Genomic DNA, 282,924 nt, shown 5'->3' with positions numbered 1-282,924 from the left:
GGAAGGAACCTTAAACAAGTCAGAATCCTTCACGCGGTATGACGATTTACGGAGTTGAGATCCTGCAAACTTACAAATGTTACGCCACTGACCGTCACAAGATACAACGATATATCTGTCCCTTCCGTAGAACTTATTACGGTCGTCGTTCACGTACACGATGTCTCCAACGCGACTTTGCGGAGGCGTAGGCAGACAGTTGGACGGTGATTTCGATTTCTCACTATAAGGATGGTTTGCGGTTTTGAGATCGTGTTGACGCGAAATCAATTGCTGATCGTCAACTGGGATTTGATGGTGAGTGAACTGATCTCGTTGAGTCCACATTTCACGAGCGGACAACCCTCGGTTTCGAAAGCGCGTGTTCATCCGGGACACAGCGAGTCCTAAGAGGAGAGGTGTTACTGCTCTGCACGTAGGGTCTTGTCGTAGGATTTCGTCCTCCAATTCCTGGATCGCGCGTTCGGCAACAGGATTTTTGTTTGGGTTTTTGACACGGCCGATTTCAATCCTCAATCGGTGTTTAGACAAGTCCTTGTCGTTCACGAGAGCGGAAAACCCAGGCGCGCCATCTGTTCGAATAACGGAGAATGGGCCGTCTAACGGATGCATTTCCGAGCACAAGTAGATCAGACCGTCACGAAGAGATTCGCGTCGTTCGTTTTCCAATATTATCGCGGCAGTGAACGATGTGACGTACTCGCGAACCACGAGAATAAGTTGGCGTTCGCGTTTCATAACATCCGCCGCAAACATCAGACCGATTTTTGCTGGGGGATCCCCAGTGCTTTGCACCCGAGTGTGACGCTGAATTTTGCTGAGTGACGCACATTGATGACATCCGGATGTTGTTCGTTCAACTGCCTTGTCCATGTCGAGGGCGAAGAAATAGCGATGTACAACGGCTTTGAGTTGATGAGTTGACGGGTGGTCCAATTTGATATGGAGCGACGTCAGAAGACCTTCCAATACGTTGCGCGGAATGATTATTCGTTCACGCTGTGGTTCAAACGGGATATCTTTCTTCACAACCAAAAGTCCGTCTTGTGCAATTGAGGCAGATTGTAGATAACGTTTGACGTCCTTGATATTTGTGAGTTTTTTTCGACGGCCGTGTCCCTTGTTTCAAGTGGGCATGTGTGCGACGCAGGTCAGAGCATTCACTCTGAATAGATATCCACGCAGGTCTGCTTATGTACGGCAGCTTCACCGAGTCGTTCAACACATCTTCTGTGGTAATGTGGCGTACCACAGAGCTTTCGGTGTACCGAATGAACGAACAAACTTGACAGTTGGGCTCTTCACACTCTGCGGCATTCCGGCTAGAAAAGTCCGACGGTAAGATAGCAGCACCGGCGACATGTCTGATAGAAATTTGATATCGACTAGCGGTAGCCAAAAATGTGGAGACACGCGGGCTAGCCGAGAACTCGCCCCTACACAGTTTTTCGTAAGCTTCCACACATGGTTTACTGTCTGTTAACACGCAAGCCGAAGCCGTAGACTGGATTTTTATAAGGGCTGAAGTGTTTTATAGCGGAAGCAATCGAAAGGGCTTCAATTTCACAGGGAATCCATAGACTCTGATTCTGTCGCAGTTTGGCACTGAAGAAGCCGGCAAGCAGTAGTTTATTACCGCGCGCGATGTACAAAGTCGCTCCCAGACCTTTACACTTGACTGCACCGTCGGTGACTATCCACAATTGGTCGTTTGATCGCGGTAATGTTATGGACTTGTTGGTGCTCAAAGCGGTCTGAGCTTTACGGAAAGACGACAACAGTTCATCGGACCATAATATTTTGTCTTTCGACTCCCTTCCAGCAGTAGCGCTATCGAGTGGCGATATTAAAGACGAACAGCTTTTTATGACGCGTGCGAGTACCTTATAGGCTCCAACGAAAGAACGCAGACCAGTGACTGTTTTCGGTGGTTCACACGAGGCGAGTGCGGCGATTCGGTGTGCCGATGCTCTGAGCGTTCCTTGACGCCAAATCCATCCGAGGATTGTGACTTCCTTTGGTGCAATTACGGTTTTGGTCGAGGAGAGATTCAAGCCAGACTTTTGTAAGGCATCCAGTAATCGACCGAAGTTTGATAGCAATTCCTCTTCCGAGTTTCCGCAATAGAGATCGTCTGCTACTTTCGCAACGATTCCTTCCTGAACGAGATGACCGAGAACACGGCATGTCAATTCCTCCAAAGCCGTTTCAGAACCGGGCATACCCATGGCAGACCGGGCATAAACGCGGACGCCTCGAAACGGAGTCACTACACCACAGTACTTCATAGAGTTTTTATCAAGCGGGATCTGGTAAAACGATTTTGTCAGATCTGTGACGGCGATGTAATTCCATTGTGCGATCTGTCTCAACGTGGAGTCCACATCGGGCATGAGCGATGGTTGGGGTTTACTGTACCGTCCTACGTCGGCGAACGCGGTAACTAACCGAAAGCCACCGTTAGGCTTTTTTACGAGGAAGGATGGATTCACATACTCTACATTTACGCTCACATCCTCGGGGCGACGAAAAACGCCCAGACCCTCGAGCTCGTCAAACACTTATTTTTAAGTTCATCCAACTGGTGTTTACTATATTGGGGCAGTCTTCCCTTCCTCTGAGGGGGTTGTACCGGGCCCATATTTACCGTAGCCTTCAATGGACCAACAGCGCCGTTATAACCAGAGAAGGTAGGGTTGAAGACACTATCGTGTTGACCTAACAAGTCTTGAAAGCGGGATTTCACATCTCCAGACAGAATATTATCAGGGTCTAGGTTTACACTGTCAGAATACCTAACGTTTCCGGCTTTTTGAGTTTGAGTTTTGGTTGACATGTTCATATCACTTAACGGTGGGAGCGGTTCGGGGCAAAATGTCGATCGGATTTTGCACAGGTGCTCGTTTCGTTTAACAGTTTGAGGTTCAGTAGTAAGGTTGGGTATTCTGATTGTCCCTGCCACGCTAGATACAAGAGACGGTGGCGGCCAGGAAAACGGTTCATCAGTCGTGGGATGAGGCTCTATAGAGAAAGTTTCATCAGAAGGCGCAACATCGTCAGGGAGTTTCACTTCAAGGAATTCGCCCGGCCATACAGTGGTTGTTGTGGCGACCGGAGCACGAAGAACTTGTGCACGCTGTACGATGTGTTTGTTTGATCCTCGTAGCTGGGAACCATACGTGTACGCGTAGTTATCGCCTATGACTACTTCATGTCGAGATGGTCGGATAGAGATGTCGTTTTTCTCCATAAACGGGATACCCGCGAGAACATCTGTCGCGATATTGTCCACAACAAGACCTTCGAAAAACAAATCATGACCATTGTGATGAAATGAGAAGCGCGTTTCACCGATAACGTGTAATGCGGAGATACCGTCAGCCTGACTCACGACATGTGATGACTTGTTTACATGTACGCCTAACTTAGCAGTTATTGACGAATGAATCATGTTGCCTGTCGCGCCGCTGTCAATCGTTAAACGAACTGTGTGATGTCCATAAAAGGCATCGAGATACGGTGATTGGCGGATTTGTACCCTATTCACACTAACTTCGACACGCGCGGTATTGGAAGAATCGGAGTCTTCTTCGTCACTGGGTGCATCATCCGAATTCATAACACATCGCGCTTTAGCGAGGTATTTTCGATCATTCAAGGGTAAAAATGTACATTTACTGAGGAAGTGTGTGCTTGGCCGGCCTGCTTCCTTACAGAGGGGGCACGATTTCGATGAAACGGTAGCGCGTGGACGCGGGGTGGGCTTGGGCGGAAACGCGAGACCTTGAGATCGAGTGTTCGATATCGCTGCTCTCATCACTTTGGCATCGTTGCTAGCTCTTATTTCATCTAACAATGAATCTAAAGCCTGCGATATTTCCGGCTTAATTGATGCAAGAGTTCGTGTTCTCAATTCGGTACCGTACCGCTGTTTAACAAGACGAGGAAGTTCAGGGTTTATTAGGCGAAGCCATGTTAAGACTGCCATGTTTTCAATGGTGGGAGACAGTTCTTCATCGTCAGCGATTTCTTGTCCGTGATGAGTGATTCCCATGTCGCGACGAAGTAAATTATCCTCAATAAACGCCGTTATTCTCTGAAACAGGTCTTCCGGCCTTTCATTAGCTTCGAGTGTTATTGACGCGAAATCGATAAAGTGAGCCCCGGTCGATTGAAATCCGAAGTGCAAGCGAATTGTCTGCCAGATTGACGGGAGAGAAATTGAGTTCTTCACTATGGTACTTCGTGAAATTATAGGACAAAAGTTCGCGATTTGACCCAACATCATTTCAAGTGCACTGACTTTCTGTGCACGTGTTTTCCTCCGTGCCTGGGGGACATTATTATCGTCGTCAACAAAACCTCTATGAGGAGTGTCTCTGGTCTTTTTCTCCCATTGCACGCCTTCAACAAGAAATGGGGCGAAATTGGCATCGAGTGACAACGTGTACACCAGGTTTTGCCTCCAATTTTCAAAAGAGTTTATTGTCTCCACTTTACTCAGACACCACTGTTTTGGTGCTCTATTTTGGTTCGCCATTTTTGTTGGGCGAATTGACTTACACAGTTACACACCACGCTTGCGACCCGGGTATAATGTTTATACGCTGTGATTAAATGTCTCTTACAGTTCAAAAGTTCATCCGTTTGCTGATGAAAAGGTGTGAGTAAGAATCTCGCTGCCACCACGCCAATATTAGGCTAAACGTTGGAAGACAAATCACAACACAAACGCAGACTGTAAAGCTTGTAATGACGTCATCAAGGCGAGCGTAATATAAGGAACCAATTCCGGATAATGCGGATCCGGAATTTACTAACAATATACTGGCGCACGGTCAGTATCTTACAGTAGCTAAGCCAAGGACGTGTCCTTGAATAGGCCTGTTAGCTTTATTTTGGTGTTGACACGGAAAGACGAGATGACTCCTGTCTCCTGGACATTAAAACAAATCATTTATTTCATCTAGGCAAATAATTCAAGGAGACGTCCTAGGCCTATCGCTACCCACAATACACTCGATCGTAGTCTTACATTTGTATACATATGTATTATGTAATTTTTCATCAATAATTTGATCCAGATATATCTGTCTTCGATAGTTATATTTAGAATTATGAATATGTGGAAGGAACGTATGTACAAGATAAAACAACCCATCTCAACTGCTATTCCGGGACGGTGAAATGTAATATTGATGGTCACCTCAGCCCAAGCACAGGGGCACGCAAATTATTCATCATGTAAAATAATTCCTATGTACGTCATGTCCAAATGACTGAAAATTGCGAAAAATGATTTATATATTATGTAAATATCGGTTAGCTTGTAATAATAATAATAAAGCAAAAAGTAGTAACATTTCGTGACAACATGTTACACAGCATAACTATTTCTCCATGTATAATGCGAAGAAGAAACACTTACATACATCTTATAATTTTTCATTTATCCTAATAGTTCTAGTTTAATTAAGAAGATTGTTAAGAATGAACTGGAATATTTCCATATCATTATACCATAATACATAATCTAGTTCTAAAAAGTTCACATCGTAAGTGCGATATCATACATAGAGATATAGGGTATTAATTATATTCATAAACCGCATCAGAGGTAGTCACAAAGGTAAGTAACAGCAGTATGAAGGTCTTGAAGACATTTTCGTGATAATTAAATCAAACATTTTATATGGTTTTGTGAAATTACATAATATTCGAAATAAGAAAGTGGTTGAGAGAGATCAAAAGGATCACACTATGGAGTATTCCATAACAATCAAAGATCACACTCGCTGTTTTGCCGTCTGGCGCAGTGATAGTCAACTACCGCGCGATATTTAAGACGGCGGCGGGAAACATAAGACAACACACGTTATGAAAATTAACATTTTATTTATTTTAATCAAATTATTCAGAAGGTGATGATACATGTAGTATTAACGGTAAGTTAATATCATTTGCGACTCTAAAAAAGTATCGATTTCGTTTAACATTCACATTTTAAAAATTAGAAGCTATTTCGGAAAGGTAGTGGGCCTTAAAGGTTCACTGAGATGGAAATTTTGAGCATTCAAGTGTGAAATTATAAGCTGCTGGACTTTTATTTTAACAGTTTAGTATTAGATTAAAATAATTTGAATTTTAAGCAAAAAATACTGAAAAATAACAAATTTAGTATCGGGACAAAAAACAAACACACCAACCCCTTTTTCTGTGGTGCGTTGAATCTGTCAGAATTCAGGAAAAACGACCTATTTTTATCTTCAAAATTTAGGGGATTGGGGTAACATATACTGTTATTCTTGGCAGAAAGAATGGATTGATATTGTTATTTTCTTAAAAATAATACTGGTTTTGTCAATTTCGCATATATTCAAACTTATCAAACAACTAACATGGAAAATATTGTTTTAGTTTGTCATGTGTATGGTCAAAACAATGGAATTATAGTAAAAACGCAATCTACATTAAATAGCTAATTTTTATTCACAATTGTTCATAATAAAGCACACCACATTATTATTTTTATTAAATTTTCAACATATATATGAACGTCTATTTCCAAAAGTCTTATTAGAAAATAAATAGTCATCAGAAAAAAAAATGAATTTTCACCAGAGCAGATCCTTAAGTTAATGGAATGAAATATACATAATTCGCATTCCTTTTATATTTAATTCAAGAGAATTCCCCGGCTTTAATTATATAGCGCAGTGCGACAAACCTATTGTTTTATCATCAGAACTAAACAACAACACGATAATACTGAAACTATAAGTGAAGATAGCTTCCTAATATTATATGATACCAGCGGACGGTAAACAACAATACTTAAAACATAAGCTCCGTTACATATACTTGCACTTCACTAAGGCACTTTATGTCTACAACAAGTAAGATTCAGATAAAGTAAAATTGTCAGTAAAATGAAAAATGATTAACCAAAGTAATGCTTAGATCCTGAACGATGGATTTTCAGCTTTTGTCAATCATTGTCTTTTTTTTTACATATGTATGTTTTGGCTTCAGTTGGCCTCCCCACTTATTCCAATAATTAGTCCTCATCACAAATGACTTATAATTCATTATTACGTCATTGTCGCATGACATATATACCTACTATGTGCTCATTATCATTGTTATATGTCTACGCCGTATCAAACGATTAACACATTTATTTACGATAAAATATCCCGAAATAGTACCATCACACTTTTCCAAACAAAATAAGCTTCATTACCCCCCAGAAAGAACACTCGTTTTCACCCCTAGCAATCTTGCCCCGATGGTCCTATAACGTTTGCATAATATCTGAAGTGGCGTAGTGTATGATAGTATGACAATGGGAAAATATAGTTCCTCGGAACCATTTACAAGTGTTAGTATTACAATCATACACAAAACTTTCTATATGCTTCACAGATATCCCGAGTCTATAGGCCACCATTCCAACATAGACATCTTCTAACTTGAACATTTTAGTTTTCCTCGTCTCCTCATATATTCTGCGTGCTGTGGGAATTGTCATTGCATACCCGGCACCATTACAGAATGGCGGTAATTTTGTAAATGGATAGTCATCGTAGGAAACATGCCACTTTCCCGGTTTCCTCACAGGATAAATCTCTTGTCCACACCAACCAGTAATAATATTATCCTGAAGATAACTGTCATTGTTTTGGATATCACTAAGGACAGCCAAGTCTAAATACACATCGTCGTCGACTTTGAAGAAGTAGCTTGCTTCATGACAATACTGGACAACCCAGTTAAATGCTGCAACAGTTTTATCGGTTAAATTGTAGTAATCCTCAACAATATCCACCTGTGTAATATCATTATACGTGTTATCGATATGGCCATGTTCTTCTCTACCGAGTAGAAAGTACAAGGTGAAGTTGTACTCAATTTGTCTCCTTGGATTGCCCCACGTCTTTCTAATGGTTTCTCGTTGTAAACTATTGGACGCTTTGCTTACAACAATAATGACAATTTTCTTTACAAATTGGAACAATAATGAAAGATTTTGGCGTCCTAAGTTTAGATTGTTCCGTGAAACGTTTTAGACCTGTGAGTGTAAGTGGCAGACAGGAGGCAATGGTAAGCGGTTTCGATGACCTGGCCGAATTTAGAAAAAGAATCAAGGTTACTATGACTACGACAGCACAAAATCTTCTTCTGAACTTTCGCATCACCAACTTGGAATATCTGAAACCTATAGAACGGTTTATTCATAAAGTGTTAATGTTAGTCTAATAATTAAAGTACATCTTGTTAATGATAAACTATATATAGGATATTATGAATCTATCTTTAAGATACAGAAAGAAGATCTACTCACTTGATATTTGTGGTTAGCAATGTCGGGTACTTTCCTCCACATTCTAATCCCGACACGGCGTTAAATGACATTGACGGCTATTAATACATTTAACCAAACAAACCATGTGGTTTGTATATTGATTTCATTTCTCATTTGTAGCACTCAGAAAATCTTATAATAATAACTTACACTTACATGTCTTTAAATACACTATGAAAGTACACACTACGATAAATTACGCCAAAAGTTATCACTATTTAATTAATCACCACTAAGTATCACTAACTATTTTTTTGATATCTGAATTAAATGTTTATCGGCAGTGTTAGATAAAACCAGTATTTTGTCTCGTGTTTTCTCTTTATATTTATCACACATCTATAACACTGCTAATAGTCCGTTACCTTCACATCATTTCAGTTATACAAAACACCTCAAATCCACTGAGCCTGGCTGTAGTCACTGGAATAACACAAACTGGTAGGAGTCGTGTGTTAGTACTGTAAAAAGGTACAGAAGAATACAACTGTAAAACATGGACATTCACTGGGTAATGAACGAAATAGCCAACGGTTTAATGATTTAAAACGTGGGAGATCTATTAGATAATATAGAACGTTCTAGTAGCAAACCAATGATAGCTGAGTGTAAAAGTTGATGCCCCCACATATGATGAAAGTGATGATATTAGTACTACATGTGTATGTTTACACAACATGATTGCAACTCGTACAGTTTTCAGTGGAGATTTAATGATGTGTAGAACATCACTTACAATGGATTGACCACGCATTTCTAGTGTTGGCTATCAAATTTGATGCTGGAATCATAGACACGAACACTTTTAATTCTATTTAACATTCTAGTGATTGAACGTCTTTTAGCTCAATGGTTCAAACAAGGATTTATAAGTGAGATATACGTCCTTGGTTCAAATGACAATTGACCCTAATTGATAGAATAACAGTAATCAAATCACTAGCTCTCTGCAGACATATCTAAAACATATCAAACATATCTAAAACTTGGGCTGTAAGATCACGAATTCAAAAGGTGGTGATACACCTTAGCACCTTCTTATAAGGGGCGTGTTCAGGATGGCGATCGCTCCCATAGCGCTCGCTCGATAAGAAATATGTCGTCCTGAACAGTAGTGTTGTTTTTATTAAGGGCAGCATGTCTCTTTTTTAATACTTGATGTTTAAAACTATGCATTTACATATTAAATAGTTTTTTTACGCTTTGTGTGATGCTCTTTTGTTCCTTTAAAATGAATCCGCAATTTGTTGATAAGTACGAAAGCCGATTGGGGTCATATTTACGTTAGGTATTTTTTTAATTTCTCATTATTACGAGAAAAGTCATTATTACCAATTTCAAAAGTCGTTATTGCGAGATAAAAAATATCTTTATTAAGGCACGGGTTATACAATAACATCTTCTGTATGTGTCTCCCGTTGCATATAGAGGGGCTGTGCATGTTTTTCTTATGATTAGAAGGATTAAATATCATATACTGTAGTTAATTACAGCCTAATTAACACAATAGTATACCGCGAGGTTAAACGTACACATGTCTATACAATATTATGATTATACACAAATTCTAATCTTTTTAAATAACCTTAATATTTCTAGTATTCTATAGATTTTATCTTTAAAAATACATATGTATATCCACTTCAAGTTATCAACTATAGATGCATCAAAGTTTGACAATGCAGTATAAGGAAATTAAAGCAAAGAAAATTCCTAAAATTAAAAAAAAAATCGTATTGCTTTTAAAATTAAAAAAAATGTTTTAATAGCGAAATCTGCTGTGTTAGGTTTTGCTGTAGGAAACTACTTTTCATTGAATTTCCATCTTCATTTGTATGAAATGAAGAGATAGAACGACAACTCTGTTACAACAGTTTTCGTTCTAGAACGAAATGTTAACACGGCTAAATAAACCTATCAACCCGCTTATATTCGCGATTTGGGTAATAAGGAAACTAACCGATATATTTTGCTGAAATTTTGAATGTAAGTTCATCCCAGCGTGATCTATCGATTGAATTAATCATGTCAGCTGCGAAAATTCTATTTTTTAGGTCAAACAGGCAAAAATCGGCATTTTGACCACTGGTTTCTGTTTAATTCGCCCTTGAGAAATAATTGATAAACTTACAATCTGAGACTTTACATATAAATAGTCCTTGTAATTCTGAACAAAATGGTATTGCTGACTTTTGGAAATGTTACATACAGCGACCACAATATAGTCTTGAATAATGGTGGTATTTCGCAGGTTCTCGGTAAATTTCCACAACAGACGAGATATTTCGGGGTCCCTGGTGCCTTCCTTCGGAGCTATTCTGAACGATTGGACCGGCAATGCAAATGTACCGTTTAAAAATGAGTGATATTTATGAAATTTTCTGTAGAACTAACTAAACATAAAATGCGTAAATAATTTATGCACTGATCATCACATTTTTGTTACAAAATGCGTCCAAAATGTGCAACAGTGAAATGGATCTGTCTGCAGTGTCTTGATCACACAAAATCATTCCGCACACTAATGCGCCCACGATGAGGAATGTGTATTGTAACTTGCATCCGGTTGAGTAAAAACGTTGAAGCCGCCTTGGTGTTCAAGTTATAACCGGCAATATCAGGTAAGTAGATACGTATTACTTGTTATAGACACCAATATCATTATCGGTGGATATTCATATTATCCGATATTTTTTTATTGTTTTTGTAGGCCTAAAAAAACATACTTAGTCTGGCTTTTCATGATCACCATCGCGAGTGCCTGACAACAGAACCATGCATGCGTTCTAAATCATATGGCTTAACAGCACATAAACTGACAACTATGCTGCATTTGAGTCAGATACCGTTTGAATATATGTATTTCGTAATAGATCTGTATTGTTTGATAATTAACTGTTATGATTTAATTGCTAGTAGTTAAACTATAAATTAATGCAGGTCGTTTCTGTAATGTGTACAATGTAAGCTTTACAGTACATGTCGTTTCGTTACAAAGTCGTTTCGGTACTTGCTGAAGTCGTTTCGGTACCCTAAAGTGCAAATGCCGAAACGACTTTCAGAAGGTACCGAAACTACTCGGTGCCGAAACCTCAGCACATGGATGCTATCATCATACGATGACACTTGTTTGTTTGGTCATCAGCAATTTACGTCTGCTGTCTGAAAATAGCACCGAGCATGATATAAATAATTTGTGTTTAGGCTTATACCATGATTAGATCAGAAGGAAAGTGACACAGTGTGACAGTGGCAAGTGATAGCACTAAACAGTAAACTGAATATTATGTAGAAGAACAGGAAAAATACAAATTCCTGTCGAGTGCCCCGACCAGGGATCGAACCCGGGTCTCCGGCGTGGAAATCTACAGCTCTACCGACTGAGCCAAAGAAGCATGCTCCGTCAGCTGAGTGACAGAGACCGTATTTAACACTATTTACAAGTCACACCGACCCGCTCCTTTTACACTACTCCCCCTGTTTTTCTTGAGATTTCCTAAATTTCAACCCGAGACTCTTTAACCACCATGGGTTATTTAGTTGGGCGCTCATTCCTGTCGAGTGCCCTGACCAAGAATTGAACCCGGGTCTCCGGCGTGAAAATCTACGGCTCTACCGACTGAGCCAAAGAAGCATGCTGAGTGACAGAGACCGTATTTAAAACTATTTACAAATCACACCGACCCGCTCCTTTTACAATTATACAACAAAAGAAAACAAGCCAGACATATCTGGAAAAAATGTACCTGCGGTTAGGTTGACAATGGATATGATCAACATCAACATTATCAGAAACATTTACACTGCAGTTTTACATGACACATAATAATTGCTTAAGTTATTGTACAGACTAGTACTGGTGGGTGGAGTGGGGCGAGGGAGGGGGTCAAAATGTTAACAATGAAGATTACTTTCACAATTTTGCAGTGTTGTGTATAGTCAACAACTACGCAGTAATTAGGATGCCGACAGGAATCATCAGCTTGACCAGCGTTATGAAAATTTGCATACATGTACATATGTATTATATTACACTGATCGTCGACCTTTTCGAAACCATGTCTTGCAAACATGTCTTTTTGCCGCCCATTTTAGTCGATTTAAATGTTCTAAAAATGCACATTTAAAAGAAAAAAGGGGTTGTCCTGCACATTTTTCGTTCTTTATTTTACATTTTAGAAAATTTTCCGCTGCACTTTACATTTCCTATAACGTTCAAGCATGTACATGTAATCTTCAAACCTTTAATGATAAAAATTCAATACACATGAACTAGACTCAAAATGTCCATCAAGGAATTCTACTATTTTAAAAAATCGTAATAATTTTTTCCAGGGGAGACCCCCAGACCCCTAACACCAAAATATTGTGCCTTCAGCGCTCACAAAATTATTAAAATACATTGTAAACCTCATCTCGGCCATTCTCTATATATTTTTCCCGGGGGAGCCCCCGAACCCTCAAAACATAAAAATAGCGTGCCTTCCACTGTCTACAGATATGTACAAGGATTATATGTAATGATGAATTATAAAAGTAAATGTGAAAAAGTATATATCTCTGGGTCGGATAGTGAGTTTGAATCCCATGTGGGGGCAGTTGCTAGGTACTAATTTTTTGTGGTTTTTCTCCTGGTACTCCGGCTTTTCTCCGTGATCTAAACCTGGCACATATAAAATGTACCGGTATGCGTCGTAATTTTTAAAATGGAAAACATACATGTACAGTACTGGGGAGAAAGAAGTTCATTTACGGTACTTGACATTTTGTAAACTTTGAATAAAACCTCAACAAAGATAGGAGATTATTATAGATCTACATTTACATCTACATATATACATGTATTCCTGTACAATGTACACATGTTCTATGTTGAATTTTAATACATGGCAAACATTTACTAAGTGAAACAAAAAGTGATGTATATATACAGACACAGACCCCTCCCCCTCCCTCAAACACATGGAAAAAAACCAACACAAAACACAAATTCCATTTATTTATGATCAATAAAAACAATTAACTACTGAAGAAAATTTTCTTTTCTTTGAGAGTATTTCTTACATAGATTTTTTTTTTCACACCTTTTTTATTTAGGCTTCCCTCCATCATTATGTCTGACACATCCCTAAATGACATTGCATATGGTTCAAATATAAGTCCAAACCAAATCAAAACCTTATTTTCAAAAATTGATCATGATTTGCCATTTAAAATGTTGAAAACTGACTTTGAAAGGGCATGCATAAATTTAACTGCTTTGTCATTCTTTATTATTTTTGATAAAATGGGATTAGGGAATGAGCAAATCCAAGTGTACACATGCACCATGTACATAACTGGCACACATGTACATAGGGTGCACATATACATAAATGTGCACCCTATCATGCATGTATAGTGTGTGTTAGGTGGGGGCTGTATTTTTCAGAATTGAAATCAACATGTCTCTTGTTATACCATGTTTATAGCGCCTCACTAAATGGTATGATAACATAATATTGTTATTAATATTCATATACTAGATGTATGACTTTTAAATTATAATAAAACCGCATTCATATTTTTTATCCGAGGGTGGTGGTGGTGGAGGGAAGGCCGAGTTGCTTCATTTAAAGACCAATGGTCTGGACATACCCATTATCCGATGCTACATCCATCCTTTTCTGTTCATTGTGTTTTTTATCTAGTTTAAGGAAACAGTATGTATTAAATGCACAACAACTTACATATCAAAACACATAGCACCAGGTTTGTAAGTTTATTGGATGGCTGGTGCTCAAAATTTCCTGCAATATGGAGTTATCTCCCCCTGCTGACAAATTCCATAGAAAATACAAAGAGATACATATTCCTTCACAGACTGAACATCTTTGAAATGTAATGTGTACAATTTTCTGCAATTTTTGGTCAAAGGTCATGATATTTGGCAGATTTTCATGATACTAATAATTTGCATGAATAAGCACAGGAAATGGAGAAATACTATCTGAATATCATAATGCAATTGCTTATGTTGTTGTTACAATCCGACTCTATTTCATTATTGGAAAAGTAGGTAGAATAATGACCTCGATGATATCACCTGTACCATTTATTGTCGCACGAGGGTTCACGAGATTAATGAATGGTACTTCATACAAATTATGGAGCCATTGGCTACGGAGAACCAATTCCACAAATCGGAGAATGTGGATCTGGTGTAGTTTCCATTCTGCCGAACAAGTCTGAAACAGCATATACGATATGTTAGAATCTGAGGGAGACCCCACATCTCTGAACCTGTTGTTCCTGATATGAACTCTGGCCAAGGATTGGTTATAAAAGATGACAGGCTAGAACAACACTGGTAATGTATTGTCACATCAGTTCCTCGACATTGAAGACGACGCTCTGGCTTTCGACAAATTTGATACTGATATCTCGATTATTCTGATGATTTGGACTACCAGCTACCAGACATGCCGAGTCTCTTCAGTGGATGGAGCAGTGAGGCGAGAAAGCACGCAAAATGATAATGGTTATCATTAAGAACCAGTGAAAGAAATATGTCACACTGCAGTAACCATCTAACATTTTGTCTATGCTATGCATAGGAAATAAACAATGAATGTTCTCATTTTCAAAGACACAAACGTTCTGGAAAATGATATAAACGGAAACACAGGCTTAGGTTACATTTGTTTCTCTATCAGTAGGTGTTGTGCTGTAATAATTATTTTTGGACGCTGGTCAGCGTCAGCGGTTCGGAGTTCGAAAAATAGCATATGCCCATTATACGCACGTGGTGATGTTTTGTAAAATTAATGAGAGTATATCTTTTGCATTTCTATATATTTTTGTTTTTGTTGGTGTTTTTATTGATTTATTGATTGATAAGAGACCAAAAAACTGATTATGAATGATAATTTGTTGTTGGGAAACATTTTTGCTGCGTGAAGACAAATATGAAAAATTTGCTGAAAAAATTACCATATTTGAGCTTTAATTCTTATTTTTTCATTTCCTACGTACAAATCGCTACATATATTGGATTATTTGGCCCTGATATGTACTTGTTGTTCTATTGTGGTCATTTTGATACCTCATTTGTCTACTTCAGTTGAAAAATGTCAATGTTATGAATATTTTTCATTTTTAGTGAAATTCGTGATGGCGGCCATCTTAATGACGTCATTACCGGAACTTATACAATGTAAAAATTTTTTTTTTTTTTTTTAAATGATTTATAAGTCTACAAAAAACTAATTAGAAATAATAGTTTGCTGTTGGAAAACATTTTTGCTGCGTCAAGCAAAATATGAAAAATTTACTAAAAAATTACCATTTTTGAGCTTAAAATCCTATTTTTTCACTTCTTGCGTAAAAATCACTACATATATTGGATTATTTGGTCCTGATCTGTTTTTATTGCTCTATTGTGGTACTTTTGATACCTCATTTGTCTACTTCGGTTGAAAAATGTCAATGTTATGACTATTTTCATTTTTTAGTGGCGGCCATCTTGATGACGTCATAACCGGAAGTTCATCCCAACTTATGCAATGTTCACATTTTGATTTGTAATCAGTGGGTCATAAGGGTTAAGAAAAGTTTTCGGATAAAAATTATAATTGTTTTTGTTTAAAAACTAATCAATGAGTGTCATACTTATGAGTGTCATAACAATCCATATCCATGGAATCTATTGTGTTATTTTGTTATTCATGTAAAAACACTTTAACTTTTCTTGTTCCCTAAAATGTATGCAAGAGATCGAGTGCTCGGCCAGGATGATATTGTCGACTGTAACGAATTTCTTTTTTTATTTTTTTTTATGAGGAAAACCAGTCTCTTTTTGATTAAATGGGGTTAGCGGAAACTTTTACATAATTATTCATAAAAATACATGTTTTCAGTAAGAAATATACATGACATGTCCAAATCTTTCATATCATGTGAATATCATTAGATTGAGAATAATTTTATCTACTTGTATTGCAGAACAACAGTGTCAGTAGGATTTGTGCTGATATTGGTGATGTTATTGAGTATTTATGGTTTTGGTTTTATTATTTTACGTCATATTAACAGCCAGGGTCATGTAAGGATATGCCAGGTTTGTTGGTAGAGGAAAGCCGGAGTACTCGGAGAAAAGCCACCAACCAGTGGTCAGTGCCTGGCAACTGCCACACATGGAATTCGAAATCGCATCCCAGAGGTGGAGGGCTTGTGGTAATATGTCGGCCACCATGGCCCTATACTTACAGTGCTGTAACATTGCGAAAACAAACATTCTTCTTGGATCAGTACTGTAAAAGTAATCTAAGTTGGCCCTAATAGGAAAAGATGGTATAATTAGATTGATTCAATTGTGAAATTAAAAACAATGAATTTCTCCATTACTGCTGAAAACTGACTTTGAAAGGGTGTGCTTTCAATTACCAAATTCTTAAATGGACAATTCAGTGAGGCTAATTCTGTTACATAACCACTATGACATAAATGTATTGTTCTACATTCCTTATTAAACATATAACAAGAAATATTGACAAATTTCACGACATTGTTAAATATTTTGATTGAAATTCCAAATAGTTGATCAATACGATTAAGCAGGTACAACATGAATGCTGTACCCATACCTGATCCAAAGTCACGCACGTAAAACAAATGCAATACATAACCACTGAGTAGTTGATGAAATTATTTCGACCACTATGTGTTATGACGGAAAGTAAGCAAGTTTGAACATTTCGCATACATTTCACTACAGTGGGCTTTTCTAGCATATATCACATCAAAACCAACTTATCTAATATCTATTAGAACTGGTTTGTTTCCGATACACATTGTATGTGCAAATTTTAATGTACTCTTAGGCTGAATTGTCCCTTTAATTAGGGATTTCTATTTACGGATGGAAATCCCTATTGTTATTGTTCTGTTTTTTCTTATTAAGATTTCCATTTACGGATGGAAATCCCTATTGTTATTGTTCTGTTTTTTCTTATTAAGATTTTCATTTACGAATGGAATCCCTTATGTTATTGTTCTGTTTTTTCTTCTTATTATTTTTTTGCTTTTTTTATTTCCACAAATCTTGTTAGCAGGATATCTCACGAACGGAATACAGTACGAAGCTCAACTTTGGACTGTACGCTATCAACGTTAAGTCATTAAGGTAGATCGTGACATAGCGCGTTTTTTGTGCATTACATGTTATCAGAGAATTTGTCAAGGTCAAGAGTTCGCTACGGGGTTAAACAAAGGTCAAAAACGAAACTTGCCACAGAAAAGATTTGAAAGTTGGATATGAAAGGGCATGCTCTCAGAAATGTATAATGACAAGTTTCAAGGTCATCTGATGCAAAATTGGCGGAGATATAACCCTTTGAAAATGGCGTTTTTTGTCGTTTTCCTGCCAAAAATGTACAAGGTTTTTTTTAATAGACATTGCATGGACGAATGTCTACAGAACTTCAACTTTTTCATTAACCTTAACCTTAATTCAAGGTCACAGGGGTCAGAAAGCTTGAAATCTTTAAACAATTTCTTCTTAATAAGCGAGAGGCCTAGAGACCTGATATTGGACCTGTGGCATGCTGAGATGAAGGGCTTTTTTTCTTCTAATGAATGACCTTGAACGTTCAAGGTCACGGGGGCTTAATAGACTGAAATATATTTAAACGACTTCTTCTTAAAAACTAAGAGTCCTAGAGACCTGATATTTGGCATTTGGCATGCTGAGAAGCAGGCCTATCAAGTATATTCAAATGATACAAGATGGCAGAGATATTAGCTCATGAAATTGGCAATTTGATCATCAAAGTTACATACGATCGCGCCCGGTCACGAAGATCATCTCGAATTGCGTCCTTTTGGCCATGAAACTAAAGGTATAGAATGCATTTACAAGACTGCATAAGGACAAAAATTTTGAATAAATATGTGCTTTCATGTTTTCAAAGTATTAATATATACATCGTTCTTTGAATGCTGTTAGATTTGGCCGCCACTGAGGCGCTCAGTGTTGCGTGTTAATGACTACATACAAAATATACAGAACTTGTTTATACAAAACTCGGTGACTCTATAATTTCACTTTACACACAATACAATGAGGCAAGATTATATTCCGATTGCTTTATTACTGATACATTAATCTAATTCAAATTTTAAATTTTAAACTGCAATTAAATCCTACTATGACTAAAGAACTGAACATGTGGTTTCTTGGGAGTTACTCGTATGACTACAAATATACATGTTATATAGGTAGACTTCTACCCTTAATTTTAAACTGTTATGTAACCTTATTTACCAGGGATGACCCATGCCATCTGGTATCAGGTTAAACTTTAGAAATATTGCAGGTAGACTTCTACCATGCATTTAGGGGTGACCTTATTTACCAGGGGCGGACCAATCTGGTATGAAGTCAATTTACCTACCGGGGACCTTATTTACCGGGGGGCATCCCCACCGGTATCGGGTTAAGAATTTACCAGGGACAACTTTATTTACCCGGGATAGCACCTCAGCCGGTATCAAGTTAAATCCTCTGGTTTAATTGATAGATCTTATATAAAGGTATAACTTTTATTTCAGGGGCAACCAGGTTATTTACCAGGGATACAACTTCAAACGGTATCAAGTTTAAATCCTCTGAGTACCTTTTCATTCAGAAAATTATTTTAATTGATCTATCAATGATCTGAATTGGGGGTAAAAATTGTTGTTTGCAACCAGTTGTTTGTCATTTATTGAGTAACTCCAAAACATATTAACATATGCTGATAAGTATCTTCAGAAAGCATATTACAATAAAATATAATTAAATGTATGTAATTAACAAAACAACATAAACTTTAGGAGTAACAGGCAACTGACTCTGTTCCAAGAATTATGAAATTGACCAGAGCCCAGCTACCTAGTATCTAATATTATTCCTGTCACATATAAGGTTTGCCCAATCATAATTGACTGTCTTGTTCATGTGACTAATCAGCCCAATACTAAGTAAGGACGCTGTTGAAGCAAGTGTCCTCTTCTGATTGCTAAAGGCTAGATCCCCTCAACTCTAATACCCTAACTTAGGTACCCACACCACGTGCAGGACCCCACTCCCTTTCTGACATCACTGCCCTTCCTTATCCAGACCTAAAGCAATTAATAACAGCCCAAGGCTGAATAACATCCCCATGCATAAAAACCCTCCTTCAGATGTTCAGAACAAAGTAATGACATTACTGTAGCTCTGACTACTTGACCTCAATTGAAATGACCTGCCAAATTCCCATAAATAAACAAAGGCCTTATCTGACACCCTCGTCCAACTCTATTCCCTGACCCCCCTCCTCTTCCCTATATGTCTGCATTGATGCCCTGATTACAACATAAGGTAAATTCAGTATAAAATATAAATCACAAGAGCAGAAAGCTTGTTACAGAAAAATATGAATATAGGTATATGTATTGTGTATAAACAAATTTACATATACATCGCACAAAATATTGAGATTTCATTTATAGATAAAGTATATTTTAATATTCCATCTAAGGCAGTGATCCGTTCAATACACATGTGTATTTCATAAAAAGATATATAATTTGCTTCCATCTATGTTGCATTAATTTTGTTGAATGTTGTTAATATGTTTCTCTACACAGTGTATTTTGTAAAGAGACCAGTAATAAAGTTTGAAGTTTGAAAGTCCAGAGACACGACAGGTCGTGATCCATGCAATTGATTTTATTTTCATCAGTTCCATTAAAGTGTAATTTAAATAATATTTTTAAACTTAGAAACCTTTAATAGACAATAGCCTATAAAGCTTCATACATGTTTGGGTACTGTAGACCCAGTAGGTAGTTAAATCGATAATTTTGTCGGTCATTTCACACCTTTTTCCTATAAGCTCTCATATAAACACATACATAAATCATAAAGACAAGAACTAATATGGTACATAAATACTTTGTTATCACGGGTGTGGAAGACTATAAAGCTTCATACATGTTTGTAAGTGCCTTTGAATGATTTTCACGGGATCCCACCGAATTTACAATTTGGTGTTTAATGACCATTTTTCGCACATTCATGTAGGTATATACTATGGAACGATGTCTATAACAATTTTGAGTTTCGAGGTCATATAATACAAAATAGCAGAGATATTGGCTCATGAAATTGGCAAATTGATCATCAAAGTTAAATAACGATCGCGACCGGTCGGCGATATCATCTCGAATTGCGTCCTTTTGACCATGATTTAACTTACTTACTAGTGATATACTATAGTGGAATGCATTTACGAGACTGCATAAGGACAAAAATTGAATAAAGATGTTCTTTCACGTTTTCATAATATTAAAGGCCCATTACCTTTTCGGAGCAAAATATAAAGGTTTCTTAAAAAAACATTAATAGCATCAGAAAATGCGTACCGATGACCTAAAATAAGGTTACGACACCAAGCATATGCAAGATTTCCTGCATAATATATGAAAACAGTGGAGAGTCAATTCGCTGTTTTGCCGTCTGGCGCAGTGATAGTCAACTACCGCGCAGTATTTAGGACGACGGCGGGAAACATAATACGACCCGCTTTATGAAAATAAACATTTTATTTATTTTAATCAAATCGTTCAGAAGGTGATGATAAATGTAGTATTAACGGTAAGTTAATAATTTTTGCGACTCTACAAAATTATCGATCTTGTTTTACATTCCCATTTAAAAACTTTAAAACCGTTTCGGAAAGGTAGTGGGCCTTTAACATATACATCGTTCTATGAATGCTGTTAGATCTGGCCGCCACTTGGACGCGCAGTGTAACGCGTTAATGATCACATATAAAACAAACATAACATTTACATATACATAAATCACACAAAATATTGAGATTGAATCTAAAGATATAGTATATATCAATATGCCATCTTAGGCAGTGATCCGTTCAATGCACATGTATGTAAACATAAAGTTATAAAATTTGTCTTTCATCTATGTTGCGTTTGTTGAATGTTGTAAATATGTTTCTCTACACAATGTATTTTGTAAAGCGACTAGTAATAAAGTTTAAAGTTTGAAAGCCCAGAGACACGACAGGTAGTGATCCATTCAGATTATTTTATTGCATCAGTTCCATTAAAGTGTAATTTAAATATTATTTTTAAACTTAGAAACCTTTAATAGACAACATCAACTAAGCCACAATTATGGGCACTGTCTAGATCCAGTAGGTAGCTAAATCGACAAGTTTGTCGGTCATTTTACACATTTTTCACAAAAGCTCTCATCTTAACATACATAAAGCGTAAAGACAAAAACTAATATGGTACATAAATATGTCTTGTTACGGCTGCCTATAAAGCTTCATACATGTTTGTCCGTGCCTTTGAATGATTTTCACGGGATCTCAGCGAATTTACAATTGGATGTCGCACATTCATGTAGGTATATACTATGGAACGATGTCTATATCAATTTTGAGTTTCAAGGTCATATCATACAAAATGGCAGAAATATTGGCTCATGAAATTGGCAATATGATCATCAAAGTTAAATAACGATCGCGACCGGTCGACGAGATCATCTCGAATTGCGTCCTTTTAACCATGATTTAAGTTACTTACTAGTTACTGAAACCAAAGGTATAGAATGCATTTACGAGACTGCATAAGGACAAAAATTTTGATTAAAGATGTGCTTTCACGTATTCATAATATTAACACATATACATTGTTGTTTGAATGCCCGGGGCTCCTCGGACGATATGTAGATAGCTTCTGCTATTCATAGTCGCTATGAAAATTAGCAAAAAATACATTCAATCCATATATTCAAATTAGAACAATTTCTGAAAATAAAAATAATTGAAAGGTTTAAAATTATGACACCCATATACGACGAGAAACGAGATTTATGACACAGCTGGATGACGAAGTCGTTCCACAACGTCGCGTTTTCAAGCTTCCGCCTTCCGGTCGACCTTGTTTTGCAAATGACAAACGATAAACAAGAAATGTAGTTAAAATAAGATTTGATTGACTTATTACAGTAAACCTTAGTTGATTCTATATCAAGAAACAACACATAAGATATTATGCATTAAAATATTGTAGGGGACTATTTTTGTTATTTATATAAAACTGGCGCATTGTTTGAAATCAGCTGATCGATGCACGAGAATCGTTGTATTCATAGTGTATTCATAGTGGTTTCATAGGCAAATGTTTGTTTTCGTCAGTTGATTGATTCATAAAGAGACGAACCACTCAGAATGTAAATATATTTTTATGAATGCTCATCTAGGGGATCACAAGCCTGTACAGATATTTCGAATAGATGCGAAGAGAAAACGTATTAAAGTGATCGTCTGATCGATAACATGATAATTTTGCTGCATTGAAATCCCTTGTTTTGATCGCGATCAAATCTAGTTATTATTTATAATTGAAGTGCATGTATAACCTGGTAAGCTGTTCCATATTTATTGTTATAGAAACCAGAGGGACTGAATAAAGGGAGGTAATTTTCTATTTTAGTCATTTTTGAGCTATAGAGTGTCTCCGAGTATAATGCAAAATATATAACAGTGTCTGTGATTAGTTGAAATATATCACATGGCTGAGAAATAAGACATTGTGTTTCCCTCGAGGGAAATAAAGCATCATATTTCCCTGAGGTGCATGTCCCCATAGTGACCGTTCATCTTTCACACAGAGTTATCTCCCCTTCTAATTGCACAATGATGACTGACGAAGCGTATATACTTAACAAGGAAATATTTACCCGATCACCACAGATTTAAGTAATATTATTAAATAATAAACAATGCATGTCCCCAGGGGCCAAAAATGCATAGAATTAACGAAAAAATAATTTCGCAGACCAAGGCAGATTTTCACAAAGGATACATAAAATCATTAGATAGCCATTTTGGTGCTACTTTTAATAGGGGAAGTTACTTTTAAGACAAAATAGTGTATCCTAAAAGGTAAATACACTATTGTAAGAGTGATTTGAGTAGTTCTGAACATCTCTCCACTGATGTGGTTGTGTTCAAGTTCGGCTGGCGAGCTTGTTTGTTTGATTAATTAATGTCCAGCTTATTTTTATTTCTTCGCACTACAAACATGGATCACTCCACAGTACATGCCTGTAGGCAGATCACAGTGATACCAATTACAACTTCAACTTTCAAAAGAACTGGTTTTTCCAATATAAATTAACATTTAATGCATATTCAGAATTGTCCCTTTTAAGTGATTATGAAGTCATATGTCAGGGTTAAATAAATACTATATAATCATTGTTTTTTTGTTTTGTTTTGTTTTGTTTTTAGCTTTATTTCATTAGATAAGCTTAAAATACATGGTTATTTACAAACTTATAACATATTTTATTCAACAAAAAGGTGTGTTAAATGTGTACATTCTTTACATTCTCTAAATTTTTGTAAATGAATTAAAATATACTTCCGAAGATTTGGATAAGTCATAAAAGAATTGGCTACTAGTTTTGAATTGGGACTGCAATTTTTAATTCCAACTGCAATGAGTTATTGTCAACAGACCTGATGTTGGGCCTGTAACATGCTGAAATGGAAGGCTGCCAAATTTGTTCATATAAATGTCCTAATTACCTTCAATCAAGGTCAGTGTCAAAATGGCTAAAATCTTTAAATGACTCCTCTATCAATAACTGGCAGGCCTGTAGCCATGGTATTACGTTTGTAGAATCCTGAGATGACGGGCTACCAAGTTTGATTAAATGAATGACCTTGACTTTCATTCAAGGTCACCGTCACAAGGGTCAAAAAGACTTAAATCGTAAAATGACTTTAAACTGTGGGACATTTATTTATAGTGAAATCGCTCTCTTAGCTAGAGTTAAATCCCGTTTGCAATCCTCTTCATTTCATTTGCGACTTTCCTTCAGGTGTCGCCCCTTAGTACTTCAATACATGCACACTGCACATGCGACTGTTGGTTTTTTTGTGGGCACACGGTAGATTTCTAGATCGAATTCCACGTGGATCAGTTACCAGGTACTGGCCATAAGTTAGTCGTAAAGAAATACTTTATACTTTCCACCATATCTACCCTTACGATTAAGGGCAGATATGGTGGAAACCTATGAAGTCCTCAATAAAATAGACATTGCCAACAATTAAAATATTTTCACCCCAATGAGACAAGCGAGCGAGAACAAGGGGATATGACAAAAAGCTGTTCGAGAAACCCTTTCGTCTTAACACATCAAAGTATGTTTTTTAGTAAGAGAATCATTGAGTCCTGGAATTCCCTTCCCAGCGAGGTGGTCAACGCAGAAAACATCTTTAAACACAGACTGAACAATCACTGGAAGAACCACGTCATGAAATTTCAACCATCTACCTAGTGCAACTATCGATATATATGTATTACTAGAAACTAGGAAATACTATTTTATATACATATGCAAACGCAATCACACATTTAACTTTTAACCATTTAAGTAAATATTATCATTTATCTAAATAAGCCAAGTATGGATTTCCAATGATGTTGGACTGGTGAGATACTGATGAGTACTAGTGATCGTTAGCGTCATGGCAGTTAGAAATGAGAACGAGAAACAATAGGACGAGGTGGGAGTTCCTCGATTTCCCCATTTCGTGGAGGTGACATGATTTATATTTAGATACATACACTTATATAAATTATTAGCGCTAATATTTCAGAACAGATCTTCATTTAGTTTCTCATTTGAGTCAAAATGTGTTTGAATACAATTCAATTCAATTCAACGTTACTGCTTCCTTACATCCATACAAAAGGGATCGATAGCAAAACATACATGTACATTACACACAGTAGATCAAAACAACAACTTAAACATTTATCAAGCCAGCTTTCCTCAGTTCAAATGACTTTTTAACAAAGAGGCCTAAATCCTGCAGAAGTTTTAGATCATTAGAAAACAAGAGTCGTATTCTGTTAGATGGTGGTTAATTACATCTTTATGACTATTAAAGGAAATTGTTCTCATTGTAGAGTTAACGGAACACTTAAAAATAAAGCGTGTTTCATCATCAATTTCATTACAAAATTTGCATAACCGCAGAGGACGGGGAATCTTTTTTACCCAACCCGCCTCGATTTCTAAACTGTGGTTGCTAATTCGTAGTTTTGCGAGCAATTTTCTTAATTCAAAATCCTTAATAGAAAGATATTCGTTTCTTTCTTATAGTTTTATTCAAATCTACTATACAAAATCGTTTTACTGTTATTATCTGACTTATTTATCTTAGTTGTAAAAATGGCTCTGAATGTAACTTGTATCGATTTCTTGATTTCTTGGCATTTTCAAAGTTATAAGAAATCTTATTTTCCTTCATGATATTAGACACATAGAAAAACCAAGAATACGTTCCATTAGCATGCATATTTTTACTGACAGCCAGTGCTTCCTTCACCAGGACGTTGATGCCTTTTTGAGAGATCCTTCCTAAATAACATAAAGCTTGTGTATTTATGAAACAAACTAAAGAAAACTGTCCTAATTCAGTCCTGGAAGCTATATTCAATGCATACTTTCCAACACCCAAAGCCATTTTGCAAAATTTCAAATTAATTTGCTCGAATGGTGTTTTATCAATTAAGGAAACTGGGTCGGTTACTGGAGCACAGGGACCCGGAAGTATATATTTTGATCGATCGCACACAAATGTACATTCTCAGACGTTTTAGGGATCTTATAGAAAAGCAAAATCCATTAAAAGTTGCGTTATGTTTCGCCTTCTCTCAGTAATATAAAAAGCAATTAATTGTATGGAGCATGTTTATACTTTAAACAAATTCTAACTACACGATAAGATTATTAATTTTGCCTGCGACATGTTTAGTAGTCCTATATCACCCTTACTGGATTTCGATTTGCTTAGCAATTATGACCTTATCAACAAAATGCTGATTAATTATTCGGATATTTTAGAAGGAACAAAAGAACATCACAAAAAACCCCGTAAAACTCTTTAATGTGAAAATGCATAGTTTAAAACATCAAATATTAAAAAGGGGAAAAAGAGACATGTTGCCCTTAATAAAAAAACGTAAGCGGTCACCCCAACCCCAACTTCAAATACGCCCTGTTTATCGAATTTTTACATTCTCATTCATTCTGATAATAGTGCCAGAAGAAGTATACAGAGACCACCATATCGAATGCGCACCCGAGCACTCGCTGCCGTTCAGGATGTTATATTTCTTGTCGCCCGAGCGCTTACCATCATTAACACGCCTCAGATACTAGCGCGTCATCGACACGCCTCAGATATTAGCGCGTCATCGATATCTAACAGGGGATATTAATTTGGACAAGTCAAGCATCACTCTGTACTAAATGTCACCTGGATATACACAAGTCAAGCATCACTCTGTACTAATGACACCTGGATATACACAAGCTAAGCATCACTCTGTACTAATGTCACCTGGATATACACAAGCTAAGCATCACTCTGTACTAATGTCACCTGGATATACACAAGCCAAGCATCACTCTGTACTAATGTCACCTGGATATACACAAGTCAAGCATCACTCTGTACTAATGTCACCTGGATATACACAAGCCAAGCATCACTCTGTACTAATGTCACCTGGATATACACAAGTCAAGAATCACTCTGTACTAAATGTCACCTGGATATACACAAGCCAAGCATCACTCTGTACTAAATGTCACCTGGATATACACAAGCCAAGCATCACTCTGTACTAAATGTCACCTGGATATACACAAGCCAAGCATCACTCTGTACTAAATGTCACCTGGATATACACAAGCCAAGCATCACTCTGTACTAAATGTCACCTGGATATACACAAGCCAAGCATCACTCTGTACTAATGTCACCTGGATATACACAAGCCAAGCATCACTCTGTACTAAATGTCACCTGGATATACACAAGCCAAGCATCACTCTGTACTAATGTCACCTGGATATACACAAGCCAAGCCAAGCATCATCTGTACTAATGTCACCTGGATATAAACAAGCCAAGCATCACTCTGTACTAAATGTCACCTGGATATACACAAGCCAAGCATCACTCTGTACTAAAGTCCACCTGGATATACACAAGCCAAGCATCACTCTGTACTAAATGTCACCTGGATATACACAAGCCAAGCATCACTCTGTACTAAATGTCACCTGGATATACACAAGCCAAGCATCACTCTGTACTAATGTCACCTGGATATACACAAGCCAAGCATCACTCTGTACTAATGTGTCACCTGGATATACACAAGCCAAGCATCACTCTGTACTAATGTCACCTGGATATACACAAGCCAAGCATCACTCTGTACTAATGTCACCTGGATATACACAAGCCAAGCATCACTCTGTACTAATGTCACCTGGATATACACAAGCCAAGCATCACTCTGTACTAATGTCACCTGGATATACACAAGCCAAGCATCACTCTGTACTAAATGTCACCTGGATATACACAAGCCAAGCATCACTCTGTACTAATGTCACCTGGATATACACAAGCCAAGCATCACTCTGTACTAATGTCACCTGGATATACACAAGCCAAGCATCACTCTGTACTAATGTCACCTGGATATACACAAGCCAAGCATCACTCTGTACTAATGTCACCTGGATATACACAAGCCAAGCATCACTCTGTACTAATGTCACCTGGATATACACAAGCCAAGCATCACTCTGTACTAATGTCACCTGGATATACACAAGCCAAGCATCACTCTGTACTAATGTCACCTGGATATACACAAGCCAAGCATCACTCTGTACTAATGTCACCTGGATATACACAAGCCAAGCATCACTCTGTACTAATGTCACCTGGATATACACAAGCCAAGCATCACTCTGTACTAAATGTCACCTGGATATACACAAGCCAAGCATCACTCTGTACTAATGTCACCTGGATATACACAAGCCAAGCATCACTCACTCTGTACTAATGTCACCTGGATATACACAAGCCAAGCATCACTCTGTACTAAATGTCACCTGGATATACACAAGCCAAGCATCACTCTGTACTAAATGTCACCTGGATATACACAAGCCAAGCATCACTCTGTACTAATGTCACCTGGATATACACAAGCCAAGCATCACTCTGTACTAAATGTCACCTGGATATACACACAAGCCAAGCATCACTCTGTACTAATGTCACCTGGATATACACAAGCCAAGCATCACTCTGTACTAATGTCACCTGGATATACACAAGCCAAGCATCACTCTGTACTAATGTCACCTGGATATACACAAAGCCAAGCATCACTCTGTACTAATGTCACCTGGATATACACAAGCCAAGCATCACTCTGTACTAATGTCACCTGGATATACACAAGCCAAGCATCACTCTGTACTAATGTCACCTGGATATACACAAGCCAAGCATCACTCTGTACTAATGTCACCTGGATATACACACCAAGCATCACTCTGTACTAATGTCACCTGGATATACACAAACCAAGCATCACTCTGTACTAATGTCACCTGGATATACACAAGCCAAGCATCACTCTGTACTAAATGTCACCTGGATATACACAAGCCAAGCATCACTCTGTACTAAATGTCACCTGGATATACACAAGCCAAGCATCACTCTGTACTAATGTCACCTGGATATACACAAGCCAAGCATCACTCTGTACTAATGTCACCTGGATATACACAAACCAAGCATCACTCTGTACTAAATGTCACCTGGATATACACAAGCCAAGCATCACTCTGTACTAAATGTCACCTGGATATACACAAGCCAAGCATCACTCTGTACTAATGTCACATGGATATACACAAGCCAAGCATCACTCTGTACTAATGTCACCTGGATATACACAAGCCAAGCATCACTCTGTACTAATGTCACCTGGATATACACAAGCCAAGCATCACTCTGTACTAATGTCACCTGGATATACACAAGCCAAGCATCACTCTGTACTAATGTCACCTGGATATACACAAGCCAAGCATCACTCTATGTCAAATGTCACCTGGATATAAACAGGCCAAGCATCAATCTGTACTAATGTCACCTGGATATACACAAGCCAAGCATCACTCTGTACTAATGTCACCTGGATATACACAAGCCAAGCATCAATCTGTACTAATGTCACCTGGATATACACAAGCCAAGCATCACTCTGTACTAATGTCACCTGGATATACACAAGCCAAGCATCACTCTGTACTAATGTCACCTGGATATACACAAGCCAAGCATCACTCTGTACTAATGTCACCTGGATATACACAAACCAAGCATCACTCTGTACTAATGTCACCTGGATATACACAAGCCAAGCATCACTCTGTACTAATGTCACCTGGATATACACAAGCCAAGCATCACTCTGTACTAATGTCACCTGGATATACACAAGCAAGCATCACTCTGTACTAATGTCACCTGGATATACACAAGCCAAGCATCACTCTGTACTAATGTCACCTGGATATACACAAGCCAAGCATCACTCTGTACTAATGTCACCTGGATATACACAAGCCAAGCATCACTCTGTACTAATGTCACCTGGATATACACAAGCCAAGCATCACTCTGTACTAAATGTCACCTGGATATACACAAGCCAAGCATCACTCTGTACTAAATGTCACCTGGATATACACAAGCCAAGCATCACTCTGTACTAATGTCACCTGGATATACACAAGCCAAGCATCACTCTGTACTAATGTCACCTGGATATACACAAGCCAAGCATCACTCTGTACTAATGTCACCTGGATATACACAAGCCAAGCATCACTCTGTACTAATGTCCTGGATATAACAGCCAAGCATGTATAATGTCACTGACAAGCCAAGCATCACTCTGTACTAATGTCACCTGGATATACACAAGCCAAGCATCACTCTGTACTAATGTCACCTGGATATACACAAGCCAAGCATCACTCTGTACTAATGTCACCTGGATATAACACAAGCCAAGCATCACTCTGTACTAATGTCACCTGGATATACACAAGCCAAGCATCACTCTGTACTAATGTCACCTGGATATACACAAGCCAAGCATCACTCTGTACTAAATGTCACCTGGATATACACAAGCCAAGCATCACTCTGTACTAATGTCACCTGGATATACACAAGCCAAGCATCACTCTGTACTAATGTCACCTGGATATACACAAGCCAAGCATCACTCTGTACTAATGTCACCTGGATATACACAAGCCAAGCATCACTCTGTACTAATGTCACCTGGATATACACAAGCCAAGCATCACTCTGTACTAATGTCACCTGGATATACACACAAGCCAAGCATCACTCTGTACTAATGTCACCTGGATATACACAAGCCAAGCATCACTCTGTACTAATGTCACCTGGATATACACACAAGCAAGCATCACTCTGTACTAATGTCACCTGGATATACACAAGCCAAGCATCACTCTGTACTAATGTCACCTGGATATACACAAACCAAGCATCACTCTGTACTAATGTCACCTGGATATACACAAGCCAAGCATCACTCTGTACTAATGTCACCTGGATATACACAAGCCAAGCATCACTCTGTACTAATGTCACCTGGATATACACAAGCCAAGCATCACTCTGTACTAATGTCACCTGGATATACACAAGCCAAGCATCACTCTGTACTAATGTCACCTGGATATACACAAGCCAAGCATCACTCTGTACTAATGTCACCTGGATATACACAAGCCAAGCATCACTCTGTACTAATGTCACCTGGATATACACAAGCCAAGCATCACTCTGTACTAAATGTCACCTGGATATACACAAGCCAAGCATCACTCTGTACTAATGTCACCTGGATATACACAAGCCAAGCATCACTCTGTACTAAATGTCACCTGGATATACACAAGCCAAGCATCACTCTGTACTAAATGTCACCTGGATATACACAAGCCAAGCATCACTCTGTACTAATGTCACCTGGATATACACAAGCCAAGCATCACTCTGTACTAATGTCACCTGGATATACACACAAGCCAAGCATCACTCTGTACTAATGTCACCTGGATATACACAAGCCAAGCATCACTCTGTACTAATGTCACCTGGATATACACAAGCCAAGCATCACTCTGTACTAATGTCACCTGGATATACACAAGCCAAGCATCACTCTGTACTAATGTCACCTGGATATACACAAGCCAAGCATCACTCTGTACTAATGTCACCTGGATATACACAAGCCAAGCATCACTCTGTACTAATGTCACCTGGATATACACAAGCCAAGCATCACTCTGTACTAATGTCACCTGGATATACACAAGCCAAGCATCACTCTGTACTAATGTCACCTGGATATACACAAGCAAGCATCACTCTGTACTAATGTCACCTGGATATACACAAGCCAAGCATCACTCTGTACTAATGTCACCTGGATATACACAAGCCAAGCATCACTCTGTACTAATGTCACCTGGATATACACAAGCCAAGCATCACTCTGTACTAATGTCACCTGGATATACACAAGCCAAGCATCACTCTGTACTAATGTCACCTGGATATACACAAGCCAAGCATCACTCTGTACTAATGTCACCTGGATATACACAAGCCAAGCATCACTCTGTACTAATGTCACCTGGATATACACAAGCCAAGCATCACTCTGTACTAATGTCACCTGGATATACACAAGCCAAGCATCACTCTGTACTAATGTCACCTGGATATACACAAGCCAAGCATCACTCTGTACTAATGTCACCTGGATATACACAAGCCAAGCATCACTCTGTACTAATGTCACCTGGATATACACAAGCCAAGCATCACTCTGTACTAATGTCACCTGGATATACACAAGCCAAGCATCACTCTGTACTAATGTCACCTGGATATACACAAGCCAAGCATCACTCTGTACTAAATGTCACCTGGATATACACAAGCCAAGCATCACTCTGTACTAAATGTCACCTGGATATACACAAACCAAGCATCACTCTGTACTAATGTCACCTGGATATACACAAGCCAAGCATCACTCTGTACTAAATGTCACCTGGATATACACAAGCCAAGCATCACTCTGTACTAATGTCACCTGGATATACACAAGCCAAGCATCACTCTGTACTAATGTCACCTGGATATACACAAGCCAAGCATCACTCTGTACTAATGTCACCTGGATATACACAAGCCAAGCATCACTCTGTACTAATGTCACCTGGATATACACAAGCCAAGCATCACTCTGTACTAATGTCACCTGGATATACATGACACAAGCCAAGCATCACTCTGTACTAAATGTCACCTGGATATACACAAGCCAAGCATCACTCTGTACTAATGTCACCTGGATATAAACAAGTCAAGCATCACTCTGTACTTATGTCACCTGGATATACACAAGCCAAGCATCACTCTGTACTAATGTCACCTGGATATACACAAGCCAAGCATCACTCTGTACTAATGTCACCTGGATATACACACACAAGCACAAGCATCACTCTGTACTAATGTCACCTGGATATACACAAGCCAAGCATCACTCTGTACTAATGTCACCTGGATATACACAAGCCAAGCATCACTCTGTACTAATGTCACCTGGATATACACAAGCCAAGCATCACTCTGTACTAATGTCACCTGGATATACACAAGCCAAGCATCACTCTGTACTAATGTCACCTGGATATACACAAGCCAAGCATCACTCTGTACTAATGTCACCTGGATATACACAAGCCAAGCATCACTCTGTACTAAATGTCACCTGGATATACACAAGCCAAGCATCACTCTGTACTAATGTCACCTGGATATACACAAGCCAAGCATCACTCTGTACTAATGTCACCTGGATATACACAAGCCAAGCATCACTCTGTACTAATGTCACCTGGATATACACAAGCCAAGCATCACTCTGTACTAATGTCACCTGGATATACACAAGCCAAGCATCACTCTGTACTAATGTCACCTGGATATACACAAGCCAAGCATCACTCTGTACTAATGTCACCTGGATATACACAAGCCAAGCATCACTCTGTACTAATGTCACCTGGATATACACAAGCCAAGCATCACTCTGTACTAATGTCACCTGGATATACACAAGCCAAGCATCACTCTGTACTAATGTCACCTGGATATACACAAACCAAGCATCACTCTGTACTAATGTCACCTGGATATACACAAGCCAAGCATCACTCTGTACTAATGTCACCTGGATATACACAAGCCAAGCATCACTCTGTACTAATGTCACCTGGATATACACAAGCCAAGCATCACTCTGTACTAATGTCACCTGGATATACACAAGCCAAGCATCACTCTGTACTAATGTCACCTGGATATACACAAACCAAGCATCACTCTGTACTAAATGTCACCTGGATATACACAAGCCAAGCATCACTCTGTACTAATGTCACCTGGATATACACAAGCCAAGCATCACTCTGTACTAATGTCACCTGGATATACACAAGCCAAGCATCACTCTGTACTAATGTCACCTGGATATACACAAGCCAAGCATCACTCTGTACTAATGTCACCTGGATATACACAAGCCAAGCATCACTCTGTACTAATGTCACCTGGATATACACAAGCCAAGCATCACTCTGTACTAATGTCACCTGGATATACACAAGCCAAGCATCACTCTGTACTAAATGTCACCTGGATATACACAAGCCAAGCATCACTCTGTACTAATGTCACCTGGATATACACAAGCCAAGCATCACTAATATCACTCTGTACTAAATGTCACCTGGATATACACAAGCCAAGCATCACTCTGTACTAATGTCACCTGGATATACACAAGCCAAGCATCACTCTGTACTAATGTCACCTGGATATACACAAGCCAAGCATCACTCTGTACTAATGTCACCTGGATATACACAAGCCAAGCCAAGCATCACTCTGTACTAATGTCACCTGGATATACACAAGCCAAGCATCACTCTGTACTAAATGTCACCTGGATATACACAAGCCAAGCATCACTCTGTACTAATGTCACCTGGATATACACAAGCCAAGCATCACTCTGTACTAATGTCACCTGGATATACACAAGCCAAGCATCACTCTGTACTAATGTCACCTGGATATACACACTCCAAGCATCACTCTGTACTAATGTCACCTGGATATACACAAGCCAAGCATCACTCTGTACTAATGTCACCTGGATATACACAAGCCAAGCATCACTCTGTACTAATGTCACCTGGATATACACAAGCCAAGCATCACTCTGTACTAATGTCACCTGGATATACACAAGCCAAGCATCACTCTGTACTAATGTCACCTGGATATACACAAGCCAAGCATCACTCTGTACTAAATGTCACCTGGATATACACAAGCCAAGCATCACTCTGTACTAAATGTCACCTGGATATACACAAGCCAAGCATCACTCTGTACTAATGTCACCTGGATATACACAAGCCAAGCATCACTCTGTACTAATGTCACCTGGATATACACAAGCCAAGCATCACTCTGTACTAATGTCACCTGGATATACACAAGCCAAGCATCACTCTGTACTAATGTCACCTGGATATACACAAGCCAAGCATCACTCTGTACTAATGTCACCTGGATATACACAAGCCAAGCATCACTCTGTACTAATGTCACCTGGATATACACAAGCCAAGCATCACTCTGTACTAATGTCACCTGGATATACACAAGCCAAGCATCACTCTGTACTAATGTCACCTGGATATACACAAGCCAAGCATCACTCTGTACTAATGTCACCTGGATATACACAAGCCAAGCATCACTCTGTACTAATGTCACCTGGATATACACAAGCCAAGCATCACTCTGTACTAAATGTCACCTGGATATACACAAGCCAAGCATCACTCTGTACTAATGTCACCTGGATATACACAAGCCAAGCATCACTCTGTACTAATGTCACCTGGATATACACAAGCCAAGCATCACTCTGTACTAATGTCACCTGGATATACACAAACCAAGCATCACTCTGTACTAATGTCACCTGGATATACACAAAGCCAAGCATCACTCTGTACTAATGTCACCTGGATATACACAAGCCAAGCATCACTCTGTACTAATGTCACCTGGATATATACACAAGCCAAGCATCACTCTGTACTAAATGTCACCTGGATATACACAAACCAAGCATCACTCTGTACTAATGTCACCTGGATATACACAAGCCAAGCATCACTCTGTACTAATGTCACCTGGATATACACAAGCCAAGCATCACTCTGTACTAATGTCACCTGGATATACACAAGCCAAGCATCACTCTGTACTAATGTCACCTGGATATACACAAGCCAAGCATCACTCTGTACTAATGTCACCTGGATATACACAAGCCAAGCATCACTCTGTACTAAATGTCACCTGGATATACACAAGCCAAGCATCACTCTGTACTAATGTCACCTGGATATACACAAGCCAAGCATCACTCTGTACTAATGTCACCTGGATATACACAAGCCAAGCATCACTCTGTACTAATGTCACCTGGATATACACAAGCCAAGCATCACTCTGTACTAATGTCACCTGGATATACACAAGCCAAGCATCACTCTGTACTAATGTCACCTGGATATACACAAGCCAAGCATCACTCTGTACTAAATGTCACCTGGATATACACAAGCCAAGCATCACTCTGTACTAATGTCACCTGGATATACACAAGCCAAGCATCACTCTGTACTAATGTCACCTGGATATACACAAGCCAAGCATCACTCTGTACTAATGTCACCTGGATATACACAAGCCAAGCATCACTCTGTACTAATGTCACCTGGATATACACAAGCCAAGCATCACTCTGTACTAATGTCACCTGGATATACACAAGCCAAGCATCACTCTGTACTAATGTCACCTGGATATACACAAGCCAAGCATCACTCTGTACTAATGTCACCTGGATATACAAAGCAAGCATCACTCTGTACTAATGTCACCTGGATATACACAAGCCAAGCATCACTCTGTACTAATGTCACCTGGATATACACAAGCCAAGCATCACTCTGTACTAATGTCACCTGGATATACACAAGCCAAGCATCACTCTGTACTAATGTCACCTGGATATACACAAAGCCAAGCATCACTCTGTACTAATGTCACCTGGATATACACAAGCCAAGCATCACTCTGTACTAATGTCACCTGGATATACACAAACAAGCATCACTCTGTACTAATGTCACCTGGATATACACAAGCCAAGCATCACTCTGTACTAATGTCACCTGGATATACACAAGCCAAGCATCACTCTGTACTAATGTCACCTGGATATACACAAGCCAAGCATCACTCTGTACTAATGTCACCTGGATATACACAAGCCAAGCATCACTCTGTACTAATGTCACCTGGATATACACAAGCCAAGCATCACTCTGTACTAATGTCACCTGGATATACACAAGCCAAGCATCACTCTGTACTAATGTCACCTGGATATACACAAGCCAAGCATCACTCTGTACTAATGTCACCTGGATATACACAAGCCAAGCATCACTCTGTACTAATGTCACCTGGATATACACAAGCCAAGCATCACTCTGTACTAATGTCACCTGGATATACACAAGCCAAGCATCACTCTGTACTAATGTCACCTGGATATACACAAGCCAAGCATCACTCTGTACTAATGTCCCTGGATATACACAAGCCAAGCATCACTCTGTACTAATGTCACCTGGATATACACAAGCCAAGCATCACTCTGTACTAATGTCACCTGGATATACACAAGCCAAGCATCACTCTGTACTAATATGTCACCTGGATATACACAAACCAAGCATCACTCTGTACTAATGTCACCTGGATATACACAAGCCAAGCATCACTCTGTACTAATGTCACCTGGATATACACAAGCCAAGCATCACTCTGTACTAATGTCACCTGGATATACACAAGCCAAGCATCACTCTGTACTAATGTCACCTGGATATACACAAGCCAAGCATCACTCTGTACTAATGTCACCTGGATATACACAAACCAAGCATCACTCTGTACTAATGTCACCTGGATATACACAAACCAAGCATCACTCTGTACTAATGTCACCTGGATATACACAAGCCAAGCATCACTCTGTACTAATGTCACCTGGATATACACAAGCCAAGCATCATTCTGTACTAATGTCACCTGGATATACACAAGCCAAGCATCACTCTGTACTAATGTCACCTGGATATAAACAAGCCAAGCATCATTCTGTACTAATGTCACCTGGATATACAAAAGTCAAGCATCACTCTGTACTAAATGTCACCTGGATATACACAAGCCAAGCATCACTCTGTACTAATGTCACCTGGATATACACAAGCCAAGCATCACTCTGTACTAATGTCACCTGGATATACACAAGCCAAGCATCACTCTGTACTAATGTCACCTGGATATACACAAGCCAAGCATCACTCTGTACTAATGTCACCTGGATATATACACAAGCCAAGCATCACTCTGTACTAATGTCACCTGGATATACACACAAGCCAAGCATCACTCTGTACTAATGTCACCTGGATATACACAAACCAAGCATCACTCTGTACTAATGTCACCTGGATATACACAAGCCAAGCATCACTCTGTACTAATGTCACCTGGATATACACAAGCCAAGCATCACTCTGTACTAATGTCACCTGGATATACACAAGCCAAGCATCACTCTGTACTAATGTCACCTGGATATACACAAGCCAAGCATCACTCTGTACTAATGTCACCTGGATATACACAACCAAGCATCACTCTGTACTAATGTCACCTGGATATACACAAGCCAAGCATCACTCTGTACTAATGTCACCTGGATATACACAAGCCAAGCATCACTCTGTACTAATGTCACCTGGATATACACAAGCCAAGCATCACTCTGTACTAATGTCACCTGGATATACACAAGCCAAGCATCACTCTGTACTAATGTCACCTGGATATACACAAGCCAAGCATCACTCTGTACTAATGTCACCTGGATATACACAAGCCAAGCATCACTCTGTACTAAATGTCACCTGGATATACACAAGCCAAGCATCACTCTGTACTAATGTCACCTGGATATACACAAGCCAAGCATCACTCTGTACTAATGTCACCTGGATATACACAAGCCAAGCATCACTCTGTACTAATGTCACCTGGATATACACAAGCCAAGCATCACTCTGTACTAAATGTCACCTGGATATACACAAGCCAAGCATCACTCTGTACTAATGTCACCTGGATATACACAAGCCAAGCATCACTCTGTACTAATGTCACCTGGATATACACAAGCCAAGCATCACTCTGTACTTATGTCACCTGGATATACACAAGCCAAGCATCACTCTGTACTAATGTCACCTGGATATACACAAGTCAAGCATCACTCTGTACTAATGTCACCTGGATATACACAAGCCAAGCATCACTCTGTACTAAATGTCACCTGGATATACACAAGCCAAGCATCACTCTGTACTAAATGTCACCTGGATATACACAAGCCAAGCATCACTCTGTACTAAATGTCACCTGGATATACACAAGCCAAGCATCACTCTGTACTAATGTCACCTGGATATACACAAGCCAAGCATCACTCTGTACTAATGTCACCTGGATATACACAAGCCAAGCATCACTCTGTACTAAATGTCACCTGGATATACACAAGCCAAGCATCACTCTGTACTAATGTCACCTGGATATACACAAACCAAGCATCACTCTGTACTAATGTCACCTGGATATACACAAGCCAAGCATCACTCTGTACTAAATGTCACCTGGATATACACAAGCCAAGCATCACTCTGTACTAAATGTCACCTGGATATACACAAGCCAAGCATCACTCTGTACTAATGTCACCTGGATATACACAAGCCAAGCATCACTCTGTACTAAATGTCACCTGGATATACACAAGCCAAGCATCACTCTGTACTAATGTCACCTGGATATACACAAGCCAAGCATCACTCTGTACTAATGTCACCTGGATATACACAAGTCAAGCATCACTCTGTACAAATGTCACCTGGATATACACAGATCATTGTAAAGTACAGGATATACAGTATATCATAAAAAGATCATTATATTTGACATAAAATTGAATGTTTGAATTCCCTTAGCAAACTCTATCTTGTGTTTTTGTATTTTCCCTTTAGTTAAACTCTATTGTTTTTTGTATTTTCCCTTTAGTTAAACTCTATCTTGTTTTTTGTATTTTCCCTTTAGTTAAACTCTATCTTGTGTTTTGTATTTTCCCTTTAGTTAAACTCTACTTGTTTTTGGTATTTCCCTGAAACTTATCTTGTGTTTGGGATTTTCCCTTTAGTTAAACTCTATCTTGTGTTTTGGGTATTTCCCTTGTTAAACTTTATCTTGTGTTTTGGGCATTTTCCCTTTAGTTAAACTCTATCTTGTTTTTTGGGTATTTCCCTTTAGTTAAACTTTATCTTGTGTTTTGGGCATTTCCCTTTAGTTAAACTCTATCTTGTTTTTTGGGTATTTCCCCTGAAACTTTATCTTGTGTTTTGGGTATTTCCCTTTAGTTAAACTCTATCTTGTGTTTTGGGTATTTCCCTTGAGTTAAACTCTATCTTGTGTTTTATATGTTTCCCTTTAGTTAAACCCTATCTTGTGTTTTGGGCATTTCCCTTTAGTTAAACTCTATCTTGTGTTTTGGGTATTTCCCTTTAGTTAAACTCTATCTTGTGTTTTGGGAATTTCCTTTAGTTAAAACTCTATCTTGTGTTTTTGGGTATTTCCCTTTAGTTAAACTCTATCTTGTGTTTTGGGATTTCCTTTTAGTTAAACTCTATCTTGCGTTTTTGGTATTTCCCTTTAGTTAAACTCTATCTTGTGTTTTGGGTATTTCCCTTTAGTTAAACTCTATCTTGTGTTTTGGGTATTTTCCCTTTAGTTAAACTCTATCTTGTGTTTTGGGTATTTCCCTTTAGTTAAACTCTATCTTGTGTTTTTGGGTATTTCCCTTTAGTTAAACTCTATCTTGCGTTTTTGGGTATTTCCCTTTAGTTAAACTCTATCTTGTGTTTTGTGTATATTTTTCCCTTTAGTTAAACTCTATCTTGTGTTTTGGGTATTTCCCTTTAGTTAAACTCTATCTTGTTTTTGGGTATTTTCCCTTAGTTAAACTCTATCTTGTGTTTTGGTTTCCTTAGTTAAACTCTATCTTGTTTTTGGTATTTCCCTTTAGTTAAACTCTATCTTGTGTTTTGGGTATTTCCTTTAGTTAAACTCTATCCTGTGTTTTAGGTGTTTCCCTTTAGTTAAACTCTATCTTGTTTTTGGGTATTTCCCTTATTATATCTTGTGTTTTGGGTATTTCCCTTTAGTTTAACTCTATCTTGTGTTTTGTGTAATTTCCCTTTAGTTAAATCCTATCTTGTGTTTTGGGTATATCCCTTTAGTTAAACTCTATCTTATGTTTTGGGCATTTCCCTTTAGTTCAACTCTATCTTGCGTTTTGGGCATTTCCCTTTAGTTAAACTCTATCTTGTGTTTTGGGCATTTCCCTTTAGTTAAACTCTATCTTGTGTTTTGGGTATTTCCCTCTAGTTAAACTCTATCTTGTGTTTTGGGCATTTCCCTTTAGTTAAACTCTATTTTGTGTTTTGGGTATTTCCCTTTAGTTAAATCCTATCTTGTGTTTTGGGCATATCCCTTTAGTTAAACTCTATTTTGCGTTTTTGGTATTTCCCTTTAGTTAAACTCTATCTTGCGTTTTGGGTGTTTCCCTTTAGTTAAACTCTATCTTGTGTTTTGTGTATATTTTCCCTTTAGTTAAACTCTATCTTATGTTTTGGGCATTTCCCTTTAGTTAAACTCTATCTTGCGTTTTGGGTATTTCTTTTTAGTTAAACCCAATCTTGTGTTTCGGGCATTTTCCTTTAGTTAAACTCTATCTTGTGTTTTGAGTATTTTTGTTTAGTTAAACCCTATCTTGTGTTTCAGGTGTTTTCATTTCAAAATATTTTATTAACAAATACAAGATATACATGAATCATAGAGAAAGATAATATATTAATGTAATGCCAAATGGATTGGACAACAGGCAAAGCCTATATAGGTCCTCTCCAGAAATCCGGTTTATTTAACTAATAAATAGATATAAATAGTGTTGTATCAGTAGAAATGAAAAGAAAAAAGAATATTAGGAGCATACCCAAGCGGGCCATAGAAAAGAAAATAAATATTTACAACAGATAGACAAATAAGTAAATATATTTTAAATGAATAAGTAATAAATAGGCAATATTATTTATAGAAAACAAATTAATTAATTTATACATATCACATCCACACACACATACACACCCTCTCATAATGGCCTTCAATATATCAATACATGCATATATTTTAATATTTCTATAAAATCTATTTGTACAATTGAAATCTCTTAGTTTTTTTTATATAATTACTTGTATGAAGTAGTATCATTTCATTAATATCATTAGAAAAATCAATAGACCCATACAACAGAATTTCAATATTAACAAAACCCAAAAGATTAGAAATAGAGATTATGTGATGTCTAAAATCAGAAAAATGAGTACAATAAAAAAAATAATGTTCAGAATTTTCAGTTGGAGCACCACATAAGCATGAACCATCATCTGTCAAATGATCGGAGAATTTGTCATAATTTAAGTCACTGGCATTATTGCGCAATTGGCATAAAAGGATATTTAAATTTCTAGGTTTACAATTCATAAATATGTTGGAGATTATAGATGGAAAAGTTGTTTTTAATTTTAATTTAAAAGAGGAAATAGAAGAAGATTCTCTGATAGAGTGATCTAGTGAGTTCCAAAGTTTCATAGAAGATGGGAAAAAACTATTATTATAGTTGTTAGTCCTTGATTGTGGTAAGTTAAAGAACCTTTCATTTCTAAATGCATAATTATTATTAGTATTTATGTAGGGATGTATATTGTCATATAGATAAGTAGGAGTATGGTTATTTAGGATTTTATATAGTAATGTTAGTTTGTGTTGATGTCGTCTATTCTGCAATGTTTCAAGTTGTGTTTCAGAGTAAAGAACATGATGAGAAGTGCCTCTTCTTAAACCAGTAATAATTTTCATAGCTTCTATTTGAATAGATTCTAAAAGATCAGACTCATTTTTTGTACAATTATCCCAAACAATATCAGCATATTCTAAAATTGGCCTAATATAAGATATATATAGTGTTTTTAAAGAGTTTCTATCAAGTTTATGTTTAAGAGTTCTTAATATATTGAGTCTGGATGATGCTTTTTCATAGATATTTGATATGTGTTCTGACCATGTTCCTTTTCTATTAAATGTTAGCCCTAAGTGTTTGTGAAAGTCATGCTGAGATACGGGTTGGTTATTAAAAATAAGAGTGGGATGTAGGTCTGCTTGTTTCCGTGAGAAGGTAATACTGACAGTTTTATTAGGATTAAAAAGAATTTGCCATTGATCAGCCCAAGAGGAAATAGAAGTGAGATCATCATTAAGAGTGTCTGCTGGCGTTTCAAGATCATCATCATCATCAACTATTACATATAAAGAAGTATCATCTGCAAATAATTTTATATTGGATGTAATATTATCTGTGATGTCATTTATGAATAATAAAAAAAGAAAAGGACCAAGAACAGACCCTTGAGGTACTCCTGCATGTACTGATTTCAAGTTTGATTTATAGTCATCAATGATTACTCTTTGTTTTCTGTCAGATAAGTAAGCTTTGAACCAGTCAAGTAATTTACCTTTTATACCATATTTTTGTAATTTATATAAAAGACCTGAATGCCAAACTCTGTCAAATGCCTTACTTATATCACAGAAAACAAAGCGCACATCATTTCCCTTATCTAAATTAGAACTAATAATATTAAAAATATCAACAAGTTGATTAGAAGTAGAATCTTTGGGTTGAAATCCAGATTGATTTTTACTCAACATGTTATATCTAGTGATATAATTAAAAGTATATTTAAAAATTATTTTTTCTAACATTTTAATAAATATAGAAGTAATTGCAATTGGTCTATAATTATTTAGGTCATTTATGTCACCTTTACCTTTATATAGGGCATTAACATTAGCTGTCTTAAGGATGTCTGGAATTTCACCCAATGATAAAGTCTTATTAAATAGTAATTTTAAAGGATAGATTAGTGATGGCGACAAGTTTTTAACTACTCTTGGCAATATGCCGTCTGGACCAGCAGGCTTATTAATTCTTAAAAGGTTAAATTGGTCTTTGATATCTTGTTCAGTAATATTTATTTCAGAAAGTTCATAAGGGCATAAGGGAGGTAATTCTGGAAGATTAGTGTCAGTGATATCTGAAGAGATGTTAGTAAAGAAATTGTTCAGTGCTTCAGCTTTATCAAGAGGATGTGTTAGTATTTTACCATTCACTTTTAGAGGATTAGAGGTTGTGTTAGATTTATTCATTTTAATTATTGACTTGGCAATATTCCACCATTTCTTTGAGGAGGTTGACTTATCAGACAGTTCATTTTGTAATTTTTGGATATAGTTTTCTTTAGCTTCCCTAATAAGACTAACAGTTTCATTACGGATTAATCGAAAATTTGACCAGTCTTGTTCCCTATTGAGGGTTTTAGCTCTTTTATGTATTCTATTTTTTTGTCTTAACTTGAGTTTTATATCTGAGGTGATCCAGGGTTTATCATTTGGACGAATTGTAACAGATTTATGAGGAATGTGCCTGTTTGTTTTTTCATTAATTGTGTTAATAAGATGAGAGTAAGAGTCATTTATATTGGTGCAGTTTATGAATAAGGTGTCCCAATCTATTCGTAGTAGTTCATTGTTAATGGTATCCCATTCTGCATTATTAAAATCATATATAACTCTTTTATAGGATCTGTGTTTGAATGTTTTGAAAGAAACATGTATTATAATTGGGCAATGATCACTACATAAGGGAGATAATATTTGACTATAGGTAATAAGATCAGAATTATTTGTAAGAAATATATCAATTTCAGTTGCAGAGGTATTAGTAATGCGGGTTGGTGCTTGAATTGTATCATGTAGTTGATATTTTGTTAGCAAACCTTGATAAATGAGAGGTTTTAGTAAGTGTCAACAGATCAGAATTAATATCTCCAGTTATTATTATATTTAAGTTGGTATTAAATAAGTTGTCAAATATATTATCTAGTTTATTCCAGTAATCAACAAGAGAGTTTGGAGGCCTATAAAGACAGCATAGAAGAATTTTTTTGTTTGAAGTATTTAGTTCCAGAATCATAACTTCAATATTTTCAGTTTCCAACTCATTTCTACGAGTAACTATTATATTGTTTTTTGTATATATGCAGATACCACCACCATAGTGTGTCTGTCTGTCTTGTCTGTATATATTTGGATGTGTACTGATTTCAATATCATTATTAGCAATATCAGGATTCAAATGAGTTTCAGTAAAACACAGAATATCATATTCAGATAACTCAGAAGAAATAATGTCAGTTTTATGTCTGAGAGACCTTACATTCAAATTTAATACCGATAAATCATCATAATCAGATGCTGTAGTTGGTCCAGGGTTAGTATGGATATCACCTGCTCTTAGTAATAATTTTAGTAGTACAAATGACATGTTAGATTTACATGAAAAATAAAGTAATAAAATAGAGAATAAGGCCACACATTCATTAAAGGTATTCTTATTAAATAAGTCATACACACAACTTTCATACTTCAACATACTCTCAACGCAAGCACTTAAGATTATTATCATAAATATTTATATACAGTATTTACATCTAACTAAGGCAATGTAAGCTAGGGAAAACACGGACATGAACGGTGGAAGACTAAGTGATTTTAAATATAATTAATCAACAGTTTAATAACAACAAGGAAACCACAACAGACCAGACATATCAAATAAGTTTGAATCACAAACTCAATTATAATCTGTCAAACATACTGATAAATTGAATACCTTGATTATTTGAGGTGTCAGTCTGAAGTTTTCTAAATATAGATCAATATCATATCGCAATCAAGTAGACGCTTGAAAGAAAGATAAAAGTAGCGATAATAAATTTCCATTATGGAAAAAGAAATACATAAGAAAAGTGATCATATAATCATATTAATCAGAATTAAAATCTGAGTTTAATTATAAGCATTAAGGTATAATTATAAGCATTAAGTTATAAGTTATACAACAAACCTCCTACAATGTGTTAGTTTGCTTTCTAAAATAGAAATAACTAGCAAAGATTTAAGGTTGTCACAATCAGATAGAAGCTTGTAAAGCAAGGTTGAAACAGCGATAAGATAAGGTAATATTTACAATATTGGAAATCGTTTTGAATTATGGAGCATTTATGAGTCGGACATTTTAAAAATAATATAATATGCTCAGTATTTATCATACACAATAGCACAAAAATACTATTATTGTTTTGTTACGCAATATTAATTATTTATATTGTTGTGTGACTTAACTGGATAGCATTTACAGTGGTAAAGTTTACCAAGCGAGATTATAAAAATTACGAAAACATAAACATTATCCTGAATATTTACAGATTAAATTTATTTAACAATTAAGGTTATTAAATATGCAATTATAAATAGTAGGTTGACAATTGGCAGTAAAGAATATATACATAATTTGAGCAGAGTCAAACACTAATTAAAACAAATTTTTTAGAGAGTATCAGACATGCGCAATACACATTTAAGTGTTGACAGCAGACATAACCACGTGTATTACAGAGAGAATCATTACATTGGAGATACTAATTCTCCTCGGGTGAATACCCTAAAGTCTTTGAGGAGGAATTAGATGTACTAATTCCAGGCATGGAAGCCTGGGCTAGATTATCCGAAGCACACTATTTATGTCTAGTAGTATTACTGGCTTTCTTCACACCCTGGGTTGAAGAATTGTCCCGACTGTTAGTGTTGACACGAGAAGATGCCGCACGAGAACCAGAGTTCGAGGATGACGCTGGTTTGGACTTAGTAGCGGATGCTAAATGTGAAGAGTTATGCAATTCTGGAAGCTGACCACGAGTAGGTTCCAAAGAAACTTCCGGAACTAAGTCAAGTAATTGAGTCATCTTAGTTACTTTGTGATTAGAACCATCCGTACAACGAATAACAATGGAACCATCTTGTGTCCAAGTTTTTAGAATTAGGCCCTTGTGGCGTAGTGAGCGAGCATGTTTGAATAACATGGCTCTCTGAGGAGTTAGAGCTTCGTTGATGAATATCTTCGGAGAGGAATTATCAGCATTTTCAGCGTTGGACTTAAAGAGGCCAAATCTTGCTTGGTAGACCAAAGCTCTGGTCCGATAAGTGGTAAATCGAACAATGATGTCCCTTGGCATTTTAGATGAGGGCGACTGGTTACCATATCTATTCACTCGATGTGATCTGGAGATTTCAGCAAGAGGCACATTAATATTGAGATCATCATTGAATAGTTTCATAAGGAGATTATCTGTGCACTCATCTGGGGATTCCGGAATACCAGAGATCTTCAAACAATTCCGCCTGGAATATTGTTCCATATCTTGGACTCTTGTAGTAAGAGCCTCAAGATCTGCATGCAGTTGGGAAGTTTCTTTTCTAACCATTTTAGGAATATCCAGTTTGGATTGTAATGTGGTCAGAAATAAGTCCGATGAACATAATTTGTCAACTAGATCCGCCATTACAGCAGGATCGCTAATGGATTCAACATATGAGAACACATCGTCATTATCGGTGTTATCTCCAGATCCTTCACGAAAACGTTTATGAGCTTGTTTATGGGCTTGTGTTTCAGGTGTTTCCCTTTAGTTAAACTCTATCTTATGTTTTGGGCATTTCCCTTTAGTTAAACTCTATCTTGTGTTTTGGGTATTTCCCTTTAGTTAAACTCTATCTTGTGTTTTGGGTATTTCCCTTTAGTTAAACTCTATCTTGTGTTTTGGGCATTTCCCTTTAGTTAAACTCTATCTTGTGTTTTGGGTATTTCCCTTTAGTTAAACTCTATCTTGTGTTTTGTGTAATTTCCCTTTAGTTAAACTCTATCTTGTGTTTTGTGTAATTTCCCTTTAGTTAAACTCTATCTTGTGTTTTGTGTAATTTCCCTTTAGTTAAACTCTATCTTGTGTTTTGGGTATTTTTCTTTAGTTAAACTCTATCTTGTGTTTTGGGTATTTCCCTTTAGTTAAACTCTATCTTGTTTTTTGGGTATTTCCCCTGAAACTTTATCTTGTGTTTTGGGCATTTCCGTTTAGTAAAACTCTATCCTGTGTTTTAGGTGTTTCCCTTTAGCTAAACTCTATCTTGCGTTTTGGGTATTTCCCTTTAGTTAAATCCTATCTTGTGTTTTGGGAATATCCCTTTAGTTAAACTCTATCTTGCGTTTTGGGCATTTCCCTTTAGTTAAACTCTATCTTGTGTTTTGGGCATTTCCCTTTAGTTAAACTCTATCTTGCGTTTTGGGCATTTCCCTTTAGTTAAACTCTATCTTGTGTTTTGGGTATTTCCCTCTAGTTAAACTCTATCTTGTGTTTTGGGCATTTCCCTTTAGTTAAACTCTATCTTGTGTTTTGGGCATTTCCCTTTAGTTAAATCCTATCTTGTGTTTTGGGCATATCCCTTTAGTTAAACTCTATTTTGCGTTTTTGGTATTTCCCTTTAGTTAAACTCTATCTTGCGTTTTGGGTGTTTCCCTTTAGTTAAACTCTATCATGTGTTTTGTGTATATTTTCCCTTTAGTTAAACTCTATCTTATGTTTTGGGCATTTCCCTTCAGTTAAACTCTATCTTGCGTTTTGGGTATTTCTTTTTAGTTAAACCCTATCTTGTGTTTCGGGCATTTTCCTTTAGTTAAACTCTATCTTGTGTTTTGAGTATTTCCGTTTAGTTAAACCCTATCTTGTGTTTCAGGTGTTTCCCTTTAGTTAAACTCTATCTTGTGTTTTGTGTAATTTCCCTTTAGTTAAACTCTATCTTGTGTTTTGGGTATTTTTCTTTAGTTAAACTCTATCTTGTGTTTTGGGTATTTCCCTTTAGTTAAACTCTATCTTGTGTTTTGAGTATTTCCGTTTAGTTAAACCCTATCTTGTGTTTCAGGTGTTTCCCTTTAGTTAAACTCTATCTTGCGTTTTGGGTACTTCCCTTTAGTTAAACTCTATCTGGTGTTTTGTGTATTTTCCCTTTAGTTAAACTCTATCCTGTGTTTTAGGTGTTTCCCTTTAGTTAAACTCTATCTTGCGTTTTAGGTATTTTCCTTTAGTTAAACTCTATCTTATGTTTTGGGCATTTCCCTTTAGTTAAACTCTATCTTGCGTTTTGGGTATTTCTTTTTAGTTAAACTCTATCTTGTGTTTTGGGCATTTCCCTTTAGTTAAACTCTATCTTGTGTTTTGAGTATTTCCGTTTAGTTAAACCCTATCTTGTGTTTTGTGTATTTTCCCTTTAGTTAAACTCTATCTTGCGTTTTGGGTAGTTCCCTTTAGTTAAACTCTATCTGGTGTTTTGTGTATTTTCCCTTTAGTTAAACTCTATCTTGTGTTTTGGGTAGTTCCCTTTAGTTAAACTCTATCTGGTGTTTTGTGTATTTTCCCTTTAGTTAAACTCTATCCTGTGTTTTAGGTGTTTCCCTTTAGTTAAACTCTATCTTGCGTTTTAGGTATTTTCCTTTAGTTAAACTCTATCTTATGTTTTGGGCATTTCCCTTTAGTTAAACTCTATCTTGCGTTTTGGGTATTTCTTTTTAGTTAAACCCTATCTTGTGTTTCGGGCATTTTCCTTTAGTTAAACTCTATCTTGTGTTTTGAGTATTTCCGTTTAGTTAAACCCTATCTTGTGTTTCAGGTGTTTCCCTTTAGTTAAACTCTATCTTGTGTTTTGTGTAATTTCCCTTTAGTTAAACTCTATCTTGTGTTTTGGGTATTTCTCTTTAGTTAAACTCTATCTTGTGTTTTGGGTATTTCCCTTTAGTTAAACTCTATCTTGTGTTTTGGGCATTTCCCTTTAGTTAAACTCTATCTTGTGTTTTGAGTATTTCCGTTTAGTTAAACCCTATCTTGTGTTTCAGGTGTTTCCCTTTAGTTAAACTCTATCTTGCGTTTTGGGTACTTCCCTTTAGTTAAACTCTATCTGGTGTTTTGTGTATTTTCCCTTTAGTTAAACTCTATCCTGTGTTTTAGGTGTTTCCCTTTAGTTAAACTCTATCTTGTGTTTTAGGTATTTTCCTTTAGTTAAACTCTATCTTATGTTTTGGGCATTTCCCTTTAGTTAAACTCTATCTTGCGTTTTGGGTATTTCTTTTTAGTTAAACTCTATCTTGTGTTTTGGGCATTTCCCTTTAGTTAAACTCTATCTTGTGTTTTGAGTATTTCCGTTTAGTTAAACTCTATCTTGTGTTTTGTGTATTTTCCCTTTAGTTAAACTCTATCTGGTGTTTTGTGTATTTTCCCTTTAGTTAAACTCTATCTTGGGTTTTGGGTATTATCAATTAGTTAAACTCTATCTTGTGTTTTAGGCATTTCCCTTTAGTTAAACTCTATCTTGTATTTTGGGTATTTTAGTCTAAACACTCATTTTACCTTTAGTTAAACTCTATCCTGTGTTTTAGGTGTTTCCCTTTAGTTAAACTCTATCTTGTGTTTTGTGTATATTTTCCCTTTAGTTATACTCTATCTTGTGTTTTGGGTATTTCCCTTTAGTTAAACTCTATCTTGTGTTTTAGGGTGTTTCCCTTTAGTTAAACTCTATCTTGTGTTTTGTGTCGGTGTTTCCCTTTAGTTAAACTCTATCTTGTGTTTTGGGTATTTCCCTTTAGTTAAACTCTATCTTGTGTTTTGGGTATTTCCCTTTAGTTAAACTCTATCTTGTGTTTTGGGTATTTCCCTTTAGTTAAACTCTATCTTGTGTTTTGGGTATTTCCCTTTATAGTTAAACTCTATCTTGTGTTTTGGGTATTTTCCTTTAGTTAAACTCTATCTTGTGTTTTGGTATTTTCCCTTTAGTTAAACTCTATCTTGTGTTTTGTGTGTTTAGTTAAACTCTATCTTGTGTTTTGGTTTTCCTTAGTTAAACTCTATCTTGTGTTTTGGGTGTTTCCCTTTAGTTAAACTCTATCTTGTGTTTTGGCTTTCCCTTTAGTTAAACTCTATCTTGTGTTTTGGTTTTTCCTTTAGTTAAACTCTATCTTGTGTTTTGGTATTTTCCCTTTAGTTAAACTCTATCTTGTGTTTTGGGTATTTCCCTTTAGTTAAACTCTATCTTGTGTTTTGGGTATTTCCCTTTAGTTAAACTCTATCTTGTGTTTTGGGTATTTTCCCTTTAGTTAAACTCTATCTTGTGTTTTGTGTATTTTCCCTTTAGTTAAACTCTATCTTGTGTTTTGGGTATTTCCCTTTAGTTAAACTCTATCTTGTGTTTTGGGTATTTCCCTTTAGTTAAACTCTATCTTGTGTTTTGGTATTTCCCTTTAGTTAAACTCTATCTTGTGTTTTGGGTATTTCCCTTTAGTTAAACTCTATCTTGTGTTTTGGGTATTTCCCTTTAGTTAAACTATCTTGTTTGGATTCCTTTGTTAAACCTATCTTGTTTTTGGGTATTTCCCTTTAGTTAAACTCTATCTTGTGTTTTGGGTATTTCCCTTTAGTTAAACTCTATCTTGTGTTTTGGGTATTTCCCTTTAGTTAAACTCTATCTTGTGTTTTGGGTATTTCCCTTTAGTTAAACTCTATCTTGTGTTTTAGGTTTTCCCTTTAGTTAAACTCTATCTTGTGTTTTGGGTATTTCCTTTAGTTAAACTCTATCTTGTGTTTTGGGTGTTTCCCTTTAGTTAAACTCTATCTTGTGTTTTGTGTATTTTCCCTTTAGTTAAACTCTATCTTCTGTTTTGGGCATTTCACTTTAGTTAAACTCTATCCTGTGTTTTAGGTGTTTCCCTTTAGTTAAACTCTATCTTGTGTTTTGGGTATTCTCCTTTAGTTAAACTCTATCTTGTGTTTTGGGTATTTCCCTTTAGTTAAACCCTATCTTGTGTTTTGGGTATTTCCCTTTAGTTAAACTCTATCTTGTGTTTTGGGTATTTCCCTTTAGTTAAACCCTATCTTGTGTTTCGGGTGTTTCCCTTTAGTTAAACTCTATCTTGTGTTTTGGGCTTTTCCCTTTTGTTAAACTCTATCTTGTGTTTTTGATATTTCTCTTTAGTTAAACTCTATCTTGTGTTTTGGGTATTTTCCCTTTAGTTAAACTCTATCCTGTGTTTTAAGTGTTTCCCTTTAGTAAAACTCTATCTTGTGTTTTCGGTGTTTCCCTTTAGTTAAACTCTATCTTGTGTTTTGTGTAATTTCCCTTCAGTTAAACTCTATCATGTGTTTTGGGTATTTCCCTTTAGTTAAACTCTATCTTGTGTTTTGGGTATTTCCCTTTAGTTAAACCCTATCTTGTGTTTTGGGTATTTCCCTTTAGTTAAACTATATCTTGTGTTTTGGGTATTTCCCTTTAGTTAAACTCCATCTTGTGTTTTGGGTATTTCCCTTTAGTTAAACTCTATCTTGTGTTTTGGGCATTTCCCTTTATAGTTAAACTCTATCTTGCGTTTTGGGTATTTTCCTTTAGTTTAACTCTATCTTGTATTTTGTGTATTTTCCCTTTAGTTAAACTCTATCTTGTGTTTTGTGTAATTTCCCTTTCGTTAAACCCTATCTTGTGTTTCGGGTGTTTCCCTTTAATTAAACTCTATGTTGTGTTTTGGGCATTTCGCTTTAGTTAAACTCTATCTTGTGTTATTGGTGTTTCCCGTTAGTTAAACTCTATCTTGTTTTTTGGGTATTTTCCCTTTAGTTAAACTCTATCCTGTGTTTTAGGTGTTTCCCTTTAGTTAAACTCTATCTTGTGTTTTGGGTATTTTCCTTTAGTTTAACTCTATCTTGTGTTTTGTGTATTTTCCCTTTAGTTAAACTTTATCTTGTGTTTTGTGTAATTTCCCTTTAGTTAAACTCTATCTTGTGTTTTGGGTATTTCCCTTTAGTTAAACTCTATCTTGTGTTTGGGTATTTCCCTTTAGTTAAACTCTATCTTGTGTTTTGGGTATTTCCCTTTAGTTAAACTCTATCTTGTGTTTTGGGTATTTTCCTTTAGTTAAACTCTATCTTGTGTTTTGTGTATTTTCCCTTTAGTTAAACTCTATCTTGTGTTTTGTGTAATTTCCCTTTCGTTAAACCCTATCTTGTGTTTTGGGCATTTCCCTTTAGTTAAACTCTATCTTGTGTTTTGGGTATTTCCCTTTAGTTAAACTCTATCTTGTGTTTTGGGTATTTCCCGTTAGTTAAACTCTATCTTGTTTTTTGGGTATTTTCCCTTTAGTTAAACTCTATCCTGTGTTTTAGGTGTTTCCCTTTAGTTAAACTCTATCTTGTGTTTTGGGTATTTTCTTTTAGTTTAACTCTATCTTGTGTTTTGTGTATTTTCCCTTTAGTTAAACTCTATCTTGTTTTTTGTGTAATTTCCCTTTAGTTAAACTCTATCTTGTGTTTTGGGTATTTCCCTTTAGTTAAACTCTATCTTGTGTTTTGGGTATTTCCCTTTAGTTAAACTCTATCTTGTGTTTTGGGTATTTCCCTTTAGTTAAACTCTATCTTGTGTTTTGGGTATTTTCCTTTAGTTTAACTCTATCTTGTGTTTTGGGTATTTTCCCTTTAGTTAAACTCTATCTTGTGTTTTGTGTAATTTCCCTTTCGTTAAACCCTATCTTGTGTTTCGGGTGTTTCCCTTTAATTAAACTCTATCTTGTGTTTTGGGCATTTCGCTTTAGTTAAACTCTATCTTGTGTTATTGGTGTTTCCCGTTAGTTAAACTCTATCTTGTTTTTTGGGTATTTTCCCTTTAGTTAAACTCTATCCTGTGTTTTAGGTGTTTCCCTTTAGTTAAACTCTATCTTGTGTTTTGGGTATTTTCCTTTAGTTTAACTCTATCTTGTGTTTTGTGTATTTTCCCTTTAGTTAAACTCTATCTTGTGTTTCGGGTGTTTCCCTTTAGTTAAACTCTATCTTGTGTTTTGGGTATTTCCCTTTAGTTAAACTCTATCTTGTGTTTTGTGTAATTTCCCTTTAGTTAAATCCTATCTTGTGTTTTGGGTATATCCCTTTAGTTAAACTCTATCTTATGTTTTGGGCATTTCCCTTTAGTTAAACTCTATCTTGTGTTTTGGGTGTTTCCCTTTAGTTAAACTCTATCTTGTGTTTTGGGTATTTTCCCTTTAGTTAAACTCTATCGTGTGTTTTAGGTGTTTCCCTTTAGTTAAACTCTATCTTGTGTTTTGGGTATTTTCCTTTAGTTTAACTCTATCTTGTGTTTTGTGTATTTTCCCTTTAGTTAAACTCTATCTTGTGTTTTTTGTAATTTCCCTTTAGTTAAACTCTATCTTGTATTTTGGGTATTTTACCTTTAGTTAAACTCTATCCTGTGTTTTAGGTGTTTCCCTTTAGTTAAACTCTATCTTGTGTTTTGTGTATATTTTCCCTTTAGTTATACTCTATCTTGTGTTTTGGGTATTTCCCTTTAGTTAAACTCTATCTTGTGTTTTGGGTATTTCACTTTAGTTAAACTCTATCCTGTGTTTTAGGTGTTTCCCTTTAGTTAAACTCTATCTTGCGTTTTGGGTATTCTCCTTTAGTTAAACTCTATCTTGTGTTTTGGGTATTTCCCTTTAGTTAAACCCTATCTTGTGTTTTGGGTATTTCCCTTTAGTTAAACTCTATCTTGTGTTTTGGGTATTTCCCTTTAGTTAAACCCTATCTTGTGTTTCGGGTGTTTCCCTTTAGTTAAACTCTATCTTATGTTTTGGGCATAAGCATTTTTTGTAATGTTGCAGGTTTGGCGAGGTGAAATTATTTCACCTCGCCTTTGTGATCGTGGTTGCAAAATTCTCTTTCAGTCAATTTCCTCAATATGATTGGCTAAGAAATTGCTCGCAGATACTAGCGCTCCTAACGGCAGTGTATTCAACGACTTTGATTTTACCGGCAATTTTAAATCACAAGATATGAAACTATAATCGACATGAAATGTGTAACTGTAATCTTTAAATGATGGATCTTGTATTTCTACATTCCTTCTTATGAACTATGCATGTTGACACAACTGTCCAGAAGATCGACTGTTCAAAACAAAAGGTGACCTACTTCGGGTTGTGACCCTTCTGTAAAATAACAAAGGAAGAAAGACAACTCCAACATAATATTATGACCAAGCGCTTGGGTCTCGGCGCGAAATTTGAACACTGACTTTTTTCTACGTATTTTTGTTTTGTACCAATGAATTTTACATACTTAAGGCGCTTAAGTGAAGTCAGAGTTATAATAAACCATCCTCGTGCAGATATTGTCTTTTTCTGAATGTGCCTCTTATTATATTTCTTAGTGTTGTTTTCTCATATCGCAATCACAAGCGATTATAACGTTGTAGTGCATTATGGGACAACGGACACGCTATTTTATTTTTGTTATTATTTTTGTTTGCGATTTCCGTTAGTTCAATTTTTCTCAAGTGACAATGATTCCACATGATTACGAAAATAAAACACGAAAAAGTCAGTAAGATTGCTTAACTTTTTGTCTGATGAAATTTACGGAAACAACCGAAGTCCATTGCTGCTGATCTTGAGAAGAAGAAGAGGTTCTCCGCATCATTGCTGATAAGCCAGGACATATAAACCGTAAGTATGTATCCTAAGGAAAGAATGATAATAGTCATTTCGAATTATAAGAACATTGTGTCGAAACCTACTCTCGAATGCACACAAATTTTCATGTACAATCGAATTTTTGACGATGTTTACCCGTGTGCGCGAATTCCCCCGCGCACGCGCCATCTTGGATTTTGTATCAAAAAGTTATAAAACGACTCGTGCATTACTTTAATTTCAATTTTTCTTATGCAATAGTTTCTTTCACCGCACGAAGTACTAAATAAAACCCTCTGTGGTTCTTATGACATGTAAAAACAAGTTTTCGAACCGATAAGTCACATGGTACTTTAGTGACCAACGCGTCACCCACGCGTGCGCCGCCATGACACTTTTAACAGATGAACACCATTCCTTTCAAGCTTCAAAGAGGAGAGCGCTAATCTATTGAAAAATGTTTATCATGATAGGAAAATGATGTAACATCTTCAGTTAACCGTTTGTGAATTCAATTTCATAAGTTATAAGGAGGTTAATTTTGAAAGCACATGCCATGACACTCTTTTAGACACACGAGGGCTAATTAACAAACATGTTAATGAGATCTGAACATAAACTTGCTTGTAATATTTTAAGAAAGGATAATGCAACACAAAAAAAATAATTACATTTTTGATACTAAGTACATTTTGTATTTCAATATGAACGTAAACAGAACAGAAACCGCTTCACAGCAGAACCTTAAAATCTGAAGTTTTATATATAACCATGTTATTTATGAGATAGTAAGAATGTATTACTTTTGAAAACATAATTAATATAGTTTTACTATGTGTGAAAGAAATGAAGTGATTGGAAAAAATAAAGATCAGGAAGAACAAAGATGCCAATTAGCATCCAAGTCCTGGAGTGAATGAAATAAAGATTGGGAGTTATCCTAACAAAGTGTTAGGTCCCAGTGTGAATGCATTATGGCATGGTCTGCATTTAAGAATGTTTTCAAATTAACATGATATATATTTTACGATGCAAATAGCACTGATAACAGTACTACTAACTATTCTTTATATTGTATACAATATCCCTTTTCAGTTAAAGAAAAATATGTGAACTGTGTATTTTAAAAATGTTCCATCGCTGACAAAGTATAAACTTCTAATAATTTGAACAATGTATGTCTTATTGACGCAATAATACGGTAAAGTAAATTTAAGTTTTGCTTGATGTACAATCAATAAGAAGATAATTTTTATTATAATGGTTGTCATGGTCTAAAGTAACTGAAAAAATACTTCATTGATTTCTTGCATTATAGCATCTTTAAGATTATTAAAAGTACATTTAATTTGTTATATTGATGTCTTTTTAATAAATATGATTATTCAACAAAGTCATTTTTCATATATGGGTAGTTTAAAAGTTTGTAATCGGTTGTGAAATAAGGAATATGATCTCTATACTTTATCCTATTTTACAACTCTCCGTGAAGATAACAAAAATGAATGATTACATTAATTCTAATTAAATACTGGTGTTAAAGATTTATTAGCATTATTAGATTTAAATTTTCATAAATTTGTTCGTATGGTACTTCATGTATTTGTTACAGTAACCTAGTACTAGTGCGTAGCCATGCAGGAGTAATTCATAGACTGCATATTCCTCAAAATTGTGTGTTGTTTTGGTCTGAAACATCAACAAATTAAAAAATAGGACATGAAAATAAGCTACTGATAAACTTCAGCTTGAAATTATCAAATAGAATGGCTTTGTGTGATTAACATTTGGGGAATAACACAATTTATGTAATTAATGATCCAACCACTCTCTGAGACTCATTTCTCATTTTCAAATTTAAATAATGTAGCCAAGTTAAAGGTCCACTACCTTTCCATAACAGCTAATTTTGTGGAGTCACAAAAGTTATTAGCTTAATGTAATAATTCTACACTTACCTGCACAGTCTTGTCACTTTCTGAGCAGGTTAATTTAAATAAATTTAATGTTACTTTTCATCACACGGGTTATCATATGCTTCCCGCTCTAGTCCTAGTTACCATCCACTAGATACAGGTATATAGAGTTGACTATCACTGTACCAGACTGCAAACAACATATTCAAAATTATCTTTACTATTTCAAAGATTGCACAGGCAATCTTGCATTTGGTTTGGTGTTGTATTCCCATCTTAGGCCATCAGTATTAATGTTTCTTTTCTTATAATGGTTTTTATGAAACTTTTATTTTCTGTTTCTGAAAAGTTGCGAATAAAGATAAGATAATATTTGTTCTGGTTCAGGACAATCTGGGTCCTCTATACCAGACTCGTATAGATACATATTACATAAGTCATTAATGCATTTATAATCCGTACAGATCATCATACAAAATTTTGGGATTATGATATTGTTGCTTCGTAATTGAAAAAAAAGTTCCTGATTCTTCCAGTGATTATCCAACTTATTCTTAAAGATGCTCCACCACCGCCAGAGCTTAAATGATATTCATCATTTGAACGATAATTGGTGTTTAATCTTGTACATGTATATATTTGTCTAATTAACATATAAAATAATATAAGATAATTTATTTTGCCTTTGCTGCATGCGCAATCAGTACTTCATCCTATATAGGACATAGTGCCACAGATTTTTTTCAGGATGCAATAAAAAAAATTTTTATATTTTTAACTTGAAGTAAAATTAGACGCTCAAGCTTTTTAATGGTGGTAATGGTGTGAAGTAAGTAACTTTTGTAACTGAAGAAAAATACTAAATCGTCTGCTGCTGTTTTTTATAGTGAAAATCTTTATAGAATTTACATTAATTGCTGATACTACATGTTCTGGCAGTTCATTCTAAATATTCACAGTTCTTATAGGGAAATAGTTCTTTCTGACTATTGTTGTTGATCGTTTTGGGATTATTTTTTTCGTATGTCCTCTAGTACTATTGCAGTCTGAAGCATCTTTCCAAAGTAATATGGCATTGAAACATCATTTATCGTAGAAATGACTTGTTATCTTATATAGTTCGATCATATCTCCCCTGATTCTCCTGAAGACTAGCATTGGTAAATTTAGTTTCTTCAACTTGTCTTGGTAGGTCATGTTTTTCATTAAGTTGAATGAATAAAGAAAAAATGCTATTGATGCAAAAAATGTTGCTTTCTTTATAAATTTACAATAGTGTAATCAATATATGTGCTAAATTGTGAACATAATTATATTTTTTAATGAATTACATGTATCAATATTAGTAAGAAATATTATCATCACATTGGGAAAATACAGCAAAATTACTCTAGGGGAAGGGCCCTTTATTCTGCCCCAAATGTACCTGGAAAAAATCACTGGTCTTCCTCCATAATCCATTTAAAAAAAATGTTCATTATTAAAAATAAAAAAAAACAACACTAAAACAGAATGTCAAATGTATATATAAACCAATTTTGTATCAAAATGTAAATATTGTGGTTATACACATGCAGCATCCAAAAAAGAAATCGAGGTCATTGATCTAGATGGATCATGCTGTCATGCTCACGTGTTTTATTTGTTATGATGCTACATTTGATAAATATAAGATTATAATTAAAATGTAGACAATCAAAGGCTATCGGTTTGAAAATATCACAGAAATTAAAGGGTAAACTATTTTTACCTGGTAGATCTATTATCTGGGTTCAAAGCTCTTCAATTTATTAATATGAAACAGTAGTATAGTCCTACTGAGTACAGTGATTATATTTACAGTAGGCTTAAGTTAATAAATAAAATAATACTGTCAAAGTAGATCTACTGGTATAACCCCTAGACTATATTTTATAGACCGATATAGAGATGACTGAAACCGCGACTCCCTGCTAGTAAGACCTATATAGCTAACAGTAAATAAGGATCGCTGTAACAGCTGGGGTCTAGAAGAAAATAGAAGGTGCACCCAGCCAATCGCCAATGTCTTCTTAGAGGCCTAATACTGACGTTACTCCGTGATACGACAAAAGGCGGCGAAATATTCGCAACAACCCGTTCGACTGTTTCTTAAAGTCGTAATTTCATGGACAAATCCATACAGGCCTGTGAGGGCATTTTCAAGGCTCGTCTGAAAACAATATAAACCAGGTCCGTCTTTACGACATCGAAAACGGCCATGACCTTATGCTAGAAAGTAGAAAATATCAACCAATGAAATTACGTAATCAAAATATCGGCCAATGGCTAGGTAGGCCAAGGCCGTTTTCGATTATGCGGTTTGACTGGTTGGACCTAACTCATGTTAGTTGTTTGTTTACTAATTAAAGGCGGACCTGGTGATTTTATATTGTTTCCAGACGAGCTTTGACAAAGCCCTCACAGGCCTGTATCAAAAAAGGGAGGTCCGTCAGGATTTATACTTGAAATAATGACTTTAACCAACAGTCGAACCGGTTGTTCCGAATAAATGAACGGCCCTACAGTATATAAAGCCTAAACGGAAGCAGAGAGACGCGTCAACATCCGATAGAATACAAGAAAAGAATTTAAAAAAAAATATGCCGATGTATCAATTCCAACATCGATATAGGCAATGATATTTCATCTAAGGTATGCAAAACAAAAATAACTGACCCATATAGGCCTAATTAAATAACCCAACCCGTGTTATAAACTATATTTACTGTTAGAATTTCCTAAACGCTAACGTTAAGTTTACTGTACAAAATCCATTCCCGCTATTTCATTCTTATCTCCACTGCACTGTAACGTTATATTCCTGTTGTACTTTCACCTAAGCTCAATATTGATAAGAATACAAAATGGCTAGGAGGCAGCGTAAACTAACATTTACTAGGTCTTGTATCAATTTTATATTGGGTCAATCCTTGTTTACATGTCTTATGATTTTAACTATTATCAGATTAGTGCGGTAAACAAAGCAATTGGTGTTTAGAGATCATTTCCATACATTCACAGATCAGGTTTAAATAGTCGATAAAGACAAGTATCAACTAGGTAACTTAACCTTGTAAGCAATATTTGAAACTAATATGTGCATGCCTTTACCACCAACAAAGCAAAGAAGACGAAAAGAACTCTCTTACAGAAAAGTAATGTCTAATTAAAAAATGGATGACCAGTACAGTACTAATTACTAGTAGTAAAAGTCATCGCAGCTAAAAGTCCCTCTGTAAATGTGTGGGGAGAATCCCACAGGACCTGGCACCAAATTGTTTAAACTGAAAGTATAAATATATCATAGTATCTAGGTTATGATACTATTATATATATATTTATACTCATGACTTATAAAAATTGTGCCAGGCCCCAGTGCGGAAATCCAAGTTAGGTACAACTGACCATTCTTTGGGGAAAAGCAAAACATGATTTTCTGAACATGTGAATTAACTCAGTTGCAGTAAATCGACAACAACAAGATCAAACAGGCAGCTGTTTTAAGATTAACATTATATGAAATGTGAAGAAACATCTGACTGTTTACTAATTGTTGAAAGCATGATGTTCATGGAAAAGTTTTGACAAAATTTCAGATACAGTGTTCTAATTTATTGTCATAGAATAGTTCATTAATTGGTAATATATTGCAAATTTATATCACCCTACAGAGTTATAATGAGAAAACTAACAAGCAAAGTTAATATGAGGGTTTTGTTATTCAAAATAATATGTGGGTAAAGTACAATTTACTGACGATTAGTCCCACAATCCAGTGATTATGATGTCATCATTTGACGTGATTTTTGTGAGGAAATAATTACCGGAAGGTGGGACTAATCAACAGTAAATTGTACTTTATCCACATAGTTTTGGGATCTCGAAACCCCCAAACTTGCCAATATTTTGAAATTCTTATGGTGGTAATTTCAGGGTTGATTTTTGCATATTTTGACCTATTTTTTCTGTTGGTATAATACCGATCAGATTATTGCCATTTTTGATATTAAAGAATATAGCTTTGCTAAAACGGCCGAAAATGGGAGGTAAAAAATCCAAGAGTCTCCCTCCAAAATAGGAAGGGTTGGCAGATATGAACCCCCGTAAAAAAAGATAATTACATTATTGGTAATACTCGAATTGATACGAATTACAAATTATACAGAAAGCATTTCATGAAATTGAAACTGTTGCCTGAGAGGAAATATATTGATCATGAAAGGCCCTAAATTGCATTGCATCGATTATCAGGAAATGCAATATATGTATGATTATCTGAGTACATAGATTTTTTTACATGACAAAAATGATATATTAAATAAATTGCACTTACAAACGTAGGGTAGGTAAACATATGCAATATTGATCACTTCTGCTCCATAAAGTCAACATATGTATTATGAATAAAGGATATTACCCTAGTACATACTACATGCAATCGAATTTCCTTAGTTATGTTTGATTATAAAATACTACAATTTACCATATGTTGTGACTTGTTTTACATTAAATGACCAATATACAACTTATATATTTGTTATAAGAGTAATTTATATTATTTTTGTAATTAATGAATGATTTTAAATGAAAATTAAGGAATTGAGTATGAACTTCAAATTACATGGCTTTACTCTCTTACTTTCAGATTTTTGCCTAACATTCCAACTGTAAGACAGCTAGTACACCCAGACTAATTCATCAAATGTAAGTTTGCTGGAAATGAAACACAAATATACATTATACATGTATGTATATATAAGTGTGTAGATAAATAAATGTAGTACATGTATGTCCTTCTGATGGAACATCAATACACAATCCCTGAAGAGCAGTGAAAGCACTAGGGAAGGCAGATTGGTCTCAGTATTTGTTTTGTCGTGTATATATATATATATATCATAATCTATCCTATTCAAGCTTAAGGGTCATATTAATGAACTAATAATAGCTGAAATTAATTCGTATAATATATTTATAGTATTTATATTACAAAGGTTAAAATTATTAGAATGTCTGATTAATAGTGAGTGTCTTATTTTAATGCATGCTTTTGCAAAATACTGACTGATAATAAAACATTTTGTACAGTTCTCTTGTACTTCCAAAATATTTGTTGTAGCTGTTTATCATTATCTGTTCTTGCAGATCATAAGGTGCACTCAATTCTACACAGAAGGCATTTCTTACCAGATTTGATAGATTTGCATATACTGCTGAAAGGTAAGATTTCACAGACATTTATATAAGAGTAATAGTCTTTTATATTAAGAAAATGGGAGAGGGATATCGATAGTGTCATTCTCTGGTCAACAATTGTGGTTAAATTGTGCATAGCTATTATGGGACTCTTACTAATATCTAATGGTTCTTGTATCTTTATTGCAGAGCTGAGAATTGTTCTCTCCTGACAAGAACGTAAGTATATTATACTAGCCAAGTTAATCTAATTTATCCTTTTCAAAGCTCTATATTTTTGTCATTTATAACATTTTTATAACGGAGGAAATTGATTTAATTAAACTTTAATTTGGACAAATACCAATATATAGGAACAGAACAAAATCTGATACCAACTTGAGAACATCACAAGAAACAAATTTGAGAATAACACGATATACCATTATGAAAAAAACATGAGAAATAAAACATAAAACCGTCATGAGAACAATAAGACATAACTATGACATACCAAAATGAGAACATAATGACTATGAGATACAAAAATGAGAGCATCATGAGATACCAAAATGAGAACATCATGAGATACCAAAATGAGAACATCATGAGATACCAAAATGAGAACATCATGAGATACCAAAATGAGAACATCATGAGATACCAAAGTGAGAACATCATGAGATACCAAAATGAGAACATCATGAGATATCAAAATGAGAACACATGAGATACCAAAATGAGATCCCAATATTAGATACCAATATTAGATACCAAAATGAGAACATTATGAGATATCAACATGAGAATATCATGAGAAACCGATCTGAGAGCATTATGAGATACCAATATGAGAAACCAATCTGAGAACATTGAGATACAAATGTGAGAATATTATGAGATACCAATATGAGAATATCATGAGAAACCAATATGAGAACATCATGAGATACCAAAGTGAGAACATCATGAGATACCAAAGTGAGAACATTATGAGATAATAAGAAAAGGGAACATTACGAGATACCAAAATGAGAACATCATTAGAAACTTTTGTGAAACTATATTAATGTTATAGGAATTCATGAAAAATATAAAACAAGGCTATCAATACAAGACCAGTGTGACTTGAAATAAATATTATCAAAACATCTGTAGTATTCTTTGAATATACATATTGTTATGAAAGTTTTCTTGATAATCACAACTAAAGCTAAGGAAAATGCCAATATGAATTTTTCATGAAACAGAAACTAGAAATTTTGATTATACAGAAATAAAGTGTATAATAAATCAATTAATATAGGCATGTGATCAAATAAACCTGTACACAATAAAGGGTCTTAAATTTGAAAGGCAATGCATATTCCTCCTATGCAAGTTTATGATGCGATAGCTGTTTAAACCACTTTGATAATGAAACTTTACTTTTTTCTGGTGATGGTTTTACTATGAGAATGGCTGCTATTTTGAAATATCGTAGTAGGCCAAGTTCAGTTATAAGAGCTGATTATTGCCAGGGGGCGTCTAGGTATGAAGGTTCATCGAGAGGGAAACAGTGTATGTCAAATTGCTTAATGTTTATGCTGCATACCAATTTCAAACAAATACAGCATTTCAGACACAGTGATCTGAATATAATTCTTGATTGTGGAGATGCTATGTACAGAAATCTCAATACTGATAGATTATTATTAATCAGTGATCTGCCAACATGCATAGAGTTGGATGGCATATACTTCAAAGTGTGCCCCAAACAGGGGTTATTTGGCATAATGGAGCCTGGTTATAGGTCACCAGTGGGATTCTCTCTTGAACATGCCTTGAATAATGCTTTTGTCTCATCAGTGAAATCAAAACATGTTCTTCTGATATTTCATTCATCAGCAGTTGCTATCTTGTCCCAAAATGGAATGTTTTATGTTTTTGATTCTCACAGTAGAGGTACTGATGCTTTGTGTCATCCAGAAGGTTCAAGTGTTCTTTCTGTTTTACCTTCATTTTCAAGTCTATGTGGCTTTCTCAGAGCACTTTGTTGTTCCCTATCAAGTACTCCATTAGATAAAGTGCAGTTTGAAGTTCATTATATAATGATTACTTCAGCAAAAAGAAAACCTAAGACCAATTTCTTATCAATTGGCAGTTACTCAAGTGTAACTAAACAACATCAAATGAGTAGTGTACAACCTGCTGTAGCACCTGCTTCATCACGTAGACACAAGTTCCAATTGGATTATCTTTTCCTAGCACAAGACACATTTGAGGGACATAGATATGAAACAGCATGCACTTCCAAGAAGGAGAGTGATGTTGCATCATACAAAGCAATGAAATTGAATATGCAAACAATGCAAGCAAATCAATCCAGCAGGGAAAAAATAATTCTTTCTTCAAAGGAATCCATGAAACTCGTGAACACTGCAGATTCCAAACTACGAAAAAGAAAAGCAGACATACCTATTTCAGAGCTTTATCATGTATCTGATAGTGATAACAAACAAAAGAAAGTCAAAGTGGCACCAAAGACAAATGTTTCAAAAACATATACCATAAGTGATAAAGTCAGAAAATATAGGCAGAAAGGCAAAAAGGAAGTCCAAAAATCCAATTTCCCGGACTCTCGGACCCTTGAATTAATTCACATTGAAAATTTCAAACTAGCTGTTTCTGAAGGTCCTGTATATGTTTGCTCCTGTTGTACTCAAACTTGGTTTAAGCATAGTGTAACAAAGGCTTCAAATGTAAAAAATGCACATTCTCCCTTCCTAAAACAGTGTCTTCAAGGGATACGAAGCATTGATGGTAATGAATGGCTTTGTGAAACCTGTCATTCCTCACTTAAACATGGTAACACACCAGCCTGCTCTATTGTTAATGGTATGGGTTTCCCGCAAAAACCTGAAGAGTTAGAAATCACTGAAATGGAGGAGCGTTTAATTAGCCCCAGAATACCTTTTATGCAATTATGTGAAAAACCACGTGGTGGGCAAAGAAGTTTGAGAGGAAACATTGTAAATGTTCCTACAGATGTTCAAAGCACTGTAAAAATCTTACCCAGAACATTGGCAGACTCCGAGACAATTCAAGTAAAGCTTAAGAGGCGTCTAAGCAACAAACACTCTGTACTGTATCAAAGTATAAGGCCAAATAAATGTTTAGCTGCCCTTAAATGGTTGATTTCAAATAGCATTATCTTCCAGGCTGAAGGTATTCAGATAAATGACAACTGGATTCTTGGCAATGACAGAGACTGGTATGGGCATGACAATGTCAATTCAACAAATACAGATCATGATCTTGAGCACAACTTTATTTCTTTAGAAAATAGAAACTCAATCCAGTCTTGTGAAACAAATGAAGATGTGTCCAGAAACACTTACTCTACCTTTACAGATCATCACATTTTTCCAATGAAAGGAGGTGACAAAAAACCAAGCAATCAGCAGGACAATTATCAGGAAAATGTCAAAGATTTGCCAGTTGACCGTGTTATAGAATTATGCAATCAACACGAAAAGATTGTAAAGGATATGGAAATAGACGAGAGAACGAGTCAGCACTGCCATGATGGCAATGATTTGCTAAATGATAGGAAAGATGAAGTACCATTTCATAAACCAGCCAATATTGGTCAACGTTTGACAGCAGACATAGTCAGCGAATCGTCATTAATCCAAGAAAATGAACAATGCTGCGATTTAGATGATTCTGATGGATGGACAGAAGTTAATCATTTTGATGATCGTTTTACTGGAAATACAGATACTCTTTTACACCCTGTTGATGTCCAGACATTGAACAGCAAAATTATGTCATTTGCACCTGGAGAGGGACAAACACCGCTAGGCTTATATCAAGATAAGGATGCAGAATATCTATCTTTTCCTACTATTTATTGTGGACAGAGACGTCCAGAAAACAAAGAGCGTAAGACGCCAGTACATTATAGTACAATTTGTAAATGGGAACTTAGATGCCAGGATAGGAGAGCAGCTGTTTCTATACCAAACCTATTTTACAAAATGAAAAAATTGCAAATAAAGCAATTGCAGGACAAAGTTTCTTTGGCAATGAGGAAGTGCAAAACCAACCACAAGATAACTGCGAAGGAAGTATTGAGTCCATCTTCATTTGATAATGTTGTTAGACACAATGATGGATACAGAGTGCTGCGCACATTAAGAGGCTCTCCTGCATACTGGGAACAGGCAAAGAAAGATGTGTTTGCAATGATCAGACAGTTGGGTATTCCAACATGGTTTTGTTCCTTTTCTGCTGCAGAAACGAAGTGGTTGGTTCTCTTGAGAATACTGGGTACTTTTGTGCACAATAAAGCATACACTGATGAAGAACTGGAATCTCTTTCATGGAAAGATAAATGTGAGTTGATTAAGTCTGATCCTGTTATGTATGCAAGGTACTTCAATCACAGAGTTCAGGTTTTCATTTCTAGTGTCTTGAAAGGAGAGATGTCACCTTTAGGGTCCATTAAAGACTTCTTCTATAGAGTAGAGTTTCAGCAAAGAGGTTCACCTCATATTCACATGCTGTTGTGGATTGAAAATGCACCAATATTTGGGATATCTTCAAAGGAAACTATTGAAAATTTCATTGATGAACATTCAACTTGCACAAAGCAGAGTGAAAGGCAAGATTTGATAAATTATCAAACGCATCGTCATGCACGTACTTGTAGAAAAAAAGGGAAAGCCATATGCCGTTTTGGTTATCCAATACCACCAATGCTGAAAACGTCAATACTTGAACCTTTAAGTGAGGAAGAATGTACTGAATTTCCTAAAGCTGCTGCCAACTACATAAAGATTTCAGAAATGTTGGATACAATGACATTAGGTGAGGATATAACATTTCAAGATTTTTTGGAACATCTCGAAATGGACAATGAAACCTATGTGACTGCAATACGTTCATCATTGACTGCCCCAAAGGTATTTTTGAAAAGAAATCCATCTGAAGTAAGGATTAACTCTTACAACAGACTACTTCTCGAAGCATGGGAAGCCAACATGGATGTCCAGTTCATATTAGATGCTTACTCATGTGCTTCTTACATTGTCTCTTACATATCGAAGGGTGAGAGGGGCATGTCCAATTTGCTGCATCAAGCTTGCCAAGAAATAAAAGAAGGAAACCATGACATAAAACAACAAGTACGTCATATTGGGAATAAGTTTCTTACCCATGTGGAAGTGTGTGCACAAGAAGCAGCTTACTTAGTGTTACAGATGCCACTGCGTCATTGTAGTAGGAGTGTTGTATTTATCAATACATCAGAAGAAGCAAACAGAACCTTTTTGCTCAAACCCTTGAAAGAATTGGAAGATTTGCCAGAGCATTCAACTGACATAGAGTCAGACAACAATATCAAACGCTATCAGAGAAGACCAAAGGCACTGCAGCAATGCTGTCTTGCAGAATTCTTTTCCAAATTTGATACATTATTCCCAAAGAAATCTTCTAAAACCCTATTGAAACAGGCTGAAGTAGTTTTGCCAGAGGATATTGAAGATTTGGATGAAGAAATAATATGCAATGAAGGAACAGAAAAAGACAGCGTTGATGAAACCACCACATTGGATGAATATGTCATGAAAAATGGTTCAGTTTTGAAAAGGAGGAAGACTTCAAAGATACTACGTTATATACGCTATAACAGGGCTCTTGATCAAAAAAACTTCTTTAGAGAACAACTAATGTTGTTCTTACCATGGCGAGACGAGACTAAAGATCTGCTTGGAAAGTTCCATACCTATGAAGAGAGTCATGCTTATCATATTGACGTTATACATAACAACAAAGGCAAGATTGAGGCTCCAAATGCAGACATTATTGAATCAGTAGAAGATAACATTCAGCAATTTTCAAATGAAGATATCGCTGTGACTGAGAGTCAACACATAGAAGAAATCCATGGACAAGAAACAAGTGTGCCTAGTGCTTATTATGGATGCTTTAATCCATCAGAAAATCAAAAGCGTTATGATTTGGCAAGTGACTTTGGAATAAGCAGGAAACAATTAGACACTGAAGAAACTTTTGTAAATGACATTTCAAATGAAGAGTACTTAAATTTGGTTAAAACATTGAACAAAAAACAGCGACTGTTCTTTGACCATGTGCTTCATTGGTTTAAAACAGAGCAGGCACCATTATACTGTTTTTTGACAGGCGGAGCAGGAGTAGGGAAAAGTGTTGTAACTACAGCTCTTTACCAAGCTGTAACCAGATACTTTGCAAAGTGCCTTGCAGATTCCCCAAATGATATTAAGGCTGTTCTCTGCGCTCCTACGGGCAAAGCTGCCCATAACATTGGTGGAAGAACCATTCATTCTCTGTTCTGTATCCCTGCAAATCAGGGTTTCAAATACAAACCTTTGGATTCTCAACAACTGGATACTTTGAGAGTAAAACTTAACAGTTTGAAAGTAATCTTCATTGATGAAATATCCATGGTTGGCAATAGAATGTTTAACTACATCAACATGCGTTTACAACAAATATTTGCCACAACTGTCGCTTTTGGAGGTGTCAGTGTTATTGCAATAGGTGACCTGTTTCAACTGAAGCCAGTTATGGATTGTTGGATATTTGAAGATATGAAGGAGGACTATGGTGCAATAGGATCAAACTTATGGAAGGATAACTTTCAGATATTCGAATTAAGTGAAATAATGAGGCAAAGGGAAGATGGCGAATTTGCATTGTTGTTGAATAGACTTAGGGAGGGCTCTCAAACTGCTGAAGACATCATGGCTCTTGCAAATAGAAAAGTGTTGGATCCTGCCAAGGTAACAGAGAAGCCTCACCTTTTCACAACTAATGCGAAAGTTAATGAACACAATACAGTTGCCTTTGAAAATGCTCCTGCAGAAAACAAATGCACTATTAAAGCAATAGACTCAGTAAGTGGTGATGTAGCCGACAATGTAAAAAGTCGCATTATGTCCCAAATACCAGATAATCCATCCAAAACAATGGGACTTTTTGAAACCCTTCAGATTGTTCAATATTTGCCAGTAGAAATATGTGTGAATGTGGATGTAGATGATGGCCTTACAAACGGAGCTGTAGCTGAAGTTAAAATGTTGGACTTTAGAGTACCAGAATCGGCAAGATGTAGCATAATTTGGGTCCTGTTCACTGAACCTAAGATAGGGTCAAAAGCAAGAATGACATACAATCATTTGTATACACAAGACATTTGTAAAAGCTGGACACCAATTTTAGAGATAACAAAAAAGTTTTCAGTTGGAAGGAATCATGCATGTTTCATCACAAGGAGACAATTCCCACTGCGTTTGGCTGCTGCAAAAACAGTCCATAAATCACAAGGCTCAACAATGGACACTGCTGTGTTACATTTTGGAACTCGCAGACAAGAACATATGCATTATGTTGGTTTAAGTCGAGTTAGAAAGTTGCAAGATGTACATATTCTGCATTTGAATGAGAACAAAATTGCTGTTTCCAAAGAGGTAATGCATGAGATGAGTAGAATGCGGCAATCAGCACCCCTTCATTCTTGTGTCCCCATACTTGAACAAATACACACCGACTTAAAAATTGTGTACCACAATGTAAGGTCCTTACACAAACACATATGTGATGTGAGGAATACATCAAATGTGTTGTCTGCTGATATTATCGCAATTTCAGAATGTAGACTCACAAGTGTGGATGATGATGTTGCATATGAACTTCCTGGGTTTGATATGTACAGATTTGATGATATGGGTACAGCAAACGGTAGGCCTCACAAGGGGATGGTTCTCTACTCAAGAATAGCATTGAATAATGTTCAAGCATGTACTTTGTTAGGTGTAGAAACTGTTTCAGCTGAAATCCTCCATAAGGAATCCATTGTTCAATTGGTATTCCTATATAATCCCCCATCGAATGCTTCTGCCAAAACATTCATTGCTTTTCTGAGACACATTTTGCAAATTGTAAATGGTGATACCAAACTTGTCATCATAGGAGATACCAACATTCATACAGGAACCATGCCAGAGTGTTTGAAGGAGTTTTTAGTGAGAAACAACTTATCTCAAGTAATGCACAGCATCACAACAGATTATCATAGTTGTTTGGATCATGTATACATCAAAGGTCTACCAAGCAATGAAATTTCCTGTGCGACATTGGAATCACACTATTCTGATCATAAGCCAATTATAGCTTATTTACCTTTCTAGTTTATATGGTAGATTGGTAAAATAGTATTGTGTTGCATATCAAATAACACGAACAGTATTATAGTGTAAGAAGTATCCTGTATATTCATTTAGTCACATAATGATCACGTGTTTATTGTCAAATATAACATATGGTTGGAATTGCATGTGAAATGCATTTAAAAGAATGTGATAGTGATGAATGCTTATAAAAAGACACTTGGGCTAAGAATAGTGTTTATGATGTATGTATATAAAAAAACACTAAGCCATATGTATATAAAAAACCACTAAGTCAAGAATAGTGATTATGATGTATGTATATATATATAAATATAAAAAAAACACTAAGTCAAGAATAAAGCCTAGCAATTATTTTTTTTAAATAATTACTTCAAGAGAAAAGCATTTTTGTTCATATATCTCACTATTTCAAAAGTTGGTGGGAAAAGCCTTACTCTTGTTGTAATTATATCATGTACATGTATTACCTATGTTGACTTTATAATCATTTGAAAAATATGCAGCATGACTTAAGAAAATGCTATAACATTTACTGTCAATAGAGCATCTAAGCTGCAACCTAATCACTATTATACAAATATTTGTGATAATGAAAATAATGTTTATAAGAGAAGGTATTCTGCTAAATTTCCTGTTACTCTCTTTGAATTGTTGAAAGTATATGCTATATTTAATTTCAGAATGGCACAAAAGACCATCAGTGAACTAAAGAAGTTGGCTGGTAAGCCCTACACTGATTTTTCAGTGAGGGTAAAAGTAGTTAAAGTTGGCCATTCTGCCAACTTTACAACGACGTCGGGGGAGGAGATGACCATTCTAAACTTTAGTGTTACGGATGAAACTGGATGCATGTTAGCTACACTAAACGACACCAAGAGGGTGAAGTCTATTGCTGAAGGGAAGTTCCTTCATTTGAGAAACTTTGTCCTAAAAAACAACAAATTGTGTTAACAAAATCATCGAAGATTATGGCATCTGCATCTAAAGACATTCCAGAAACCATATGCCAAAGTGCTGTTTATCTGATCACTCCACCATCTCCAAAGAAGAAAGTGTCACAAATCCGAAGCATGCCTACTAAGTCAGTTGTGACTGTGACGGGGAAAATTGTAAAGGTAATCTTTTGTTTACTATGAGTAACTCTAAATTTCAAATTCCGTGCCTAGTCATTTATACTTTTCAGCATCATTACTAACTGGTATATATTTGTATTCAATATTGTAATCTGCCATTCATATGATACACTGACATGATCTTTTTCTGAATTTGATATAATTATTGCAATCAAATCATTGTGTCACATTTAATTACTTAAATAAGGATTTATTTGATTAAACATCTTGTTTTACAACACAGTTCATAAATTGTGAAATTAGAGGTGAAAAAAAAGAACAATAATATTTTACTTTTGGCAGTGCCTGATGCACAGTAACTTACATTATGTTTATAAATATGAAAGGTACTGAATATTCTTGTCAAATTTGATTTGTTTCAGGATGAATGTGTTCGGACCGTTAAGGTTGGAGGACCAGCTGGTGTGGATACACCTATCCATACCATACGAATAGAAAATGATGGAGATGAAATCAACGTCTCCCTCTGGCGTGAAATTGCAAAAGTGCCACTCACAGTGGGAGAATATGTCGAGGTTACGCAGTGCGTCACTAGTGAGTGGCAGGGACAGACGCAACTGAACTCCACAAGGAATACGTCAATCATGGTAACTATATAATGTTTGAAGGAATTAATCTTTCCACAAACACAATTGTTGAAAGATTCCATCTACTTTGCAATCATACAATTATTGAAAGGCCTTATACAATTAAGCCTTTCAATGTATAAGCCTTCGTTCACTTACTACCTGTAACAGATGTAAAATACTAGTAAAGGTTAATGCTATATATTCCAGATACTGCAGAATTTCCGTTTAACAAAGCTTGTCTACCAATTTCATTCTAAATAAGTTAGACTTACCTCTTTTGGTCAACGCCTGTAGAATTGTGCATAATGTAGGAAAATACAATGTATAAATGTGTGATAAAATTCAGAAAATTTTGTACTGTGTACAAACTCTTCACAGTGTATTTACAACAATATGTGAAAGTTTTGAACTTCTCTTTTCAGAAAGTTGACATCCCCGAACAGACAATCTTCGGAAATGTGGAGGGTGTTACCGTAGACGACGGGAAGGTTGAGATGGCCTTACAGACACCTGATGGCTATCAGGATGTCTGTATAGAAGAAGAAATGCTGTGTAGTGCATTAAAGATAACGGCAACAAGTGCGGAGTCGCTTGAGGAAAGCCTTACAGAACTGATACCTTTCAAAATAACAGTGAGAACAAAAGGCAATCAGGTTGTGGAAGTCACCATTAAGGATGAGGACAATGTACGCTTCGAATGAAAACATGCTACTAATTTGTATGCCAGTTGGACGTCAGAAATATGAATAAATTGTGATGATGTGTGCAACTTGTTTAAGATCTAGTGGATTGAATAAATTGTGAGAATGTGTTTAGTTTAGATAGCTTTATTTATACACTGAGTTTGAAGTGTAATTACTAGTAAGAAAGTATGAGAATGTGTTTAGTTTAGATAGATTTATTTATACACTGAGTTTGAAATATTAGTTGAGATGGATTTATTTATACACTGAGTTTGAAGTGTGATTAAGAAATTAAGAAAATATGTGAAGTTTAGATGGATTTATTTATACACTGAGTTAGAAGTGTAATTAAGAAATGATGAGAAAGTGTGTGATTTAGATAGATTTATTATTACACTGAGTTTGCAGTGTATTAAACAAATTGTAACAATGCATATAGTTTAAATGTATTTATTTATACGCTGAGTTTGGAGTGTGATAAATAAATTGTGAGAATGTGAGTGATTTTGAATGTACATGTATATTTTTTTTTTTAAAATGTATTTTTTTAGATAGGGTGAAGATAACTAGATTCTAACTACATTTAAGTGTGGCAAAATAATGTCTTCAAGTTAAAGATGCTACATCGCTGACAAATGGAATTTTTTTCTCACCAAAACAGAAACAAAAGAATTGGCATTTTTCTTCCGTTACAAAGGTTACCTACTTACCATTTCCACCATTGAAAAGTTTGAGCTTGTAATTTTACGTAAGATAATAATGTTGAAAATAATAAGTGGTATCTCAAAAAAAATCCATGGCTCTATGCCCCATATAGAATGAAGTTATGTTTGCACATGCACCAGAAGGGAAAAAAAGAAGAAATGATATATATTTATGTACCAGGTACAAGTGATTACATTTTAGACACATATATACAGGATTAAGTAATTGTTCAAATGATGATGATTGTATATTCTCTGTTGGTGGTGGAGCATCTTTAAGAGTTACAAAATATGGCTGTATTTTATTATCTCATCATTTAATGTGGTAGATTCAGTTTTGTATATAGTAGATATTGTAGTTTGTTTTTATTAGAAGCTATATGGCATCACCAGACTAAAGGCTAGAAGCTATATGGCATTACTAGACTTATATTAGAAGTTATATGGCTAGAAGCTATATGGCATCACCAGACTTATATTAGAAGCTATAAGGCATCACCAGACTATGTGATTTCATTTTTATTTATACCAAATAAAACAATGCATGATCATACAATGTTTTGTATTATGAAAGAAAGAAATCACAATATGTTATGAAAATTGTTGCTTATCTGGATGATGTAAATGTTAAATGAATAAAGATTGTTTATTCATTTCTTGATATGTATGAGTGATGCATATATATGCATCTGACTTTTAATGAGAGTTGATGAATGAGCATTTGTTAATCATATCATTAAATATGGTAGATTCAGTTTTGTAGTTTGTTTATATTAGAAGCTATATGGCATCACCAGACTATGTGATTTCATTTTTGTTTATACCAAATAAAACAATGCAAGATCATACAATGTTTTGTATTATGAAAGAAAGAAATCACAATATGTTGTGAAAATTGTTGTTTATCTGGACGATGTAAATGTTAAATGAATAAAGATTGTTTATTCATTTCTTGATATGTATGAGTGATGCATATATATGCATCTGACTTTTAATGAGAGTTGATGAATGAGCATTTGTTAATCATATCATTAAATATGGTAGATTCAGTTTTGTAGTTTGTTTATATTAGAAGCTATATGGCATCACCAGACTCTGTGATTTCATGCTTATACATTCCAAACATAACAATGCATTATGCTATGATACAATGTCTTATATTTAGAAAGAAAGAAATCACATGTTTATTCATTTTCAGATGCTATGTATGGATGATGCAAATATGCCTTTGTATTTTAATTAGTAGAGTTTATGCTATGAATGTATTGTATCATTCATGACATATAGTCATGGTTTATAGATATTGTAATCATTTTTAATAACAAACGAATATTGCTACAACTATGAACACTTCCGCATGATATTAGTTTAATAATTATATTTGTTTTCTTGAAGTATTACATTCGACCAAAGAAGCAACTCTATCTGTTTTGAGGCTTAATTTACCTAATTCACTGAGAAAATGTATATATATCATATACTCTAAATATACAACTTTTGTCAAATTATAGTTGCTGCAGTGTGCATTGTTAATAACTTAACAGAGTTATATATGCAAACTACTTGGTGTGAAGAGCAAAAAAATATTGTTGACAAAATACATGTTTTTATGGTAGTTAGCATTTGTGACTTTCTGTGCAGTAATCTTCTTACACATTTATTTGTGTTAAGAACCATTTCAATGTTTCTTATTTTAAAACTTCGAAAACTGGTGATATTATGACATAATTGCTACAAAATAAATATGAAGATAAATGTAAATTTTGCCTTGTTATTAATTGTTAAGTTAATGTATACATCCAGCTCCAAGAATGGTTGCAAACTGACTAAAGATCTCAACCTTTGGTAATATAGATAAATATAATCAAAGTACTTGAAATTCTGCAAATACCACACAGCAGAAAAAGAAAAATTAGAATGAAATCAAATGAATTTGATGAAGTAGATTACCAACTCGCAGTACAACATTCAGCTATAAGAACTGTGTATAATTTCTACATTCATTTTAATTAGTCGATGTCTTTGCCTAAAATGGCTGGCCATCAGAAATGGGAAACATTGGAGTACAGATTCTTTTGAAAAGATTTTCATTGATTATATGTGTATAAGCTAATGCGCTTACATTAGTCTTGACAGTCTGCAATAGCCGAATAGATGCAAGGGACCAATATACATGTAGTTGTTGCATTCTGTATCAGATCTCAAGTAACCGTTTAGGCACATGGGCCTCTTTGTCTTTCTCTGCTGGCAAACAATACATGTTAACTGATACTGCGGTCCCAGGAACTTGAGAATAGTCATTAAGGAAGGATATTTCCATTGACATCAAATTAACAAGGAAAAGGTTTAAGATGCTATAAAATCATTCAGCATATAACAAAGGAAATATTATGATAGGTTCCCAAATTTTAGTATATGACTCTTATTTTACACCTTGGAAATAGTAGCAAAATATTGCTTATTGTCCAAGAATAGTGTTGACCTTCGAAATATATTCCTCCTATTATCGAAACCGAGCCATTTAGTACTTTCAGTACTTTGATTATTGGTTAGGAATGTTCTCTTTAGTTAAACTCTATCTTGTGTTTTGGGTATTTTCCCTTTAGTTAAACTCTATCCTGTGTTTTAGGTGTTTCCCTTTAGTTAAACTCTATCTTGTGTTTTCGGTGTTTCCCTTTAGTTAAACTCTATCTTGTGTTTTGTGTAATTTCCCTTCAGTTAAACTCTATCATGTGTTTTGGGTATTTCCCTTTAGTTAAACTCTATCTTGTGTTTGGGTATTTCCCTTTAGTTAAACCCTATCTTGTGTTTTGGGTATTTCCCTTTAGTTAAACTATATCTTGTGTTTTGGGTATTTCCCTTTAGTTAAACTCTATCTTGTGTTTTGGGTATTTCCCGTTAGTTAAACTCTATCTTGTGTTTTGGGCATTTCCCTTTAGTTAAACTATATCTTGTGTTTTGGGTATTTCCCTTTAGTTAAACTCCATCTTGTGTTTTGGGTATTTCCCTTTAGTTAAACTCTATCTTGTGTTTTGGGCATTTCCCTTTATAGTTAAACTCTATCTTGCGTTTTGGGTATTTTCCTTTAGTTAAACTCTATCTTGTATTTTGTGTATTTTCCCTTTAGTTAAACTCTATCTTGTGTTTTGTGTAATTTCCCTTTCGTTAAACCCTATCTTGTGTTTCGGGTGTTTTCCTTTAGTTAAACTCTATCTTGTGTTTTGGGCATTTCACTTTAGTTAAACTCTATCCTGTGTTTTAGGTGTTTCTCTTTTGTTAAACTCTATCTTGTGTTTTGGGTATTTTCCTTTAGTTAAACTCTATCTTATGTTTTCGGTGTTCCCCTTTAGTTAAACTCTATCTTGTGTTTTAGGCATTTCCCTTTAGTTAAACTCTATCTTGCGTTTTGGGTATTTCCCTTTAGTTAAACTCTATCTTGTGTTTTGGGCATTTCCCTTTAGTTAAACTCTATCTTGTGTTTTGGGTATTTCCCTTTAGTTAAACTCTATCTTGTGTTTTGTGTATTTTCCCTTTAGTTAAACTCTATCTTGTGTTTTGTGTAATTTCCCTTTCGTTAAACCCTATCTTGTGTTTTGGGCATTTCCCTTTAGTTAAACTCTATCTTGTGTTTTGGGTATTTCCCTTTAGTTAAACTCTATCTTGTGTTTCGGGTGTTTCCCTTTAGTTAAACTCTATCTTGTGTTTTGGGCATTTCCCTTTAGTTAAACTCTATCTTGTGTTTTGGGTATTTCCCTTTAGTTAAACCCTATCTTGTGTTTCGGGTGTTTCCCTTTCGTTAAACTCTATCTTGTGTTTTGGGCATTTCCCTTTAGTTAAACTCTATCTTGTGTTTTTGGTGTTTCCCTTTAGTTAAACTCTATCTTGTGTTTTGGGTATTTTCCCTTTAGTTAAACTCTATCGTGTGTTTTAGGTGTTTCCCTTTAGTTAAACTCTATCTTGTGTTTTGGGTGTTTCCCTTTAGTTAAACTCTATCTTGTGTTTTGGGTATTTTCCTTTAGTTTAACTCTATCTTGTGTTTTGTGTATTTTCCCTTTAGTTAAACTCTATCTTGTGTTTTGTGTAATTTCCCTTTAGTTAAACTCTATCTTGTGTTTTGGGTATTTCCCTTTAGTTAAACTCTATCTTGTGTTTTGGGCATTTCCCTTTAGTTAAACTCTATCTTGGGTTTTGGGTATTATCAATTAGTTAAACTCTATCTTGTGTTTTAGGCATTTCCCTTTAGTTAAACTCTATCTTGTATTTTGGGTATTTTACCTTTAGTTAAACTCTATCCTGTGTTTTAGGTGTTTCCCTTTAGTTAAACTCTATCTTGTGTTTTGTGTATATTTTCCCTTTAGTTATACTCTATCTTGTGTTTTGGGTATTTCCCTTTAGTTAAACTCTATCTTCTGTTTTGGGCATTTCACTTTAGTTAAACTCTATCCTGTGTTTTAGGTGTTTCCCTTTAGTTAAACTCTATCTTGCGTTTTGGGTATTCTCCTTTAGTTAAACTCTATCTTGTGTTTTGGGTATTTCCCTTTAGTTAAACCCTATCTTGTGTTTTGGGTATTTCCCTTTAGTTAAACTCTATCTTGTGTTTTGGGTATTTCCCTTTAGTTAAACCCTATCTTGTGTTTCGGGTGTTTCCCTTTAGTTAAACTCTATCTTGTGTTTTGGGCTTTTCCCTTTTGTTAAACTCTATCTTGTGTTTTTGATATTTCTCTTTAGTTAAACTCTATCTTGTGTTTTGGGTATTTTCCCTTTAGTTAAACTCTATCCTGTGTTTTAGGTGTTTCCCTTTAGTTAAACTCTATCTTGTGTTTTCGGTGTTTCCCTTTAGTTAAACTCTATCTTGTGTTTTGTGTAATTTCCCTTCAGTTAAACTCTATCATGTGTTTTGGGTATTTCCCTTTAGTTAAACTCTATCTTGTGTTTGGGTATTTCCCTTTAGTTAAACCCTATCTTGTGTTTTGGGTATTTCCCTTTAGTTAAACTATATCTTGTGTTTTGGGTATTTCCCTTTAGTTAAACTCCATCTTGTGTTTTGGGTATTTCCCTTTAGTTAAACTCTATCTTGTGTTTTGGGCATTTCCCTTTATAGTTAAACTCTATCTTGCGTTTTGGGTATTTTCCTTTAGTTAAACTCTATCTTGTGTTTTGGGCATTTCACTTTAGTTAAACTCTATCCTGTGTTTTAGGTGTTTCTCTTTTGTTAAACTCTATCTTGTGTTTTGGGTATTTTCCTTTAGTTAAACTCTATCTTATGTTTTCGGTGTTCCCCTTTAGTTAAACTCTATCTTGTGTTTTAGGCATTTCCCTTTAGTTAAACTCTATCTTGCGTTTTGGGTATTTCCCTTTAGTTAAACTCTATCTTGTGTTTTGGGCATTTCCCTTTAGTTGAACTCTATCTTGTGTTTTGGGTATTTCCCTTTAGTTAAACCCTATCTTGTGTTTCGGGTGTTTCCCTTTAATTAAACTCTATCTTGTGTTTTGGGCATTTCCCTTTAGTTAAACTCTATCTTGTGTTATTGGTGTTTCCCGTTAGTTAAACTCTATCTTGTTTTTTGGGTATTTTCCCTTTAGTTAAACTCTATCCTGTGTTTTAGGTGTTTCCCTTTAGTTAAACTCTATCTTGTGTTTTGGGTATTTTCTTTTAGTTTAACTCTATCTTGTGTTTTGTGTATTTTCCCTTTAGTTAAACTCTATCTTGTTTTTTGTGTAATTTCCCTTTAGTTAAACTCTATCTTGTGTTTTGGGTATTTCCCTTTAGTTAAACTCTATCTTGTGTTTGGGTATTTCCCTTTAGTTAAACTCTATCTTGTGTTTTGGGTATTTTCCTTTAGTTTAACTCTATCTTGTGTTTTGTGTATTTTCCCTTTAGTTAAACTCTATCTTGTGTTTTGTGTAATTTCCCTTTCGTTAAACCCTATCTTGTGTTTCGGGTGTTTCCCTTTAATTAAACTCTATCTTGTGTTTTGGGCATTTCGCTTTAGTTAAACTCTATCTTGTGTTATTGGTGTTTCCCGTTAGTTAAACTCTATCTTGTTTTTTGGGTATTTTCCCTTTAGTTAAACTCTATCTTGTGTTTTGGGTATTTTCCCTTTAGTTAAACTCTATCCTGTGTTTTAGGTGTTTCCCTTTAGTTAAACTCTATCTTGTGTTTTGGGTATTTTCCTTTAGTTTAACTCTATCTTGTGTTTTGTGTATTTTCCCTTTAGTTAAACTTTATCTTGTGTTTTGTGTAATTTCCCTTTAGTTAAACTCTATCTTGTGTTTTGGGTATTTCCCTTTAGTTAAACTCTATCTTGTGTTTGGGTATTTCCCTTTAGTTAAACTCTATCTTGTGTTTTGGGTATTTCCCTTTAGTTAAACTCTATCTTGTGTTTTGGGTATTTTCCTTTAGTTAAACTCTATCTTGTGTTTTGTGTATTTTCCCTTTAGTTAAACTCTATCTTGTGTTTTGTGTAATTTCCCTTTCGTTAAACCCTATCTTGTGTTTTGGGCATTTCCCTTTAGTTAAACTCTATCTTGTGTTTTGGGTATTTCCCTTTAGTTAAACTCTATCTTGTGTTTCGGGTGTTTCCCTTTAGTTAAACTCTATCTTGTGTTTTGGGCATTTCCCTTTAGTTAAACTCTATCTTGTGTTTTGGGTATTTCCCTTTAGTTAAACCCTATCTTGTGTTTCGGGTGTTTCCCTTTCGTTAAACTCTATCTTGTGTTTTGGGCATTTCCCTTTAGTTAAACTCTATCTTGTGTTTTTGGTGTTTCCCTTTAGTTAAACTCTATCTTGTGTTTTGGGTATTTTCCCTTTAGTTAAACTCTATCGTGTGTTTTAGGTGTTTCCCTTTAGTTAAACTCTATCTTGTGTTTTGGGTATTTCCCTTTAGTTAAACTCTATCTTGTGTTTTGGGCATTTCCCTTTAGTTAAACTCTATCTTGTGTTTTGGGCATTTCCCTTTAGTTTAACTCTATCTTGTGTTTTGGGCATTTTGTTAAACTCTATCTTGTGTTTTGGGTATTTCCCTTTAGTTAAACTCTATCTTGTGTTTTGGGTGTTTCCCTTTAGTTAAACTCTGTCTTGTGTTTTGGGTATTTCCCTTTAGTTAAACTCTATCTTGTGTTTTGGGTGTTTCCCTTTAGTTAAACTCTGTCTTGTGTTTTGGGTATTTCCCTTTAGTTAAACTCTATCTTGTGTTTTGTTTATTTTCCCTTTATTTAAACTCTATCTTGTGTTTTGGGTATTTCCCTTTATTTAAACTCTATCATGTGTTTTGGGTATTATCAATTAGTTAAACTCTATCTTGTGTTTTGGGTGTTTCCCTTTAGTTAAACTCTATCATGCGTTTTGGGTATTTTCCCTTTAGTTAAAATCTATCTTGCGTTTTGGTCGTTTCCCTTTAGTTAAACTCTATCTTGTGTTTTATGTATTTTCCCTTTAGTTAAAATCTATATTGCGTTTTTGGTGTTTCCCTTTAGTTAAATTCTATCTTGTGTTTTGGGTATTATCAATTAGTTAAACTCTATCTTGTGTTTTGGGTATTTCCCTTTAGTTAAACTCTATCTTGCGTTTTGGGTATTTTGCCTTTAGTTAAAATCTATCTTGCGTTTTGGGTATTTTCCCTTTAGTTAAAATCTATCTTGCGTTTTGGGTGTTTCCCTTTAGTTAAACCCTATCTTGTGTTTTGGGTATTTCCAATTAGTTAAACTCTATCTTAGTTATATTCCAGTGTCTTCTTCTGTTTCGTCAAGGACACATTATTGTTATATGGAACTCCGGCTTCATGGCTGTTAATATGCCCCTCTAAACTAATCCCTTGAGAAGGTAATGCATTTTTGTTGATTTACAAATAGAAAATGATTTTTTTTTAATAAAGTTATACTCATACGTGTAACTGAAATGAAACTGAGATTTACACCCCATTATCAGTCGACTGTGAAATAAGAAATTCTTGGAATAATAAGAACTTTTTAGGCATATGGACAAAAACATAAATTGAATAAAATATTTGGCCGACCCAACGATATTTAAGAAAGACACTCAGGCTATAGAAAACTTGCAGCGAAGAGCTATCAAACTGGTCAAATCAATCAAAAATATGTCCTACTCAGAAAGACTTCTTGTCTTCGGTCTACCATCACTCCAATATAGTCAGAATGAACTTGATTGAGATATAATGACATCGACCATTGCGACTAAATCAACTGGCTATCATTGAGCAATGAATCCAGAACTAGAGGACACTCTATAAAAGCGCTGCACAGACTGAATGTCAGGAAATTCTCCCTTTTCCAAAGAACCGAAAACACATAGTGCAATCTATCTGAGGAAGGGGTGTCATCTCCTACACTAAACCAATTTAAGTCATATCTAAATGAATTATGGAAGAAACGAAAAATCAAATTCTGCCTAGACTGCTATTCAGACCAACCTGAAACTGAAGTAAGAAATACAACTGTAATGGGTCAGAGAAGCGACAACCGCCTATGAATAAAAGACCTCGATAACAGGTATCAAAGGTCTCTCACACACTTTATTACTGCCATAGAAAATATGTATGTTGTAATTTTTTCAGCTAGGAGGCATATCATATATCTGCTTTACGTCCAAGCTGTTATGTATAACATCATTGCAATTCTGTATCTTTATGTAAAATTTTGTACTTGTGCTATAATTGAAACACAATGGGATTTTGCCACATCTGTTATTGGTATAGCTATTCACCTATTCATCATGCATGACTGCGGGTGTGCGCGCAGTGTACCCGACGTTCAACATGATAAATATTTAAACATGTCAGTGTTGTTTCATTGATAGAAAGCGAATGGATCCAAAGAAAGTTTAATCTTCATTCTTTGTATCTTTGTATCGACACTTAATTATCATATCTACGTCCCATTGTGATATGAGGATTGATTTAGTGGTAGTATATGATAATCACCGAGTTTAAATATCACAGCCTTACAGACCGGAGTTATGTGATTGTGTTTTTTACCTCGCACTACGATTTCTCTCCTTTTTTGTTATATTGGATATAGGTTTAATTTTAATGACTATAAAGTCTTGACACACGAGCTATCGAGGCTCTTACAGAGGAAACAGAAGTGAATTTGCTTGCATACCCGCTGGATAGAAGAATCGATAACACTGCATCAGAATTTTTTATCATTTATCAAACAGACGATTCACCTAGGTCATTAGCATTGCTCATATTCTGCTTTTTTCAGCGCGGTAAAGCAACTCCCTTTCGCGTGCTATTTAATTTTGCGAATTTCGCGATCAAAGTAAATCGTGGAAGTTTCTCTCCGCAATTCTTGCACAATTAAATTCAAAATTTGCGCCACGCTGAGAATAAAAATTGGAATTATTTTAATCGGTGTGTTTTACATTCTACCAATTGTGTTTCACGGCAACATCAATTCACGATGTACTTGAATTTTATTTGGATTTTTATGGGATATAAAACAAAGTTAAAAGAGTCCAAAGAGTTTTGTTCAGTGATATTGTTAGTTTTTATTACAACTGTAATTCCCTAAACTTCGGCTGGGTCTGGCGATTGTAAACCAGCGACGGGAAATGAAAATCTATTCTAAAGGAAAACATTGATTTTGATTTACTCTTGAATGTAGGTGATGAATATATATTTTGAAATGTATTAACATTTGTTTATGATCATTTTTTGCTGCCATCGTCCGATCGAGAGAGCATTTTAACATCATATCCATATTGGTCCCGGCCGACCCCCTTGGGGTAGAGGGGCGGGGCCAAAAAGGGTCAAATAGGCCAAAACTTCAAAAATCTTCTGAAATTCTGGAAATGGTTGAATCAAATACTCTTCATATATAGAAAGGCCTGAAGTTCCTTTACAAAAAAATTGAATGATATGACCCTGGGATCTCACGTTTCCCCCAGGGGAGGGGGTAAAGTTTACTATAGTTTATATAGGGAACCCACATTTGTAATCTCTTTTTTTGCTCAATTTTCATAGGAAATGAGTCATATTTGTTTAGAATTATAAGTCTAATAGAGATTGCATTTTAACATCATATCCATATTGGTCCCGGCCGACCCCCTTGGGGCAGAGGGGCCAAAAGGGGTCAAATAGGCTAAAACTTTAAAAAATCTTCTTCTAAAATTCTGGAAATGGTAGAATCAAACTCTTTATGGATGGAAAGGTCTTTTAAGTGGTTTTATAAAAATTATGAATTATATGACCTTGGAGTCTCACGCTTTCCCCTGAAGAGGGGAGCAAGTTTACTTTAGTTCATATAGAAAAAAACAACACATTTATGAACATTATTTGCTCAATTTTCTTAGCAAAAATGAGTCAAACTTGATTAGAATTATTAGTCTGAGATAAAGCATTTTAACATTCATATCGGTCCTCGCTGACCCCCTGGGGGACACAGGGACTTGTAACGTAGGTTGTGAGAAAGTCTGCTGTGTATACATGTGTACGATATACTATATAAAAGGACAAGGGAACCAACGGCTCGCTTGGAAGAGGTACACCTGCCTCTACAAAAGTCGCTCGTATTCCGTCAAACATTGATAAATATGTACATATTCAATACCAATATATTCTTAAATAAATTTTCGACATGGAAAACACAACTTTAAACACGAAATAATATATTAACATACCTTTATTTCACTATATTTACACTTGCTAGGCTTGGTCACTATACGCTAATACTAGCCGATTTTGTTTACCATAACTGCATGGTAACATTGAACTTTGAACTTGCGTAAGGAAAGTTCTGTGCAACGTAAAAGGACTTCTTTTTTTTTTAAAAGAAACACATGGCTTTGTTTACATTTTGACGAAACATTACGTGTATATTGTTGTTTTTCATAGAATTTTGGAAAAATGTAAACAATATATACATGTTTTATATTTATATATGATTCAAACAATTTTTAAATTAACAATTGTATAAAGAAACGGAAAAATATCCCGACCGGGGCGACATGCTTTCATTTTTGTTAAAAATGATGGGTGTCAAATGTATTCAAAATTGAATTCAAGATGGATACGGATGGAGAGAGGGATTTTACAAGGGAGTGCGTTGTCTGCCAAAATGTACTTAGTTTTTATAAATAATTTATTAGACATGATTGAAAATTGTAATTATGGTGCGCTTGTTGTAGATTTAAGAATCAACGTACCAACACAAGCTGATGATATATGTCTAGTTAGTACACAGCGTAAAAGTTTACAAAATATGCTTGATATATGTGATTTATACAGTAAAAGGTGGCGCTTCACTTTTTCTGCAGTTAAAAGTAAAATAATGCGTTTCACAAGAACAAAGAAGCGAAACTGTGTTGTTAGAAATCTGTATCTATATGAGCAAATTCTTCCTGTAGTTAAGGACATCACACATGTTGGTGTGATATTAAACAATAATTGTAACAGTATGGAACGCACAGTGCGTGCTTGTAATAAGCTTAAAAGTGGTGTCATGAGTTTAATAAGAAGCGGTGCTCATCCGTGTGCCTTAAATCCCTTGACTGTGTGTAAAGTAATTAAATCAAAAGTATATGCTTCTGCCCTGTATGGATGTGAATTGTGGTGCCTTCCAAAATGTGAACTTGTAATGCTAGAAAGAGCTCAGAGGTTTATTTTAAAATCAATTCAAGGATTTCATACAAGAACTCGTACGGATATGTGTACGGGACTTCTTGGATGGTTCAGTATAGAGGCATATATAGACATGAGGAAATTAATGTTTTTTGGTAGATTATGCTACCTCGATAAAAACTGTATGTCATATCAGATATTTTTCACTCGTATTTTTATGTCAGACATGGGATCAGATATGTACAGTTTTGGTTTTACAAGTGATATATTAATTATTCTTAAGAAATACAATTTATACAAGTTCTTACAAGATTATTTATCAAATGGTGTGTTTCCAGTGAAGAGTTCATGGAAAGCGAAAGTAAAGTATAATATACATTTATATGAAGAAAGAGCATGGAGAGAAAGGATGCGTAGTGATTGTGATTTTAATTGATTTATTTTGGTCCATGATAATTTGTTTCCTCATACATTTTGGAGATTATTGATAAAATATCCGCAAATCAGAACCTCAGTCTACAATATAATGTCATTAGTTGTTGATTTAAGAAGTCCAGAGACGGATAAATTAGATTTATGTCATAGGTGTGGGAAAATGTATAATGATATATATACGCATATTGTGTTACAGTGTGGATTTACGGAAGATGTGCGAGATCGGTTATGGTGTGAGCTTTTAAGTATAGATGGAATCGGTTTTAACGTATACTTACATTCCCATTCAGACTTCCAATTATTTCATATACTTATAGGTGGTAAAATTGTGTATGATTTGAACAGTATAGATATAATAGAATTTTGCCACGTTTCTGTCAGATATGTTTCAAAAATGTTAAATGATTTTTTCAAATAGTTATCACGTCTAATTATGACTATTCTTACTACTTGTATGTGTAGTAAATTGATTGGGTTCATTGTGTATATATACATACTGAAGTGTTAATTTTCCCCCTGATTTTTATTTTTTTTTATTATCATTATTATTCTTTTTTATTTATTTACTTATTCTTTTTTATTTATTTACTATTATTATTATCATTATATTATTGTCTATTAATTATTTTGCACCACTATACTGCACTATAGATAGTACTAAATAGTTGTATGTACATCTACTCAGCTAGTTGTCACATCACTTACATTATTCTTTGTACAGATTAAGCCATGTTGAATATTGTAGTACATGTATGTTATTCTATTTATGTAATCTTCAAATTGGAGGAAATAAAGAGAATAATAATAAAACATGCACCGCTAATAATCCACGTGTTGACAGTTCCGCGTCACCACAAATACATTGTATCCATCGAACACAAGTGAATTTGTTTCATCTATCGATGGCGATATGGATCTAAGCGTAGATTATATAATCACATGGCTCCCAAGGATGTAACATCGTCAAGTCAGACGACATCTCAAACACATTGAGCTACTTGAAAATCGGTGTTTTCACAACTTCGGCAAACTAAAGTGTGTAAGCGTGCGTCAGCTTCGCCTCGCTGCACAATAACGGTCACCGAGTTCACACATGTGGCCGTGTACAAATTCTTTATGTTATTACGCTATATATTAACTTTTAGCAAAATTGAATATATATTTTAAGTTCTGATCTGATTAAATAAAATTATCTCTGAAATTTACTTTGTTTGTCATGTTTATTTTACACTAAAATATTGAACTTTTTTGTCGTCGCGGATGAATAATTCTACCTTACGTGAAGCGTCATCATTCGCTGTTCAATTGAGTAAGCTCCTCCCACTTTTGACCGACTTTTATTGAATAATTACGTCACTTTCAAATGACGATTTTATTGCATAAAATATAAATAAAAAGTCGTGCGAGTGTAAATATAGGGATTGGATTTCGTTTTTATGTTAACCATGCTTGTATGGAGCAATTCCTCTAAGAATATATTCAATATATATATGATATATTCAAATATATCATTAATTGAAGAATCTACCTTAAATGGATACTCTATATATTCTTAGAGGAATTGCTCCATACAAGCATGGTTAACATAAAAACGAAATCCAATCCCTATATAAACGTGGAAAATGCAGTCAGATATCACCGATGTCGTTTTGCCTGTCCAGTAAAATCTAGGTCAAAAGCACTCATATTCCCTTGTAACAAATTTTGTATGCATTCATTTCACTTTCTGGTGATATTTTCCCATTGCAAATACAAATAGGCTATCTCTGATAACTCTTTCATTAATCCAATCCAACAGCTAAGCGAGGAATCACACTTTTTTTATCCAGCACTCGACTCTTGTTCGTATAATCCGCCATATTGTAATTGATGATGGGTGCCTTTTTGGTGTACTCGCCCTTACCCGATACTACACTGAAATTCTGTACTCAGACTTTGTATAAATTAAGTTTCACGGTTTAGGTTCTTAGAAGAACCTTTATTTGAGATGCATATATCATTAATTGAAGAATCTAACTTAAATGGAGACTCTAATGCTGTACTTGACCGTTACCACATTGATATTGTAGCGTTTAGTGTACAGACACCGGGTATATGGTGTTTCCAGTCCGGGTCCGGGTATGGGGTACACAATATCCACACAAACGTGTTTAACCTAGATTTCAGTGGACAGGCAAAACGACATCGGTGATATCTGACTGCATTTTCCACGTTCATAGTGAAATAAAGGTATGTTAATATATTATTTCGTGTTTGAAGTTGTGTTTTCCATGTCGAAAATTTATTTAAGAATATATTGGTATTAAATATGTACATATTTATCAATGTTTGGCGGAATACGGGCGACTTTTGTAGAGGTAGGTGTACCTCTTCAAGCGATCTGTTGGTTCCCTTGTCCTTTTATATAGTATATAGTACACATGTATACACAGCAGACTTTCTCACAACCTACGTTACAAGTCCCTGTGCTGGGGGACCAGGGGGCGGGGTCAAACAGGGTCAAAATGACTAAAATTTCAAAAAATCGTTATCTGAGTTTACAGGTTTGAAGGAAGCAAATACTCTTCATAGGATTAAAATGTCAAATTTATAAGATCGCTGATCTATTTCAAGGGAATACATATATTTATATAGTGTCTTTGTTTCATTCTATATCCGAACTCAGGTGACCGTTAAGGCCCATGGGCCTCTTGTTTGATTATTAACACTTCCATCAATAATCTTGAGCTACTCTCATCCAGGATATAGAAAATCATGTATTACCAGATAATTATAATAACCTAAACCTTGAAACACTTTTACAATGTATATGGATGCAAATTATGCAATAATGAAACTAATTAAGGAATAGATGTTTATTTTATTGAGGTTATGAGAGTATAATGATAATGGAGCACGGGCAAATTATGTAACCCCGGCGTTGCATATTTTTTATTAAAATACCCATATTTTTTTCTCTCCCGTCATCGTCAACGAATTCGATTGAACAGCTAATTGGAATCGAGTCATTCATATGTTCCCGCCAAAAGTGGAGTCATGACCTCACGTTGCTACGCCATCGACAATTCACGTAACAATAGAATCGCCGCGCGTGTTGTGCTAACATTATACACTGATAATGATAATACTAGAAAGCATGGTTATTGAGTCCATGTCAGTGCAAACTGTAAATATTACAGATACAATGTATTTTACAAAGCGTAACTGAATCTCCCCTTTAGAAGTTTTTCATAGCCAACCAACCAAGAACATGCCTAGTTGTTGAAAAACCCTCGCGCGCATAATGTCCTGATCTCATAGAATGTGTGTATACCATCTCTAGTCTGTCAACAAATGTGTATTGCTTCAATGCGGTGGCTGATTTATGCCATTTCAACTTTTCGGGACAAACACGAAAATTAAAAATCTTAATTCTCGTCTTTTCGCCCCGAAAAGACGAAAATTAACAAATTTAAATTTCGTCTTTTCGCGGCGAAAAGTCAAACACGAAAAGACGAAAGTGAAGCACGCTAATTAGCGCCTTTAATTTTCGTCTTTTCGCCTTCAAAGATCTCGTCTTTTCGTCTTTTCGCCCCGAAAAATTACAAATTACAGATATACTTTGTCATCTTTCATATACGACGGAGATTATAATGTAATTTCTAATGTACAATTATGATGAAGACCATGTCATGTATGTAGTCAAAATGTCTTTTCAAATAATACACAGTACATTGTACCTACTGATTGAATGTTTTAATTCACTGTATTTAAGCAATTTCTTGGTACAAGTCCTTCCTTTAAACTCAAAGTCTTCACGAGTTGTCTTTCATAAATTATTTTGTTAACAAGTTGATCCGATGTTCAAACGCTTTCAAATATTACCCGCCGACAACATTTTTTTCAAGTTGTGTAGGGGAGGCAACTCCTGTAAGTGCTATGTTTAACATCTTAAGTACATTATGTGCATATACACGGCAATGTTTTGATAAGCGTAGTTGCTAAATAGGGCGATTAGAACACAAAAAAAAAGATATTAATGAATTTTGAAAAAATGTATTAATCAAGCTAAAAGATTTGCGGAATGATGAATTTGTAAGTGGCACGTGGCATATCTACGTAACTGCTGTAAACATACATGTTGACTTCTGTTATATAACTTCTAATCTTAGTTATTGACGAAGAACCTTGTAATACTATCAATTTAATAAATCGATTGCTATCATAAACTACTTTGATGCTTCCATATTGAACAATTAAGTCAGTATTAAGATAAAAAGATTTCAAAATGACTTCCGCATGAAAAGACGAAAATTAAGGTTTGTTAAATTTCGTCTTTTCGGGGCGAAAAGACGAAAATTAAAGTTTGTTAATTTTCGTCTTTTCGGGGCGAAAAGACGAAAAGACGAAAATTAAGATTTGTTAATTTCCATTTTTTTGGGGCGAAAAGACGAAAAGACGAGATTTTTGAAGGCGAAAAGACGAGAATCAAAGTCGCTAATTAGCGTGTATCACTTTCGTCTTTTCGTGTTTGATTTTTCGTCTTTTCGTCTTTTCGCCGGTATACTTTTTAAAATATAATTGGAAAAGAATTAAAAAGCCGTAGCCTGATGTCCAAATCGATTGATGAATGTAATTGCAGTAATATATTTCTTCTTTATATCTCTTAGCAGTCACAATATAATACCGGGGTCCTGTTTCGTTGCTCTCTCACCAGTCACAGTATAATACCAGGGTCCTGTTTCATTGGTCGTCCTGTTTTATCTATTCATTTTTCACTTTAGTTACGCTAACACGTCTACGTATGGAATCTGTGTACTGTTGTAGCGTTAATATCGAAGTTGTTTTCTTCTGTAAAGAGGACATAAAGGCATGGAAGAAATGACATTTATAACTATCTTGTAGCAAAATACGAAATATATCTAGTAATAGAATAAATTGATTTTATTGCAATACAACAAATAAAGAGAGAAAAAAACCCAATAAAAATAATTATATGTTTAGGAAAAACAATCATGGAATATCATTTAATTTTCTGAAAACCATGCAATTGTTAAGAACATTAAATAATAAACAATGTAAATATTGGTTGAGGACTGTTTCATGTGTCAAAATAAGAGAAATATCGACATGAACATCCTGACGATATTTGCAAACCCATGTAATCTACCTATGAATATTTCTAATACTGAAATATAATTACAATGTATGTTGATAGTCATTTGATCTCCATGAAATGTGTATACCAGAAGTTTGTAAACAAGTAGTAAAACAAGTTTTAATTTACCCGCGATTATTCATATGTGCTTATTTCAATTGTACAGATATGGTTAAACAATATAGACATCCATATAGGTAAATATATAATCTGTAATTGGTTAAAGGTCTTGCGATTTGATCTAAAAACGAGAAAATTAAATTTTAACAGTTTGAAATTGTCGCAATATGGCTTTAAGGGTGTATAAGATTCAACTATTTATCAATGGTTCACGAATCAAATTTTCGCAATTATAGCAATGTTCCATGTGAAAACAATCGGCTATGTAGTATTTTGTATTTGCTGTAAAGATTTATATATACCAAATTACAGATATAACTATTGTTTTACGACGTCGTGCGACAACCCTAAAAACACCATATATATCAAAACAAGAAAAACAATGTATTTTAGTTTGAGTTAACTGGGAGTGCACAGCTTATATTATTAACGGACGGTGAACAACAATAAACAATCACATTTTGGAATTCTCAATAAAACAGAAGAAAAACTAAAGTTGAAGAAAAACAATTTTGTAAGTTTAAGTAAAATAAAAAAAAGATTGACCAATGTTAATGTTTGATTTACTGAATAATGGGTTCAAGCACCTTTCATTCAGAACATTTTGCATTGTAATGGTATTTGGTGTCACATTAAATGATTACGTGACGCTACCCAAAATGGAACGCTTCCTAAAATGGAACATATTTAAATCATGTGATACAGAATTTTCAGTTAACAAAAATTAAGGTGCTTTAAAATAATTATGACAATTTTCATAATCATGAGTCATTTTCTTCCCAGTGTTATATGTATTAAAAATGAAAAATATGAAATTGTGGGAAACGACGTCGTGCGACAATCCTAAAAACACCTAATACATGTACATTTATATTAAAATAAGAAAAAAATATTGCTGAATGGATTATTATGACAGATATATAATTTGAATAAACTAAAAAAAATGTTTGAAACTTCTTTAAATGAATTCAAACATTTTTATCATGTCAGTGCATTTATAAATCAAACTCCGTTTTGGGTATTCAAACCTGCTTAAACACAGGGCTGGAACGGAATGCTTCAAAGCTCATGAAGTTAAAACTGAAGACATCTTTTTGTGGAATTTCAAAAGAAAAATCTGGATTCAAGCACACGCTAGAATTTTTTTTACAATTATCTTCAAAAGGTGTTCCAATGTGGGTAGCGTCACGTCAGAAAGACAGGTAATAGCCGTACCCTCAAGTCTTTTCAGACAAATAAAATCTGATTTCCCCCAAGAAAGAACAGTCTTTTTCACCCCTTTGTGCCATGCCGCGCTGGTCCCACAACGTATGTACCACATCTGAAGAAGCGTAGTGTATGATTGTGTGACAACGAGAAAACAGATTTCCAAGCAACCTTTGGTAAATATAGGTATTACAATCATACACAAAATTTTCTATATGCTTCACAGATATCCCGAGCCTATAGGCCACCATTCCAACATAGACATCTTCTAACTTGAACATTTTAGTTTTCCTCGTCTCCTCATATATTATACGTGCTGTGGGAATTGTCATTGCATACCCGGGACCATTACAGAATGGCGGTAATGTTGTAAATGGGTATTCATCGTAAGAAACTTGCCACTTTCCCGGTTTCCTCACCGGAGAAGAAACTTGTCTGCACGATCCAATGATAACATTATCCTGAAGATAACTGTCATTGTTTTGGATATCACCAAGGACAGCCAAGTCTAAATACACATCGTCGTCGACTTTGAAGAAGTAGCTTGCTTCATGACAATGCTGGACAACCCAGTTAAATGCTGCAACAGTTTTATCGGTTAAATTGTAGTAATCCTCAACAATATCCACCTGTATAATATCATTATACGTGTTATCGATATGACCATGTTCTTCTCTACCGAGTAGAAAGTACAAGGTGAAGTTGTACTCAATTTGACTCCTTGGATTGCCCCACGTCTTTCGAATGGTTTCTCGTTGTAAACTATTGGACGCTTTGCTTACAACAATAATGACAACGTTCTTTACAGATTGTACATTCTGCTTCGGAACAATAAGGAAAGATTTTGGCGTCCTAAGTTCAGATAGTTCCGTGAAACCTATCAGACCTGTGTGTGTTAGTGTTACCTCGTCAATCGGACTGGTGGGAAAGAGAATCCAGGTCACCATGATAACGACGGTTAAAGCAAAACATTTTATTCCTAATTTTCGAGTCACCAGCATCTTGAAACATCTGAAGAACAAAAAAAATGTACTTTAATATTGATATAATCCTAAGCACGGATGTTCTGAATTCAAACTTAAAGAACTAATTAAATGCGTGTTAATTGGTGTTTTAACATTTTTACACTCAAAACAAATAAACGATAGAAACACACAAAGTGAAAATTATATATTTCATGTGAAGCTGAATATTTACGCCAAAAGTTAGTTATCACGAACGATTTCTGTGATATCTGAATTAAATGTTTAGTGTTAGACAAAACAAGTAATTTTAGTCTAGTGTTTACTCTTGATGTTTATCACACATCTATAACACTGGCAATGGTGTTCCGAGTGTTATAGTACACATTAGTGTTAGTATCGATTGGTATATGTAACATATAGGATATGGATGTAAGAAGTGGGCTGAATTTGTTTCAATTTTAATTCTTAATCCTAATGCAATAGAACTAATTATTAAAATTGAATAAAATATATTTCTTTTGAAAACAAAGTCATGAAAATGGAAATCTTAAAACCACATCAAAATAAAGTTGGCGGGATTCTTATGAGCAATAATCTCATAGAAATAACACGAACAACAAAACAATACAGCTATGTTAGCAGAGAAATGACAAAAGTAATGAAAATGTAATTAATGGGTATAGAACGGAAGCCAACACTAAAAATGACTGATAGTCTCCATGTAGATTGTAAATAATACGTATGTCCTCTGAATGAGCATTTTCCCTTTACGCTGTTGTTTATAATAAGAGATAAGTTTGTTTGTTTTTTGATAGACATACTGGTAATTTGATGAACATTTTATCGTTGATTTTACGACGGCGGTGACACATTTATAGTGTTTACTGACTGGGACGTCTATTCTGTGAACCATAAGGCGGGGCAAACAAATAATGGACTACACAATGTACGATGTATATATATATATTTACCGCAAACTTATATATTATAGTGATTTACTGTTGTTAGCGTTAAAAGTCCTTTGGTCAGATGCGATTGATAGAAATTGAAAACATTGACACAGTTTCAATGGCTGTTTGCTTTTTTTGTGTCTTTTGTTCTAGTCTTTGTAAATGTTCTAAAATGATGTTAGGTTGGGGTTCGTGTATGGAAAAGCGGAGTAATTTGAATTTTGCGAATGTTAATATTCATGAAGTTGTAAGAGCTTGTTTTAAATAGTAAAGAAAATACTAAGGTATCTACGCTATACCCTTGTGAATACAAATGCCAGTTTTGAATGATTATTGTACAGATATTGAGATCATCAACGCCATGAGTTATAAAAACATAGCTATTTCCGTGTTATGACATTGATGTTTCATTGTTTGATTCGTCGGTCTTTGAAGAAAGACTAATTCAGAACAAACGCTTCTTTAATAATCATGACTAACTCTAACCTATTTGTGTTGTGACCATTGATATGAACTATACTGCTATGTGTATCACAAATGTATGGAAAATGGTGGCTTTACCTTTCGGCGTAATAAAGCGGCAACAAATCTCACCTTATCGGCCATACTCTGCAGAACTTAGTCCGCATCAAATAGGAAGAGATGTCACAAAACAGGAAGAGGGGTCACAAAATCACAACACTTAAAATCCATCTAGCCTGTCTTCAATTTAGAGATACTATGGATTTTAACTCGAATGGAAACTTTAAACTTGTACAACCGAGATGATCAGAAGACCGGATGACAGTTTTATTGTATCTTGTCTGTTGATACTTAGTCTGAACACATTCGACCAGAGTATATATCGATGATAGGATTATAGCTTTGCACCATATGTGTAGTTCGGTTTGGTGACTGGTTTGACTGTTGATGTGTGTCATTGTAATATAAGGTGCAGCAGATGTTTAAACAATAAGTCTATGGTCGGATGATATTATAAGACTCTTTCATATGTGGATATGAAGGATAGGGATATTCTACCCGAAGTCACAAAATGTAGTAAAACCCGGGGCTTGCCGAGGGTCTCAAATGTAGCAAAACCCGAGGCTTGCCGATGGTTTTGCAACATTTTGTGATCCGGAGGGTAGAATATCCCTATCCTTCATATCCACTTATGAAAGAGTTTTTTTCTTTCATACCTCGACGTTTTATTGCAATTTTACAACTATAATATCACGCTGTTTTTCCATTGTTTGCATCATTTATAGTAAAACCAGTCAAGTTAGTGAAAAAAATGTTCTAATTTTACCGAGGAAATAGAATTTTGGTTGACGCCGTTACGTCACGAGGCTTTATTGCATGGGAAGCCATGCATTACAGCCTCAGGCGGCATGAGTGTATTGCCCTAGACCAGCCAGTATTACACCCGTAGGTATGAAAGAAATATATATGATTTCATCCTCGATACTCACGGTATTACTATTACTACCGTTATATCCACCCCTGGACAATCCTCGATACTCCAGGGGTTACTTTCACTGTCGTTATATCCACCCCTGGATCATCCTCGATACTCCAGGGGTTACTTTCACTGTCGTTATATCCACCCCTGGATCATCCTCGATACTCCAGGGGTTACTTTCACTGGCGTTATATCCACTCCTGGGTCATCCTCGATACTCCAGGGGTTACTTTTTCTGTCGTTATATCCACCCCTGGATCATCCTCGATACTCCAGGGGTTACTTTCACTGTCGTTATATCCACCCCTGGACAATCCTCGATACTCCAGAGGTTACTTTCTCTGTCGTTATATCCACCCCTGGATCATCCTCGATACTCCAGGGGTTACTTTCACTGGCGTTATATCCACCCCTGGACTATCCTTGATACTCCAGGGGTTACTTTCACTGTCGTTATATCCACCCCTGGACTATTCTCGATACTCCAGGGGTTACTTTCACTGTCGTTATATCCACCCCTGTATCATCCTCGATACTCCAGAGGTTACTTTCACTGTCATAATATCCACCCCTGGATCATCCTCGATACTCCTGGGGTTACTTTCACTGTCGTTATATCCACCCCTGGATCATCCTCGATACTCCAGGGGTTACTTTCACTGTCGTTATATCCACCCCTGGACTATCCTCGATACTCCAGGGGTTACTTTCACTGTCGTTATATCCACCCCTGGATCATCCTCGATACTCTAATGGTTACTTTCACTGTCGTTATATCCCTCCTGGATCATCCTCGTTACTCCAGGGGTTACTTTCACTGTCGTTATATCCCTCCTGGATCATCCTCGATACTCCAGGGGTTACTTTCACTGTCGTTATATCCACCCCTGGATCTTCCTCGATACTCTAATGGTTACTTTCACTGTCGTTATATCCACCCCTGGACTATCCTTGATATTCCAGGGGTTACTTTTTCTGTCGTTATATCCACCCCTGGATCATCCTCGACACTCCAGGGGATACTTTCACTGTCCTTATATCCACCCCTGTGTCATCCTCGATACTCCAGGGGTTACTTTCACTGTCGTTATATCCACCCCTGGGTCATCCTCGATACTCCAGGGGTTACTTTCACTGTCGTTATATCCCTCCTGGATCATCCTCGATACTCCAGGGGTTACTTTCACTGTCGTTATATCCACCCCTGGATCATCCTCGATACTCCAGGGGTTACTTTCACTGTCGTTATATCCCTCCTGGATCATCCTGGATACTCTAATGGTTACTTTCACTGTCGTTATATCCACCCCTGGGTCATCCTCGATACTCCAGGGGTTACTTTCACGGTCGTTATATCCCTCCTGGATCATCCTCGATACTCTAATGGTTACTTTCACTGTCGTTATATCCACCCCTGGGTCATCCTCGATACTCCAGGGGTTACTTTCACTGTCGTTATATCCCTCCTGGATCATCCTCGATACTCCAGGGGTTACTTTCACTGTCGTTATATCCACCCCTGGATCATCCTCGATACTCCAGGGGTTACTTTCACTGTCGTTATATCCCTCCTGGATCATCCTCGATACTCACGGTATAACTATTACTACCGTTATATCCACCCCTGGACAATCCTCGATGCTCCAGGGGTTACTTTCACTGTCGTTATATCCACCCCTGGATCATCCTCGAAACTCCAGGGGTTACTTTCTCTGTCGTTATATCCACCCCTGGATCATCCTCGTTACTCCAGGGGTTACTTTCACTGTCGTTATATCCACCCCTGGATCATCCTCGATACTCCAGAGGTTACTTTCTCTGTCGTTATATCCACCCCTGGATCATCCTCGATACTCCAGGGGTTACTTTCACTGTCGTTATATCCACCCCTGGACTATCCTCGATACTCCAGGGGTTACTTTCTCTGTCGTTATATCCACCCCTGGATCATCCTCGATACTCCAGGGGTTCCTTTCACTGTCATTATATCCACCCCTGGACTATCCTCGATACTCTAAGGGTTACTTTCACTGTCGTTATATCCACCCCTGGATCATCCTCGAACCTATCTCATAGTAAAACTGGAGATAGTTCAAGAGAAAAATGTTGCCAATCAAAGGTCTGTAGAAACTTCCTTTTAAGATTACAGAGAAGAGAACGACGTCCAACTTCAAAGCCACAAAGTCAACCACAATGTACCGTTATGATATTGTTTTAATGTGCATCAAAGGATCAAATTAACCGATCATCCGTTGTCGCAGACAGTATATACAGTAATCCCTCAAATGTCGGTAATGATCTGTGTTCAGAATGTCGATATTCTCTTTATTTAAAAGATGTGGTGCAAAATGGCACCGTTGTATTAAAGTCACAAGAAGCGTTGTTGTATGTAAAGTATATAATTTACACAGGAATAAAAATATCTTTGGATGATCAGATGTGTGTATATACATGTAAATTGTTCTTAATTTCAGTCAAAGTACATCGGTCCGTGTATGCATGTCTTTGCATTCTTACGCGTTTGTCTCAACAGTGAAGTAAAATTTCAGAAGTTAGGATAAATAATGGAGTACGTCAGTATATGGAGTGCGTAAGGCACACATGGAGTGTTAAATCGAGCTGAATCAGATTCTTTATCGATTCCTAGTAATAGAGACACGGGTGAAAAACTGTTTATATACCCTGACCAGCTCTACTGGTGATGAATATTTAACCTAGATTGTGTCAGGGAAGAGGTCTTAGCAAAGTGTATTCATGAACGGAAGTGTATAGTATTTTTTAAAATCTTAGTCGTCAGAATTTGTTGATGTTTTCTCGGATTTCTCCAGTTGTGTATAAGTGTTTGCAATGAATGATACGTTAAATGAAAGATAAAAGTTTCCGAAATACGGTTTTGTATAATTTGTAATATATTTGTTGGAATAAATGTGCTTTTGAATCGTTTAAAGTTAAGCGGGGTGCCGTAGGTCACGTGACCGAGTTACTAACAAAATACTATATTATGACCAAAATATGTCGTAAGATTATCTTTTTAGTCTACAAATGTTCGTTGTTTCTCTTCATCTTATTTCGATTCTCTAAAAAGACAGCAATTTATACACTTCCGTACATACAGTGTGATTTTGATAAGAAACATATTGAACATGTCTCATCCACAGTGGTAGATTATGACATATTGAACATGTCTCATCCACAGTGGTAGATTAAGACATATTGAACATGCCTGTGATCCAACTACAGAAAAAAGTTTGGCCGCGCCATCTTTCAGACCAGCCTAGCTGTTGGAGAGAGACCGCTCGTTTACTTTCAGACCAGCCTACCGCTCGTTTACTTTCAGACTAGCCTAGCTGTTGGAGAGAGACCGCTCGTTTACTTTCAGACCAACCTAGCTGTTGGAGAGAGACCGCTTGTTTACTTTCAGACTAGGCTAGCTGTTGGAGAGAGACCGCTTGTTTACTTTCAGACCAGCCTAGCTGTTGGAGAGAGACCGCTTGTTTACTTTCAGACCAGGCTAGCTGTTGGAGAGAGACGCTTGTTACTTCAGAGAGAGACCGCTTGTTTACTTTCAGACCAGGCTAGCTGTTGGAGAGAGACCGCTTGTTTACTTTCAGACCAGGCTAGCTGTTGGAGAGAGACCGCTTGTTTACTTTCAGACCAGGCTAGCTGTTGGAGAGAGACCGCTTGTTTACTTTCAGACCAGCCTAGCTGTTGGGGAGAGACCGCTTGTTTACTTCAGACCAGGCTAGCTGTTGGAGAGAGACCGCTTGTTTACTTCAGACCAGGCTAGCTGTTAGAGAGAGACCGCTTGTTTACTTTCAGACCAGCCTAGCTGTTGGAGAGAGACCGCTTGTTTACTTCAGACCAGGCTAGCTGTTGGAGAGAGACCGCTTGTTTACTTCAGACCAGCTAGCTGTTGAGAGAGAGACCGCTTGTTTACTTTCAGACCAGCTAGCTGTTGGAGAGAGAGACCGCTTGTTTACTTTCAGACCAGCCTAGCTGTTGGAGAGAGACCGCTTGTTTACTTTCAGACCAGCCTAGCTGTTGGAGAGAGACCGCTTGTTTACTTTCAGACCAGGCTAGCTGTTGGAGAGAGACCGCTTGTTTACTTTCAGACCAGGCTAGCTGTTGGAGAGAGACCGCTTGTTTACTTTCAGACCAGCCTAGCTGTTGGAGAGAGACCGCTTGTTTACTTTCAGACCAGGCTAGCTGTTGGAGAGAGACCGCTTGTTTACTTTCAGACCAGGCTAGCTGTTGGAGAGAGACCGCTTGTTTACTTTCAGACCAGGCTAGCTGTTGGAGAGAGACCGCTTGTTTACTTTCAGACCAGGCTAGCTGTTGGAGAGAGACCGCTTGTTTACTTTCAGACCAGGCTAGCTGTTGGAGAGAGACCGCTTGTTTACTTTCAGACCAGGCTAGCTGTTGGAGAGAGACCGCTTGTTTACTTTCAGACCAGGCTAGCTGTTGGAGAGAGACCGCTTGTTTACTTTTAGACCAGGCTAGCTGTTGGAGAGAGACCGCTTGTTTACTTTCAGACCAGGCTAGCTGTTGGAGAGAGACCGCTTGTTTACTTTCAGACTAGCCTAGCTGTTGGAGAGAGACCGCTTGTTTACTTTCAGACCAGGCTAGCTGTTGGAGAGAGACCGCTTGTTTACTTTCAGACCAGGCTAGCTGTTGGAGAGAGACCGCTTGTTTACTTTCAGACCAGCCTAGCTGTTGGAGAGAGACCGCTTGTTTACTTTCAGACCAGGCTAGCTGTTGGAGAGAGACCGCTTGTTTACTTTCAGACCAGGCTAGCTGTTGGAGAGAGACCGCTTGTTTACTTTCAGACCAGGCTAGCTGTTGGAGAGAGACCGCTTGTTTACTTTCAGACCAGGCTAGCTGTTGGAGAGAGACCGCTTGTTTACTTTCAGACCAGGCTAGCTGTTGGAGAGAGACCGCTTGTTTACTTTCAGACCAGGCTAGCTGTTGGAGAGAGACCGCTTGTTTACTTTCAGACCAGGCTAGCTGTTGGAGAGAGACCGCTTGTTTACTTTCAGACCAGGCTAGCTGTTGGAGAGAGAGACCGCTTGTTTACTTTCAGACCAGGCTAGCTGTTGGAGAGAGACCGCTTGTTTACTTTCAGACCAGGCTAGCTGTTGGAGAGAGACCGCTTGTTTACTTTCAGACCAGGCTAGCTGTTGGAGAGAGACCGCTTGTTTACTTCAGACCAGGCTAGCTGTTGGAGAGAGACCGCTTGTTTACTTCAGACCAGGCTAGCTGTTGAGAGAGACCGCTTGTTTACTTTCAGACCAGGCTAGCTGTTGGAGAGAGACCGCTTGTTTACTTTCAGACCAGGCTAGCTGTTGGAGAGAGACCGCTTGTTTACTTTCAGACCAGGCTAGCTGTTGGAGAGAGACCGCTTGTTTACTTTCAGACCAGGCTAGCTGTTGGAGAGAGACCGCTTGTTTACTTTCAGACCAGGCTAGCTGTTGGAGAGAGAGACCGCTTGTTTACTTTCAGACCAGCTAGCTGTTGGAGAGAGACCGCTTGTTTACTTCAGACCAGGCTAGCTGTTGGAGAGAGACCGCTTGTTTACTTTCAGACCAGGCTAGCTGTTGGAGAGAGACCGCTTGTTTACTTTCAGACCAGGCTAGCTGTTGGAGAGAGAGACCGCTTGTTTACTTCAGACCAGCTAGCTGTTGGAGAGAGACCGCTTGTTTACTTTCAGACCAGGCTAGCTGTTGGAGAGAGACCGCTTGTTTACTTTCAGACCAGGCTAGCTGTTGGAGAGAGACCGCTTGTTTACTTTCAGACCAGGCTAGCTGTTGGAGAGAGACCGCTTGTTTACTTTCAGACCAGGCTAGCTGTTGGAGAGAGACCGCTTGTTTACTTTCAGACCAGGCTAGCTGTTAGAGAGAGACCGCTTGTTTACTTTCAGACCAGGCTAGCTGTTGGAGAGAGACCGCTTGTTTACTTTCAGACCAGCCTAGCTGTTGAAGAGAGACCGCTTGTTTACTTTCAGACCAGCCTAGCTGTTGGGGAGAGACCGCCTGTTTACTTCAGACCAGGCTAGCTGTTGGAGAGAGACCGCTTGTTTACTTTCAGACCAGCTAGCTGTTGGAGAGAGACCGCTTGTTTACTTTCAGACCAGGCTAGCTGTTGGAGAGAGACCGCTTGTTTACTTCAGACCAGGCTAGTTGTTGGAGAGAGACCGCTCGTTTACTTTCAGACCAGGCTAGCTGTTGGAGAGAGACCGCTTGTTTACTTTCAGACCAGGCTAGCTGTTGGAGAGAGACCGCTTGTTTACTTTCAGACCAGCCTAGCTGTTGGAGAGAGACCGCTTGTTTACTTTCAGACCAGGCTAGCTGTTGGAGAGAGACCGCTTGTTTACTTTCAGACCAGGCTAGCTGTTGGAGAGAGACCGCTTGTTTAATCCAGACGCTTCAGAGACCAGGCTAGCTGTTGGAGAGAGACCGCTTGTTTACTTTCAGACCAGGCTAGCTGTTGGAGAGAGACCGCTTGTTTACTTTCAGACTAGCCTAGCTGTTGGAGAGAGACCGCTTGTTTACTTTCAGACCAGGCTAGCTGTTGGAGAGAGACCGCTTGTTTACTTTCAGACCAGGCTAGCTGTTGGAGAGAGACCGCTTGTTTACTTTCAGACCAGGCTAGCTGTTGGAGAGAGACCGCTTGTTTACTTTCAGACCAGGCTAGCTGTTGGAGAGAGACCGCTTGTTTACTTTCAGACCAGCCTAGCTGTTGGAGAGAGACCGCTTGTTTACTTTCAGACTAGCCTAGCTGTTGGAGAGAGACCGCTTGTTTACTTTCAGACCAGGCTAGCTGTTGGAGAGAGACCGCTTGTTTACTTTCAGACCAGGCTAGCTGTTGGAGAGAGACCGCTTGTTTAATCCAGACGCTAATTGTTGGAGAGAGACCGCTCGTTTACTTTCAGACCAGGCTAGCTGTTGGAGAGAGACCGCTTGTTTACTTTCAGACCAGGCTAGCTGTTGGAGAGAGACCGCTTGTTTACTTTCAGACCAGGCTAGCTGTTGGAGAGAGACCGCTTGTTTACTTTCAGACCAGCCTAGCTGTTGGAGAGAGACCGCTTGTTTACTTTCAGACCAGGCTAGCTGTTGGAGAGAGACCGCTTGTTTACTTTCAGACCAGGCTAGCTGTTGGAGAGAGACCGCTTGTTTACTTTCAGACCAGGCTAGCTGTTGGAGAGAGACCGCTTGTTTACTTTCAGACCAGGCTAGCTGTTGGAGAGAGACCGCTTGTTTACTTTCAGACCAGGCTAGCTGTTGGAGAGAGACCGCTTGTTTACTTTCAGACAGCTAGAGAGAGACGCTTTTACTTGGCGTAGCTGTTGAGAGAGACCGCTTGTTTACTTTCAGACCAGGCTAGCTGTTGGAGAGAGACCGCTTGTTTACTTTCAGACCAGGCTAGCTGTTGGAGAGAGACCGCTTGTTTACTTTCAGACCAGGCTAGCTGTTGGAGAGAGACCGCTTGTTTACTTTCAGACCAGGCTAGCTGTTGGAGAGAGACCGCTTGTTTACTTTCAGACCAGCCTAGCTGTTGGAGAGAGACCGCTTGTTTACTTTCAGACCAGGCTAGCTGTTGGAGAGAGACCGCTTGTTTACTTTCAGACCAGCCTAGCTGTTGGAGAGAGACCGCTTGTTTACTTTCAGACCAGGCTAGCTGTTGGAGAGAGACCGCTTGTTTACTTTCAGACCAGGCTAGCTGTTGGAGAGAGACCGCTTGTTTACTTTCAGACCAGGCTAGCTGTTGGAGAGAGACCGCTTGTTTACTTTCAGACCAGCCTAGCTGTTGGAGAGAGACCGCTTGTTTACTTTCAGACCAGCCTAGCTGTTGGAGAGAGACCGCTTGTTTACTTTCAGACCAGCCTAGCTGTTGGAGAGAGACCGCTTGTTTACTTTCAGACCAGGCTAGCTGTTGGAGAGAGACCGCTTGTTTACTTCAGACCAGGCTAGCTGTTGGAGAGAGACCGCTTGTTTACTTTCAGACCAGGCTAGCTGTTGGAGAGAGACCGCTTGTTTACTTTCAGACCAGGCTAGCTGTTGGAGAGAGACCGCTTGTTTACTTTCAGACCATGCTAGCTGTTGGAGAGAGACCGCTTGTTTACTTTCAGACCAGGCTAGCTGTTGGAGAGAGACCGCTTGTTTACTTTCAGACCAGGCTAGCTGTTGGAGAGAGACCGCTTGTTTACTTTCAGACCAGGCTAGCTGTTGGAGAGAGACCGCTTGTTTACTTTCAGACCAGGCTAGCTGTTGGAGAGAGACCGCTTGTTTACTTCAGACCAGGCTAGCTGTTGGAGAGAGACCGCTTGTTTACTTTCAGACCAGGCTAGCTGTTGGAGAGAGACCGCTTGTTTACTTTCAGACCAGGCTAGCTGTTGGAGAGAGACCGCTTGTTTACTTTCAGACCAGGCTAGCTGTTGGAGAGAGACCGCTTGTTTACTTTCAGACCAGGCTAGCTGTTGGAGAGAGACCGCTTGTTTACTTTCAGACTAGCCTAGCTGTTGGAGAGAGACCGTTTTTTACTTTCAGACCAGGCTAGCTGTTGGAGAGAGACCGCTTGTTTACTTTCAGACCAGGCTAGCTGTTGGAGAGAGACCGCTTGTTTACTTTCAGACCAGGCTAGCTGTTGGAGAGAGACCGCTTGTTTACTTTCAGACCAGCTAGCTGTTGGAGAGAGACCGCTTGTTTACTTTCAGACCAGGCTAGCTGTTGGAGAGAGACCGCTTGTTTACTTTCAGACCAGCTAGCTGTTGGAGAGAGACCGCTTGTTTACTTTCAGACCAGGCTAGCTGTTGGAGAGAGACCGCTTGTTTACTTTCAGACCAGGCTAGCTGTTGGAGAGAGACCGCTTGTTTACTTTCAGACCAGGCTAGCTGTTGGAGAGAGACCGCTTGTTTACTTTCAGACCAGGCTAGCTGTTGGAGAGAGACCGCTTGTTTACTTTCAGACCAGGCTAGCTGTTGGAGAGAGACCGCTTGTTTACTTTCAGACCAGCCTAGCTGTTGGAGAGAGACCGCTTGTTTACTTCAGACCAGGCTAGCTGTTGGAGAGAGACCGCTTGTTTACTTTCAGACCAGCCTAGCTGTTGGAGAGAGACCGCTTGTTTACTTTCAGACCAGCCTAGCTGTTGGAGAGAGACCGCTTGTTTACTTTCAGACCAGGCTAGCTGTTGGAGAGAGACCGCTTGTTTACTTCAGACCAGGCTAGCTGTTGGAGAGAGACCGCTTGTTTACTTTCAGACCAGGCTAGCTGTTGGAGAGAGACCGCTTGTTTACTTTCAGACCAGGCTAGCTGTTGGAGAGAGACCGCTTGTTTACTTTCAGACCAGGCTAGCTGTTGGAGAGAGACCGCTTGTTTACTTTCAGACCAGCCTAGCTGTTGGAGAGAGACCGCTTGTTTACTTTCAGACCAGCCTAGCTGTTGGAGAGAGACCGCTTGTTTACTTTCAGACCAGGCTAGCTGTTGGAGAGAGACCGCTTGTTTACTTTCAGACCAGCCTAGCTGTTGGAGAGAGACCGCTTGTTTACTTTCAGACCAGGCTAGCTGTTGGAGAGAGACCGCTTGTTTACTTTCAGACCAGGCTAGCTGTTGGAGAGAGACCGCTTGTTTACTTTCAGACCAGGCTAGCTGTTGGAGAGAGACCGCTTGTTTACTTTCAGACCAGCCTAGCTGTTGGAGAGAGACCGCTTGTTTACTTTCAGACCAGGCTAGCTGTTGGAGAGAGACCGCTTGTTTACTTTCAGACCAGGCTAGCTGTTGGAGAGAGACCGCTTGTTTACTTTCAGACCAGGCTAGCTGTTGGAGAGAGACCGCTTGTTTACTTTCAGACCAGGCTAGCTGTTGGAGAGAGACCGCTTGTTTACTTTCAGACCAGGCTAGCTGTTGGAGAGAGACCGCTTGTTTACTTTCAGACCAGCCTAGCTGTTGGAGAGAGACCGCTTGTTTACTTTCAGACCAGCCTAGCTGTTGGAGAGAGACCGCTTGTTTACTTTCAGACCAGGCTAGCTGTTGGAGAGAGACCGCTTGTTTACTTTCAGACCAGCCTAGCTGTTGGAGAGAGACCGCTTGTTTACTTTCAGACCAGGCTAGCTGTTGGAGAGAGACCGCTTGTTTACTTTCAGACCAGCCTAGCTGTTGGAGAGAGACCGCTTGTTTACTTTCAGACCAGCTAGCTGTTGGAGAGAGACCGCTTGTTTACTTTCAGACCAGCCTAGCTGTTGGAGAGAGACCGCTTGTTTACTTTCAGACCAGCCTAGCTGTTGGAGAGAGACCGCTTGTTTACTTTCAGACCAGGCTAGCTGTTGGAGAGAGACCGCTTGTTTACTTTCAGACCAGGCTAGCTGTTGGAGAGAGACCGCTTGTTTACTTTCAGACCAGGCTAGCTGTTGGAGAGAGACCGCTTGTTTACTTTCAGACCAGGCTAGCTGTTGGAGAGAGACCGCTTGTTTACTTTCAGACCAGGCTAGCTGTTGGAGAGAGACCGCTTGTTTACTTTCAGACCAGGCTAGCTGTTGGAGAGAGACCGCTTGTTTACTTTCAGACCAGGCTAGCTGTTGGAGAGAGACCGCTTGTTTACTTTCAGACCAGCCTAGCTGTTGGAGAGAGACCGCTTGTTTACTTTCAGACCAGGCTAGCTGTTGGAGAGAGACCGCTTGTTTACTTCATCGACCAGCCTACCGCTCGTTTACTTTCAGACTAGCCTAGCTGTTGGAGAGAGACCGCTTGTTTACTTTCAGACCAGGCTAGCTGTTGGAGAGAGACCGCTTGTTTACTTTCAGACCAGCCTAGCTGTTGGAGAGAGACCGCTTGTTTACTTTCAGACCAGGCTAGCTGTTGGAGAGAGACCGCTTGTTTACTTCAGACCAGGCTAGCTGTTGGAGAGAGACCGCTTGTTTACTTTCAGACCAGCCTAGCTGTTGGAGAGAGACCGCTTGTTTACTTTCAGACCAGCCTAGCTGTTGGAGAGAGACCGCTTGTTTACTTTCAGACCAGGCTAGCTGTTGGAGAGAGACCGCTTGTTTACTTTCAGACCAGGCTAGCTGTTGGAGAGAGACCGCTTGTTTACTTTCAGACCAGGCTAGCTGTTGGAGAGAGACCGCTTGTTTACTTTCAGACCAGGCTAGCTGTTGGAGAGAGACCGCTTGTTTACTTTCAGACCAGGCTAGCTGTTGGAGAGAGACCGCTTGTTTACTTTCAGACCAGGCTAGCTGTTGGAGAGAGACCGCTTGTTTACTTTCAGACCAGGCTAGCTGTTGGAGAGAGACCGCTTGTTTACTTTCAGACCAGCTAGCTGTTGGAGAGAGACCGCTTGTTTACTTTCAGACCAGGCTAGCTGTTGGAGAGAGACCGCTTGTTTACTTTCAGACCAGCCTAGCTGTTGGAGAGAGACCGCTTGTTTACTTTCAGACTAGCCTAGCTGTTGGAGAGAGACCGCTTGTTTACTTTCAGACCAGGCTAGCTGTTGGAGAGAGACCGCTTGTTTACTTTCAGACCAGGCTAGCTGTTGGAGAGAGACCGCTTGTTTACTTTCAGACCAGGCTAGCTGTTGGAGAGAGACCGCTTGTTTACTTTCAGACCAGGCTAGCTGTTGGAGAGAGACCGCTTGTTTACTTTCAGACCAGGCTAGCTGTTGGAGAGAGACCGCTTGTTTACTTTCAGACCAGGCTAGCTGTTGGAGAGAGACCGCTTGTTTACTTTCAGACCAGGCTAGCTGTTGGAGAGAGACCGCTTGTCTACTTTTAGACCAGGCTAGCTGTTGGAGAGAGACCGCTTGTTTACTTTCAGACCAGGCTAGCTGTTAGAGAGAGACCGCTTGTTTACTTTCAGACCAGGCTAGCTGTTGGAGAGAGACCGCTTGTTTACTTTCAGACCAGGCTAGCTGTTGAAGAGAGACCGCTTGTTTACTTTCAGACCAGCCTAGCTGTTGGAGAGAGACCGCTTGTTTACTTTCAGACCAGGCTAGCTGTTGGAGAGAGACCGCTTGTTTACTTTCAGACCAGGCTAGCTGTTGGAGAGAGACCGCTTGTTTACTTCAGACCAGGCTAGCTGTTGGAGAGAGACCGCTTGTTTACTTTCAGACCAGGCTAGCTGTTGGAGAGAGACCGCTTGTTTACTTTCAGACCAGGCTAGCTGTTGGAGAGAGACCCCTTGTTTACTTTCAGACCAGCCTAGCTGTTGGAGAGAGACCGCTTGTTTACTTTCAGACCAGGCTAGCTGTTGGAGAGAGACCGCTTGTTTACTTTCAGACCAGGCTAGCTGTTGGAGAGAGACCGCTTGTTTACTTTCAGACCAGCCTAGCTGTTGGAGAGAGACCGCTTGTTTACTTTCAGACCAGGCTAGCTGTTGGAGAGAGACCGCTTGTTTACTTTCAGACCAGGCTAGCTGTTGGAGAGAGACCGCTTGTTTACTTTCAGACCAGGCTAGCTGTTGGAGAGAGAGACCGCTTGTTTACTTTCAGACCAGGCTAGCTGTTGGAGAGAGACCGCTTGTTTACTTTCAGACCAGGCTAGCTGTTGGAGAGAGACCGCTTGTTTACTTCAGACCAGGCTAGCTGTTGGAGAGAGACCGCTTGTTTACTTTCAGACCAGGCTAGCTGTTGGAGAGAGACCGCTTGTTTACTTTCAGACCAGGCTAGCTGTTGGAGAGAGACCGCTTGTTTACTTCAGACCAGGCTAGCTGTTGGAGAGAGACCGCTTGTTTACTTCAGACCAGGCTAGCTGTTGGAGAGAGACCGCTTGTTTACTTTCAGACCAGGCTAGCTGTTGGAGAGAGACCGCTTGTTTACTTTCAGACCAGGCTAGCTGTTGGAGAGAGACCGCTTGTTTACTTTCAGACCAGGCTAGCTGTTGGAGAGAGACCGCTTGTTTACTTTCAGACCAGGCTAGCTGTTGGAGAGAGACCGCTTGTTTACTTTCAGACCAGGCTAGCTGTTGGAGAGAGACCGCTTGTTTACTTTCAGACCAGGCTAGCTGTTGGAGAGAGACCGCTTGTTTACTTTCAGACCAGCCTAGCTGTTGGAGAGAGACCGCTTGTTTACTTTCAGACCAGGCTAGCTGTTGGAGAGAGACCGCTTGTTTAATCCAGACGCTAATTGTTGGAGAGAGACCGCTCGTTTACTTTCAGACCAGGCTAGCTGTTGGAGAGAGACCGCTTGTTTACTTTCAGACCAGGCTAGCTGTTGGAGAGAGACCGCTTGTTTACTTTCAGACCAGGCTAGCTGTTGGAGAGAGACCGCTTGTTTACTTTCAGACCAGGCTAGCTGTTGGAGAGAGACCGCTTGTTTACTTTCAGACCAGGCTAGCTGTTGGAGAGAGACCGGCTTGTTTACTTTCAGACTAGCCTAGCTGTTGGAGAGAGACCGCTTGTTTACTTTCAGACCAGGCTAGCTGTTGGAGAGAGACCGCTTGTTTACTTTCAGACTAGCCTAGCTGTTGGAGAGAGACCGCTTGTTTACTTTCAGACCAGGCTAGCTGTTGGAGAGAGACCGCTTGTTTACTTTCAGACCAGCCTAGCTGTTGGAGAGAGACCGCTTGTTTACTTTCAGACCAGCTAGCTGTTGGAGAGAGACCGCTTGTTTACTTTCAGACCAGGCTAGCTGTTGGAGAGAGACCGCTTGTTTACTTTCAGACCAGGCTAGCTGTTGGAGAGAGACCGCTTGTTTACTTTCAGACCAGGCTAGCTGTTGGAGAGAGACCGCTTGTTTACTTTCAGACCAGGCTAGCTGTTGGAGAGAGACCGCTTGTTTACTTTCAGACCAGGCTAGCTGTTGGAGAGAGACCGCTTGTTTACTTTCAGACCAGCCTAGCTGTTGGAGAGAGACCGCTTGTTTACTTTCAGACCAGCCTAGCTGTTGGAGAGAGACCGCTTGTTTACTTTCAGACCAGCCTAGCTGTTGGAGAGAGACCGCTTGTTTACTTTCAGACTAGCCTAGCTGTTGGAGAGAGACCGCTTGTTTACTTTCAGACCAGGCTAGCTGTTGGAGAGAGACCGCTTGTTTACTTTCAGACCAGGCTAGCTGTTGGAGAGAGACCGCTTGTTTACTTTCAGACCAGGCTAGCTGTTGGAGAGAGACCGCTTGTTTACTTTCAGACCAGGCTAGCTGTTGGAGAGAGACCGCTTGTTTACTTTCAGACCAGGCTAGCTGTTGGAGAGAGACCGCTTGTTTACTTTCAGACCAGCCTAGCTGTTGGGGAGAGACCGCTTGTTTACTTCAGACCAGGCTAGCTGTTGGAGAGAGACCGCTTGTTTACTTTCAGACCAGCCTAGCTGTTAGGGAGAGACCGCTTGTTTACTTCAGACCAGGCTAGCTGTTGGAGAGAGACCGCTTGTTTACTTCAGACCAGGCTAGCTGTTAGAGAGAGACCGCTTGTTTACTTTCAGACCAGGCTAGCTGTTGGAGAGAGACCGCTTGTTTACTTTCAGACCAGGCTAGCTGTTGGAGAGAGACCGCTTGTTTACTTTCAGACCAGGCTAGCTGTTGGAGAGAGACCGCTTGTTTACTTCAGACCAGGCTAGCTGTTGGAGAGAGACCGCTTGTTTACTTTCAGACCAGGCTAGCTGTTGGAGAGAGACCGCTTGTTTACTTTCAGACCAGCTAGCTGTTGGAGAGAGACCGCTTGTTTACTTTCAGACCAGGCTAGCTGTTGGAGAGAGACCGCTTGTTTACTTTCAGACCAGCCTAGCTGTTGGAGAGAGACCGCTTGTTTACTTTCAGACCAGGCTAGCTGTTGGAGAGAGACCGCTTGTTTACTTCAGACCAGGCTAGCTGTTGGAGAGAGACCGCTTGTTTACTTTCAGACCAGGCTAGCTGTTGGAGAGAGACCGCTTGTTTACTTTCAGACCAGGCTAGCTGTTGGAGAGAGACCGCTTGTTTACTTTCAGACCATAGCTGTTGGAGAGAGACCGCTTGTTTACTTTCAGACCAGGCTAGCTGTTGGAGAGAGACCGCTTGTTTACTTTCAGACCAGGCTAGCTGTTGGAGAGAGACCGCTTGTTTACTTTCAGACCAGGCTAGCTGTTGGAGAGAGACCGCTTGTTTACTTTCAGACCAGCCTAGCTGTTGGAGAGAGACCGCTTGTTTACTTTCAGACCAGGCTAGCTGTTGGAGAGAGACCGCTTGTTTACTTTCAGACCAGGCTAGCTGTTGGAGAGAGACCGCTTGTTTACTTTCAGACCAGCCTAGCTGTTGGAGAGAGACCGCTTGTTTACTTTCAGACCAGCCTAGCTGTTGGAGAGAGACCGCTTGTTTACTTTCAGACCAGCCTAGCTGTTGGAGAGAGACCGCTTGTTTACTTTCAGACCAGCCTAGCTGTTGGAGAGAGACCGCTTGTTTACTTTCAGACTAGCCTAGCTGTTGGAGAGAGACCGCTTGTTTACTTTCAGACCAGGCTAGCTGTTGGAGAGAGACCGCTTGTTTACTTTCAGACCAGGCTAGCTGTTGGAGAGAGACCGCTTGTTTACTTTCAGACCAGGCTAGCTGTTGGAGAGAGACCGCTTGTTTACTTTCAGACCAGGCTAGCTGTTGGAGAGAGACCGCTTGTTTACTTTCAGACCAGGCTAGCTGTTGGAGAGAGACCGCTTGTTTACTTCAGACCAGGCTAGCTGTTGGAGAGAGACCGCTTAGATCGTTTCCTTTCAGACCAGGCTAGCTGTTGGAGAGAGACCGCTTGTTTACTTTCAGACCAGCCTAGCTGTTGGAGAGAGACCGCTTGTTTACTTCAGACCAGGCTAGCTGTTGGAGAGAGACCGCTTGTTTACTTTCAGACCAGGCTAGCTGTTGGAGAGAGACCGCTTGTTTACTTCAGACCAGGCTAGCTGTTGGAGAGAGACCGCTTGTTTACTTTCAGACCAGGCTAGCTGTTGGAGAGAGACCGCTTGTTTACTTTCAGACCAGGCTAGCTGTTGGAGAGAGACCGCTTGTTTACTTTCAGACCAGGCTAGCTGTTGGAGAGAGACCGCTTGTTTACTTGCAGACCAGGCTAGCTGTTGGAGAGAGACCGCTTGTTTACTTTCAGACCAGGCTAGCTGTTGGAGAGAGACCGCTTGTTTACTTTCAGACCAGCCTAGCTGTTGGAGAGAGACCGCTTGTTTACTTTCAGACCAGGCTAGCTGTTGGAGAGAGACCGTTTGTTTACTTTCAGACCAGCCTAGCTGTTGGAGAGAGACCGCTTGTTTACTTTCAGACCAGCCTAGCTGTTGGAGAGAGACCGCTTGTTTACTTCAGACCAGGCTAGCTGTTGGAGAGAGTCCGTTCGTTTACTTTCAGACCAGCCTAGCTGTTGGAGAGAGACCGCTTGTTTACTTTCAGACCAGGCTAGCTGTTGGAGAGAGACCGCTTGTTTACTGACTGATATCACCAAATTTAAGACTTAAATAACAAACTTATTAGACGAATTAAAATAATTGTGCTGATAACATTACAACACCGCAAAGTGATGGTGCGATCTCGGTGCATGTACTAAATGTGTTCGATAAGGTACTTGAAAACTGCATATGCTACAAGGTTCTTTTTTACTATGCAACTTGATACTATAGCGAGACAACATAAGAGACGGCCGGGGGATATCAGCACGCCATTGACACCAGAGGTGTCGAGTATCACTCTCTGTATATATATACATATATGTACACGACCCGGTGCACACTGAAGGTCATTCATGCCTACAGTATAAAAAACACTTATGTGTTTGTTCGCAAAAAAATGAAGGTTAAGCGAACATAAACTATCCAACCCTTATACGTCCTCGATACTCCAGGGGTTACTTTCACTGACATTATATCCCCTGGACTATTTCATAGTAAAGAGCTGGATACAGTTCAGGAGTCATAGGTAATTTGGTTCTTTGATGTACATCAAATAAATTGAGTAATGCTTGCTTTGAAGTCGGGCGTCCCTCTCTCTGTAAACTTCACTTGTCATTCTTTACTATGAGATAGTCCAGGGGTGATTATTACATCAGTGATAGTAACCCCTGGATTATCGAGAATGACCCACTACATTGGTTTTACATATAGTTTTCTTCAAATATTTTCTATTTTGCCAAGATATATGAAACAAGAGATCCCAGGGGGATCATGGCGCCCACCAAAGAATGATATATGTCTGACAACAGAAAGAGGGATCTTTTCTCGGCTTTTTAAACTTTTACTACATACTATATACGAAATTTAAGAAGAACCAGCCCATGAAATTTGAGATAGATCTCTTCAGTACTTTCTGAGAAATAGCGATAACAAACTTCAATTATCAAAATCCAGGATTGCGGCCTTGCGGCCATCTTGTTCACCGATCGGTCCGAAAATGCAATATGCAAAACTAGCTAGGGTCCTAGGGGAGCCTGAACATGAAATTTGAGACATATCTCTGCAGTACTTTCTGAGAAATGGCGGTAACAAACTTCATCTTTCAAAATCCAAGATGGCGGCCTGGCGGCCTGGCGGCAATCTTGTGGAGCGATCGGTCCAACATTGCAATATGCACAACTAGGGACCTAGGGAAACCTGCATGTGAAATTTGAGACAGATCCCTTCAGTACTTTCTAATAAATAGCGGTAACAAGAATTGTTAACGGACGGACGGACGACGGACCACGGACAAAAGGCGATTTGAATGATGGTGGGCTAAAAAAGACCTGCGATTGTGAACAATGAGCAAGTGATGTTTAACAGAATAAATTACATCAGATGGTGGGTTAAAAAAGTCCTAAGATTGTGATGTTTTACAGAATGAATTACATCAGATGGTGGGCTAAAAAAAGTCCTGAGATTGTGATGTTTTACAGAATGAATTACATCAGATGGTGGGCTAAAAAAAGTCCTGAGATTGTGATGTTTTACAGAATGAATTACATCAGATGGTGGGCTAAAAAAAAGTCCTGAGATTGTGATGTTTTACAGAATGAATTACATCAGATGGTGGGCTAAAAAAAGTCCTGAGATTGTGATGTTTTACAGAATGAATTACATCAGATGGTGGGCTAAAAAAAGTCCTGAGATTGTGATGTTTTACAGAATGAATTACATCAGATGTTGGGCTAAAAAAAGTCCTGAGATTGTGATGTTTTACAAAATGAATTACATCAGATGGTGGGCTAAAAAAAAGTCCTGAGATTGTGATGTTTTACAGAATGAATTACATCAAATGGTGGGCTAAAAAAAGTCCTGAGATTGTGATGTTTTACAGAATGAATTACATCAGATGGTGGGCTAAAAAAAGTCCTGAGATTGTGATGTTTTACAGAATGAATTACATCAGATGGTGTGCTAAAAAAAGTCCTGAGATTGTGATGTTTTACAGAATAAATTACATCAGATGGTGGGCTAAAAAAGGTCCTGAGATTGTGATGTTTTACAGAATAAATTACATCAGATGGTGGGCTAAAAAAAGTCCTGAGATTGTGATGTTTTACAGAATGAATTACATCAGATGGTGGGCTAAAAAAGTCCTGAGATTGTGATGTTTTACAGAATGAATTACATCAGATGGTGGGCTAAAAAAGTCCTGAGATTGTGATGTTTTACAGAATGAATTACATCAGATGGTGGGCTAAAAAAAGTCCTGAGATTGTAATATTTTACAGTATAAATTACATCAGATGGTGGGCTAAAAAAAGTCCTGAGATTGTGATGTTTTACAGAATGAATTACATCAGATGGTGGGCTAAAAAAAGTCCTGAGATTGTGATGTTTTACAGAATGAATTACATCAGATGGTGGGCTAAAAAAGTCCTGAGATTGTGATGTTTTACAGAATGAATTACATCAGATGGTGGGCTAAAAAAGTCCTGAGATTGTGATGTTTTACAGAATGAATTACATCAGATGGTGGGCTAAAAAAAGTCCTGAGATTGTGATGTTTTACAGTATAAATTACATCAGATGGTGGGCTAAAAAAAGTCCTGAGATTGTGATGTTTTACAGAATGAATTACATCAGATGGTGGGCTAAAAAAGGTCCTGAGATTCTGATGTTTTACAGAATAAATTACATCAGATGGTGGGCTAAAAAGGTCCTGAGATTGTGATGTTTTACAGAATGAATTACATCATTTAGCATAGCAGAGAGAAACTGATAACACTGCCATATGTAATTAATAAAGTTTCGCGGAATTGAAAAAGTTCCCGTAATAAGAGGGTTTTCCTAGCTATCTATTGAGCTTACGGGAAGTGGGCTTTTTTTCCGTGAACATATATCGTCAACGGATTACATATCTATTTCGGTAGAATTCAGTATTTTGGTCTTAATTGAATTGTAAAACAATATGCAGTTATAGTTACTCACCTGTGCACGGATTGATGTGTGCCACATACATGTATGAGTGACTAGCGATTCAATTCATTGCCGAATACGCCTTCGTTTTTCTAACCCGGTCCGCAAAATGGTCAACACTGTACATGTGCCAGGTACTTACTGCCAACTTGACCACCTACTGTACCAGGTGTACACTTACCTGTCTCTACACACGTGCCTCTACAAAGGTAAGATGTCAGCCTTAAGAATACCGTGCACTACGTATACTGAGCGTTGTGTGAGCTCTTTACCCGGAGGTCATGTCATAAATATTTAACCGACATGATTCATATGACTACAAGGCGACGAGGGCCCTAAACAGGCATCTTCATTCTTTATGCCTCTGTGTCGGCGTTTAATTAGCATAGCCACATACACGTATATCAGTGATACTCTAGACGTACTTTTCACAAAATGCGCTATCAAATGGATCGCGCGGTGGCCCTTCTCTCATACTCGCCACCGCCACAATTTAATATGTTGCGAGTTCGAAACAGGCAATCATTACAATGTCAGGGATTACTACGTCACTGTCGAAATACCCACTACTTGACTTTGTCATAGTAAAACAGAAGTCAATTCAGGAAAACACCCTGACCAATCACAGGTCTGTATATCCTAATATTGAAGATTACACAGGGATCTAGCTAGCTGCAATATTGTAGCTCAAAAGACTTAGAGGCAGAAAATGGTGTCGTCTTTAGAGCTACAATTGGTGCCTATTACTGCTAATGGAGCAAAGTAATGATTATGCAAACCATTATACAACGTTTGTTGGCATTTTATCGTACTTGTTTGATATCGCCAACCTATTAGGCAATAAAACTGAACCACATAAAATATCAAATTCTCATCGAGGCATTATTTTTTTACGTAATAGGCTACATATGGAGGTCTTTTTGAAGGGTATTTATACGCCAAGTCCACAAATTGTGAATTTGACGTCTTGTGAGTGGTACGGTAGATATTAAGAATGGTAGTTATGTTTGTTTTGGACAAAAATAATATGTATGTATACCCATTAAAGGGACTAAATCGCTAAAAAATCATGTAATAAAAGATAAAAAGAATTATAGGACTAAAATTAATTGTAAAAGTTGTGTACTTTGTGTTAATAACAATATTTAAAAGTTTGTATAACAATTTTGTTCAAAATGGAGAAAAACTGAAAATAAATAGGACCGACCTAGTCACTATTTCATATTATTATCTTTCGGCGAGTGTAAACAACCCCTATGTGCATGCGCGACGCGTGAACATTCCAAACATCCGATCGAAGGAAATCTCATCTGTCTAATGGACATATCTACTATCGACGGAAAACACAAATTTATCGACTACAGGTTCCTGATTACTGTGTTAATCTAATAAACGTTGAAACGTATGCAAAAATTTTTGTGAAGAGTTTCTAAGTGTAAATAATCCTATACTGTACAGGTTTTTGTAGCCATAAAGAAGGGTTTTCATTATATTATATGGTTTTATACTTGCTTCTACCATTATTTTATTTTCATTTGTCATGATATTATTTACTATTCCGCTAAACCTGCCAATATTATCAGGCTTTTAAAAAAAATGGCCTAATATATAGACTTCATAATAAGGAAAAAATGGCGAAAAACTAATAATATAGGCATGTTTAGCGGACTAAGTAAGTACGTGTATTTCTTTTATCATTATATCAATATTTGACATTCCGTATACATTGTATATCCTTAGTTATAATGTCTATCCGTCTAATGGGCATTCCCTATATATCTCTAGTTATAGTCTTTATCCGTCTAATGGACTTTCCTTATATAGCCCTAGCTATAATATATATCCGTCTAATGGAAATTCCCTATATATCCTTAGTTATAGTGTCTATCCATCTAACGGACATTCCCTATATATACCTAGTTATAGTCTCTATCCGTCTAATGGACATTCCGCTATATGTCAATATAGTTATATAACTTTTTTTACATCTGATTTACTTTTAAAAAAATCAGCCTAACTATATATCTAAATTTTATGTGTACTTTTATGTATTCAAAGCAAAAATATACCTTACATATACATTGTAGACCTATGTACATATATGTTTGCTTAATAATGTACATGTACACCTGTGTACACCTGTATTCATGTATAATATATACATAATTAACGGGTGAAAATACCTCTCACTTCTTGTCATATTTCCATCAAATACTCTAAAGCTTCATAGAACTATGCTGTTTTACTTGGCAATGTAGATACAGGGGCGTAGGAAGCGGATGTGGGAGGTGGGGGTCGGGGTTGGAGGGGGTCAGGGGGGGGGGCAATTGCCTCCCCGTTTCCCAGGACGAGGGCAAACATTTCTTGTTGGCCCCTCCCTCCATTTTCGCCGACTGAAATGTTCTAAAATTGCACATTTGAAAGAAAATAGGGTCCTCCTGCACATTTTCGTGAACTAGACTTAAAATGTCAATCAGGGGATTCTACGTACTATTTTAAAAAATGTCTCTTAAAAGATTCATCTGTTTATATGACTTAGCAAAACAATTAATTCATTATTATTTTGTGTTAAACAACAATGTACCGATGGTGTGAAGCCAGTATGTTCAGATCGAGTTGCATAGATATGACGGCATTCACAATTACCAATTCTTAATGCAGGTAACTTTAAATAAAAAAAAGTATTATGTTAATAACGCTTTAAAATCATTAAAATATATCGTAAAACTCATCACAGCCATTCTAAATCTAATATTTTTACCCGGGGGAGACCCTCGGACCTCCTCAAACACCCAAAGCTCGCGCCTTCAGGCGCTCCCACATTCATCAAAATGCATCGTAAAATTCTAAATCGTAATGTATTTCCCGGGGAGACCCCCGGACCCCTCAAACACCAAATTCTCGCGTCTTCGACGCTCGCAACTGAATTCATCAAAATGCATCGTTAAACTCATCTTAGCCATTCTATTTTTTCTCGTAGGAGATTGCCCCCCCCCCCCCCCAAACACCAAAATATCGCTAGCATGGCAATTTGAGTATTCATTAGTTTCCGTTTATCGATGCCACTGTCTATAAATGTGTACAAGGATTCTACTCAACGATATATGAAAAAAGTTTATAAAGTATATATGGTTGTGTGTTGAATTAAAGAATCAATCCCCCCCCCACATTACGTTTCTTATCGGCTATTACGCTTAATCAGGCCAATGTAACCGATAAAATATAAGTTGCCTCTTAGTGGTGTTATTACATCTATATCCATTAGCCGGATGAGATTTTCAGCGACCTCGATTCCGAACTCAAAGATGCACTCGGTTCTTTCCGTTGTAAACATTCAATGCCGACAGATACAATTTCTTGTTGTGTTTGGCGATATTTTAACGTTGATAAACATTGCCAATAGTTCAAATTAAATGTTGTAATTTTGAAAACTTTCTAATTTCAGGTATAAGAACGTTTGTAGGAAGTCAAAAACCCTAAGAAATCTATGTAAATCTAATGATTTAGTAACTTTAAATAATTGGAAACCTACAAAAAAAGTATAGAAAACTGTGCCCGAGTGATTTTCGGAGGCAGTGCTCCACTACAACACATAGGGACCAATTCGTACCCGGCCGAAAGGTATAGTAGGCCGGGTACGTATATTCGTTCTAGGATCTAGCTAGCTTTAACGTCACACACAGTGTGCTGTTATTGGATTCTTTGATGTACGCCAAAGGACCAAACTACTTGTATCATCCGATGTCGCACACAGAACCTTCAGTTTTGTTATGAAAAAAAAACCCAGGGGTGGAGAAAATGACAGTGATAGTAACCCTTGGATCATCGAGAATCGCAGTTCAGTGATTTTTTTCTTCACTCGGTACTCCAGCTTTAATTTCTTACTTTGTAGTTCAAACGACAAAGTAACCCCGACGAAAAATTGGGAGTAAAAAAAGTAACGAAATTAAACCAGATATAAGAAATGATGTGTAAAAATTACCACCTACATGTGATTACGTTGAGAGCAACTTACGTGTTACCGTGTATGTATTAACGGTTTTAATGTGTCGATTGTTAAAGATGCTCCACCGCCGACAGAGCATAAATGATATTCATCCTTTGAACAAAAATTGGTGTTAAATCGTGTATATATATGCCTAATTAACACAAAAACTATCATAAAATAATTTGTTTTGCCTTTGGTCATGCGCAATCATTACTCCATTCTATATAAGATATAGTGCCATGGAATTTTTTCGGGATGCAATTAATTATTTTTCATATTTTTAACTTGAAGTAAAATTAGAAGCTCAAACTTTTCAAAGGTGGTAATGGTGTAAAGTAAGTAACTTTTTTAACTGAAGAAAAATACAAAATCGTCTGCTCTTGTTTTTGATGGTGTAAAAATGCCATTTGTCAGCGATGGAGCATCTTTAAAAGCTCGATCCTGTGGGATGATTAACTAAATTATGCCCTCCAATAACAATCAGGAAGCTAAAAAGTTTACTAATAAAGCTATTTATGGTTTTAAATGAATAATGAATGAGAACAATTAGTAGAAATCAATTCGAGCTTTGGCCAAAATATACTAGCTACCGTATAACTCACGGCCTGAAGTGCGCTATGGAAGATCTATATTTTGTAACATGTACCCGATAATGAGGTTTTCTGATCTAAGGGAGATAACTGCAACTCGAAGATACGCAAGACAGCATCTATATGAGGTTTTTTTTACCTTCGTGAAAAGTTTCAACTTACTAGTGGTTCTATAATTGTATGTACAAGATGAAAATATTCAAAATATCACAAATGCATAATTATGATTTATTTGCACGTTAGAAAGTATAGAAAAAGATGCAATACCTTGTGTGCAGTTTTTAATCTGACATCTATATAGCTACTAATATTTTTTTTTCAAGCAATTTAGTCATTTTTAGAAGCAATTCCATTCCCATAATTTATAAAGTTAGTTTGAGCACAAAATATGCAAGTTGGTAGTTATACATGATATTCTAATTCTCGGATCACTAGGCACTTGACCACAGATATGTCTCTAGTGGAAATACAGTAACTATAGTAGTTATGGCATAATGTAAACAATATTCAGTTGAATGTCAAACTGAGATGCAATAATCAGACACAAAGAACCAGCTTTTTCCAGTGTGTATAATTAGTGTTTTGTTATGCAAACAAGAATAGAGTTATTTGTACATTAAAACAATTTTATTTTACATCCACAATAAATATGATATTAACATTTCATACTTAACAAATCATTCCCATATAACAGATATCACAAAATCGTATAAAACGGTGTCCCTTATACATCTCACAATAGTGTGTCCTGTGTTACAGAATTGCACTTTATACTGAAATCAGTTTCTCTTTTTCTATGATTATCCCATAGAAATTATGCTATAAAACAAAAGCACTTAATATTTCTGGCATTGGAAAATTAACAGTGATGTCTATATATCATTTGCATTGTATGTTAATATTACACAACAGGAGCGCAGTTAAAATTGTTGTTCATTGGCAATTTGTGTAAAACTCTTTTCTGATCAACACTTCTGACAACGTAGCAATGTTTTAGAATCTATTGTTTGCAATGACTAGATATGAATGTTTTTATTCAGTTTCCATTGGCATCTTTATGTGGAGACAAGATTTTTAACAATCAATTTATTTGAATTAAAACGTATTGAGATCATGGATTTGCTCAGTTTTCAATCTGCATTTTCTGTAGTTCCATATTTCACACGAGAGAAATAACAATCAAATCCAAGTGAAATTGAATTGTCATAGAGGACCCTGTATCTTGTTGGCAAAAAGAAGAAATTAACAAGTTGTGCTGGAGGCCACACAATCCACTCAGCCAGGTACAGAGTAGCACCTTTACTTTTTGTCTCCTCTTTCATTTCTTCCCAAGATTTATTCTCCAGTAGAGTGGTTGTGAGTAGGAACAAGGAAATGTAAATTGGGGAGCATATAAGTTGATCTACAATAACTTTTTTAAGGACAATCTTTACGGTTTTGCCAGGAAGCCATTTGTCCAGAAACAGATACCAGTAGTGACAGAAAGGACCAATCACTAGTCCAGATGCTGCCACATGTTGGCTGCGGGTCAAGTTCATAGCCTTGGTTTCCTTGGTTTTTATCTGGTACCTCTGCTGTAGGAAGTCTCCCGTACATGATAGTCCAACAGTTATGCTCACATTAGTCACAAGCAGATACTTTTTGCCAAATAAAACTTTTCCACACTTTGAAACAACCTGCTGAACAGGCTTTGATGATTTCTGCAGCCATTTCAGAGCCAGCATTTTGTGTTTCTTTCGACTAAGTTCACTGCATTAAGTGTAAAAATCTAAAAAAAAAAAAAAATCCAGAAGTTAGGCAGAATGAAGAGTTGTTATTTTTTTATACATTTAATAGTTAAACATTCTAACCAATGTGAGAATATGAATCTTATTTATTTCAGATACATGTGGCCAAGTGGACTATTCCACTATTAATTAGTTAATTTGCATTTTATTAATTTGATTGTATTGTATATTGATACATGGGTTGTATATTGTTTTAATTTCGTTTGTTTTAAAGTAATTTCTTTCAGGTCAATGTAATGTTGATGTCTCACTGAATTATGTATCACAGAGTGTGGTAAGTGCTCTGTGATATACAAGTAATGTATATATGTAGAGTGAGCTCACTCACTCTGCCTGGTGAGCTATAAATAGATTTTACCTGGGTATGTATGAAGTATGTATGGTCATGTGACTTGTCTTTGTGAATGTCCACTATTAAATGTACTGTCCATGTCCTGTGTGCATGTAGAGTAAAGTCCAGTGTTTGACCTTGACCTGACCTATCTGACCTGTTGTCTTATTGGTTAATATATTTTTGGAGGGAAAGTCTTTGTCCAAAAATTAGACAGTAGCTTGAGATCTGGGGAAGGAGCAACATCTCCCCTTTTTGGAGATATATATCATGATACGCGCCAATAAGCTACAAACCCAAATGTAAGTCTAATACTTTTTATATTATCTTTTTACATATTATTTTGGTATCTAAAGTATGGTAATTAAGAAATGTAGATTGATTCAATTAATTATTGAGTAAGTGTATACATTTTGTATAGAGTGGAATTCGAAATAGATTGTAACTTACATTTGGCATATCTCTAAATCCAGTATGAATTTAGTAACTGTGTAATTTGTGTATGTGTTTTAAAAGTAATTGTGTATGGTTTTATACTTGTTACTGATTGATTTATTTATAAATCTTTCAGTGGAATCATGTAGATGTCTGCTATTGTGCTGTATACATTATAGTCATAAGCGACCCTTTACCCATAGTTGAGGTAAGCTACATACACATTATAGTTAGAAATGCTTTGTATATTAATCTGATAAAGTAAGATATTATTGAATTTGCTATAATATGTAACACAATGTAATTGGTATATTTATGTGTATATTGGAATAATATCTATTTTCCATATTGTACTAGTTTTAATGATGTTAAGTGTGCAAGTGGATTATTTCCCCTTGTTCGTAACAAGTGGGTTACTTCCCCTTGTTACCTGACAAGCGGATTACCTCCCCTTGTGTATATTGTACTCTTTATGTATATTTATAGAGTATAGAGTAAATATTTCTCTTTATCTATCATGCTAATGCATGGTTGTAAGGTAATGGTTACTACCTTTACTGATAGGAAATTATAAAGTTTTACTTATGTATTTGTATCTATATAACTGTGATATTTCGATAGGGATAACTTGTCTAGTGTACACGTTTAGTATTGTATGTTAGTTATGGTAGCAATCCTAATGTACTTTTATTTATATGTTTCAGGGTTCTATCTACATGTCTATCTATCTATATCTATATCAATAAGCAGATACATATACGTACATCCATTGTTGTATATGGACCAACTGAACCCACATGCAGGCAGTACAATATTTATGGTGAATAAATACCAGTGAACCCGACCCGGTTGTCCCTGAGTTTTAATTGCTAAGATCCAGTTCGCAACCCGGTTACATACATGTATTTATATAAATTACAGTTGGTAATAGACTAAAGGTTATACCCTTGTAAACACAGAGTGCACAAGATTTAGACTACAGGACAGGTTGACACGGAGTGCATAAGATTTAGACTACAGGTAGACACGGAATGCACTACCTGTGAACACGGTGTCCACTACAGGTGGACATGGTGTCCAGGTACATTCATACCTAGACTGTAACACACCTATAGTCTGCCTACATGTGGTCTGAATGTAGTGGACATATTACCTGGACACGATGCCATGTCCACCTGTAGTGGACTAATAGAATCTTTCCCTACCTAGAAGGTGCGACAACAAAATCACAACACGAGGTGTAACTCACGAACGTCCAACCCAAGGCTTGCTGAGGGTTGGACACTTAGGAATTCCCCCGAGGGTTGTGATTTTGTGTTTTCACACCCCCATAGGTAGGGAACAATGTTTTTTCTCCCACATACTAAAGAAAAAGAGGAGATAATAGCCTAAACAGAAGCATTTTCACCGCAAAATTAACATGGTTTCATCGTCTGCACATCAATATTGATGACGTCATTGGCACTGCAGGCCACGGGCACACCGCATGAAGTTATGACGTTACATAATTATCTTCAGGTTCAAAAGGTTAGCATGCACAATCTGTCATACCCTAGAGGTTGACAGAGAAATATCCCACGGCTATTTAAACCGGTGACAAATCAGTGAATGGTGGGAGAAACCATATTCACATGTAGTGCACTTGCCGTGTCTTCTTGTAGTCTAAATCTTGTGTACTCCATGTCTACCTGTTGTCTAAATCTCATGCACTCTTTGTCCACTTGTAGTTCACACCGTGTACACAATCTGTAACCTTTAGTCTATACTACCAACTCTACTCGTGTATTTCAGTATATATTATTCTCTTTATTTCCTCCAATTTGAAGATTACATAAATAGAATAACATACATGTAATAAAATATTCAACATGGCTTAATCTGTACAAAGAATAGTGTAAGTGATGTGACAACTAGTTGAGTAGATGTACATACAACTATTTAGTACTATCTATAGTGCAGTATAGTGGTGCAAAATAATTAATAGACAATAATATAATGATAATAATAATAGTAAATAAATAAAAAAGAATAAGTAAATAAATAAAAAAGAATAATAATGATAATAATAAAAATCAGGGGGAAAAATAACACTTCAGTATGTATATATACACAATGAACCCAATCAATTTACTACACATACATCCTCATATACATAAACGACTTCCCAGAATACATCAAACACAGCACCCTCAGACTCTTTGCAGATGACAGCATATTATACAAAACCATACATAACACACAAGATGCACTTAAATTACAAGAAGATCTAGACGCAGCAGGTAGGTGGAAGGAAGATTGGTTAATGTCCTTCCACCCGGACAAGTGTAACGTCCTTAGCATCTCAAACAAACGCACAAAGACCAATTATACATACAAACTCCATGACCACAAATTACAACAAGTAACATCTTGCAAATACGTAGGAATCACAATACAAAATAACTTACGATGGGACACGCACATCAACAACATAACAGCCAATGCTAACAAGACACTAGGATTTTTGAAACGAAACCTACAGATAAACTCACAACATATAAAAGAACATGCATACAAAGCCATAGTCAGACCCAAACTGGAGTACTGCTCCTCCGTATGGGACCACCACCAGACAAATCAAATCATGCAAATCGAAAAAACACAACGCAGAGCAGCACGCTACACAACAAGCAGATACCACAACACAAGTTCAGTACAAGACATGATGGAAAACCTCAACTGGACCTCACTACAAACACGCAGAACAAGAACATGTTTAATTTTATTTTATAAAATCATACACCATCATATGGCAATAAACTATAGTCAAATTCTTAATCTGACAGATGCTATAGTCAAATTCTTAATCTGACAGACTTCAGGACTAGACAATCACACCCATTCACATATAGACATATAGCTGCCACCAAGGACATATTCAAACACTCATTTTTTCCACACACAATTAAACAATGGAACATCCTACCGGTGGCTACAGTACAAAGCACTACACTAGAGGTCTTCAAGTCACATATCCTAAAAACAGAACTTGAAGACAAAGATTTCTATCATATTTTTATCTTATAACTGTCACTAAAAGAAAATAATAAAAAAAATTAACATGCACCTTCACGATCACTATAAATAACTTCACTCTTTTTTTCCCCACAATCACACCTCTGCCAATCCGCACAATATAATCATCGGCATCGATGGAATTGTGTTTTTTATAAGAAGAGAAAAAAAAAGAAGTAAGAATAGTCATAATTAGACGTGATAACTATTTGAAAAAATCATTTAACATTTTTGAAACATATCTGACAGAAACGTGGCGAAATTCTATTATATCTATACTGTTTAAATCATACATAATTTTACCACCTATAAGTATATGAAATAATTGGAAGTCTGAATGGGAATGTAAGTATAGGTTAAAACCAATTCCATCTATACTTAAAAAGCTCACACCATAACCGATCTCGCACCTCTTCCGTAAATCCACACTGTAACACAATATGCGTATATATATCATTATACATTAGAAGAAAAAAAATGGTACAGTATTATTATAATCTAGTATAACTGTATATGTTACAGTGTATTTGTGGATAGATGAATTAAAAAATGATGCAGCTACAAATGTACATGCATGATACACATTTGTACAGATATCGGAATGAAATTCTACATAGAAATGACTGTAAAGACAACTCAATAGCAAAAATAAATAAAAGAAAGCAACCATTTTCATTGTTATCTTATTTCTCCTAATATGTTTATACTTTAAAACAAGTCAAACACCTGTGATCGAACACTTCAATGTCAATTACCTCCTTCAGGTTTGATAACAATCCAAATCATCAATAGGAAATCTATCGAAAATGCATAATACTTACATCGTCGACTCGTTGAAATTCATTTTCGGTTTTCTCTGTAGATCTCCTTGTACAAAGGGCACCGACGTTTTACCATGCCGGTTTCATAACATCGATGCCCTCTTGTGTGACCGACGGGGTCTGTACAGATTACAAAATGTAATAAAACGAAACGAAGTTGTTTAGCAATGGTCAAAAATACGAATGCATAAAAAACCAAGCCCATTTGAAATGTATATGGGACCATGAATGATTTTGATTTAGGCCTACATTTTTATTTTTCTTATCTCGACGACAACTTCATTAAAAAAATATGCTCAAGATTTAAATAAAAAAATCTATCAGTTCGTATTTAATATTTAAGTTATCTCGCCCGGATTGGTGTCCATTATCACACCACTGATATGCATGTTGATAAATCCTCTCTATATATAGGTGTGCCCTACATACACTCAGAAACATATATACATATGTATATATGTTTCTGATACACTATACCAAGGATTTATAAGTGAGACTCATATACGTCCTTGACTATACATATTTAGGTTTTGAAAGTCGACATACAATGACGCTTTGGAAAGATATACATGTACTACTATCTAAAAGGTGGCGACATTATTTGGTATCGAGACTAAACAACTAGTAGTATATATCAGCATATCCTCCAGTATTTACACCAATCATTGGGCTATTGCATTTTGTTCGCATCTTTATTTCTTATATATCAATAAATGGTCGAAAATGTTTGTCCGTTTGTTTTCTCTTCGCTGAGAAATACATTTTCTGAAAACCACAAAATTGGATGAAAGTCTAAATACATGATGTTGTGTACACATATGCCACAGTTTCAGGTTTACCCTTTTTGGCAATAGTAGCCTATCAAGTTAAAATTGTTATTTGTCTTTGTATGACTAAACCCTATATTGTAAATATTGCAACTCTCAAAATGTCGATAAATTTAGGTGCTGATAGATTAAGATAAAAAAATCTCTCTTTTAATAGCTCATAAGCACAGGGGGCCAACTCAATGAAAATGGATGTTGTCATACATTTTTTTGTATTTGGAGGATGGACTGATGAGTATATATGACAGTCATGTGATTTTTTTCAAAAAATACGAGATTTGAAAAATTATTAAAAAATCGGGATATTTACTATAAAACAGTTTTATAGTAAATATCCCGATTTTTTAATAATTTTTCAAATCTCGTTTTTTTTTTGAAAAAAATCACATGACTGTCATATATACTCATCAGTCCATCCTCCAAATACAAAAAAATGTATGACAACATCTATTTTCATTGAGTTGGCCCCCTGTGCTCATAAGCAAAAGTACGTGAAAGGTCATTAGATGTATCACGTACAATAAACCAGAAAGGTTATGGGTGATACATGTAACATAAGTTTTATATTAAGTTGTGATAATAGGTGTAACAGTAGTACAGCCAATGTCATCCCCTATCGGTAGTCACTGTGCACAGTGTTGCGTGTGTGAAAGTTAGTATTTTGAGAGGCTCCAGTATTTGTGCAGTGTCTCTTTGTAGTAGAGGAACTCTTGTCCTTTTTATAGTGGTACATGTATCTCACTGACATGCCAACAAAGACACAGAGTAACATGCCCCAGTCGGTAACATACTGGACGAACCAATCGTCCCACTCCCTTGATCACCACATACACAAAAGGGACAACTTTAACCGCGGACACCCGGGAGTGTGAATTTAACCGCTTCAAAACTTGGTCATTTAAGGAAACATTTTAAATGGGATTTATAGTGGGCCTGGAACCCGCCTATATATCAAGATTACATCTTCAACTTTTTTTCTTTTAATTTATTTTCCCATATACTTAATTGCCTATATTTGCTTGTTATCACACTATTGTTACTCTTGATGTAAAACTCTTCATAAGCTAACGGTTCTTTTACTTCATATTATATCTTGTATGTGGCTGCATGAAGCTAAAAATACTGCTTGGCTATTTTTTTATTCTTGAGTCGGAGAAAATGTTGACCTTCTGCTTAAAATACACATCCTTATCATCGCTCCGTTTCAATGACAACATCACAGTTGTGTGACGTTCTGGTGACCTTTTTTCACATTGTTACATCAACTGAAAACGACATTTCTCTTATTAATAAAGAACCTAAATAGATGTAAAGTGGATTGCTTAATTGGAACAACGATGCCTTGTCAACCCCCACCGCCACCGATTAAAATCTATTCAATTTAGAGTTTCATTATTGGCCATTCCATAAACAACATTTTATAGGAAATAAGGATTTTTTCTTTACTATTCATGACGGTTACTAACATTTTATGAATATCATGCATACAATGAGATGTCTGCGTTTTTGGGTAACGATATATGGTAAATTCTGTCCATCAATTTTTCGTCATAACAAGCCTCCCTCCCTTCTCTTATACATGTATCGGTATGGTTTTACGTCAAAATGATCTATAAGTAGGATAAATCCAAAGATATACATTCTTCTTAATGATTCTAATGATGTTTTCCAGCACAGGCTCCTTATAGATCCTCTTTGCTTGACTCATAGTATTATTTAGTTACATATTATGATTATAGTCACTTCCTAGCTGATATTCTCTTTATAGTTATTGTATTTGATCTCCTGATCGTTCCAGTGATTGTCCAATCTGTTTTTGAAGGTGTCCAATGTCTTAGATGTAACGACATGGTCTGGTAGGTTATTCCATATTGAAGCAATCCTAACGGAGAATGAGTTCTTCCTGATCGATGTTTTAGTTTGCTGGGGGGATATTTTCAGAGAGTTTGTCCTAGTGGTAGAGTCGGACCACATCCTTATGAACTGGGTTGCTCCTTTGTCGTATCTCCCTGTAACTGCCATGTAACTGGAATCAATTATCAGGTCCCTATGTCACCGACCTCGTATATGCACTTCAGTATCAGCCCGTGTATAAAATTTTCATTGTAAATAGGGTCTGCCAAGTAATATTCACATAAAATCGTTCCGTCAAATCTTATAAAACAATATTCCTATATATATATGGAAGGAAAACATCGACCGGAAATTCGTCTCGTTCCCATGTCTAAAAATAGATTTACTTTCGATACGTCTGGGATCGAGGATTGATTTCGAGTGTAGCGCCATCTTTACCGCGAATGGTACCAAAAGCCAACATGTGCTTACGTTAAAGGGGCAATAACGGAACATATGTAACAATTTCAGACAAGATCACATATCTACATATTTAATTTAGTTTGGTAAGATATTCAAATCGAATTATGAACTAAAATCGTCAGTGTCAATTGATATTTTTGTTTATTATTTCAGCAGGTCTCATGGTCGCCTTTCTTTGATAGACTATCTGATTTTTTTTCTTGTTTGGTTTGTATGTAGTAAATGCTGAAGCGTCTTTTAGATGTTAGGTTTTCGCCATATCATAATTATATGTTTGTCCTATAACAGAAATTTGGTCACTTACATGTGAATATTTTTATGAATTAAGAAATGTGAATCCAGGCCATTTCAGATTTTGATGTTTTCATCGCTCGTTTTCATTTGTAGAAGTTATAAGATGCAGTAGACCGATCGATGATTGGTACGACTGCTAGATTTCAGGTATTGATCAAGAGCTGCGAATTGTTAATTTGAATCATTTAAACGTTCGAAATATTTTCTATGTGTAGTAAATTATAAGAGAGGTTAACTGAATTCCTGCCTTACTTGATAATGTTGCAGATTGTACCAGAAGAAAATTCTTCCATCATGATGCCAAGAATGCGAATGCCCATGAGAGCTCCACACCCAATGGGCCCTGGACCCCATGGCCCTGGGGGACATCCAGGGGGCCCTCATGGTCCCCCCATGCCTCACCGTGCCCCTCACATACCTCCACATGGCCGCCCTGGCCCCCCAGGACACATGGCTGGACCTCCTGGCCCACGACAGTCCATGCCGCCCCCTATGGGTCAGACCTCTGTGGGTAGTGTAACAAACGATCCCTCTACAGCTGGAGCCAGGGTGTTTGTGGGTAACCTCAATACAATAGCTCTTTCAAAGGAAGAAGTCGAAGGAATCTTCAAACGTTACGGTGCAGTGACTGGTTTATCAATGCATAAAGGATATGCCTTCATTCAGTATGCTAGACAAGCAGATGCGAGGAGGGCATGTATCAATGAAGATGGGAAAATGTATGCCAATCAGACTCTAGGTAATTTTGACAATATTTATTTTTCATTTCATTTATATTTTGAATAATATTAATTTTGTTAGAGCTAGAATAAGATATTTGAGTACATGAAGACTGTCTTTACAATGACTTGCCGTTTAAAGTGAATATTAAATCAAATGTTTTTTTTTCACCTTCCAGATATAAATATTGCATCTGAGCCAAAACATAGGCAAACTGCAACATCAAGTGCTGTCAAGAAGACAACAACCCCTTTTCAGAGGTATTCAACATTTCTATATCAATGAATTGATCCGTTTGAAGTTTCCTATCATCTGATTGATGTACAGTTAGTCAGAAAAAGAGGATTTTAAAATTATTCTTGGATTAAAAAGCTAAGACAGCTGAAAGAAAACATCTCCATGACATAAAAAAATGAAAAAAAAAAAAATTGAAAAATTAATCTGCATGCACATTATTGAATAATCACAATTTGTATTGTGATTCTTAATTCTTAATTGGGGCCGCGGTGGCCGAGTGGTTAAGATGTCCCGACATATTACCACAAGCCCTCCACCTCTGGGAAGCGGGTTAGAATCCCATGTGGGGCAGTTGCCAGGTACTGACCGTTGGTCGGTGGTTTTTCTCCGGGTACTCCGGCTTTCCTCCACCAACAAACCTGGCACGTCCTTACATGACCCTGGCTGTTAATAGGACGTAAAAATAAACAAACCAAAAATAATTACAAATATTTTGTTAAAGATTTGAAGATATCTGATTTTATAAACAGTACCACAGCTAAAACTACGGGAGTAAGCAGAAGTCTGAGTGGGGGTGGGCCTCCAGCCAAGAAAATGAGGACAGACACGCAGATCAGTGGTGGCATCAAGAGGACGCTGGTCAGTCTGACCTCCGGGGATATGGGCACAGCAGCCAAAACAGGTCTCAATAAGAATTCAAATGCCACCACCTCCAGCGCTAGTAAGGTTGTTAGTAAGTAATACAGCAGTTTCACTGGGTTTGTATGTCTTTAAAATATTATCCTTAGAGACTTCTCATGAAATAAATGTCACAATAACAATATTTGTTTCCTGTAGCTTTATAGAATCAGTGCATACATTAAAACTTATCAATTATCAAGTAATAAGAATAACATGCAAAAGGATTACCGGTATATGTTTTGCACCAAATTTGGAATCCTGTTGAAAGGTTAAACAGAATTCAGTAAATAAAATCAGAAGAACACCTCGATCATTGTTTTTAGGGCTGGCGAATACGGCAGAAGTGTACCACAATATATTGTGATACACAACAGCTATATTGTGATATGTATTGCAATATTTTGACCACAACAAAATAACTTATGTGATGTTTATAATTATTTTTAATTGTGTTGTTGAGCAACAAAAATGCTCCAGTGCGATGTTCTTGTTTACGAATCTGTTTGAGATAAAGCATGGCTACAGACGATCGCAACCTAGTAAGTCAATAACTAAACATGATAGTGTCTGCAAATATTTGCATATATTCTATCAGAAAGGAAAATAAATACAACTTGCTGGTCTGTTGTTTTAATGACAGGACATTTGGTTATATCAGGGTTGAAAATGTTCAGCCGATTGGCTGATTTCAGCCTTTTTGACTTTCAGAAAACAGGTTCCTGGCACATGTAATTCCATATAATTTCCCCCCAAAACATAAATTTCAGCCTTTTTCAGATTTTTTCATTTTCATCTCTGTTATATCAAATTAATAAAATTATGATAATAAGAAAAATATCGTAAAAAAACGGTACAGATGGAATGTATCGTGGTACAATGTTTTTTGGTGATGCATTGCAATATCCCAATATACCGGTTAACCACGGCAGCCTTAGTTGTTTTATATATTTTACCATATACGAAAAGCTACCAGATTTTTGCCTGAGTAGGCTTTCTGTGTCTGATGCAAAAATATTGCAGAGTTCACCGTAAACAAAATGACGAGGTTTCCATGGACTTGGTGTCTGGGAATAATGAAAGTAAATCATGCGTCAAAAATATGCCAAAAAGAACTTTGTAAAATATTTTCGATATGAAATGGGTAAGAATCCTAAATATGGGCTGCTAGATTGAAAGAAATAGGAGTTGAGGGACTTGTGATATTTGTACAGACTTGACTAATGGTGACCTTTGTGTATGTTATAGTTGGAAAAGACGTTCTGATCTGTGGTGTGTGTAAAAGTCAGTTTGCTAGTCTCCACAGTCTGGCCCAACACAAGAAGACACCATGTCGCCTCCGGTTTTCATGTATATGTAAGAACGCCCCACCTCCAGGTAAGTAAAAACCAGGTACTAAATCTGTGTGGACAGCTGTGGTATTGTCGTTACTTTGATTTATGTGAATATTGTAGTAACATTGATTTATAATGTAATTGTCATATCAATTAACGTTGTTAAAAAACCTTACCGTGTTGACAAAGACACATGATATGAATGCAATTGTCATATCAATTAACGTTGTTAAAAAACCTTAACGTGTTGACAAAGACACATGATATGAATGCAATTGTCATATTAATTAACATTGTTAAAAAACCTTAACGTGTTGACAAAGACACATGATATGAATGCAATTGTCATATCAATTAACGTTGTTAAAAAACCTTACTGTGTTGATAAAGACACATGATATAAATGCAATTGTCATATCAATTAACGTTGTTAAAAAACCTTACTGTTTTGATAAAGACACATGATATAAATGCAATTGTCATATCAATTAACGTTGTTAAAAAACCTTAACGTGTTGACAAAGACACATGATATGAATGTAATTGTCATATCAATTAACCTTGTTAAAAAACCTTAACGTGTTGACAAAGACACATGATATAAATGCAATTGTCATATCAATTAACGTTGTTAAAAAACCTTACTGTGTTGACAAAGACACATGATATGAATGTAATTGTCATATCAATTAACATTGTTAAAAAACCTTACTGTTTTGATAAAGACACATGATATAAATGCAATTGTCATATCAATTAACGTTGTTAAAAAACCTTAACGTGTTGACAAAGACACATGATATGAATGTAATTGTCATATCAATTAACCTTGTTAAAAAACCTTAACGTGTTGACAAAGACACATGATATAAATGCAATTGTCATATCAATTAACATTGTTAAAAAACCTTACTGTGTTGACAAAGACACATGATATAAATGCAATTGTCATATCAATTAACGTTGTTAAAAAACCTTACTGTGTTGACAAAGACACATGATATAAATGCAATTGTCATATCAATTAACCTTGTTAAAAAACCTTACCGTGTTGACAAAGACACATGATATAAATGCAATTGTCATATCAATTAACCTTGTTAAAAAACCTTAACGTGTTGACAAAGACACATGATATGAATGTAATTGTCATATCAATTAACGTTGTTAAAAAACCTTACCGTGTTGACAAAGACACATGATATAAATGCAATTGTCATATCAATTAACCTTGTTAAAAAACCTTAACGTGTTGACAAAGACACATGATATGAATGTAATTGTCATATCAATTAACATTGTTAAAAAACCTTACTGTTTTGATAAAGACACATGATATAAATGCGATTGTCATATCAATTAACGTTGTTAAAAAACCTTACTGTGTTGACAAAGACACATGATATGAATGCAATTGTCATATCAATTAACGTTGTTAAAAAACCTTACTGTGTTGACAAAGACACATGATATGAATGCAATTGTCATATCAATTAACGTTGTTAAAAAACCTTAACGTGTTGACAAAGACACATGATATGAATGCAATTGTCATATTAATTAACATTGTTAAAAAACCTTAACGTGTTGACAAAGACACATGATATGAATGCAATTGTCATATCAATTAACGTTGTTAAAAAACCTTACTGTTTTGATAAAGACACATGATATAAATGCAATTGTCATATCAATTAACGTTGTTAAAAAACCTTAACGTGTTGACAAAGACACATGATATGAATGTAATTGTCATATCAATTAACCTTGTTAAAAAACCTTAACGTGTTGACAAAGACACATGATATAAATGTAATTGTCATATCAATTAACGTTGTTAAAAAACCTTACTGTGTTGATAAAGACACATGATATAAATGCAATTGTCATATCAATTAACGTTGTTAAAAAACCTTAACGTGTTGACAAAGACACATGATATGAATGTAATTGTCATATCAATTAACCTTGTTAAAAAACCTTAACGTGTTGACAAAGACACATGATATAAATGTAATTGTCATATCAATTAACATTGTTAAAAAACCTTAACGTGTTGACAAAGACACATGATATGAATGTAATTGTCATATCAATTAACATTGTTAAAAAACCTTACTGTTTTGATAAAGACACATGATATAAATTAAATGCGATTGTCATATCAATTAACATTGTTAAAAAACCTTAACGTGTTGACAAAGACACATGATATGAATGTAATTGTCATATCAATTAACCTTGTTAAAAAACCTTAACGTGTTGACAAAGACACATGATATGAATGTAATTGTCATATCAATTAACATTGTTAAAAAACCTTACTGTGTTGATAAAGACACATGATATGAATGTAATTGTCATATCAATTAACCTTGTTAAAAAACCTTAACGTGTTGACAAAGACACATGATATGAATGTAATTGTCATATCAATTAACATTGTTAAAAAACCTTAACGTGTTGACAAAGACACATGATATAAATGCAATTGTCATATCAATTAACATTGTTAAAAAACCTTAACGTGTTGACAAAGACACATGATATGAATGTAATTGTCATATCAATTAACGTTGTTAAAAAACCTTACTGTGTTGATAAAGACACATGATATAAATGCAATTGTCATATCAATTAACATTGTTAAAAAACCTTAACGTGTTGACAAAGACACATGATATGAATGTAATTGTCATATCAATTAACATTGTTAAAAAACCTTAACGTGTTGACAAAGACACATGATATGAATGTAATTGTCATATCAATTAACGTTGTTAAAAAACCTTAACGTGTTGACAAAGACACATGATATAAATGTAATTGTCATATCAATTAACATTGTTAAAAAACCTTACGTGTTGACAAAGACACATGATATGAATGCAATTGTCATATCAATTAACATTGTTAAAAAACCTTACTGTGTTGACAAAGACACATGATATAAATGTAATTGTCATATCAATTAACGTTGTTAAAAAACCTTACCGTGTTGACAAAGACACATGATATGAATGTAATTGTCATATCAATTAACATTGTTAAAAAACCTTAACGTGTTGACAAAGACACATGATATGAATGTAATTGTCATATCAATTAACATTGTTAAAAAACCTTAACGTGTTGACAAAGACACATGATAAATGTAATTGTCATATCAATTAACGTTGTTAAAAAACCTTACGTGTTGATAAAGACACATGATATGAATGTAATTGTCATATCAATTAACCTTGTTAAAAAAACCTTACTGTGTTGATAAAGACACATGATATGAATGTAATTGTCATATCAATTAACCTTGTTAAAAAACCTTAACGTGTTGACAAAGACACATGATATAAATGTAATTGTCATATCAATTAACGTTGTTAAAAAACCTTACCGTGTTGATAAAGACACATGATATAAATGCAATTGTCATATCAATTAACGTTGTTAAAAAACCTTAACGTGTTGACAAAGACACATGATATGAATGTAATTGTCATATCAATTAACATTGTTAAAAAACCTTAACGTGTTGACAAAGACACATGATATAAATGTAATTGTCATATCAATTAACATTGTTAAAAAACCTTAACGTGTTGACAAAGACACATGATATGAATGTAATTGTCATATCAATTAACATTGTTAAAAAACCTTACTGTTTTGATAAAGACACATGATATAAATGCAATTGTCATATCAATTAACGTTGTTAAAAAACCTTACTGTGTTGACAAAGACACATGATATGAATGTAATTGTCATATCAATTAACTTGTTAAAAAACCTTAACGTGTTTGACAAAGACACATGATATAAATGCAATTGTCATATCAATTAACGTTGTTAAAAAACCTTACTGTTTTGATAAAGACACATGATATGAATGCAATTGTCATATCAATTAACGTTGTTAAAAAACCTTACTGTGTTGATAAAGACACATGATATAAATGCAATTGTCATATCAATTAACGTTGTTAAAAAACCTTACTGTTTTGATAAAGACACATGATATGAATGCAATTGTCATATCAATTAACGTTGTTAAAAAACCTTAACGTGTTGTCAAAGACACATGATATGAATGTAATTGTCATATCAATTAACGTTGTTAAAAAACCTTACTGTGTTGATAAAGACACATGATATAAATGTAATTGTCATATCAATTAGCATTGTTAAAAAACCTTACTGTTTTGAAAAGACACATGATATAATGCAATTGTCATATCAATTAACGTTGTTAAAAAACCTTAACTGTGTTGATAAAGACACATGATATAAATGCAATTGTCATATCAATTAACGTTGTTAAAAAACCTTACTGTTTTGATAAAGACACATGATATGAATGCAATTGTCATATCAATTAACGTTGTTAAAAAACCTTACTGTTTTGATAAAGACACATGATATGAATGCAATTGTCATATCAATTAACGTTGTTAAAAAACCTTAACGTGTTGTCAAAGACACATGATATGAATGTAATTGTCATATCAATTAACGTTGTTAAAAAACCTTACTGTGTTGATAAAGACACATGATATAAATGTAATTGTCATATCAATTAGCATTGTTAAAAAACCTTACTGTTTTGATAAAGACACATGATATAAATGTAATTGTCATATCAATTAACATTGTTAAAAAACCTTAACGTGTTGACAAAGACACATGATATGAATGCAATTGTCATATCAATTAACGTTGTTAAAAAACCTTAACGTGTTGACAAAGACACATGATATGAATGCAATTGTCATATCAATTAACGTTGTTAAAAAACCTTAACGTGTTGACAAAGACACATGATATGAATGTAATTGTCATATCAATTAACGTTGTTAAAAAACCTTACTGTGTTGATAAAGACACATGATATAAATGTAATTGTCATATCAATTAGCATTGTTAAAAAACCTTACTGTTTTGATAAAGACACATGATATAAATGTAATTGTCATATCAATTAACATTGTTAAAAAACCTTAACGTGTTGACAAAGACACATGATATGAATGCAATTGTCATATCAATTAACGTTGTTAAAAAACCTTAACGTGTTGACAAAGACACATGATATGAATGCAATTGTCATATCAATTAACGTTGTTAAAAAACCTTACTGTTTTGATAAAGACACATGATATGAATGCAATTGTCATATCAATTAACGTTGTTAAAAAACCTTAACGTGTTGACAAAGACACATGATATGAATGTAATTGTCATATCAATTAACGTTGTTAAAAAACCTTACTGTTTTGATAAAGACACATGATATGAATGCAATTGTCATATCAATTAACGTTGTTAAAAAACCTTACTGTGTTGATAAAGACACATGATATGAATGTAATTGTCATATCAATTAACGTTGTTAAAAAACCTTACTGTGTTGATAAAGACACATGATATAAATGCAATTGTCATATCAATTAACATTGTTAAAAAACCTTAACGTGTTGACAAAGACACATGATATGAATGCAATTGTCATATCAATTAACGTTGTTAAAAAACCTTAACGTGTTGATAAAGACACATGATATGAATGTAATTGTCATATCAATTAACATTGTTAAAAAACCTTACCGTGTTGATAAAGACACATGATATAAATGCAATTGTCATATCAATTAACGTTGTTAAAAAACCTTACCGTGTTGATAAAGACACATGATATAAACGAAAGCTGATTTGAAAAAAAAAGATTGAACTAATGTTGTTAAAGTGATATTGGATTAAAACAGATCATGCAAGCATCAAGCATGGAGTTTGAAACCTTTCCTTTATTTTGCAGAGAGTCCAGAACCTGCCATCTTATTTTGTGCCCATTGTGATGCTCAGTTTGCTGCCTGTTGGGATCTCGTTCTTCATGCACAACAGGAACACAGTCTATCGATCTATAAACAGGTAAAATATGTGTGTCCCTGACAACAGGAACACAGTCTATCGATCTATGAACAGGTAAAATATGAGTGTCCCTGACAACAGGAACACAGTCTATCGATCTATAAACAGGTAAAATATGAGTGTCCCTGACAACAGGAACACAGTCTATCGATCTATGAACAGGTAAAATATGAGTGTCCTTGACAACAGGAACGTAAGTCTATCGATCTATGAACAGGTAAAATATGAGTGTCCCTGACAACAGGAACACAGTCTATCGATCTATGAACAGGTAAAATATGAGTGTCCCTGACAACAGGAACACAGTCTATCGATCTATAAACAGGTAAAATATGAGTGTCCCTGACAACAGGAACACAGTCTATCGATCTATAAACAGGTAAAATATGAGTGTCCCTGACAACAGGTAAAATATGAGTGTCCCTGACAACAGGAACACAGTCTATCGATCTATGAACAGGTAAAATATGAGTGTCCTTGACATTTATTTCCAGTTCTTTGTTTTGAATTAATGGTTGGAGTTTTACATTTTTTATTCTATAGCAAATTCATTTGTAACACAAAACCTTCACTAGAGAATGCCATTTAGATTTATACACAATTTATCAGAATTGAAATGATTGCAACTGCAATAGTAATTGGAATATTTTTTCTGAAATTTAAATTTTAATTTAAGGAAGGAGAAGAAAACACAGAGGTAGTAGTTGAGGTGAGTATTATCGTTTGTGATTTTGATGTTTTATTTTTCCATAAAAAATAAATTAATAGGGATATCTTGTTGATATTAATATCCATTATAATTCATAAACCAATTAATTAGATATATATCCATTTAGCATCACTAGGGTTTAATTAAAAATAGGCCATATTGACAGGCTAACAGCTATCATCCTGATAGGACAAAATTGTTATCTCTGTCAGTTCTCACTCTAAAGGATTAACTACCCATAGAGGTAATTAATATAATAGGGGGGGGGTCTTGTTCTCATTGTAAAGGGTTAACTATCCATAGAGGTAATTATAATAGGGGGGTCTTGTTCTCATTGTAAAGGGTTAACTATCCATAGAGGTAATTAATATAATAGGGAGGGACTTGTTCTCATTGTAAAGGATTAACTACCCATAGAGGTAATTAATATAATAGGGAGGACTTGTTCTCATTGTAAAGGATTAACTACCCATAGAGGTAATTAATATAATAGGAGGGACTTGTTCTCATTGTAAAGGATTATCTACCCATAGAGGTAATTAATATAATAGGGAGGACTTGTTCTCATTATAAAGGATTAACTACCCATAGAGGTAATTAATATAATAGGGGGGTCTTGTTCTCATTGTAAAGGGTTAACTATCCATAGAGGTAATTATAATAGGGGGGTCTTGTTCTCATTGTAAAGGGTTAACTATCCATAGAGGTAATTATAATAGGGGGGTCTTGTTCTCATTGTAAAGGGTTAACTATCCATAGAGGTAATTAATATAATAGGGGGGACTTGTTCTCATTGTAAAGGATTAACTACCCATAGAGGTAATTAATATAATAGGGGGGACTTGTTCTCATTGTAAAGGATTAACTACCCATAGAGGTAATTAATATAATAGGGGGGACTTGTTCTCATTGTAAAGGATTATCTACCCATAGAGGTAATTAATATAATAGGGAGGACTTGTTCTCATTATAAAGGATTAACTACCCATAGAGGTAATTAATATAATAGGGAGGACTTGTTCTCATTGTAAAGGGTTAACTATCCATAGAGGTAATTGATATGATAGGGGGTAATTTGTTCTCATTGTAAAGGGTTAAGTATCCATAGAGGTAATTGATATGATAGGGGGTAATTTGTTCTCATTGTAAAGGGTTAACTATCCATAGAGGTAATTGATATAATAGGGGGTAATTTGTTCTCATTGTAAAGGGTTAACTAATTAATATAATGGGGGGGTCTTGTTCTCATTGTAAAGGGTTAACCACCCATAGAGGTAATCAATATAATGGGGTGGGTCTTGTTCTCATTGTAAAGGATTTACTACCCATAGAGGTAATTAATATATATTGGGGGAGTGGTCTTGTTCTCATTGTAAAGGGTTAACTATTCATAGAGGTAATTAATGTTGTAATAGGGGGGTCTTGTTCTCATTGTAAAGGGTTAATTATCCATAGAGGTAATTAATATTAAAGGGGGGACTTGTTCTCATTGTAAAGGATTAACCACCCATAGAGGTAATTAATATTATAGGGGGGACTTGTTCTCATTGTAAAGGGTTAACTATCCATAGAGGTAATTAATATAATAGGGGGGTCTTGTTCTCATTGTAAAGGGTTAACTATCCATAGAGGTAATTAATATTATAGGGGGGACTTGTTCTCATTGTAAAGGATTAACCACCCATAGAGGTAATTAATATTATAGGGGGGACTTGTTCTCATTGTAAAGGATTTACTAACCATAGAGGTAATTAATATTATAGGGGGTCTTGTTCTCATTGTAAAGGATTTACTACCAATAGAGGTAATTAATATTATAGGGGGGGGGGGGGACTTGTTCTCATTGTAAAGGATTTACTACCCATACAGGTAATTAATATTAGGGGGGGGGGTCTTGTTCTCATTGTAAAGGATTAACTACCCAAAGAGGTAAATAATATTATAGGGGGGGTCTTGTTCTAATTAGAAAGGATTAACCACCCATAGAGGTAATTAATATTATAGGGGGTCTTGTTCTCATTGTAAAGGGTTAACTATCCATAGAGGTAATTAATATTATAGGGGGGGACTTGTTCTCATTGTAAAGAATTTACTACCCATACAGGTAATTAATATTAAGGGGGGGGGGGGGGTCTTGTTCTCATTGTAAAGGGTTAACTACCCATAGAGGTAATTAATATTATAGGGGGGGGGGTCTTGTTCTCATTGTAAAGGGTTAACTACCCATAGAGGTAAATAATATAATAGGGGGGGGGGTCTTTTTCTAATTGGAAAGGGTTAACCACCCACAGAGGTAAATAATATTATAGGGGGGGGGGGGTCTTTTTCTAATTGTAAAAGATTAACTACCCATAGAGGTAATTTATATTATAGGGGGGTCTTGTTCTCATTGTAAAGGATTAACCACCCATAGAGGTAATTGATATAATGGGGGGGGGGGTCTTGTTCTCATTGTAAAAGGTTAACCACCCATAGAGGTAATTAATATAATATAGGGGGGTCTTGTTCTCATTGTAAAGGGTTAACCACCCATACAGGTAATTAATATAATGGGGGGGGAGTCTTGTTCTCATTGTAAAGGGTTAACTACCCATAGAGGTAATTAATATTATAGGGGGGGGGGTCTTGTTCTCATTGTAAAGGGTTAACTACCCATAGAGGTAAATAATATTATAGGGGGGGGGGGGGGTCTTTTTCTAATTGGAAAGGGTTAACCACCCACAGAGGTAAATAATATTATAGGGGGGGGGGGTCTTTTTCTAATTGTAAAAGATTAACTACCCATAGAGGTAATTTATATTATAGGGGGGTCTTGTTCTCATTGTAAAGGATTAACCACCCATAGAGGTAATTGATATAATGGGGGGGGGGGTCTTGTTCTCATTGTAAAAGGTTAACCACCCATAGAGGTAATTAATATAATAGGGGGGTCTTGTTCTCATTGTAAAGGGTTAACCACCCATACAGGTAATTAATATAATGGGGGGGGGAGTCTTGTTCTCATTGTAAAGGGTTAACTATCCATAGAGGTAATTAATATAATATGGGGGGGGGGGGAGTCTTGTTCTCATTGTAAAGGGTTAACTATCCATAGAGGTAATTAATATAATAGGGGGGTCTTGTTCTCATTGTAAAGGGTTAACTATCCATAGAGGTAATTGATATAATAGGGGGTAATTTGTTCTCATTGTAAAAGGTTAACTATCCATAGAGGTAATTAATATAATGGGTGTGTGTGTCTTGTTCTCACTGTAAAGGATAACTACCCATAGAGGTAATTAATATAATGGGGGGGTCTTGTTCTCATTGTAAAGGGTTAACTATCCATAGAGGTAATTGATATAATAGGGGGGTTCTTGTTCTCATTGTAAAGGGTTAACTATCCATAGAGGTAATTAATATAATGGGGGGGGGGGGGGGGCAGGGGGGTCTTGTTCTCATTGTAAAGGGTTAACTATCCATAGAGGTAATTAATATAATGGGGAGGGGTCTTGTTCTCATTGTAAAGGGTTATCCACCCATAGAGGTAATTAATATAATGGGGGGTTGTGTGTGTCTTGTTCTCATTGTAAAGGGTTAACCACCCATAGAGGTAATTAATATAATGGGGAGGAGTCTTGTTCTCATTGTAAAGGGTTAACTATCCATAGAGGTAATAAATGTAATTGGGGGTAACTTGTTCTCATTGTAAAGGGTTAACTCTCCATAGAGGTAATTAATATAATGGGGGGGGACTTGTTCTCATTGTAAAGGGTTAACTACCCATAGAGGTAATTAATATAATGGGGAGAGGGGGGTCTTGTTCTCATTGTAAAGGGTTAACTATCCATAGAGGTAAATAATATGATGGTGGGAGGGGGGTCTTGTTCTCATTGTAAAGGGTTAACCACCCATAGAGGTAATTAATATAATGGGGGGGGGTCTTGTTCTCATTGTAAAGGATTTACTACCCATAGAGGTAATTAATATATATTGGGGGAGTGGTCTTGTTCTCATTGTAAAGGGTTAACTATTCATAGAGGTAATTAATGTAATAGGGGGGTCTAGTTCTCATTGTAAAGGGTTAACTACCCATAGAGGTAAATAATATAATGGGGGAGGGGGGTCTTGTTCTCATTGTAAAGGGTTAACTACCCAATTAATATAATAGGGGGGGGGGGTGTCTTGTTCTTATTGTAAAGGGTTAACTACCCATAGAGGTAATTAATATTATAGGGGGGGGCTTGTTCTCATTGTAAAGGATTTACTACCCATACAGGTAATTAATATTTAGGGGGGGTCTTGTTCTCATTGTAAAGGATTAACCACCCACAGAGGTAATTAATATTATAGGGGGGTCTTGTTCTCATTGTAAAGGGTTAACTACCCATAGAGGTAATTAATATTATTGGGGGGGCTTGTTCTCATTGTAAAGGATTTACTACCCATACAGGTAATTAATATTAAAGGGGGGACTTGTTCTCATTGTAAAGGATTAACTACCCATAGAGGTAATTAATGTTATAGGGGGTCTTGTTCTGATTGTAAAGGGTTAACTATCCATAGAGGTAATTAATATTATAGGGTGGGGGGGGCTTGTTCTCATTGTAATGGGTTAACTATCCATAGAGGTAATTGATATAATGGGGGCGGGGTCTTGTTCTCATTGTAAAGGGTTATCCACCCATAGAGGTAATTAATATAATAGGGGGGTCTTGTTCTCATTGTAAATGGTTAACTATCCATAGAGGTAATTAATATAATAGGGGGGGTCTTGTTCTCATTGGAAAGGATTAACTACCCATAGAGGTAATTAATATTATAGGGGGATCTTGTTCTCATTGTAAAGGATTAACTACCCATAGAGGTAATTAATATTATAGGGGGGGTCTTGTTCTCATTGTATAGGGTTAACTATCCATAGAGGTAATTAATATAATAGGGGTGGGGGACTTGTTCTCTTTCTAAAGGGTTAACTATCCATAGAGGTAATTAATGTAATAGTGGGGGACTTGTTCTCATTGTAAAGGATTCACCACCCATAGAGGTAATTAATATAATAGGGGTAACTTGTTCTCATTGTAAAGGTTTAACTATCCATAGAGGTAATTAATATAATAGGGGTGGGGGACTTGTTCTCCTTCTAAAGGGTTAACTATCCATAGAGGTAATTAATGTAATAGTGGGGGACTTGTTCTCATTGTAAAGGATTCACCACTCATAGAGGTAATTAATATAATAGGGGTAACTTGTTCTCATTGTAAAGGGTTAACTATCCATAGAGGTAATTAATATAATGGGGGGGGGGGGGTCTTGTTCTCATTGTGAAGGGTTAACTATCCATAGAGGTGATTAATATAATAGGGGTGGGGGACTTGTTCTCTTTCTAAAGGGTTAACTATCCATAGAGGTAATTAATGTAATAGTGGGGGACTTGTTCTCATTGTAAAGGATTCACCACCCATAGAGGTAATTAATATAATAGGGGTAACTTGTTCTCATTGTAAAGGTTTAACTATCCATAGAGGTAATTAATATAATGGGGGGGGGGGGGTTCTTGTTCTCATTGTAAAGGGTTAACTATCCATAGAGGTAATTAATATAATACAGTGTTCAATCTATGATTATTTTTTGTGGGTCCTTTTCAATGGTTTTTGTGAAAACAATGGGTCCCACAGTGTTATAGATACCCATTCCCAGAAATTTCATGGGTCCTTTTAAAATTCTGTGAGTCCAGGTCTCAGGATGCGCACGTACATTTATCACTGATAATATGGGGTGTGTGTGTCTCAACACAAGTGTAAAAATGTTATTTGCTTGTGTTGTTTGGCTTCTTGTCTTTATTGTTGATCACTTTTGTCAGTGATAAATTATTTAATAATTGTCAGGATATTTCAAGTATAATACATGTAAAGATATAATGCAAGGACTAAGGTCTGTGAATATGATGGTACACAGGATATTACATTGAAATGGACTAGCCATATACAAACCATTGCGTAGCTCTAAGATGAACACATTACGGGGGTGGACCTAAAGTTATTTCATTAATATAGAACATGTTACTACAGCGTGATGTTTGTTGTAGGAGGTGCTGGTGGAGGACGGGAAGGAAGAAGTGAACGGCCAGTGAGTGGAGGACCGTCCCTGTATAGGGTGAGGAAGGCTTCACTGTTTATTGTCAATCTTCCTTTTACAGTCTCAATCAAGATCAACGGGACTATCATGGGGAGGAAATCCACACGGGGATCTGTAGCCACATGCCAATATTGTTGCATTTGTTTTTCATTGTTTTCTGTGAACAGTATGTTCAAGGTATCTGGTATAAGTATATTGTATATTTTGTATTGCATAATGACAATATTTGGGCACTCTTGTAACCATCATGTTCACTGGCCATTTAAAATAGGACGAAGATGATGTTAGAATGAAATGTATAAATTTCATTATGAACATTTATTTTTCTGCATTATTCAATCATTTCTGTTATGTCCATATTTCAAGCTGTTGTGCATCACATCATTTGTGTTATTTCAATAGATATTGTATCATTTTCCAATTGAGGACAATTTTGTTAATTACTGTAAATTTGTATTTTCCCTTTTAATATGATGTTGACAGTCCAAGAGGAATGTCATTAATGTGAATGCTTGTAGAAATAATTTGTTAATTTTCATTTGGTGCATTCATAGCTAGAAAAAATCTGTTGATGTTGAGTGTGCATTATGATATAAAGTAAATAAGTGTTCTCTGACATCAGATCTGTTTAATAGTATGTTCATGTTGATATCCAGCAATCCTACAGTTCCATGAATCGAAAATCAACGCTTAAGGAAGTTAATCCTGAGAAAATGTCTGTTATTGTATGAATCCCACTAGTGTACATCATCAGGATTGACATTGAATAATTGTACAGTAAAACACGGTTATAATGAACCTGTGGAGATCAACGAAATCACTCGTTATAAACATAGTTTGTTATACAAAAATACATCTTATAGGAAACTTGATGGGGTATGAAAATAACCATGGCTTTGTTGTAAGTGTGCTCTTTATAAACCTGTTTTACTGTACGCAGTATTTTAGTGATGTATGTATGTCCGAGATGTATTATACTGATACAACTAAACTTAACCAGTAACCACAGTCATTGGTTGATAAAAAAAAGTGTTATATACCTATTATAGCATAAATTAGTCCATCATATTTGCAGTTTGTTGAATTCTATTGATACTTTAATCACTTTCAAGCTTTTCTTCTGACTAGAAGGAAGGTGTGTGACAAGTTGACAAACTTCTGTTCTATTTCTACTGTTCTTTTTTTTCAAAAAAGAAATCAAATTCTGAAATAGGACATTGGCATTTTACTCAAATTTTTGCATTGATTCTGATTTAATATATGTATCAAACTTATGTTCTAAAAATCTTTGTCAAGTAAATTTTGATTAATGTAATTGTTATCATATTTTTCCTCAAATAAAATAACATCTAGGGACAATTTGTTTTATCATCTCTTCTTTTATTGTTAGAAAACATCTGAAGGTGAAATTGTTGTATTTTGTGTCATGATATTTTGACTGTTTTTTCGTCATCAGTTTAATATCATCAAAAACTTTTTGTTATACCACATAGTTTCAATATGAATATAACTATTCCTTTTATTTTGGCATACAAAAATACTTAACATAGAATGCTTCATGGTACTTTTTGATAACTTATGGTATCTCTAATTCCAGACGCAAGCCCAGTTTACTACTTTAAGCCATTCTCGATATACACAATATTTTTTTTTTTTTTTTTTTTAGCATTTAAAAAGCTTTTACTGATACATAAAGCTATTGTTAATCAGTTTTCTTTCATTAATGAAAAATATTTGTGCAGAGGAGAAAACATCTGAACAAGCCATTATAAAATTGGCCAATCTTAATATAAAATAAATAATTATCCTATTGAGGAACTTTATTTTTATTAGGACAATCCCAAAGGAATGTTAATACTTTCTCTTACTTTGTACTTCTTTTCCTAAATTCTGCTATCTTTTAAAGATATTTTAAATATTCTTCAGATGCAAAAGTTACTTACTTTTACCATTACCATTACCACCATTGAAAAGTTTGAGCCTCTAATTTTACTTCAAGATAAAAATATTTTGAAAATAAATGAACTGCGTACTGAAAACATTCTGTCGCACTATGTCCTATTTGGAATGAAATACTGATTGCACATGCACCAAAAGCAAAACAAATTATTTCATTTTTTTTTTTCTCTGAAAATTAGACATAGATATATATATACATGATTAAACAACAATTATTGTTCAGATGAAGAGTAACGTTCATGCTCCATCGGCGATGGAGCATCTGGAATATATTAAGAACAAGTCATTTACATTATTCAAATAAACTGACAGTAAAACAAACTAGAAAAACATGTTTACACTTTCTCAGGAAGAGCAGGTCAGGAAATTCAAGTGCCAACAAAACTATGGAGGAATTGTAAGAGAACAGGTTATTGTGTTTTGGTGCAGTTCATAGTTCAAGAACAAGAGAATTTAACCCTAAAGTTTAATGAGAGACTATTTATTGATTAACACTTGGATGAAATTCCCTTTTTGATGTGAATAAGAGACTGAAGGAAAAGATTGCCAGGCTTGTGTTTGCGTTCTTGATCTAGAGTACAAAGTTGTTTTTTTAATCAGAAATAATGGAAGGGAAAAAACAGCAACAAATGGAAAAAAAACGGCCAAGAATTATTAATTCCAACTGAAATATTAAAATATCAAAGTATATCTGCTGCCTGTTTTCTTTTTTTAAATGGAAAGGTGTAGGCTATAAAACCATGTGACGTTAAATGAAAAGACTTTTTCTAATGTGCATTTTTTTGCATTAGAAAACTTATTTTTCTGCACTAGTAATTTAAAAATAAGTATTGCTTTTGTTTTTTTGAGATATTTATATTTGTTTGTCCTGTGTGCCATATACCTATGGGGGTATTATCATGAACACACTTGGGTGAACAGGTATTTGTTTCTGAAAAACAATTGTTTTTTATTTTCTATATAATATATGTACAGCACCACAAAAGATGTCTCCTCAAAAGGACATATCCAAATTTTTATCATATTTTTTTTCTTCCTGAAATACCAACAAAAATATTTTCAAATGTTTTGTTTCACTAGACATGACTTCTTTAGCCACAGAAAAACAATTTGACCACTTACATATCATATCCTATTATTTATTGGCCATGAGTTTATAATGAAAGAGAATAGTAAATTTGTAATACTATTTAGATTCTACAGTTTTATTAACTCTCAATATTTGAAAGAAGGATTGCGTAATATTTATTTTGTTTATGACTTTACAGTGTTCTACTTGTCACTTGACACACAACACGGTCATTTTAACAAAAGGTAAAAAAAAACTTGCATCAGAGCTCCTCAAGAATACCTCAGATACTCTTATATTTGATTCTGTGGTGAAAAAATTTTAGACAATGAATATTATACACACAATTTATAAAGGTCTTTTTTTTTCTTCTATTTTACTCACAACTATATTGCTAATCTATTAATATATATATCATAAAACAGAGTGCATGTTTATCGTATTGATATCTTTTGATATCTCAAAAACTTTTATAACAAAATCATAAGTAAAAATAGAGACATTCATTGCTTATTCTGAAAATGGATTAAAGATTGTGTATAGAACGGATACATTTGTAATAGGAGAACACGTTCCTAACTTTTTATGAGAATGTTTGGCCCGTTTGGATAATTTGAATGGCAGTACCCTGATGCAGACTACATCGACTTTGATAGCAGCTTGTTGAAGGAAGTTTTTATTGGTAAGATATTTTTGTTTTTGACATGTTTTCAGTTTATATCGGCATTAATCATTTTAGCTTAAATCTAATAGACTTTGATAAGAATTTATTTATTATCTTATAAATCTATGTTTTCCTTTGAAAGTTTTATGGTAAAAAAACCTCAACAAATACTGACAGTTTATTTTCTGGAAGTGATTTTATTCGCAGGATAAAGTTCCCAATTATTAAACTACATTTCATCTGTTGTTACTGATTCATTGAAGCCTAGTGTTGCAGTACACTACTTACATGAAAATCACATGTATCTTCATATCTTGGTATACAATTTCCAGATCATGTTTTGTGTTCGTCTTGATAAGTAATAATTGACTTTTGGTATTGTTAATTCTTATTTCTGCATGCATATTGTATAGCCTTTTCTAAATGTGTTTTGTGTGGAAAAATACAGATGTTTTCTATATTTGTATGTATGTGTTTTGCCAGATTGATTTTAATTGTCTTTTTTTGGCAAAACACGTTCACTATGTGTTATTTTCATATGTATCATATGAGTTATTTGCTGCAAGGTATATTTTTTAACTTTAACCTGCAGTTGATCTATTTGACAAAATTTTGTTATTATCTTTTGATTGATTATTATGGGAAAAATATCTTTGTACTGGAAGTAATAATTTTGATGCCTTCCTTTTTCACACTCAGGCATTTTCACTGTGATGCTGTCTTCACAGATGATAATTTTGTGGGCCTTAATGCAAATTTTCAATATAGATGAAAAAGATAGTGATAATATTTTAGAGCCTCTTGTAACCATTTGACATTTCATGTTTATAACTGTATTCTCAACAGTTACCACATAACATACCAGTATAACAGTTACCACATAACATACCAGTATAACAGTTACCACATAACATACCAGTATAACAGTTACCACATAACATACCAGTATAACAGTTTCTTGTATGTTTTCCAGGAAGATCGCTACCACTTATAAGGTTACGTTGCTTTAAATTGAAAGTTGTGCAAGAAATTTGAGCATGTCAAATACACAGTTTTCTTGCACAAAAAATGGATCTCATCGCTTCCTACCTTGCCTACTTCTAGGATACATTGTGTGGTAGTGAAGTGTTCACTTCACACACTTCCCAAATAGACACACATGTTGATGGTCAAGCATGTAAGCGATTCAAAGTTCTCATACTTTTCTTCATATACTTGCATTTAAAAGTTCTTTTTTGTGTCTTTTCTCAATGAAAGAAGGCATCCTTGACAAAAAATGTTACAATGGGAACATACCTGTATAACTTGTCAAACCAGCCCTTGTTTAATTACTTTGTGTTCAAGTACATGTATGATTTATAGTTATTAAACCTGTATAGTCCAGACACCTTGTCATACCAGCCAAATATTTCAATTTGGGTCCTGGTGACATCCAGTTTAGATGAGTTGTACTGTATTGGATTGTTTCAAGTACAATGTAGTCTCATGTTTGGCAAATATTTCACTAGTAAGAAAGAATGCTTAATTGAAAACTAATGTCAGATCTAGGGGTCACATTAAAAATGCTTCTATATATTTCCCCAAAATTATTAAATAGCCATTTTATTACAGAGCTTGCAGAGCATGAAAATCAAAGAGGCTCTAAAACCATTACATTATATCCATAAGGCCATCCATCTATGAAATGATTGCATAAAATTGAATTCACTATTCTTTCTTATATTTAAAAAAAAAAAATACATAAAGGTGAAAATATTACAAAAAATATGCGTAATTTCATTTTATATTTTTGAACTTTGTTTTTAATCCTTTTAAGGCATTATTTTTGCTTTGCTGTTAATACATACAACTTTGCCATTTTGGAACCAACACAGAAGAAGGTTATTTTTGTACAAACATCTAGAAAGTATGTTAAAAACGTAAGTATTAAATTTGACACTATTTTTATGTTTTTAATTTTTTGACCGAATCCGGATTCTCGGAAAGGTAATTAGTTTCGGAATATCATTTCCGGTTTGAATATCTTCGCCGCCATCTTATCCATTTTCGCGGCCCCAAAGTGAATTTTTTCATCATTACTTCAATTTTGGAATCACCATGCAAGCAATTATCTTCCTCAACAATTAAAAGTAAGAATTCCATTAATTCGATATCTGGACGGTCTTTTTTTAACATATAGTCATATTTCTGTATGAAATGCATGAACTGGGCCGACATCGGCCCTGACTAGGCGTTTGTTAGGTGGCCCCATATGCTCGACTGGCTTGTTTACATCGATATGGAGTCCGATATGACACCATTTATGTGTGATATAGATTGATGCATAATTACTTGATGGAACCAATACCGTATTCACAACAACGTTACATTATAAGAAATATAACTGCACTTGTTTCACTGTTCGATTATAGTGTTGTTACATGTACGTACAGTGGGCGGGCCTAAGCATTAGCACGACGGAACAATTACTAACGTCCGATAAAAATACACTGATCAGTGACGACCTCTCATGTTATGGGAATAGATAAGTGTCTGACAAACAATGTCTTATCATATGTAAATGAATAGTAATAAACATAAGAATAGATCTATCATGATTCAAGAAATTGAAAAATGCTATCCTAATTTATATTAGATTTCTATCATTACTGTTTTATTATATTATTACATTACTATTTTAAGATCTAATCTTATTATAAATATTTTAACTTGAGAACTGAATATAATTTCTGCTCACTAGTATGGAGGACAATACTTTACAATAATTAACACAAGTAAATACGGGGTATAGTTAACCCGTACCCATTCCAACTCGTAGCGACCAACTGGTACCCAAAATTGGCGAAGTCGTACCCAAAATATTTGATGAGCTCGTACCCATGGTTGGCTAACCGTACCCATCAATTTTCGTTGGTTTTCAAATTTAATCAAAAGTATTAATGTTAATTTCTTCTGTGTATCTGATTCAATATGTTACTGGCCTAAATATTAAATGCATAATTGAGTCAACATTGATATATATCAGGTAACTTGCTATATACTTTTCACACGCACTTTGATATATTTTACAAGGTATAACACCTGTAATAATTTTGTGTAAAAATTAAATATAATTCTAAAACATCTTCGGAGCCTGTTGTGACTTTACACAGCAAATGTTCAATCATTTTAAAAGCAGATTTAAATAATCAGAAACATATATACATAGAGATTGGAAACTCCTTCTTTGTCTTTGTTGACAGGCAGAGGGACCTCCAGTTTATAGGCATTCCCCCTTGGCTAACTACTTTTAATTGTATTCTTTTAAACATGACATTTTTGCATCAACACAAAGTTTAAACATTATATCATGGTTTGATGTGGTCATTTTTACCAATTAATGTTATTTAATGTGATCTTTGAAAGTATGAAAATGAGCAATTTTACCTGGTTTTTCGAAAATCGGGCATTCAAAACCGGAAGTGCATTTTGTTTTATTAATATATAAGTTAAAATATTAGTTTTTCTTTCCAAAATCGTACTCAAACCATCTGAAAATTATTTAACTTTTATAACAAAGTTATTTTGCTGTATTTAAGTATTTAAGAGTTTATCTAAAAGTCCCTAGGGACATACAGAGGTACATCTGCCTATCGTAAAAATGGCGAAGTTGCCAATCTATGTATATATGTTTCTGAAATAATTCAATAATCTATATTTTTCAGTATTGAACCGGAAATTATTCTAGAAATCACTTGTTTTGACAATTTTTCGGTATGGAACAACTAATTACCTCTTGCGTACTGTTTTATGATCACTGATCATGACTAGTAGCATCTGATCGAACACAAATACATATATTAAATCTTATAAAAGTCTTTTAAAATCACAAATAACTACATGAACTATGAATTTTATGATGGGTATGAGTTTGCCAAATTTCATCGGTACGGGTTCGCTATGCTTTCATGGTACGAGTTCGCCAAATTTGGGTATATAAGTTTGAATGGGTACGGGATCGCCATAATTCGTAAATACTTCACAAATGATGAATAGTTGAATACCATACAAAATTCACCATGCATTCTGTTAATATTATTAGAAAACAAGAAACAAACTATTTGTATTATAAATTACATACCAGGTGTAATGGAACAAATTGATATTTGTGTGTATACATTTAATTTGAATTGTGTTGCATGATCGAGTGAAAGGGAGTGATTTCTGTCCTAGAAACCTTACCCATGTTCTGAGATCTTGGGGCCCATAAGTGTCTTACATTCTCAGAACCTGGGTTAGGTTCCTAGGACAGAAACCGCTTCCTTTTACATTGGTGCTGTGACCAGGATCTTGGCAACCCATTTTGGGCATTGTTTTTCGTAAATTTTCATCATAACTCAGTATGTTCAGCCTGAAGCTATGGCGAGTGGAAATAGTTCAAATAATGACTTCAAAGGGTAGAACGTCGTCGTATACATACAGGTATACCTGGCCTGTAGGAATGAGTATCACAACTAGTATTACCAACCCACCCTCTGTAAGCACCCCTTTGATGTGTATAGGTCTTCCAGGGATGTGTGTACAACTACGCAGTCATTGGAGAGTAGGTTTGAGTCGGAGTAAATTCTATAGTCAGGGATATATATGACTATTCACTAGGGCTGGGTAGTGGAAGGTCTAAAACGATACGATACGTATTGAATATACACTGAAACAATACACGATATGTATTGACGATATACTGGACCTCTTTTTTCAAATTCAGTTGACCATTGTGTTTTGAATATTGTGACAATAAAAGACAATTTTGATAAAACATCTAACCTGGCAAAAACTTGCCAAATATTTGATTTGGTTCACCATCTGTGTTGATTAATTTCTGTCAATTCGTATTCTTTGCTATGAAAAGACATTTCTAATCCATCTAGGTGACACAGATGCTTTAAACACTTCCTTTTGATTGAAATGATCTTGTTGAATGATGTTTTAGAATAAATTTTGTTTGGAATTTCTCCTTTCTATAATGAAAACAGTAGGTTGAGATGTTTAAACGATACAGTGATATACAGCATGTTTGTGTATCGATATTCGATATGCTTCTGAAAACCGATACGTATCAGTATATCGATATATTGATCCAGCCCTACTAATCACAACACTAGCCATGGGGCTAGGCTGAAAACTGCCTTGTATGGGGGCCATACCAAAGTAAAGGGTTGCTCTAGGCCTCATCCTCAACACATTTCTAGTTATGGGGACGGTCATTGGAGTCATATTCTAGTCCTCGCTAGACACGCCTGGCTCTGTCCTTTCCTATACCTAGGGTAGTTACAAGTACTAGGTAACGCTATGTAGTTTATAATGTAGTGTCATAGTAGGGTAGCGGTCCATCGTCTTTATCCATTCATATACATAGGAGTAAGCCATGTAGCCTCTAGATTATTATATAGCGGTACATTTCAGTACCTATAAATATAGTGATAAAGAGCCGACATATATTAGCAGGGTGAATAATAATGTAGGCAGAGTGTACGAGAGTTGTCTCATTATTGTCTGTAATATATTATCGTTAAAATTCTACACTTATCCACAACAAATTATATTGCATGTATATTTCTGAGTCTGTGTCAATTGCAAGCTTCAGATTTCAGAATCTAAGACCCTAATGGGCCCAAGGTTTCTGGAACAGAAACTGCTCCCTTTTACACATATATACACAATCGCCAAATTATTGGTTGTCCATATTACCTGTGTTATCTATACTGACATGCATATTGATATAAGAATATTTGAATTTAAACGAACATGTGGTTCTTTTGAAATCATTCTCATTTTTCTTTTGTCACATGCTCTGGCATTGTTGTCCCTTGAAATTAGTTTTTTAAACAAAGTTATATTCAACCTTTAATATTTGAGAGTTTAATTTTTTCATTTTTTTTTTCAAACTTTGATGTATTGTAAAAAGGCAGGGAATAATTTTTCATTTTTAATTTTATCACTAAGTCAAAACATCATGGTTTATCATAGAATGTCCATGACTTGTGTCACATTTTAACTTGATAGAAAATTGCATATTTTGTATGGTTTTGTCATTAGCAACTATCAATACTCGAATACAATATTGTTTTATGAATTATTGTTGTTGGTATTATGAAGTGTGTTCTCTTTACATAAATGGAATAACCTGGTATACTGAAAATTTAACATTACATATCGGTGTGAATTAAGAAATTTTTGTAAGATAATAGGATGACATCATCAGTACATTAATTTTGTTTGCTATTGCACAACTTAGTTCTGTAACCATTATTAATGCATTTATGTCTCCTCCTTTTCAGTGTCTGCTGATGACATCACTGACATCCACATTTGTGGTGCATGTCGGACAGAGTTTCATAATGTGGATCTCTTCCTGCTCCACAAGCGACTGTCGTGCCCTGCTGTACTGCAGTCTGCAGTGACTGGAACTGTACCTACTCACAAAGATGGTGGAGTAGCATCAGACCCTGACCACCAACAGGTACTTTCACAATGATTATGAGTAACAGCCAGGTCATTAAAAATGTAAAGTTTTCATGTGGAGGAATGCTGAAGTAAAATACACACTGGTGTGTTTGTGGAGGAATGCTAAAGTAAAACACACACTGGTATGTTTGTGGAGGAATGCTAAAGTAAAACACACACTGGTATGTTTGTGGAGGAATGCTGAAGTAAAATACACACTGGTGTGTTTGTGGAGGAAAGTAAAACACACACTGGTATGTTTGTGGAGGAATGCTAAAGTAAAACACACACTTGTATGTTTGTGGAGGAATGCTGAAGTAAAATACACACTGGTGTGTTTGTGGAGGAATGCTAAAGTAAAACACACACTGGTATGTTTGTTGAGAATGCTAAAGTAAAACACACACTGGTATGTTTGTGGAGGAATGCTAAAGTAAAACACACACTGGTATGTTTGTGGAGGAAAGTAAAACACACACTGGTATGTTTGTGGAGAAATGCTAAAGTAAAACACACACTGGTATGTTTGTGGAGGAATGCTAAAATAAAACACACTGGTATGTTTGTGGAGGAATGCTAAAGTAAAACACACACTGGTATGTTTGTGCACTATGGACTACTTTAAATTAGGTAATACATGTATTCTTGAGGTTTTAATTTTGGTAAATTCACAGTCTAGTGAATTTTCAAAAAAAATAATCATGGTTTCATATATCACTTTGTTAAAGGCCCACTACATTTCTGAAACGTCTTTTGATTTTCAAAATGGGAATGCAAAACAAGATTTGTAATTTTGTAGAGTCGCAAAAATTATCAGCTTACCATCAAAACATACTTATTGATGACTTACTGAACAAATTAATTCATAATTTTGATAACGCCGGTCGTCTTATATTTCACGATGTCGTCCTTATTTCCACGCGTTTGTTGTTTATATCTGCAACATCTGATAAATCAATAAGACAATAAATCGTAAAATTGTATTCCTGCCAAATTTACAAACTATACTGAAAACATATCCGGTATACAGTACCTGGTTCTGACAGTGCAGTTTTCAGCTCTTGTTTCACAAAATATATGTACTGGATTATTGATTATTTAATGCATACATCTCATGCATGACTCTGTGTCAATTTTTAGATTCCTCCACCCAGAGTTAACAGTTCAATGGTAACATCGTCAATAGGTACAACCATGGGTATCCAGGTCCAATCACCAGTCATGGCACCAACACATCCTAGTGACGGAATTCAATCCACATTCATGATCACACCACCACAGGGGCACGAGTACATACAGACCAATCAGAGGCCAGCTTTAGTTCAGACAGCCAATCAAAACAAAGCTGACTCTCAGATTATCCTGACAGAGAAAGGAGAGCTCCTTGTTGTACATACAGCACCACCTGATGGAATTGATCAAAACGAGATAGGACCGCAGAGCCAAGTCATGCTGAACTTTATACAGTACCTCCGGGCTAATGGTGGAGGTAATGTTAGTGGTAAGGTTAGATACAGATTAGAGGACCACAGAGACAAGTCATGCTGAACTTTATACAGTACCTCCGGGCTAATGGTGGAGGTAATGTTAGTGGTAAGGTTAGATACAGATTAGAGGACCACAGAGCCAAGCCATGCTGAACTTTAGACAGTACCTCCAGGCTAATGGTGGAGGTAATGTTAGTGGTAAGGTTAGATACAGATTAGAGGACCACAGAGCCAAGCCATGCTGAACTTTAGACAGTACCTCCAGGCTAATGGTGGATGTAATGTTAGTGGTAAGGTTAGATACAGATTAGAGGACCACAGAGCCAAGCCATGCTGAACTTTAGACAGTCCCTCCAGGCTAATGGTGGAGGTAATGTTAGTGGTAAGGTTAGATACAGATCAGAGGACCACAGAACCAAGCCATGCTGAACTTTAGACAGTACCTTCAGGCTAATGGTGGAGGTAATGTTAGTGGTAAGGTTAGATACAGATCAGAGGACCACAGAGCCAAGCCATGCTGAACTTTAGACAGTACCTCCAGGCTAATGGTGGAGGTAATGTAAGTGGTAAGGTTAGATACAGATTAGAGGACCACAGAGCCAAACCATGCTGAACTTTAGACAGTACCTCCGGGCTAATGGTGGAGGTAATGTTAGTGGTAAGGTTAGATACAGATTAGAGGACCACAGAGCCAAGTCATGCTGAACTTTATACAGTACCTCCGGGCTAATGGTGGAGGTAATGTTAGTGGTAAGGTTAGATACAGATTAGAGGACCACAGAGCCAAGCCATGCTGAACTTTATACAGTACCTCCGGGCTAATGGTGGAGGTAATGTTAGTGGTAAGGTTAGATACAGATTAGAGGACCACAGAGCCAAGCCATGCTGAACTTTAGACAGTACCTCCAGGCTAATGGTGGAGGTAATGTTAGTGGTAAGGTTAGATACAGATTAGAGGACCACAGAGCCAAGCCATGCTGAACTTTAGACAGTACCTCCAGGCTAATGGTGGAGGTAATGTTAGTGGTAAGGTTAGATACAGATTAGAGGACCACAGAGCAAGTCATACTTAACTTTAGACAGTACCTCCGGGCTAATGGTGGAGGTAATGTTAGTGGTAAGGTTAGATACAGATTAGTGGACCACAGAGCAAGTCATACTTAACTTTAGACAGTACCTCCGGGCTAATGGTGGAGGTAATGTTAGTGGTAAGGTTAGATACAGATTAGTGGACCACAGAGCCAAGCCATGCTGAACTTTAGACAGTACCTCCGGGCTAATGGTGGAGGTAATGTTAGTGGTAAGGTTAGATACAGATTAGAGGACCACAGAGCAAGTCATACTTAACTTTAGACAGTACCTCCAGGCTAATGGTGGAGGTAATGTTAGTGGTAAGGTTAGATACAGATTAGAGGACAACAGGGCAAGTCATACTTAACTTTAGACAGTACCTCCAGGCTAATGGTGGAGGTAATGTTAGTGGTAAGGTTAGATACAGATTAGAGGACCACAGAGCAAGTCATACTTAACTTTAGACAGTACCTCCAGGCTAATGGTGGAGGTAATGTTAGTGGTAAGGTTAGATACAGATTAGAGGAACCACAGAGTCAAGCCATGCTGAACTTTAGACAGTACCTCCAGGCTAATGGTGGAGGTAATGTTAGTGGTAAGGTTAGATACAGATTAGAGGACAACAGGGCCCATGTTCATTGTTATCATATTCTTTGTTAGGAAGGTTTCATTATTGTAGGTCGTAGTTATCATGTCTAGGCATTGCATTGTAATTAATTTACATATACAATCTACATACTTTACACGGATCCTTTAGAGATCAGACCATTCTTATCAGTTGTATGATGAACTTGATATGTTTATATGATCTGTTTATGTCTAATTCACCAAACAACTATCATGTGAAAGAATTTGTAAATGTTGCCTATTTCTGCTTCTTTATCTTGGTTCGGTAAGTTACCTGCTGAATATTTCTGTTTCAGGGCCTGTACTTCCTAACCTATTTAATACCACAGGAGGAATGGTGCACCCCTCTAGTACTCCAATAGTACAACTCAGTCAGAACGGCTCCATCATTTCCACTCCAGTCAGCCAACCCCTAACTGTGTGTCCATCTCACTTACAAAATGGCAACATAACTGATCAGCCTAATCAAAGAAATTTCATTGAGAATTCTCCACAAGTGACCTTTGAACCTGCTGCCCAGTTAGAAGGGGATGCAACTAATGATGTTGGAGCTCTAGTCCAGACACAGGACTTGGCACAGCAGGCAGCGCAGCTATCGGGAGTGGCAGAGAGTGACCTTCAAAATGTTTCCATGGAAACTGATAACCAACCAAGTGACCTTGACACTGTACATTATTCTGTAAATGTTGTCAATATTAACCAGTCAGCTAATCCTGATGGAGTGAGACAGATGCTACAGATACCCAACACAAGTGAGGACAACCTAGGGCAGCCAGAGGGGCAAAAGTTTGGCAAGTTTAGTGGAAAGACTGTGATTGCAAGAGGAGCTAAAACGCACTGCTCCTCCAGCAAAAACACATCCAAATCTCCCTTTGTATCAAAGACAACAGGTTTGTATTTATATAGATGTTATGATTTGTTTCCGTACTAATCTGGCAATTGTGAAACAAGAACCATTTTGGGAGAAGTTATATTAAGATATATTTCAATCAATGATTAACAGAAAAATCACTTCTAGTTTTACATTTTTAGGATCTGCGACTAAATCTTCTGGAACTCCACACAAGGGTCGTACACCACCTGTAAAGAAGTTCAAATGTCATTATGATGATAAGTGTACTTTCTCCTCGGCATATTTGAAAGATCTGGAACGCCACTTTAGGACGCACACTGGAGAGAAACCTTTTTCTTGTAAATACTGTGATCGGTCGTTCAGTAGAGTGGACAAGCTTCATCTTCACATGAGGGCTCATACTGGTGACAAGCCTTACAAATGCAAATTCTGTAAGTTTATTTTTGGTCGTAATAATTTCCTCTCAAATCAGATGTAACAGATTCATACTCTGTACTTGTTGGTGACATTTATATCTCAAGATTTAAATGAAAAGTTAATTGAAAGCTTGTATGGTGTTACAAAATATTTATTAAAAGACAGGATATTATATGGAAATTAAACCTGCTGATTTGGACAGTTTATTTCTGGAAATTAGCAAACAACTGTTATTAAATGTATGTCTTCTTTTTCTGCAATGAAAACCATTGATAGCAGTGTATGGAGAATAATAAATTTGCTTCTACTTGTAAAATGCCTAGCTATAAAGTGAATCATGTTGAATTGTAGGTAACTACAGTGCTGTGGACAACAGTAGTCTTCGTAAACATGCGATTGTCCACACGGATGAGAGACCTCACAAGTAAGGCACACAGTAAAACATAAATCAATATGTAAAGTATAGCTACAATATGTATACTGAAAATGACATAACAGTAAAGACTTTTTCAATTCAATGTTTCAAGCATATTTGAATGACTTAATTAGGGTTTTATCAAATAAGGTACTAATAGACATAAGGATGGAAATCCCAGCAAGGATCATAGTGAATCCTTTTGAAGTCTGTAGACTTACTATAATATATTAGCTTCAAAGTTTATTTGTTCACATAATTAGCAATTCAATTATAGTTCATTGATTATGTGTAATACTTGTTATATCTAGAGCCTTTTTTTCATGTCGAGGTGTCAGGTGTGTCCCTATGCGTGCCGTACCGCCAGTCAGTTGACTGTCCACCTGCGTACACACACTGGTGACAGTCCATTCCCGTGTCCGTTCTGTCCTGCTAAGTTTAAGATCAAGTCTGACCTTCGGCGCCACCTACGTGTACACACCGGTGAAAAGCCATACCAATGTTCCAAGTGTGATGCCAAGTGTGCCACGAAAGGTATGTGGATCATCAATCATTATCAGTCCTTCAGGACACCTGTCAATACAGAGGTCTCGAGATCTTGATTAGTCCCACCTTTCGACGATTATTACGTCACAAAAATCATGTCAAATGATGATGTCATAATCACACAATGGTATGGACTAATCAACGGTAAATGGTACTTTACCTACGTCGTTTTGAGATCTCTGTATTGGGATGTTATTTGAAGTTTGTTTATGAATATGAGGGTTTAAGCCAGAACGATATAATTCCTAATAATGTATTCCTATCTTCAATTGTGGAACTAGACATGAAGGGGCTGCTGCGGTAGCCGAGTGGTTAAGACATCCTGACATATTACCAAAAGTCCGCCACCTCTTGGTTTTGCATTTGAATCCCATATGGTGCAGTTTCCAGGTACTGACCGGTGGTTGGTGGTTTTTCTCTGGGTACCCTGACTTTCCTCCACTAACAAACCTGGCATGTCCATCAATGTTAACTTCTAGCTTATTGTTATGTACTATTTTGATTGACAAGAAAAGAACATTTCTGGTAATGAAAATATGTTTGAATGTGTGAGTAATTATTTTTCCAGGTAACTTGGCCAGCCATGATCGTGTACATCACTCCTCCGAGAACCAGATGAAGTGTACAGTGTGTGATTTCTCCACATCATCAAAGAGAAGTTATAAAGAACACATTAAGGGCCATGAACCTGACGACCCAGACTGTGTGTGCCACGTGTGCCACTACAAGTGTTCCAACAGAGAGGTGCTCCGTAGCCACCTCGCCCGACACGAGAAGGAGAAAAGCTACAACTGCATGCATTGTTATTTTTCAACCAATCACAAGGCTAATTTGACTCTCCATATAAAACGTAGACACATGCAAATCGAGCCAAATATGACCAACCCAAAGGGCAGACGTACAAAGTCAACAGAAGTGAAGGCTTCAGGATTATCAGGAAAATTTTCTAAGGCTTTCACCTGTCACCTTTGCCCTGAATCATTTGTGAGGAAAGATTCTCTAAGAAGCCATGTCAGACTTCATGAAGAAATGGCCAATTCAACACTCACCACAGCTTTGACTGTGCTGAAACTGCAACAGCCTGTGATCAACGCCTCATCATCTAGTGGTCACAACCGAGTCAGCCAGCACAGCAAGGACTCTGAAGGATTGGTGGAGGGAGATAATGATATGGACCACAAAGGTCAAGGGCAGGTTAATAGGTCTTATGGGACAGACACTATACTGGTAAACCCTGAAACTAATGATCAAGATGAAAATGGGAGATATGAGGAAGTAGTGTATGACAATGCTTCTCCGTCACATATAGGGGAAGGTCAGGCCAATGTTACACAGGAGCTAGGACAAGATAAATTGGAATACCACAGAGAGGAACTGCACCATCAGAACATGGATATAATGAATACACAAGCACCAGAACTTAGTCAGATTGTATCTTCAGGTTACAATACATCTTCTGTGAGGTTGCCAGCCTCTATGGAGTCGACAGTGATAACGCTTGACATGCGAACCTTGTCTTCAGATGATATCACTATCGTAGAACCACAAGGTATAGCGGAGGCACGGAAGATGCTGTTACATAGACAGGCCCAGGATCAACAACAGATCAGGTCAACACAGGAAAAAGATGTTGTCTTGTCAAATCAGCAGATGTATCAACAGCTGAGGGTATCGGACCATGATGAGGCAAGTGATGTGAATAGATCAGAAACAGCAGATAGCTCCGATAGTCATCTAACTAAAAGAGAAGTGATAGAGAGACGGAACTGCAGTTCAGATAGTGACGGCTACAGAAGAGATATATATATTTCTCCTTTAGAGCAAAAGATTTCAAGGGATGGAAATATATCCGAGGCTGAAAACAACAGATGCTTGGTACAGAATGTAACGGAGTGTCAAGATTCAGCGGTGTCAGAACATGTTCATTTCCAGCCTCAGACAATTCCAAGCATACAACTTGTTCAGAACATATCTTTTCCTGTAATTCGTCATCCTGCAGGCTTGATACTTCCTCCAGTAAATGGGCAGTCCCTTAGTCAGTTTGTGGGGAGAACCGTTCAGCCAGGGGAGATAACTGCCATGCAACAAGCAGAAATATCTACCCTCCCTCATGGGCATCTAGCCACATCTCAACTAGGCGAAGCTGACATGCTGCCACAAAATATAAATTGTCTTCAACAAAAATCTGTAGCATCTCCAGAAGGCATAAATGCAATGCAACAGAGGAGCTTAGATATGCTGCAGCAAGGGGACGTTAATGTTAGTCAAGAAAGGGGGATAACCACTCTTCAGCCAGGGGAGGTAACAAATCCTCTATCTCTCAATGCTCAGTTGCAGGATGGAGACACCCACTTGACTGTACCAATACAAGTCTTGCCTCAACAGACTAGTAGCCCGGGTTTCCAGATGATAGGAGGTGGTGTGCCTCAGATGATGAGTACAACAGGAAGTGGTCTACAGTTTGTCCTACCAACAACTGACAACAGCAGCACAGCTGGTCAAAAACTGGTGACTACTACTGGTAGGCAGACAGGAACTCATCCCACAATCAATGACAATGAACGGCCAGCCAGTAGGATAAATGATCAAGAATCTAGTGTCAGCAGAGATCAAATTTCTGAGGTGTCTCCAGGGCGGGTTACAGTCGCTTCTAACCTTCCACAAACTGGCAGCAGTGGCGATGATTTGGAGAGTATAATTGGTCAGAAAGTTCCTGGTAACAAGAGAGTCATAATTCCAATGTCAGTACACCAGACAATTAGTCTCGTTCATAACTCTCCTCTTGAGTCACAAATCCTTCAGACAGGGAATGCTGTTTCAAGCTTACCAATGGTGTCACCAACTTTACAAACTACAACCTCAGTTCCTCCTGTTGTAACACAGCTATTACATCCAGGAGTCCCAGCCCCTTCCTCTCCTGTAGTATCAAGGGCGCTCCCAACAGGAAACCTACTCCAGGCCCTGCCAATGGTACCACAGGTATTACAGACGGCGAGACACATTACCATGTCGCCTGAAGTGCCAGTAAGTAACGGCGGCCCTCAACGTTCTATGGTGTCTCAGATGGATAGCATTGTCTCCCCTGGTAGCCAGGACCTGGTGTCGATACCTGTGAATTTCATACGAGTGCCTCATATGGGTAGGTTATTACAAAGTCTGTCAAAGTATTTCAACAATTTAAAGATTAATATCTTGCCATTTAAGAAATATTTTAAAAACTACTAGCTGTGAAATTATATCAAACCAAGTCTCAAACAAATAGTTACGTTTAAATAAAGTAGCAAACATAGATTTCATGTTATCATATTTTTCATGGTTCCTTTTCATCTATATGTCCAAAAACAATGGGTCTCTCATTGTCAAACTGAAATTCCCTTGGTCCCTTCAAATGATCCTGAGTACAAGACTTATAATGCACATGTAAAATTATCACTAGTTGTATAGTTTTTCTCTTTCATTTATTTTAAAATAGCAGACTTTAGTGTAATAAATGATCTAAAATTTGATTTAATTACTTATTTCAGAAACATTGCCAGAATTACCCGAGCAGACAACAAAAGCACTAAGACATCCAGAGAAATGAGGATGAGGTAAGATATCCTTAGATGTTTGTTTAGGGTTAAATTGGCAAAAAATAGGGTCAGTACGTAGGGATTTTTTTTTTTTTTTTAATATTTTGTCAAGTTCAAATGCAATAGCGCGCTGTTTACTAAACAGATATGGCTCCTGTATATCAATAAAATGATTAAACACGAGTGTCTTTTGGAGATTTGACTTAGAAAGAAGTTATTAACAGCTCAGATTGACCTAGAGTAAAACTATTACCGTAATAAGCACAGAACGGAAGTGTATTGTATAGTCATTAGTTGCTTTTTGTATGGTCACTTGTGAGTATTGAAGCGGGATGAATGAAAACAGGCATGGTATACAGGTTGGTAAAACACCAAATATCAGCATTATTCATAACTACAAATATGCTTAACATCATAGACGTCCTCAATACATGTATATTAACAAATTCATGAACATGATTTTGAAAATAATGTTAGCAATAGATAAGAATCGAAGTGTAATCACTAAATTACTATCAAAACTGTGATGTGTTTTCGGAGGAAATTGCGTTTCCCCCGTTTTTCCGGAAATATAGGTTATAATTGTAACTTAAATGAGTAATTTGATTATTTATTTATTAACAGTTTCTTTATTCTACATCATTCGTAATAAGAAAGAGGCTAAAGCATATCTTAAAATATGCATACACGAAATAGTTTTGTATAGTCACTTGTTACTTTACTGTATAGTCGCTTGTTTTAATTCAAAAAATTACTGTATAGTCTCTAGCGCAAAACTCTCATTACAAATCGCTAATATTTCTAATTTCAGTAATTTTCAAGCAAAAGGAACTTACATATGATATTGTTTAGGCCACAGGATGTGTTCAGCAATGAGAAACAAAATGTGGAAAGTTGTGTAAATATAGTTTTTAGGTCATCTGACCCAAAGGGTCAGGATGACCTATAGTCGTCATGTTTCGTCCGTCGTCGTGCACCGTCTGCCGTGTGTTAACTTTTCACATTTTGAACTTCTTCTCAAGTTCTACCAGTGCGATTTAGCTGAAACTTACACGAAATGATCCTGACATGGTCTCGACAAAGTGTTGTTATTTTTCGGGTTGATCCAAAATCCAAGATGGCCGCCACAGCCGCCATCTTGAAAACACATTTTGAACTTCTTCTCAAGTTCTACTGGTGCAATTTGGCTGAAACTTGCATGAAATGATCCTGATATGGTCCCGACAAAGTGTTGTTATTTTTCGAGTCGATCCGAAATCCAAGATGGCCACCACAGCCTCCATCTTGAAAACACATTTTGAACTTCTTCTCAAGTTCTACCGGTGGGATTTGGCTGAAACTTGCATGAAATGATTCTGACATGGTCCCGACAAAGTGTTGTTATTTTTCGGGTCGATCTGAAATCCAAGATGGCCGCCACAGCCGCCATCTTGAAAACACATTTTGAACTTCTTCTCAAGTTCTACCGGTGCGATTTGGCTGAAACTTGCATGAAATGATCCTGACATGGTCCCGACAAAGTGTTGTTATTTTTCGGGTCAATTCGAAATCCAAGATGGCCACCACAGCCGCCATCTTGAAAACACATTTTGAACTTCTTCTCAAGTTCTACCAGTGCGATTTGGCTGAAACTTGCATGAAATGATCCTGACATGGTCCCGACAAAGTGTTGTTATTTTTCGGGTCAATTCGAAATCCAAGATGGCCACCACAGCCGCCATCTTGAAAACACATTTTGAACTTCTTCTCAAGTTCTACCGGTGCGATTTGGCTGAAACTTGCATGAAATGATCCTGACATGGTCCCGACAAAGTATTGTTACATCTTTGGTTGATCCCAAATCGAAGATGGCTACCATGACACTATATCTAATTAATTTCCTATATGTTGCCTTACCCAAATTTGTTGAAAGAAATTGAAAATAATCCTGACATGGTCCTGACAAAGTGACACCATATATAATTAATTTTACTATTGCCAAGGTAGTCAGATGACCGTTAAGGCCCTTTGGGCCTCTTGTTTATGATTTGATTCATGGAAAGCTCACTTTTTTGATCACGTGATTCCAGGGCGATAACAATATTAAATATGCACACACCAATCGATACTGATGCACAAGGGCAGATTAGATGCTCATCACTATCAATCACTATCATCACTAATATTAATCAGCCTATATGTGTGTGTGTGTTTTTTTTTTCTTATTTTTTAGCCCACCATCATCAGATGGTGGGCTTTTCAAATCGCCCTGCATCCGTGGTCCGTCGTCCGTCCGTAAACAATGCTTGTTATCACTATTTCTTAAAAACTGCTGAAGGGATTTTGTTCAAACTTCACATGGAGGGTCCCCTTGGTCCATATTTGTGCCATACAAATTTTGAGGCTGATCAAAAAAAAAAAAAGATGGCCGCCAGTCAGCCATCTTTGATTTTGGCAGTTGAAATTTGTTATCGATATTTCTTGAGAACTAATGAAGGGATTTTGTTCAAACTTCACATGGAGGTTACCCTTGGTCCCTAGTTGTGCCATACAGATTTTGAGGCTGATCAGAAAAACAAGATGGCCGCCAGGCAGCCATCTTTGATTTTGGCAGTTGAAGTTTGTTATCGATATTTCTTGAGAACTACTGAAGGGATTTTGTTCAAACTTAACATGGAAGGTACCCTTGGTCCCTAGTTGTGCCATGCAGATTTTGAGGCTGATCGGAAAAAAAAGATGGCCGCCAGGCAGCCATCTTTGATTTTGGCAGTTGAAGTTTGTTATCGATATTTTTTGATAGTTAAGGTTTGATATCCCTATTTCTCAAAAAGTGCTGAAGGGATCTTTCTCAAATTTAATATGTAGGTTCCCCTAGGGCCCTTGTTGTGCATATTGCATTTTTGGACCAATCGGTGAACAAGGTGGCCGCCATCTTGGATTTTGATAGTTAAAATTTGTTATGGCTATTTCTCAGATAGTACTGAAGGGATCTGTCTCAAATTTCATATGTAGGTTCCCCTAGGGACCTAGTTGTGCATATTGCATTTTGGGACCGATCGGTCAACAAGATGGCCGCCAGGCAGCCATCTTGGATTTTGTTATTCAAAGTTTGTTATCGCTATTTCTCAGAAAGTACTGAAGAGATCTGTCTCAAAATTCATGTGTAGGTTCCCCTAGGGCCCTAGTTGTGCATATTGTGATTTGGGACCAATCGGTCAACAAGATTGCTGCCAGGCCGCCATCTTGGATTTTGTTATTCAAAGTTTGTTATCGCTATTTCTCAGAAAGTACTGAAGAGATCTGTCTCAAAATTCATGTGTAGGTTCCCCTAGGGCCCTAGTTGTGCATATTGTGATTTGGGACCGATTGATCAACAAGATGGCCGCCAAGGAGTCATCTTGGATTTTGATAGTTGAAGTTTGTTACAGCTATTTTTCAAAATTTACTGAAGCGATCTGTCTCAAATTTTATATGTAGTATGTTTGCAAAAGTTTAAAAAGTAGAGAAACGATCTATCTTTCCTTTGTCAGATATAGATCATTCTTTGGTGGGCGCCAAGATCCCTCTGGGATCTCTTGTTAATATGTGAGTATGTGTGCATTTTGACCACGACGTCATTAACAGGAAATTTTGTTTGTTCTTTTTGTGTCTTGATAATAAGACAGATCGCCTTGAAAATTTCACATTATTTTTGTCCATACTAATGGAATTATTCTTTTCCCTGTAAGGTATATATATATATTTGAACCCAACATATATTGACGCGTGCGATTAGATTTTACTTATTTCGCTGGTGATAAGAAATTGTGAAAATCAATCGCTGCAACACTGGCATATCAGTAAAAACAAAAGTTTAAAGCGCAAAATTGAATCCCTGTGGAACAACATTAGACACGAAAATATGAAAATAATTTTGTAAGTGGACAGCCATTTCCAGCGTAAGAAATATGGAAATGATGTAAGTATTTTTTGTTTATGATTCTAGAAGGATTTGTTTTCTTCGTAATTCTGACATTTTTTTTTTTTTCAAAGTAATGACTGGTCCATGGAAATCTAAGTTATATCTGAAGTATCAACGTGGTGCATTCTATTGCATTTTTGTTGCATTTACTCCATCTAAATTGTAAGTGACTATATATGATCTGTGCAACAATGTACGTTCAAATTGATAGTGTATTTGATAATTAGACTGATTTGTTTAATTTGTTAGCTTCGGAGCCTTTTATCACTAAATATATTTCCTCTTTATAGCAAGCGACTATACAATTCCCCTCGAAAGCAATTATACATCGCAAGTTTCAAAACAATGCAAGTGACTATACAACTGATCATCCAACTTCAAAACTCAATTATGTAAAAGATATTGTGTCCATTAATATGTATTTATGTGTTTTTATCCCCCGCCCAACGAAGTTGGCGGGGGATATACAAATGGGGTCCGTCCGTCTGTCTGTCCGTCAGTCCATACGAATGGTTTCCGGAGCATAACTCTAAAACCAGTAGAGATATTTCCACGAAACTTCATACACACATTGGTCTTATGGTCTAGTAGTGCCTTTTGCTATTTTAAGGTTTTCACTTTTTGTACTTTTTTCTGTAACCATGGAAACATTGCTGAAAATGGCAGATTTTTGTGTAAGAATCGTTTCCGGAGCACAACTCTAAAACCAGCAGAGATATTTCCATGAAGCTTCATAGACACAATTTTCTTATGGTCTAGTAGTGCCTTTTGCTATTTTTAGGTTTTCACTTTTTGTGCTTTTTTCTGTAACCATAGAAACACTGCTGAAAATATCATATTTTTGTACCAGGTTCGTTTCCGGAGCATAACTCTAAAACCGGTTGAGATATATGCACGGAACTCCATAGGCACTTAGTCTTATGGTCTAGTAGTGCCTTTTGCTATTTTAAGGTTTTCACTTTTTGTACTTTTTTCTGTAACCATGGAAACATTGCTGAAAATGGCAGATTTTTGTGTAAGAATCGTTTCCGGAGCACAACTCTAAAACCAGCAGAGATATTTCCATGAAGCTTCATAGACACATTGGTCTTATGGTCTAGTAGTGCCTTTTGCTATTTTTAGGTTTTCATTTTTTGCATTTTTTTCGTAACCATGGAAACATTGCTGAAAATATCATATTTTTGTACCAGGTTCGTTTCCGGAGCATAACTCTAAAACCGGTTGAGATATATGCACGGAACTCCATAGGCACATTAGTCTTATGGTCTAGTAGTGCCTTTTGCTATTTTAAGGTTTTCACTTTTTGTACTTTTTTCTGTAACCATGGAAACATTGCTGAAAATGGCAGATTTTTGTGTAAGAATCGTTTCCGGAGCACAACTCTAAAACCAGCAGAGATATTTCCATGAAGCTTCATAGACACAATTTTCTTATGGTCTAGTAGTGCCTTTTGCTATTTTTAGGTTTTCACTTTTTGTGCTTTTTTCTGTAACCATAGAAACACTGCTGAAAATATCATATTTTTGTAGCGGGTTCATTTCCGGAGCATAACTCTAAAACCAGCAGAGATATTTCCACAAAACTTCATAGACACATTCTTTTTATGGTCTAGTAGTACCTTTTGCTATTTTTAGGTTTTCATTTTTGGCACTTTTTCCGTTACCATGGAAACATTGCTGAAAATATCATGGTAAATGGTAAATCTTTGCAAAACTCCATCCATCTTTGTGTATATAGTCTAATATAAATGTCAAGGCTCAGTATACCTGATTCAACAATTGCAGCCCCGCTCTACTTGAATTATACTCCATCTTTCTTTAGCTCAACTTCCTTTTTCCTGTTTTTTTTTTCATACAAATAAGTCTCCACAATCAAACTTACTTCAGCTTTGATATCTCCATTGGCGGGGGATCTGAATGACTATGTCCTTGTATATTGTTGGATTCATTTATAAACCTGTGGTGGTACTTGAAATAATGAAAGGCAGACAGAATACTTAAAATAGTGCAAAATATTAGGTGAGTGTCTCAATTCTTCGATGATGAACAACAGATCAACTCATGAAAAGTGTCTGAAATGTTAATGCTGGTTAACACTCAAAACTTCATTAGTCACTGGTAGTTCAAATTGCTATCCATGATGCTGTTTATAACTTTAGATTACAACACGAGTACCGCTATGCAGACTCGCAACTTCGAAATTTAAAAAATACTATACACTTCCGTTCATACACTGTGATAAGGTACAGAAAAAAAATTAGGGTTGGGGGTAAAAAATTAGGGTTGGTCAGGTAACCCTAAACAGATGTATTTTTTGGCCGTAATCTATTGTCAAATTGGTTGTTTTTATTATATTACAGCTTGCATCACTCTGTTTTAGTGTGTAGACTGTATAGTTTTATTTGTTAAATTCATGGATCCATCCAAATTTGTGAAATTTAATATCATGGTGTTATGTATTATAACCTGTTGTAAGAATTACACTTTCAAGGCTAATGAGATAATTCATAAAAATAAACCTGCAAATAAGTTACAAACAATAAATCGTGAATTTGACAAAATATAAACAACTATAGTATTAATTTTATTGTGGAAAAAAATTTAAATCCTTCTCTAAGTTCAACATGGATTCTGCTAATTATCTAACCCCATATATAATTATGTGACTAAAGTGTATGTTCTTCTTTGGAGAGGGGTTGGGGGCGTTAAAAAAAAAAGTGAAATTCAATTGTGTTTAACAAGTTTGTTATATAGAGGTTTCCCAACAAGTGACTGTTGTTTATTATGTTTATCAAACTCGAGTTTGTTAATTTTCAATTTTTTAAAAGACACAAGCTTTAGCGAGTGTCTTTTGAAAATTTGAAAATTAATTAACGAGAGTTTAGATAAACATGATAAACAACAGTCACGCGTTGTAGAACTTATTTATCCCATAACTTTAACTCTATATTTATACTGTGGTGACCATTTTCTTGTCTTCATTCTGAGAAACTTTCCGCCATAAAATATAGTGCCTTAATAATGAACTAATATTCTATTGTTTAATACTTTGAATAAACATCTACCTGTTATACAGTAAATACAATGTTATTTTAAAGAAAATGTGCTTGACGTTGAAAGCCAATCGGAATCAAGAGATCTTGGCATTGACCAATCAGAGGCGCCGTAGGTGTTCACACACTGGAGTGTGTATAAACATAAATGATAACCAAATGCTATGGAATTTATCACATGAGTTTTCCATTGTGAAACATGCATAGTTATGGGATAAAACAATATCACATATCTCTCACTGTTTTGTCTGAATGAAACTCTCTGTATGATATGATTTTAACTAGCATGGGATAAATCTAGAGTACTGCACGGAAAACCCAAATGGATGGGTAGATTATTCATTATCTATTCACATTCTGATCTGATAGTTGCTTTTCCATAATTTGTGGAAGCTTCAAAATCCACCAATTAAAAGTTCATCTTTTGATTTCTGAAAAGGATTCTTATTCCTACATATTCTACAGCAGGCTTTGCTTGAACAGTGTGATTATTTTAATTTCAAATAAGTAAACTGTAGCTTAACCTCTTATCTAAATCTTTATAAAGGGATAAAAATACATTAAAAAAACTAGGGTGCAGAAATATTTAGTGCAAATATTCTGTTAGTGTTAATAAAATGGTTTTCTTGTATCTAAAAACAAAAATCCACAATTTACTTGATACCAGTAATTATATATATTATGACATTCCAATTTATTGACACGTTTAGTTTTGTACTTTTTTTCCTGCTGTGTGTCCTTTTTGTTCAATACAATCCTCAGTTGATAAATCAGCATGAGTTGTCTTTCTTTGCTCTGTAAAGTATGGATTGCCAGAATTGATTGCAGATTCCATCTTTTGTTTTGGTATATCTGATCTAAGCCATGATTGATGCTCTTAATTGTTTCTTTTGCCATGATATTGCAATATCTGATAAACAGATCAATGATCGTGAAGGTGATATATTGGTTGTGCCTTCCTCAAAGTGGATATGTACATGCTCAAATTAAAATAATTTGTCATTTGTAAAGTAAATTAAAAGTCAGTGTGGTGACATGTACAGATAACTGTCAGTATATTTTAGTGAGATATAGACGCTACCATCACATAGTAATCAGCATCGCATGTATACTTGTACAATTCAACACATTTACTGCAATTGAAAATTGTCTTGCAAAAAAGTGTAAACATTTTCTATTGCTATAGATTTCTCTCAAACTGCTTTACAAGTTATTTTGTCAGGGCATGAAAAAGTAAATGTTCATTACTTTCCCTGTAAATAAATCAAAAAAAAAAAACCTGATTTATTTCTTAAGTTTGTGGAATTATTAAAATGTGTAGTATATAGTGCTAACTGAATCGTGTGTATATATTTCCTACTATGGTTTATAGTTCTTTGTCTCACAGTATTGAAAAAAGAGACGGTGAAACATAATCATGCATCAGATATCAAACTGCAATTCTGAAACAGCAAAGAAGAAAGTTAGGAAAAAATACAGACTCATAGATGTATATTTATATTTTTTTCAAAAATGATATGTGTATAAAAAAAAAATTTCTTGTGTTGTGAAAGATTGCTATTTTAAATGATAAGCATTGATGACTTTGATATATATTTAATGTTCTAATCTGGATATATATAGTTTTGAAAAGCTATTAGATGGTTAATACTCTGTAGCACCTGCTCAAAGTCTAGTGCAATATTGTTTTTCAAATAGCAGATAGACATTAGAATATTTTTTCTGGCATTCTTTGCTCATTTATATATATGTATTGGTTTTGATATTTATCTGGGTATCTTTGCTATTGAATTGAAAAAAAAATGTTAGTTAATGTACGGTAGTTATACTATGTAGATAATATTTTACAATAGATCTTGCATCCACTGAATGCAAGAAAATAAAACCTAAAATGAATCAAGAGTATGTAGGGAAAACATTTCTTTAAAATCTTCTAGGTTTCAATGGGTCATACATTTAAATGCTTAAGAACTGTGCAACCAAGGTATTTAACCACATAATTATATTGTTGAATCTTTGTTAGAATCCTATATAACCTATATATATAATAACCCTTTTAAGATAGCTAAAATGTCCACCCTTTTTGGAGAAAACTAGGTTTAACTGTATATTCAAGTACAAAGTGTTTCTAGTAAATAAGGTTTGTTTGCCTAAATGACTTTGAAAATGTCGTTTAGGAAAATTTCAGTTTTCATTCAGAGTCACAAAATTTATTTTTTAAGCATTTTAAAAATGAATGTAATCATGCAGACGGTTTATGATGCAGACTTCAGTGTTTGACATAAGCTTTTTGTTATTTCAGGATGACAATATTACTGCGGAATGATAACTAGTGTGTCAGTGGAAACTGATGTCTGGAACCAGACAACTATATGATAACTAGTGTGTCAGTGGAAACTGATGTCTGGAACCAGACAACTATATGATAACTAGTGTGTCAGTGGAAACTGATGTCTGGAACCAGACAACTATATAATTACGAGTGTGTCAGTGGAAACTGATGTCTGGAACCAGACAACTATATAATAACGAGTGTATCTGGAACCAGACAACTATATAATAACGAGTGTATCTCATTGTCAAACAGAAATTACTTATATGGTGGATATCCTCAGATATTATTTCTGATCATATATATGTTTCAGAGGATACATGGATTGTGGTCTACAACACAAAGACTGCACATTAGTGGGTACAGATTCAATCAGTGCTATACAGAGACATCATCAAAACAACCGTTTGTTTATTGACTGTATGGATGTAACTCATCGAGAATGATGACAGTTTATTACAACTCATCGAGAATGATGACAGTTTATTACAACTCATCGAGAGAATGATGACAGTTTATTACAACTCATCGAGAATGATGACAGTTTATTACAACTCATCGAGAGAATGATGACAGTTTATTACAACTCATCGAGAATGATGACAGTTTATTACAACTCATCGAGAATGATGACAGTTTATTACAACTCATCGAGAATGATGACAGTTAATTACAACTCATCCAGAGAATGATGACAGTTTATTACAACTCATCGAGAGAATGATGACAGTTTATTACAACTCATCGAGAGAATGATGACAGTTTATTACAACTCATTGAGAGAATGATGACAGTTTATTACAACTCATCGAGAATGATGACAGTTTATTACAACTCATCGAGAATGATGACAGTTTATTACAACTCATCGAGAGAATGATGACAAGTTTATTACAACTCATCGAGAGAATGATGACAGTGTATTACAACTCATCGAGAGAATGATGACGGTTTATTACAACTCATCGAGAGAATGATGACAGTTTATTACAACTCATCGAGAGAATGATGACAGTTTATTACAACTCATCGAGAGAATGATGACAAGTTTATTACAACTCATCGAGAGAATGATGACAGTGTATTACAACTCATCGAGAGAATGATGACGGTTTATTACAACTCATCGAGAGAATGATGACAGTTTATTACAACTCATCGAGAGAATGATGACAGTTTATTACAACTCATCGAGAGAATGATGACAGTGTATTACAACTCATCGAGAGAATGATGACGGTTTATTACAACTCATCGAGAGAATGATGACAGTGTATTACAACTCATCGAGAGAATGATGACAGTGTATTACAACTCATCGAGAGAATGATGACGGTTTATTACAACTCATCGAGAGAATGATGACAGTTTATTACAACTCATCGAGAGAATGATGACGGTTTATTACAACTCATCGAGAGAATGATGACAGTTTATTACAACTCATCCAGAGAATGATGACAGTTTATTACAACTCATCCAGAGAATGATGACAGTTTATTACAACTCATCGAGAGAATGATGACAGTTTATTACAACTCATCGAGAGAATGATGACAGTTTATTACAACTCATCGAGAGAATGATGACAGTGTGTATTACAACTCATCGAGAGAATGATGACGGTTTATTACAACTCATCGAGAGAATGATGTCAGTGTATTACAACTCATCGAGAGAATGATGACAGTGTATTACAACTCATCGAGAGAATGATGACGGTTTATTACAACTCATCGAGAGAATGATGACAGTTTATTACAACTCATCGAGAGAATGATGACGGTTTATTACAACTCATCGAGAATGATGACAGTTTATTACAACTCATCCAGAGAATGATGACAGTTTATTACAACTCATCCAGAGAATGATGACAGTTTATTACAACTCATCGAGAGAATGATGACAGTTTATTACAACTCATCGAGAGAATGATGACAGTTAATTACAACTCATCGAGAGAATGATGACGGTGTATTACAACTCATCGAGAGAATGATGACAGTTTATTACAACTCATCGAGAGAATGATGACGGTGTATTACAACTCATCGAGAGAATGATGACAGTGTATTACAACTCATCCAGAGAATGATGACAGTGTATTACAACTCATCGAGAGAATGATGACAGTGTATTACAACTCATCGAGAGAATGATGACAGTGTATTACAACTCATCGAGAGAATGATGACAGTGTATTACAACTCATCGAGAATGATGACAGTGTATTACAACTCATCGAGAATGATGACAGTGTATTACAACTCATCGAGAGAATGATGACAGTATATTACAACTCATCGAGAGAATGATGACAGTTTATTACAACTCGTCGAGAGAATGATGACAGTGTATTACAACTCATCGAGAGAATGATGACAGTTTATTACAACTCATCGAGAGAATGATGACAGTTTATTACAACTCATCGAGAGAATGATGACAGTTTATTACAACTCATCGAGAATGATGACAGTTTATTACAACTCATCGAGAATGATGACAGTTTATTACAACTCATCGAGAGAATGATGACGGTTTATTACAACTCATCGAGAGAATGATGACGGTGTATTACAACTCATCGAGAGAATGATGACAGTTTATTACAACTCATCGAGAATGATGACAGTTTATTACAACTCATCGAGAATGATGACAGTTTATTACAACTCATCGAGAGAATGATGACAGTTTATTACAACTCATTGAGAGAATGATGACAGTTTATTACAACTCATCGAGAGAATGATGACAGTTTATTACAACTCATCGAGAATGATGACAGTTTATTACAACTCATCGAGAATGATGACAGTTTATTACAACTCATCGAGAGAATGATGACAGTTTATTACAACTCATCGAGAATGATGACAGTTTATTACAACTCATCGAGAGAATGATGACAGTTTATTACAACTCATCGAGAGAATGATGACAGTGTATTACAACTCATCGAGAGAATGATGACAGTTTATTACAACTCATCGAGAATGATGACAGTTTATTACAACTCATCGAGAGAATGATGACAGTTTATTACAACTCATCGAGAGAATGATGACAGTGTATTACAACTCATCGAGAATGATGACAGTTTATTACAACTGTGATATAATATGGTGCTATGTTAAATGTTGCGGACTTGTGGGACCCGTGCAAGTTTATAATACATACACTATCAGTAAAATCTGTCTGATATAAAAACTTTTGGTTGAAGGTACAGGATCCTTACAAAAGTTATTTAAGTCAAGACTCGAGACAATCTTATAGCTGGTACCTTGGTATGTTTTGGTTATATTTATGTTAAGATCAGAAGTGCATTTATTCATGTAACAGTTGAACAGCTACATGTACATGTAAATAGTTAGTTACATAAAAGTTTTTGAAAGACATTTATCAATTTTTTATGAATTACGGAATATTCATATTATGTTTCATGCTAATTCTCAAAGGTGCAATATTAAAGCCGAATCCCCCAATGTCACTTTCAGCCTTGATGCTAAGAAAATAATAATGAATGATGAAATTGAAGTGATGATAATAATAAAGTATATTTTTTAAACGATAACTATGATTAGAAGACTTCAATTATCTTGTTTATCTATCTTAAACATCAATGTTACAGATCCTTATTCTCACTGCATTTCATAGAGTCTAGGGGTCCCGTTCTTATAGAGGATCTGACAACATCCCACTAGAGGTCACATTCTTATAGAGGATCTAACAACATCCTACTAGGGTTCACATTCTCATAGAGGATCTGACAACATCCCACTAGAGGTCACATTCTTATAGAGGATCTGACAACATCCCACTAGAGGTCACATTCTTATAGAGGACCTAACAACATTCTACTAGGGGTCACATTCTTATAGAGGATCTGACAACATCCCACTAGAGGTCACATTCTTATAGAGGATCTGACAACATCTCACTAGAGGTCACATTCTTATAGAGGATCTGACAACATCCCACTAGGGGTAACATTCTTATAGAGGATCTGACAACATTCTACTAGGGGGTCACATTTTTATAGAGGATCTGACAACATCTCACTAGAGGTCACATTCTTATAGAGGATCTGACAACATTCTACTAGGGGGTCACATTCTTATAGAGGATCTGACAACATTCCACTAGAGGTCACGTTCTTATAGAGGATCTGACAACATCCTACTAGGGGTCACATTCTTATAGAGGATCTGACAACATCCCACTAGGGGTAACATTCTTATAGAGGATCTGACAACATCCCACTAGAGGTCACATTCTTATAGAGGACCTAACAACATTCTACTAGGGGTCACATTCTTATAGAGGATCTGACAACATCCTACTAGGGGTCACACTCTTATAGAGGATCTGACAACATCCTACTAGGGTCACGTTCTTATAGAGGATCTGACAATATCCCACTAGGGTCACGTTCTTATAGAGGATCTGACAACATCCTACTAGGGGTCACATTCTTATAGAGGATCTGACAACATCACACAAGGGGTCACATTCTTATAGAGGATCTGACAACATCCTACTAGGGGTCAAATTTCTATAGAGGATCTGACGACATCCCACAAGGGGTCACATTTCTTTAGAGGATCTGACAACATCCCACTAGGGGTCACATTCTTATAGAGGATCTGACAACATGCGACTAGAACAGTAGCATTCAACAAGAAAAAGTCACCAAATCTCTGTCTCTCGTTTAGACATTTCTTTGAATATATGATAAAATCACGCTTCAACCATGATATGACACACCCGCTATACTGTGCACGAAATACAGAACAAAATATGATACAATAAAACATAAATTTTCCTTCTATGCATTGGTGAAACACTCTACTGTTCTGTGGGTAACTTGTATATTTGGATACTTGGCCATGAGTTGAACACTGAGCAAATATTTAACATGTACGAATCCCTAGCTGACATTTTTTCTATGTAAAAGAGGCTTTTCCACGAGCGTAAATAGTGTAGTCCAGTTTTTACATTTAGCCCCGGTGTCTATGGGCAAAATGACTACATTCACAATAAATATTAAGACGGTTCTACATCACTGAAATTTGGAAGCAGTAATTTGATTGGTCAGTTTGAAAGGCCATCAGATCTAGAACGGGACTCATAAATTTATTTGGGATGGGTTTTTTTTTCATGAAATGAAGTGATAATACTTATAAGGATAATAATTATAAAGATCAGTATTTTAATCAGATTGTATATTTTGTAAGAATGCCAGTTTATAAGTTCAATTTACATGTATTTTTAGGTCAACTGACTCTAAGGGGTCAGGATGACCTATAGTCATCATGCTTCGTCTGTCGTCGTAGTCATCCATTGTACGTAACTTTAGCATTTAAATCTTTACTCCTCCTTAACAGCAGTGCGGATTTCAATCATATTTGGATTGAAACATCATTGGCAAAGGACAATCATATTATATATAAATGAGCCTTGTTCGACCCCTAGGGGCTAAAGGGTGGGGTCCCACAAGGGGAAATTTTCTTACTTTTTATTTTAAAAATCTACTCCTCCTTCATCCTTGAAAGGATGGCAACCAAATTTGGTTTGAAACATTGTTGGGAAAGGGCATGGTTCTGACAAAGTGTTATTATTTCGGGACGATCGAAAATTCCAAGATGGCCACCACAGCTGCCATCTTGAAAAACACAATTTGAACTTCTTCTCAAGTTCTGCCAATGTGATTTGACTGAAACTTGCCTGAAATGATCCTGACATGGTCTTGACAAAGTGTTGTTACGCAGTTAACCCCAAATTGAAGATGGTGGCCATGACACCATATCTAATTAATTTCCTTTATGACTATTGCGAAGGTAGCCAAGATGACAGTTAAGGCCCTTTGTCCTCTTGTAATACATACTTCAATATAAAATGCTGATCCTTCCCTATAATTATGTTATATATATGAATACAGATAGAGCAGTCTAAATGTAATCTACAAAATGATTAGGAATAAAAAAAGTAATATTGGGATGTTTTAAACTGATTTCTAGATCTGTATTACCCTACACAGTGGTCATTCATAATGTAGCCTCATGGCTTTCCCTCTGTAATGTACTTAAATGTGTCAAAGGTAAATTGATAATTAATGCCATGTATATTTGTTATGTTGATGGGATTATCTTAAAGCAAAATTGTTTTGGTTGATGTTTGTCACTTTTAACTCTGTTAATTTATAATAAAATATATTGTTCTAATTTAAAGTTATCTTGTTTCGTTTTACTTTCATTTCGGCCATCAATAAGCCCTATCACATCATTAAAAAAAATTCTCCTTGTGCTCAGATATTGGCTCATTACGTTATACACCTGTATCTAATCTCATTCATAGAGTCTCAGGCGTATATAAAGCAAGTACCCATATTACATTTACCGTATGCCTCTTGGATTTTACACATTTATTTTCAATATAATTCTTATATATATATATACCAACATGCTCTCTACCTATCTCCCTCCTCTCATCCCAACTAACATCTCGTATATGTATCGGTCACCAATTCACCATCTCATTTTAGTCATCTCGTCTCAGCAGCCATATCACTCCACCATCTCACTTCTACCGCCATCTCGCCCTATCACATCTTTGTGTCACACCCAAGGTATGCAGACGTATGAATATGCTTCCTGTCGGGCAGATACACCATTAGCAAGTTTTGGATATATAGGATCTTATATGATCATGAGTGTTCATTTCATATGAGGTTTTATGAAAAGAGTCTAAGAAGTTTTTATTTTTGCCAGCCTTGGAGAGTTTACTGTGTTCATTATGTGTTCATACTACCACAGATAAGTGCTAAGAAAATCTGTTATCAGGGATATGCAGCAATTGATTTCATAATACATTTCAAGTAAATTAGTATTTTTCTGAAATAAACCTATAGTTATAAAGCATGATAGTTTATATGGACAATATAACTCAATAACAATTGACAAATACACAACCCAATAAAAAATTATATATGCATAGAAACATATTAGCAAATATCAAAGTGCAACGATTTCATGTTGACTGTTTTGGCGGGAAATATATAGAAGTCATGTGACTCATGTTGTCATGTAACAAGTCATGTGACTTCAAACTTATAAGCAGGAAGATAGGAAATGATATTTGGACTTTTAGAAGTTTTAATCAGAAGATACAACTTGTAAAATAACCTTGGGTATCTAAAACCTTCAACTTTCAAAAAAAAATTAATGAAACATGGTCAGTAATTCAGCAATGTTATCAAATCTAGATCTTGACCATTGCCAACCATGGTCAGTTTCATTTTTCACCATGGTTAGAATTACAACCATGGTTAAACATGGTCAAACATGGTTGAAGGATATCAACATCAGCTCAACCACAGATTTTAAAGGTAGGTTTCGCCCAACCAAATAAATATTTTTTTTGTGAAATGCGATAAGCGGAAGAAAAGATGAAAAATACATATAAATATCTCAATTTAATTTCTTTAGTGTTTGAGATTGAACAAATGTGTCTTGAATACAAAATTGAAGGAAATCCTTGATTTATTAGTGTTGTGACTTCTTGTATAGTATGGTTTGTCTCGAGCAGGGGAGAGGATCCAAAGCCTACCTCACAGTCCTCATTCTAACGTCCTACCTTACCTCTAATAAAAAGCCAATAGTCACATTTTTTATGGTAAAAATGGAGAATATTGATAATTAAGAGGCGACTAAATTTAAATACCGGTAAAGGCAGAGAGTGTTAAAGGTAGGTTTCGCCCAACCAAATAAATATTTTTTTTGTGAAATGCGATAAGCGGAAGAAAAGATGAAAAATACATATTAAAATATCTCAATTTAATTTCTTTATGTGTTTGAGATTGAACAAATGTGTCTTGAATACAAAATTGAAGGAAATCCTTGATTTATTACGGTGTCCGTCAGACAAAATAATATGCAAATGAAGCTGCGATGGATTGTGTTGTCGAAGTTTGGCGCATGCGCATTGTCACGCACTAAAAGTAAACAAAATGGCTGAACGAAAGTGTGTGCGATGAAAAAAATATATCTGAATCGGCAACAAAGTGGAGGAAATTATAATGGATTAGGTAGCACCCTAGGATATCTATAGGGAATTAAATTCAGAGATGGCATGTAGCAATAGAAGAAACAGAAGCCACATCTCAAGCGGAACTTGCCGGGATCTGTTGGGACTCGTGTAACGGCATTGCACGTGGTGAGTTAAATTTCAACACATATGCCAGCGCACAAACAGCCGCAGACTAACTACGTGTATATTTGGTGTACAAAGTTAGCGAGCGTATGATATGATATGTATAAACAGTCCCTCGCACTTCGATTTGTTGTTGTTTTTTAACTAAACATGCCGTGGCAAGACTGTCACTTCTATCTGACATTTTGTTGCACGCTTCTGTTTGTTGCTGCGGCCTCGTTTTGGAAAAAAAATACGTCATGTTCTATGTAAAGCTTGACTTCGCTCTATTTTTAGATGAGTATTTTCCTGGTCAAGCTAGGCAACTGACCACCCATATTGTTCGCTGTATGCATTGAAAATGATCTGAAGATTATATCTATGTATAGGATAAATTTCAATTTCGTAGTCTTTATATTTCATTGGGCGAAACCTACCTTTAAAGGGGGAAATTGCAAACGGCTCATAATTAGGATTTGGTAGATTTATTTACTCTAAATCTTTTAGTGGTAAGTATAGATTTTGTATTTTCTATATAACGCGCATTATGAAGATTGTCTGCAAAGCTCTGTCATCTGAGACCATAGATGCCATAGGAAGATAGTTTAATGCTTAAAGTGAATAGTCGGGCAAAGAAAACCAGTCCAAAAAGCGTTCATTGACCTTCCAAAAGTCCTCACATATCAAAACGACGGTCAAGTTCTGCTTACGTTGCCCAGTTCTGACCATTGAAATAATGAAAAAGTTCTAAAAATAACTCTTTGAAAGCGAGGCTCCGTGGAAATGTAACCACGGACATAGCTAGCCGGGAGGACGTTTTAGGATTCCCACAATTAAAATTCATTTCTTCGCATGCAGAGAGATGTTAACGAGAGATTTTATTTTTCTATTTCATAAGAAATTATACTGGATACATTCACACCATTTTTACCAACTTTAGCCTTCCTTGCCCGACTATTCACTTGAAATAATTCGGACAGCTTTGTAAAACTATTTCGTCCCCGGTCAAGATTCTTTGATTGGCCATTTCCAAAGGTCATCTTGACGTGACCCCTAATGGGATGTTGTCAGATCCTCTTATCAAACGTAGTGACAATAAGGAACTGTATTTTAATCAGATTGTATGGTTATAGTAGTATATTCGATCTTTTTCTACAGTGACCAGTCGAGTAACTTTCTAGGAGTTATGTATCTTGTTAGTTTAGAAAAAGCACAGGGTTTTTTTCAATAAGAAACTGAAACAATAGGTTTTTATCTGGTTTTAGCGATTCCAAATTTTGAAATTGAGATGAGCACAGCGCTATAGTAAGCATGAAATGCTATAGTATTCCAGATTTGAATCAATGTGATCGTGCGTGAAGCAGCCATATAACTGTCCACTGCTTCCATACAAGTTATCACATATTTTCTATAACAACAAATGAGACTGCTTGCCCTATTTGCACAGCGTCGTTATGGCACTGTCTCTCTATGTTAGCTCAAGCGATAGGTCAACTGTGCAAACATGGCGCCGTGGGATCACTCCTCCGGGGGCACAATTCTTGATTATTTAAAAGCCGTACATAGTCGATGTGTTTATAGACAGCTGCACGACTCCCTTTGCCGGCAATCATCGCCATTATATTAGCCTATCAACTTCTCTAATAACTGTCGCAGCTCCCTGTATATGTATCTGACCAAATATGCGACTTCATCACATTTCGGATCAAGTTATATCCATAGAATTGTGGATACGGACAGCATTCATTTCGTTAATTTCCGAATCAAAACCTCAGCTCTAGCCGGAAAATCTGTAATAGACCAGAGATTGAAATCGGTGTAAATAATAATTCCGCGAAACTCTTCACTCGGTAATAAAAACGCGGGTAGTCTCGTACTTATTAGCTTCGTCAATAAATATCTATTATAGCGATATTGAGCTAACACCAACTAATATCATACAATATATTCAATTAGGAATGGTCGCCTGACGGATGATGATATAGGTTTCACACCGCTCCAGCTTATCAAATAATATCGTTGTAATTGACGCGTGGATTGCCCCAGGAAAATTGTCAATTTTTTCTTTGATTGAATTACTGCAATTCTTAGATGACTTGGTGTCACCGAACATCAATCATCTCATCACCCCAGGCTGATAATGGAGTTTTGTCTGCTTGGCTACTACCACGATTTATATTTCTAGCAAAAATGAAATTATACGAGTATGTGACCGTATACCACCTCATGGCTAAGAGAAGGATATCAGGATATGTCGTGATGTCTTGGCTGTCATTGCTGCCTTTCATCCGTATAACGGCACAATTGGTATACAGATGACCATTACAAGACAAGGTCAAGTGGACTTGAATGACAAACCCCCTTAGAAAACATACTCATAAGATTTAAACCGTATTAGTCCATTCGAACAATTTTGAACTATAACTTATGAACTCGGCCATTGTCGAAGTCTCGTCCATTCCAGATACGCATGTTAAGGTCGAAGACGCATTATCTCGGATGAGTATTGCAATGCTGTGCAAAACCACATACTTGAAGCGCACACTATATGTTACACACCTCCAGTGAAGCATGACCAGGTCATGCAAAGAAAACAAATTGGTCATTTGGGCGACTCTAAGCAAGAACTAAAACATGTTTTAACTTTTAACCTGAACTTCACCCCACCTCTGTTGTATACAAGAAAACTAGATGCGTGGTAGTTTTTCCAAACAAAGCATTTCATGATAATGATGCTATGAAAAAGTGCCTCCCAGAGTCCCAGTTATAGATCGTGTTACACATTGGAAATTCTAGTGTATTTGATTTTTATTGTCATTTAGACCTTGTAAATATTGAATTTTCTCTTTGACGTTTATTTAAATCAAATGTATATATAAGATTTGTAGACTCCTCTTCTCACAAATCTAATTATCAGCATTTATGCCCTTTTTGAATTCCATGCGGAGTTTTTGAACTGCATATATATATGTATCAAATGTGTTTACTTTATCAGAAATGCAACATTGTATTTATTCATTTAGCACACATGGTATGCTTTTCTCGTGCTCCTTGAAAGATAAGTTCAACGTTCCACGCAAGGGTACAAAGGCTGTTGCTTTACGTAATGTCGATCATGTTTTAATTCTATTTAACAATTTTCTATTTTTTTTCTCTGTATCTGTTTTTGCAAAGAACCTCTAGACAGATTAGAGATCTACCTGACCGATATTTTCTATGCCGTTAATTCATTTAGTGACAAGCATGTTGCCATAACTCACAAGTAATCCCTCATTGGCAGAGCACTTCACGACACTAGTGTTGAATGCGATGCTCGAAAGCAAAACTCCCAAACGAATACGAGAGACGATATATGTACCCTCCAGCTGTTAAAAACTAAGCAGCCCTTTCCATATGCTCGATGTGCGTTTTAGTGGATTTGGCCAATGCAAGCACTTGGAGGCATTGTGTTGGCGGTAAAGTGCTGGAACTTGTTAATATGACGTGTCCGCGTTCGATTAGGAATGGCGTTTTCACTACCTTCCGAGGAACCATTGTTTGCATCAAATGCACGCTGTACCTTAAAGAGAGTACACCCTACCCGTGCATCTGTGTCTACTTCAGTTCGTCTTTACCAAAAGAATTCTTTAGGTAACTGTAAAAATCGGTAGTTTAGGGTTTGTTTCTATTTCTATTATTGGCCTTCCTCTTGAATACAAAAGACGAATGAAGCATTTTGCTGAACAACGGTACCCCCAAGATTAATCTTGCTCAAGCCTCTTCAATTAAGGATTTTTATTTGCAGTTTTTCTATTTATTCATTTTTGTTTGATGCAGAATAAGAGATCATTACTTAGAAAGGGTTGAAAAAGTGTGATTATCCTCCAAGGTGAACAGTGACATCACGTAACTATACCCAACCTTACTGTATCAGATTTCAATACTGTCATTCAGTGCGGCTGTACTCACTTATGTGTATCTGTGGTTAGTAAGTTGGATTCAGCTTGCTATAAACAACAATGATCATGGAAGGACTACCTCCCTGTATACATAGTGTTGTCTGTATACATATGTATTGGGAGGCTGCGGTAAATTCATGTTGTCGCCACTTTCCAGCCCACGTTTGTGTTATGAATTAACAAGTTCCCCATGTACTGTTTATGATATAATTGTCTTCACGTTGTTCACGATTTTTTTTTCATTCTGTAGATGGTAGTGCTTGTTAACTCATCATGAATGACGCCCCAGATCAGTTTTTTTCAAAAAACATTTGAAGCTTGGATTTGTAAGTTTGAGAATATAATGAACCTTCGTGAGGCTTATAACCACAATTCGAGGTTAATCACTGCAATACCTGGTTTTAAAGAATGACTTTGTACGGATGAACAGGAAAGAAAATTCAAATAGCAAAAAAGTCTATTTCTTTTCAAAGTCGGTGCGCATGGGTACAGAAAGACCATAAGTGCATTGGGTTTGATATTCAGAGACAGGAAATGTCTGGAGGCAGAATTGGCCAAAAATGGTAAATAAGCGGCGTGAAGTTGGTAGGATGATCCGTAGGACAGATCCATCATGTATCAGCGTCATGTCTCGTAGTCCGCCCTATTATTTCAAACAGAACGGCAAACCCAGGAGCTAAATCATCAGCAAAACTAGCAGGCGCCATTCAGACAACCGTCAATTCAGCCAGCAAAGTCCACGTTAACGTCGCAACGATGATGATATATTTCTGGCACTGAAAATTGAAGAATTGTCATGAGCCAAAATTATCTGGTACTAACTCTATTCATTCGCATAATAACGATATTTTGTTCTTATGATAAAATGGCCGACCAGAGTTTGCCTATAATTTTCTCGGAAAATAATTGTATTCATTACAAGTCGCAAGCGGCCATTTAGGAAGTCTCCGGTAGATTCTCAATTTTCACGTCATGAAGCCAAACGTGAGGCATTCATCACTCCCGCCCGTGTGTAGTTCACGCTTTATGAGGGATGTTATCCATCAAGCCAACGACTCGCCTCTCTCCACTGTAATTGTCATTTTCATTTCTATTTAGAATTTTAAAAACATACCATATTTATCTTTTAGACCTACCATATTTTTTTTTATTTCGTATTGAAAAACCCGACGGTGTTACTTTTTCGCTTTCCTTTTTAGACTATCCAATTTATATTTCGTATAGCAGTCTCTGAGGTTTCCATTAGCATTTTGAGGAGAAAAAATCTGTCTTTTCCTTTCGTTTTTATGACTTACTTTTTTTCTCCAGAATTATTTAAATTCTCTTAAACTTTGGAATGGAAGTGTTTTAAATGATATACATAATCGTGCTGAAATGAGCGACATTTTATTTTAACATTTTATAAATTGTCGAATGTTTGTACCATTATAGGTTGGTGTTGTGGTAGCAAGTAACAAGTCAAACAAATTCTCACCTGTCTATCGTCAAACAAATTCTCACCTGCTGTCTATCGTCAAACAAGTAACAAGTCAAACAAATTCTCACCTGTCTATCGTCAAACAAATTCTCACCTGCTGTCTATCGTCAAACAAGTAACAAGTCAAACAAATTCTCACCTGCTGTCTATCGCCAAACAAGTAACAAGTCAAACAAATTCTTACCTGCTGTCTATCTTCAAACAAATGCTCACCTGCTGTCTATCGTCAAACTTGGTTCATTCGCATATTATATCATAAAATTGAACAACATAATATTGAATCTAAAATATTTGTCAAAAGATGATTTAAAAACACGTCAAAACCTCATGCGGTTCACATTCCCAAGAGAAAATGATATATTAGAAACAATTACATAATCATATCGCTGTCCGTCGTGGTCTCAGGATCTTTATATATTTGTCATTTTTATCGCCCCATTGATTTAAAATGATAACTAAGCCTTGCTGAAGAACTCATTTACGTGATGACACAGATTTTACAAAAGTTCCCACTGACATGCTTTACATTAGTTTTACAAAGCTTTCACGGACATTCTTCATAGTTACAAGGGGTTTCGGAATATTCTATGTACAATATATTCACATTAGATATAACCAAACTGCAGTGTGGTTGTTCTGTACTTCTGTCACCAGCACTTACTCCACGGAGCCTGAGGTACGACACCGATCTTTGTCCTTCATTGTATGTAATCTAACCAGCCGCCTCCCCTAACAACTCCTCGCTTGAGATTTCACAGTCTTGGTCTATACAATTATTTTAACCTGCATAGTCCCATCAACATGATTCTCAGTTTTAGAAAATTTCTTCTGGGCCAACATTGAGAGTTTGCAAAAATGTGTGAAGACATTCAGCTAGAACTCTAGTTATTTTATTACCCCTAACCAAAAATTCAAATTACATCAGTGAATAGATAGGAAAGCCAGGGGAGATAGATCATACCTAGGAATCAGACAATGATAAGACCTAATCACTTCTCCGCTCACAATAGTATATTGTTCCAAACGCTAAAATCAATATGTAATTCGACTAAACATACCAAGTATATTACTCGTGTATCGCACTTCTTTTCCTGAGAGGGAAAATCTAAGTAAATGCGCTGTATACAAACAACTCCACTACGTTCACTATTCCAATAAGTAATTTCTACTTTTTGCTGCTGAACTTCTGGATTGTTAAATACGAATACATTATGATAGGGGTATTCTACAACTAACTCTCTGTGTTGTAATAATTATCATTTGGGGTATTCTACAACTAACTATGTGTTGTAATAATTATCATTTGGGGTATTCTACAACTAACTCTCTGTGTTGTAATAATTATCATTTGGGGTATTCTACAACTAACTCTCTGTGTTGTAATAATTATCATTTGGAGTATTCTACAACTAACTCTCTGTGTTGTAATAATTATCATTTGGGGTATTCTACAACTAACTCTCTGTGTTGTAATAATTATCATTTGGGGTATTCTACAACTAACTCTCTGTGTTGTAATAGTTATCATTTGGGGTATTCTACAACTAACTCTCTGTGTTGTAATAGTTATCATTTGGAGTATTCTACAACTAACTCTCTGTGTTGTAATAATTATCATTTGGAGTATTCTACAACTAACTCTCTGTGTTGTAATAATTATCATTTGGAGTATTCTACAACTAACTCTCTGTGTTGTAATAGTTATCATTTGGGGTATTCTACAACTAACTCTCTTTGTTGTAATAGTTATCATTTGGAATATTCTACAACTAACTCTCTGTGTTGTAATAATTATCATTTGGGGTATTCTACAACTAACTCTCTGTGTTGTAATAATTATCATTTGGGGTATTCTACAACTAACTCTCTGTGTTGTAATAATTATCATTTGGGGTATTCTACAACTAACTCTCTGTGTTGTAATAATTTATCATTTGGGGTATTCTACAACTAACTCTCTGTGTTGTAATAATTATCATTTGGGGTATTCTACAACTAACTCTCTGTGTTGTAATAATTATCATTTGGGGTATTCTACAACTAACTCTCTTGTGTTGTAATAATTATCATTTGGGGTATTCTACAACTAACTCTCTGTGTTGTAATAATTATCATTTGGGGTATTCTACAACTAACTCTCTGTGTTGTAATAATTATCATTTGGGTATTCTACAACTAACTCTCTGTGTTGTAATAATTATCATTTGGGTATTCTACAACTAACTCTCTGTGTTGTAATAATTATCATTTGGGGTATTCTACAACTAACTCTCTGTGTTGTAATAATTATCATTTGGGGTATTCTACAACTAACTCTCTGTGTTGTAATAATTATCATTTGGGTATTCTACAACTAACTCTCTGTGTTGTAATAATTATCATTTGGGGTATTCTACAACTAACTCTCTGTGTTGTAATAATTATCATTTGGGGTATTCTACAACTAACTCTCTGTGTTGTAATAATTATCATTTGGGGTATTCTACAACTAACTCTCTGTGTTGTAATAATTATCATTTGGGGTATTCTACAACTAACTATCTGTGTTATAATAATTATCATTTGGGGTATTCTACAACTAACTCTCCATGTTGTAATAATTATCATTTGGGGTATTCTACAACTAACTCTATGTGTTGTAATAATTATCATTTGGGGTATTCTACAACTAACTCTCTGTGTTGTAATAATTATCATTTGGGGTATTCTACAACTAACTCTCTGTGTTGTAATAATTATCATTTGGGGTATTCTACAACTAACTCTCTGTGTTGTAATAATTATCATTTGGGGTATTCTACAACTAACTCTCTGTGTTGTAATAATTATCATTTGGGGTATTCTACAACTAACTCTCTGTGTTGTAATAATTATCATTTGGAGTATTCTACAACTAACTCTCTGTGTTGTAATAATTATCATTTGGGGTATTCTACAACTAACTCTCTGTGTTGTAATAATTATCATTTGGGGTATTCTACAACTAACTCTCTGTGTTGTAATAGTTATCATTTGGAGTATTCTACAACTAACTCTCTCTGTGTTGTAATAATTTATCATTTGGGGTATTCTACAACTAACTCTCTGTGTTGTAATAATTATCATTTGGGGTATTCTACAACTAACTCTCTGTGTTGTAATAATTATCATTTGGGGTATTCTACAACTAACTCTCTGTGTTGTAATAATTATCATTTGGGGTATTCTACAACTAACTCTCTGTGTTGTAATAATTATCATTTGGGGTATTCTACAACTAACTCTCTATGTGTTGTAATAATTATCATTTGGGGTATTCTACAACTAACTCTCTGTGTTGTAATAATTATCATTTGGGGTATTCTACAACTAACTCTCTGTGTTGTAATAATTATCATTTGGGGTATTCTACAACTAACTCTCTGTGTTGTAATAATTATCATTTGGAGTATTCTACAACTAACTCTCTGTGTTGTAATAATTATCATTTGGGGTATTCTACAACTAACTCTCTGTGTTGTAATAATTATCATTTGGGGTATTCTACAACTAACTCTCTGTGTTGTAATAATTATCATTTGGGGTATTCTACAACTAACTCTCTGTGTTGTAATAATTATCATTTGGGGTATTCTACAACTAACTCTCTGTGTTGTAATAATTATCATTTGGGGTATTCTACAACTAACTCTCTGTGTTGTAATAATTATCATTTGGAGTATTCTACAACTAACTCTCTGTGTTGTAATAATTATCATTTGGGGTATTCTACAACTAACTCTCTGTGTTGTAATAATTATCATTTGGAGTATTCTACAACTAACTCTCTGTGTTGTAATAATTATCATTTGGAGTATTCTACAACTAACTCTCTGTGTTGTAATAATTATCATTTGGGGTATTCTACAACTAACTCTCTGTGTTGTAATAATTATCATTTGGAGTATTCTACAACTAACTCTCTGTGTTGTAATAATTATCATTTGGAGTATTCTACAACTAACTCTCTGTGTTGTAATAATTATCATTTGGGTATTCTACAACTAACTCTCTGTGTTGTAATAATTATCATTTGGGTATTCTACAACTAACTCTCTGTGTTGTAATAATTATCATTTGGGGTATTCTACAAACTAACTCTCTGTGTTGTAATAATTATCATTTGGGGTATTCTACAACTAACTCTCTGTGTTGTAATAATTATCATTTGGGGTATTCTACAACTAACTCTCTGTGTTGTAATAATTATCATTTGGAGTATTCTACAACTAACTCTCTGTGTTGTAATAATTATCATTTGGGGTATTCTACAACTAACTCTCTGTGTTGTAATAATTATCATTTGGGTATTCTACAACTAACTCTCTTGTTGTAATAATTATCATTTGGGGATTTCTACAACTAACTCTCTGTGTTGTAATAATTATCATTTGGAGTATTCTACAACTAACTCTCTGTGTTGTAATAATTATCATTTGGAGTATTCTACAACTAACTCTCTGTGTTGTAATAATTATCATTTGGAGTATTCTACAACTAACTCTCTGTGTTGTAATAGTTATCATTTGGAGTATTCTACAACTAACTCTCTGTGTTGTAATAATTATCATTTGGAGTATTCTACAACTAACTCTCTGTGTTGTAATAATTATCATTTGGGGTATTCTACAACTAACTCTCTGTGTTGTAATAATTATCATTTGGGGTATTCTACAACTAACTCTCTGTGTTGTAATAATTATCATTTGGAGTATTCTACAACTAACTCTCTGTGTTGTAATAATTATCATTTGGGGTATTCTACAACTAACTCTCTGTGTTGTAATAAGTAAATTATCATTTGGAGTATTCTACAACTAACTCTCTGTGTTGTAATAATTATCATTTGGAGTATTCTACAACTAACTCTCTGTGTTGTAATAATTATCATTTGGGGTATTCTACAACTAACTCTCTGTGTTGTAATAATTATCATTTGGAGTATTCTACAACTAACTCTCTGTGTTGTAATAATTATCATTTGGGGTATTCTACAACTAACTCTCTGTGTTGTAATAATTATCATTTGGGGATTTCTACAACTAACTCTCTGTGTTGTAATAATTATCATTTGGAGTATTCTACAACTAACTCTCTGTGTTGTAATAATTATCATTTGGAGTATTCTACAACTAACTCTCTGTGTTGTAATAATTATCATTTGGAGTATTCTACAACTAACTCTCTGTGTTGTAATAATTATCATTTGGAGTATTCTACAACTAACTCTCTGTGTTGTAATAATTATCATTTGGGGTATTCTACAACTAACTCTCTGTGTTGTAATAATTATCATTTGGAGTATTCTACAACTAACTCTCTGTGTTGTAATAATTATCATTTGGGGTATTCTACAACTAACTCTCTGTGTTGTAATAATTATCATTTGGGGTATTCTACAACTAACTCTCTGTGTTGTAATAATTATCATTTGGGGTATTCTACAACTAACTCTCTGTGTTGTAATAATTATCATTTGGGTATTCTACAACTAACTCTCTGTGTTGTAATAATTATCATTTGGAGTATTCTACAACTAACTCTCTGTGTTGTAATAATTATCATTTGGAGTATTCTACAACTAACTCTCTGTGTTGTAATAATTATCATTTGGAGTATTCTACAACTAACTCTCTGTGTTGTAATAATTATCATTTGGAGTATTCTACAACTAACTCTCTGTGTTGTAATAATTATCATTTGGGGTATTCTACAACTAACTCTCTGTGTTGTAATAATTATCATTTGGGGTATTCTACAACTAACTCTCTGTGTTGTAATAATTATCATTTGGGGTATTCTACAACTAACTCTCTGTGTTGTAATAATTATCATTTGGGGTATTCTACAACTAACTCTCTGTGTTGTAATAATTATCATTTGGGGTATTCTACAACTAACTCTCTGTGTTGTAATAATTATCATTTGGAGTATTCTACAACTAACTCTCTGTGTTGTAATAATTATCATTTGGGGTATTCTACAACTAACTCTCTGTGTTGTAATAATTATCATTTGGGGATTTCTACAACTAAACTAACTCTCTGTGTTGTAATAATTATCATTTGGAGTATTCTACAACTAACTCTCTGTGTTGTAATAATTATCATTTGGAGTATTCTACAACTAACTCTCTGTGTTGTAATAATTATCATTGGGTATTCTACAACTTTGGGGTATTCTACAACTAACTCTCTGTGTTGTAATAATTATCATTTGGGGTATTCTACAACTAACTCTTGTTGTAATAATTATCATTTGGGTATTTCTACAACTAACTCTCTGTGTGTTGTAATAATTATCATTTGGGGTATTCTACAACTAACTCTCTGTGTTGTAATAATTATCATTTGGAGTATTCTACAACTAACTCTCTGTGTTGTAATAATTATCATTTGGGGTATTCTACAACTAACTCTCTGTGTTGTAATAATTATCATTTGGAGTATTCTACAACTAACTCTCTGTGTTGTAATAATTATCATTTGGGGTATTCTACAACTAACTCTCTGTGTTGTAATAATTATCATTTGGGGTATTCTACAACTAACTCTCTGTGTTGTAATAATTATCATTTGGGGTATTCTACAACTAACTCTCTGTGTTGTAATAATTATCATTTGGGGTATTCTACAACTAACTCTCTGTGTTGTAATAATTATCATTTGGAGTATTCTACAACTAACTCTCTGTGTTGTAATAATTATCATTTGGGGTATTCTACAACTAACTCTCTGTGTTGTAATAATTATCATTTGGGGTATTCTACAACTAACTCTCTGTGTTGTAATAATTATCATTTGGAGTATTCTACAACTAACTCTCTGTGTTGTAATAGTTATCATTTGGGGTATTCTACAACTAACTCTCTGTGTTGTAATAATTATCATTTGGGGTATTCTACAACTAACTCTCCATGTTGTAATAATTATCATTTGGAGTATTCTACAACTAACTCTCTGTGTTGTAATAATTATCATTTGGGGTATTCTACAACTAACTCTCTGTGTTGTAATAATTATCATTTGGGTATTCTACAACTAACTCTCTGTGTTGTAATAATTATCATTTGGGGTATTCTACAACTAACTCTCTGTGTTGTAATAATTATCATTTGGGGTATTCTACAACTAACTCTCTGTGTTGTAATAATTATCATTTGGGGTATTCTACAACTAACTCTCTGTGTTGTAATAATTATCATTTGGGGTATTCTACAACTAACTCTCTGTGTTGTAATAATTATCATTTGGGGTATTCTACAACTAACTCTCTGTGTTGTAATAATTATCATTTGGAGTATTCTACAACTAACTCTCTGTGTTGTAATAATTATCATTTGGAGTATTCTACAACTAACTCTCTGTGTTGTAATAATTATCATTTGGGTATTCTACAACTAACTCTCTGTGTTGTAATAATTATCATTTGGAGTATTCTACAACTAACTCTCTGTGTTGTAATAATTATCATTTGGGTATTCTACAACTAACTCTCTGTGTTGTAATAATTATCATTTGGGGTATTCTACAACTAACTCTCTGTGTTGTAATAATTATCATTTGGGGTATTCTACAACTAACTCTCTGTGTTGTAATAATTATCATTTGGAGTATTCTACAACTAACTCTCTGTGTTGTAATAATTATCATTTGGAGTATTCTACAACTAACTCTCTGTGTTGTAATAATTATCATTTGGAGTATTCTACAACTAACTCTCTGTGTTGTAATAGTTATCATTTGGAGTATTCTACAACTAACTCTCTGTGTTGTAATAATTATCATTTGGAGTATTCTACAACTAACTCTCTGTGTTGTAATAATTATCATTTGGGGTATTCTACAACTAACTCTCTGTGTTGTAATAATTATCATTTGGAGTATTCTACAACTAACTCTCTGTGTTGTAATAATTATCATTTGGGGTATTCTACAACTAACTCTCTGTGTTGTAATAATTATCATTTGGAGTATTCTACAACTAACTCTCTGTGTTGTAATAATTATCATTTGGGGTATTCTACAACTAACTCTCTGTGTTGTAATAATTATCATTTGGGGTATTCTACAACTAACTCTCTGTGTTGTAATAGTTATCATTTGGAGTATTCTACAACTAACTCTCTGTGTTGTAATAATTATCATTTGGAGTATTCTACAACTAACTCTCTGTGTTGTAATAATTATCATTTGGGGATTTCTACAACTAACTCTCTGTGTTGTAATAATTATCATTTGGAGTATTCTACAACTAACTCTCTGTGTTGTAATAATTATCATTTGGAGTATTCTACAACTAACTCTCTGTGTTGTAATAATTATCATTTGGAGTATTCTACAACTAACTCTCTGTGTTGTAATAATTATCATTTGGGGTATTCTACAACTAACTCTCTGTGTTGTAATAATTATCATTTGGGGTATTCTACAACTAACTCTCTGTGTTGTAATAATTATCATTTGGAGTATTCTACAACTAACTCTCAATGTTGTAATAATTATCATTTGGGGTATTCTACAACTAACTATGTGTTATAATAATTATCATTTGGGGTATTCTACAACTAACTCTCTGTGTGTTGTAATAATTATCATTTGGGGTATTCTACAACTAACTCTCTGTGTTGTAATAATTATCATTTGGGGTATTCTACAACTAACTCTCTGTGTTGTAATAATTATCATTTGGAGTATTCTACAACTAACTCTCTGTGTTGTAATAATTATCATTTGGAGTATTCTACAACTAACTCTCTGTGTTGTAATAATTATCATTTGGAGTATTCTACAACTAACTCTCTGTGTTGTAATAATTATCATTTGGAGTATTCTACAACTAACTCTCTGTGTTGTAATAGTTATCATTTGGAGTATTCTACAACTAACTCTCTGTGTTGTAATAGTTATCATTTGGAGTATTCTACAACTAACTCTCTGTGTTGTAATAATTATCATTTGGGGATTTCTACAACTAACTCTCTGTGTTGTAATAATTATCATTTGGGGTATTCTACAACTAACTCTCTGTGTTGTAATAGTTATCATTTGGAGTATTCTACAACTAACTCTCTGTGTTGTAATAATTATCATTTGGAGTATTCTACAACTAACTCTCTGTGTTGTAATAATTATCATTTGGAGTATTCTACAACTAACTCTCTGTGTTGTAATAATTATCATTTGGGGTATTCTACAACTAACTCTCTGTGTTGTAATAATTATCATTTGGGGTATTCTACAACTAACTCTCTGTGTTGTAATAATTATCATTTGGAGTATTCTACAACTAACTCTCTGTGTTGTAATAATTATCATTTGGGGTATTCTACAACTAACTCTCTGTGTTGTAATAATTATCATTTGGGGTATTCTACAACTAACTCTCTGTGTTGTAATAATTATCATTTGGAGTATTCTACAACTAACTCTCTGTGTTGTAATAATTATCATTTGGAGTATTCTACAACTAACTCTCTGTGTTGTAATAATTATCATTTGGAGTATTCTACAACTAACTCTCTGTGTTGTAATAATTATCATTTGGGGTATTCTACAACTAACTCTCTGTGTTGTAATAATTATCATTTGGGAGTATTCTACAACTAACTCTCTGTGTTGTAATAATTATCATTTGGAGTATTCTACAACTAACTCTCTGTGTTGTAATAATTATCATTTGGAGTATTCTACAACTAACTCTCTGTGTTGTAATAATTATCATTTGGAGTATTCTACAACTAACTCTCTGTGTTGTAATAATTATCATTTGGGGTATTCTACAACTAACTCTCTGTGTTGTAATAATTATCATTTGGGTATTCTACAACTAACTCTCTGTGTTGTAATAATTATCATTTGGGGGTGTGTAATATTACATTTGGGTATTCTACAACTAACTCTCTGTGTTGTAATAATTATCATTTGGGTATTCTACAACTAACTCTCTGTGTTGTAATAATTATCATTTGGGGTATTCTACAACTAACTCTCTGTGTTGTAATAATATCATTTGGGTATTCTACAACTAACTCTCGTGTTGTAATAATTATCATTTGGGGTATTCTACAACTAACTCTCTGTGTTGTAATAATTATCATTTGGAGTATTCTACAACTAACTCTCTGTGTTGTAATAATTATCATTTGGAGTATTCTACAACTAACTCTCTGTGTTGTAATAATTATCATTTGGAGTATTCTACAACTAACTCTCTGTGTTGTAATAATTATCATTTGGGGTATTCTACAACTAACTCTCTGTGTTGTAATAATTATCATTTGGGGTATTCTACAACTAACTCTCTGTGTTGTAATAATTATCATTTGGAGTATTCTACAACTAACTCTCTGTGTTGTAATAATTATCATTTGGGGTATTCTACAACTAACTCTCTGTGTTGTAATAATTATCATTTGGGGTATTCTACAACTAACTCTCTGTGTTGTAATAATTATCATTTGGGTATTCTACAACTAACTCTCTGTGTTGTAATAATTATCATTTGGGGTATTCTACAACTAACTCTCTGTGTTGTAATAATTATCATTTGGGGTATTCTACAACTAACTCTCTGTGTTGTAATAATTATCATTTGGGGTATTCTACAACTAACTCTCTGTGTTGTAATAATTATCATTTGGGGTATTCTACAACTAACTCTCTGTGTTGTAATAATTATCATTTGGGGTATTCTACAACTAACTCTCTGTGTTGTAATAATTATCATTTGGGGTATTCTACAACTAACTCTCTGTGTTGTAATAATTATCATTTGGGGATTTCTACAACTAACTCTCTGTTTTGTAATAATTATCATTTGGGGTATTCTACAACTAACTCTCTGTGTTGTAATAATTATCATTTGGGGTATTCTACAACTAACTCTCTGTGTTGTAATAATTATCATTTGGGGTATTCTACAACTAACTCTCTGTGTTGTAATAATTATCATTTGGGGTATTCTACAACTAACTCTCTGTGTTGTAATAATTATCATTTGGGGTATTCTACAACTAACTCTCTGTGTTGTAATAATTATCATTTGGGGTATTCTACAACTAACTCTCTGTGTTGTAATAATTATCATTTGGAGTATTCTACAACTAACTCTCTGTGTTGTAATAATTATCATTTGGGTATTCTACAACTAACTCTCTGTGTTGTAATAATTATCATTTGGAGTATTCTACAACTAACTCTCTGTGTTGTAATAATTATCATTTGGAGTATTCTACAACTAACTCTCTGTGTTGTAATAATTATCATTTGGAGTATTCTACAACTAACTCTCTGTGTTGTAATAATTATCATTTGGGGTATTCTACAACTAACTCTCTGTGTTGTAATAATTATCATTTGGGGTATTCTACAACTAACTCTCCATGTTGTAATAATTATCATTTGGGGTATTCTACAACTAACTATGTGTTATAATAATTATCATTTGGGGTATTCTACAACTAACTCTCTATGTTGTAATAATTATCATTTGGGGTATTCTACAACTAACTCTCTGTGTTGTAATAATTATCATTTGGGGTATTCTACAACTAACTCTCTGTGTTGTAATAATTATCATTTGGAGTATTCTACAACTAACTCTCCATGTTGTAATAATTATCATTTGGGGTATTCTACAACTAACTCTCTGTGTTGTAATAATTATCATTTGGGGTATTCTACAACTAACTCTCTGTGTTGTAATAATTATCATTTGGGGTATTCTACAACTAACTCTCTGTGTTGTAATAATTATCATTTGGAGTATTCTACAACTAACTCTCTGTGTTGTAATAATTATCATTTGGGGTATTCTACAACTAACTCTCTGTGTTGTAATAATTATCATTTGGGGTATTCTACAACTAACTCTCTGTGTTGTTGTAATAATTATCATTTGGGGTATTCTACAACTAACTCTCTGTGTTGTAATAATTATCATTTGGGGTATTCTACAACTAACTCTCTGTGTTGTAATAATTATCATTTGGGGTATTCTACAACTAACTCTCTGTGTTGTAATAATTATCATTTGGAGTATTCTACAACTAACTCTCTGTGTTGTAATAATTATCATTTGGAGTATTCTACAACTAACTCTCTGTGTTGTAATAATTATCATTTGGGGTATTCTACAACTAACTCTCTGTGTTGTAATAATTATCATTTGGGGTATTCTACAACTAACTCTCTGTGTTGTAATAATTATCATTTGGAGTATTCTACAACTAACTCTCTGTGTTGTAATAATTATCATTTGGGGTATTCTACAACTAACTCTGTGTTGTAATAATTATCATTTGGGGTATTCTACAACTAACTCTCTGTGTTGTAATAATTATCATTTGGGGTATTCTACAACTAACTCTCTGTGTTGTAATAATTATCATTTGGGGATTTCTACAACTAACTCTCTGTGTTGTAATAATTATCATTTGGGGTATTCTACAACTAACTCTCTGTGTTGTAATAATTATCATTTGGGGTATTCTACAACTAACTCTCTGTGTTGTAATAATTATCATTTGGGATATTCTACAACTAACTCTCTGTGTTGTAATAATTATCATTTGGGGTATTCTACAACTAACTCTCTGTGTTGTAATAATTATCATTTGGAGTATTCTACAACTAACTCTCTGTGTTGTAATAATTATCATTTGGAGTATTCTACAACTAACTCTCTGTGTTGTAATAATTATCATTTGGAGTATTCTACAACTAACTCTCTGTGTTGTAATAATTATCATTTGGAGTATTCTACAACTAACTCTGTGTTGTAATAATTATCATTTGGGGTATTCTACAACTAACTCTCTGTGTTGTAATAATTATCATTTGGAGTATTCTACAACTAACTCTCTGTGTTGTAATAATTATCATTTGGGGTATTCTACAACTAACTCTCTGTGTTGTAATAATTATCATTTGGGGTATTCTACAACTAACTCTCTGTGTTGTAATAATTATCATTTGGGGTATTCTACAACTAACTCTCTGTGTTGTAATAATTATCATTTGGGGTATTCTACAACTAACTCTCTGTGTTGTAATAATTATCATTTGGAGTATTCTACAACTAACTCTCTGTGTTGTAATAATTATCATTTGGAGTATTCTACAACTAACTCTCCATGTTGTAATAATTATCATTTGGGGTATTCTACAACTAACTATCTGTGTTGTAATAATTATCATTTGGGGTATTCTACAACTAACTCTCTGTGTTGTAATAATTATCATTTGGGGTATTCTACAACTAACTCTCTGTGTTGTAATAATTATCATTTGGAGTATTCTACAACTAACTCTCTGTGTTGTAATAATTATCATTTGGGGTATTCTACAACTAACTCTCTGTGTTGTAATAATTATCATTTGGGATATTCTACAACTAACTCTCTGTGTTGTAATAATTATCATTTGGAGTATTCTACAACTAACTCTCTGTGTTGTAATAATTATCATTTGGGGTATTCTACAACTAACTACTACTCTGTGTTGTAATAATTATCATTTGGAGTATTCTACAACTAACTCTCTGTGTTGTAATAATTATCATTTGGGTATTCTACAACTAACTCTCTGTGTTGTAATAATTATCATTTGGGGTATTCTACAACTAACTCTCTGTGTTGTAATAATTATCATTTGGAGTATTCTACAACTAACTCTCTGTGTTGTAATAATTATCATTTGGGGTATTCTACAACTAACTCTCTGTGTTGTAATAATTATCATTTGGGGTATTCTACAACTAACTCTCTGTGTTGTAATAATTATCATTTGGAGTATTCTACAACTAACTCTCTGTGTTGTAATAATTATCATTTGGGGTATTCTACAACTAACTCTCTGTGTTGTAATAATTATCATTTGGAGTATTCTACAACTAACTCTCTGTGTTGTAATAATTATCATTTGGGGTATTCTACAACTAACTCTCTGTGTTGTAATAATTATCATTTGGGGTATTCTACAACTAACTCTCTGTGTTGTAATAATTATCATTTGGGGTATTCTACAACTAACTCTCTGTGTTGTAATAATTATCATTTGGAGTATTCTACAACTAACTCTCTGTGTTGTAATAATTATCATTTGGGGTATTCTACAACTAACTCTCTGTGTTGTAATAATTATCATTTGGGGTATTCTACAACTAACTCTCTGTGTTGTAATAATTATCATTTGGGGTATTCTACAACTAACTCTCTGTGTTGTAATAATTATCATTTGGGGTATTCTACAACTAACTCTCTGTGTTGTAATAATTATCATTTGGAGTATTCTACAACTAACTCTCTGTGTTGTAATAATTATCATTTGGGGTATTCTACAACTAACTCTCTGTGTTGTAATAATTATCATTTGGGGTATTCTACAACTAACTCTCTGTGTTGTAATAATTATCATTTGGGGTATTCTACAACTAACTCTCTGTGTTGTAATAATTATCATTTGGAGGTATTCTACAACTAACTCTCTGTGTTGTAATAATTATCATTTGGAGTATTCTACAACTAACTCTCTGTGTTGTAATAATTATCATTTGGAGTATTCTACAACTAACTCTCTGTGTTGTAATAATTATCATTTGGAGTATTCTACAACTAACTCTCTGTGTTGTAATAATTATCATTTGGGGTATTCTACAACTAACTCTCTGTGTTGTAATAAGTAAATTATGATTGGAGTATTCTACAACTAACTCTCTGTGTTGTAATAATTATCATTTGGGTATTCTACAACTAACTCTCCATGTTGTAATAATTATCATTTGGGGTATTCTACAACTAACTCTCTGTGTTGTAATAATTATCATTTGGGGTATTCTACAACTAACTCTCTGTGTTGTAATAATTATCATTTGGGGTATTCTACAACTAACTCTCTGTGTTGTAATAATTATCATTTGGGGTATTCTACAACTAACTCTCTGTGTTGTAATAATTATCATTTGGGGTATTCTACAACTAACTCTCTGTGTTGTAATAATTATCATTTGGGGTATTCTACAACTAACTCTCTGTGTTGTAATAATTATCATTTGGAGTATTCTACAACTAACTCTCTGTGTTGTAATAATTATCATTTGGGGTATTCTACAACTAACTCTCTGTGTTGTAATAATTATCATTTGGAGTATTCTACAACTAACTCTCTGTGTTGTAATAATTATCATTTGGGGTATTCTACAACTAACTCTCTGTGTGTTGTAATAATTATCATTTGGGGTATTCTACAACTAACTCTCTGTGTTGTAATAATTATCATTTGGAGTATTCTACAACTAACTCTCTGTGTTGTAATAATTATCATTTGGGGTATTCTACAACTAACTCTCTGTGTTGTAATAATTATCATTTGGGGTATTCTACAACTAACTCTCTGTGTTGTAATAATTATCATTTGGGGTATTCTACAACTAACTCTCTGTGTTGTAATAATTATCATTTGGGGTATTCTACAACTAACTCTCTGTGTTGTAATAATTATCATTTGGGGTATTCTACAACTAACTCTCTGTGTTGTAATAATTATCATTTGGGGTATTCTACAACTAACTCTCTGTGTTGTAATAATTATCATTTTGGGGTATTCTACAACTAACTCTCTGTGTTGTAATAATTATCATTTGGGTATTCTACAACTAACTCTCTGTGTTGTAATAATTATCATTTGGGGTATTCTACAACTAACTCTCTGTGTTGTAATAATTATCATTTGGGGTATTCTACAACTAACTCTCTGTGTTGTAATAATTATCATTTGGGGTATTCTACAACTAACTCTCTGTGTTGTAATAATTATCATTTGGGGTATTCTACAACTAACTCTCTGTGTTGTAATAATTATCATTTGGGGTATTCTACAACTAACTCTCTGTGTTGTAATAATTATCATTTGGGGTATTCTACAACTAACTCTCTGTGTTGTAATAATTATCATTTGGGGTATTCTACAACTAACTCTCTGTGTTGTAATAATTATCATTTGGGGTATTCTACAACTAACTCTCTGTGTTGTAATAATTATCATTTGGGGTATTCTACAACTAACTCTCTGTGTTGTAATAATTATCATTTGGGGTATTCTACAACTAACTCTCTGTGTTGTAATAATTATCATTTGGAGTATTCTACAACTAACTCTCTGTGTTGTAATAATTATCATTTGGGGTATTCTACAACTAACTCTCTGTGTTGTAATAATTATCATTTGGGGTATTCTACAACTAACTCTCTGTGTTGTAATAATTATCATTTGGGGTATTCTACAACTAACTCTCTGTGTTGTAATAATTATCATTTGGGGTATTCTACAACTAACTCTCTGTGTTGTAATAATTATCATTTGGGGTATTCTACAACTAACTCTCTGTGTTGTAATAATTATCATTTGGAGTATTCTACAACTAACTCTCTGTGTTGTAATAATTATCATTTGGGGTATTCTACAACTAACTCTCTGTGTTGTAATAATTATCATTTGGGGTATTCTACAACTAACTCTCTGTGTTGTAATAATTATCATTTGGGTATTCTACAACTAACTCTCTGTGTTGTAATAATTATCATTTGGGGTATTCTACAACTAACTCTCTGTGTTGTAATAATTATCATTTGGGGTATTCTACAACTAACTCTCTGTGTTGTAATAATTATCATTTGGGGTATTCTACAACTAACTCTCTGTGTTGTAATAATTATCATTTGGGGTATTCTACAACTAACTCTCTGTGTTGTAATAATTATCATTTGGGGTAGTATTCTACAACTAACTCTCTGTGTTGTAATAATTATCATTTGGGGTATTCTACAACTAACTCTCTGTGTTGTAATAATTATCATTTGGGGTATTCTACAACTAACTCTCTGTGTTGTAATAATTATCATTTGGGGTATTCTACAACTAACTCTCTGTGTTGTAATAATTATCATTTGGGTATTCTACAACTAACTCTCTGTGTTGTAATAATTATCATTTGGGGTATTCTACAACTAACTCTCTGTGTTGTAATAATTATCATTTGGAGTATTCTACAACTAACTCTCTGTGTTGTAATAATTATCATTTGGGTATTCTACAACTAACTCTCTGTGTTGTAATAATTATCATTTGGAGTATTCTACAACTAACTCTCTGTGTTGTAATAATTATCATTTGGGGTATTCTACAACTTCTGTGTTGTAATAATTATCATTTGGGGTATTCTACAACTCAACTCTGTGTTGTAATAATTATCATTTGGAGTATTCTACAACTAACTCTCTGTGTTGTAATAATTATCATTTGGGGTATTCTACAACTAACTCTCTGTGTTGTAATAATTATCATTTGGGGTATTCTACAACTAACTCTCTGTGTTGTAATAATTATCATTTGGGGTATTCTACAACTAACTCTCTGTGTTGTAATAATTATCATTTGGGGGTATTCTACAACTAACTCTCTGTGTTGTAATAATTATCATTTTGGAGTATTCTACAACTAACTCTCTGTGTTTGTAATAATTATCATTTGGGGTATTCTACAACTAACTCTCTGTGTTGTAATTATATCATTTGGGGTATTCTACAACTAACTCTCTGTGTTGTAATAATTATCATTTGGGGTATTCTACAACTAACTCTCTGTGTTGTAATAATTATCATTTGGGGTATTCTACAACTAACTCTCTGTGTTGTAATAATTATCATTTGGAGTATTCTACAACTAACTCTCTGTGTTGTAATAATTATCATTTGGGGTATTCTACAACTAACTCTCTGTGTTGTAATAATTATCATTTGGGGTATTCTACAACTAACTCTCTGTGTTGTAATAATTATCATTTGGGGTATTCTACAACTAACTCTCTGTGTTGTAATAATTATCATTTGGGAGTATTCTACAACTAACTCTCCATGTTGTAATAATTATCATTTTGGGGTATTCTAACTATGTGTTATGTAATAATTATCATTTGGGGTATTCTACAACTAACTCTCTGTGTTGTAATAATTATCATTTGGGGTATTCTACAACTAACTCTCTGTGTTGTAATAATTATCATTTGGGGTATTCTACAACTAACTCTCTGTGTTGTAATAATTATCATTTGGAGTATTCTACAACTAACTCTCTGTGTTGTAATAATTATCATTTGGGGTATTCTACAACTAACTCTCTGTGTTGTAATAATTATCATTTGGGGTATTCTACAACTAACTCTCTGTGTTGTAATAATTATCATTTGGAGTATTCTACAACTAACTCTCTGTGTTGTAATAATTATCATTTGGGGTATTCTTACAACTAACTCTCTGTGTTGTAATAATAATTATCATTTGGGGTATTCTACAAACTAACTCTCTGTGTTGTAATAATTATCATTTGGGGTATTCTACAACTAACTCTCTGTGTTGTAATAATTATCATTTGGAGTATTCTACAAACTAACTCTCTGTGTTGTAATAATTATCATTTGGAGTATTCTACAACTAACTCTCTGTGTTGTAATAATTATCATTTGGGTATTCTACAACTAACTCTCTGTGTTGTAATAATTATCATTTGGGGTATTCTACAACTAACTCTCTGTGTTGTAATAATTATCATTTGGGGTATTCTACAACTAACTCTCTGTGTTGTAATAATTATCATTTGGGGATTTCTAACAACTAACTCTCTGTGTTGTAATAATTATCATTTGGGAGTATTCTACAACTAACTCTCTGTGTTGTAATAATTATCATTTGGGGTTATTCTACAACTAACTCTCTGTGTTGTAATAATTATCATTTGGGAGTATTCTACAACTAATCTCCCTGTGTTGTAATAATTATCATTTGGGGTATTCTACAACTAACTCTCTGTGTTGTAATAATTATCATTTGGGGCATTCTACAACTCACTCTCTGTGTTGTAATAATTTCATTTTGGGGTATTCTACAACTAACTCTCTGTGTTAATTATTATCATTTGAGTATTCTACAACTAATTCCCTGTGTTGTAATAAATAATCATTTGGGGTATTCTACAACTAACTCTCTGTGTTGTAATAAGTAAATTATGATTGGAGATATTCTACAACTAACTCTCTGTGTTGTAATAATTATCATTTGGGTATTCTACAACTAACTCTCCATGTTGTAATAAATCTCCATGTTTGGCCATAAGTGTAAAAACAAAAGTGGATGTCAGGTTATGGGAAAACTCCCTTAAGTAACTTTCACATTGCTTTGCCGGTACGTATCATTGAGGAAGGAGAGAACGCTTAACCTTTTATAGTAGCATGCATTTTTATTGTTGTAATTTTTATGTATAATGTCATAGTTTTGTGTAATATCTACATTTTCAGTTGTATCGATATCTATTTAATTGTTCCTATATTCTATGTAGATTTACCATCTATATTGTACCATCTACAACATACCACAGACTCCCAAATCATAATTATACATTTTCAAGGATGTACTGCAACATACCACAGACTCCCAAATCATAATTATACATTTTCAAGGATGTACTACAACATACCACAGACTCCCAAATCATAATTATACATTTTCAAGGATGTACTACAACATACCACAGACTCCCAAATCATAATTATACATTTTCAAGGATGTACTACAACATACCACAGACTCCCAAATCATAATTATACATTTTCAAGGATGTACTACAACATACCACAGACTCCCAAATCATAATTATACATTTTCAAGGATGTACTACAACATACCACAGACTCCCAAATCATAATTATACATTTTCAAGGATGTACTACAACATACCACAGACTCCCAAATCATAATTATACATTTTCAAGGATGTACTACAACATACCACAGACTCCCAAATCATAATTATACATTTTCAAGGATGTACACAACATACCACAGACTCCCAAATCATAATTATACATTTTCAAGGATTACTACAACATACCACAGACTCCCAAATCATAATTATACATTTTCAAGGATGTACTACAACATACCACAGACTCCCAAATCATAATTATACATTTTCAAGGATGTCTACAACATACCACAGACTCCCAAATCATGTTATACATTTTCAAGGATGTACTACAACATACCACAGACTCCCAAATCATGGTTATACATTTTCAAGGATGTACTACAACATACCACAGACTCCCAAATCATGGTTATACATTTTCAAGGATGTACTACAACATACCACAGACTCCCAAATCATAATTATACATTTTCAAGGATGTACTACAACATACCACAGACTCCCAAATCATAATTATACATTTTCAAGGATGTACTACAACATACCACAGACTCCCAAATCATGAATTATACATTTTCAAGGATGTACTACAACATACCACAGACTCCCAAATCATGATTATACATTTTCAAGGATGTACTACAACATACCACAGACTCCCAAATCATGATTATACATTTTCAAGGATGTACTACAACATACACAGACTCCCAAATCATAATTATACATTTTCAAGGATGTACTACAACATACCACAGACTCCCAAATCATAATTATACATTTTCAAGGATATACTACAACATACCACAGACTCCCAAATCATAATTATACATTTTCAAGGATGTACTACAACATACCACAGACTCCCAAATCATGATTATACATTTTCAAGGATGTACTACAACATACCACAGACTCCCAAATCATGTTATACATTTTCAAGGATGTACTACAACATACCACAGACTCCCAAATCATGGTTATACATTTTCAAGGATGTACTACAACATACCACAGACTCCCAAATCATGGTTATACATTTTCAAGGATGTTACTACAACATACCACAGACTCCCAAATCATGAATTATACATTTTCAAGGATGTACTACAACATACCACAGACTCCCAAATCATGGTTATACATTTTCAAGGATGTACTACAACATACCACAGACTCCCAAATCATGATTATACATTTTCAAGGATGTACTACAACATACCACAGACTCCCAATCATGATTATACATTTTCAAGGATGTACTACAACATACCACAGACTCCCAAATCATGATTATACATTTTCAAGGATGTATTACAACATACCACAGACTCCCAAATCATAATTATACATTTTCAAGGATGTACTACAACATACCACAGACTCCCAAATCATAATTATACATTTTCAAGGATGTACTACAACATACCACAGACTCCCAAATCATAATTATACATTTTCAAGGATGTATTACAACATACCACAGACTCCCAAATCATAATCATACATTTTCAAAGGATGTACTACAACATACCACAGACTCCCAAATCATAATGTATACATTTTATACATTTAAGGATGTACTACAACATACCACAGACTCCCAAATCATAATTATACATTTTCAAGGATGTACGACAACATACCACAGACTCCCAAATCATGGTTATACATTTTCAAGGATGTACTACAACATACCACAGACTCCCAAATCATAATTATACATTTTCAAGGATGTACTACAACATACCACAGACTCCCAAATCATAATTATACATTTTCAAGGATGTACTACAACATACCACAGACTCCCAAATCATAATTATACATTTTCAAGGATGTACTACAACATACCACAGACTCCCAAATCATAATTATACATTTTCAAGGATGTACACAACATACCCAAACTCAAATCAAATTATACATTTTCAAGGATGTACGACAACATACCACAGACTCCCAAATCATGGTTATACATTTTCAAGGATGTGCTACAACATACCACAGACTCCCAAATCATAATTATACATTTTCAAGGATGTACTGCAACATACCACAGACTCCCAAATCATAATTATACATTTTCAAGGATGTACTACAACATACCACAGACTCCCAAATCATAATTATACATTTTCAAGGATGTACTACAACATACCACAGACTCCCAAATCATAATTATACATTTTCAAGGATGTACTACAACATACCACAGACTCCCAAATCATAATTATACATTTTCAAGGATGTACTACAACATACCACAGACTCCCAAATCATATTATACATTTTCAAGGATGTACTACAACATACCACAAGACTCCCAAATCATGTTATACATTTTCAAGGATGTACTACAACATACCACAGACTCCCAAATCATGGTTATACATTTTCAAGGATGTACTACAACATACCACAGACTCCCAAATCATAATTATACATTTTCAAGGATGTACGACAACATACCACAAACTCCCAAATCATAATTATACATTTTCAAGGATGTACTACAACATACCACAGACTCCCAAATCATAATTATACATTTTCAAGGATGTACTACAACATACCACAGACTCCCAAATCATAATTATACATTTTCAAGGATGTACTACAACATACCACAAACTCCCAAATCATAATTATACATTTTCAAGGATGTACTACAACATACCACAGACTCCCAAATCATGGTTATACATTTTCAAGGATGTACTACAACATACCACAGACTCCCAAATCATAATTATACATTTTCAAGGATGTACTACAACATACCACAGACTCCCAAATCATAATTATACATTTTCAAGGATGTACTACAACATACCACAGACTCCCAAATCATAATTATACATTTTCAAGGATGTACTACAACATACCACAGACTCCCAATCAATCATGGTTATACATTTTCAAGGATGTACTACAACATACCACAGACTCCCAAATCATGGTTATACATTTTCAAGGATGTACTACAACATACCACAGACTCCCAAATCATGGTTATACATTTTCAAGGATGTACTACAACATACCACAGACTCCCAAATCATAATTATACATTTTCAAGGATGTACTACAACATACCACAGACTCCCAAATCATAATTATACATTTTCAAGGATGTACTACAACATACCACAGACTCCCAAATCATGATTATACATTTTCAAGGATGTACTACAACATACCACAGACTCCCAAATCATGGTTATACATTTTCAAGGATGTACTACAACATACCACAGACTCCCAAATCATAATTATACATTTTCAAGGATGTACTACAACATACCACAGACTCCCAAATCATGGTTATACATTTTCAAGGATGTACTACAACATACCACAGACTCCCAAATCATGGTTATACATTTTCAAGGATGTACTACAACATACCACAGACTCCCAAATCATGGTTATACATTTTCAAGGATGTATTACAACATACCACAGACTCCCAAATCATGGTTATACATTTTAAAGGATGTACTACAACATACCACAGACTCCCAAATCATGACTTTACATTTTCTAGGATGTACGTCCCGTTTGGTAAACCGTTCGTTCATGACAAACGTTGTTAGCTCACCTGGTCCAAAGGACCAAGGTGAGCTTATGCAATACCGCGGCGTCCGTCCATCCGTAAGTCAACAATCGACTTCTTCTCCATAACCGTTTGTCGGAATTTAACAATACTTGATTGATAGCATTTATATGGGCTACTTACTCAAAATTGTACAAATGGTCGTACTGACCCCCCGGAGGCCTTCAGGAGCGGGGCCAAAAGGGGTCAAATATGCTATTTTCATATAAACATCTTCTTCTCTTAAACTAAGTATGTAATAGCACTCATAATGCAATGGTAGCATCCTTACAGAGTAGGGATTCAAAATTGTACAAATGGTACTGACCCCCCGTACGCCTGAGAGGCAGGGCCAAAAAGGGTCAAATTAGCTATTTTCATATAAACTTCTTCTTCTCTTAGTTAACTAAGTATGTAATAGCACTCATAATGCAATGGTAGCATCCTTACAGAGTATGGATTCAAAATTGTACAAATGGTACTGACCCCCGTACGCCTGAGAGGCAGGGCCAAAAAGGGTCAAATTAGCTATTTTCATATAAACGACTTTTTCTCTGAAACTAAGCATGAGATAGCACTCATAATGCAATGGAAGCATCCTTATAGGGTGGGGATTCAAAATTGTGCAAATTGTTGGGCTGACCCCCGGGGGCCTTGAAGGGAGGGCCTAATGGATCTATTTGGCTATTTCCATATAAACGACTTCTCTGAAACTTAGCATTGACTAACACCCATAGTCGTATAATATTAATATCACCGTTATATGGTTGGGATTCAAAATCAAACTAATCGTCGGGTCAATTTAGCTATTTCTGATTGTAAGAGTTTTTGTGATAATTAGTCAAAAACAGGTGAGCGATACAGGTCCTTTTATTCAACTTATAGAAAAGTTCATTATTTTAAAAAATGCGTCTTTTTACTAGTATTTGTTTTCTTATTTACTAGCACATTAAATTGGTAAATTTTCAAATATAGGATTTTAAATTAATTTATGTTATATTTATTACTGGCATTTTGTCCAGAAACCTTTGGGGTTAAACATTTGAAATTCCTTGCACATATTGTTTGTTTTGTGTATGGTTGGTCACTAAAATGACCCATATTTGTTATTCAAGACTCCTTAATTAGAATTTGTCCAGCGATATTAACCTTTCTACGCTGAAAATGAGGGAAGTGGAGACGACGAAAGGGGAGGGCATATCTCATCTAGCACTAACATGAATAATGATAGGACGTTAGGCCTAATGGAGCTCCCCCGAGATTGGGCCGACTTCCCCGGTCCAAAGCGTCGCTATACACAATGCATTTTATATGAGACAGGATCTTCTCCGGTAAAACAGTAGCTGCTTTCCACTTGTCATTTCATTAATATTTGTCGTGGAATATTGATGAATTCTTCTCATGCAGATATAGTTGGTATCTTGCTAGTTCTGTCCACCAATCCCAGGCTTGCTGGTCATCGGCCTCGCCATTCTATATCGCCTTTCCTCCACTTGTTTGATTCGATCTGTCAAGTAGGCTCGAGTGACTCGGACCTCAATCATCAGAAATTCAAAACGAAAACAACTGGTATATTTAAGTAATCCTGCGCCGATGACCATCTCTCGAGGTGGCTGTTTGTTATTAAGCCGAGATGACCTACAGCCATATTAAGTACTCAAGTCATTTCGCCAATCATTGGCGTAAATAGGGAGGAGTAATTGGCATGCATACCAGGGGACGAAAGGGTCGCCACCGACACCTATTCGGGATAACAAGATAAATGATATTATCCCGTGTCTATAATATCTCATCTCACTTTACAGTCGCCTCACCACTGATCGTCTGTCTTGGCTCATCTATCATAGACAACATTTCTGCAATACTTCTGTCACTGTAGCACTAACTACGTCAGATTTCTAAGTATTCAGAAACCAGGGAATTACAATGTTATTCATCACACATAAGGAATATTTTTGTTTCTAGTTTTTTTAATACATTTTGACTCTACTTTTGCTCAAACATTTTGATTCAAGCCTTGTCCTTTATCTAAACAAAATACAATAATGTCGGATTTAATTATCGATGAGCAGGTTTCTGCAATCACGGACATTTTGCTGTTGTTGTTGATGTTTGTTGTCAGTATTGTTTGACCGACTGTGGTATCTTCGGTGGTATGTTTCAGTGAGACAACACTATATAAAAAGACAAGAGTTCCACTACTACAAGAAGACACTAAATATACTAAAGCCGCCCCAGACATTCACACACCCAACACATTGCATGCATTGGAGCTCATTTAATGTGTTTGATTGTCATTAGGACGTTTAAGTTCCATCGCTATTTATTGCTTAACAGATATCTCTTACATCTTTGGCACACCATTCTCTCGTACTCTTTGTTGGGGATACATATTCTGTTTCTAGCGGCACTCATTGGCCGACCTGGATTTCAATTGTGAATTCGCTGTTAATTGGTATACATGATTTTTGCCATTTTTATCCACCATTTGTTGATTAGATTTTTAGTGTTATTAAACTGTAAAATATTATTATTATTATTCATTAAAGATGCTCCACCACCGACAAAGCTTAACCTCTCTTCTCATCATTTGAACAATAAATGCTCTTTACTCGTATAAAACCCGAAGACAGGATGATATGAACATTGAGAAGTCGAAAGTTAAGAAAAGTGGTTTAGAACTTCTGTCGTCTTTATCGGAGGGGTAGATTTTAGATTTTAAAATAATAGTATGTTACGAGTTGAAACTAACACCTTTAGGAGCATACTGGTTATAAATAGCTCTCTCCCTCCCCCACCTCTCTCTTTCTCGTTCTTCCCTCACTCTCTCCCTCTCTCTCTGTCTCAAATACAACTTTATATATTATGTATATATTCTCTTGTAAATGCCATCTTGTCGGGCTTTATATAAGTTGTATAATGATTTTACTATCTTCTTTCCATCGTTACATTTTTGATGTGTTCAGTGTTTAAAGGATTAGATCTCTTCTAAATTTAGTAAAGTCTACTGATGAATTAAATTACGCAAATCGTACGTCTTATAACATAAAATGGTTTTTTTTTTACAAATTTTATTAAATGTTTCGTTAAATCATCATCTTAAAAAATAGATGGCGTCCATACGGTGTTGTTCATTATTTGTTAGAGAAGACAACATGAACGTCGAGGTTAATGAACTGGATTATGGACTCCCTTGGCTGCCGGATATTTTAAAGGAGTTAAAATTAATGCCAGGATACGTAAAGTAGATAAAGTAGCTGACACACATTTCACTGGGATTAATTTAGACGTATACAAAGTGATATAATAACGTCCTATTGTTCCCAATGTAATACTCGTTCACAGCTCAAATCACAAAGGTCTTCACATGTACAAAACTAGATATGATCAACCTTTCAGTGTGTTTCTAAGAATGGCTCCCTTCTCAGATTAAACATGTAACGTATTAATTCAAATTCCTGTGCAGGGACCGGAGCTAATCAAATTACAATATTGAATCCCCATGATGTTGAACGCTGGTGACGTAGGCTTACAGCAATATCACATGACCCCTGTGATTATGGGATAGATCTCGGAATCATGGTCAGGCGGTGTATAAGCCAATAAAAATGTACCCAATACAAAATGAATTTCATTACAGTTCACTATCTAAGTGTGAGAGACTTAACATTAAAGCAACATTAAATGTTAGAATTCTATATCAGCTTTATCTCCCGGGGAAAATAAACATACATATACATTTTTATTAGAAATAATTACTGATCTATGCGGAATACTTGATGTAATGAATGTTTCTGCGTTGTGCCTTGGTCGACAGGTATATGTAGTTCGATATGAACCAAATCAAATAACTGTTATGCGAGAGTAGTGATTTACTTTATGGTCTGAAGTAATAAACTGCGAGATTAATACCCCTCCCTTGTGTAATTAACACGTCAACATGTCGCTGGATGAAGACACACACTGTAATTTACTTATTTTTACGAATATTAAATTTCTTAATTATGTGCCGAAAGAATTCTTCACAAAGATATTTATTGATGCGCCCGGTAATTCTACATAAGACGCGTTCGATATCGTTAACCAATGGTATCGAGGATTGACTCCGTCAAACTGTATCCTAGCAAATGATAGAGCAGCAAATATTGCCTATTTAATGTCACCAGCAGGGCACAAGTTATGAGCGACCATGGATCTGTCAAATAATGGTTGTCATGACAGCACTCCGAAACTACTGGAAGTGACGTAATAAATGATGCACCGTACAGACTGTACGCCTGCGGCTCTTTAACTTTGTGCTCACATTGTTTCCTCCAGTAAGGGAAAAGCATAATTACACTGCTTGAAGTATTACAACAATGTTACAATATATATATATATATACTTATATATATATACTTCCGAAAAGTAAGTCTACCAGTACATTCCTAGTCGCGCATGCTATAAGTAATATTCTAAACAACACCTATAAGCTATACATGATCTCGTTGTTTGTGATGTTCTTCGTGGTGTAATATGTTTTGTTTTCTGTAGAATATATGTAGATGAATCGATACATTCACCTTTAATTTGTCACTCATTATTTCATTTTCATCCTCTTACTATAACCACACAGTTGTCCGTTTTGTCGGATATTCAACACTGATTGGCCAGATTTCAAAAGTTTTAAAAAAGACAAGGGTTTCTGTGTTTAACATACTGGGTCGTTTACACTGTCTCGTGTTAGAATTATCATTGTCTGGACCCAGATGTCTATCGAATACCATGATACTCTATTGAAATAAATCAAGCATTAGTAACTTTATTATTCTGCTCTGAGGTCGTTTGGGTCAAACATGCCAACTGAGGTCATCAAAGGTCACAAGGGCCAGTGAGTCTGTGTCCATATGTTGTTGTAATATACATTGACAACAACTGTCACAGAAATTCAACTCCTTGTTCATGACGCCTTCCTAAGTAGAAAACACAAGCTTGGACTTCGTTCCGCATTCATGAAGTCAAGAGTCGTTATACAAAGGGAATGTGGAACATTTTCCTCACAGTGAACGCCCCCAGCACTTGGGCACCGCCTGATATTTATTTTTGAAAATCTAATAAAAGAAAACATCGATTTAATATCACCAGTGAAAACACTTAGGTCCAAAACATTAATAAAACATGCATCAATAAGAACGATTAGATTAGACATTTTTATCAGGTCATTTTTAACTACTGCTGGAGATGTTGGTAAATTGGCACTCTTTCTCCCAAATTGTTCTGTAAATCTTTTTATTTGATCATTTCGTTCCGTATCTGTTTTGAAAGATTCATGCATATTATAGCAGCCCGACAGCGAACCGACGGTTATAATTCACATTTTTACGGAATTTAAAAGATAAAGTGATCATTAGAGGGCTATCGGTGTCGGGATAATCTAATTTCTTCTTCTCACCAAGTCGCTTTTTGAATATGGATCCTTCAATTAGACCAGCGAAGTCTTGTCTTGCTAGCATCTCGCTCATTTTCATCAATTTATGAATTGCATTTTGATTGGTCGAAGTTATGTTACAGATAAAAGTAGAATTCGATATCGAGGCACAAAACGGGGTTTGTCACAATGTATTTATAGCATTAACATTATTAAGTTTTTACACGTTATTGATCAGACAGTTAACGACCAACTTAAAAGAATGAACATGAATGTCGGTAAATGATACAGCTAATCGATGGATTCTGGTAAAATATATTTTCTTTCGATAAAACAACATATTAAAAATCGTTGACCTACACAGCGCATTCCCCAATGAAACAATGATATTACATTCTATGTGTTCCGTCCATTATCGTACAAGACTATTTTATACTATTGTGTAAACCACAAATTGAAGAAAAGTGACATCGAATGTGTTCAGTAACACCCTGACAAATCCATGGCCAGTGATATAACATTAGTGAAAATATTTCTTATTTCATATTTAATTGATATATCCAATAGGTTCCCTTCGAGATTTTGTTTTATTTTAATTTTTGTTGACTTTTTTGAAAGCCTCTTATTCATAATTAAATTTCTATTTAGTCTCATAGTATTTGAGAACTGTGAATTTTTTGCATTACATAATCCCTTTTCTTTCTTCTTTCTTTCCTCGTCCCTGTGATGGTGGCCTGTGGTATGTCCACTGATTAAACACTAAGGATATACCGCATTGACATGCATGAGACAACTGTCTTGTCCGTTGTTGAATGTGAACGTGATGGTTGTCCTACTACATGTGTGTCTCCAGCTGTGCTCTATGGTTCAGGGGACAGCACTACAAAGGAGACAACTACGTCAGGGACACCATATGGGAGCCTCTATCAATACAACCACAACGCATACAGAAGATGTCCGTTAGCAATAGCTGACTGGAGAAGACACAGCATATTTATGTAACCATATAGGTGACATAATGAGTGGATCACATCAGTGAGCTAATTTTTAAAAGTTACAAATGACACCAAGTTTAGACAAATACTATCAAATACAGATTTCCTACGTCCTTTTAAATATATGGTAATGTACTTCTATCAAAAGGTCATGGCCTTTTTACGTTTCTATTGTCATTAAACTTTATCACCATGTGATGAGTTCTGAGAAACTCCGCGTGATTCTATGGTAATTCAATAAAGCATTTGATATGTGCCAAGAAATGCAAACGACCTCATTCCCAATTTAAAATCTGCCGTCAAAGTAGCCACCCGAGACCATGAACGAAAATCATAATTCAATCAAGGATATATTGGACACTTTCTACTTATACGATTTGATATAGATGCATACATATATATTTATATGAGATTAGCAATTTTTCTTTAATGTCTTTTTCCAAATGCGGGTTAAGCATTTTTTCAGGGTTTTTTTGTGGTAGTTATGTAGTCATTGTATTTCCTTTCATTGCCATCAGAAATAGCGAGACGGCGACAGATTTCTGGCGTAATTCAAAACCTTTTCATTGCTTTCTGCCCTGTACTGTTTTTAATTGTCTTAAATGATCCACCCATGCCACATTATTAGTGATGTACAGAATTTCCGATGTGATTTTATCTTCTCCCGAGATCCGTTGTATGATGTATGCTGCAGAAGAGGCCAGAAAACCCAGGTGATCCCTGTATAGGGGTTCCGACCCAATGGAACCATTGCACGTGTAATTTAGTTGATGTCACCTTCACCGCCATCACAGTTGTGTAGCTGAAGTTGACACCTCTGCAATAATGGCCTGTTCTCCCACTCGATATCTCCCAAAGTGAGGAATATCTAATACATTTTTATCTGTATAGCCCTTATGACCTCGAATCACTGCAATAGGTCCCAGGCGATGCATCACCAGAACTTCACAAGGTTTTTTGTTCCTAAAAAACTTACCTGAGGAATTCCCACCATTCCTTTTGTGTCAACTGTCTAAATATGCTATTAAAGCATGAAGCAAATCGCTGTTTTTCCTGAATATATCTCAGAGAGTGAATTAAAACGGAACGCATTAAAATATCTCATAAAGAATGAAATTAAAAAAGAAAGTATATAATGAATATACGTTAAAAAAGTTGAGTAGACCAAGCTCCAGAAGAGTTAGCGTCTTTTGCTCCTTAAGGTAGGTCCATACTTTTGAAAACCTCGCCAATTCATATGACGCTATATCGGAAACTGCGGAGGTTGTTTTGAATTCCAGAATGATTTCCGATACTCTACGACATTCCACTTTGATATTTGTTCAATATGTGAAAATTGTCTAGATAAATCATTAAATTAATCAAATAAAAGTCGCGAAGTAAATATTAAATGAAATCTCTGTGGTTTTTGAGGTCCCTGTCGTAATGATGAATGGATTTTCAAACACAAGAAGTAACGTTCTTCGCAATAAATGATAAGAGTGGACCCGTCCCGACCGAAATTCCGTAATTCTAAAAAAATCGCATACGGAGTTCCTTAACACACTAAATTTGGAGAAAATAATAATAAAAAAAAAACAGACATAAATCAGATATAATATCACAAAAATATATGAACTGATGTGGAATGGGTTTTTTTTGTGGCATGATTTTTAAAAAATAGTGAAATATGACCCATCTTAGCACTGGATGAAATGGGGGTAGGGTTGTGAGTTACCAACTTCAAGCTTACAAAATTGTGAACATCTGAACCCATGTTTTTATATGATATTTGAAAAATAAATTATCTTGGGAATATCTTATACAAATATTGTGAAATTGACATGGGTTTTCATTTTCTTTTTGGCCTATTCATTGATTTTTAGGGGCGGAAAGTAACTATATATACCTGTGATGGGAGATATATGACCCTCTAACTTCTACCTGCATCAGGCCTTGATACATACAGTAACACAAATTAATATACCATTAGTAGAATGGTGGGTTAGTGCAATCTTTCGGTAGGAGATCGTCCAATCACTCTTGCACTTCGCCCATCATTTTTACTGGATGATTTTCTTAACTCCGTAATCAAATCTTTCAAACTTATGGCAAGATCTATCATTAGCCACATTCTATAAAAATGTGACATAGAAATTTAAATGAAATATGACGAAAAACACTATGACGAAAATAGATTAAAGACAGTAAAAACAAATTTTCAATGTCAACAAATCGAAATATTTAACAATGCAAAAGGAAAAATAATAATAATTGAGAGAGAAAAAAAAAGAAATAAAAATGATAATAAATAGAGGAAATATTGTATGTAAGGTACATATTTATGCATAGCGTAACTTAGTTGGTTTTAAGCATGGAAGTATGTGTTTATGTATGAGTAGGTATGGCGGAATAAGTGTTACCAAATATACGTACGTAGCATGATCTTTGGATATGAACGCGAGATAGAAAACATGAGTGAAAGTGATAAAAAGAGAATATTGAAAAAAATATTTGTATGACGTAATTGCTGATGAATGGGTTGAAGTAAGCAAAAATAGTAGTATAAGGAAGAATCTAGATTAAATTCTTCATATTTGTTGATCAAGGTCAAATGCGGAAATATACCCCCATACAGTACAAATCTAGGTCAAAGTCGGAAAGATATAATCCTAGCACTGAAGGAGACTAGTTCAATAAGGTAACGATCAAATCTTATGTTGTATTATATTAGATAGCGACAGAATGTGTCTTTTCTCCTCTTCTTTACTCTCATTCGTCTTCCTAAAATCTCCTGTGATACCGCCTCACTTGAGGAAGGATCTGGGACCTGTCCCCTAGCCTACCCACAGCATAGACTTTATATAGAATCTGTCACTCCATTCCCTTCATACTAGCTTCGAAGTTTTCATTTTCCGAGAGTATTTGACGATAAATTCGAAACGAGTGTCATAAATCGAATATGAAGAGAAACGAGTGATAGCTGCTGTCTATCATATGACTTATATTTGCCTTTGTTTCTTATTTGTTCACGTCTCGTTTGGAGTTTCCGCCAGGTGACCAATAAATCGATTAGTTTCAATTCTGATCATATCACTAAAACCGAAAAGTCGGTCAAATGCCAATGCGCCGTATGGCATAGCACGAGAGCTTACCATCTTACTTGAAATACTATTTTCATGACGTCACAGCAACGGTCATTCATGGTTGTCGTTATGCTGGACTGTCGGACGTCGTTTTTTCACCTCTATGTTTACTATAGGTTTACTGTTTGATATCGGAGATTTGAAAGACGTTTTCATCAATTATGCTCAAATGGATGAGAAGGAACATTTTTCGTCGTTCAATTCATTGCATCATAGTAAAAAGAAGGTCGTTTCCCACGTATATAGAGTTTATCGGAATCAACCAGACACAACAATCATATTGCAGATTATCTTACATAAAGATGCTCCACCGCTGACAATTGGTTTTTTTCTCCATCAAAAACAGGAGCAGACAATTTCTTCAGTTAGTTACAAAAGTTACTTACTTTTCACCATTACCACCATTGAAAGATTTGAGCTTCTAATTTTACTTAAAGATAAACATATTAAAAATAATTAATTGCACCCCGCAAAAAATCCGTGGCACTGTGTCCTATATGGAATGAAGTACTGATTGTGCCTGTACCAAAAACAAATTGAATTATTTTATATAATTTTTTGTGTTAATTAGACATAAATATATATACAAATGTACACAGTTAAATGATAAGAAGCGTTTATGCTCTGTCGATGATCGAACATCTTAAGGCGGTTATGTCACTAGTTTTTAATTTCACCGGGGTATGAGGAAATGTAGTGTTTATTTGGTTGGTTGACTAACGTCCCGTTGATAGCTTGGACGATTTATTGGGTGTTGTTCTGGGTCTGTGGTGGCATCCGATTTATTGGGTGTTGTTCTGGGTCTGTGGTGGCATCCGATTTATTGGGTGTTGTTCTGGGTCTGTGGTGGCATCCGATTTATTGGGTGTTGTTCTGGGTCTGTGGTGGCATTCCGATTTATTGGGTGTTGTTCTGGGTCTGTGGTGGCATCCGATTTATTGGGTGTTGTTCTGGGTCTGTGGTGGCATCCGATTTATTGGGTGTTGTTCTGGGTCTGTGGTGGCATCCGATTTATTGGGTGTTGTTCTGGGTCTGTGGTGGCATCCGATTTATTGGGTGTTGTTCCTGGGTCTTGGTGGGTCTGTGGTGGCATCCGATTTATTGGGTGTTGTTCTGGGTCTGTGGTGGCATCCGATTTATTGGGTGTTGTTCTGGGTCTGTGGTGGCATCCGATTTATTGGGTGTTGTTCTGGGTCTGTGGTGGCATCCGATTTATTGGGTGTTGTTCTGGGTCTGTGGTGGCATCCGATTTATTGGGTGTTGTTCTGGGTCTGTGGTGGCATCCGATTTATTGGGTGTTGTTCTGGGTCTGTGGTGGCATCCGATTTATTGGGTGTTGTTCTGGGTCTGTGGTGGCATCCGATTTATTGGGTGTTGTTCTGGGTCTGTGGTGGCATCCGATTTATTGGGTGTTGTTCTGGGTCTGTGGTGGCATCCGATTTATTGGGTGTTGTTCTGGGTCTGTGGTGGCATCCGATTTATTGGGTGTTGTTCTGGGTCTGTGGTGGCATCCGATTTATTGGGTGTTGTTCTGGGTCTGTGGTGGCATCCGATTTATTGGGTGTTGTTCTGGGTCTGTGGTGGCATCCGATTTATTTTTTTCCTTACATGCCCAAAATATCACATTATACGACAGACATTATTAAACGATCTTCATTGGTTCCCCGGTGACATCACATTAGATACATTACTAAGAGGAGATGCAGATTTAGAAAATGATGCTAACCTTAATATTGCAAAGGCAGTCCAAATTTATATTGATAGTACTGGCAGGTTTTGACATTATGAGCATCCTACCCCATTTCCTATATCTACCCCGTATCTTAGTTGATTAATAGATTACATGTTATACATATGTCAACAATATAAATTAGTTGTATCTGCTGGCTGGTATAGGTGAAAGATTTTCAAGGAAAGGAATGGCTTCGAGTGGATCTTCAGTGCAATGTCTTCTATGGAATGTGCATAATGGACAACGTTTTAAGGAAGTAACCGATCGGTGTTTCCCAGCCAGTCAGATAACTATGTATACAAGTATCACTTTTACAAATAATTATAACTTAATAAATAACTATTCTCCTCTCCTATACTCCTCTATCTTTCCCTTTTCTCCTTCATTCTTAAAATAGAAAAGTTTGATTCATATTATATATATGTATTGTCTTCATTGCTGTCCATTATGTATATATTCATATTATGTGTTCGGGAGAGGACGTTACTAAGTTGGCAAAACTTGTGTCCAATCCCTGTTGTCAATAATTTACGACAATAAAAATATGTTTAAAATCAAATCCGATTTATTGGGTGTTGTTCTGGGTCTGTGGTGGCATCCGATTTATTGGGTGTTGTTCTGGGTCTGTGGTGGCATCCGATTTATTGGGTGTTGTTCTGGGTCTGTGGTGGCATTCGTTAGTGAGATAACAATCTAAAAGTACTATCACTTATAATATGATGTTATATGATTGTTAAATTATTTTGTTGATAATTGTACCATATCGAATTTGTTTGGAGATGGCTAATATAGGCTTTGTCTGATGTCAAATTCATTTGCATCTTATTTGCAATAAAATTTGTTGAAGTTGTGTCTTTTGTATGGTGGAACCGTTGCCCTTTTGCCTAGTGCTATACCACTGAAGCATGCTGACACCAAGCAACACACCCCACCCGGTCACATTATACTGACAACGAGCGAACAAGTCGTCCTACTCCATGTATGCTGTGCGCTAAGCAGGAGCAGAAACTACCACTTTTATAGACTTTGGTATATCTCGCCCAGGGGACAGAACCCAGAACCTACCACACAGGGGCGCTCGATAGAAGTTCAAAAGTGAGGCGGTGTCAAGGGAGACGTTAGGAAGAAAAGAAAATTCAAATTAAATTTAAATCAATATCAACTGATTGAAATCAAGGAACTGTATATATTGAACTGATATGAATCCTTTATAAATTTTAACTTATAATTATCTGCCTAAACAGTACCCATGCTTTTTTATACCTGCTTATTATCGGAGTGTTATCATAGTATAACTTACAAGTGTATCCTAGATATAATTATATTTAATTTCAATATTGTCTGTAAAATTACATATATTCGTAATTATATGATTTTCAGATGTACATGTATATATCCACAGGGAGAGGGCTTATATACGCCTGCTGCCCAATCCCTATTAAATCAAATGATTTGAAAAAAAAATATTTTGAAATGAAATGAAGAAGAGAAAAGAAAAAGAAACTTAATTTAGTCGCCTTTTACGATCATGCAATCGGGGCAGCAGGTACAATTGTAACGCCCTACCTTGGTTTTGATTAACTCATTCTTTTTCAGAAAGTCGAGTACACCTGGTAACCGACCTTCATAAACAAGTTCTTCGTAGTATAGTGATGTATGTCTCAACCTTAAGGTGGTTTATATTTCTAGTTTACTCATCTGTATAGAAGTTCTCCTTAGTCTCTCTTAATTCAGTTTGTCTATTTAGAAGAAACAAGAGAACAAGACAAACAATACACCTACCAAGAATAAAACCGGTTTCCTTTGCTTACATCTTATCACCTGATTAATATATCATGTTATTTGTCAAATACTTGTTTTAATTGTCATGCACATCCCGGCTCATTACCCACCCATACCCGCCTGCTGTGACGATTGTGTGGTCTTGAGATTGCTATGTGGAGTGTGTGGGTGAGACTGAGATGTTAAAACAAACTGGTTTTGACAGACTGTCACATATTGTCCACGGCTTGGTGTCTGACAGAGTTTCCATGCCGTCTATCCCTATACTCACAGGCATCAAATACGACGCTTGGATATGTCAAATTGACTTTTACAAAGTTTTAAAAAAGCAGGGCGCTCTGCTGAAATTAAGTTCTAAATTCAATTGGTATCCTCCTGAAATGCTTGCAAAAAATGTATAGTCCAATTGTATTTGCTGTCATTAGATATGGATTGTATTTCTGCCCTGATGCCCCCGAGAGACCCAAGCCAGGCTATACCCGAAGTCTTTGATACTGTATTATCGCCTAAATGGAACAAACTATTAGAGAGTACGTAAGTAGTCGGGCTTACCTAGGACCTAATATGTATCTTGTATAATGATGTGTTAGGAAGGCGGTCCGAGACAATACCTTGGTACGCTGCTGGAGCGTTGTTCAGTCCTCATTTTCTATAGAAACGCTTTCCACCCAACACCGAGAGGAGAGCAGAGCGAATTATATATTCTCATTTTGTACAAATGGTTCTTTTTTCAGATGTAATAACAAAACGTAATCCAGGGGCATTAGTTGTCATCGGTCTGTCTCAAGTCTTCAACCTCTCACGATGGGCCCAATCAATCAATTATTACTGGAGGCGACTCCTACGATTAACATTGTCAGATGAGAATAAGAAGCTGATCCCCTAAATAACGTAGTGTTAACCCTGTAATATCAGCAGAGTGAGTTGTCGAAATTATATCATCTAAAAAAGGCTTAGGAAATATAGAAAAATAAACGTGAAATGTTTTTGTGAGTAGTGGTTGGGACGCGATATAAAATCCCCGTTGTCAATATAGGACTTGGATGCAGATAGGAGCATGTCAGCGAAATGGAGGGAGATTAGGGTCCGGGGGACAGAGACAATTATTTCAGCCTTCCTGTGGAAAACAGTGTCCTCGGTGTGATCGGTAACGGGAGTGACAGGGCGGAAGCATGGCAATAAAAACCGCTAGGTCAAACCGGCGACTACTGTGTTGGTCCAAGGCTTAGGCGGTCAAGATGGGGGATCACGTGCTTAATCCTGCTGCTGAAACAATATAGATTTATAATGACGAAGGAGGCGATTCCGTGACAGGTTTCATATTATAGCCAATCGCTAGTATGAATTTCTATTCATGGTTCTTATGATTCTAATAAGTGTATATTATATAATTTTGTTAATAATGTTTGTTTAGTTATGATAATTTTACTATTATTATGTTATTTCGACTACAATCCATGGTCATAACAATGTCCGAACCTCCATAAAATAATTCATCCTATGACACCAGATATGAAAAAGACTATGGAGGGTGTACTTATAGTTGATTGATAAATAACGTCTTACAAACGTAAAAAAAACTGATAAATAACGCACGTCTTACAAACGTATAAAAACTGATAAATAACGTCTTACAAACGTATAAAAACTGATAAATAACGTCTTACAAACGTATAAAAACTGATAAATAACGTCTTACAAACGTATAAAAACTGATAAATAACGTCTTACAAACGTATAAAAACTGATAAATAACGTCTTACAAACGTATAAAAACTGATAAATAACGTCTTACAAACGTACAAAAAACTGATAAATAACGTCTTACAAACGTATAAAAACTGATAAATAACGTCTTACAAACGTAAAAACTGATAAATAACGTCTTACAAACGTATAAAAACTGATAAATAACGTCTTACAAACGTATAAAAACTGATAAATAACGTCTTACAAACGTATAAAAACTGATAAATAACGTCTTACAAACGTGTAAAAACTGATAAATAACGTCTTACAAACGTGTAAAAACTGATAAATAACGTCTTACAAACGTGTAAAAACTGATAAATAACGTCTTACAAACGTGTAAAAACTGATAAATAACGTCTTACAAACGTGTAAAAAACTGATAAATAACGTCTTACAACGTACAAAACGTTAAGTAAAAAACTGATAAATAACGTCTTACAAACGTGTAAAAACTGATAAATAACGTCTTACAAACGTGTAAAAACTGATAAATAACGTCTTACAAACGTATAAAAACTGATAAATAACGTCTTACAAACGTTAAAAACTGATAAATAACGTCTTACAAACGTGTAAAAACTGATAAATAACGTCTTACAAACGTATAAAAACTGATAAATAACGTCTTACAAACAAAAACTGATAAAACTGATAAATAACGTCTTACAAACGTATAAAAACTGATAAATAACGTCTTACAAACGTATAAAAACTGATAAATAACGTCTTACAAACGTGTAAAAACTGATAAATAACGTCTTACAAACGTATAAAAACTGATAAATAACGTCTTACAAACGTATAAAAACTGATAAATAACGTCTTACAAACGTATAAAAACTGATAAATAACGTCTTACAAACGTATAAAAACTGATAAATAACGTCTTACAAACGTAAAAAACTGATAAATAACGTCTTACAAACGTATAAAAACTGATAAATAACGTCTTACAAACGTATAAAAACTGATAAATAACGTCTTACAAACGTATAAAAACTGATAAATAACGTCTTACAAACGTATAAAAACTGATAAATAACGTCTTACAAACGTATAAAAACTGATAAATAACGTCTTACAAACGTATAAAAACTGATAAATAACGTCTTACAAACGTATAAAAACTGATAAATAACGTCTTACAAACGTATAAAAACTGATAAATAACGTCTTACAAACGTATAAAAACTGATAAATAACGTCTTACAAACGTATAAAAACTGATAAATAACGTCTTACAAACGTATAAAAACTGATAAATAACGTCTTACAAACGTATAAAAACTGATAAATAACGTCTTACAAACGTTAAAAACTGATAAATAACGTCTTACAAACGTATAAAAACTGATAAATAACGTCTTACAAACGTATAAAAACTGATAAATAACGTCTTACAAACGTATAAAAACTGTAAATAACGTCTTACAAACGTATAAAAACTGATAAATAACGTCTTACAAACGTTAAAAAACTGATAAATAACGTCTTACAAACGTATAAAAACTGATAAATAACGTCTTACAAAACGTATAAAAAACTGATAAATAACGTCTTACAAACGTAAAAAACTGATAAATAACGTCTTACAAACGTATAAAAACTGATAAATAACGTCTTACAAACGTATAAAAACTGATAAATAACGTCTTACAAACGTGTAAAAACTGATAAATAACGTCTTACAAACGTATAAAAACTGATAAATAACGTCTTACAAACGTATAAAAACTGATAAATAACGTCTTACAAACGTATAAAAACTGATAAATAACGTCTTACAAACGTATAAAAACTGATAAATAACGTCTTACAAACGTATAAAAACTGATAAATAACGTCTTACAAACGTGTAAAAACTGATAAATAACGTCTTACAAACGTATAAAAACTGATAAATAACGTCTTACAAACGTATAAAAACTGATAAATAACGTCTTACAAACGTATAAAAACTGATAAATAACGTCTTACAAACGTATAAAAACTAATAAATAACGTCTTACAAACGTGTAAAAACTGATAAATAACGTCTTACAAACGTATAAAAACTGATAAATAACGTCTTACAAACGTATAAAAACTGATAAATAACGTCTTACAAACGTGTAAAAACTGATAAATAACGTCTTACAAACGTATAAAAACTGATAAATAACGTCTTACAAACGTATAAAAACTGATAAATAACGTCTTACAAACGTATAAAAACTGATAAATAACGTCTTACAAACGTATAAAAACTGATAAATAACGTCTTACAAACGTATAAAAACTGATAAATAACGTCTTACAAACGTATAAAAACTGATAAATAACGTCTTACAAACGTATAAAAACTGATAAATAACGTCTTACAAACGTATAAAAACTGATAAATAACGTCTTACAAACGTATAAAAACTGATAAATAACGTCTTACAAACGTATAAAAACTGATAAATAACGTTAACGTCTTACAAACGTATAAAAACTGATAAATAACGTCTTACAAACGTGTAAAAACTGATAAATAACGTCTTACAAACGTATAAAAACTGATAAATAACGTTAACGTCTTACAAACGTATAAAAACTGATAAATAACGTCTTACAAACGTGTAAAAACTGTACTTCAGAAAAAAAACAATACTGCATGACATAACACAATAAATTAACAGTAACATTTTGTTCTTAATCTACAAACCAAGAAACATATCGTCACAGAAAACAGAGCCATATTACTTTGCTAAAATTGTCTTTGCAAACATCATTTTGAGGGCTTGTCTTTGTTCATAGTGGAAATAGAAATGCCATGCTTTGAACCTTATCAAATCTAGTTAGGTACATGTATCATTGTATTCAGCGTTCTATCCAGAGCTCATTGATGGACGGCCATGGTTGTTCACGAATGCATGTGTTTCACACATTGGAATAGTGTAATATTTGAATGAAGAGCTGATATTTTTCAATTTTTCCCTTTTGGGATTATTTTGTAATTTTGATACATCATTTACTACATATCAAGGAGTAAGACAAATGCATAGTTGCTTCTGTTACAATTAGTTTGAGGTTCAGCTATTTTTATGGCTAGATTGACTGGTCTATTACATTATATATTGTATTTTTAGCCGATATCGATATTCTACCCGGTCATAAATTAAAGACTTGCAGTGTTTGTAGGTTGAAATAATTTGATGATTTCAAGGTGGTGGTTGTCCGGCGAGGCTTGGTCATTCATTACAACTATGGTAGACGGTGAAGACACCTTGATCTTCCTAGCAGCTGATAGATGGGATTTGGTATTCTGAGGTATATCTGTTTCTTCTAACTTTAGTTTTCTTTTCCGTCTTTTGACCGACATTTATATTAATCAGGTTACATGTCCGTGGTGTCATCACTCTATTTTCCTTTTTTATCATTAAAAATAAACAACCATCTCTTTTCGCATGCATAGTCATGTCTTCGTTCTTATACCGAAATACTTAGGATTCCATTATTTACCTATTCTTCCCATCCTCGATATTTCAGGGGTTACTATCACTATCGTGATATTTACTCCTGGATTCACATATCTCATAGCAAAATTAAACACTTCGTGCGTGACAACAGATGATACAAGTAATTTGGTGATTTACATCAAAATAATCGAATAACGGTAACGTTATGGCTTTGAAGTTGGGCATTTGGAATTTGTAAAGGAAGTCTCGTCTCTATATGCCTGTGATTGGCCAGTTTGGTTTTATCCCGCTACGATATGGTCCAGGGGTGGATATGGTGATAGTAACCCCTGGAATATCGAGGATGATAGTCCCTGTGCACTTCGACTGGTTCTCCTCTCCTTTCCCGGCCATCTATCCTTTACCCAAAACGTCCGGACGTCTACACATGTAAACATTGATATAGTCCCCCATCCGTCAGTTTATCAGTCCATGTGTCCCGTAATGTCTAGGAAGAGTGCAAAGCATCCCTCACCAGTATACAGCAATACTACACATACTATTGATTTCAAAAATCTAACACAATGAACATTGGCTGGCTACAGATGCATTATTTAGAAAAAAAGAAGGTTTACCAGTATATAGTGCTCCCAAGGCCGAGACTTTAGCTGATCTATGGTAAGAGACGTAATATTTTAATGGTTATAAATACTTAGCAATGACCTGCAACTCTATTCGATATTTCTCCGGGCTAAAAACCTCACACTGCTAGACACCCTACTACATCAAACACAAATTTTAAGACCGTTTTTACATTAATCTGAGTTAAAGCCCGAAATCTTGTCACCTTCTTTCTGTAACGTATGTGTTCTAGATAAATTAAAGGTAGAAAGGATTAGTATCTGTCAGTGTTGTAATCGCTGGTAGGTTTCCTATACTTACCACGTCTCCTGGCTTGGATTAGCGGAAATGGGCTCAATCACACCTACCCTATTTTAATTAACGTTCTCTGGTAAATTCTATAAATCTTGAGATTTTACAAAATCATGATAGATCAACGAGTTGACACCAGACACAATGGAAGCACGTGGAAGCTTTGTTCTCTTGCTGCAGTATTTTTTTTAAAAAAATCGATACGCACATTTTCTTTGAAAATATACAAGAGGCTATTACAAACTATCACCTTAACCATTAAGATTAATCTTATTTCTAACAGGAAAGCATTTTTGCCGTAATTACGATACCATATCTCTTTTTGTTTTTAAAAATATATTTTCTAATTTGAATTTTATATCTCAAATGATTACCAAGCGATACAGCACGTGTTAATGTTACACTGTGGTAGATAGATAACTATCGAGCCGTCTGGTAGACTAATGATAATTGATGTATAACAATTAGTCGTCTGTACAGTTTACACTACACACAGATCAATACATGTCACTATATTGTACTAAGTATGTCTACTATCCAGGTCTTTATCATACTGTTGTTCATCGTGTTTCTGTTTTATCTACTCCCACGACAATTATACTCACAAGATTAAGAGAAAACTGTTTGAAGTTTCATCTCTACAAAATACCTCGAAAAGGTGAAGAATACAGAGATGCTAGCTATATTAAAGAAAGTTCCTTTCAGGACATATTTATCAATTTACACATATTTTATTGCAATATTGTATTGACAATGGGATTTGGCACACGTTTTCAAACTTGATACCAACTGTTTCAGGTCAGGACAATTGTACTGCTAAAGTGACATGACGTAAGAACTCATTTTTGCAATAACGATATCAACTGTCATTCGTAGGAAAATAGAAAGGCAGTGGTTTTTTATCGTATTTGGTGCACTATTGGGGTTATGAATTGGAATTATCTTTTTTTCGCGCCGTTCAGATATAAACATTTTGACAGTCGCATAAATGGTAAAATAATAAACAAAAACCTTTTAATTAAAACTAATTTTCGAAATAAAATGTAAACATGTTGGTCAGAGAAGAGAAACTGGGAATAACTTACATATATGCAGTCCGGACGTGGAGTAGTCAGATATTAGAAAACAGATGAACACAAATTGAAAAAGTGATAATTCTATTATGCCCTTATGAGTCTTTAATTAGAATTCAAAACTTCAATTCGTCACATTTGAGAGAAATTGTAAACACTGAACAAGAAAACGAATTAAAATTTGTTTTTGATTAATTTCCCTTTTCTTATTGTTCTTTAATTCTAAATCAATCTCAACGAACTATTTCTCACGAGAACATTGGATATTCGCCCACAGAAAGTAATCAATAAAAAACAGCAATATGGCGCGTCTATAAGTTGACTTGTCAATTATGAGCACGTGAGCGCGCGCCTGTGCTAGGGACTTGACAAGGCTACAACGTTCCTTACCGCGCCGCTTCCATAATTGACAAATTCATACTGCCGTATAAATATCCCTATATGTGAGTGATTGATAACTGTGAACAACACCAGAGTCGGGGTTAAACGGTAATTAATCATGAATCAATTTCACAGAATCAAATTGTTCCTAGCGCTGACTCCGCTCGGCTTGTTATAGGAAATATGACAAATGGCGATATAGCGGCAAGTTCCAGCCCGACGGTAATTTGCTCAGAAGGAAAATGTTGATGTGGTTGTCAGGCAAAGGAATCTGACGGATAGACTTGTGGGGTTCCCTAGGGGATACACTTCTGAAACAAAAGACAAACAATCATCATAACACATGACGTGTAAAAAAAGCAAAGGGAGCACGGAGGTCAGTCATTTTTAACAGATAGTGTGTCGAAAAGGGGTTAATATGCGCCACAACATACGGTAGTCGATAGGTAGAGGGACCGACCACGAAAGTCTGTCATCAAAACGTATTACAAGTTCAAAAATTATATGAATTTTCTGATTGGTTGATTATGCTTTACCTGTAAAGATGATACGTATGAGTAACAGTGAAGTCATGAAATTAGTTGTCATAGATGTATCAGCCAATGAAATCTACCAAATCACAACTTACCAGCGTTAAGGAGAGAAAGAGGCAATAGTCACAAATCCTGACATGTAAAAAGGATAGTATATCAATAATGTCGAAGAGATTTCAAAAAGACATACCACATAAAGTGGCATGAGCAACTGCCCTGTAGTAGAACCTTGTAATTGTACCTGCTGTTCCTTATGCATGATAAAAGGAGACTAAATTTAGATTATTATATTTTCTCTTCTTACCAACTTCTGGGTTTTGCCCCCTCTCCGTTACACGCCATAGTCTATAAAACTGGTAGTTTCTGTTGCTGCCTAGTGCTCAGCCTTAGTGGGACTACTGGTGTGCCCGCTGTCACTCTAATGTGACCGGGTGGAAGAGAGGTGGGGTGGCGTGCTAGTTCTGTGTGTCCGCCGGCATGCATCAGTGAAAAGGACAAAAATGTCACTAATACAAAGAGACACAACATGAACATACTGCAGCCGCCCAAAACAATTCTCGCATTTCAAACACTGCATACACGCGAGATCATCCATAAATGACCCTGGCTATAAATAAGTCGTGATCGAATCAACCAATCAACATACAAACACGAGAGAAACAGCAAAATGAATTAAATGTGGAATGTAAATTTTAAAAAGCAAATAGAGATATGTGTGGAATGCTTTGGATACTGAGAGCACAGGATATATTATTATGTACGCTAGTCATCTCCTAACACCATGTCTCCATATGTCTAGATTACAATTTCCTGAATACGGAGACGTCCGTGAGTCAGGTACTGAATTCAATAGCGTTGTTGTTTAAAGTAGATGTGAATATTTGTTAAATGCTATTCAAGAGAGAGGCGAAAAACAACTCTTTGTATTAACAAATGTAGAAAAGACCTTTAAATACAACTGTTTTAGCCGCTTTAGTGGGAGGGTAGTTATCTTGAATCTCGTTATTTCTTCATCACCCATCATCCGCTCAATTGGACCTCCGAATGTGACGCTGGCAAGTACAATTATGATATCGTATACCTAGCCGGATAAAAGCCCATAATGGCGATTTGATGCGCATCGTCGATATCACAGCCAAGCATTCCAGGACATGACCGAATCTCAGTACAATTTGGCGAAAAGTTCATTTTGGATATCATCCTGTTCTCGCCTAATTCTGTTGTATTGAAATTGATATGTATTATGCGTGGAATGGCAATGTTTTGGTCATTATTATTAAGACGAAAAAGGATGATATGTCATCCATCTTAATACGGCTTTATTACACAGCGAAGGCTACACACTCAGAGCAGCCAATATCTTGCCTCGGGGTGTCTCTTTATTGTACAATCATTGGGGCAATTCATCACTTTAACGCCTCAGTGTTCCAATCATTTTTGTTTTGAGTAACTATAATAAGAGGCGTCCCTTCGCGCACACTAAGCCAGGATCGAATTTTACAATGATGAGGGATTCCGCCAGATCACATGAAAACACTTTTGTAACGTCAGTATAGATTGGTGGATCTAATGTATTGCCGAGGAGCTAAAATGGTACAGCCGAAAGGAATATGTAATGTGTTTGCTGATTGGTTATTTGATGAATGTTACAATGCGCATTCCGACGAGAACAAATCCATCTGATCGTTTTTCTTCAAAACAGTTTTTATTTAACATTTCCTAGGAAAATATGAGTTGTTAAAATTTTATATGAAGTTATGCAGGTTCTGCTTTATGTCGAGTTTAAAAGAATATTCAAATTCATAAGAAGAAAAACAAAAATCCGTTCCTTTGCATTTAGCTGTCTAAAGCAAACGCTATATAAATGGAAACAAGCACAACAACAATAATCAAAAATATTGAATTTCTCTCGATCTAATGATGTCTAATCTTGAATTTTAAATAATCGTAATTATGTAAACATTACATTTCAAAGTTTTATAAATAGTACGGGTCTGATTTTAAAAATAACATATTCATTTATAAAAATATAATTATAGGCTAGAGTGTCGATATCATATTGCGCTTGATAAGAACAAATCGGATTGGTTTGTGAAAGGAGCGTATTGGTTACTGCAGTTTACACTGGTTCATTGATTGGCTTTTGGGAAGTATTGAAATACATCAATAACTAAGCATGGTTTATGAGATAGAACTGTCATAACGAGAAGTCTGCTCCATAAATGGCCTTCTTTGTCACTACCGACTACACATGGAACGACGCCACTGATTGGCTGCTAAATGATGAGCGAGTACAAGGCATCCTTCCACATAACGAGATCAGGGATTGGTTATTGTGAGTTATGGTCGGTGATATGACATTTTATTACCGTATCGGTATCGTAATAAAAACTCCGATATTTTCTCACGCTTACCCAGACGGATTAGAATGATATCAGCGCTATCATGAAGCTGCTATATGCTATTTTTGTCAAACGATGATTTACAACTTCCCTAATCCAGGATGTGCAGCGGCATCCGGCGATACGTTCTTTCCGATCACGAGACATGTTTGTAAATAGAACATCACGAATTGTATCAAATAGTTTTATAACCTGGTACTCTTTTCATCCCTGATACTTAATCTTAATCTCGGATTTCAATTAAGAGAATGCGACGGGAAGCTATGGACTATTTATATATGATAAGAATGGTTGTTACTGCTTCTAGTTAGTAAACATGTACAAATCACTTGCCACAGATTTCGATGTGATAACAATATAAAATGGTTAGTAGTGTATGAGATACTGATAGACTACTAGTAACTGGTCTAATTGATCCATATATAGCCTCAGATTCGGCCCCACAATACAAAAAGTTGACATTACAGGTATGTATAAAGCAGATTAACGTCAATAACCAACTTCGGTTTTTGTTTTGAAATGAACGTGATAACGTTGTACCAGTTGTCTCCCGTTTTTGTACTTTTTGAGACTTCTGCACGTGCAGACCTACTGTAGGCTGCAGTACAGAGGCTGGTGTACTCTGGGTGTTAATCTTTACCCATTAACGACTAACACAATATCGGCCCTCAACAATCTGTCTCTCATTAGACCAGAGACGTCTTATCAACAGAGTTAGTGGTGGATGACGACCATAAATGCTTTTAGAACACAATTAAACGCTTCTTAGAGAACTGTAATCAAAAATGTGTAAAATACACGGAATGCTCGCCCGACAACAGTATTCTGTACACTAACACAGACGTACGTGATCTATAGATTTCCTGGAATAAAACAACAGGAAAATACATTTCTTTTTGGTTTTCCATTTCTTTCCTTAAGGAAGACTTCTCATCTGTTTTAGAGATTAATTTCTGCAAACTGCACTCTAGGTCTCCGGTTTTATTACTAATAAGCAGTGTTCGCGTCCCCTGGCCGAGTCGTACAGCATCCAATCCACCTTTATTTATGGGGATTTGGAGAAGTAAGAAGCAGTGTTATGAAGATGTATGAAGAAATATTTACAATCACACTTGTTAGATTGTTTTCTCAACAGAATGCACGGCTAACTAATTGATGTGCGACCTTAGCTGAGATTTATCACCCCCTACAGAGGGATATGGTTATAAGTCTCATATTAGAGAAATCTAGATGTTAGGATGAGACCAGGGACCCAATGAAAAGCTGTCTTAAATGGGTATGGATTGGGTGTAATCCTCATAAAACGGAAGCCCCCAGAACATTTCACGTTTATTTATGATGTCATTCGCTGTCATCAAGCCTACAGTGTTTCGGTCTTGCGACGGTATTTTCCTTTATATCAATTTATCAAAACCTGAACGGTCCCGTCACAGTAGGGAAAGATGGGTCTCCAGTTCGACTTATTTTTACCATCAATAATTTAGCAAGCAAGACCTCTGTTATTGAGATAAGATGATTGGCTGTCTATTGGTATTTTATAGTCTCGCGAGAGCGAGAGTTAGGAAACATAACCATTGGATATGAACCATGAATATGTCCTAAGAAACAACCGCGATTTACTATTGGTCTCACAAGAGTATTCTCGGTAAATCGGAAACTAATGCTGTGTTTTGAAATATGTCGGTAAGAGTTCCGAACGAATACATGTAATGTTTTCGTAATATTATTTTTAATTATCTCTGTTAGAATGTAGAATGTTGTTACTAAAGTACATTTGCTATTAGTTGAGATATGTGTGTATGTGTGACATAAGGTTGGAATATAAACGCTGTTTGTGGAGACGATCTAGGATATTGTACGTTTACAAAATAGCACAAATGCAATGTAGGCACGGCTTTACATTGTTTGTGTTGTCTAAATTAAGTTTTGAATTTGGAAATTTGTTATGGAATATATGTAACATACCCATTGGACAATGTTACATAATTAAATAAAAATCAAATTGACACCAGAACAGAAAGTAATCGACGCTTAAACACATATAGATCAAGTAAATGTGTCCATGTATGACTACTTCTGAAATGTTAAAATAGAAAGTATCCCGGAAGAGTAACTCATCTCTATTCCATCGATGAAAAATCTACGTTATATCCGGTTAACTTTGTAAATTTTATAAAGGTTCAGTAAATGTCAACCAACCTACTGTAGATGACCGAATACTGATGCTATTGACTTTGGACTGTATAGAAGTTATACTATTGTGTATTTCGATTATTATCATATCATTTCGTAAAGATAAAATATAAACGGTGCAAGAACATCATATGCCAATTCAATATTTATTATAATACACTTTTGATTATTGCTTGTATAGCTGTTTTTGGAATGGAAATTTTAAAATAACATCTAAATAAAGAACCCGCTTGAGATGTTTTAATCTTACTTTTTTTTCAATCAAACGAAGAAGCGAGAACGGCATGTGTTTAGCAAAGTTAATTCAGACAATTATTCTTTATCCAGAATATCGAATAACTGTCCAACTTCAGCAACAAGCTTTCCTTTAAGAATTCCTCATAACGAAAATATGTTTCGATCGTCAAATTTTACATTATTCCTAAAATGTTTGTACCGGATTTCAAATGCAATCAGTTTAACGTATATAAGACAGGAGTATGTGGAACTAATATCAACATGTGCATGACAAACATTCTAAACATCGATAACGTAAGACAGGTACTGGTCGGAGGGCAGTGATTTGTTCTCCAGGAAATGTTAATATGTAGGGTGTAAACAAGGCAAACCACGTTTCATATTGTTACATCATTAACAGTTATCTTCTTATGGTTTTGTTTTTCTACGAGAAAAATCTACAATGTACCACGAATCTCACATTATAATCTCATGGATCTTATTTGTTATAATTATGTTAAGATGCAGATTTTTTTAATTCATAAAGAACTGACATTATTAACTTCCCAGTAAGCACCAAAGCTACCTACTGCTAGGAATACCTGGATTCTGATAATCTATATCTCGATAATTCTGAGTATGTTGGCTAAATGGAGGTAACTCTAACAGAAAATTACAGGTGTGTCACAAACGGACAGGTAATCCTAGTATCTCACAAGGAAAATTGAGGATTAGGCCCAATACACATTATTGTACAAAGTAAAATCTAAAGCGAAATATGGACGTTGAGATGTTAAGAAATGGATCGTTAATGCGTATAATATATAATGTATATAATGTAGAAATGTATAAGGTCGAGAGAGATGGATCAAATATTAATACAAACAAAAAATTCTGCAAGACTGTTGCCAAGAATTTTGAAAGCAATATAATTACATCTTAATACTTAAAATGTTATATAAATAAAATGGTATAAAATGCGATACATGATTCTAATCAAATTACATTTGAAATGTTTGTTGGCTGTATACAGTGTAAGCTTTCCCTCCACTGTAGAGCTCAATGATACTATCAACTAACAATACTGAGGAGAGGGGCTAAAAACCAGGGAAATATTTATCACAGAATTTAAAGGAAAAATTCATTAAATCAAAATTATTTGCAATCGGAATACCCAAAGGTCCTTATATACGACATATTCCGTGTATCTTTATTGTCCTTCGTTGTGTTCACATGTTCAGAAGCTAGAGTATTGGTTTTGATGTGCTTCTTTAATATTTCAAACATATTTTATTGCCGAAATATTTATATAACCAAAACAAATAATTTCAGTTTTAATTTCAATTAATCAATGACAAATCTATAGCACAAAATATTTATACGAATATATGCAATGATACAAATCGGAGGAGGAATGTATCTGCAATTTTTCACTTGGTATCCAGTATCTATGTACCTATAGTTTGTGTCAGTTGAAACTGTGTTTTGATTTAACAACTTAAATAATTTTAATCAATACGATGAAACGAAATATTAGAATATGATTAACTATTATTTATGGAAATAATGATTTTTAACACTGAAATGTGAACGACATGTTATATAAGCTTTATTCTCAATATCTTTTGGGGTTATGAAGTCATAGACAAAAAAACGGAAGGACGTTCTTCATAAACGCGAAGCGTCTATGAAAAAGAATGTCCGTCCGTTTTTTGTCTATGACTTCATAACCCCAAAATATATTGAGAATAATGCTTATAATTTAATTCAGATAACTCAATCAGGTACTAATTAGGCATAAATGTTAGTGATTTTACTTACTTTTACAATTAAACAAATGGAGTTGAGACGCATTGATATATTATTCAATAATTCAGTTTGGCAAATGACTGTGCCGCTTTTAAGATTCCCCGCGAAACCGTTCTGTATGTTATAATACGTCATAATACTTTACGTACCATTCTTTTGGTCTATGGAAATACAACCTCAAAGATCTAACCAATAGAAATGAGTGTAACATGAAATTTAATTATATATATATATATATATATAACAGATGCGTTTATCTGCCTGTAAGTAACCCTTTTCATTCTAGTAATAGTCATCATTACTTGCTCGTATAAATGAAATAATTAAAATGATGAATCGATACGTCAGTCTATCAGTGTTTTATATATTATTACGGGTCTTTTGCACCTTTTTATTAAATTTTGACATCACGATGAATTAATAGATGTTTTGAGTATTCATGTATAGTCATCTTTTAATATAATCACGATTAGTTAGGCTATTACAATGGGTAACAGTTGTATAGTCTTTATTAGAAAAGTGACAGTCTCGTACACCACTGTGACAGGCCATAGAGTTCTCTGTACTGCACTTGTTGACATAGACCGCCATGTACTTTGGTGGTAGGTGTACCTAACGTTTCATTGGTTGATCCCTATCAATCTTTGTTCTATCATCAAATTGTTACTCAATGTGCATGTGCAAAAGTATTTTGTTATATTTAGAAAGTCTTGACGAACGAACCAAAAATAATTCATATTCATAAACAATGCTATTTTACCGAGGTTTGAGAGTGCACTAGAACCATTCCTTGTGCAAATTCTACTTCCGTTTCTCACGCAGCTCGCGTGCGCATATTCTTTTGTCTTTCAAACCAATTTCGTTTCTATAACAAATAATCTCCGTATTTCGTGCTGATTTTGAAAAAGTTGTGCGTTCGTCTTTGGTGTTTGTGATGATATTTGGTGATTCGTATTACATATTTTCGTGTGTTGATATAGACATCACTGGTTACTGGGCATCACTCTGTGCCAACCTTTACGATTTATCCCTAGCTCTATGTTCTGTCGGTCATCTGTTATTACCCGCTGGTGGCCGATACTGGCCCATGGGGTCAGAGAGTCTTTATTAACGTACGGGTGCGTTCGGTTGAAAACCAAGATAAATGGCGAGATTGGCAGCACAGGATGTTGCTAACAGCGCCGTCTATTGGGCTGCTTTAATCATATCATATGCGGACTTCACGTTGGAAAGAGACATCAAAAACGGCCTTACACCATTTGCACACCAAATATCTCCTAAACACATCATCTAGGAGTCAGAGATATCACTCAAACTATAATTAGGATATCTACTGGCTAACGACAAACTCACTCTTCATCTGTCTTAGGCATGCAACTCAAGTTATCGAAAAGGGAGACAATTTCCTAAATCATGTTCGTGTTCGGCATTGCCTGAGCTTGTTGGTCAAGTAGACCTGGATTATAGCTTTCTCAAACTGCCATACAGGAAACAATAGGACAACACTATATTCAATGCCTCGTTATTTACCTTAGAAGAGATAAAAATATGCAACACTAAAAAGATCAGGAAGAATTGTGGTATGTCAAAAGTTATAAAGCAATTACAAAGAATTCAAACAGGCAAGACTAAATTATCATTTTTTTCATGTAATTGAAATAATGGTGTAAATTCGTAAGAGGGTTTTGTGACATTATGTCAATGACTTTACAGGGCCACTTGTAGTATTGCTTTAGAACTTTCCTGTCTGGTTTTGAAATAGCTTTCCTTTTATGCTCAAAAGAAGTTGTAAATGAAGATAAATATCTCATAATTTCTTAATGTTTTCAATATCAACAACGTTTGTAAAATGACATTTAAAGTCATTCCAGTTCAAATATATTGTTTTGTTCTGGTTAGAAATAAAAACTCTCATATTGTTAGATCCGTGAGCTGGAAAGTTATTAATCACAATTGTGCATAGCGTCATCTTTAGAGGTGAATCAGTTGGCTCCTATACATACGCTGGGGAAAAGTTTTGTTCTTAAATGGCAAGGGGCTTACTAACTAACACCTAAAAATGTTAGTCGAGAGAATGCACGTGTTCTATACGACACATATGTCGGTGTTATGGGTTAATGTTTCGGTCATTATTGGGGAGTGTTTAGAGAATTTTCGCTAGGGACTCCCGGGAATAGGTCTTGTATACGGGGTTAACGACCATAATTGCTGTCAATTAACAAGTAAAATGATTCGGCGATTGTCAACACAGTTCTATAACGTGGCCAGCATGCCCCGAAGACTACCTATAAAACAATGCACACCGGAGCTACCAACCTCCTCGCCTAATTAAGATTGTAACATTGCCGCGCTCTAACTTCATTAAAACAAAAACCCAGGAAATATATGTATAAAGAATGTCCAGGAAAATTTGATTAATGATAACAAGTTATTGTCTAATGGGGTAAACCCTCCCGCGGGATTAATGAGTAATCTCGTTATGATGGGAAAGGTAACTTTTTATGGTCCCTATGAACTGTTTGTGCCGTACAATCAGAAAACTTAAGGTCAGTCATAAAACGATTCTTTGTCGGTAGCGAGAGAGATTCATGTCCTTGGCTGGTCAAGCTGGTCAGCACACTGAACATGATGTAAAACAATGTAATAGAAGCCATAATGCGTAAAGTACTTCCCGTAGGAACCGAGCAAGGAACAAAGAACACTGCAACAAATTGTCTTGGTATGAAATTAGAATTATTATACAAAATGTCTATCAGATGTTATGGACTTTCACTTAAGCATTGATGTTACTATTTTTTAACTTCATATAGGGATTGGATTTCGTTTTTATATTAACCATGTTAGCGCCCCATATTGAATATATTCTTAGAGGAATTGCTCCATACAAGCATGGTTAACATAAAAACGAAATCAATCCCTATATTTACACTCACACGACTTTTTATTTATATTTTATGCAATAAAATAGTCATTTGAAAGTGACGTAATTATTCAATAAGAGTCGGTCAAAAGTGGGAGGAGCTTACTCAATTGAACAGCGAATGATGACGCTTCACGTAAGGTAGAATTATTCATCCGCGACGACAAAAAAGTTCAATATTTTAGTGTAAAATAAACATGACAAACAAAGTAAATTCCAGAGATAATTTTATTTAATCAGATCAGAACTTTAAATATATATTCAATTTTGCTAAAAGTTAATATATAGCGTAAAAACATAAAGAATTTGTACACGGCCACATATGTGAACTCGGTGACCGTTATTGTGCAGCGAGGCGAAGCTGACGCACGCTTACACACTTTAGTTTGCCGAAGTTGTCAAAACACCGATTTTCAAGTAGCTCAATGTGTTTGAGATGTCGTCTGACTTGACGATATTACGTCCTTGGGAGCCATGTGATTATATAATCTACGCTTAGATCTATATCGCCATCGATAGATGAAACAAATTCACTTGCGTTCGATGGATACAACGTATTTGTGGTGACGCGGAACTGTCAACACGTGGATTATTAGCGGTGCATGTTTTATAATACACATGATTAAATACTCAAAGAACAAAGACAAGAGGATATATTTATAACTGATCTCTATCAGAGGGTCTCACACCCGTCCACCCCAAAGGCTCGATCGTAGGACGAACATAGGCACAGAGGTAATGTTTACATTTGACACCCATCATTTTTAACAAAAATGAAAGCACGTCGCCCCGTTCGGGATATTTTTCCGTTTCTTTATACAATTGTTAATTTAAAAATTGCTTGAATCATATATAAAACATGTAGATATTGTTTATATTTTTCCAAAATTCTAAGAAAAACAACAATATACACGTAATGTTTCGTCAAAATGTAAACAAAGCCATGTGTTTCTTTAAAAAAAATAGTCCTTTTACGTTGCACAGAACATTTCCTTACGCAAGTTCAATGTTACCATGCAGTTATGGTAAACCAAAATCGGCTAGTATTAGCGTATAGTGACCAAGCCTAGCAAGTGTAAATATAGGGGTATGAAAGAAATTTTGTATGCAAACTGTGTACATCCGCGTAGCGGATTCTTACAAAAGTTTGCAAACAAAATTTCTTTCATACCCCTTTGAAGTTAAAAGATAGTTACATCAATGCTTATAATTAATTTTTCAGACTACTTGATAACATGAAATACGTTTAAGCGTACGCTTCTATTGATTTTCCAATGGATTATATTTTATAAATCAATACGCAACGTCGACGTCTCTATTGTGACGTCATGATTACGTCGGATTTTCGAGCCATTCTAGGTTTTTTTCTTCAAAGTATATGAAGAAAAAGAATCTGCCAATCAGAGAGTTGGATTTAGTATGAAAACAAATAAAATCTTATCATAATAAGGTCAAAGTTGTAGATTAGTTTCGTCCATCTAGACACGTCAGTTTATATCGGAAGCCTATTGATAATCACAACCAATCAGGTGAGGAAGAATTTGTCAATGTATTATTGAAGGAGGTATATATCAGAGTTAAAAAGTAGCCAGCATAAACTTATACATAATAGATAATCTTTTCGGAACCAATGTCAATGGGATTCTTAGATAAAAGCTAAAATTAACAGGGAATGAAATCAAAACAATTTTGAAGGTAAATAATGGAAATGCGCTGATTTTGCCATTATAATTGGCTTAGATACTTTGATATTCTTCGGAATTAAAAAGGAAAAAACCTACATATCACGCCAGACATCAGATATATTTAAAGATGCTCAACCGCTGACAAAGCCAAAACGATAATAATAATTGATCTTAGAAACGATTAAAAGATCATTTATTTTGCTTCTGATGCATTCGCAACCAGTACATCATAGTGCCACGGAATTTTTCCGGGATGCAATTAATTATATTAAATATTTTCATATTGATTCAATTTCGGTAATGGTGTAACGCAAGTAACTTTTGTAAATGCAGAAAAATACTAATTCGTCTATTCCTGTTTTTGATAGAGAAAATTTGCCAATTGTCAGCGGTGGAGCATCTGTAACAGTTGTCCATTGCATATTTGTTTTCTTTTAATAAATATGCTACTTTTCATGTATTCATAAAGAAATCTTTATTGATGATTTAAAAATTATATTTGATATTTTTCAGATATTTCAGATATTTTTTTTAAAATGGGAATGATGATTGGTATTCGATACTGAAGTTTAAAGAAACAAAATTCATATCAATTTCTTCTATGATCATTGTCAATTTTGTGAAATATTCAAATTTTCTATGTACTTTAAAATTTTAATATTATTATAATATTTTAACTTGAGTGTTTTATGTAGAATTGCCACAAATTCCCATTCAAAGGTCTGACACTTTCATCAGATTTACGTCAAAGTTATTTAGCAATACACTTGGCTACATGCAAAGAGGCGTCCAAGTTAACCGAAACACCTGTATTTTATGGTATCCATTTACAGGTATTTTGTCAAATTCTTTCGGGATTTGCACATATTTTTCATCTAACTTCGAAAGGTTAGAATAATCACTGCAAGTAAATCATAAACGAAGTAAATACTGCATCTATTGAAAATTAATAAAAGAAAAATGTTTTATCAAAATATTTAATTACTGGTATGTCATATAATACAGATTTCTATAAAATTCTTTCTTGAAGTACTGACACATGTTTCCCGAAATGTGTCAAGTTGACCTTGGTTGTTGCCTGAAAATAATAAAATCAATTCACTATTTACAAACCAAAATTGGTCGATCGTCTCTTAAACAAAATTGATTGTGATTACAAGCAGGTGTTGTGTGCTGTCTTTAATATTAAACGTTTTACAAACAAAACAATTCATATGAAATTACTCTAATACCAAATTAAGATGATTATTCCTTTTATGTCAAATAGCCTCCCCATCAACTCGTCTAAATTAATGCAATACAATTAGAGAAATTCAATTCTGTTTTACTGCTATAATTATATTCTTTAATGTTTTACAGACGTCCAAACCATCCAGGAATGATCTAACGAGCACTTAAAACGTCATAATGGAGACTGTCAGTAGATTTAATACACATTCAACGCGTTTACATCAGCTTAGAAATAATTGATGTTGAATAGAATAGGGACACATAATTACTCTGTGATTAACAATTATTTTCCTTAATACGTATGCTCTCGAGGAGACACAATCATTGCTTTAGTTCATTAAGTGATTTTTCTTTTATCTTAATATATCTAAGTCAGGTGATCTTTATTTCATTAAAACTGATATTTTCAAAGAGAGTATGATATGAATCAAAGGAACGATACACCTTTACGTCAGGTATTTGCGCGTGCTTTACCGATACAGGTTGCGGCCAAACCTTTAAACCTATTACATTTGGATCTTTATAAAATGAAATGTAAATAAACTTTTAATTAATTACTAATCCAATCAGATGAAAGCTTTGGACTGAACGACATCTCAGTGAATATTCCATGAAATCCAATAAAATGTATATCCGTATGAGTTGTACGTGCCGTAGATGATGTGTGTCACAGGCCTATTTGAGCAGAATTTCTTTTTCATGTGAGATTTTATTGTTCTTACATAGACGATGGACCTTCGTGTTTACAGCTCGTGTTCACGTTTCATTTTTCTATTAATTTCTAAACATGTGAAATTTGTTTTTATTTGGAAATCATTTATTTGATACATTCGATTGTAGTTGAGTTAATGTCTTTAAGAGAAGTTGGTGTTTCTGATATAAAGCACACTCCCCACTGGGATGGGGTAAAGCTTGTTCAGACTCTACCAGCGTACAATATTTTTACACGTTCAAAGACTGATAACCACTAAGCTATATTTGATCAAAAATTCAATGTACTTTTTATTTGATGGTGAGTGAGAGTAATGGGATATTATATCGGTTTGACCATCTCTCCGGGATACGTCTCGTGCCTGTAACATATAGGTACAGCTATTTTCCATGTTTATTGAACTCATGCATGCTACAGGAATAAGTGATTATTGCTGAACTCCATTGAGTGGATAGCGCTAATTTTCACGATTAATTAAATCTCTTATTTAATAGACGTATTGTAGACTGGAGTCCGCCTATTGTTCATTATCATCAGTGCTGCTGTTTTTGTTGTTTTACCGCTGCGGATGAAGTTTGCATTATTTCCGAGCGCGTCCGACGTTGCAGTTATTTTGAACATATTTATAAATTATTTATGTCACTATTTTTTAATTTTATCGGGGTATGAAAAAAAAATTTGTTTGCAAACTGTGTGAATCCGCGTAGCGGATTCTCACAAAAGTTTGCAAACAATTTTTTTTTCATAACCCGATAAAATTAAAAAATAGTGATATCAATACTTATAATTAATTTTATACTCTATTTGATAAAATGAAGTATGTTTAAATGTAACATTATAGTGGTTTTTCAAGGGATTCTTTTTTCCGAATCAATACGCAACGTCAATGTCTCTATTGTGACGTCACGAAAACGTCGGGGTTTCGCGCCATTCTCGGATTTTTTTTTTCATAGTGGTATGCAAAAAAAATATTGACCAATCAGAAAGCCAGATTTGGTATGAAAACAAAGAAAAATTAATTATAAATTATTTATTTTGAAATTAATTTATTAGCTTAAATGAGCTCAATAAACAAGTCGAGTTTGAATTTCTTTCATCTCGATAGTGCTTCAAAACATCATCTGGACTATGGGTTTGTTCCATTAGGGAATTCTTGATGAAATTATTGAATAATGAATATTTTTCTTAGTCTTGGCTTTCCGTATCGAGCAAAAAATAAACATTTCATATCGACAGATAAAATATTTTGTATTGACAGATAACGCATTTCATATTGGCGGATAAAGCATTTTATATAGACGGATAAAGAGTTTTGTTTTATGGATAAAACATTTCATATTGACGGATAAAGCATTTCATATTGATAAATAAAGCATTTTGTGTTTATGGATAAAGCATTTTGTATTTATGGATAAAACATTTCATATTGACGGAAAAAACATTTCATATTAACGAATAAAACATTTTGTATTTATTTATAAAAACATTTCATATTGACAGATAAAACATTTCAGATTGACAGATAAAACATTTCATATTAACGAATAAAACATTTTGTATTTATTTATAAAAACATTTCATATTGACAGATAAAACATTTCAGATTGACAGATAAAACATTTCAGATTGACAGATAAAACATTTCAGATTGACAGATAAAACATTTCGTATTGATGAATTGAAATTACAATTACTGTGATTATGATACTATAGTGCTTCCCCCCCCCCCACCCCCCCACCCCCGGAATGTTGTACATTACACATTCCCTTTAAATGACACGTTACTGACAATCACACAACATTTATACAACCATCCAAACACACCAGTCGAATGTTTATTAATTGTTATCATACACTACTCTATAAAATTTTGAGTTCATGGTTTTCCCACGAATGATTGACACCATTGAGAACATGAATCCATATAAAATGATATCTATGTGATGTGTGTACACAGATCACTGTTATAAACTCGGTACACATGTTGGTATCGAAGACAAGTTGCATCAGGGAGAAACATACATTTTAGTCAGTTTTCCTGTTTATTTATATGATATGCTTTTGTAATAAACTTATCCGGAAAACCCTATCATACCCCTAGGACGTCACATATCCATTGCTGTTGTGTAAGTGAAATAATTTTATCGTAATAGAGACTTTCAACTACTGTACTAATACCTAACAACAATATCCTATTCCCAAGGACAAACTCATCGACGAATGCTTCATGTAAAAAGTTGACCTAATACTGACGGCTTACAGTACTTCAAATCCCTCGTTACTATCACAGATTTCATTTATTGGCCCAATGTCACATTCATTTCTGAATATCGTCTTAATATAAAATATAATCCAATCACTTTATGTTATTTCCTACTAAAAATCAATATATATTTTCTTTTTTCAGGTTACATAAAAAGTTGTTTTATACATTTCCTGCATAAAATGTAATAATTCGCAATTTTGTGGCTCATAACTCAAAGTATTACTTCAATTACAGAAATTTTATTTCTTTTATGGAAGAAAGTTTAGATTTTAGATGGCATTTAAATAATTGTGTTGGAAAACCTACACGATGTGGGAGAGCAATAAAATATAAGTCGTAAAAATATAGCTGCTCTTCTACGGTGACTTTTCCCCTGTCTCTTTTGATGTCACCGCGAATAAAAGTGGTAGTTGCTTCTTCTGCTTTGCAGTCAGCATTAACAGTGGGACGACTGGTTTGCACGCTGTCAGTATAATGTGACCGGTTGGTTGTGTTGCTTGGTGTCTTCGGCGACATGCTTCAGTAGTATAGCACTATAAAAAGGGCAACAGTTCAACTGTGCAAGAAGACACAACACGAATATACGGCAGTCTCCCAAAACACGCATCACGCGCTTCATACACGCAGCCTATTGCATACATGGGAGGCTGTCCTTACATGACCCCGGCTGTTAAAAGGACGTTTATTTAATAACAAAAAAAAAAAAAAAAAAAAAATATTGCCTATATAATACGCCAATTTTGGTTTTCAACGAGATCTAAATTTCATGACGTCTAAATTGATATTAGCATTTATCCGATTTTGCAATAAAGTAATGCATAATGTAAACACATTTATCATATGACTTCCGTGTTTTCCTATTCAATAAAGCCATTTCATAAATTTTATTTACTACCCACTTGTAATATAATAAATATTAGTCTTATGATAAATATAATCTATCGTTCGTTTATAATTACGAACCTGAAAATGTAGATTGATTAAAAAAAAATTCGCTTTCGCTATATTCTGAATTATCAGGTATTGATTCAGAAGAAGCGTACAAGGTGATTGTTAGTGCTAATACCTTTGGCAAAAATCAAAACTGAAGTAAAAGACTTTGACACTCACTGTATACAAGTTAGAAACACAGTTAAAAAAAACGTGTTCAAGTTATACAACTTGTTAAGGCTACGATAAATTCCAAGCATTTATATAAGCAACGGATTTATGCATTAATTAACAAGTTTTATTCATTATGAACCTTCATTATTTCAGTGATGTGAATGTGCTTGTGTATCAATTACGGTAAAAGTAACCCGTCAAGAACCTTAGGCGTGTGTTGTCACAAGTTGTAGATACGTTCCGTAGATCTGTTTTCTATGACTTTCCTCAAACACCGAACATGTATATGTAGGTCCATAACTGACCCCTGATGAGAACAAGATGTCTATTACACAAATGATATTTTAATGATTATATTTATGCCTTTATAAGGCATTATTGGCACATGCTCCCTTAGACGACGACATTTCCGGTAGAAATATCCGCAATAGACTGACATTTCACCGTGGTTGGTAGGATTGGATACAGCAATGAATACTTTCACATTGTTGAAAGCTGTAATATTAGTTTTTGATATACAATTGTTTCTTTGGTAGAATTGTCTGAGGAAATAATTGAATGTAGGGATATAAAAGGCATCTTAAACATGCCATACATATATAACTGAATTTAGGGTGTACAGTATTGTTATGACAACGCTGAATATTTCTATGTGACGGACCTCCAATGTTAGAACTACATAACCATTGAAAAGTCTATTAATGCAGCACGAGATGAAACACATAGATTTAATGATTTAAGATAAATCCGTCTGACGTCATTGTATAGGCTGTGACACTCCGCCCGTCTTGACTCTGTACTTTATAATCTGAGAGACCAAACGTCGAAGTGATATTGTAAATGTTTTAAATAAACAAAACATGGTTTAAATTGTGCTGAACGTTTGTCGTTTTACGATCGCCAAAGTACACTCGTTAAAAGGAACACTTGACAGAAGGATTAAGTGTGTTATTTCCCTATGTCTGTGACAAATATTCCTCCATTGTAACACTAAGTAGTCTTGATACAATTTTTCTGCAGAATAAAATATAAAGGTCGAGATTGCTAGACAATATGGGCCCAGGGGAAAGGATTTAAAGTGTCAGCCAGTGACACAGGGGTTTCCCTGTACCCACAGATATGTTTTTGTAGTCAATAGAAATAGAGGTCAATATGGAGATGACCTCAATCTGCACTTTAGACATGTCACCAATGCTTGTTATTTCCAATGTTTTAAGACAAATTGCCACTTTTCCTGGAAATCCTATATAACCCCATTAATATCATATTTGCCATACTTAATGCTGGAGAGCTGGGTGGGTGACAGCACTGTTCCGGTATCTCCAGGAGTCAACTCCATCAATCGATATTTATTTTTATTTTCTGCAGGTTGTCGGTGTTTATTTGAACTGATATTTCACTCATGTAAACCAGAGGGAACCAAACATGGCAATCAACTCCAATTTATTTCAATTTTATTCGATATCGCCATTGAAATGCACAGCGGAGGTCATCTAACCTTTCCGTGGAACAAAATGACATTCTTCATCCTGACAGAAGCTCACTTTTACCTAATGTATATGGAAGCTGTTAATAGGCTACGTTCATAAGGGTTATTTTTTGTACCGGGGTCCCATTTTACAGAACACCAGATGACAAATAGGCTTTGTAATCAGCAAAGAGCCTTTGCAGCCTTATATGGTATACATTGTACAGTAAATATTGAATTTCTTAAAGACGTTTATTTTCCAAAAAGTAAATTTCACATTAGAAATTGTTACAGGAAACATTTAATCAAAATATCTATTAAAATGAAAAAAGTTTCAAAGAGAATTTTAAGTTAGAATTTCATATCGTTTTAATGAGTCATATTTGTGACGCATTATGTTATATAATTATATCACACTGTATCATTCAGATAAACTATAATCAGAACAAAGTGTGTACTTGACTGATCCACATTTATCATTCCCTCTATCAGTAAGATGACAATGAACAACAAGGTTCTCGTAAAAGATGTTTGTTAATAATTATTTTGCTGAATGAAGATTTTATGTATGGAAATATACAGACAACATAAACGTCAATATCATACTACATAATTCAATATTCATAATTATGTTTATGGTAATAGTCCAAGATATCCCTATCATAAGTGATCGGATGAAATATAACTTACTTTGATGATGATGCCTCAAAACATTCACTAAATAATTGATAAAGCATGTTAGGAAAGAAAACTCTGTTTGACGTTTGTTGACGGATTAAGCATAATAAAATGTGAACCGGTAAAGTACATACTCTCTCACAGTAATGTAATAATTTTCTTAATTTTGTATTTCGAATGACGTGAGAAACGTCATGGATACCAATTTACCACTCATACTCTAATGCATATAGAGGATTTCCGAAAGTACTCCGTAGTAATAACATTTCCGGCCCACCGAAATAACATATTAATACATTATACTACAACAAAACGTGTCAAACAGCGCCCATTACATACGGTCCAGCCTGGAATTAGACAATAAATACAAAGTTTCCGCAAGGATTCATCAATCAACATATGCCAATGCCAATTGCCAAACTTCCCAACATTCACCGTACCAATAGTCATATAATTTTGTATTTGCTGCCATAAAACTGCCTTCGTGGAGCCGGCCATAGACCAAGGGCCTTTCTATTAGACCTACACACACCTGCTTCGCAATACAATTTACTTTTGAAATATACTTTCGTCAACAAAAATGACTTGGGTTGTTGACACTTTGGGTACGTAACGCTTTATATTGGAGGAAGTAGGGGGTTTACAAGTGGCCTGACGGACGTCATATTGCCTTCCCATAAAAACGTCTAATTATTTTGTCTTTAATCATTTTGCCGGAAATAAAACTGATTATACACATGCGGAGAGACACGTAATTTTGAAGTATTCGACAGCACGGGCTAATTGGCTCAATTAAGTCTAATAGAGAACGACAGAGTACTGTAAACTCCTGCCTAGGTATGGAAAATTATTTTGCCTGTCCAAAACTTAACGTGTTCTGAGCTGGTGACGTTGAGTCTGCGTGAATTAGATAGTTTGGTTTACCGCCGTTGGCATGGTAATGATACTCCAGGATATAGAGCGTTGTTGATAGAGCTATAGAAACAAGATTAAAAACTATTGATAAATAATTTGTGAGTGTAGTCTGGGGATAGAAACAGGGACTAATAAATATATACTTTAAAATTCACAAGTTCTATATCTATAAACAAATTATTTCTACTTTACAATCATTAATATCATTCGTATCTTACTTTCAAAAGACTAAACAGCGCCGTTAAAAGCTTACAATAATCACAGACATTCCCTTTTTTCTACCATACGGTAGTTACGACAAATTATGCATCAAAGTGCATTTATTAACAATAAAAATGTGTTAAAAACTATTTTACCTTTTTGGACTCGCCGCCATGTAACCTGATAATGGGAAGCAATACAATCGGAATCTAAACAAAAGATGGAAAATAAACATAAGATGGAAAATAAACAAAAGATGAAAAATAAACATATTTTTCGCATGACGATTTTTCTTTCTTTTTTTTTCTCTCTCAAAAATGAAGATTGAACGCTATATTAAACTGGATGTGTATTTTTAGGTCACCTGAGACGAAGTCTCAAGTGACCTATTCTAATCGCCTTTTGTCCGTCGTTGTCCGTCGTCCGTCGTCCGTCGTGCGTCGTATGTCCGTAAACAATTTACATTTTCGACTTCTTCTCCAAAACTGCTGAAGCAATTTCAATAAAATTTTGCACAAACCTTCTAAGGCATAAGGCCAATCAAAATTGTGAATTATATGGTCCCCACCCCCAGGGGCTGTGGGAGGGGCCAAAAGGGGTAAAATTGAGTAAAATTTCAAAAATCTTCTTCTCTACTCACAGATGTGGTAGAATCAAATACTCTTCATAGATAGAAAGGTCTTAAGGTCCTTTACAAAAAAATGTGAATTATATGACCCTGGGGTCTCTAGTTTCTCCCTGGGGAGGAGGTTAAGTTTACTATAGTTTATATTGGGAAAACACATTTTTGAGCATTATTTGGTCATTTGTAATAGGAAATGAGTCAAATATTGTCAGAATTATCAGTATGAGATGGCCATTTAATCCTATTAACAAATTTTCTATGACTGACCCCCAGGGGCCTTAGGGGTCAAATAGGCTAAAACTTCAAAAATCTTCTGGAAATGATAGAATCAAATACCTTTCATAAATAGAAAAGTCTCAAGGTCTTTTAAAAAAATTGTGAATTATATGACCCTGGGGTCTCACGTTTCCCCCTGGGGAGGGGTCAAGTTTACTATAGTTTATAGTTTAGGGAAAACACATTTATGAGCATTTTTTGCTCAATTTTCATTGGATATGAGTCAAACTTGGTTAGAATTATTAGCCTGATGTAGTATTTTAACATCATATCCATATTGGTCCAGGCCGACCCCCTGGGGGCAGAGGGGCGGGGCCAAAAAAGGTCAAATAGGCTAAAACTTCAAAAATATTCTTCTAAAATTCTAGAAATGGTAGAATCAAATACACTTTATAGATGAAAAGGTCTTAAAGTTTGTTTTATAAAAATTGTGAATTATATGACCCTGGGGTCTCATGTTTCCCCTTGGGGAGGGGGTCAAGTTTACTATAGTTTATATAGGAAAACACATTAATGAGCATTTTTTGCTCAATTTTCATAGGAAATGAGTCAAACTTGGTAAGAATTATTAGCCTGAGATAGCTTTTTAATATCATATCCACATTGGTCATGGCCGACCCCCTGGGGGCAGAGGGGCGGGGCTAAAAAAGGGTTAAATAGGCTAAAATTTTAAAAATCTTCAAAAATTCTGGAAATAGTCGAATCAAATAATTATAGATGGAAAGGTCTTAAGGTGTTTTATAAAAATTGTGAATTATATGACCTTGGGGTCTCACGTTACCCCCTGGGGAGGGGTCAAGTTTACTTTAGTTTATATAGGAAAAACATATTTGTGAACATTATTTGCCCAATTTTTATAGGAATTAGTCAAATTTGATTAGAATTATTAGCCTAAGATATAGCATTTTAACATCCATATCCGTCCTCGATGACCCCCTGGGGGACCAGAGGGGCAGGACCAAACAGGGTCAAAATGATTAAAATTTCAAAAAATACCTCTTAGTTCACAGGTTTGATGGAAGCAAATACTCGTCATAGTCTAAAAAGTCAAATTTATAAATCACTGACCAACTTCAAGGCCCAACATATAGTGTTAATGTCTTTAATTTGTTTCATTATTTGTTTCATTATATATTCTAACTCAGGTGACCGTTAAGGCCCATGGGCCTCTTGTTTTTAATGAAAACGGTTTCCTCACGCATACATAACGAAAACTGTTGGAAAACTGACTTATACTGTGTTTTAAATTTTAAACCGCCATGATGATTAAGAATTATGATAATAATTTCTCAATAAAATTTTGATATTGATTGTCCTGTCGAGTAATCCTGTTCATGGTACGATCTTTATAACAAGATCACTATATATTATACATGTATATACCTACTGTAAATCAAATGTATTCCGCGTGCTATTTACTTTCGTGAATTTTGCTATCCAAGTTTATCTCCGCGAATTACAATCTACATCATACCGATTGATTGGAAAGAAGTTCCATTAAATTTTTCAATCCACGAAATTTAATCTTCACAAACTGTTTTTGAAATAATAATCGCAAAATGTGATAGCCGCAAAAGGAATTTGGTTTACAGTGTATTAACATACACACATATTTTCTAATGTTAAAGAAATCTCGTCCTACAACGAATATGAAATTTCAGGTAAGGAAGTCGTTACTTGTACGGTTAAGATTGAAAAATTAAGTTCTAAATAGTTAACACACAATCTAAGAACTTAAAAGGGATTCTTCTTTGTTATTGTTAAATGTTAATCACATCAATCGTATCAGCATTAGTTTTCTGTGAGCTTGGTACCTTAAATCCTATGTCTAACGAACGTCATATCAGGACTATTGTCATATTTAATATATGAGTAATAGAGTTTGATACCTATCTAATTAAAATTAAACTAGTTTGATACCTATCTAATTAAAATTAAACTAGTTTGATACCTATCTAATTAAAATTAAACTAGTTTGATACCTATCTAATTAAAATTAGACTAGTTTGATACCTATCTAATTAAAATTAGACTAGTTTGATACCTATCTAATTAAAATGAGACTAGTTTGATACCTATCTAATTAAAATTAGACTAGTTTGATACCTATCTAATTAAAATTAGACTAGTTTGATCCCTATCTAATTAAAATTAGACTAGTTTGATACCTATCTAATTAAAATTAAACTAGTTTGATACCTATCTAATTAAAATTAGACTAGTTTGATACCTATCTAATTAAAATTAGACTAGTTTGATACCTATCTAATTAAAATTAGACTAGTTTGATACCTATCTAATTAAAATTAGACTAGTTTGATACCTATCTAATTAAAATTAGACTAGTTTGATACCTATCTAATTAAAATTAGACTAGTTTGATACCTATCTAATTAAAATTAGACTAGTTTGATCCCTATCTAATTAAAATTAGACTAGTTTGATACCTATCTAATTAAAATTAGACTAGTTTGATACCTATCTAATTAAAATTAGACTAGTTTGATCCCTATCTTATTAAAATTAGACTAGTTTGATACCTAACTAATTAAAATGAGACTAGTTTGATACCTATCTAATTAAAATTAGACTAGTTTGATACCTATCTAATTAAAATTAGACTAGTTTGATACCTATCTAATTAAAATTAGACTAGTTTGATACCTATCTAATTAAAATTAGACTAGTTTGATACCGTATACTAACTAATTAAAATTAGACTAGTTTGATACATAACTAATTAAAATTAGACTAGTTTGATACCTATCTAATTAAAATTAAACTAGTTTGATACCTATCTAATTAAAATTAGACTAGTTTGATACCTATCTAATTAAAATTAAACTAGTTTGATACCTATCTAATTAAAATTAAACTAGTTTGATACCTATCTTATTAAAATTAAACTAGTTTGATACCTATCTTATTAAAATTAAACTAGTTTGATACCTAACTAATTAAAATTAATCTAGTTTGATACCTAACTAATTAAAATTAGACTAGTTTGATACCTAACTAATTAAAATTAGACTAGTTTGATACCTAACTAATTAAAATTAGACTAGTTTGATACCTAACTAATTAAAATTAGACCAGTTTGATACCTATCTAATTAAAATTAGACTAGTTTGATACCTATCTTATTAAAATTAAACTAGTTTGATACCTATCTAATTAAAATTAGACTAGTTTGATACCTAACTAATTAAAATTAGACTAGTTTGATATCTAACTAATTAAAATTAGACTAGTTTGATACCTATCTAATTAAAATTAAACTAGTTTGATACCTAACTGATTAAAATTAGACTAGTTTGATACCTAACTAATTAAAATTAGACTAGTTTGATACCTAACTAATTAAAATTAGACTAGTTTGATACCTATCTTATTAAAATTAGACTAGTTTGATACCTAACTAATTAAAATGAGACTAGTTTGATACCTATCTAATTAAAATTAGACTAGTTTGATACCTATCTAATTAAAATTAGACTAGTTTGATACCTATCTAATTAAAATTAGACTAGTTTGATCCCTATCTTATTAAAATTAGACTAGTTTGATACCTAACTAATTAAAATGAGACTAGTTTGATACCTATCTAATTAAAATTAGACTAGTTTGATACCTATCTAATTAAAATTAGACTAGTTTGATACCTATCTAATTAAAATTAGACTAGTTTGATACCTATCTAATTAAAATTAGACTAGTTTGATACCTAACTAATTAAAATTAGACTAGTTTGATACCTAACTAATTAAAATTAGACTAGTTTGATACCTATCTAATTAAAATTAAACTAGTTTGATACCTATCTAATTAAAATTAGACTAGTTTGATACCTATCTAATTAAAATTAAACTAGTTTGATACCTATCTAATTAAAATTAAACTAGTTTGATACCTATCTTATTAAAATTAAACTAGTTTGATACCTATCTTATTAAAATTAAACTAGTTTGATACCTAACTAATTAAAATTAAACTAGTTTGATACCTAACTAATTAAAATTAGACTAGTTTGATACCTAACTAATTAAAATTAGACTAGTTTGATACCTAACTAATTAAAATTAGACTAGTTTGATACCTAACTAATTAAAATTAGACCAGTTTGATACCTATCTAATTAAAATTAGACTAGTTTGATACCTATCTTATTAAAATTAAACTAGTTTGATACCTATCTAATTAAAATTAGACTAGTTTGATACCTAACTAATTAAAATTAGACTAGTTTGATATCTAACTAATTAAAATTAGACTAGTTTGATACCTATCTAATTAAAATTAAACTAGTTTGATACCTAACTAATTAAAATTAGACTAGTTTGATACCTAACTAATTAAAATTAGACTAGTTTGATACCTAACTAATTAAAATTAGACTAGTTTGATACCTATCTTATTAAAATTAGACTAGTTTGATACCTAACTAATTAAAATGAGACTAGTTTGATACCTATCTAATTAAAATTAGACTAGTTTGATACCTATCTAATTAAAATTAGACTAGTTTGATACCTATCTAATTAAAATTAGACTAGTTTGATCCCTATCTAGTTAAAATTAGACTACTTTGATACATATCTAGTTAAAATTAGATTTGTTTGATACCTAACTAATCAATATTAGACTAGTTTGATACCTATCTAGTTAAAATTAGACTAGTTTGATACCTATCTAATTAAAATTAGACTAGTTTGATACCTATCTAATTAAAATTAGACTAGTTTGATACCTATCTAATTAAAATAAGACTAGTTTGATACCTATCTAGTAAAAATTAGACTAGTTTGATACCTATCTAGTTAAAATTAGACTAGTTTGATACCTAACTAATTAATATTAGACTAGTTTGATACCTATCCAATTAAAATTAGACTAGTTTGATACCTATCTAGTTAAAATTAGACTAGTTTGATACCTAACTAATTAAAATTAGACTAGTTTCAAACTTCTATTGGAACGTATCGTACATCATCGCAGTGGAGCGGAATTACAAGTCCAACATCATCGCAGTGGAGCGGAATTACAAGTCCAACATCATCGCAGTGGAGCGGAATTACAAGTCCAAACTTCTTTTGGAACGTATCGTACATCATCGCAGTGGAGCGGAATTACAAGTCCAAACTTCTATTGGAACGTATCGTACATCATCGCAGTGGAGCGGAATTACAAGTCCAACATCATCGCAGTGGAGAGGAATTACAAGTCCAAACTTCTTTTGGAACGTATCGTACATCATCGCAGTGGAGCGGAATTACAAGTCCAAACTTCTATTGGAACGTTTCGTACATCATCACAGTGGAGCGGAATTACAAGTCCAGCATCATCTCAGTGGAGCGGAATTACAAATCCAACATCATCGCAGTGGAGCGGAATTACAAGTCCAACATCATCGCAGTGGAGCGGAATTACAAGTCCAACATCATCGCAGTGGAGCGGAATTACAAGTCCAACATCATCGCAGTGGAGCGGAATTACAAATCCAACATCATCGCAGTGGAGCGGAATTACAAGTCCAACATCATCGCAGTGGAGCGGAATTACAAGTCCAACATCATCGCAGTGGAGCAGAATTACAAGTCCAACATCATCGCAGTGGAGCGGAATTTCAAGTCCAACATCATCGCAGTGGAGCGGAATTACAAGTCCAATTTTTAATATATCGACTGTATACATGGTTTGAACTTTAATAGTGCAATATGAATAAATTAATTGACTTATTTGAGCGGGATGCAGTCATCCGTAAAATTGCTAGAATAAGATTAATGTTAGATTTACCTTTACATTTATTATTTTTCTGAAACGTTAATTTTATTATGTTAGAAATTCAGCAAATCAAAAGTCTCAACACTTTTCTACAGTTTGCTGGAAAGTACAATGCTCTGATCGACGTAAACACAACATGTATAAAAACAGACAGAAAAACACAGGGAACAAATTGTAAATGATAAAGACATGAACGATGCATAATAAGATTGTAGAAGTACCTACTCATAAAATGCTAAACTTTTTCAAAAGAGATTTGATGCAGCTATCTGCAAATAACTTACATCATTGTCCTGGTAAATGTGTGAGGAATCGTGTAAAGGTCAACAGGGTCGTCAATTCAGTCACTTCTGTAAATTAGGGATGATGTATGTCATATGAACCGACGACATTAAAGAACGTCGAGTGACTTCTAGTTTCTCTGGTGCCCAGAAAAGCTTAGCATTAATCTGTAGCAATAAACTTTGTACGAAAATGCGCCAACAGGACAGAAAAAAAACAACACAACGGTAACATAATAAAATGTTATGTAATTAGCAAGATAGAATGGTGTTAAGTTCATCATATACCAAAACATTTTCAAGAGATAATTATTGATAAAATATATGAAGTATTCAAAGTTTCAAACCCCAAAGCCAATTGAATTTAAAAATAAAACTTGTGAAAGGGTAAAATTGTTTTTATCTCTTACATTATTTTATTGATTTCATATACATCAAATGGATTGTACATTAGCCCTTTGTAATTTAGTTATTATATATATACATTATTGATATGTGGCATTTGTTCATAATATTGTGAAAACGGATTATATTCAATAATATTTGCAAATGTTGTCTTTATTAGATACTACAATACACAAACTTCTCATGTATGTACTTCTATTTGTCTTCTTGTGCTTGTCTTTTCAAATGTCATGTGTGTTGAGTGATTTGAGGCCATCAGTGTGTATTTATAACCTATCTCTGATGCCAGGGTGATGGAGACCTAGGAAACATTGATATGTCCCCTTCTACTCCTATATAGTCCATAGTGTAATGAAAGAGAGACAATAAAACGGTTTTTTAAGATTCCGTTTTCCTTATTCCAAAGCCAAATTCCGACGTCTCCATAACGCTAAAACCTGTTAACATGTTTTAAGATTATTTTATTCCTATTTCTATAATAAAGTCCGAGAGTTCATTTTCTTTGGCTTTTCGATATGAATATAAGGTTTGGTTGGTTATTCGATTCCCAATTTTATGATGCCATCAAAACGCCGGCGCTTGATTGCGGACAGCTCAACATAGCCGAGCTTTCCCTGTAAATCTATTCCGTGGCTATATGCGAGGAGCCCAATTCGCATGAAATCTCAATTTTCGGTGATGAAAATTTAAGAGCCGGCGTAGGACGCAGAAATAGATTTCATAGCAAAGCGATCTCATGTCCCACTGTCGTGATTGCGTTTTGGGATAAATGGATAAACGGATGATGTTTTGGATTAAGTATCAAATGAAATGGTCATTAATCACAAGAATCATAGTTAAAGTTTAATGTTCTTATTTGCCCGTAATGGAAAAGAACATTTCCATCGGACTGGAGATGTAAAATGAATCTACATTTTGATGCTGGCCTGCTTCTACCAATGACTGAAACGTGATGCCCTTTTATGGCTTGTCGCCCTGTGACAAATTGTCAGCCGACGCGCAGGCAAACCACTCACAAAAAATCTCTAGACCTATTTTCAGAACGAATTCAAATCTTGTTATTTCCAACTTATAAATGTTCTTATTTCCTGGAGGATCATCATTGTTGGATGTGTGAATGTCCGCTTACTCCTTCAGTTTACATGAATATATACTATAGCGTCAAAAACTTCTGAAGCATACCAAATCAAATGAAAACGATTACACGCTGGTTTGGAACATAGTTATACCTAGATATAGATCTATACAAACAGAGTAGTATAATGAAAGATTTCGATTTATTTCGCAGATATGTAATTTATTGATAACTTTCAAAACTCTTGAATTCTGATCAATTGAAACATTTATCTATAAGAATATTTGCTAGTTTGATTGTGAAATTTACTTTAAAATTATTTAACATGTTTGATATATTTCATATTACGTAGTAACTAGTGTGTATTTGTTAAATACCTAGTAATGCTTGAATTGGTTATCTCTGTCAACTGAGACGATCGATTGACGTCATTTCTTATCATTGCGTCTTTGGTTTGGTGACGTCACAATGGTATTATGAAACGTATGTCTTACGATATTAATAACATGGCTAAATTTCTTTCATATAAATTTAAAATCCTAAAAACCAATTTAGGTTACTTCAAATCTGAAAAAATGTCGTATTTTGTATATTAGTGTCAATTGTTATAAAATGACGTTGTTTTGTTTCTAGGTTCAAACACGTTTTTATAGAGTGTAATGCGTGTTTGACAGAATGGATTACAGAAAACACATGTTGAATTGTTGAAAGTCTTTTGTTGAATCACATTGATATGTATTAAGTTTCTGAATATTGATATCCTTCATTAGAGTAACATATTACAGATTTTCTTTCTACTTAAAGAGATAAATATCATGTAATACATTTAGCTTACCAAACACGTGTTGTATGAGTAGGATTATCCTGGTTCGCCTGTTAACGATTATGGATCATTTATTAATGAGGTGCCATGTCGGTGGTAAAGGGATAAACATAAAGAACACAGAAGTTGGGAAGAAAAATCATCAATCAACGGTCAGAGCCTGTCTGTTATTGCCCATAAATGGAGCCTTGTTCAAGTTTGTTTATTATTAATATTATTTCATTTCAGAAAAAAAATTTGTCAGATGTTGAAGACAATGAGAACTGGACAACAGCCAACATGCCTGTACACGCCCTCTGTTTTTTTAACAGCTAGTGACGGTTAAGTACGGCCTTGTACCATGTGTTGGGTATGTGAATGTATATGTACATATTCTGGAATGCTGCGGTAAATCCATGGTGTGTCACGTGGTAACAGCAGGAATGTTGCGTGTCTGATAGTGCACTGGAGCATACCGCGCAACCTATCTGACCAGTTATTGCATTTTGAACTTCAGGGTTGATTTCTGCATACTGCATTTAATTGTGTTTGTAGTATATTTTAATGGATAATATATTTCAACCACGCGAATCATATATTACTACATTGTTTCATACAACATAAAGGAGCTTGACTAGAATTTATTGATCTCAAACCTATTTACGAGTGAACCATTAAATGTTAACACACCTAATTAACTAAATCATTATTACTTTTTAAGTATTATGTTATTGCTAGATCTATTCTAATAGCCGGATACCAACATAATGTAGCATACCATATCAGTAATTTTATTTTAGCGATGCCATATGATACTCAAAAAGATTTAATGTTTCTTTCTATTTATGCAGATTTAAAATCCCATTTATATTTGAAATATTAGAATACCAATAGATGAATGATGTTCCATTTTTGTTATTCGTCTATAGGTACTGTGACTTGTGTCATTTAGGCTGATACAGAATGTGTGAAAATGTATAAGGTCATTGGGGACTCAGGAGTCCTCAGAGCATTTAGCAGTCGACAAGTGGAGTTTTAATATTTCCTATATAGTAATGCATTCTGCTGTGATGGAGATATAATTCGCCCATAAACACCTCCCATCCCGACTTACATATACATTAGTACAACTACACTGTGATTCCTAAAAGCCATTCAGAATCTTTAATCAAATTTTAGAATCACTGATTTATTTATAGCCGTATTAAAGAATATAAAACGAATCTACAGAAGCTATTAAGATGTTTTTAAAATGGTTTTATTTCAGAAAAGCTCATTTCGGTATGAAAATATACCACATTTCATCTTCACAATACAAAATATGGTTATGCATTATAAGCCACATGCTGTCCTAATAGGGTTTTGATATGTTCCACTATATGTAGAGTTCTCGGTAGAGTACAGTCAACCCTATGCTATCAGAGAGACTTTAAGTACAGCCAAGTTGCTCTCGAAATATCGGTATGTACGAGAGAAACAATTGTGGTTTGAATAACGACTAAATAGCGATGTATACTTAATCTAATCAATAGCTAGAGCTATTTGTTGCTCGTAAACATTTACAACAAAGAATTGAAGGTTTTGTTTTAATTATTAGCGTTCATTTGTTTTGTACTTATTAGGCGTTTGGAATGATGTCACTGGCAGCTGTCGGTTGTTGTAACAGTACAATTATATACGGTAGTACTAGTCTAACCAAATATACTCTCCCCATGGCTACCGTTATGAATACGTTCATTTCTTAAATGAATGTCACGAAAATACCATGCCGTTAATTACTTAAACAAACAATATCTCGTTATTCATTAATTGTGCAATGACTTCCTTCTCTTCAATTTACTTCATGAAAATACCATGTCTCCACTAACATTAATGTTATCAACGTTTAAATCAAGGTATCCCTCCCATTAAATGGAAGTTCGCTTCTATTCTTCAAATAATGTCACATTATCAATCTTCGTTAGAAAACATAACTTTTTAAAGACAAGTGTATATACCACATTTACGTTACAAGCTCCTCATTTGTTTATACGAGGGAATGATTTAATATCTTTAAGTCTAATTAGTAAATCTTGATAAAATCTAAAACTATAGACATATGCTATGATAAACAGCATTATCAGCGATTTCTTGTCTCGTATATTAATTAATCTAATATTGAGGTATTCATAGGGAGAGGTTTGAATATGACATTCTGTTTCACATATTGATAAATAACAATATCCCTGACTGTGGTCGTTACAGGCAATCATACGGAAGTCATAAGTACGTAGACATCGGTGAAGATCCTTTGGTAAATAACGCTTTTAGTGTAATGGCAATATGGGTGGGTTTTTTTCTAAAATGACAGTAGTAAACTTGACCGTGACAATCACTTGTTAAGACAATTTAAGGTGGTATTTTACCAGTCAGTTAGAGACGTGGTAATTCCCAAATGAACAATAATATCAGACTCTTTCATATGTCGATATGAAGGATAGGGATATTTTACCCGAGGGTCACAAAATGTGGTGAAAACTGATGCTTGCTGAGGGTTTTGCATTTTGTGATCCCGAAGATATCCGTGATCCCGTGATATTTTCAATTCAATTCCCGTTGTTTGAATATCTGAAATAAATCCAGCCTAGTGTCTGAAAATAATAGTTAAAATTATGCCCCAAAATAGTAATTTCGTTAACGCTGTGACGTCACGAAGTTTTATTGAACGGGTAGCCATGCAATACAACCTCAGACGACATGAGTGTATTGCCCTAGACCAGCCAGTATTACACGTGTAGGTATGATATAAATAAATCCATTATATGTTTAATATAGTGTGGAAAATAGATAAGCATATTATCCGCTGTTTGTTTTATTTATGTACAGATATATGAGTTTTGGAACACTACGGCATCACCGTATTAAGTGAAAGAATATTGAATATATCCATACATTTGTATACCTTAAGCAACTGAATAAATCAATTTTTAGGAACCCTTTCGGTCGAGTTATGTTTTCTTGTTACAAAGTTTAGATATGTTATTGACTAACTCAACAGTACTCAGTTAACTGATGTAAGGCATGCTTCTAACATAACAACAATTTACTGATGTAAGGTATGCTTCTAACATAACAACAACTTACTGATGTAAGGTATGCTTCTAACATAACAACAACTTACTGATGTAAGGCATGCTTCTAACATAACAACAACTTACTGATGTAAGGCATGCTTCTAACATAACAACTTACTGATGTAAGGCATGCTTCTAACATAACAACAACTTACTGATGTAAGGCATGCTTCTAACATAACAACAACTTACTGATGTAAGGCATGCTTCTAACATAACAACAACTTACTGATGTAAGGCATGCTTCTAACATAACAACTTACTGATGTAAGGCATGCTTCTAACATAACAACAACTTACTGATGTAAGGCATGCTTCTAACATAACAACAACTTACTGATGTAAGGCATGCTTCTAACATAACAACAACTTACTGATGTAAGGCATGCTTCTAACATAACAACAACTTACTGATGTAAGGCATGCTTCTAACATAACAACAACTTACTGATGTAAGGCATGCTTCTCATAACATAACAACAACTTACTGATGTAAGGCATGCTTCTAACATAACAACAACTTACTGATGTAAGGCATGCTTCTAACATAACAACAACTTACTGATGTAAGGCATGCTTCTAACATAACAACAACTTACTGATGTAAGGCATGCTTCTAACATAACAACAACTTACTGATGTAAGGCATGCTTCTAACATAACAACAACTTACTGATGTAAGGCATGCTTCTAACATAACAACAACTTACTGATGTAAGCATGCTTCTAACATAACAACAACTTACTGATGTAAGGCATGCTTCTAACATAACACAACAACTTACTGATGTAAGGCATGCTTCTAACATAACAACAACTTACTGATGTAAGGCATGCTTCTAACATAACAACAACTTACTGATGTAAGGCATGCTTCTAACATAACAACAACTTACTGATGTAAGGCATGCTTCTAACATAACAACAACTTACTGATGTAAGGCATGCTTCTAACATAACAACAACTTACTGATGTAAGGCATGCTTCTAACATAACACAACTTACTGATGTAAGGCATGCTTCTAACATAACAACAACTTACTGATGTAAGGCATGCTTCTAACATAACAACAACTTACTGATGTAAGGCATGCTTCTAACATAACAACAACTTACTGATGTAAGGCATGCTTCTAACATAACAACAACTTACTGATGTAAGGCATGCTTCTAACATATAACAACAACTTACTGATGTAAGGCATGCTTCTAACATAACAACAACTTACTGATGTAAGGCATGCTTCTAACATAACAACAACTTACTGATGTAAGGCATGCTTCTAACATAACAACAACTTACTGATGTAAGGCATGCTTCTAACATAACAACAACTTACTGATGTAAGGCATGCTTCTAACATAACAACAACTTACTGATGTAAGGCATGCTTCTAACATAACAACAACTTACTGATGTAAGGCATGCTTCTAATAAAGCCACAACTTACTGATGTAAGGCATGCTTCTAACATAACAACAACTTACTGATGTAAGGCATGCTTCTAACATAACAACAACTTACTGATGTAAGGCATGCTTCTAACATAACAACAACTTACTGATGTAAGGCATGCTTCTAACATAACAACAACTTACTGATGTAAGGTATGCTTCTAACATAACAACAACTTACTGATGTAAGATATGCTTCTAACATAACAACAACTTACTGATGTAAGGTATGCTTCTAACATAACAACAACTTACTGATGTAAGGTATGCTTCTAACATAACAACAACTTACTGATGTAAGGCATGCTTCTAACATAACAACAACTTACTGATGTAAGGCATGCTTCTAACATAACAACAACTTACTGATGTAAGGTATGCTTCTAACATAACAAACAACTTACTGATGTAAGGCATGCTTCTAACATAACAACAACTTACTGATGTAAGGCATGCTTCTAACATAACAACAACTTACTGATGTAAGGCATGCTTCTAACATAACAACAACTTACTGATGTAAGGCATGCTTCTAACATAACAACAACTTACTGATGTAAGGCATGCTTCTAACATAACAACAACTTACTGATGTAAGGCATGCTTCTAACATAACAACAACTTACTGATGTAAGGCATGCTTCTAACATAACAACAACTTACTGATGTAAGGCATGCTTCTAACATAACAACAACTTACTGATGTAAGGCATGCTTCTAACATAACAACAACTTACTGATGTAAGGCATGCTTCTAACATAACAACAACTTACTGATGTAAGGCATGCTTCTAACATAACAACAACTTACTGATGTAAGGCATGCTTCTAACATAACAACAACTTACTGATGTAAGGCATGCTTCTAACATAACAACAACTTACTGATGTAAGGCATGCTTCTAACATAACAACAACTTACTGATGTAAGGTATGCTTCTAACATAACAACAACTTACTGATGTAAGGCATGCTTCTAACATAACAACAACTTACTGATGTAAGGCATGCTTCTAACATAACAACAACTTACTGATGTAAGGCATGCTTCTAACATAACAACAACTTACTGATGTAAGGCATGCTTCTAACATAACAACAACTTACTGATGTAAGGTATGCTTCTAACATAACAACAACAACTTACTGATGTAAGGCATGCTTCTAACATAACAACAACTTACTGATGTAAGGCATGCTTCTAACATAACAACAACTTACTGATGTAAGGCATGCTTCTAACATAACAACAACTTACTGATGTAAGGCATGCTTCTAACATAACAACAACTTACTGATGTAAGGTATGCTTCTAACATAACAACAACTTACTGATGTAAGGCATGCTTCTAACATAACAACAACTTACTGATGTAAGGCATGCTTCTAACATAACAACAACTTACTGATGTAAGATGCTTCTAACATAACAACAACTTACTGATGTAAGGCATGCTTCTAACATAACAACAACTTACTGATGTAAGGCATGCTTCTAACATAACAACAACTTACTGATGTAAGGCATGCTTCTAACATAACAACAACTTACTGATGTAAGGCATGCTTCTAACATAACAACAACTTACTGATGTAAGGCATGCTTCTAACATAACAACAACTTACTGATGTAAGGCATGCTTCTAACATAACAACAACTTACTGATGTAAGGCATGCTTCTAACATAACAACAACTTACTGATGTAAGGCATGCTTCTAACATAACAACAACTTACTGATGTAAGGCATGCTTCTAACATAACAACAACTTACTGATGTAAGGCATGCTTCAACTTAATGTAAGCATGCTTCTAACATAACAACAACTTACTGATGTAAGGCATGCTTCTAACATAACAACAACTTACTGATGTAAGGCATGCTTCTAACATAACAACAACTTACTGATGTAAGGCATGCTTCTAACATAACAACAACTTACTGATGTAAGGCATGCTTCTAACATAACAACAACTTACTGATGTAAGGTATGCTTCTAACATAACAACAACTTACTGATGTAAGGCATGCTTCTAACATAACAACAACTTACTGATGTAAGGCATGCTTCTAACATAACAACAACTTACTGATGTAAGGCATGCTTCTAACATAACAACAACTTACTGATGTAAGGCATGCTTCTAACATAACAACAACTTACTGATGTAAGGCATGCTTCTAACATAACAACAACTTACTGATGTAAGGCATGCTTCTAACATAACAACAACTTACTGATGTAAGGCATGCTTCTAACATAACAACAACTTACTGATGTAAGGCATGCTTCTAACATAACAACAACTTACTGATGTAAGGTATGCTTCTAACATAACAACAACTTACTGATGTAAGGCATGCTTCTAACATAACAACAACTTACTGATGTAAGGCATGCTTCTAACATAACAACAACTTACTGATGTAAGGCATGCTTCTAACATAACAACAACTTACTGATGTAAGGCATGCTTCTAACATAACAACAACAACTTACTGATGTAAGGTATGCTTCTAACATAACAACAACTTACTGATGTAAGGCATGCTTCTAACATAACAACAACTTACTGATGTAAGGCATGCTTCTAACATAACAACAACTTACTGATGTAAGGCATGCTTCTAACATAACAACAACTTACTGATGTAAGGCATGCTTCTAACATAACAACAACTTACTGATGTAAGGTATGCTTCTAACATAACAACAACTTACTGATGTAAGGCATGCTTCTAACATAACAACAACTTACTGATGTAAGGCATGCTTCTAACATAACAACAACTTACTGATGTAAGGCATGCTTCTAACATAACAACAACTTACTGATGTAAGGCATGCTTCTAACATAACAACAACTTACTGATGTAAGGCATGCTTCTAACATAACAACACTTACTGATGTAAGGCATGCTTCTAACATAAACAACTTACTGATGTAAGGCATGCTTCTAACATAACAACAACTTACTGATGTAAGGCATGCTTCTAACATAACAACAACTTACTGATGTAAGGTATGCTTCTAACATAACAACAACTTACTGATGTAAGGCATGCTTCTAACATAACAACAACTTACTGATGTAAGGCATGCTTCTAACATAACAACAACTTACTGATGTAAGGCATGCTTCTAACATAACAACAACTTACTGATGTAAGGCATGCTTCTAACATAACAACAACTTACTGATGTAAGGTATGCTTCTAACATAACAACAACTTACTGATGTAAGGCATGCTTCTAACATAACAACAACTTACTGATGTAAGGTATGCTTCTAACATAACAACAACTTACTGATGTAAGGCATGCTTCTAACATAACAACAACTTACTGATGTAAGGCATGCTTCTAACATAACAACAACTTACTGATGTAAGGCATGCTTCTAACATAACAACAACTTACTGATGTAAGGCATGCTTCTAACATAACAACAACTTACTGATGTAAGGCATGCTTCTAACATAACAACAACTTACTGATGTAAGGTATGCTTCTAACATAACAACAACTTACTGATGTAAGGTATGCTTCTAACATAACAACAACTTACTGATGTAAGGTATGCTTCTAACATAACAACAACTTACTGATGTAAGGCATGCTTCTAACATAACAACAACTTACTGATGTAAGGCATGCTTCTAACATAACAACAACTTACTGATGTAAGGCATGCTTCTAACATAACAACAACTTACTGATGTAAGGCATGCTTCTAACATAACAACAACTTACTGATGTAAGGCATGCTTCTAACATAACAACAACTTACTGATGTAAGGCATGCTTCTAACATAACAACAACTTACTGATGTAAGGCATGCTTCTAACATAACAACAACTTACTGATGTAAGGCATGCTTCTAACATAACAACAACTTACTGATGTAAGGCATGCTTCTAACATAACAACAACTTACTGATGTAAGGCATGCTTCTAACATAACAACAACTTACTGATGTAAGGCATGCTTCTAACATAACAAATTACTGATGTAAGGCATGCTTCTAACATAACAACAACTTACTGATGTAAGGCAACAACTTACTGATGTAAGGTATGCTTCTAACATAACAACAACTTACTGATGTAAGGTATGCTTCTAACATAACAACAACTTACTGATGTAAGGCATGCTTCTAATATAACAACAACTTACTGATGTAAGGCATGCTTCTAACATAACAACAACTTACTGATGTAAGGCATGCTTCTAACATAACAACAACTTACTGATGTAAGGCATGCTTCTAACATAACAACAACTTACTGATGTAAGGCATGCTTCTAAAATAAAAACTTACTGATGTAAGGCATGCTTCTAACATAACAACAACTTACTGATGTAAGGCATGCTTCTAACATAACAACAACTTACTGATGTAAGGCATGCTTCTAACATAACAACAACTTACTGATGTAAGGCATGCTTCTAACATAACAACAACTTACTGATGTAAGGCATGCTTCTAACATAACAACAACTTACTGATGTAAGGCATGCTTCTAACATAACAACAACTTACTGATGTAAGGCATGCTTCTAATATAACAACAACTTACTGATGTAAGGCATGCTTCTAACATAACAACAACTTACTGATGTAAGGTATGCTTCTAACATAACAACAATTTACTGATGTAAGGCATGCTTCTAACATAACAACAACTTACTGATGTAAGGCATGCTTCTAACATAACAACAACTTACTGATGTAAGGCATGCTTCTAACATAACAACAACTTACTGATGTAAGGTATGCTTCTAACATAACAACAACTTACTGATGTAAGGCATGCTTCTAACATAACAACAACTTACTGATGTAAGGCATGCTTCTAACATAACAACAATTTACTGATGTAAGGTATGCTTCTAACATAACAACAACTTACTGATGTAAGGCATGCTTCTAACATAACAACAACTTACTGATGTAAGGCATGCTTCTAACATAACAACAACTTACTGATGTAAGGCATGCTTCTAACATAACAACAACTTACTGATGTAAGGTATGCTTCTAACATAACAACAACTTACTGATGTAAGGCATGCTTCTAACATAACAACAACTTACTGATGTAAGGCATGCTTCTAACATAACAACAACTTACTGATGTAAGGCATGCTTCTAACATAACAACAACTTACTGATGTAAGGCATGCTTCTAACATAACAACAACTTACTGATGTAAGGCATGCTTCTAACATAACAACAACTTACTGATGTAAGGTATGCTTCTAACATAACAACAACTTACTGATGTAAGGTATGCTTCTAACATAACAACAACTTACTGATGTAAGGCATGCTTCTAACATAACAACAACTTACTGATGTAAGGTATGCTTCTAACATAACAACAACTTACTGATGTAAGGCATGCTTCTAACATAACAACAACTTACTGATGTAAGGTATGCTTCTAACATAACAACAACTTACTGATGTAAGGCATGCTTCTAACATAACAACAACTTACTGATGTAAGGCATGCTTCTAACATAACAACAACTTACTGATGTAAGGTATGCTTCTAACATAACAACAACTTACTGATGTAAGGCATGCTTCTAACATAACAACAACTTACTGATGTAAGGCATGCTTCTAACATAACAACAACTTACTGATGTAAGGCATGCTTCTAACATAACAACAACTTACTGATGTAAGGCATGCTTCTAACATAACAACAACTTACTGATGTAAGGCATGCTTCTAACATAACAACAACTTACTGATGTAAGGCATGCTTCTAACATAACAACAACTTACTGATGTAAGGCATGCTTCTAACATAACAACAACTTACTGATGTAAGGCATGCTTCTAACATAACAACAACTTACTGATGTAAGGCATGCTTCTAACATAACAACAACTTACTGATGTAAGGCATGCTTCTAACATAACAACAACTTACTGATGTAAGGCATGCTTCTAACATAACAACAACTTACTGATGTAAGGCATGCTTCTAACATAACAACAACTTACTGATGTAAGGCATGCTTCTAACATAACAACAACTTACTGATGTAAGGCATGCTTCTAAAATAAAAACTTACTGATGTAAGGCATGCTTCTAACATAACAACAACTTACTGATGTAAGGCATGCTTCTAACATAACAACAACTTACTGATGTAAGGCATGCTTCTAACATAACAACAACTTACTGATGTAAGGCATGCTTCTAACATAACAACAACTTACTGATGTAAGGCATGCTTCTAACATAACAACAACTTACTGATGTAAGGCATGCTTCTAACATAACAACAACTTACTGATGTAAGGCATGCTTCTAACATAACAACAACTTACTGATGTAAGGCATGCTTCTAACATAACAACAACTTACTGATGTAAGGTATGCTTCTAACATAACAACAACTTACTGATGTAAGGCATGCTTCTAACATAACAACAACTTACTGATGTAAGGCATGCTTCTAACATAACAACAACTTACTGATGTAAGGCATGCTTCTAACATAACAACAACTTACTGATGTAAGGCATGCTTCTAATATAACAACTTACTGATGTAAGGTATGCTTCTAACATAACAACAACTTACTGATGTAAGGCATGCTTCTAACATAACAACAACTTACTGATGTAAGGCATGCTTCTAACATAACAACAACTTACTGATGTAAGGCATGCTTCTAACATAACAACAACTTACTGATGTAAGGTATGCTTCTAACATAACAACAACTTACTGATGTAAGGCATGCTTCTAACATAACAACAACTTACTGATGTAAGGCATGCTTCTAACATAACAACAACTTACTGATGTAAGGATGCTTCTAACATAACAACAACTTACTGATGTAAGGCATGCTTCTAACATAACAACAACTTACTGATGTAAGGCATGCTTCTAACATAACAACAACTTACTGATGTAAGGTATGCTTCTAACATAACAACAACTTACTGATGTAAGGCATGCTTCTAACATAACAACAACTTACTGATGTAAGGCATGCTTCTAACATAACAACAACTTACTGATGTAAGGTATGCTTCTAACATAACAACAACTTACTGATGTAAGGTATGCTTCTAACATAACAACAACTTACTGATGTAAGGCATGCTTCTAACATAACAACAACTTACTGATGTAAGGCATGCTTCTAACATAACAACAACTTACTGATGTAAGGTATGCTTCTAACATAACAACAACTTACTGATGTAAGGCATGCTTCTAACATAACAACAACTTACTGATGTAAGGCATGCTTCTAACATAACAACAACTTACTGATGTAAGGCATGCTTCTAACATAACAACAACTTACTGATGTAAGGCATGCTTCTAATATAACAACTTACTGATGTAAGGATGCTTCTAACATAACAACAACTTACTGATGTAAGGCATGCTTCTAACATAACAACAACTTACTGATGTAAGGCATGCTTCTAACATAACAACAACTTACTGATGTAAGGCATGCTTCTAACATAACAACAACTTACTGATGTAAGGTATGCTTCTAACATAACAACAACTTACTGATGTAAGGCATGCTTCTAACATAACAACAACTTACTGATGTAAGGCATGCTTCTAACATAACAACAACTTACTGATGTAAGGCATGCTTCTAACATAAACAACAACTTACTGATGTAAGGCATGCTTCTAACATAACAACAACTTACTGATGTAAGGCATGCTTCTAAAATAACAACTTACTGATGTAAGGCATGCTTCTAACATAACAACAACTTACTGATGTAAGGCATGCTTCTAACATAACAACAACTTACTGATGTAAGGCATGCTTCTAACATAACAACAACAACTTACTGATGTAAGGCATGCTTCTAACATAACAACAACTTACTGATGTAAGGCATGCTTCTAACATAACAACAACTTACTGATGTAAGGCATGCTTCTAACATAACAACAACTTACTGATGTAAGGCATGCTTCTAACATAACAACAACTTACTGATGTAAGGCATGCTTCTAACATAACAACAACTTACTGATGTAAGGTATGCTTCTAACATAACAACAACTTACTGATGTAAGGTATGCTTCTAACATAACAACAACTTACTGATGTAAGGTATGCTTCTAACATAACAACAACTTACTGATGTAAGGCATGCTTCTAACATAACAACAACTTACTGATGTAAGGCATGCTTCTAATATAACAACAACTTACTGATGTAAGGCATGCTTCTAACATAACAACAACTTACTGATGTAAGGCATGCTTCTAACATAACAACAACTTACTGATGTAAGGCATGCTTCTAACATAACAACAACTTACTGATGTAAGGCATGCTTCTAACATAACAACAACTTACTGATGTAAGGCATGCTTCTAACATAACAACAACTTACTGATGTAAGGCATGCTTCTAATATAACAACAACTTACTGATGTAAGGCATGCTTCTAACATAACAACAACTTACTGATGTAAGGCATGCTTCTAACATAACAACAACTTACTGATGTAAGGCATGCTTCTAACATAACAACAACTTACTGATGTAAGGCATGCTTCTAACATAACAACAACTTACTGATGTAAGGCATGCTTCTAACATAACAACAACTTACTGATGTAAGGCATGCTTCTAACATAACAACAACTTACTGATGTAAGGCATGCTTCTAACATAACAACAACTTACTGATGTAAGGCATGCTTCTAATATAACAACAACTTACTGATGTAAGGCATGCTTCTAACATAACAACAACTTACTGATGTAAGGCATGCTTCTAACATAACAACAACTTACTGATGTAAGGTATGCTTCTAACATAACAACAACTTACTGATGTAAGGCATGCTTCTAACATAACAACTTACTGATGTAAGGCATGCTTCTAACATAACAACAACTTACTGATGTAAGGCATGCTTCTAACATAACAACAACTTACTGATGTAAGGTATGCTTCTAACATAACAACAACTTACTGATGTAAGGTATGCTTCTAACATAACAACAACTTACTGATGTAAGGCATGCTTCTAACATAACAACAACTTACTGATGTAAGGCATGCTTCTAACATAACAACAACTTACTGATGTAAGGCATGCTTCTAACATAACAACAACTTACTGATGTAAGGCATGCTTCTAACATAACAACAACTTACTGATGTAAGGTATGCTTCTAACATAACAACAACTTACTGATGTAAGGCATGCTTCTAACATAACAACAACTTACTGATGTAAGGCATGCTTCTAATATAACAACAACTTACTGATGTAAGGCATGCTTCTAACATAACAACAACTTACTGATGTAAGGCATGCTTCTAACATAACAACAACTTACTGATGTAAGGCATGCTTCTAACATAACAACAACTTACTGATGTAAGGCATGCTTCTAACATAACAACAACTTACTGATGTAAGGCATGCTTCTAACATAACAACAACTTACTGATGTAAGGTATGCTTCTAATATAACAACAACTTACTGATGTAAGGCATGCTTCTAACATAACAACAACTTACTGATGTAAGGCATGCTTCTAACATAACAACAACTTACTGATGTAAGGCATGCTTCTAACATAACAACAACTTACTGATGTAAGGTATGCTTCTAACATAACAACAACTTACTGATGTAAGGCATGCTTCTAATATAACAACAACTTACTGATGTAAGGCATGCTTCTAACATAACAACAACTTACTGATGTAAGGCATGCTTCTAACATAACAACAACTTACTGATGTAAGGCATGCTTCTAACATAACAACAACTTACTGATGTAAGGCATGCTTCTAACATAACAACAACTTACTGATGTAAGGCATGCTTCTAACATAACAACAACTTACTGATGTAAGGCATGCTTCTAATATAACAACAACTTACTGATGTAAGGCATGCTTCTAACATAACAACAACTTACTGATGTAAGGCATGCTTCTAACATAACAACAACTTACTGATGTAAGGTATGAATCTAACATAACAACAACTTACTGATGTAAGGCATGCTTCTAACATAACAACAACTTACTGATGTAAGGCATGAATCTAACATAACAACAACTTACTGATGTAAGGCATGCTTCTAACATAACAACAACTTACTGATGTAAGGCATGCTTCTAACATAACAACAACTTACTGATGTAAGGCATGCTTCTAACATAACAACAACTTACTGATGTAAGGCATGCTTCTAACATAACAACAACTTACTGATGTAAGGCATGCTTCTAATATAACAACAACTTACTGATGTAAGGTATGAATCTAACATAACAACAACTTACTGATGTAAGGCATGAATCTAACATAACAACAACTTACTGATGTAAGGCATGAATCTAACATAACAACAACTTACTGATGTAAGGCATGCTTCTAACATAACAACTTACTGATGTAAGGCATGATCTAACATAACAACAACTTACTGATGTAAGGCATGAATCTAACATAACAACTTACTGATGTAAGGCATGCTTCTAACAATAACAACAACTTACTGATGTAAGGCATGAATCTAACATAACAACAACTTACTGATGTAAGGCATGCTTCTAACATAACAACTTACTGATGTAAGGCATGCTTCTAACATAACAACAACTTACTGATGTAAGGTATGCTTCTAACATAACAACAACTTACTGATGTAAGGCATGAATCTAACATAACAACAACTTACTGATGTAAGGCATGCTTCTAACATAACAACAACTTACTGATGTAAGGTATGCTTCTAACATAACAACAACTTACTGATGTAAGGCATGCTTCTAACATAACAACAACTTACTGATGTAAGGCATGCTTCTAACATAACAACAACTTACTGATGTAAGGTATGCTTCTAACATAACAACAACTTACTGATGTAAGGCATGCTTCTAACATAACAACAACTTACTGATGTAAGGCATGCTTCTAATATAACAACAACTTACTGATGTAAGGCATGCTTCTAACATAACAACAACTTACTGATGTAAGGCATGCTTCTAACATAACAACTTACTGATGTAAGGTATGAATCTAACATAACAACAACTTACTGATGTAAGGCATGCTTCTAACATAACAACAACTTACTGATGTAAGGCATGCTTCTAACATAACAACAACTTACTGATGTAAGGCATGCTTCTAACATAACAACAACTTACTGATGTAAGGCATGCTTCTAATATAACAACAACTTACTGATGTAAGGTATGCTTCTAACATAACAACAACTTACTGATGTAAGGCATGCTTCTAACATAACAACAACTTACTGATGTAAGGCATGCTTCTAACATAACAACAACTTACTGATGTAAGGCATGCTTCTAACATAACAATTTACTGATGTAAGGCATGCTTCTAACATAACAACTTGCTGATGTAAGGCATGCTTCTAACATAACAACAACTTACTGATGTAAGGCATGCTTCTAACATAACAACAACTTACTGATGTAAGGCATGCTTCTAACATAACAACAACTTACTGATGTAAGGCATGCTTCTAACATAACAACAACTTACTGATGTAAGGTATGCTTCTAACATAACAACAACTTACTGATGTAAGGCATGAATCTAACATAACAACAACTTACTGATGTAAGGCATGCTTCTAACATAACAACAACTTACTGATGTAAGGTATGCTTCTAACATAACAACAACTTACTGATGTAAGGCATGCTTCTAACATAACAACAACTTACTGATGTAAGGCATGCTTCTAACATAACAACTTACTGATGTAAGGCATGCTTCTAACATAACAACAACTTACTGATGTAAGGCATGCTTCTAACATAACAACAACTTACTGATGTAAGGTATGCTTCTAACATAACAACAACTTACTGATGTAAGGTATGCTTCTAACATAACAACAACTTACTGATGTAAGGTATGCTTCTAACATAACAACAACTTACTGATGTAAGGTATGCTTCTAATATAACAACAACTTACTGATGTAAGGCATGCTTCTAACATAACAACTTACTGATGTAAGGCATGCTTCTAACATAACAACAACTTACTGATGTAAGGCATGCTTCTAACATAACAACAACTTACTGATGTAAGGTATGCTTCTAACATAACAACAACTTACTGATGTAAGGCATGCTTCTAACATAACAACAACTTACTGATGTAAGGCATGCTTCTAACATAACAACAACTTACTGATGTAAGGTATGCTTCTAACATAACAACAACTTACTGATGTAAGGCATGCTTCTAACATAACAACTTACTGATGTAAGGTATGCTTCTAACATAACAACAACTTACTGATGTAAGGCATGCTTCTAACATAACAACAACTTACTGATGTAAGGCATGCTTCTAACATAACAACTTACTGATGTAAGGCATGCTTCTAACATAACAACTTACTGATGTAAGGCATGCTTCTAACATAACAACAACTTACTGATGTAAGGCATGCTTCTAACATAACAATTTACTGATGTAAGGCATGCTTCTAACATAACAACAACTTACTGATGTAAGGCATGCTTCTAACATAACAACTTACTGATGTAAGGCATGCTTCTAACATAACAACTTACTGATGTAAGGCATGCTTCTAACATAACAACAACTTACTGATGTAAGGCATGCTTCTAACATAACAATTTACTGATGTAAGGCATGCTTCTAACATAACAACAACTTACTGATGTAAGGCATGCTTCTAACATAACAACAACTTACTGATGTAAGGCATGCTTCTAACATAACAACAACTTACTGATGTAAGGTATGCTTCTAACATAACAACTTACTGATGTAAGGCATGCTTCTAACATAACAACAACTTACTGATGTAAGGTATGCTTCTAACATAACAACAACTTACTGATGTAAGGTATGCTTCTAACATAACAACAACTTACTGATGTAAGGCATGCTTCTAACATAACAACAACTTACTGATGTAAGGCATGCTTCTAATATAACAACAACTTACTGATGTAAGGCATGAATCTAACATAACAACAACTTACTGATGTAAGGCATGCTTCTAACATAACAACAACTTACTGATGTAAGGCATGCTTCTAACATAACAACTTACTGATGTAAGGCATGCTTCTAATATAACAACAACTTACTGATGTAAGGCATGCTTCTAATATAACAACAACTTACTGATGTAAGGCATGCTTCTAATATAACAACAACTTACTGATGTAAGGCATGCTTCTAACATAACAACAACTTACTGATGTAAGGCATGCTTCTAACATAACAACAACTTACTGATGTAAGGTATGCTTCTAATATAACAACAACTTACTGATGTAAGGTATGCTTCTAACATAACAACAACTTACTGATGTAAGGCATGCTTCTAACATAACAACAACTTACTGATGTAAGGTATGCTTCTAACATAACAACAACTTACTGATGTAAGGTATGCTTCTAATATAACAACAACTTACTGATGTAAGGCATGCTTCTAACATAACAACAACTTACTGATGTAAGGCATGCTTCTAATATAACAACAACTTACTGATGTAAGGCATGCTTCTAACATAACAACAACTTACTGATGTAAGGTATGCTTCTAACATAACAACTTACTGATGTAAGGTATGCTTCTAACATAACAACAACTTACTGATGTAAGGTATGCTTCTAATATAACAACAACTTACTGATGTAAGGCATGCTTCTAACATAACAACAACTTACTGATGTAAGGCATGCTTCTAATATAACAACAACTTACTGATGTAAGGCATGCTTCTAACATAACAACTTACTGATGTAAGGTATGCTTCTAACATAACAACAACTTACTGATGTAAGGTATGCTTCTAACATAACAACAACTTACTGATGTAAGGTATGCTTCTAACATAACAACAACTTACTGATGTAAGGCATGAATCTAACATAACAACAACTTACTGATGTAAGGCATGCTTCTAACATAACAACAACTTACTGATGTAAGGCATGCTTCTAACATAACAATTTACTGATGTAAGGCATGCTTCTAACATAACAACTTACTGATGTAAGGCATGCTTCTAACATAACAATTTACTGATGTAAGGCATGCTTCTAACATAACAACAACTTACTGATGTAAGGCATGCTTCTAACATAACAACAACTTACTGATGTAAGGCATGCTTCTAACATAACAACAACTTACTGATGTAAGGTATGCTTCTAACATAACATTGTAAAGAAGCGGGATCGATAAACATAAATGGGTTTTGTTCACAGCTATAAATCTATATATAATCTCTATATTTTAATAAGTTTTTTGAAAAAATATAGACAAAACATATAATGGTTTGCATGTGAAACAATATTACCATACAAATATAAGCGCTCTGTAAAGAAAATTACTGAATGTAAATGCTCAGTTTGTGAGTAGTTGGTTTTTTTCATTTAAGAATACTTTATTATCAGATGTTAAAGACAAATGGAAATGTGCAAAAAGCAACATGCCTATACACGCCCTCTCCTTACATATTAACAGTACATACAAATCAATATATATATATATATATATTAACATAGATAGATAATGTAATTTGTTATTTTATCTAATGATGATGAATTACCAAAACATCAAGCTAGATATTGATAAACATCATACGCAAAATAAGGCATAGTCATATAATTATTATCCTATTGCAAACTTCTTTAATTCAGTATCTTTACTATATCTAGAGTCTTTATACCAAATGGAATCCTATTTATGATTTTCAGCGATTGTTTTCCTTTGTGATTTTTATTTGTTTGATTGATATTCGTATTCCTTCTAATTATTGTTAATTATCGACTTTCTGTGAGACTTCTTCAGTATTGATCTGGTGAATCAGTTATTGTTTAGATGAAAGCACCACTTCTCGTTTTTATTCTATCTGTGTGCAAATAGATACAAGTGTAGGTCTAATTAAAGTAATAATTTCTGTACCTTAGAGGAGTTAGTCAGAATACCCAACATATATAGTACGCTGATGTCATTAGGCTTAAACTTTCACTTAAATCAATTAACCGTCTGTCATATATCTATTTATGTATGTCGCCAGCTGTTAATTGGAATAGACATTTAAGTACAGTCCTAGACAGAGAACATAAACCAGGACACTAAGTGACAAAAGATGACAGTTATCAGCTTCACCTAGCACCACACACTAGCATTATACTCTATTGTACCCTAAAGTCTTAGAGGCAAAATAAATCACCTATCAGTGATTTACCTGGAGAGTTTTACAAAAATATAAAAAAAAAACCGTCGGGTTTGTAGTGTTGAGATATGTTGCTTCCCGTACAATAAGTTAACGGTTATTCCCCTTTACGCGCCGTGGCGTCAATACACATTCAGCGTAGCTCACATGTTAACTTAATTAAATGCATTAATGAATTATCACGTGCTTGTAAATTACAAATTACGAAACAAGACATCAATTTAAGTGGCGAATTAAACCACCTATGTTCAAGTTTACATGCAATTCATTTTCCTTACCTTAGAGTACAGTTTACTAGGACTAGCTGGAGTACATATATTGCTATAGTGAAATTACTACCTTTCGTCTAGATAGACACAGTAACGGGAGACTGTACAAAGAACCGCATAATATAAAAAAACGCAATTGTGCTACTCCTTGTATATCCGTCATTTCTCTCTTAGTCTATGTGCGTATTTGTAAGTATATACAATTTAGGTTATACAATTGCTATATTCTAATTCCCCGGTCACCTTTTTACAGTGTTAGGCTTATCTTTTGTTGTTGTATATAGTTTATATATGCAGTAAGACTAATTGATATATTTCGAAAGTGTCTTTTCATTTTGATTTGGTCGTTATTACATTTGGTTTTCTTTGCGTTTACCTCCAATGGCATGGCACATTCTGGAATATTTAAAAGTTTAAAATATGCAGTGCTTAACTGTAAAAATGATAACTGAATAACTGATAAAGACACTTACCACTTTTCAACACTTAAATACAACGTAATTTGATATATATTGATAAATATTAGGCTTTTATATTGATAATATAATTATAAAGTCCTACAAGGAACCAAATTCGAGGACGGAAGACGGATAATAAAAAATCTTTGTCATTTTTACAGTATTCTGACCTAAGTCAAATTTAGATAGATATGTACAGTTTCGGTAATTTTATCAGATAATTATTAAACAAATCATATATCTACACTTACAAAATAGTCAAAATGTATTCTATATTTATTTTATAAGAAATCATTTGAGCAATGGACGTATCTTACATGTATCTGTCAATTATCACTTTTGAACCGTATAGTTTTGTAAACAAAAACGAAATATAAGCACTATAAAGACTTAAGTATCAAAAGGTTGTTAAGTATAAAAAGGTTGTTAGGAACGTCACCAACTAGATCCGTATAGAATGTCACCGTTCATATTGTGACATCAATTCAAATTACTGTATTCGTAGTACGATAGTTTTTCTTTTGGTAAAATATAGTAACTTTTAAAACTGTCCACAGCTTCTGTGTTTAATTTTTGAAAACATCGTTTTAAAGACATTACTGTCCCGGCGTATAACGCCCTGCGCGGAGTGTGTTCGCCGGCTGCTGTGTTTGCTAATCAAGAGTACATGTGACGTGCTAGAGCGTTGCAGCATACCAAACATCTCAAGTCGTCTGTTATTGTTGTTAGATGACTTTATTCATCCTAATATTACAGAGTATGACACAACAGCGACAATGTAATGTACACACGGGGAGGTATTACGTCTACCTTATCATAACAAGTTGGGACAGATTCCTTTTCCTCATTTAAGACCAAAGCTTCTCCGGTTCTATCTGAAATTAAATGAATGATTACTTTTCTATAAGCATAGGAATCCCATTGCCTTGCGTTCACCTAAGGACCTCGTTTTGCCAAAAAGAATTCTTCATTCATTATAGGACTTTCTCAAGGGGTCTAATGCGTAGAAATAGAACATAAATTTTCAAAAGGAAAATCTCAAGAGACCTTTAGTTAGCTTTACATGAAAATAATGCCATAAAAGATGGATGAAAATGATTATTTGTCTCCCAAGAGAGGGCCGGAATGTCAGGCGGAAAATATTAAAAAGAGCAGAGCTGACACTGGGGCTAGTGTAATAAAATTGTTTGTGATCTTCCACGCCACCTCGACCATAGTTAACTACGGGGATTGATCTTTTTCCATCTTCATATCAATGTCTTAGACGCGGTGATTCATAATGTATGTCATCTTCTGTAAGCCCTTAGTGCCCGAGAGCGAAGAAGACTACCACCCCGCCAATAATATCGCCAAACTGTAATTGCATGGTGTGAAAACTAATCTGTACATTTACCATAAAGCTTACATGTACTGTGCTTTTTGACAAGAAGACAGATTGAATGAATAAGTTTCTTTTTTTGTGATAATCTTCCCTGTAATTCAGACTACCTACGTTTTGAAGCAAAACATAAACTTGTGATAATGTAGCCAATCTTTTACACGGCAGCAATCCGGAATCACCACACCAACATATACCTCTGTCAGTTTGTCATTTATAACCAAACACCCAAATGAATCAGATTGAATATGGCGGCGCCAGCAGTTTCTTCCTCGGAGCCAACATTAAACGGGGAATTTTGTTTTTCGAACCAATTTTAGAAGATAAAAGTTTTATATATACTTAATGTTAGAAGAGGTAATGGAAA

General features: G+C 35.4%; 4 protein-coding genes, 1 long non-coding RNA gene and 3 pseudogenes across 13 annotated transcripts; 5 read left to right on the top strand and 3 right to left on the bottom strand.

Moving 5' to 3' along the window:
• Nucleotides 1-7,140: 7,140 nt before the first annotated feature.
• Nucleotides 7,141-8,219, bottom strand: LOC138317067 (beta-1,3-galactosyltransferase 5-like; annotated as a pseudogene).
• Nucleotides 8,220-56,564: 48,345 nt separating this feature from the next.
• LOC138316300 (uncharacterized) lies at nucleotides 56,565-75,443 on the top strand (annotated as a pseudogene).
• LOC138316804 (uncharacterized) lies at nucleotides 65,241-70,577 on the top strand. The gene has a single exon (XM_069258459.1). It carries the CDS (start codon nucleotides 65,241-65,243, stop codon nucleotides 70,575-70,577), a length of 5,337 nt encoding a protein of 1,778 aa, XP_069114560.1.
• A 15,175-nt stretch (nucleotides 75,444-90,618) lies between the features above and the next one.
• On the bottom strand, nucleotides 90,619-115,131 carry LOC138316298 (beta-1,3-galactosyltransferase 5-like). 3 transcript variants are annotated; one of them, XM_069257941.1, is made up of 2 exons: nucleotides 114,967-115,131; nucleotides 90,619-93,160 (listed from the first exon to the last, which is right to left on the bottom strand). In XM_069257941.1, the coding sequence occupies exon 2, from the start codon at nucleotides 93,148-93,150 to the stop codon at nucleotides 92,161-92,163; it is 990 nt and encodes a 329-aa protein (XP_069114042.1). In that variant the 5' UTR covers nucleotides 93,151-93,160; nucleotides 114,967-115,131; the 3' UTR covers nucleotides 90,619-92,160. The 3 variants fall into 3 exon arrangements, with proteins under 3 accessions (XP_069114042.1, XP_069114041.1, XP_069114040.1); XM_069257940.1 differs by lacking the exon at nucleotides 114,967-115,131 and adding an exon at nucleotides 114,798-114,959; XM_069257939.1 differs by lacking the exon at nucleotides 114,967-115,131 and adding an exon at nucleotides 94,659-95,129.
• Nucleotides 115,132-119,968: 4,837 nt separating this feature from the next.
• On the bottom strand, nucleotides 119,969-125,936 carry LOC138316297 (mpv17-like protein 2 pseudogene; annotated as a pseudogene).
• A 2,924-nt stretch (nucleotides 125,937-128,860) lies between these two features.
• LOC138316296 (uncharacterized) lies at nucleotides 128,861-146,307 on the top strand. The gene is made up of 8 exons (XM_069257938.1): nucleotides 128,861-129,017; nucleotides 129,496-129,967; nucleotides 130,127-130,208; nucleotides 130,716-130,918; nucleotides 132,112-132,240; nucleotides 138,010-138,122; nucleotides 138,799-138,831; nucleotides 144,899-146,307. Exons 2-8 carry the CDS (start codon nucleotides 129,523-129,525, stop codon nucleotides 144,941-144,943), a joined length of 1,050 nt encoding a protein of 349 aa, XP_069114039.1. The 5' UTR covers nucleotides 128,861-129,017; nucleotides 129,496-129,522; the 3' UTR covers nucleotides 144,944-146,307.
• Nucleotides 146,308-150,259: 3,952 nt separating this feature from the next.
• Nucleotides 150,260-174,997, top strand: LOC138316295 (uncharacterized). 7 transcript variants are annotated; one of them, XM_069257931.1, is made up of 10 exons: nucleotides 150,260-150,769; nucleotides 154,958-155,139; nucleotides 156,264-156,612; nucleotides 158,605-159,198; nucleotides 159,341-159,592; nucleotides 159,930-160,002; nucleotides 160,325-160,527; nucleotides 161,108-163,678; nucleotides 164,064-164,129; nucleotides 173,406-174,997. In XM_069257931.1, coding segments are annotated over exons 1-9 (4,284 nt in total). In that variant the 5' UTR covers nucleotides 150,260-150,768; the 3' UTR covers nucleotides 164,123-164,129; nucleotides 173,406-174,997. The 7 variants fall into 7 exon arrangements, with proteins under 7 accessions (XP_069114032.1, XP_069114031.1, XP_069114030.1 ...); XM_069257930.1 differs by having other exon boundaries at nucleotides 156,264-156,624; nucleotides 173,749-174,997; XM_069257929.1 differs by having other exon boundaries at nucleotides 156,264-156,624.
• A 41-nt stretch (nucleotides 174,998-175,038) lies between these two features.
• Nucleotides 175,039-179,671, top strand: LOC138316293 (uncharacterized). Its single transcript, XR_011207625.1, has 2 exons — nucleotides 175,039-177,468; nucleotides 177,509-179,671. It is a non-coding gene; the product is annotated as an uncharacterized lncRNA (long non-coding RNA).
• Nucleotides 179,672-282,924: the final 103,253 nt, after the last annotated feature.

The sequence above is a fragment of the Argopecten irradians genome, chromosome 2, assembly GCF_041381155.1.
Source record: "Argopecten irradians isolate NY chromosome 2, Ai_NY, whole genome shotgun sequence".
Lineage (NCBI taxonomy): Eukaryota > Metazoa > Mollusca > Bivalvia > Pectinida > Pectinidae > Argopecten > Argopecten irradians.
Note: the sequence above shows the minus strand (reverse complement) of the source record. Positions and strands in the feature narration are given on the sequence as shown.

What these genes read in the sequence shown, in the direction of transcription:
- LOC138316298 (XM_069257939.1), bottom strand. Translation starts at nt 94,693, where the DNA reads ATGCGGACTAAGTTCTGCAGAGTATGGCCGATAAG. An exon ending in TGCAGAGTATGGCCGATAAG is followed by an intron (nt 93,161 to 94,658) that starts GTGAGATTTGTT and finishes TTTGTTCTTCAG; the next exon opens with ATGTTTCAAGATGCTGGTGA.
- LOC138316804 (XM_069258459.1), top strand. Translation starts at nt 65,241, where the DNA reads ATGGGTTTCCCGCAAAAACCTGAAGAGTTAGAAATCACTGAAATGGAG.
- LOC138316295 (XM_069257930.1), top strand. An exon ending in ACGGATGAGAGACCTCACAA is followed by an intron (nt 160,003 to 160,324) that starts GTAAGGCACACA and finishes TTTCATGTCGAG; the next exon opens with GTGTCAGGTGTGTCCCTATG. An exon ending in TGCCAAGTGTGCCACGAAAG is followed by an intron (nt 160,528 to 161,107) that starts GTATGTGGATCA and finishes TTATTTTTCCAG; the next exon opens with GTAACTTGGCCAGCCATGAT.
- LOC138316296 (XM_069257938.1), top strand. Translation starts at nt 129,523, where the DNA reads ATGATGCCAAGAATGCGAATGCCCATGAGAGCTCCACACCCAATGGGC. An exon ending in GTATGCCAATCAGACTCTAG is followed by an intron (nt 129,968 to 130,126) that starts GTAATTTTGACA and finishes TTCACCTTCCAG; the next exon opens with ATATAAATATTGCATCTGAG. An exon ending in ACAACAACCCCTTTTCAGAG is followed by an intron (nt 130,209 to 130,715) that starts GTATTCAACATT and finishes TTTTATAAACAG; the next exon opens with TACCACAGCTAAAACTACGG.